Genomic DNA, 238,668 nt, shown 5'->3' with positions numbered 1-238,668 from the left:
TCCATAAACCATGTTTAGCTGAAAGTGCAAGTGATGGAGATCAAAGCCCAACATGGGGCCTTGCTGCAGCACATGAGATCACTGATGGGAGAGCTACAGATTTCACATACACGGGGCAGGGGCGGGGAGCCCTCCAGCTCCCTGCATGGCAGCCTGGAAACCTTTGTCTTCCATTCACGTCTCACTGGATTTCACAGCCCTTCAGCCCTCCACTCGCTCTGGAGATGCTGTTTTGCTCAGGATTGCAGTGAATCGCCAAGCACTTAACTAGGGGTCTCCTACAAGAATGGCTTCTCCTTGCGGGATGTGCTCCTCTTGCAGAGGGCTGCCTGTTGGGGCAGTGTGAGCATCAACCCAGCTGTCCTGAGAAGTTATGACAGGTCCCACAGCCAGACAATCATGACGCTCTCATATGAACTCACACAGGGAAATGGTTAAAAACAAAACCACCCTGTCACCTGTGGGTGAACAATTCTCCCAGAGCAATCACTCTGGGTCTGACCTCTCAGCCTTCATCCTTAAAGGAAACCTGCACCACGCATTCAAAAGATGAGCCTGGGAGCTTAAATGCACAACTCTGGTAGACACTAAAAATCATGGACTGAACAGACACTGGATTTATGGTTCATTACAACAAACTGTAACTCAGTAACAACTGCCCCCTGGCTCCCCTTGCAGCTGCCTCCACTGCCCCCGTGAGTGGAAGGATGTTAACAGGCCAGTTCACCTTGCATGGTCCCTTGAAATGTGTGTTAACTCCTTATGCTAAACAATCTGCTCCACCTTGTATTTAGCTGTGACCTTCAGAAGTGCTCTGTGGAGCTTGAAAGTTTGTCTCTCTCACCAATAGAAGTTGGTCCAATAAAAAATATTAATTAATTAACCTCGACCTAATCACATGCTCTCCCCTAGTATTGGACCCAGTGCAACATCTTATACCTTTATAGGGTCATACACCAATGCCAGAAGGACCATTGTGATCATCTACTCTGATCTCCTGTATAATAGGTCACAGAACTGCCCCCAAATAATTCCTAGAGCAGATCTTTTAGAAAAACATCATATCTTGATTTTAAAAATTGTCAGTGATGGAGAATCCACCAACACCCTTGGTCAGTTGTTCCACTGGTTAATTACTCTCACTGTCAAAAATGTATGCCTTATTTCCTGTCTGAATATGTCTAGCTTCAACTTCCAGCCACTGGATCATGTTAGATCTTTCTCTGCTAGACTGAAGAGCCCATTATCAAATATTTGTTCCCCATGTAGGTACTTTTATATTGTAATCAAGTTACCCCCTAACCTTCTCTTTGTTGGACTCAAAGAGTCTATTTGTTTATCACTCGGAGGCAGGTTTTCTAATCCTTTAATCATTCTTGTGGCTCCTCTCTGAACCCTCATCAGTCTATCAAAATTATTCTTGAATGGTGGGCATCGGAACTGGACGCTATTCCAGCAGCAGTCACACCAGGGCCAAATACAGAAGTTAAATAACCTCTCTGCTCCTACTCGAGATTCCCCTGTTTGTACATCCCTGGATCACATCAGCTGTTTTGGCCACAGCCTCACACTGGGAGCTCATGTTCAACTGATTGTCCACCATGACCCCCGCAAGTCTTTTTCAGAGTCATTGCTTCCCAAGGTAGAGTCCCTGACCCTATAAGTTTGGCCTGCATCCTTGGTTCCTAGATGTATACATTTATATTTAGCCTTATTAAAACCTAGATTGTTTGCACCTAGTTTACCAAAGGATCCAGATTGCTCTAAATCAGTGACTTGTCCTCTTCATTATTTACCATTTTCCCCAATTTTTGCATCATCTTCAAACTTGCAGTGGTCATGGTATATTTTCTCCCTGAACACTGATGAAAATGTTAACTAGCGTAGGACCAAAAACCAATCCTGCAGGACCCCACTAGAAATAAACCTGTTTAATTCACCATTTACCATTCCATTTTTGAGACCTATCAGTTCGCCAGCTTTTAATCTATTTAATGTATGCCTTCAATTTTCTATCATTCTAGTTTTTTAATCAAAATGCCGTGCAGTACCAAATCAAATGCCTTACAAAAGTGTAAGTATATTCCATCAACCTATTACCTTTGTCAACCAAACTTGTAATCTCAAAAAAAATTTTTTTTAGCTTGACAGGATCCATTTGCCATAAATCTGTGTTGATATGCATTCATTACATTACCTTTCTTTAAGTTATTAATCAAGTGCTGTAACTGACGCTCCATTATCTTCCCCAGAATTGATGTCAGGCTCACATGCCTATAATTACCCTTGTCATCCAGTTTACCCTTTTTTTTAAATTAGCACATTAGCAGTCTTCCAGTCTTCTGAAACTTCTCCAGTCCTCCAAGACTTTCTGAAAATTAACATTAATGGTCCATCGAGCTGCTTGGCCAGCTCTTCTAAAATTCTTGGATGCAAATTATCTGGACTTGCTGGTTTTAAAATATCCAACTGTAGTAGCTTCTGTTTAACGTCACCCAGCTAACACACTTCAGATGTAGCCTTGGACAGATCCCAGGAGGACTTTCCTGTGTCATCAGTATGTCTGTGCACAGATGGGCAGGGCACCAGGTGAGCTTTCCCAGGGCCTGGCCTATAGAAGTAGGCTTGGATGGAGTTGGAGGTGCTGCTGGTGGCCACAGAGAAGCACCTAAGGCAGCAGTTCACCAGCCTTTTCAGTGGATGGCTCAAGCCTTAATAGAATGATCACTTCATGAGTCTGCCTTCCCTCCCATGGCAATAAAATACTTTCCTGGGTCGGCTACAACTGCTTCCATGGAGAACCAAAAGCAGGGATATGTTTAACGTGCATTTATTGTCCTTCAAGTGACTTAGCAGATGGGGATGAGGCAGAGAGTAACTGCCATGTGCCTAGCTAGTTGTCCACTCTGCTTGGGACCTGGGGGAGGAGACAGCAATATCTGTTGCAGTAAGTAAGGGGGTTGGAGTCCCAGGGAGCAGCCCTCACCAGGAGGGATTGTCTCCACTTCACTGGCTAGGAAATAGTCCCTTCTGTGAGAGAGGTCGTCACAGTTACCAGTGCCTTCGTACCCCCGGCTTGGGTTATTGCCACGTCAAGCCCGTGTGGAAGCTACAGCAGTGTGCTTGCTGCTGGCCTAGTTCAAATGTCATTGGAGTTGCTGGTTTGGGTGAAGCTTGGGGTTTTTTTGAGTTTCTTTTTATCTGCAAAGCCCTGTGAGATTTGGAGCTTGGTGACCTCTGTGAGCTCCAGGCCCTCGATTTCAGTTGCTGGGGCAGGGGGTGCTCAGGGGAGAACCCTTAGCTGGGGCATTCACCCCCGCATTGGTCTGGCAAGGCAGAATCTGTTTGACCTGTGGGATAAGGTGGAGGTTCCCCATGGCTGTCGATGTGGGGATCTCTGAATGAGGAAACTGGCACTGAACAGGCCTGTGCCCGACCCCTTCCCCCCCGCCACCTGTTCTCACTACTGAGTGCCTGGGCCACGCACTGTTCCACCACCTGGTTAACACGGCAGGAAGGGACCTTTAGTGCCCCAGGCCCTTGGGGCAGCCCTGACCCTTCCTGCCACCTGCCCCTCGCTGGTCTGCGCACACCCCATTGCCTCCGAGTCCCTCCCCACTGTGCCACTCCCCGCAGCTCAACACACAGCCAGAATGCACCTGTAGTGCAAACGCTGGCCAAGCCTGGCCACCGGCTGTGCCCTGGGGGTGCCCAGCAGCCTCTTCAGCCCCTCTCAGGTGGCTGTAACCCCAGTGAGCTGGGCAGCTCGCTCCTATTCAGGTCAGGTCAGTGGCTCCAGCCTGCAGCTGTCCGTAATGCATGGCTGGCCCCTGCTGATCACCCTGGCCTATAGCTGTTTGCCAGGGGGCATCTCGGACATTTATGCTGCAGCTAATCCAACTTACAGGCCAAGCCTGGCAGGCGCGGTGGCTACTTCCTTGGTCTCTGAGCAGCTCTTTATAGGAGGGAAACATGAACCCTCCTAGCTCCTGGAGGCCGTTCCTGCTGGCGTGGGTCTGTCCAAGGCCAGTAGCTGGGGCCTGGGGTAAGTATGAAAGCTACAATTCCTACAATTGTAGGCTGCTGCCCGTCAGCCACCGTGGCTAGGCCTGTCCCGAGGAGCACGATTCGGCCTCATTTAATGGTTGCCCAGTCAGAGCACTGGGGTCCCAGTGAACTGGCCCGTGCAGGCCACACTGTGCCAACGTTAGTGAGATAACAGCTCAGGGCCCCTCGGCCTGCTGCTCACTGGCCACGCGGTACCAGGCCAAGGGCAGGGGATTCTCCTCCCCGACCCTCAGGTGACAGAATTGTGTAAACCAGAATGTTGCTAAAGTCAAGGCTGAACAAGGCCTCTCGTCTCCAATAGCCTGGCTCTCGTTTGGCTGAACCCAACCCCTGCCCCGCACGTGGCTCCTGCCGTGTTTGTACGGAATGAAAGTTGGGGTATTCCTGCATTCCCATCCCCTCACTGACCCTGTGCCCAAACATATAGCCGGGGGCAGGGGTGAAGCGAACAGAAAACCAGCATCGCTTTAGGATCCCGCCATGCAGAGACGGGTCTAGGCACCAGTGACAGGTGCCAGACAGAGCTTGAGGAGCAGCCTGTGCAAGCACCAGCTGACATCATCCCCCCACCCCTAACTTCCGCGTTCCCTTCCAAGCAGGGGACCCTGCTCTGAGTCTCCCCCCCCACCCCCGCCATGGACAGCAGGGGGCAGTGGGCATGTTGGGGAAGGCGCACAGCCCCGGCTGGGAGTGGGGAAGGAGCCCCGAGCAGGGCTGGTTTTAGGGTGTGAATGAGAGGACTGAGCACCACAGAGGCTGGCATGAGGGCAGGGACGGGAAGGAGACCCCACAAGGGCTGGTGGGGGCAGAGGGCAGCAAGGGGCTGGAGTTAAGGGGCCGAGATGGGGACTGGCCACAATGCAGCCTGGTGGTCAGGGTCAGGGAGGAGACGGTGGTGCCTAACATTTCCCGTCACCTCCTTCCTGGGAAGGCCCCAGGCAGCCCCACAAGCCTCCCCTGCATAGTATGGGGCTCTCCATAAGCATGGCAGAGCCAGGGCTTTCACAGCCCCCCCAAGGCATGGGGACAGGGCCGGCTGTCCCAAGCACCTGCACTGGCCCAGGTGACTCGCAGCACCGCAGCCTGAGCACATCGCCATGGCCTCTGCACCAGCCCAGGGCCCAGTAGGAGGGACTAGGAGCTACTGGGACCTCTGCGCCAGCCGGGAGAGACCACCATCCCTGGGAACTGAGGCACCAAGGGAAGTTGTGATGAACTGATTTCATGTGGGCAATACCAACACCTGTTCCCCATGACTCCGCGGGGAGCTGGGTTGCCCCATTCCCACCTCCCGGTGAGGCCTGCAGGGGTGCTGAAGGATAGTGCAGAAGAAATGACTTTACTAGCCCTCTCTTCCCTGCATCACATAGGGGTTGGGGCGGGGGGGACGACAGGCTCAAGTGTCATCGGCCCAAGCTCACCTCTGTGCTTCAACTCTCCCCCGCCCCAGACGGTCCCAGCTAAACAATCCCCACCCCACCGCTATGACCTGCTGGCCTCGCCCCACTCACGTTGGTCTCAGTGGATCCTGTCTCGCCTAGAACAGTGCCCAAGCCATGAAGTTCAGCGCCCAATCCACACTCCCATGGCCTTTGGGGCTGCTCAGACCCAGGGTGTGGCAAAGACCCCCCCCGACCCCCCTCCCATATTCCCTCCTGCAGCCAGGGAGCAGGCTGGTCTGCTCCCCTCTCAGAGGGGGTATCAGGGATGGGATCTTTTCCAGAGGCCTCTGCTTCTCTATGTAACAATAACTGGGCATAAAGCCACCCTCAGGGCCAGTGATCCAGCAGCACTTCCCAGCCCAGCCTTGGCGTTTGGTGCTCCCTAGTGACAGTGTCTCAGCAGGGTAAAAACTAGGGAAGTCCAGTGAACATGCAGTGCAAGATACTGGTCTGTACCGCAGCAGCAGCCCTGCGCCCGGAGAGAGCCTCGGTTAGGAAGAGGAAACACCAGACTTTTATCGCAATATGAGGGTCAGACCAATCGTTCAGGAAAGTGCAGTGAAATGATCGCGCGGCACCCTTCTGCCCTTCATGTCTAGGAGTCTGTACCTGTTCCCGGCTGCAGCGGGGTGGTTCCAGGCACGGCACCCACAGAGTGGCGTCAGCGATAGCCTCACCCGCCCCCAGCATTGCGTGTTGTCACAGCAATGGGCCGGGGGGCAGAAAGGGAGGAAAGGAGTTCAGGGGAGGGCTTGAGCTGCTTGGGGGTGGAGAGAGGCCTTTTCTAAGGATGCTGGAGGGCTCTGACATGGAACAGGATACAGGTGGGAGCAAACAAAGTGGGGACCAGGCCTCCGCTAGCAAATGTGCAGAGAAAATGGGCTGGGCCTGGGCTACTTGTTTATTTAGATTTGTGCAAATGTTAAATTAAGGAGGCCGATCCATATGCTCCAGGCACTCCTGTCCTCAGGTACAAATGTACAACGGGAATAGTGAGTGCAGCAACACAACTTAACATGCCCAGACAAAAATGACATGAAAATTCAGCAAAGGGTGAGAGGCCATTAGTAAGCCAGGGCAATCTGCATGAGAGGAGTGCTGGAACGCCCCCCAAACTGAGCATTATAAACTCAGGAAATTCAGAGTTAAAAGTGACACTTAAATAAACCCAAACCGTTAAAAACACAGAAATACCGTTAAGCCACCCACAAGTGTAACTCTACTCTGTAGTAACACCATGGAGTAACCATGCAAGTATGATTAATGCCCTATGGTGTTTGTAGTCACAGCTCAAATGGCTTCTTAACCATTGGCTTCATTGAATATTTAGGTTGGATATTAGGAAGAACTTTTTCACTAGGAGGGTGGTGAAACACTGGAATGCGTTACCTAGGGAGGTGGTGGAATCTCGTTCCTTAGAAGTTTTTAAGGTCAGGCTTGACAAAGCCCTGGCTAGGATGATTTAATTGGATATGGGTCCTGCTTTTGAGCAGGGGGTTGGACTAGATGACCTCCTGAGGTCCCTTCCAACCCTGATATTCTATGATTCTCCCTCACCCTAGGACAGCACCCAGGTTGACTGGTGCCTTACCAGGGCATCTCTAGAGCCTACCAGGGCTACACCTCTTATGTTTCACTTTAACTCAATTTCCTGGGTGGGTATAGCCTAGGGATTTATAACGACACCAGTCCTGTAATGTCATTCACCCTAAATAATTGATGTCTATGTTGCACCTACCAACATTTGCTGACCAAAACACGTAGATTGATTTGCATAAAATTAAATTTATTTGCATAGAGTGCTTGCTGGTGACACAGAAGGCTTTTCCCTGGGACAAAGAGCCATGGGGCGGCTGTGGGGAGAGAAGCAGGACGGTGACAGGGTGGAGAGGACAGGGAGAAGGGGGAGGCAATCAGGCAGAAAAGTCTGTCCAAGTAGAGACTGCTCCCCTCCAGAGCCAGCACTAATACCCAGATTTCTTAAATCTCCCCATTCCTGTGCTGTCAGCCAATACCTGTGGAACCCACTGGCAAAAGTGTCCCCTCCTCCACAGCCTGTCTACACACAGGATGACAAGCTACTATCGCTATCAGCTGCCAGAGGTCGGTGCGGTGGAGCTAAAGGTCCCAGCCTTGCTGATGCACCGGGGCGGGGCGGGGCGGGGGGGGTGTCAACATGGTGGGATTTCTAGGAAATCATACACATAGAAACAATGTTAAAAAGAACATTAAGGGGGCATAGTCAAGCACACAAAGGTAGGAGATGCCAGGATTAAGGCTGCCTCTGAGACGGGGAAAAGGTGAAAGGTTGATGAGGGAAAGGTTGGTCTCCTAGTTAAAGCACTTGATTACTGAGCTGGAGTCTACCCCTACCTCTGCCAGAGTTCCCATGCCATGCTAGGCAAGTCATTTAACAAGCTTTTCACAGATGGTCACTAATGGCGTGTGCCTCATTTTCCGGGTGCCCACCTTGAAACCTGGGTGCCTGATTTGCAGAAGTGCTGAGCACTCTGTTGCAACTGCAGTCACTGGGAGCTGGTCTTGAATACATTAAGGGCTATAAAATGCTAAGTACTCTTAAAAAGCAGGTCCTAGGCATCTCAAAATGAGCTGGGGATAAACCTCCCCTCCCCCCATCTCATAGAGGTGCTGTGAAGCTAAAGTAATTAATACTTGTGAAACAGGTGTGATGAGTACCAACCTGAGAGGAAATCAATTCTGTATTCAGAACAGGGGTTGCAAAGTGTGCAGTAAATAAGGTCTGGAGCGACTGACTAAACAATAGCAACAAACCAACATCTGCTCATTCAGTGGCTACTGTCCATCCTGTGCACGGCATGAGGAAGGGGCCCTGTTGAAAATGTACCATGTGACCACGTAACTAAATTAAAGACTGTACCCAAATGCATGTGGACCTAGGGGGTCAAATTAAGATTGCACGGGGAACCTTAGTCCTGGAATTGCCTAACATTGATGTGATTAACTCAGCAACCTCAGTAGCTTTAGGTGTGGGCAATGTCATCCCATAACAGTGACGTGGGGGGAAGGGACCAGACTCATCTAGCCACTCTTCTTCTCTACGTAACACCAAAGACTTTTTTTAGCCCTGGGCACTTTATTCTGCTACCATCAGTAACCCCTCTTTCCCTGATCTAGTGCAGGGGTGGCCAACCTGTGGCTCCGGAGCCACATGCGACTCTTCAGAGGTTAATATGCGGCTCCTTGTCTAGGGACCGACTCCAGGGCTGGAGCGACAGGCGCCAGCTTTCCAATGTGCCTGGGAGGGTGCTCGCTGCTCAACCCCTGGCTCTGCCACAGGCCCTGCCCCCACTGCACCCCTTCCCTGAGCCTGCTGTGCCCTTGCTCCTCCCCTCCAGAGCCTTCGAAACAGCTGATCAGGAGATGCGGAGAGGGAAAGGGAAGGTGCTGATTGGTGGGGCTGCTGGTGGGTGGGAGGCGCTGGGAGTGTGTGGGGGGGGAGCTGATGGGGCGGCTGCTGACATGTTACTGAGGCTCTTTGGCAATGTACATTGGTAAATTTTGGCTCCTTCACAGGCTCAGGTTGGCCACCCCGATATAGTTGATTTTGCCTGTAACAGTAAAGCCATCAACTGGCTGGTGAGGGTGAAATTGCTGGGGGGTCGCAAGCAGTAAGCTGAGCAGATACAGCACCTCTGTAACAATCACATTGAATGGAGGCTGCAGTTCTGCTTAGCCATTTTTTTCCCTGCTCAGTCTGAAGCTTGTGAGGTGATTCCTTTGAGTGAAGAGGAACCAATCTGAACTAAACCGCATACAGGAACGAGGCAGCACCAGAGCAGACCAGGCATGGCCTGTGTGCTAAAAGGTGTAATTACACTCGGCTGCCTCCCCCAGGCAGGAATTGCTAATTCCTCCGAATAGAGCCAGGAGACTGCAGTGGAGAGAGAGAGAGCCTGGGGCCTGGTGCAAGGTCTGACCTAAAGTCAGCAAAAACCAGGCTATGAGCAAAAGTCAGGCTCTGTCATAATGATTCCTTTGCTTCCTGCGGTATTGGATATTGCTTAACCTATGGGGGAATATCTCCCACTAAGGTCTGTACGTTTTCTGTGTCCAGGGAATCTTTAGCCCACACATTTTGTATTTCACTCCACCAAGTTTCCCAGCCCTTCTGCATGGTTCTTTGGTTTTATCACCTTCACTGTTTGTGCTGGTAGCCCTAGAGGGTTCAGATTAACATCTTTCCCCCCCCTGCATGGTAAGGGCTTGTCTGATACACATATTTGGAAAATCAGTGATTATTCCCAATTGCTATATTGTCTCTGCTCCAATCAAATGTTCTCTCTTCAATGGCTCACTTTTCCTGAACTGCATGTGCACCAAACTAGGGAGGTAATATTTTAACATTATGTTTTTGCTTATCCCCTGATGTTCCCTGTATTTGTACTGACTGTAACTGGTATGCATTACACATCTTTTACTAGGGGGATCCGTGCCCCCGTAATCTAATAAAAAATTGACAAGCCCATCCCTGACTTGGATGCTTATGTGGGGGCATCCCCAAACATCTACAGTCACGGGTTGCTGGAAAATGCATTCCGAGTCCTGGGGAGGGCTGTCCTATGGCATTTGTTTGTTGGTGATGGGGTCATTTAATCCAGCGGCGAAAGCGACCAGTTTCAGGCTCTTCTTTTTTATCTTTATTTCCACTGTCCCTGCTAATCCTCCATGCTTGCAGCTGTGGCTGTAAATGATCAGTCTAGCCTTTCAGCTCTCTGTTCTCCTGTATCAGCTGTCCTACTGGCATCCATTCATCACTTCTTCCTACTCCTCTGCCTCTACTCATTCCACGACCTCTAACCCCAGACTATCCATGCAGCTCACTTACTAGAGTTCCCCCTTCCTGCCTCACAGCTGCTTCTAGTTTCCCCAGCCATTCAAACAGAGGCATGTCTGCCTTCATTCTCACATCTTGCTTTCATCCATTCCACTACACCTGAGAACAATGCCTGTAACACAATGTCTTTTAATGTTTCTTGTTCTACTTTCCCTTCTCTCAATCTATGTTTGAATTCTCTCAGCTAATTGTGCAGAAGCCTCCCCTGGCATTCTTGCAGCCATGCTTGAAGATAATATAAAGTGCTGTTGAGTCACCCATCTAATCATTTGAGCAACATTATTATGAAATCTCACAGCTCGGGTGCTTATGGATCCTAATGCATCCAATAATGTCCAAAGTAATGGCTTTGCTGCTATAGAAATACCTACTGCTTGCAGAATTGTGAATGTTTATGGATCCACTCCAAAAACTCATTAAAATTTCCTGGGGGTGGGGGGGCCTACAGCTCTCACCAGAGCAGTTAGCTCATTCATTTTTAATGTATCAATTCTAGGTGTTAACCCACTGACTCTAGGTTTGTTAGTTTGAGGCTCTATACTCTTCTTCTCCCATGATTAAGGCTAAGATTTTGTCCCAAATATTTTTAGTAAAAGTCACAGACAGGTCACGGGCAAAAAATAAAAATTCACAGAAGCCATGACCTGTCCACGACTTTTACTAAAAATATCCAGGACAAAATGGGATCCGTGGGTACCCACGCTGCCTGAAGCGGGGTAGCTGTGCAGGAGCTAGGAACTGCAGGGTACCTGCAGCTCTGGGGGCTCCCCTGCTGCCCATGGGGAGCTAGGAGCTATGGGGTTCCCTCACCTCTGGTGTCAGCCAGGGGTTGCGGGGTACCCCTGCTGCCTGCAGCTCCAGGGGCCCTCAGCTAGGAGCTTGGGGGTTCCCCCATGGCCACGAGCTGTGGGGTGCGCCTGCTGCCTGTGGGGCCTGGGAGCTGCAGGGTACTCCTGCTGCTCACAGCTCTGGGGGCCTGTGAGCTCAAGGGTTCCCCCAGGGGGGCTGGGAGCTCTGGGGGTTCCCTGCAACCTGCAGCAGCCAGGAGCTCAGGGCTACCCTGGTGCCCATGGTGGCTAGGAGCTGTGGGGTACCCTGCCACCTGCAGCGGCTTGGAGCTCCAGCGGCCACCAGAGGCAGCAGGGCTACAGCAGCTCCCTAGCCCGCAGGCAACAGGAGACCCTGTAGCTCCCGACCCCCGCAGACTGAAGTCACAGAGGTCGCTGGACCATCTCCGTGACTTAATCATAGCCTTACCCACGATCAGTTCACAGCTCATGTTGTCTAATGAAATCTGTTAACCATTGTGTTTCTTCACCTATTCAATCTCCACTCTCTGGAAAGACCTGAGTGTTCTTCCTCCCCCTCTCCGTGTGCTTCGCCCATTCTAAGAGGTACCACTCTGTCTCAGTTTAGGCTTTGCCAAAACCTGGCTCTTATCATAAGGAGTTGGTGCAGTGCAGTGGTCCCTGCCCAGGATTGTTAGAGAGGAGGTGGTCTAGGTCATTCCACACGTCCCCATTGCACCACACACTCCAATAATCCCATGTTCCACCTTTTAATTTTGCTAAGGCCCCCTCTTTCCATTTCTGTCCCCACATTCCAGGTGCTATGAAAGTACCTGCAGTCTGTTGTTGCCCTCCAATATTTATGTTGGAAGATGGTACTTTTTTTTGCAGATTTTCTGTTGCGGCTCCCAGACTCTTTATTTTCCTGTTTCAGTTGCTCAAGCATATCATGCATCTGAAGTGCCCGATGCCCTCGCAGCAGGGCCTCGGCATTCCCGTGCTCGACAGGTTAGGTTACCTCTTCTCTTGTTTTGGTTCCGTTACTTGCCTCACCAATTTTATGGCATTTCGCCTTAGCCATCTCACAGCCACGGCAATAGTCTACCCTTCTTACTTTTCTTCTTCTTCTTTCAGGCTACTGTCCCAACCATAGCCTTACGTATTCCAGTCCACCTTTCCCCACTTTCTTTTTTAAAATCCTGTGGCCTACCTTTACTTGTTACCCAGCAGGTCTATTCCTCATTGAACCCTGTGGGGATCTGAAGGGAAAAGAAAGGGGGGTCCCTAGCTCAGAGTTTGCTGTTATGTTAGATGTCAATTCCTACAGTGGACAGCTCACCACTTACCAAATCAGCCATCAGGGTCAGCCAGTGCCGTCAGTTTGCGTGCGTGTGCTGTCCCAGCTCTGTGCAGATAGCTAGTACAGCGGACCTCCATAACATTACCCAGAAAGACCAGACTCGGTTCAGTGGCAAAGGCCCTTGGCCAGGTTTATTGCCCTTAAGACACAGTATTAGCCCCCTGGCTCTATGGTTACATGTAAGCTAACATGAGTGCCCACTGACAAGGGCTCAGCTCAGTCAGCAGCAGGATTTTCTGTTGCCCCCTCCTATAATTTCTCCTTTTATACATTGATACAAACAAGTTACGTATTACACTCCTGGCATGAGTGGTTACCAACCCTACACCTTGTTTGCGCTGGTTTGAACAAGACATCTCCATCCATCGTTCTAGCCTTCTATCTTTGTCCTACTTGGGGTTGGTGTGTTTCTGTACACTCTCCTAGGATTGTGTTTGTTTCCATAACTCTGTTGTGGTGTACCTGTACCAGCCTTCTGGAATGTGCTTACATTAATACCCTGTACCTAAAACTTCTTCGGAATGCCTGGGCTTTAGCAATGCTAGCTATGCGTATGCCTCATGCATGTACCAGACAGTGAACTTGTAAGCAAGCAACTGCTTTTTGATAGTCTGACTTTTACTCATAGCTTTTTTTTTTTTGCTGACTTTGGTTCAGGCCTCGCTCCAGGCTCTCTCTCTACTACAGTGGCTAGCAGCATTAGGGTGGGAAGCCCTTAACTAAATCCATCAACCCTCATTTCTGTTCTCCATCTTCCTTTCCTTTGGCCCAGAAAACAAATGCCCTCATAGGTAGCAACTAAATGAGAAGCAGAAAATGTGGAAGGCACATATAACCCTCTGGGATCAGGCACTTAAGGAGAGACTGGGCAGCTGTAGTGTCTTGAACAGGGTACATATGGAAATCCCAACTCCTAGTTACAAGGAGTTCTGAACAATAGGTTGGCCTCATTCCTGAGAAAGCAGCTGCATTCAGGACAATTCAGACTGTTACATTCACATCTGGCTGCCTGGAGCAGAGGTGGTGATGGGTCTGTGGATTAGCTTGTGTGAAGTTATCAACAAGGCAAAAAGATCAGATGAGAACCCAAGACTTTCTGAGGGAAGAATTAAAAAGGAAAGACTTGGGTGGGGGAGTAGCACAAGTATTTGGTACAAGTGTGATTGCACGTACCCTCCCCATGATCACTGTGCTAGGAGGGGGAATGTCCCTGTGGTCCTGCTTACAGAAATTTAACAAGACACTGAAGTTATCAAACCCTAAAGGAAATCACAGCTCTTCTGGCAGCAGTTAGGGCAACAGATGTGGGAGGTATCCTCTTCATATCACATAGGGAGTATCCAGCACAGCCACCCCAGCTGCCACCCCGCCATCTGCATGCTCAACTGCCTTGGTTCGCAAGAGGTGACCGACGTGCTTATTCACCACAATGTCCTTCCCCTGCCTGCAATGAAAGGTTAAAGTGAGCAGCTGCAAAATTTAAAGCTTTATTCAATGTCTGGCATTTCTACTGATCCTAGATCTGCAGAATTCTAGCCTGGTCCCCCTCTGCCACAGCCCTGGGCAATAGGACATGTGTAAAACACTTTGGGCCTAATGGTAAGGCTTCTCTTCTGTTGAGAACAGATTTGTATTACTGTAGCACCTAGGAGCTGTAGTCCTGGGCCAGGATTCCACTGTGCTAGGCAAAGCACAAACAAAGACAGACCCTGCCCCAAAAAGATTAGATGTGAGCCTGTTTCAGGAAGAGTACATCTACCAAGGAAACAATGCAATAATAGCACCTTCACAACCATAATCCCTAGGTCACAGCACAAGAAAGAGCTATATTGGCAAATTAAATTCAGGAAATTCATTAGACTTTGTGCCTTCAACACATGACAGGAAAATGAGAGGCAACTGGGCCTGCCTAAGATTAGAGCAGGCTGGCTGCAAGAGAGGGGGGAAAGAAAAAAAAAAAACCTGTCAAGTTAAAATAGTTGTAAAACTAAGGAATTTCCTATGGCACTAGCTCCATTTTTCAATTTAAAAAAAAATTTCTCTTGCCCTAGGTATGTTGACTACTGTTTGCATTGGGCTTGTACATAGGCTAGTCAATTTCTCATCAATTGCACTTTAGTTCTTTCTCCCTAGCATATCCAGTGTTGGGCTGTAAGTGCTGCTGAGGAGAATGTTTGTCTTCAAAACTGTATATAATGGATTTCTATTCTGAAATCATGGCAACATTTCTAGGGGCCCTGGAGGGGTTGGGTTTGTCCATACACAAAAAGGGGAGAGTCAAAGCATCAGCTGACATAGTATCAAAATACATAGTACAGGGAAAACTGTACAGTAAGCAGTATTGCTCAGCTGCATAGTCCATTCAGTGAAAACCTCTGGCCTGGAATGTATTCGAGGCTGCTGCACAACTCAGCACCAGAGAGCACAGAGAGACCTGCCAATATTAATATCTTTTTCTCTGTGGTACCTGGCTCATGAAATTCCTGTAGGGCCTAAGATCCTGAAGATGACACCCTTGGAAATCAAGTTTCTAATCCTTTTTACTTCAGGCAGCTTATGTTCCAGTCTGCTGGCATGAATTCTAATTGTATTTTAAACTGGTAGAGTCTGGCACTAGCTGGGAGTGCAAGTGTGCCACAGTTTGGTGCCTGTGTGACATGCACAGAAAGCTATGGACAGAGGTGATGTTGGAAGAGCTGCATTTCTGTTATGCACTCATTTCCGCACACTTGTCTGGCTGGTGCTGCTGCACTGTAATGCCTGCTGCTCAGAACTGTTTTAATTTACCAAAGCTGAGGGGATGGCCGAGACCGGGACATGGCAATATTGCAAAGAAAGCCAACTTCTCACCTGATGAAGACACCAAAAAACCCCAACTCGGAGATACATTCTGATATTTTCAAGGGACTGTGAGCCCTGAGCAAGTAATTCATTGATGTCCGAGGTGTGATCTTATCCATTAGGATATAGGAGGACCTCTCAGGGCTGTCTTTAATCTTCTCCAGAAGTTGCTTGAGCTCTTCCCCATAGAGATTGTTCCCTGGTAACATACAATCATACATTTCAACAAATCCCCACAGCAGAAGCCATTGGATCCAGTTGCATTAGATGGCCCTGAAGAAACTGCAAATGGTGCAAATGTGAACATCCACCCATGAAGCAACGAGGATGGATGCAATCACCACCCCCTGGAGACAGCACTGGCTCTCCATGGAATTCTAGATTCAATACTATGGGCCTGGTTTCCACTAGTCTGGGTCCTGGGATCCCCTCAGTGATCACCAACCCCAACAACTGCAATCATGAGCACTATCAATGGGTGGGAGTGGGGGGCGCACAGGGGCTGGCCCATGGCTGCAGAACAGCCTGCAGGTTTGAAAGACAGGTTAAAAAGACAAATCTCTCTATGAACAAGAGGCAGGAAAGAAGGAAAACCAAAGCTGACCAGTCAACTCAGGATGTTGGAAGAGATGAAGATGCTTGTACTAATTGGGCAGAGACAGAAGGAAGAGTGCATAAGTAAACTTGCTGGGTGAGATTTTGTGCTGTGCCTCCAAGAGGTGCAACACAAAACTCACAGAGGGGGAGTGAAGATGGCTTTAAGCCACTTCTGTGTCCTAATGCCACAGCTGGTAAGAGGAAAGCCGAAGTATTACATACACCAAATATGGCGTTATAAGGCACCTTGCCTGTTCCAGGTATCTTACGAACACTGCAATGAAAATACAGAACAAATATCCTAGAGAAATGCAAAGGCCTGATCCTCCAGCCAGGCTGCTGGGCTCTGTAGCTCACAAATCAAGGAAGCTGAATACCTCCGCCTTCCCGCTGAGGCTTTAGCACATATCGTTCCGGATCAGCAATGGCCATTGCAACCATCTTAGCACCTTCTTCGCCCTAGTGGGAGACAGAAATAGCAACAGCAAAATCCCAGCAGTATTTCTGTCCCTGTTTCTATCTCCAGAACAGCTGGCTATTTGTTCTACTCCAAAACTGAGCAGAAATACCACACCCCGCACAGCAAGTTCACTGAAGAGGCCAGAAAAACACAAAACAAAAAACAACTTGAAGTCTTAAATTTGACACTGTTTAAGAGAGGGTTTTTTAAATACATTTTTCACTACTCTCCTACTGTGCTATAGTTTTTAACTAAAAGGTCACACAATCAAATCAAAGCAGGTGTGAACTAGGTAGGAGACAGAAGTGTTGCTTTATGCACCACGTAAATGAGACTACTTACCATATCCAGGGAATAGAGGCCAGTAAATGTCGCTCTTATCCGAGCAACCGCCTCAGCCCGGCTGGGCAGTAATCTCTCCACGACTCCTGGCTGGCTCAATTCCTGCTGAACTTTTTTGGTCCCAGCAAGTTGGGTAGCAATGTCAGGACACTTAACTGCTTTGGACCTTTCAATCAACAACCGTGCCTCCCAGTTCTAAGAGGGAGATATAGCAAGAGTCACTTGAATGAATGTAGGTTCCCTGATCCCCCACATGTATTCCACTTCCTATAGTTAAACATTCTCATGCAGCCCCAGCGGACAGGAAAGGAGCACACAGAAGGCATGCAGACCCGAATCCATGTGGGTCTTTTCCTACTGCTGGAAGAAGCACTAGCAAATGATTCTTCACTGGATTGGCTCAGACAGACAGCTCAGCACTGGTGGTGATTCTACGCTCTGGTGCTAGTCTGGAAGTACCTTATTGCCTAAAGCCTTTTAAACAAGGATAAAAATCCATTTCAGACATGTACTTTTCCAACATGGTCCTAATGCAATACTTCAGGTCAGACATTACCTCTAGTCAGAGGGTTACATTACCAGTGAATGTGTCCCCTTCAGCTTAGTAAAAGCACTGAACTGACAACAATGTGCAGCAGAAAATTGTTTTGAGAAGAAATCTGTTCATACGTCCCAGATATTCCCCAAACCAGCACTATCCAAATGCCAGGGGTGCACTGAAGAAGCTCAGATAATTAAGGGATTTCCAAGGTAATTTACAAACTTGAGGGACGAATGACCCCGTTCAGGGTAACTGAACTTGGTGTTTGCTTTTTAAATAAAAGCAGTCAGTACCCACCTGTTTGTTATAGTTCTCTGGCATGTAACCTTCTCTGTAATACACCACCGCAACCTCTTGGCCTTCCCTAGAATAAAGACCATCATATCAATCCATCCTCCTCTAGCCCTCAGACTGTAATACGGATGGCTCTCCCTCCATGTCCTGAAAGCGAACATCTGTGAAGAACAATGCACGTATAGACAGCTCTGTGGGTAATGATTAGCTAGTGGGGCAAGCAACTGATGATGGAGCCAGCTGTGTATGGCACGCATGCAAGGCTTTTCACAGAAGAGTAGCTAGAAGCCTCTGGTTATGCATCAGAAGATCAACAATTTGAGAAATGGAGCGTTCAGAACATACGAACAATCAGACATGAACTCCTTCAAGAGCAACAGTTATCTAGCTTTTTAAAGCACCTCCCGTCCCAGTGCACAGACCATCTCCCCTTCTATTTGTTGTTGCGTAACATCCCTGTGGCAACTACAACAATTGCTTCTATGGAGAAGTGACTGTAGGAAAGTTCTGATGTATTTTTAACTACATTTAATACCATCAGTCTTCTGCTCTTGGTCACAGTAAAAGCTAATCACATTTTGGGTGAAATCTTGGCTCTGTTGAAAGTAATGACAAACTCCCATTGACTTCAATGGGGTCAAGATTTCATCCACTGTCTCCTTGACATCTCCTCACACCCTTGCCAGTGCTCTTCTGCTACTGGTCCCCTTCTCAGCTCTCCTGCACATACTTCCCTTCTCTAGTGAAAATCCATAAATTTTAAAACCAGAAGTGACCATTATACTGACCTCCTGTATAAGATGGTATGATGGGATAACGTGATTTTGGTAATTAATTGATCTTTAAATATTCACGGTAAATAGGCCCAACAGCCTGTGATGGGATGTTAGATGGGGTGGGATCTGAGTTACTACAGAAAATTCTTTCCTGGGTGTCTGGCTGGTGAACCTTGCCCATATGCTCAGGGTTTAGCTGATTACCATATTTGGGGTCGGGAAGGAATTTTCCTTCAGGGCAGATTGGAAGAGGCCCTGGAGGTTTTTTGCCTTCCTCTGTAGCATGAGGCCCGGGTCACTTGCTGGAGGATTCTCTGCTCCTTGAAGTCTTTAAACCACAATTAGAGGACTCCAATAGCTCAGACATAAGTGAGAGGTTTTTCGCAGGAATGGGTGGGTGAGATTCTGTGGGCTGCATTGTGCAGAAGGTCAGACTAGATGATCATAATGGTCCCTTCTGACCTTAGTATCTAAGAATCTATGAATTCAAGCCAAAGAACCTCACCCCGCAAACTCTGCATCAAGCCCAAATGCCTCACCAACTGCCTTGTCCTCCTCTCCCTCCACTCCCCCTGGATATACTGTCTGGTTTTCTTCTCTCCAGGACAATCCTCTCCCACCAGTGGTTCTGGTCCCTCTCCAGCAACATCTGGCTCCTCCAGTATGTTGATAGCTCTGGCTCTATCTGCTGCTCTACAGAAGTGGTCCAGGGTAGATGCATCAAGACTGTCCTCTGTTTCTATGGACACCCAGATTTTTCTTTGCAATGAAGAGCCTGGATGCGACACCACCAGCTGGAAGAAGAAGGCCGCACTGTGTGACCTGCCTGCTCTCTGCAGAGCACCAGCTAACACTCCATAGACCACAGTTTGAGAACCACTGTCCTAAAATATTGAAGTTGTTCTTCCCAAATCACTGGAAGAGCAGTTTGCCCTAGATTTGCCATTAAGTCTCAGATATGAACAACAACTCTGATATCTTGATAATGCAGGTGATCTTAGTATATCCACTCTCCAGTTCAGCAGCTATCACAAGACCAAGCTCTGGCTTCACCAACTCTGTACATGATCAGTGAGTAACAGCTGGAGAAGTTAATTATATACCACGTATGATTTAAAGGGATTCAGTCAGTAAGAAAGGAGGAATTCCTGGAGGAAACGTACACATTGTTTGATATGATATCTCTGATTAAAAAGTCGGGGGTATGGGACACACACACACACAAAACTGTAGAAACATCAAATGTGGAACTGGAGAGAAATGAATGTAGCCACATAGCTAAACTTTGGGACATGACTTGCCCCGTTTATGGTTGGACAGCGTCATGCACACTGAGGACCTGCCCAAAACAAATGATAATAAGCACCATATTTGGATTTTGTGAATGTCACACTATAGTTTCAACAGTCTGACCTGTGTCAGGACTCCAGGAGACTGAAGAGCAGAAATAGTGAGACTTTCTCCAACTAATGAATAAGATGGAGGTTACAACAACTGAGAAGAGTAAGGGAACAGTGCTTCCTATGGTGGCACTAATAACCATGCAATAAAGTTCTCCCAGTAAACGTACGTTCCCATGAGCAATGTGTCACACCGCCAGTAAGCAGAAGAGTGCTCTTTGGGGCACCCTCTAGGACAGTGTTTCTCAACGACTGGTCCATGGACTGGTGCCGGTCCCCAAGATCTCCCTGACACACTTTAAGAAGGCAGTAAAGCCAGTGCCTGGTACCAAAAAGCTTGAGAAACACTGCTCTATAACTGTTACGCTGTTTTTATACACACACATGAACGAAACATGCCATCCTGCCAGGTCCTCAGGGCTGTGGTTCAGAAGAGGGAATTTATGCCTCCATGTAAAAAAACAAAAAAACAACCCAGAAATGGTTTCTAAAACCATTTCAGTTCCAGTGAATCCAGGAAAAGCAAGCTCTGGATTTCTTATTGAAGAGGATAAAAATGTTAAACCTACTAAAATCTCAAAAGAGAGGGATATGCCACCAATTTGGACTGAAAGTTGCCATTTACTGAGTGTGATGTGAAAAGAATGTCTCAGACCCACCTCTGCCAATCTGGGGTCACACATCTGTGTCTAATGCCTGTTTAAGAACACAGCAGAATGCTGTGGCAGGGCCTCGGCAAGTACTTACATGTACAGTCTCCTGTCGTTATCTAAAGATGCCTTTTCAAACACATCTTCAAACCGTCTCCGGATCACCCGGATATTCCTTTGAGAGAGGAGTGAGAGTCATTGAACTTGGCAAAGAGACAGATATCTGCAAGTGAAATCACAAGTGGAATCTACATCCCCAATGGCTTTAGAGCCCTAGAGGAAAAGGGTAAGGCTTGCTGGCTTCTCTTCCCTTTTTCCAAGGTAATTTAACTCTAATAGATTTTCCTCGGCACCCAGAGCTCTTAAATACTGGCGAGGAGCCAAGGTAATGAAATTAAAAAGGTCTATGTGGCTGGCCCATAATCAAGTGTCCCCTTTCCATCAAGGAGATTGTCCCCATCACTCCTGCCCATCGTATTAATATACATAGCACAAAATAGATAAAAAAGCAGAAAGATACATCCCTAGGTTTTCATACCACTGTAACTGGACTAGGATCCTTTGAGAAGTCACTATAAGGATAGAGAATTGTGATGGTCTTAGGTCATAATTTAGATTTGAAGTGGGGGAGGGGTTGAGGGTATAAGGGGAAGTGAGGTGGTGTACAACCAAGCCTATTATGAACAGAAATATTCCCCTGCACTGTTGTGACCCCCCAAATACAATAGCATTGCTCTAATACAGGAGGACCATCAGAAAGTATCAGTTTTATTCTTTGCTCATAGTCTAAGACAGGGGTAGGCAAACTTTTTGACCCAAGGGCCACATCTGGGTGGGGAAATTGCATGCAGTGCCATGAATGTAGGGCTGGGGCAGGGGGTTGGGTTGCGAGAGGGAGTGCAGGGTGTGGGAGGGGGTGAGGTGTACAAGGGGGCTCAGGGCAGGGGGTTGGGGTGCAGGAGGCGTGCGGAGTATACAAGGGGGGCTCAGGGCAGGGGGTTGAGGTGCAGCAAGGGGCTTGGGGTAGGGGTGCAGGCTCTGGCCCGGCCTACCTGGAGCAGCTCTGGAGTTGCAGTGATGCGCACCGAGGCCAAGGCAGGCTCCCTGCCTGCCTGCCCACCCTTGCCCCATGCCGCCACGAGAAGTGGCCAGCACCACATCCCTGCTGCATCTGGGGCAGAGGGCTCCTCGCATTGCCCTTGCCTGTGGGTACCTTCCCTGAAGCTCCCATTGGCTGGGAACGGGACCTGCCAATGGGAGCTTCAGGGGAGGTACCCACAGGCAAGGACAATGCACGGAGCCCTCTGATCCCCCTCCCCCAGGGGCCACAGGGACATGGTGCTGGCCGCTTCTGGGAGCGCCACAGGGGTGGCAATCCTGCAGGCCAGATCCAAAGCCCTGAGGGGCTGGATCTGGCCCATGAGCTGTAGTTTGTCCACCCCGGTCTAAGAGCATGTCTATTGCCCAAACTGAAACGCTAAGTAACCCTAACACAAGTGTTTAAAAGCAAATTGGATTTTTAAATGCTCAATTTTAATAATCTAAGATAATACTAGAAAGACATGCAAGGTTTTTTTGTTTGTTTTTTAAAATGAGTTATGTGATCTGGGTCCTTGTAAAGTGGGATTAAACAAATTATTTCATCCTAAAACGTTAAACAGTTACCTGGTCCACAGCTCATTTTCTATGCAGCGTTGGTCAAAAATATTCCTTTCGGTGTCTGCAACCAGGAACACCACCACAGCCCTGAAATATACACCCCAAGAACTGCATCAGAACCTGAAACACACCCCACACAGAACTATGGACCTCTAGCTAAACATTTCATCTTTTAAATTCACTTTGGTGGTGTGTGTTGCTTGCATGGCTTTCCAACTGATGTTCTTTGCTAGTTCCTAGTCCACTGCTAAAAGGCAGTGCCAGGTGCCGTGTTCTTACTGAAAAGTAGCTCTGGGCAGGAGCACAAGGGGAAGAAATAGGAGGATTCAAGAATGGCTACAAAAAGTCTTCTAGCAGTACAAGTCTTTCATGCCTTTTAGGGAGTACCTGTGGGCAGCTGGATACTGTGTAATTTTAAAGAAAACAGTGTATGGCCAACCCAGTAACTTTGTGCTCTGTTTCAGAGTAGCAGCCGTGTTAGTCTGTATTCGCAAAAAGAAAAGGAGTACTTGTGGCACCTTAGAGACTAACATCCGATGAAGTGAGCTGTAGCTCACGAAAGCTTATGCTCCAATAAATTTGTTAGTCTCTAAGGTGCCACAAGTACTCCTTTTCTTTTTGTGCTCTGAAGAACAGAGATCCTCCTTCTCTGGGATGGTAGGGGAATTAGAGCACTACAGAGTTAAAAGAAATGTTGTATATATTAAATAGATCCCTTTTAAAAGGTGCAGTTCGAGAAATAAATGTGTACTCATCCTGACATCTTCCCACAGGCTACTCCTCCCTTACCTGGTTGAGCCATAGAGTTCCCAAGCTTTCGCAATACCCAAGGCAATCCCTTTGCATGGATTATTGTCCAGTAACTTCGAAGCTTCCTTGGACTTCCCCAAAACATTCAATATGTGCCTGTGATATAAGAGAAATAACAAAATCACATGATGATCCCAGCTGACCTAGGATTTGTAAAACAGAAGTTCAGAGAGTTTGTGGATATTAAGAGGTTATGACAGGGTGACAGCACAAGACACACAGAGCATGCAGACTGATGGTTTGCTGAAACCTCCTCACTGGCTAAGCAATGAAGTATCCGGGACTGGCCTTTGTTTCAAAGGGGTTCCCTTACCGATGCACAGCAGTGGTTCTCGAAGTAAGGCCTCCGAAGCTGGCAGCAATGGTGTTTATTTCGATTTGCTTCAGTGCTGGAGTGCCATCTGCACCAAGGTCAACCATATAATCTGAGCGATTTATTCCTAAGAACACTGACTGAACGAGAGGGAAAATAAAATACAAAATATAGCACACGGCCATTCCTCCACATCTCTGACCAGCATAGTGAGGCACCTCACTTGCCACAGGCCACTTTGACAAATTCACTTAAAAACCCCCTTTTTTAGGGCTGCAGCCAGCAATCTTCACTCTGATAAAGTAACCACTGGTGTCAAATAGAGTTTTGGCAGAGTAAAGACTGTTGGTTGGGTCCTTAGCTTATTTCCTGCATTTATTTGGACAGACATCATATGAAACCCTTATCATTTCCCTCTTTCATATACATCCCATGGCAAGAAAAGGTAACTGATGTAACTGTGCTACAAAAGAAATTTAACAGCACAGGAAAGCCCTTAAGTGCTACTTCTGACCCAGCTACATTGAACTGGAACTCAGCAAAATGCTCTTTTGAGACTTTCAGAAGACAACATTAGATGTATGTATAATCACGGTCCTCTTTCACACAAGGTTAGACTGCTCCCAGCAATACCCACCAAAAATACTTAGAGGCATGATTGCTGAACGGTCTCATAAAATGGGACAAGTTACTCAAGATACCATAATCTAGAGAGTAGCCCTATACATCCTCCTACTGACTGAACAATTCAAAAATCAACCTGTAGGAGAGATCTTTCAAATTACCAAAAAAACCCAAACTTCCATTATGAAAGAAAGGAGAGTGGCTGCTAATGGGGCGGTGGGAGGGGGAGAGGAGGGAAGAAGGGGGAGACTACTTCCTGTGGGATACCTGAGCCAACCCTTCTTTCAGAACTTGCTTGTAGATTTTAAAGAGATGAGCTGTGAAGTCATCCACTTTGATGGTGCTAGAGAAAAAAAAAGAGTATACCAATCAATTTACTTTGCTATAAGGGAGATAGATTTCCTCAGGTAAGGGCTTTATTTATTATCTATTACATGGTGGAAGCTACAGGATACACTCCCCAGCACAATGCACAGGACTGTGGTCAGACCATGCTCTTGAGCATTAGTAAGAGCTGCACAAGCTCAAGCCTCACCTAGAGCATTTACAATGTACCCTTGTGCCTAAGGCAAGAGTTTCAAGTGGTCAGATAACCCTTATCCACACACACAGCAATAGGGACCCTGATAAAAAGCTTCTCTGTGAAGAAGGTTCAGAGACTCATACAGTTAAAGGTCAGAAGGGACTGTCATGATCATCTAGTCAGTCAGACCTCCTGCATATCGCAGGCTACAGAACCTCACCCACCCACTCCGGTAATAGGCCCCCTAACCTCTGGCTGAGTTACTGAAGTCCTCAAATCATAGTTTAAAGTCTTCTAGTTACAGAGAATCCACCATTTACACTAGTTTAAACCTGCATGCGACCCAGGCCCCATGCTGCAGAGGCTCTCCCTCCCATACTCTCCCTCTGCAGCTGCCAGTGTGAATCTCTGTGAAGGAAGAGAGAGAAGACAAACAGAAGATAGAGAAAAGCAGCAAAGATAAAGACCAAAAGTCTCCCCACTCCCACTGGGGTCTGGTATAATAATTTACAGTGCAAATTCTGGGGGCCACCACCAAATTCACGTTTTGGTAGTTTACTGGCTGGCCATGCTGCACATCACTGTACTCACCACTGTATAACCCTTCTAGAAAGGGCCCTGGCACAAACTACATGTATGTTCTACTCCAAACAACTGGATTACTTACTAGCAATAAGTTGTTTACATAACACACTACCCTCACTTCCCCTGGCCAAGGGGAATCCTGGGCCTGGCCACATAGCTACAGGTATCAGCTACTAGGTTGGGGTGTGGACGTCTTTTCTGGCAAATGTCCATTTAGACAGCCCTGCAGGTTAGATGGCACAACCTTTAGTCCCTTTCCTCCCCCCACAAGGGTCAGAACAGATCAGTCATGTTGCCATAGTACAACAGCTCTTTGAACATACAAGGTGCACCCTCAGCTCCCCAGGATTACTAGACAGGTAGGGATAGCAACAGATGGAGCTGAAAGTCTGACAGAATTTTGGTCCAAAATTTGGGGGAAGGCCCAAGCATCTTGTCTTTGTGGAATATTTTATTACATGGTCTGGCAATCAGAACCTGCAGCTCTCAGACCCTCCTGGCCATGCCAACAGCTGCCAGAAACAAAACCTTCAGCGAACAGCGATACAGACAGCGAGATCCCAGTGGTTAACACTGAATTTAAGTCTCAAGCAGGTTCCCAGGTGGGAGGAAAGTCTGTAAGACCATCTGAAGTGGAGCATATAGTGGGGCAAGAGAAGCCCTACCCATACCCCATTTTCCCATATAGATCTGTCATCTTTTGCAAGGCCCAAAGAGACCCAAAACCCTTACTGAAAACAGCTAAAAAATACTAAACTTAAATAAGAATGTAGAGTCTAATGCACCTAACTACTTATGAACTACTGGCAACCATTTTATAAAACCTAATGTGGTGGGGAAAAGGAGAGGTTAGTTCTGTGACCAGTCTGGCAGACAGAAAGTGTAACCTGTAGCAGAAGTGGTGTATTTATACCCTGTCTGTAACCTGAAGAACTTGAGGGACATCCATAAACTATCAGTAGAGATGACTGAGGGCAGCAACTCAAGAAGTAACAGCAAAAATGGACTAAGATTAAGAGTGATAGAAGCTTTACTTTTAAAATATTTGTTTAGTTAACATATACAGTACAATACATACCTAGCAAGAGTGCGTTCCAGGAATTCCGCGTTCTGGCTAATAGCATCCACAAGTAGGTTAAAATCTTGCTGAACAGCATAGGCTTGTTCAAAGATGGTGCTTGGTACTACAGATGGGAGCAATGTAAAGGGAGCATAATTCACCACCTGCAGATAAGGGTCCAACAATGGAGAAGTCAGCCATTTTCCTCACACTTCCTTTTCCTAACAGACTGGGCTGAAATCCTCTGAAAGTGTGGCCCAGCCAGTTCTCATTTAAATGAGTCCCAATTTAAAACTGACATATTCTAGACTAGATCCTTACTTCATTTGTCCTTGAACAGACTTTCCCTCAGTACACCACAGGCTGCATTGCCTGAACTTTGGCATGTCTACTTTTGAGTGTTTCCATTTTACAAAACTTAATATAATGGAATTTGAGTTGGGAGACCTCAGTAACAACTCCTTAGTTACAGCTGTGTTGAACTTTTCATTTAACAGAGTATAATCTCTGTTTCCACTTTAATGGTAGAATGTAGACTCCAGATTTACCACAAGTACTGTTCAAAGAACAACTGAATTTTATAGTATATCCAGTTCTGAAATTTATCTCTGAGGGTCTCATTATTTTTGACTCACTTTGGCTACTCAACTCCAGTCACTGCAAATTCCAGACTCTTCACCTCTTCACTGAAACCACATCCCAGGCATAAGCCACTTTGAAAACAGCAATTTTATACAGGACAAAAGTTATTCTCCTTGTTTGTCATAACCTTTTGTGCACGCCAAGAGAAGCCAACTCCTCTCTCAGAAGCCAATGTGTATGCCTGCTCTGCAACTCTACCTCCCTACTCCTCAGCATCAAATCCTAGAATTCCCTAGGCCCCGGGGTGGACAAATTACAGCCCATGGGCCGGATCCAGCCCACCAGCCATTTTAATCTAGGGAGCGGGGTCTGGGGCTTGTCCCACTCCAGCCAGGGAGCAGGGTCAGGGGCTGCTCCGTGCGGGTCCCGGAAGCAGCAGCATGGCCCCCCTCTGGCTCTGACGCAGAGGCATCCAAGGGGCTCTGTTCCGCACGCTGCCCCTGCCCCAAGCACCGACCCCCCATGGCCAGGAACCACGACCAATGGGAGCTGCAGGGGTGTGCCTGCGGACGGGGCAGAGCACAGCAGAGCTGCCCAGCCACACCTCCGCGTAGGAGCTGGAGGGGGGACATGTTGCTGCTTCCAGGAGCCACTGGAGGTAAGCACCACCCGGAGCCTCCACCTCAAGCCCCAACCCCAATTTTGTGAGCATTCATGGCCCGCCATACAATTTTTATACTCAGATGTGGCCCTCAGTCCAAAAAGTTTGTCCACCCCTGCCCTAGGCAGATGCTGATCTGCGAGAGACTGACTGGACAGCAGAGCCAGCATAAAACACAAAGATACATGGCAGAGATATACTCCACAGCATCACTGTCAGTCTTCTCTAGTCTTCCTACAGCCTGCCCATGGAGATGCCAGGCAACTAGCCAGCCTTCAGCCAATACACAGTCCCTCTCTCTTACAGGCTGCTGGTGGACCTGATCAGGTCCACAAACAGGATCCTGGTCTGACAGACCCTGCTTATAACACACGAGTTCCCCTCTGGCAAGTTACAGTAGGTTCACCAAAGGGAGAAGTTGCCTCCCAAGCAGAGCTGGTATCCCTGCGAAGTCCAGGCCATTTAAGGTGACACCATCCTCTTCTCCTTGTTCAGCTGTGGTGGTAGCTGAAGGTTCCTGAAAAGCAGAACCTCCCACTGACAAACTTCTTGGGATTTACCAGAAATGAGCTCTGCTCAGATATTGGGAGCACATCCATCACACCAGGACTGCCCCTGGGGAGAGTGAACACACAGCACTGACATCCACTGTTAAGCCACCACATCCAAACTTCATGTTTTCTCATGGACAAATAAAACAGATTTTCATAATGCAGGTAGATCTCTCAGTAGAATATCTTAGTCTGACCACAGTTGGTATTATGGAGTGTGGTGAAAGCTTACTCTGCTATTGTCTCAACTCTGGTTAGTCTCCTGTGGAGCTGTGCAGTTACTGCAAAATATCGCACATTTCATGACGACTCAATAAACAAGCCTCATCACTTGCAACCATCTCCCTCCCAAGAGCTTGTCCTATGGGGCAGAAATCCTGCTGAATCATTTGATCCTTTTCCAAGAATGCATTATTTCTATGTGAGAACACCGAGTAGTTAAATAAGCCGAGCTTACGTCGGATGAATTGGAATCCTCTTTGGTCCTCATCAGAACTCCTTCAAGCAATGCTGCATCCACAGCGATCGCAGCTACCTCTGGAATGAGCTGCTCATTGTGCAAAACATCTTCCCATAGGGCCAGGTGGGCAGTCATTTCAAATACTAAAGACAGAAGAGAAGTCACTCACAGGACGGGGAGGGAACAGAGTCCAGTGCTCTTTACCTGTACATGGCCTAACCTTTTTTGCTTAGTAGGTGATGGTGGTGGGGGTGTGAAAGTGGTTGTTTTGTTTTAAATTAGACCAGATGGAACTGCAATTTTCTCCTAGCTTTAGCAAGTTCCCTTCTGTATTGAATTCTGGTCTGGATAGCAGAGGTGATATACGCAGGGTTGTTGAACAGGCTCTTAGCATAATATAGGCCTTAGTCGGCATTTCTTACTCAGGCAACACTCACACTAACTTCCCTGTGACATTTGCCCAAGAGCCAAACAGGTCCTCAGGCCAGGCACTGTAACTATCTTCCTGGGGCTTTTGACCCAACTAATTGTTCTAATATCACCTATTAAACATAATAGATGCATATTTAGAGGGAAAGGTATTGCCAGATATAGAAAAACTGTTTCTGTGGGGAGAAGTAGTAAAGCAGATACTCATGTTTTCATGACCCTTAGAAAACTGACTTAGCAGAGAGGTCAAGGACTAACCCAACTCTCTTATCTGCTCTACTGATTGGTACCTTGTTTGTGACCATCCAGAACATGGTTAGGATATAGCCACATGGTTAGGAACTATACTCTTTTTACCATACTTGTGAACAGGGCTGTAACACAAGTATCAGGCTCTCACCAATTTGTAATTTCTATCATGACTGCCAAGCTGCATCTGTGTAACTTGCCCTCAGCTGCCAGAACAGTCTGGCAAAAGTACCTGACTGCGCCAAGAACCACATTTTTGCACCACAGAGGTACGGTTGAGCAAGGAAATATCATGCAGTGTTGATGCACTGAAATATGTTAGTGCTGTAACTATATCAGATGAGCATGTCACCATTTCTAATTACAATGAATACAGTCCTACATGGTGCACAGAACTGGTCCTGCCAGGGCAGGGTTGAGGCCTACTGATGAGGCAGCATGTCCGTGGGAAGCTTGCATCATCATTGCTCAGGTTGTACTATCTCTGCAGATAAACAGAGACCCCTCAGGGCGCAGATCGCGGCTTCTTTACGTGCTGTACAAAGCATTGCTCACGTTTATTACAGCACTCTATAAATGTAACGGAAGTGTCAATAGAGCCTTTCAAGGCATAACGTCACCGGGAGAAGTGTCATGTTGGAAAGAGGACAAGCCTACAATCGCTATATAGACACCTGCTTTAGAAAGGAGTCAGTCATTTAACTGGTCAAGTTGAAACAGACATCGGTATTTAAGGTGCGTGCCTCTCAGCAAGGCACACAAAGCCCAGTGAAGGGCTTCTCGTTGGCCACAGGATACCGCACCCTGGGCTGCGTGCCATTTTGGTTATAAGTCTAGTTGATAAACAATAAGCCCTTTTAAATATACCAGTTAAGTTCGTGACCTATTCCCCCAAATAAGCCAGTCCTACGGGAACAAAGGGGAAGCCCCCCCAGGGCAGCCGCCTGGAAGTAGCAGCCCGGCGCTTTGCACAGCCGGGCCCACCGTACCCACAACGCTCGGAGCCAGCACCAGCGTCTGGCTTGCTCCGTTATCCCGCCCTCAGCGCGTCACGGCCCGTCCGGCCCCGCCTGACGCCGAGCGGGGCCCGGGGAGCGTGTGACCCGCTTTGGCGCCTGCCGGCCCGCGGGCGCCTTCTGCCCGGCCCGGGGCAGCGCTGTGACTTACCCCGGGTAACGCTGCGCGCCCCCCCAGCCCCGGGCCGCCGGGAGGACCCGGCCCGAGGAGCGGACGGACCCGGGGGTGGGGGCAGAGCGCGGGACGGCGCGGCCCCGCCCCGCCCCGCGGGATCCCTCCCCTGAGGCCGCCACTCGTCAGCGGACCGAGCCCGGGGAGGGCCCCTCCCCCACCTGCCAGGGGAAGCGACCGGCCCCGGCCCCGCCCCCTAGCCCCCGTACCTAGCTCGCGGCACCGGCCGGCTGCGCGTGCGAAGGGAAGTGTGCCCTTGCTCCGCTCAACCCCTGATTGGACGCGCCTCTCTCAGCGCCCGGAACGGCATCGAGCGCTCGCCTTCTCCCATGATTGGCAGGAGAGTGGGCCTATCACCGGGAAGTAAGGAGGGCGGGCGAGGTCGCCAGTCAGGGCTGGACTCCGGACCAGCTACAGAAGGAATCAATCGTAAGCGGGAGGCCCTGCCTCCCCCCCGCCGCGTACTCAGGCGCTCAATGCGCCTGCGCCGGGCTCTCAGTCAGGCCCTCACGGCGCTTGGCGCCCGACAAGGGCTGAGGAGCAGTGGCAGGGCGCGAAGCCGGGGGCCGGGCTGGCCTCGTGCTCTGATCCGCGCGCGCCAGGCTGCAGCCGCCGGCCGCTGGGCTCTGGCCTGGCCCGGGTGGCGCGCCGTGCCTTGCCGGCCTCGCTGGGGGCTGAGCCAGCCCCTCAGGGTGCTCAGGCCCCGACCATGCACATCGTTAAACACCCCACTCGGTGCCTGCCGCGGCAGCGTCTCCCCCCAATGCCCTGCCCTATGCGAGTTGCTGGAGGCCACCTGGGGAGCAGAGTCACCCCTCGCTCTCCGGCCCACGCTGGCCAGCTACCAGCGCTTCAAATCCACGTCCTCGACGGCGACCTCTCTCAAACGCAGCCTTGGACCGGCCCATTTTTGTCCCGCCACGATCGTCTTACCTGGTGAACCCAACACCCCGTGTGCAGCCGCTCCGTTCCCGGAGCCCAAGCTGTCCTCGTTCAACCCTGGTCCAGGCACTCCTGATTCCCTCCTGCTCGCCGGCTGCCAAAGTCTGGAGGAGGGGAGGCCTGCTTAACGGGACTTCTGTGGTCAGCTGAAGCAGGGTTCCCTGCGTATCATCAGCCCTTGGAGTCTGTCCCCTTCTCCTCAGTTCGATGTCCCCCCGATACCTAGAGAGACAAGGGGAGGGTGGTAATACCTTCTGTTGGTGAGAGAGAGAAGCTTGCAAGCTACAGAGAGCCCTTCTTCAGGTCTGGGAAAGGTCTCCCTGATACCTACACAGCTTTGCTTCATGCTTCCAACTTCTCTCACTACTGAAGAAATGTGACACCAAATTTTTTTAGCATAGGCCGACATCTTGGGACAGAAAGTGATCCACAGGCCGAGAATAGGTTCCTCCGTGGGCCCAGTCTGGGACGCTGTGTCTAACACTGAACTTTTTCTTTAAAAATCTCTCAATGTTGCTATATGACTGATTCAGCTCCATTGGGGCTAGAAAAAGTGGGAGCACTAATGTAGACTGACTGCTGATGCTTTTACCACTGTTGTCCAACTCTGCTTAAAGCAGGTCTAGCTGACACAAGGCTAAAAATACAGGCAGCGAGTTTATAACAGCACTCCCACCATTGGAGGGCACCAGCACTACAGCAGTTGTGGAAGATTTGAAAGAAAAAGCTCAGACGCTAGCCAGAGAGAAAGAATCTAAGCAAAACCAGCAGCTCCACAAATTTCTGCTCTTTGCAGTTCATAAATCTTCATCTATTGAATTTACCCTGAATAGATAAATGGTGAGTGGTGTCTCTCATTAAGTAGGTTTTCCTGTCAATGAGGAAAGAATAAAAGGGGAGGGGGGATAGGACTTTTTAATGATAGTGTGGCTCCTAAGAACACCCAGGGAAGCTCGGCCTTAGAACCATACAGATGGGTGAAGACTGTGTTGTTACCTCTGAGGTCCATACATAGTAAGAGATCTGTGAATGATCCAAAGAATCAGCTGAGCAGATTACTTCAAATAGCCAGAAGGTGTCAGACCTAAGTAATTGGTGTCAAGCTGCTTCCAATAATCACAAAGGTCATGATGCAAGTATTTCACACATGGCAAAAGACAGCACTGCAGAGCCATCCACGCCACATTTTGCTTCAGCCCCATCAGGATCATTGGTCTGTACTTCTCTGATCTCGTTGCTTGTAAGAGCTCTGATTAAGCTCATGAAGGACCAAGCAGTGATATTTACAATAGCCACCATCTGGCCAAGAAGACTCTGGTGTACCAGTTATTGGTGAGCTACTGCTCAATCACATGTCATGGATCTTCTGTTTCAAAGTCTAGTGCTGCACCCCAATCCAGCAGCCCCCATTTTGTCATTCTGGTTGCTGCGAAGCACATATTAACAAGGGGGTATTATACTATGATGAAGTAACAGATGCCATTACATTTTTCAGGAAAAAATCCTCATATAATATACGTCAGGATATGGAGAAAGTTTGAACACAGGTGCTATGAGGAAGAGCAAGAGTTAATCAAAGGCTCGAATCCCTGTCATCTGGGAAGTCCCGCAAAAAAGAAGGGGGCATAAAAACTGCATCTTCTTACTCAGCAGGTCTGCTTTGTGTATATCAGAGCTAGAGCTGCTGGTGACAAATACAAGCTTCTTCTATTAAGAGCCAACCACAGTTGTAAGGCATGTGGCAATTCTCCAAAAAAGGCTATTTTTTGGAGTTTAATGTACCCACCTTACACCCACCCACATCATATATCATTTGAAAGCTTATTTTCTGTATGTTTAGGTAAGGCATGATGTGGAGCTGTCAAGTGATGCTGTAAGTGAAACAATGGTACCCAAAAAGAGAAAGTGTCATTTTTTGCACAGTTCCAGAAATACAGCAACACGATTGAGTACAGCTTTTTACTGTTTAAGTTAATTTCAACACCTTAACATGGTGTTTATTGGTTAAAGCTATCATAGGATAATGTGTTAAAGATTTTTATTGGTTTTGCATGGGCAAGTATTTTTTTCCCAGGATTGATTAAGCTGTTTAGCGTGTGGCAAGAATGACCAATATCAACATTTTCCAATATACTAACATGAAATGTTTTCGCATTGCATACAGTATTCTTAATTGTCAAAGTATCTCACATGTCATTCTAATAGTTTTTTTATATTTTCAATTGAAATTTGCTGACCAGATCAATCTCAGACTGAAGGTTTCAGAGTAGCAGCCCGTGTTAGTCTGTATTCGCAAAAAGAAAAGGAGTACTAGTGGCACCTTAGAGACTAACCAATTTATTTGAAGGTTGTGCACCAGCAGCATAGATTGGATGCTCGTAGTTTGTCCTGAACAGTGGGTAGATATAAATGTATGTGAATTCCTAATGTAATGCTTCTCCATTTGTAAGCTTTTGTACATACAATGTAGCATCTAGGCTGCCTGGTTGAAGGTTTTAATTTGTAATGCATGCAGTACTAGCCTTTGAAATATTCTAGAAACTAGCTTTTAATTTAGTGATATTTATGCACACTTAGTGTTAGAGATGATCATACAAAGCTTTATATTGGGCTACAATCAAAGTGCTCACTAAACAAAAATGGCAATTTTGATACTAACAGTCCTAATTTATATCTAGATTAGCATAAGCCTGTTTACTTGTACAAAATGAAAAATGGTGGTAATGGTGACAGTAATGCTAACAAGATACTTTGAGAATTTTAACTCTACAGGAAAGTTACACTATATGAAGACATGGAGTATACAGACCCCTTAAAGCTTACATCAAAGAGAAAAAGATTCTCTACAAACTTTGAAAAATGTTTGTCAAGGAAATCAAAACAATACAAAACTGTCCAAAGCCACTAATGCTGGACAGAATTCTGTGATGCTGGCAGCAGAAGCCAGGAGAAATTAATAGTATTAGCATAGGATGCCTTTTCTAGTTTAGATGATGTGCCACCAATACTCTATGACAGGGCCTGCTTTCAGAAATACACAAGAAAATAGACTTTGACACATGTCAGAGTTGTAGTGAACCCAGGAAAGAAAACAGACAATCTGATCAGACAGTATCATATTCACCCGCTTCCAGAGTACGCACATCTTCCAGTGATTGGTCCTGTTGCATCATTTGCTTGATAAAAAAAACACACAACACAAGAACCCTAATAAAATAGAAACACTGTAGAGAGCAACCAATATCAGGGAGGCAGCACCTCAAAGAGGAGATGATGATATGTTGTGCAGAAGAATACCTGTGGAAGACTTGATTGCTAAGGATGCAATTTATCACTCAACATGCCTTTCTTCCTACTTGAGTAAAATGAATCTTAAACTAAAACTATCTAGTTACACTTCAACAATACAGTCATCTTATGACACCGCATTTCAATCAATTGATTGAAGAAATTTATATAATATCATTATCCAGCAAGAAGGCTCTTCTATCCAAGCTGCTACAAAGATATAAAGCCCTACTTCTCTCAGATGTAGAAACTGCAAGCAATTCCGACAGCAAGATTAGAAAAACATTCTGGTTCTGCAATTTCATTCCATGCACAGCGCAAACTAGGCAAATCTACCTTTGTTCTATAAAGTGCAACAACATTAGCTGATGCTATCCAAGCTACTAGTAAGCTGAAGCAGGAATTTAAGACATCCAAATGTTTGGTCGATGTTCTTCTGGTGAGGGAGCCTGATGAATAGCTTTCAAATGACTAAGTGGTTTTGTATAATGCCACTTCAATCCTTCAGTCTGAAATAGCTAAAATGAAAGCCTCAGAATATTATCCAAAGCCAGATGATTGTGGTTTAGAGAAGTCATCTACTTTTGTGCCCCAGTTTGTGCAAGAGTTTCTTTGTCCGTTCGTTGATGGATAAAAATGTATATAATTCACCCAGCAATGAGTACCATCTTTCAGAAGACATTCAAATAATTCACCACTGCACATAAACCTTGCTGCACCGCTACACCATGAGTCTGGGGCCTGTAATTTAATTGACAGGCTACACCTCCACTGATATCAATTATGATGAACGGAAGCAATTCATCACTAGTGCTGCAAACACTGAAGTAAAAAGACTCCAGGGAGATGTGTTCATTCCAAATGGAATTGTACCACTACATGCGGATGGAAATCTCATCCATGAAGGAGATAATATAATCAACATGGAGATCCTTGACTGAAATAATATCTTTCATTCAATGGATAGAGTGGTATTTCAAGAACAGTCTCCAGATAGTCCAGCATCGCAAGAAATATCACTGAAGTGTGGGGAAAAAAAATGTCACTCTACCCAGGCAGATTCTCTTATGCAGCGTTTGAAAAACCAAAAAATGTCCAGCACCAGTTCACCATGAAAAATACTTGAGAAAATCAACTGTGTCTGTAGTCAGAACAATCTTCCCTGCACAGAACTGTATATACCAAGAGAATAAAGAATGTGGCAACCCATGATGATGATGACTAGAAATGTCACCAGTGCTGTTACATTTCAATGATGCCTGTACGTATTTATTATTAGATTTTTTTTTTACCCTTTAGATTGTTGTTGTGATACTTTGAGGTCAAAAGAAATCCAAATTTATGTCTTAAAATAATACATAGTCATTAAACAGAAACTAATGCAAATATTTCAAAGTGGTCATTTTAATGTGTTGATAAATAATGACGCTATCCCTGTTTTTTATGGTAGGGGCACTACTTGACAGCTCCACAGCAAACCTCATCTTCAAGTACACACAATAAGCTCTAGAATGATATATGATGAGCGTGTGTGTAGAGAGGGTACATTAAACTGACCAAATCAGTGGTGTCTGCTCCTCCTTTATATCAGATGAGAAAGCTGGAGTCTATTTTGCCTCACACGTCAACAGAATTATTAACTAAGTTCCATTTGCAGCATCTTAGTGATTGGTGATGTGTGGACCAGAAGTGTTCTAGATGGAACCTGTGTCATTGGCATGTGGGATAGATCAGTTTTTAATTTGTAGATTCAGCACTTTGGAAATGGAATCAGCGAGACAAACCTGGAGCTCCGAGATGCCTATTGTGAAGTTACTAGCCCTATTCTGGATCAAATTCAGCTCTGGTGTATGTGCTCACAACTCCCAGTGAAGTCCAGTAGCGGTCAGTGAAGTTAATGGAAGGTATGCCCATTTACCCCAGGGCCAAAAACCAGAAAAAGGCTCTCTTACTCCACAATGAGCGTGTCCCCACAAAGAGTTATTCCAGAATAGCTGGAGTGCTTTAAATTCACACCCTACCTCACTCCGCCTGGGGGAATAATTTCTCAGGTAGACAAGCCCTGCACCTTGCCAGTCCCTAGGGCCCGTGCGGGCAGGGAGGCACTGCGCAGAGCTTCACACTCCCCTCGTTCCCCTTCCCAGGGCAGTTAAACCGCAGAGACCCCCACGGAGGAGGAGGGAAGCTGAGCCTGATGCTATCAGCTCTCTCTCCTGAGCTGCTCACTTGGCCCTTTGCTTACTGCCCAGCCCAGGCGGTTTGGCCCTGTCTGGGCGCCGGGGCGGTACTGTGCCACGTACCGCATGGGGATGGGGGTGCCACTTGGCAGGGAGGTCTCCTGGGCAGGGCGCTGACTTGGGAGGCTGGTACCCGTGGAGGGGCCCCCTGGCTGCAGCCCCCCGTGGGAACAGACCCGCCCCCCGTGGGAACAGACCCCCCCCGCTGGGGGATGAGCGCCCAAGGGCGAGGGGAGTCCCAGGCGGAGGGGCTGGCACCGGGAGGTGCGGGACCCTGCCTGACACGGAGAGTCCCCGGGCGCCGCAGGGGGGCGGGAGGCAGAGTCCCCGGCCAGTGCCCCCCGGGGGGGGGCGTGGGGGGGGCTGAAGCCGGAACTCCGTCACAGTGCCGTATGACGTCACCCCGCGGCGCTGTGAATCATGCTAATGTCACGCAAATCCCCCCCGGGGACCCGGAAGCGGCGGGCGCGGGGGCAGCAGAGGCCATGAGCCGCGGGAGGGGCGGAGCCTGCGGGTGAGAGGGGCGGAGATCGACCCCCAGGGGGCGGGGCAGGGCAGGGCCTGGGGTAGCTCTCCCCATGGGGCTGGCAGGGTTGAAGATGCATAGGGGGCAGCTCTCTGAAGGCGGCTGGTGTGGTTATGGGTGCACATGGGGCAGCTCTCCCCATGGGGCTGGCGGGGTTATGGGTGCACATGGGGTAGCTCTCCCCATGGGGCTGACGGGGTTTGGGTTGCATAGGGGAAAGCTCTCCCCATGGGGCTGGCAGGGTTGGGGTGCATAAGGGGCAGCTCTCCCAAGGCGGCTGGTGGGGTTATGGGTGCACATGGGACAGCTCTCCCCATGGGGCTGGCAGGGTTTGGATTGCATAGGGGGCAGCTCTCCCCATGGAGCTGGTGGGGTTGAAGATGCATAGGGGGCAGCTCTCCCCATGGAGCTGGTGGGGTTGGGAATGCCACTGCTAACACCATTTTAACTGTGGCAGCAATGTCAGAAGCTAAAGTGTAGATGGGCCACCAGCATTTTTAACACCTGTCAGCTGGATCTACTGTAAGAAGGGTTATGTGTGATGGTGTTAATATGCCACCAGTGCTGTCTACATGAGGACTTCCAACATTGCTACCACTGGTGGAACAGAACACATGGCACTGGAGGGATATTTTTGGAAAAATGATCTAGTTTGGATAGGGCCTTTGTGAAACTGATTTCTGTAAGAAATAATAAAAAACCCACCCTTTTTATTTCCAAGAGCTAATTCATTTCAATCTGCTTAGTTCTCAGAGGGGAAAAAGTTATAGTTGGAAGAAGATGTCAGTAGCAGAAAGAAAGATACAAATAAGCCCTCCTGAATGTTTTCATTGTCACTACTTGAAAAGGGAGGATGGTATCCCCTTAACAAACACAAATGACATTAAGCAGTTGAATGAGGATAGAGACAATGCTTAAAATGTGTGTGTGGGGTGACCCACAAGGGGTTGCAGGCAGGGTGGCCTCTCGCACATTCCCAAAATGCCAGACATTCTGGTACTTCCAGAAACAGTGGGCCTGTTGCTGCCATAACCTTGCACACATGGTACATGGGAGGTCATGCCACGTGGGGGGGCCATTTGGAAGAGCATGCTGCCCTGCCTCCGCTGGTGTGACCTCGCACACACAGTGTGTGCAAGGTCATGCTGGTTGGGGCAGAGTGGCATGCTGTCAATTATGGTGTTGCCTGTCTGATACTGGACAAAACCACATCTGGTTTTGCCTCAGTATTGGATGGGGGACAGACAGTACAAAAGCAGGACTGTCCAGTTGAAAAGCAGATGAGTGGCCTGCCTAGTTGCAGGCCAGGCAAAAAAATTACTTTTTAATTGTGCCAGGTTGCTGAGGCACACATTTTAAGCACTGCCTTACCAAAGCTGCTGCTCCCAGATTAGAATAGACCGCTCAGTTTTTTCAGACTGAATATAGATTAATTCTCTCATCTGATTCTTATTATTTCATTTGTCTTTAAATGGGAGCTGCTGATGCTTCACAAGATGGCGGAAGAACTAGATGACCAGATCTTTTATGTTTCCATCTCTATGTAAAGCTGTGTAGTTATGCAGTAGCCTATGAATCCTCTGCCAGATTTCTGCATCTCTTGCAACCTGGTGGTGATAGTGGTGTTATTTTTCTTCTTTTGCCAACAGTGAAAGAACCCTAGCTCTTTAGCGCAGACATCTTTGTGTTGTGTTTGTACAGCACAGTGGGGTCCTGGTCCACTACCACTACCAAAATACAAATTAACAATCACAATAATATCACTAGGGCTCTGAAAATCTATAAAAAGACACAGAGCCCTACTCTGTCTGAAAGAGGTGCCCTGAGGGCTCCATCTCTCTTTATCTTTCCCAATAATCATAGAAACCCTATTGAATACATTGTGAGGAGTGGATGAATTAGTCAGGTATCTTATTTAATTATTTGACATCTCTACAAAGGTCAGATTTTTTTCCATCAGTGGCATCAACCTCCCTGTTCCAAGGAGTTATTTTTTCAAAGCCTCTTCTAATATGTTTATATTGTAGGTGCTATGTCCAGCAAGAACTCAGCATGGTGTGACGTTGCAAATGAATCTGATTTTTATTCTTGTTCCTGGGAAGCAAGCTTTTCACATAGTCATTGTAGCTGCAAAGGTAAAATGAAAGGCTATAGAACCTTGTCCAAACTTTCAGGAGTGTTTTAGTTTGAAGAATAAATAGTGAATTATTAAAGAAATGAATATGAATCTGTTTCTCTCTGGTGAATTTGTTGCGGATACTTTATAGCAAGGATTCTCAAACTTCATTGCACCACGACCCCCTTCTGACAACAAAAATTACTACGTGACCCCTGGAGGAGGGACCGAAGCCTGAGCCCTGCCGCCCCAGGTGAAGGGGGCCAAAGCCCATGCCGCACTGCCCCGGGGTGGGGGGGGGAGAGGGGAGCAAAGCCGAAGCCAAAGGGCTTCAGCCCCAGGCAGGGGGACAGTAACCTGAGCCCCGCCACCCAGGGCTGAAATCCTTGGGCTTTGGCCCCGAGCAGTAGGGCTTGGGCTGTGGTCTTGGACCCCATCAAGTCTAAGCCAGCTCTGGTGACCCTATTAAAAGGGGTTCCCGACCCACTTTGGGGTCCCGACCCACAGTTTGAGAACCGCTGCTTTATAGTAACATATCTTGCCATTAGTTAGTATTGTAAACGATGATGATTCCTTGTGATATATTTTGTAAGTGTTCTATTGTAAAGAATCATTTTTAGTTGAAAATAACTTCTAAGTGTTTCCTCTCTAGATTTAACTGGTTCTGACAGTGAAAGTGATCTTCATACTTACATTGATATAAAGGATCAGTGCCATTCACTGGGAGAAGAGAGGGAAAGAAGCAAAAGAACCAATGACTTGACAGAAGCTCTTCTGGTCTCAGGAAACAATCAGACCAACAGAAAAAATAACGGCAGGGACTATCTTTTACTACAAGGGAAAAAATCACAACATTCTAGGAGCAGCCAAAAAGAAAAGGTACCAAAATCCATACCACCTTCTACATTTAACAGAAATCAGACAATTGATCACCCATCTGCAAGTTGTTCAGCAAGAGTGCTTCAGTCAAGGTCTGCCTTATCATCTCGAAAAGATTTACTTTCCAAAAGTGAACCCTCCCAGCTCTTCAGTACTGAGCACCCAATACAGGAGCCAGCCTTTTTCACAATTAAGAAAGCTTACATAGTTAATAAGCTACATCAAAAGCACCTGTCAGCTGATTCTCCTCCAACCTCAAAGTGCAATAAAGCTGTGCAGGCTTCTTTCACTTGTAGAGGGGAAGACCCTGGTGAATGTATTGTTTGTGAATGTTCAAAACAGTCACTGTTAAAGGAAGAGGGAAACAGAAAACTAGACAAGAAGAAAGTTGCTGTGTTTCATAACACTGAAAGTATTGCCAGTCAAGATTTATCTTCTGGTCAACTGGTGAATGGACATTTACATTGTCCGTTGGAAGCAGTGACTGATAAACCTGTCAAACCACAGACCTCCAAGCATTGGTGTTTACCCATTAGTTCATCAACTTTTGTTATATCTCTAGCATTGGAAGCAGGTTACTCAGTTCCATCTGTTTCATTAGCAGGAACTGAAACAAAATATAGTAGTTCTTCAAAGGTTAGGAAAGTCAGAGGCGACGCAAGTAGACCTGTCTTAGCTTTCAAACTTAAAGAACCTGAGCTTAACCAATATTTTAACAAGTTGTGTATTTCTATAGTTCCAAATCCTGCGCACTTAGATACTGACACTCAAAAGCAAGCTATTCCGTTTCCTGGGCAGGTAGGACTCCAACAAGTCCCAGGTCCTGAAATCAATCAGCCGCTGGAAACGCAGACAGATTCATCTGATTCTGACATTCCCGGAGCTCAGATAGAACAAGCATCTTCTATATTTAAACCCCCATCTGCCAAGCAGTTCTTTGTGTCCTCTGAAGATACACAAGATACAGTTTGGCCTTCTACCTCTTATAGTGTTCAAAAATTTCCCTACAGAAAAGGGATATCCATTAAAGAGCCCTTTGAAGAGCAGAAACATCAATTAAAAGTCTGCAGATCCATAAGACATCCTATTGTGTCTACCAAACCCAAAGAAGCTCAAAGAGATCTAAGATTTATAAACAAACCCTACATCTCTTCCAACCTTGACAACACAAAGACTTTGGATATTGAACCTTTTAAGCAAAAATCTGGTCACTACAAAATTGTGAAAGAAACAGAAACAGGTAAATTGAATAACGTGCCCTTATCAGAAGCTGTTAAGTGTCATTGCAGTCCTTTATCTAACTTGAGTGTCAACCTATATCCAAAGCGGAGATATTCTGGCATTGAGAAATCCCTGAGCATTAACAGAAAACCATCCAAAAGAGGTGGTGTAACACATAGACTTTCTGCACAGTCTCTGCTAAGTGATAGAGACAGTACTGAGGAGACCCAATACATCTCTCCTGCCAAAAGAAAAAAGGATTTGAAGATGCAGAGCATTCTGAACTTTTGTTTTGGGTGGCCGGGGGCACAAAAGAAACATGAGAGGTCACCATGTAAAGGGGAGCTCTCTTACACTGCAGATGATCCAGAAATAAAAGAGGAAGGTCTTTTGAGCCAACCTTTACCAGCTGAGAGGAGGAGTCTGACTGCCCCATGTCTGCAAGATGAAAGAGCAAGTCAGAGTCTCGCAGATGGGACATTTCATCCTGAAGACAATTTGAACACCTTGGATTCTCCTTATACTGGGAATATCAGTAATTTTGTGCAGCCACCAGAGCAGAGGAGTATGTTTCAGGCCAATAATAATGTACCCTTGGAGAAATTGGATTCTGAGTCTGCCTCAGTTCCTTCTGGAGACTCCATCCTGAAGAAACTCATGTTTTGCAGATGTGGACAGATGCCACAACATGGACTCTTCCCTACTGGAGATATTTTCCAGTCAGTTACTAAGAAAACCATAAGCAGCCATGCTACTGGTATGGAACCCTGCAAACCCGAGCCAGCAAGGGAGTGCAGCCATAGAGAAATACCAGATAACACGAATGAAGCATACTGGTACAGTAACCAATCTGTGTTCCCAACTCATTCATCTTTGGAAAACATACGCAAGCAAGAAGCCACAAGAGGGCAGTTCACTAACACACAGTCTTACTTTGAGAACAGTGTTCCAGCAAAGACGGTGACAAATGAACTCCTAAAAGAAGGGAAGCGAATGGAAATGGGTGAAAGCAGGAATATCAGAAGCGATATGGATGCTGCCGCTATGCAGCAAATTTGTGCACATGGCATGTATGCTGCAACACCTTCTGAGGATGGTGGGAGAGAGAAAACCTTACCAGAGTATTCCATATATCACCCCAACTGTTACCCATCCTGCCAGCCTGCTGCTACCCAAAAACTAGGCACATCAAGTGACTATTATAACTGCTTCAAGTCAAAGCAGAAAGAACCCGAGAGTTACTTGAGCATAGAGAGAGGGTTTACAATTGATCCTTGCCTGGGGAATAGGAGCCAATGCAAATGTTCTCAAGAAATCCCCCTTCCCTACCTGGAACAAAGTATCGCGTATGAGGAAAATAGAGCTACGCTTCCAAAGAGAAATGACCCAGACCTAATTCAGGTTTGTACCAATTCAAAATAGTTATGTTAACACATGCAAACGTTCAGTGGAATAACATTAAAGATTTTGTTCAGTGCCCCCAAAAGTCAGAGCATTCCCTCAATACATGCATCCTGCAGAACTATAGAAGTTAAAGATGGAAAAGCCTTATTCTGCTCCAGCCCCAGTAGGGCAGGGTTGTTCTTATAATGCATTTTCAAGCGTGTTGTCCAAGCTAATTTTAAAGGTCCCAATCAGTGAGACTTCCGTCAAGACTGCAATCACCAGTGTAAAAAGTCTCATTTCTCTTGCTAGTCAGATTCAATTTATCTTTGCAATCTGTCTCCTTAGTGTTTACATCTTTCAGACACTTGTCATGTTCCTTCTTTCATTGCTATTCAGCCTACACTGTTTGTAAGTCAGTCCTTGAGACCCCAGCTCCTTTTCCTTGGTGTTCTTCAAATTTCCTGCATTGTTTCTGGGCCTCAGGTGAACTGAATGTAGTGGGAAGTGTCTGTCACCTCCCGTCTGCTGGGGCAGGCGGCTGCATCAGGTAGCACAGCTCAAAGAGTGGGCAGCTCTGGCTAGGCAGGGACGGGGGTACAATAATTCAGCATTTCCCCCACCCCCCAGCACTCCAGCAGCCTCCATTGCCAGGGCACCTATAGAGTTCCTTTTGGAGACTAAAGCTCTGTGTGAACCCTGCCTTCCCGTGGGGTGAATGCCCACTAGCATATAGAGAGCTCCCTGGGGCAGGGAGGTGCAGGTTATACTTCTGTGTGCTAGCAGGAGTGAATCCAGATTAATGCAGCCATAGCTTGCATTTCCTAGCTTTGAGCAGGGCATGTCTCTCATTGTGCATCTAGATGGTGTCCAGCCCCATGGTATCTTGGTTGGAGTGTCTAAGCGCCGCCATAAAACAAATAATAAGAAGAAAAGTACTCTTAAACTCTGTCCCATTGTGCGCATGCATTTATAATACATTCTTTAATTACATGATTCCGTACAGGTTCTCAAGTAATACAAGACGATACTTCTTTTCACAACCTTAGACATACCATTTATCTATCCGTTTCATTAAAATGTTCTTTTACTCTGTCACATGGTATTTCAGTTAAAGATGCAAAGCTGGAAATGATTCAATTTCAGTTCAGTCAGTAATTCTCAAAATGACATTGTGTTAAATGCAGTGTTATAGCCATATGGATCCCAGTATATGAGAGAGACAAGGTTGAGCCAATAAAAGATATGACCTCACCTACCTTGTCTCTCTCATAATGTTAAACATTTGCAGTGAAGAACATTTGCTGCAGTGTGAAAGTAATGCCTGAACTGCAGTCAGACAGTTTTGTAACAATCTGTATTGAGAATGGAATGTGACTAAAAAGCTGCCTCAAAAAGAACTTCTGCTAAAAGGAAATATTGGGAAGTGAAGACCAAATAACAAGCTGTAGGCATACTTTTGTAGGAGGCAGGTTCTGAGCTAATGCAGCTTTAACCTCGTGATTGTGTGTAAAGAAAAAATTGCGTCTTCCTCTTTTATTTGTTCAGATTTATACTTACACTGCCCAAAAGAGCCTGTGTGCCAAGCTCTGAACACCCTGGGCAAATCCTTAGAAATACTTTGAATAAAATAACTAGACACCAGAAATCACCTGCAGATAACGTAAGCCCAGCAGCAACGGAAATAGAACAAAGATTTCATCATCACTAGGGCTCCCCTGTGAGCATTTCCCAACCTCACCTCCATACTCTGTGATAGGTGCTTAATGGAACCAACTCGTTACAGTACTTACGATGCACTTCTCATAGGGCATTTATGAGACGAAAAAGTGAGACTCACTGAACCTATCGCAACATCTGACTGAAAAGAATGTAACTGTTAGAACACTTGAACACGACTGTGGTTTACAACCTGCAATGTGTGTGTCTAATATTGAAGTATATTCCATTCAAAAAACTATGTTAAAAGAATTGTGAGGCTGCAAAATGCAGCACTGAAGAATCAGGGAAAGTTAGTCTTGTATGTACACTCTTAACTCTGCCCCCTCATGCTTATGCTTTACAGCACAGACTCAGATTATCTGCTGTGCCAAGTTCTGATGTGGAGGGAAGGTGCAGTGAGCTATGGCGCTTTGACACTCAGGGCATTTCTGGGTCTGCGCTGATCTTACCAGCTGGCAATAGTTCCCAAGAGACTGAATGCTAGCTGGGATAGCAGGAGCACAGCAAGCTCTAGCCATTCCCTGACATGACCCCTAGGCTATGGCCAAATTACTTTCAGTAGAACTTTGGTGCTTTTGATAATGTTACCATACATTGCCTGTCTCATCTACTGTACATGCTGCCCACTGTGTCCGCTAAGGGCTCCGTTCTTTCAGTTAGAATCAGGGGAATTGCAAATTGCAAAAATTGGCCTGAAAACTAATTTGGATAAACCCAAAATTCTTCTGGTCACTGATCTGGAACACGCTGGGCTGTGGCCTCTAGCATCTTAGTGGGCAGCCACCCAGTCGATATTGCCAGTGATTTCACCTACCTCAGCTCTGTTGTTGATAACGTGAGGGGCATTGAGAAAGAACCTGAAGCCCACACTGCACAAGCGAAGTCAGTAATGGGGGAGTCTCGTCAAAAATGTCTTTCTCAAACCGAACACCTTGATAGGTATGAGGATATATAATGCTCAGTGGTCAGTGTTCTGCGCTAGGGGACTGAAACCTGGCCTATCACTGTCAAGATTGAAAAGAAGTTTGACACCATTGAGATGAAACATCTCAGCATGATCAAAACCATCAAATGGTACAAATTCAAGTCAAACAAAGAGCTCTACTTCCTAACTAAACAGGTCCCGTTCCCTGAAATGGCACCCAGTGCTCTCTAAGGCGGTATGGTCATCTGTTCCAATGCCTACCAGCTTCCCTGGGAGAATCATCTTTGACTTGGAACCAGTGAAAACACACCCCAGGAGATTTAAAACACGACGACTGGATGGCATCAGGACTATCCCTTGCAGGCATTCTACCTGTAACGCGCCAGATTTGGCTCTGTACAGAGCACCATGGAGGCTTATAACGTGTTCGGTGGCTTCTACACCGTCTAAACAAGAACTAGCCAATTACAAACTGAATTTGGGCCTCGTTCTCCATTCCCCTGTGCCTGTGGAGTCACCTCCACCAGCACAAAGTGGGTGTACAGTACTTTCCTTCTGATCTGGGGGTATTGTACACCCACTTTGCACTGGAGTTAGTAGCTACACACAAGGCAGGACAACAGAGAATCTTCCCTCCCCACTTCACCCCACCCAGACTCACTACATATCCCTGCGTCATCCTCTGCACAACATCCAACTTGTGCACTTAATGAAGCCAGGGTCTGGTGGACAAACTAGCCGGGGTTATGTAATTAAAGATTTTTCTCATAATGCATATGCACAAGGGGAAGAGTTAAGGTGGTGCTACGGCTACGGTGTAGATTTATATTTTCAGTGGCAATCTGATCCAAAATGCTACATTGGTACTTTTGAGATACCCCTCTCTAGCACACTCCTGCATCTCACCTAGTGTTGTCTGGATGTGTGCTATTCACAAGTGCTGGGAAACACAAGCATCATGAAGTGTTGATGAGCATATTAGGGATTTGGCAGAGTTGAGTTTAGTGGAGCAATTCAAGAGAATAGTGTGACCCCTTTTTGACTTGAGCAATTAGCCAAGTTTTGCAGTCCTGCAGGTTGTTCCTCTGGCTAGAGCCAGGTATGTCTTTGGTGCAATCTTGTTTACTTACAAAGAATGTACAAAGTCCTGTTTCCCTGAACACAGCCAAAGACAGTTCCAAGCTTCTTTCCAGCCAGGAATCCACCTCCCCGAGAGGTGGGAGCTACGTTGATGGGAGAAGCTACAGACCTATATCAGTATAACTGTGTCGCTCAGGGATGTGAAATCCATTCCCCCGAGCGACGTAGTTATACTGGCCTAACCCCTGTGTAGACAGCACTATGTCGACGGCAGAGCTTCTCCCATCAACGTAGCTACTACCTCTTGGGGAGGTGGATTGACTGTGCCGATGGGAGAAGCTCTCCCATTGGCGTAATAGCGTCTTCACTGAAAGTGCTACAGTGACGCAGCTGCACGGTGCTGTGGTGCTGTACGTGAAGACAAGCCCTGAGTGAAAGGCAGCAGTTCTACCCACCAGCTGCAACAAGGTTTCACCCAACCTCAGCAACAGTGTCTTCTTCCATTCAGCAGTGTTGGGGAGCTGGACCCTTATCTGCTGAAAGATGTTCCCTCCTGGCCCTTTCCCTGCCCTCTCTGTTCACTAGTGATACCCATACTCAGCAAACGAGCAAAAGGACTGTTCGAAATGTAAAGCTTAAAGTGTAATTCAATGACAAACCAGACCCGTGTATGAACAGCACAGTGATCCTCTGCCTTCCCCTGACAGGGCAGGCCCCTTGCCCAGAGTAGTGAGGCAGAGTTTTTCTCTTCTCACTAACTTTTTCTTTTCTTTAGGATTTTTCACAAAACCATTGTGGCTGGAAAAGACCAGAGGAACGAGCAGGCTGCCTGGGAAGGCAAAGCTCAGTGTGGCCTGCCGGTGGGAGGGGTGCTGAGTGAAAACAAGAAGCAAGAGCTCAAAATGGCGGAAGTGATAATTTATGCCTAAGAACTTGGGCCTGTTAAATAGAGACTCTCCAATAAAGTGCACAGCAAAGCTGATTATTCCGAGGTGAGGCAGTGAAGTGTGATGGACCGAACTGTGAGAGGACAAAGCCCATTGATACTGATCTATAAAAAACAACGGTTCCCAGCCTCCAAATCAGATGTGCATTATTAGCCTTTGTAAAATCCTATCCCGTTACAGGTCCCCTCTTTAATTAGATTGTAAACTCCCTGGGGCAGCGCACAACAGGGCATAGGGGCACTACAGCTGTACACAGAGCAAAGGGGCTGGGAACTGCAGGGTTCTGATCTGGGCTCAGGTTCCCTGTGTGCCTCAGGAACGATGCGAGGGGCCAGGTGGTGCCTAGCTCCTGTGTGGGTGCACAGAGGGGGAAAGGCCCACCCCAGCCCTCTTTATGCTCACTGCACAAGGGCCAGGCACAATAGCGCTCTCCTTCCTGAAAAGGGGGGAGGGGACAAGGCCATGGTGCATTGGACAGCGAGGGCAGCAGGGCACCTCAGGGACCTTTCTGTGCCTCAGTTTCCCTACCCATAAAATGGAGGTAGGCCCCGCACTGGTCCAGGAAACAAGCTTCTCCCAGCCCAGGAGAAGCTGAGCGTGTAGCTTCTGCAGTGCTCCTACTGCTGCCTGAGGAGTGAGGAGCTCCCACCTCCCTGGCTGAGGACACCACGCCTCAGGCTCTCAGACCACCCGTGGCTCAGCTGCTGCAGCACTCCCAGCTCCTGCTGGCCAGGAAGTGTCCCACCATTTTCCACATCTGCATAGTCAAATGAGCACCCATTCAGATGTAGTCCCAAAGCCTGGGTAACGGCTGGTTGGCTAAGTGCCCACCTCTGACAGCAGGGCGAGGGGAAGCCCCTCACTCAGCCCCTCACTCCCCCTAGGCAGCAGGGGCCCGGGGCAATGCAGTGACAGGGCATTTGGTGTGGCAAGGAGGTCCTTGCTCAACTCCGTGGCCAGCAGGTTTGGGAGTGCGCAGCGGCAGCAGGTTCAGCGCCTGGCATGGTGGGGAGCACCTTGCCAGCTCTATCACTCTCTGAGCAGGCGCTGGGGAGATGTGGCTTGTGGTGACAAGACTGTTTGATTTTCGTCCAGGTCCCCAGAGTCCTTTTGGAACTGGGGGCTGGAAGAATTCAGTGTTAAAGTTAGGGATGTAAAATGTTAACTGGTAAGCATTAGTCTTACTGGTTAACCTGCCTTAACCATTAACCCCCAGGTTGGCCAGCTGGCTGGCCCCAGCAGCCCCACGCCGGCCGGCCCACCGACCCCAGCAGCCCCGCTCCAGCCAGAGTGGCCCCAGCCACAGCAGCCATAGCCACGCCAGCCGGAGCAGCCACAGCACCAGCCATGCCAGCCAGCCGGCCGGCCCTTTAATCGGTTAACCGTTTAAACGAAATATTTTACATTGTTTAAACAGTAAACTTTTAAAACGGTATTTCCATTCCTAGTTAAAGTCACTGTTGTTAACACACAAGAGAGGCCAATGCTGTTGTAGGCACCAACTGGTATCTGAGGCGGGCAGAGGGAGGAATGTTTTGAAATCTGACCATCATTTCTGTTATCTGCTGGCCCATATGTTCCGATCATCAGGTGAAGCATCTTTTAGCCTATCAACCCCAGAGAAGCAGTAGGGTAAGCTCATTGCATGGCCATGAACTCTGCTTCCACTAGATGGCAGTGCACGAAGCCAGTATTCTATCAGCAATACACTAGTCCCGGAACCAGTTGACTCTGGGACTGGAAATTGACCTGGAGACTTCACTGCTGAATTACTGGTTCAGTGCTGCTCATGTCAGCAGTAACCACAGTTTGTTAAGATAAGAGGGAAGGCCCATTCATGGATTGGTAACTGGTTAAAAGTTAGGAAACAAAGGGTAGGAATAAATGATCAGTTTTCAGAATGGAGAGAGGTAAATAGTGGTGTCTCCCAGGGGTCTGTACTGGGCTCAGTCCAATTCAGCATGTTCATAAATGATCTGGAAAAAGGGGTAAACAGTGAGGTGGCAAAATTTGCAGATGTTACAAAACTGCTCAGGATAGTTAAGTCCCAAGCAGACTGCAAAGAGCTACAAAAGGATCTCACAAAACTGGGTGACTGGGCAACAAATTGGCTGATGAAATGCAACACTGATAAATGCAAAGCAATGCACATTGGAAAACATAATCCCAACTATACATATAAAATGATATGGTCTAAATTAGCTGTTACCACAAAGATCCTGGAGTCATTGTGGATATTCTCTGAAAATATCCACTCAATGTGCAGCGGCAGTCACAAAAGTGAACAGAATGTTGGGAATCATTAAGAAAGGGCTAGATAATAAGACAGAAAATATCATATTGCCTCTATAGAAATCCATGGTATGCCCACATCTTGAAAACTGCGTGCAGATGTGGTCGCTCCATCTCAAAAAAAGATATATTGGAATTGGAAAAATTCAAAAAAGCGCAACAAAAATGATTAGGGGTATGGAACAGCTTACATTAGGGGTATAACAACAGAGATTAATAAGGCTGGGACTTTTCAGCTTGGAAAAGAGACTAAGTGGGGATATGACAAAGGTCTATAAAATCATGACGGGTGTGGAGAAAGTAAATAAGGAAGTGTTATTTACTCCTCATAACACAAGAACTAGGGGGTCACTAAATGAAATTAACAGGCAGCAGGTTTAAAACAAACAAAAGGAAAGGAGGACTTACTTGTGGCACCTTAGAGACTAACAAATTTATTTGAGCATAAGCTTTCGTGAGCTACAGCTTACTTCATCGGAGCTGTAGCTCATGAAAGCTTATGCTCAAATAAATCTGTTAGTCTCTAAGGTGCCACAAGTACTCCTGTTCTTTTTGCGGATACAGACTAACACGGCTGCTACTCTGAAACAAAAGGAAGTATTTCTTCACACAACACAGAGTCAACCTGTGGAACTCCTTGCCAGAGGACGTTGTGAAGGTCAAGACTATAATAGGGTTCAAAAAAGAACTAGATAAATTCATGGAGGATAGGTCCATCCATGGTTAATAGCCAGGATTGACAGGGAGGGTGTCCCTAGCCTCTGTTTGCCAGAAGCTGGAAATGGGCGACAGGGGATGGATCACTTGATGATTACCTGTTCTGTTCATTCCCTCTGGGGCACCTGGCATTGGCCATTGTCAGAAGACAGTATCCTGGGCTAAATGGACTTTTGGTCTGACCCAGTATGGCTGTTCTTATATTACTAGCATGAGTGTATGGTGGGCCACCATCCCACTGGTATTCATGTAGCTCACTGCAAAGTATTCAGTACCTCCAGGTCTGTGATTTAATTACGAGTGAGGCTCTTGTCTGGGCTTATGTTTTGGAGAGCTGGGGTCTGGGTCTGGCATCGTTGTCTCCAGCTCTTAGGCCTGGTGTGAACGGGGAGCGAGCGTAGCTGTGCTTTTTATGTCTGTCCTCAGGGACAAGCAGTGCCCATCCCTAAGACACGATTCACATGCGCATGTCCTATGGGTGTGTGTCTGGGGACGGGGCAAGTTAGGCATGGTGCTGCTGTACAGGCCACCTCCCTGGCCCCAGGTCCCTGTCTGAGCTGAGTACTAATCTGGGCTGCTCTGGGACTCCCCGGGCTCATTATCCTGGGCACCGTCACCATCCATGCTGAAAATGGCTCCCGTGATTCAGCCTGGGATCTCAGGCTCTGGGGTGGTGGGGAACCCTCCCTGCTGGGTGTTGGCTATGGCTGCCTGTCTTTGGGGGGCACTCATCAGGATGTCATTTCCAGGCTGAGGCTGGAAGCAGTGGAGGTGATGATCACACGCTGATCCCTGCCTCCTGCAGCCTGAAGTCAGGGCTTATTTTTTTCCCTACCAACAGGGCTGGCCTTCTTCATTGACCCACCCTGAGAGGCTGACAGGCCACCACACCCCAGAGCTCTCAGCAGGAGAATGCTCTGCAGCTGGCTCGCAAGGCCCCTCTCATTACGTTTGTCCGTCTGGGAGTCCGTGTGTCTGCCCCTCACCCTATCCTCGCCTTAGTGCCCCGAAGACCTGCAACAAACAAAGCTGTTAGCAAGGGCAGGATGCGCAGGTGGCAGCCGTTCCACTAGCAGGCAGATATGGTTGGAGCCTGAGAGATGTTTGTATTCTCCACCAAAGCATTGCCAAAGCCTAGAGCAGTGATGGTGGGCAGCCTGGCGAAGCCCCCCTCTCCGGCTCAGATACAGAGTCCAGTATAACTCACCAGGGGAAATCCTCTGCTAGATTTGGTTTGTATACTGTAATTCAGCAGTTCTCAACCAGGGGTATGCGCACTCCTGGGATTACACAGAGGTGTTCCAGGGGATACATTCACCCATCCAGATATTTGCCTTGTTTTACAACAGGCTACAGAAGAAACACCAGCGTAGTCAGTACAAACTAAAATTTCATACAGACAGTGACCAGTGACTTGTTTATTTTGTTCTATGTACTATACACTGAAATGTAAGTGCAATATTTATATTCCAATTGATTTATTTTATAATTATATGGTAAAAATGAGGAAGTCAGCAATGTTTCAGTAATAGTGGGCTGGGACACTTTTGTATTTTTAGGTCCAATTTTGTAAGCAAGTCGTTTCTAAGTAAGGTGAAACTTGGGGGTACACAATACAAATCAGACTCCAGAAAGGGGTACAGTTGTCTAGAAAGGTTGAGAGCCTCTGCTGTAATCTTGTTCAGAGCAGTTTGGCCGGCTGTGCTGGAGCAAGTGCTCCTTGGGAGGGAACAAACACACTCTCCTCTCTGGCTGATTCAGCCACATGCTGGCATTTCTGAGGAACTTGTGGTTTACAGCTGTTGGATGCATCACTTCCCCATGGGGCTGGTGATAACTGGCTGGGGAGCAGGGCAGGGCCCAGCAGGGAAGTCAGGGATGACAAAAACACCCAAGTTGTTACCTCCTTTAGGAAAGGGAGGAAAGCCTGGCAGGGGTAGAACAACACATGGGTGTACTGGCCTTCTGTGATGTGCGCTGTATGGGTGCTGGGTACTAACATAGTGTCTGGCACATGTTCTAGGCATGGGATCCTCCAACAAGCGCAGAGCAGAGAGGATCAGTGTGCTAGAAATGGAAGACGGGGCACCTTGGAGAAAGGCTGGCAGGGACTGATGGAGGGATCCAGCTGAGGGTCCAGTGCTGTGTTTTCGTCCTCACCATCATACTGGGTCTTAGTGCAAAGGAAGCGCCAGAGGCATCCCATCATTTTGAATGTCATCTGTGCTTTACTAGTAATGCCGTGGTTGCAAGGAGGAGCTTGGAGGGTGGGGCAGGAGGGCTGAGGGGAGACGCAGCAACTGTGCAAAGACAGCAAGCAGAGATGCTGCTTCTCAGGAGTCAGTGAGGGCAGAGAGAGCGGCTGTCTGAGCTGAACCGTGTGAATGGTGTGCTTGGTGCAGTGCCCGGGGCCTCTCACCACTTGGAGGGGACCCTGGCGTGGGAAGGGGAGATGCTGCCCGGGGTGGCTTTACGCTCCCCTGACTGCCAGCAGCTGAGCTGGCACCTCTGCTGAGCAACCAGTGTAGCCCCTGGCACAAGCAGAGCCTACCTCTGGCCCTGTCTCACTCAGTGGCTGCTCACATCCCTGCATCTCTCTGGTTTCCACCCCCTGGGATGGAGAATGACAGCATTCACGCCCGTGCTCCGGCAGGGCACTGGGCCACTCAGAGCCGGGCTCTGCCACGCCCCGTCGGTGCAAGTGACCATTCCCCTGAGAGGAGCACTGCAGAGCAAGGGCCACAGACCCCCTTCCACTTCCCCATGAGGGCCCGGCGCCCTGCAGCCTCAGTCCGGCATCCTGCTTGCTGCTGGCTTCCCGACAGGGGCCTTGTCAGCCAGCCTGGACATTGCACGGTGCAGCAAGGGGTTCCACAGGACTCAGCCTGAACTCTCTCATGCTGAGCGCGGAGTCCAGCTGTGAAGCCCTCTCGGTGTCTGTGTTCTTGTCTTTCAGTGGGCTTGTAACTCATCCCATACTAGTGTGAAGGGAGGCGGGGGGAGAGGTTGAGCAGGGGAAGTAGCCAAGTGCTGTCACTCCAGCCAGACGTGTCCGTTCCAGCGGGCTGGTAAGACCCACGCCAGAGTCCATCGAGGCAGTTCCAGTGGCTCTCTCCAGGGGCTGCAGGAATGCTGCGTCATCCACTGCTCAAAGCTAGGCAATGATAAATCTGAGCACAAGGTCAGCTGTTGGCAATGCCAAGCCTTTCCTCCCCAAGTCAGGGCCTTTCCACCTGCCCTCGGAGCCCAGAGCCTCTCTGGTTGGTTGGAAGACAGTTAACTAAAGGGAGATATTGGCCCCAAACAGCTCCTCTCTGTGGAGAAAGTCCCTAATCTGTGTAATCTCCATGGAGGCTGGCTAGACGGAGAGGCTATATATAGTTATGGCTCCATCCTCACTGATATGGTGACCATGTCAAAGGCCTCAGAAGGGAGCAGAGCAGACAAAGAGATCCCATGGGGTATAGAAAGCTAACAAGCAGCTTGACCCCCCCAGGTTTGGTGCCTAGCATTGCCTGGCGTGTTTTCCTGAGTTTGGGCAGGGACAGCCCTTGCACAGAGCAGGGGGACACTTGCTGGAGTGGACAGAACCGTCCAGCTTGCTTAGGTGTTTTCATAAATAAGAAACTAAAGCCCCCAGCACTCCCTGATTGGGGGCCCTCATCCAAGGTGAAGAGAATCCTGGCCAGACACACACCAAGCCGACAGTAATGGCACGTCCTCGCCCTGACTTTGCAATTCTGGTGCTGTGTCCTGGGAAGTGGAGGGATTTATAAACCCAGGCACAGTCCCTGCCCTTGTACTCCTCATGGAAAGCAGTGAGGATCCAATCCACCCTTGATGTGCGGGGGGAGGAGAGCAGCAGTGGTCAGCTCTCGCTTTCTCTCTGCCCTCCAGTCCCCATGCAGGGGTCCAGGCCCCTTCCAGATGGCTGAAGCTGACAAAGGATCAAAAACTTCCACAGTGTGGAAGATCCCAACCACTGCACAGAGGTCGCTAGAAGGGAGCAGCATGAGGCGCATGGCTGCTCTGGGGGACTAGCCGGTCTCTTAGAGGAGGGTCAGCGTGTGGCTCCGGGGAGGATTTTAGTGGGCACTGTCATGTGATACAAATGACTCTTTGTACCCACCGATCCTGGGCAACCAATACCCATCGCCTTCAGACAAACATTGCCAATGCAGGAGGGCTGCTCTTGGGTGAAGGGCATTGTAACAACAGGGCAATTCCCTGTAGGACCCTTGACAAACCTGACTGACTGACGTGTAAAGATATCTGGAATCCATTATATTAAATGCAAAGTTCACATACTATTGTGGGATTGGCTGTAACTTCCCTAGAGGGGACATGGCCAGTTTAAACCCTGGGAAGTGTGAGAGCTTCAAAGAACTATTTTAAATGATATGCCAGACAAGAGGGAACTTTTGGGACAAAGTTAAATGAGTTTCCTAGGAAATAGCTGGGGGAGGTGAATGCATAATTCCACCTCCGGACCCTTTGGGGGTTGTGCCCTGAGCAGAGAGCTGATTGCCTGTTCCTGGAACCTGTCCGTGAGGACAAGATGAAAGGCCCAAGCTGTGTAGAAGGGAAAAACGAACTGTTCCTGATTGTTCTTGTTCTGAGCTAAAGCTTGTAACCACCAACAACCACCTGTGTGGGGTATGCAGGACTGATCACCAGCCAGAACCCGAGGTTGGGGTCGAGGGGTGACCGCTGGAAAGCTTTCTAGCATGCATGTAGGTTCTTGTATTGTTTTAATGTGTTTTTTCTGTGATGCTGTCACCTTAAGAATAACTGTGCTGGCTTAGGAAGGCCTGTGTGGTGACTTGTAGCTGGGCAGTTTCTCTGTTCATAGCCTCTGAAGAGTGAGCAAACTGCAGGTGCTGGCTTGCTGAGGGATATCACAGTGCAGGCAGGGAACTGCGTAGTGTGGGACCATCCCGCTCAGGAGGGAGAGAGACACGTGTCTCCCTCCAGGAGAGGTGACAGCTGGGAGCCAGGAGCCTAGAAGTGGGGGCCCTTGTGTACCACAGAGGGGGAATATAGGTACAGTTGTCTGAGCTGTGACTGGTGTGACACTTCCTGGGGTACCCAGGGCTGTGAGGCACCTTGCTACCTTCCACCCTAGCACGAGGAAGTCTTGTCTGTGCCTGCCAGGGGTCAGCTCCCCAACTCCATCAGCCACAGCAACACAAGCACTGCCCTCTAGACCCTGCAGGCCTCGCTGTCACTCTGTGGGTCAATGACTGGCACACCCCAACCCTCGACCCCTCCAAGCTTCTCCCAGCAGTGCCCAGCCCCTATGCCACTGGACACTTGCAGCATTCACAGATTCGCTGCTTCCAAAGAAGCAGATCCACCCCAGTTTACAGTTCCACCTCAGGTCACCGCTCTGCTTAACTCACAGCACTTAGATACGTTTAGACCAAATAGAAGTGTGTTCAGCAAAGCCCAGAGATTCAAGTGATAGTGTTGAGATCAGGGACCCATCGAGCTAAGCTCTGTACAGACAAGTAGGAAGAGACGGTCCCTGCCATGAGGAATTTACAGTTGAAGCAATCCAGGCAGATCGCATGCAGACAAAAGGGAACCTTAGTTCCTCCTGTTACAGAGAAGGGGAGCTGAGGCCAGCGAGCTGAAGGGATTTTCCCAAGACCACAAAGGGCAGGTGTGGTAGATCAGTGGTTCTCAAACTTTCTTTTTTCGTGGACCACTTGAAAATGTCTGAGGGTCTCGGCGGACCACTTACTGATCTTTCCAAATGTTGTTTGTACCGTTAGCTAACTATTGTAAAGCGCTTTGGATAAAAACGCTATATGAAAAAAAATGTAATAATAATTAACTTTTTTTGTTCTACAAATAAAAGCGCACAACTCATATTTTAATATCAGTAGTCTGACCTTTCTACTGTGATGGATGTGCCCTCTCTCCCCTGCCGCAGCAGCCCCTGAGCTGGGGCTGGGAAGGAAGGCCATCTCTCCCCAGCAGCCACAGCCCTGGAGCTGAGGAAAGTCGCCTCTTTCTCTGGCCGCCGCAGCCCTGCACGTCTCAAATTCCCCCCACCCCCTCTTCTCACCCCACTGCCCCCTCCCACCTACCCCCTATTCCCCCCAAGGCCACCACCTCACCTTACGTGTGCGTATTCTCCAGGGTCCACGCATCTAATTAGTGGAGCCAGGCCTGGATGGCTCCACTAATTAGGTGGGTGGTCCTTCATTTTCTCATGTGCGGCCGCTCAGGCATACACCTTAGAGGGAACTATCCGTGGACCACCTGAATAGAGCCCGTGGACCACTAGTGGTCCACAAGACCACAGTTTGAGAACCTCTGTGGTAGATCCAGGCATTGAACCCATCTGGCCTCAGCCCTAGTCTGGTGTTGTAGCCACAGGACCTGTAGCTGCCTCTCCTCGCCCCCCGAAAGACACCCTGCAACCTGCTGAGCATTCAGCCTGCACAGTCAGCACAGTCTCCTTCCTAGGGCCAGGCTCCAGCTCCCTCCAGCTTCTCTGTGCATGCAGTGCCCCGTGCCCCTGCTACCCACCTGCAGTTTGCCTGGCGTGTGTGCAGTTTGTCAGTTCTTGGCCTCTGGGCCTGAATTTTTACCCAGTTCCAGAGCTGCTGAGTCTGTGAATGAAAAAGAACCAGTGGTCCCCACATCACTCCTTGTCAGAATGAACGTCGCTAAGTCTTGCAGTGAGTGCCAGAGCCAGAGTGCATCGAAGGGACAGATATATATATATATATATATAGGACAGCACCCTGCACGGAGGTGTGTGTAAAGATTCACCCAGGGATGGAACATCTCTCTAGGCTCCCTGATGGGCAGGGTGTGATCTGGGAGCTGCAGGAGTCTCTGAAGGTCCCATGGTAGCCAAGTGATTGTACATTCACAGCTCGACAACCTCCCCAAGGAGGCATGAGCGATTTACACTCTGTCCCCAGGGGCAACCCATTGTTTCCTGATGACAGTAGCTACCATTGGGGCAATTCACCTTGTAAGGACGCACGACGCTCCCTGGCAATGAGGTCTTCTCCCGGAATCTGTGAGCTGCTGCAACTCCCCTGAAGGAAAGTGAGAGCAGGCAGCAGCAGCTGCATGAGGGGAGCTGGTGCAGCATAGCTCATAGGGGGAGCCAGCTCTTGCTGGGCCTCCAGCCCGACCCCTGGTTCAATGATGCAGAGAGGCAGCAATGGAGTTTGTGGGGCTCATGGGAAGTGAACCTCCCAGGTTTGCCTGTTAAATTGTCTGCGATGAGCTGCTCCAGTCCCATCACGCCCCTCCCTGCCCTGCCCAGACAGATATGCCCCTGTCTCAGCCACAGGGACAGCTACAGTGGAGGTGTAGCCGTTCTGGTCCCAGAGACAAGATGGGGAGATCATATCTTTTATTGGACCAGCTTCTTCAGACCTGCAGAAGAGCTGTGTGTGGCTCAAGAGCTGGTCTCTCTCCCCAGCAGAAGTTGATCCAGTAAAAGACATCACCTCCCCCACCTTGTCTCTCTGGAGAGATTGTCAGACAGAAAAGTAATTCTTTGCAATACTGTGGCTCTCTGACTTGACCCGCCAGCTAGGACTTGGGAGCCAGAGAGGCTGTGCTGGCTGGAGCGCTGCCTACACCAGCCTCTTGGGGGTTGGCAGAAGTCCCAGGATCAAGGAGTTATTTGCCCCCCTTTGGGTTCTCAGCTGGGCCCCTCCACGTCTTCCTCTGTATTTCCTTAGTTCTGTGCCCCTACACTATCCCACGCCCTCCTGGGGTTCACCTCTGCAATCTGTAACCCAGTGGAGATGCACTGAGCGCTCTCCCTACACCCCGCCCCACCCCTGAACGAGTGCAGCTTTTCACTAAACCCCCGGGGCTTGCAGACAGCTTGCTGGGCTGAGGAGGCCAGAACAGGCAGCAATATCCCCACCGTGGTTCCCTCAGAGGGGCTCTGGGGCGGGATGCCTTTGTGGCTGCAGCCCCTGAAGCATGCTGGCCTTGCACGTCAGGTTCCTTGCTTGGGCGCCCAGGTTTGCTAGCAGGAGAGTGAAGCTGCTCATGAAGAGCCCCCCTGCTACTTTCACCACAAACGTCCTCTACTTGCAGGGCTGCTAAGGATCCTAGAACCGGGCCTCTTTACACCCCTCTGGCAGGGCAAGTGGCCTCTGTGCCCTCTCGACATCCCCTTTCCACTACCAGAATGATGTAAAGGGCCCTCAGCATCCGTGAGAATCAGGCCTATAATTTAACGGTGACCTGCAAACGGTACAAAGCACCGGTGCAGGGCCCTGGTTTGCTGTGTCTTGGCAGAGAAGAGAGGGGGGGGTTAAGGGTTTTTTGTCCTGTTATTTTTTATTGTAGAACTATCAGGACTATCCCAACACCCTCCCCTGCCTTTGCTGGAGGAGTCTTTGGAAGGAGCTTTCCTAGCCCTCCATTGAAGGGGAGGAGGGGGAGATGTCCGAGTCTTTCACAAAGCGCTTCTCTTCCCAGTGTTCGTTAGGAATTAGAATTAAGGAACAAATAGGCGAGTTTTAAACTGTGTGACCCAGGCAATCTCCTCCCAGTTCATCACTTTCACTTCCTTGCTGCTCGTGATGTCAGGGTTCCATCAGATTGCCCTTCCCCCTGCGAGTCTGCCAGAAAAACAGGGGCGCTCAGACCCAAATACAATGCAGGACGAGGCAGAGTCCTTCACCCAACTTTGTATCTTAAAACCCCTCACTTCCAGCCTTCTCTCTCCACCCTAATATAGTAAGAGAGGGCCCCATCCACTCCCTCTCCCCCGCCCCCCCGTAAGTACCTTTAACACATGCAGAGCCCATCTGAACTGCCCCTGGCCCATGTTTGATCAAAATGGCAAAGCAGCTTTTGTACCGAAAACTCCAGCTTCTCTTTTTTGTTCCCCCACCCCCGGGACTGAAACCATTTGCACTGTAATCCTGGGCTCCTGGGAGGGATCTGCTAATGAACCCAGCCCCTAATCTCCATTACACCCGCTGCGGGCTGCAGAATAGCTCAGGGAAGGTTAAATGATAAACAAATATGGCAGACATGGTAAGTATTTGGCACGTATCTGCAACAAAAGATGAACAACAGCAACTGTGACATTATCTTTATTCACTAAAAATAGCATCCGGCAAAGTGTTAAAAAAAGCACATTGTGCTGGTTAACCTCTCCTCTGTCTGTTAAAGAGCCTTCGAAGCCAGGCTGCCTGACCCTGGGATGCAGCGTCCCCTTTCAAGGGCTGCCGAGTGCTCAGACAATGGAAGCTCAATACAGTGCCCGCAACAATAGGGAAGAAATGAGTAGCTGTCACATGACCCTGCTTGTCTTAAACACCACAGCCTGATGTGTTTGTGTGAGCTTTGCCACGTTCACATGCACCCCGCAGCACATATAGATAACCCCACTGACAACACACACACACCCCAGAAACGCCCCTGACACTGATCACACACACAGAGCACAACCATTTGATCAAATTGTTCCCCAAAGACATTGCCAAATTCTGCAAAGGCATCTGACGCGGGAGCTGACGGGTGTCTCTTGCTGGGCCATGCTCCTGATTCCTTCTTTCAAACAGTAACACACACACCGCAGAGGATGCATTTCCCAGCCAAAACATCCAATGAAGGGAAATGCATAGACTGGCAAAAAAAACCCCCAAGCCCCTGCTTATTCACCATGCTGCAGGGGATAGACTTTAGCAAAGGCCATTTCTCTGAGCTTTCAGCTAACACTGTTATATTATTGTATATTAAAGCTGAAGATATTTGGGCCTTTATGGATTTGGTAATAAATTCATTAGATTGATCACATAACTGGAGAGGATGACATCATGTTTGACTCTAGCTAAATAAAGCCAAAACAATTGTGCTATTTTTGCAGGAGAGGTTTCGTATCAATCCACAGGGAGCTGGATCTTTGAGTGGCCAGTAATGCAAAGGACAAACAAGCAAAAGCTCCTGCATTCTGAACTCTCCTTTGTGTAAATACCAGCTTGATCGAGGGCATGAAAAGCAACCTATTGTCTCTAAGCTGCATTTCAATGTGAAATGTTCTTGTAAGGCCAGCAATCTTCAACCCCTAATGCATGTGGCTATTGTTTGAAGTGCAGGACAACAATGGGAGGGTGCTCTAATGAGCTAAAGATAGAATGGCAGCTGGTGCTGTCCATTTCCCAGTAACTGAGAATAAAACAATGCCCAAGTATTGTCTACATTACTGAAGCAATGACATTGGAAACTCTGCCAACGGAACAGCTAAAAGATCAATGAAACCTGAGTTATTTATAAACAGGTCAGGTCATTTCTTCCCCAAAGTAATTTCATTTCCTTAGCCTTTTCCATCAGACCTGTTCTGTGACATTAAGAGGTAGTGAGCACTGTGGCAAAGTATAAATAGAATGGAGCGAGAGAGAGAGAGAGAGAGACAATGGGATTCTGACCAAACACAAAAAGCGTCTTTGCAAACCACACTCTTGTTCACTGCCTTGTCACTTCCCGATACAGTCCGAGGAAACTCCTGGCTACCTGCATTCCCATCACAGGACGTAGCTAGCCACCGGAAATGTGGGCTCTCAGGAGTCTCCTCCAGTCTCTCCCATGCAGTGTGATCATCAGCACAGGGGTACGGTCACACCATGGTCGAGTGAGGTTCTAATCAAAGGTCAGACAGAGAACAAATAACCTGCCAGACTCCCAAAGGAGTGTGGCCCCCAAGAAATGACAATGCAGAGCGTGCTGTGCTGTCAATGGAGCGTGTCTGCCTGCAGTCCTGGGCACCGAATCCCCTCTCATTTACACCAGTGTAACTTCAGGGAGTTACTCCTGACTGACACCAGCTCTCCTGGCTGCAATGATGCTCTGCAAGGAAGAGCAATAAAACCCCTCATCCCAGCTGTTTACCTCTGTGATTCCCTCCAGGCCGTCCTGCAGGTTTCACCCTGCAGCTGAGGGCAGGGGGCATTATCTATGAGTCACAGTGACTGCTGCAGTCTTGATCCACAGAGCAGTGGCTTCAGGTATTCTCATTAATAATGGCATCTGGATAGTGGGGGACCACGATCCTGCGTCCCGCAAGCCAGGGGACTGGTGAAATCCAGTGTCATGCCAGGACCTGATCCCCATCTCAGCAGTAGGGAAAAGGCAAGCAAAAGGCCAGCCCATCATTGCCTAAATGCAATCCCACATGCGTCACTATTTCACATACACCGATCCCAAGTGCTCAGCCAAGACTGGCATGAGCTGGTGGGGAGGGCATCAGCGATGTCATTTTGCCCATATGAGACTGTGCGTGCAAAGCGGTACAAAGAGGCCACACTATGCAAACGTGTCCAGAGCTGGGGCATGTCCTAGAAAGGGTGATCTCCCACAAGGGGCAGGACCACTGTGCTCAAGCAGGTGGGAATCACGCATTACCTGCAGACTATCTGCAGTGTGGGAAATGCCAAGGGATTCTTCTCAGCCTTCACTGCTGGAGACATTCCCCAGAGTGAGAACAGGAACAATGAAATCACACAGGGTCTGCAAAAGTGCCCCAGATGCCAAATGGAGCCGTGAGATACCAGACAGACATGCCTGGGCACCACGATGTATTGACTGCAGCGCCTGTGTCAGGGTTGGCTTTCCTCCCTCTCAGCCAATGAGTTGTGAGTTCAAATCTCCACACCAGGACTGGGCTCGTGCCTAGCATGGCCCCTGATGTTCAGTGCAGAGAGAGCTAACCCTAGATCCTTGCTCCCTATCTCTTGCTGGCTTTGCTCACATGAGTTAGGGATCCCCAGGAGCTGGCCAGCACCCCCTTCAATACAGCAGGTTCGGTTCTCTTGATTGGTGTGAGCTAGTGCCATGTTCTGAGTGTCATAGAATCGCAGAAAAGCAGGGCTGGAAGGGACCATGACAGGTCGTCAAGGGAGGCCAGCCCCGGCACTGAGGTAGGACCAAATAGACCTAGACCATCCCTGGTAGATGTTTGTCCAACATGTTCTTAAAGACCTCCAATGGTGGGCATTCCACAGCCTCTCTTGGAAGCCTGTTCCAGAGCGAAACTACCCTGAGAGGAGGAAAGTTTTTCCTAATATCTCACCTCAATCTTCTTGGCTGCAGATTACACCCGTTACTTCCTGTCCTCCTGTCAATGGACACAGATGCACAGTTCTCTTTCCCACAGGTCTTACCAGAGCGCTGGGGCATTCAGGTTGGGAGTGAAGACTCAGGGCCAATAAATGTAAAGCCCTGCACCGGGCAGAGGAAATAAAGCACAAAGCCAAGCAGCTGTGCCCAGCCCAGCCCAGCTTTTACCTGGATTCTGTCTCTTTCTGGCTTCTCCATGGAGTTAAGTACAAGAACCGCTGCAGGGGAGTTCAAGTGGGGAGAGCACCAGGGCGGATCTCCCTTAAGGAATGGTCTCCAGTAGGGAAGTGTGTGAGAACCAGTGCGCTCCATCTGTATTTCGGGAGCTGCAGGGTGCTGGGTCACTGGGGCTGGTGTGTCTGAGTGGCCTGAGCAGAGGAGAAGATGAGATACGAGAGAGAACGGAAAAGGAATGCTGCCCAGATGGCTGTGTGCAGTCAGTGGGGTAAGGCCTGGCCATGAGGAGGGAAGCACCAGCTCCCTCACAGCTCCCTACGGTGAAGAGGAGACAATGCAATCTCTCTGGAACACAACTGATGCAAGAGCAGAAAAAGGTAGCAAGCCACAACTGCGATGATGTCCTAACTACGGACTGGAGGCAGCCGTGGTCTGGGCCTTGGGTGCCTGTGGAGACCTGGGTGCTAATCTGAGCTCTGCCACTGCCTCGCTGTGTGCCAGGCCTCAGCATCTCTAGCTGTATTATGGGGAGAGCCCTGTTTAAGGACAGCGCCATCTAATGGCAAAGAGCTGTTGCTAGGTGAGATTAATTTGCCCCAAGATCCTGAAGCAGTGACACCAGGTCACATTATCAAGTCCACGTGGCAGGCACCAGACCCCACTCCTTAGGGAACTGACTGTGTCTCCCACAGACAGGCAAACTGACTCCCAAGAACTTGGGCTCAGCCTGATCAAACATGCTGCATGGAAGCATCTCTGAGCCCTTATCCCAGAGTTGGCTTGATGATGATGATACTCTGGAATGGCTAGATACAGCTGGGAGGACTTTCTGCTCTGGAGCCCGTGTCTTGCCCGGACACTCATCAAATAACACATGTGACATGGCCTAGGCCAGGCTGCTGCAGCTTTTGACGTGGCCCTTGGATGCACTCCACCGCCTGTTTCCTCACTCACCACAAGGTCAGCAATGGGGGCGGGAGCCCCCGCCTCTTTGTGCTCTTACCTGCCCACTTCCACCTGGGTCTGGGCACTTGGTGGGGCACTGTGTGCTGCAGGCAAACACAAAGGCAGGATACTGAGTCAGGAAACCAAAGGCCAATAAGCAGGATCAGCCATGGGGGTGGGGGCAGCCCATCCCAAGAGCTCCATTGAAGTGGCTTTTGGGGGAGGGGAGGTGTCACAACTGGCTCACCCAGGGGGCTGTTTAACCAGAGTGGGGGCTGTGGCTGAACAAAGAGTACCTCTGTGCCCCGCTCGGCAGCCCCGCGTTGGCATTGCATGCATGATAATCTACAACAACTGTATGTTTTACATGGATGACACCCGGCTGCACTCCTGGAATCTGACACGGGCTGCTATTCAAAATAACTCTGGAGAATGGAGACCTTAGAATAACTGCGGGTCTTCAGAACAACAGTAGCCCCAGCCGCAAGTGTCTGCGGCACATGCCTTAATTACACTGTCCAGACAGGAGTTTAAGGTGCTTAGCTGCCCTTCCCCAATGAGCGAGCAAGGCGCGTTAGCGGCTCACTTTCATTCAGTATCAGGTTCTTAAAATAAAGTTGATTGACCCCTAGCCTGAACTACCCAGTATCCCCCTGATCCCTGGGTGTCTAGCCCAGATGACAGGCTTTTCTCCCTCTCTAGTCTACTTGAATTAAACACACTGTGGAAAGGAGAATTCCTTTAGCCAAGTTTAGAGTCCACTGGGAAGATCACATGGGCTAGAGCTGGACCAGAACCTGAGCATCACTGGTTCTGGCCAAAGACTGAGATTAGACCTGCTGCACCACGGGGTAGCTGTCCTAGAAACAGGACCAGAGTCTCTTCAAACAAGAGACTTGTTTGCATGCCCCAGAGTTCTCTTTAGTGAAAAGACATTTTAAAGAGATACTGTCAGCTTGGAATATAATCAGGTATTTAGAAACTGACCCACACCTGACTTTGGGTCCTCCTGCTGAGCTTTGGGGTTTCACAATCACAATCCTGTATTTTTAAAAATGTTTCCTGCTCCCTGCGCTGTGTGACAGCTCCCACCCAGCAAATTCACCCCAGGGGAATCTGCCTGGCTGTAGGGGAAGCAGTCACTCTGACCATACACCCAGTGCTGTCCAAAGAACAGAGTAGCTGGAAAAACGGAGTAATATAGTATCTTTCCTCATCTCTTTGAGATATAGCACCAGATCCTCCGCAGGTGCAATTCAAAGCAGCTCCATTTTAGTCATCTTGTAAAAGGAGCCGGTAACAAACATTTCAGACAAATGTGATTTTTAAATTCAGTTTAACATTACAATTTCATTCCCTTGGGAAAATGTTTCATGAAACCAACGTTTGGCAAACTCCCCGTTCCCTGAAAGATTTCACAAACCCCAAACACGCCTGGCTTCCCCTGCCTAATAGTCATTTTCTGGGATGCGTAGCTTAGCTGCCTCAGCTTCTAATGTCTCATAGAATTTCTCTATCTGTTTTCCCTGCCTGTTAAAACTAGGACATTTTCAAGGGCCTCGGTTTTACAGTGGAGGCTTATGTGTGCACCTACATTTATGTGTGCAATTAGCATGTTGTGCGTGTGCAATCACAAGGACAGCGTGTGTAAATGTAGGCATGCACGTGGGCACACAAAAAAATGCACACAGACCTTGGGCTTCTCTTCTTTTAAAAACCTAGCCCTTATTGTGAGGCCCTCTGGGCCTATGGGGGCTAGAGCTGGGCATGTTTCTGGAATTCATGCTTGAACTGCTTTGTGCCTGACAGTAAAATTAACTATTTAAGGAAACAACCCCTCATTCTATTTAGCCAGGGTCTGGAGGTATGGGTGCTGCTCAGGCACTCAGTGCTGTTGTCATGGGAACACCGAGGGCAAGAACAACTTGTGTCTATTACTATTATTCTGCACTCTTGGTAGCACCTTGGGGCCCCACTTAGGATCTGTCGCACTTCTCCCCTCCCAGCCCCGCCCCGCCATCATGAAGCTTTATAACCTTAACCCACAAATATACACACAATATATGGATCTCTTCTCTCGTGACCAAAATGCAGCCACCTCTGGGGTGAGAAGCAGCAGCTGATTAACAGCACACACCACCATCACCTCACAACAGCTAGGATGAGGAAAGAAAGGCACCTGCATTCTGCCAGAGTTTGACCTGGGGCAGGATTCCAGGGGTAGCACCCCCACAACACTTCTCTGGGAAGCGCCATGAGATTTGTAATGACCACAGGTGATCTTCAATTTTACATTTCACCTCTGACAGCACGTGCCCCTTTGGCCCCATGCTGGGGCATTGCACCCCGCACCTCAGAGGAGCGGTACCTCTTTCCAAGATCTCAGCACTGTTTCCTACAGCACCAGTTGTCCGGCATCAAAGGACTGTCTCTGCCCAACCTTGCTTGGTTTGGGAGCTCCGATGGTCTCAGAGTCCATGCTGGTGGACCTGACTGTCCTGCACAAAAATCCACTTTTCATTCCCTCACAATCAAGAGCTTGGGGCCGATTCTCTTCTCACTCTGTTGTAAATCAGGCGTAACTCTGTTGATGTCAATGGAGTGACACCAGCTGGGAAGATCTAAGACCCTTATCTCTTATTTTCCCTCTGCCCCAGTTCCCATGGTCAGAAGGGGCAGGGACTATGCAAGGTGTATGAACGGAGCAGCCCCTGGAACTGGCTGCATTCCAGGCACTGTCATGCTGCGTTCCTGGAAGGTGGGATTGTGTCTAGGTGCACACGGGTTTCCTAGAAACCATGGGCCGAGGTTTTGGGGGGCATTTGGGGTTGTTGTTGTTTTTTGCAAGAAGCCCACCTCCACCATCGCAGCCACACATTAGCTGGGTCATGATTCAGTCAGCTTGTTGTCAGCCTGGTGCAGCGTTGGGGAGCTAGTGCAGGAATATGTCACCCCAGCCTTGTCTCCCTTGAAGTAGGTACTCTTACTAAATGGAAATATGCCTGAAATAGCCCTGCTGCAGATTGGGTCTATCTAATCAGCAGCCTTAGCACTTGCTCGCAGCACATTTCATGGTAGCTGATAGCAGCGACATGTTAAGTGTGGCTCTCTTCAGGGAACTGCCCCTTCCTGCCGCTAATCAGAGATGCCTAATGGGAACTATTTCTCCAGCAGGGATTCGGGGAGCTAGCCCTGGCTCAGGGATGCCCTGGGAATTTCACGGGAGAGGTCATTCTTATTCCCATCAAATGCCAAAGTCCCTCAGACGCGAACTGTCTCAGAAGGATCGAAACTTATTTTGGGGCACATGGCAACTGAACTGATGGGAAAACACCTCATTGAGCAGGGGCCAGTCTGGCTCCTGGCCACTGCCCAGTGATGCTGTAACTGAGGCTGGCCTCTTGTGGGAGGAGAGGATTGTGGGCCTGGTCATGTTCTGGAAGGAGAGGCCTGTTTCTTCCTGGGGGAGACAGGAGGGAAATAGCCCTGTACCCTCCCAGTCACGCTACTGTCATCATCATGAACCACAGGCTTAAGCCAGGTGCCAAGCAGCTCCTGCGGGAGGGAGGGCCAGTCAGCCAAGACGTAGGGACACCAGAGCCACTGAGGAGAGCCAGGAGAGGTGAGTGAGAAGCAACTACTGTCTCCGGACAGGCTGCTTGTCCCAGGGACAAGCCACAATATCTCAAGTTCCTCTCCCCCCAGACCTGGAAGCAACGGGCCGGATTCCCCTCTGCATTGCCCCAGTGTCACTCCACTGCTTTCAGTGACATCGCACCAGCATGAAATGAGGGCGGTGCAGCGTCAGCCGCTTCTTTCCCTTCCGACTCCTGCTTCAGCCCCCACCCCGCTCCCCAGCCTCAGCAACAGGCCCCTACCAGCCCTCACCCAGACCCACCCCCAGGCCTGCTTTTCACCACGTGCAGGGCCTTGCCTGGGCCGGTGAGCCCTTCCCGGCCGCACGTCGCCGCGTCCCCCACAGCGCCAGAACCACATCGCACATTCCGGCTCGCCCAAGCCTGACGCCAAAGGGATTCCCTCCTGCAGCTGCTGGATTCCCTTTCCCCTTCCCTCCTCCCTTCGGGCGGCCCAACAGAACGTCCGTGTGGCGGGGAAGGAACTGGGCCTGGCGGTAACAGCAGCAGGAGTCCCCCAAAGCAGACCGGCCTTAGCACTAATGCAGTGGAGGGGCTGAGCGGGGGAAGGTGGCTGCTCAGCCACTGTGCCTGCACCAGGGGAGGCCGCAGCGCTTGGGGGGACGTGCATGGGCTGGGCTGGCTCCAGCCCTGGGTCGGCAGCCGACGTGCTGGGCGACCTCGCGAGAGGCACATGCCTCCCTGTGCCTCAGCTGGCTAAAGCAAGGCTAAATGGGACCTGCCCGTGGGGGCTGGGCAGCTGGAGGAGTTAGCCGTAGGACAGCTCTTGGACCCAGGCTTTAAAGGGGCTCAGCCTAAACTCCAGCCGTCCATGGGATTTTGGTGCCGAAACCCCTTTTGAAAATGAGCTTTAAGCTCCTAAATCAGTTAGACATTGCAACGCTGAGCACAGCGACACCTAAATACCTTTCACTCTCTGGGCCTGTGGCTGTATAGGACCCGATTCTCCAGTGTAACTTCAGTGGTGTTGCACCCATGCTCTGCCACTGCAATGTATCATCACCACGTACTCTTTGTCTCCCTCCCCTCCTCCCGCAGAGCGTAGCACACCACAGCAGCGTATCCCGAGGGTCACTAGCCCGAGGTGGAGTCTGCCAAGGATGTCTCTGAACTGGGAGGGAAGAGAGACAGAAATGCATCAATAGGGAGATATGGGGCCCCTCCAATGTCTCCCATTTATGTCCATGGGCTGTGGGTCAGGCCCTTGGATTTTTAACAAATCGATTTTCACCCTGGACAGGGATGAACATTAACTGATGATTGGCTAAAGCAGAGATTCTGTGCTTCAGCCCATGCAAAGTGACCAATAATTAATCTCTTGCTATTATCATAGACCTCAATCAGGGGAAACTGAGGTACAGAAAAACAAAGTAACTTGCCAAGGTCGCTCAACATACTAGTGGCAGAACCAAGAACAGACCTCAGATCTCCTGATGCCCAGTGCCAAACGCTATCCAGTTGGCCACACTGCCTCCCTAGGAAGAGGGCTGGATGCTCTCCCAGCCCAACCCAGAACACTGAACCACTCTTGGCTAGGGAAGGTAGATTCTTCTTGGTGTGAGCAAACTCTCAAGTGAACAGGTTATTTTAGGTTCCATCGCAGACACCTGGAAGGTAAAAATACCCAGGAAACTAAGGCCATTCCTTTTTTCCCACCCCCACTGGGTATATTCTGGTACCAGCAGAGGCCATATATGTATTAGAAAAGCCACTAGTGGTAACGTCCAGAAAGCGGAAATGGTTATCATTACTAGACCTGGCCATGCCCCCAGTCTGTCCAGTGGGGCTGAGAGCCCAGGATGCCGAACCTCAATCCTCGACTCAAACCCCCAGTCTTAACAGAAGGTGTAAACAAGGAAGCAAATATTTCCCAAAGGTTCAGTGGCAATGCTGTCTGTGCCGTGAGGACATTGGGAATACAACCAAACCTGGCACAGGAGAAAAACCGCATGGAAGAGCCGCAGGATGTGAGAGAGAGAGACAGAAAGACGGGCTGGAGGCACTATGTGGGGAACTAGAGTGACAGCATAAAAAAAAGTGATAAGAAAAGAATCTCAGACTGAAGAGTCTGAGATGCATTTTCTCTGTGTCCGATTATTAGAGTGCCTTCTGGGTCCTCAGACAGGAGTGTTCGGAGAAGGGGGAGAGAGCTGATAAACATGCGGTCTATAGATTAATTTAAAAAAAAAAGTCAATCTAAGTGTGCCCCTTAGCAGAGACTACAATGGAGGGAGACCAAGAGGAACGGGTCACCTCTGGGATCAAAACCCCCCACCATATTCAGGCAAGTTATGGGCCTGCTGCCACCAGCCTTACCCCCCCTGAGTAGCTCTCCCAGAGGGGCCCACTGTGCATACTGGGTGGCCACAGTGAGTTCTGCAGTGCATTTCATGGCAACTCATCCTTATTCCAGTGGCTCCTGGCCTTGGGTTGGGCAAAGTCTGGGCATGGCCCCGCCACGCACACTTGTAGCCATAAATTCTGGGTTAAAAGAGGTCTGAGGGGGCAGCTCTGCTGGTATTTGCTGCTTCGGAGGCTGCTGCTGTTTATTGTGCATGTGTTTGGGTCAGGGCCCATGTGCCCATGGACACACGTGGGTAAAAACGTCTTGGTATCAGCCAAGAAGAGAAGCTGCTTTGCAAACAATGCCCATCCTCTGACTTGCCAGAGGACGTGTCTGAGTGACAGATAGTGAACAGCAGCCAGCGGAGCAGCTGGATTTGGACCCCTGACTTTTTGTGACTAGGGCTGGATTACAAAGGGTGCTGCTCTTAGCCACATGACCGTGTCCACGAGCCACAATGGCTGTCTCAGAAGGGCCTGGCTTTGGAGGAGCGGGTACATTTCTCATGTGCTGGTATACAGTGGTGGAAACATGCCTATTCTGGCTTCCTTCTTAAACACACCAGACCAAAGGTGCTAAAACCAGCCCAGCCCCCTGAAATGCTAAATGCTGCCCTGCTGTCAGCCCCACTCATCACAACTACAACTCCCAGCAGTGTCTGTGTGCCCCTCTTCCAGACAGTGCAGTGTGGGGGAAGCCTGTGGGCCAGCCTGCCAGCAGACAGCCACAGTGTGTGGGCCACGTTTCACTACCAAGGTCCAGAAACAGACTCTGGCCTGTTCTGAGATTGGGATCAAATCTAGCAGACGGATCTAACTCCAGCACTGTGGGTCAAGAAGCCCCACAGTGCAGGAAGGTGGAGACCTGACAGACTGGATCCCTATGCCCCATGGCTCAAGGGATGCCAGACCTGGGGGACTAGATCATAAGAATGACCATATGGATCAGACCAACCGTTCGTCTAGTCTGGTATCCTGTTTCTAACAGTGGTCAGTGCCAGATGCTTCTGGCGGTTGGAGGTTTAGAGACATCCGGAGCGTAGAATCATAGAATCATAGAATGTCAGGGTTGGAAGGGACCTCAGGAGGTCATCTAGTCCAACCCCCTGCTCAAAGCAGGACCAATCCCCAACTAAATCATCCCAGCCAGGGCTTAGTCAAGCCTGACCTTAAAAATATCTAAGGAAGGAGATTCCACCACCTCCCTAGGTAACATAGTCCAGTGTTTCACCACCCTCCTAGTGAAAAAGTTTTTCCTAATATACAACCTAAACCTCCCCCACTGCAACTTGAGACCATTACTCCTTGTTCTGTCATCAGCTACCACTGAGAACAGTCTAGAACCATCCTCTTTGGAACCCCCTTTCAGGTAGTTGAAAGCAGCTATCAAATCCCCCCTCATTCTTCTCTTCCGCAGACTAAACAATCCCAGTACCCTCAGCCTCTCCTCAAAAGTCATGTGTTCCAGTCCCCTAATCATTTTTGTTGCCCTCCGCTGGACGTTTTCCAATTTTTCCACATCCTTCTTGTAGTGTGGGGCCCAAAACTGGACACAGTACTCCAGATGAGGCCTCACCAATGTCAAATAGAGGGGAACGATCACGTCCCTCGATCTGCTCGCTATGCCCCTACCTATACATCCCAAAATGCCATTGGCCTTCTTGGCAACAAGGGCACACTGTTGACTAATATCCAGCTTCTTGTCCGCTGTAACCCCTAGGTCCTTTTCTGCAGAACTGCTGCCGAGCCATTCGGTCCCTAGTCTGTAGCGGTGCATGGGGTTCTTCCGTCCTACGTGCAGGACTCTGCACTTGTCCTTGTTGAACCTCATCAGATTTCTTTTGGCCCAATCCTCTAATTTGTCTAGGTCCCTCTGTATCCTATCCCTACCCTCCAACTTATCTACCTCTCCTCCCAGTTTAGTGTCATCTGCAAACTTGCTGAGGGTGCAATCCACACCATCCTCCAGATCATTTATGAAGATATTGAACAAAACCGGCCCCAGGACCGACCCTTGGGGCACTCCACTTGATACCGGCTGCCAACTAGACATGGAGCCATTGATCACTACCCGTTGAGCCCGACAATCTAGCCAACTTTCTATCCACCTTATAGTCCATTCATCCAGCCCATACTTCTTTAACTTGCTGGCAAGAATACTGTGGGAGACCGTGTCAAAAGCTTTGCTAAAGTCAAGGAACAACATGTCCACTGCTTTCCCCTCATCCACAGAGCAGTTATCTCGTCATAGAAGGCAATTAGATTAGTCAGGCATGACTTGCCCTTGGTGAATCCATGGTGACTGTTCCTGATCACTTTCCTCTCCTCTAAGTGCTTCAGAATTGATTCCTTGAGGACCTGCTCCATGATTTTTCCAGGGACTGAGGTGAGGCTGACTGGCCTGTAGTTCCCAGGATCCTCCTTCTTCCCTTTTTTAAAGATGGGCACTACATTAGCCTTTTTACAGTCATCCGGGACTTCCCCGGATCGCCAGGAGTTTTCAAAGACAATGGCCAATGGCTCTGCAATCACATCCACCAACTCCTTTAGCACTCTCGGATGCAGTGCATCCGGCTCCATGGACTTGTGCTCGTCCAGCTTTTCTAAATAGTCCCAAACCACTTCTTTCTCCGCAGAGGGCTGGTCACCTCCTCCCCATGCTGTGCTGCCCAGTGCAGCAGTCTGGGAGCTGACCTTGTTCGTGAAGACAGAGGCAAAAAAAGCATTGAGTACATTAGCTTTTTCCACATCCTCTATGACCCTCTTGGCTTATAGCCACTGATGTCCTCCACGAATTTATCTAATTATTTTTTAAGCCATTTTACCTTTGGTCTTCACAGCATTCCCCCGGCAATGAGTGCCACAAGTTGACTGTGCAGAAATACTTCCTTTTGTTTGTTTTAAACCTGCTGCCTATTAATTACATTGTGTGACCCCTGGTTCTTATGTTGTGTGAAGGGGTAAATAACACTTCCTTGTTCACCTTCTCCACACCATTTGTGACTTTATAGACGTCTGTCATATCCCTCTTTAGTTCTCTCTTTTCCAAGCTGAACAGTCCTAATCTTTTTGATCTCTCCGAGTATGGAAGTTGTTCTATACCCTTAATCATTTGTATTGCCCTTCTTTGCCCCTTTTCCAATTCTAATATGTCTTTTTTGAGATGGGGTGACTAGAACTGCATGGATTTATACAGAGGTATTATAATATTTTCTTTCTTATCTATCCCTTTCCTAACATTCAGTTTGCTTTTTTGGCTGCCAATGCACATTGAGAGGATGCTTGCAGAGAACTATCCACAATGACGCCAAGATCTTTCTTGAGTGGTAACAGCTAATTTAGACCCCATCATTTTATATATATGTATTGTTGGGATTATTTTTTCCAATATGCATTACTTTGAATTTAACAACGTTGAATTTCATCTGCCATTTTGTCACCAGTTTTGTGACATCCCTTTGTAACTCTTCAGTCAGCTTTGGACTCAACTATTTTGAGTAATTTTGTGTGGTCTGCAAATTGTGCCACCCTACTGTTCACCCCCTTTTCCAGATCATTTATGAATACACTGATCATCACAGGTCCCTGTACACTATTATGTATCCCACTATTTACCTCTCTCCATTCTGAAAAATGGACCATTTATTTCTACCCTTTGTTTCCTGTTACTGATCCGTGAGAGGAGCTTCCCTCTGATTCCATGACTGCTTGGTGAGGGACCTTGTCAAAGGCTTTCTGAAAGTCCAAGTACACTATATCCACAGGATCACCCTTGTTCAGATGCTTAACTCCCTGAAAGAATCCTAATAGATTGGTGAGGCATGATTTCCCTTTACAAAAGGCATGTTGACTATTCCCCAACATATCATGTTTGTCTGATGATTTTTTTCTTTTGCTATAGTTCAAATTATTCTTACCAGCCTGTAATTGCCAGGATCACCTCTGGAGCTGGTACAGAGGCTGATTTAAGCCATAGATTACATACTAAAGTTAGTAGTTCTGCAATTTCATATTTGATCTCCTTCAAGAACTCTTGGGTGATGCCATCTGGTCCTGGTGCCTTATTACTGTCTACTTTGATCTGTTTGTTCCAAAACCTTCCATACTGATACCTCAGTCTCGGACAGTTCCTCACATTTGTTATCTAAAAAGAATGGCCCAGGTTTGGGGATCTCCCTCCACATCTGCTGTGAAGACTGATGCAAAGAATTCATTTATCTTCTCCACAATGGCCTTGTCTTCCTTTTTTTTTAGCACCTTGATCATTCAGTGATCCCACTGAATTGTTTGGGAAGCTTCCTGCTTCTGATGTACTTACTTTTTTTTCTGTTAATTTGTGTGCCCTTAGCTAGCTGCTCTTCAAATTCTTTATTGGCCTACGTTATTATATTTTTACTCTTGACTTACCAGCATATGCTCCTTTCTATTTTCCTCACTAGGATTTGACATCTAATTATTAAAGGATGCCTTTTTGCCTCTGCTGTTTAGCCAAGGTGGCATTTTTTTGATCCTCTTACTGCCTTTCTTTTTATTTAGGGTATACATTTAGTTTGTGCCTCTGTTACAGTGTTTTTAAATCGTTCCCGTGCAGCTTGCAGGCATTTCACTCTTGTGACTGTTCCTTTTCATTTCCATTTAACTAGCTTCCTATTTTTTGTGTAGTTCCCCTTTTTGAAGTTAAACGCTACCGTGGTGGGTTTCTTTAGTATTTTCCCCCCTAAAAGGATGTTGAATTTAATTACGTTGTGGCCACTGTTGCCAAGCAGTTCAGCTCTAGTGTCCTCTTGGACCTCCCGTGAGCCACTTAGAACTAAATCCAGAATTTCCTCTCTCCTGATGGGTTCCAGAACTAGCTGCTCCAAGAAGCAGTTGTTAATGGTGTCTAGAAATTTTACATCTACATCACACCCTGAGCTGACATGTACCCAGTCAATATGAGGGTAGTTAAAGTCACCCATTACTACTGCAGTTTCTGCTTTTGTAGCTGTCAGGACCCGATCAAGGACACTTCTTGGGACTAAGCATCAGAGCAGGATCAAATCTGAGTCTGGGAATAGCAGTAAAGTGTGTCATCAGGTTCCAGACCAGGGTCACTACCAAGGGTCTAAGTCACGGTCTGGAGGCAAAGTCCAGCTAAAGCCAAGGTCAAAGCCAGGGGCAGGAATGGCCATAGCAGCTACAAGAGAGCCACACTGTTACCTGGACACTTCCTGGAATGCCCCTGGGATTTATATAGGGCAGGGGGCCAATCAGGGGCCATGGGGCTGCTGCTTGTCAGACCCCTTGAGGCGGGACTTCCCATGGTCTGTGTCTATTGTAAAGTACAAGTTGGTTACAGTGGGGCAGCGTATAGCCATTAGCTGGCTAGTAGCTTTACAAGTCTGGGGCTCGAGGGCTCTGTAGGGGCCTCTCTGTAGCTGCTGTAATCTCCTCTAGTATTTCACCGTCACTGTTACCAGCATAGGAGTGGTTGGGGATATATTCCTACTGCTGTACTCTTAGTATTCAAGCCTGGAATTTCTATCCCTAGAGATTCTACGGGATGGTTTGTTCTATCTAAGATTTTTGCCTTATTTGACTCTGTGCCATTTTAACACATGGTGCCACTCCCCCACTAGCACAAACTACCCTGTCCTTCCTGTATATTTCGTACCCTAGTATTAAGCGTGTCCGAATGACTATCCTCATTCCGCCGAGCTTCCATGATGCCTGTGCTATCAATATCCTCATTTCATACCAGGCTCTCTAGTTCACCCGTCTTAGTATTTCAATTTCTAGCAGTTGTATACAAGCACTTGTACATTTTGTCAATATTCAGTTGCTTCCTTCATGTGTTATGTTTAAATGGGACACTTTTATGTTTGATTGTTCGTCACTGGCTCCTACCTGTACCTCTTTACTAGGATATAGACTTCCTCCTTGAATAAATTCATCCCTAAGGGACGTCTGCACCCAGACGATGTGCTCTCCATACCTGTTGGCTTTCCCCCGGCCCTTAGTTTAAAAAATCCTCTAAAACCATGGGTGGAAGGTTAACCCTGGGCATGGGGAGGCTAGCCCCCAGCGTGGCCCACCCCTTCGGCCCAAGGCCCCACCCCCTCTGCTGCCGCTAGAGCCCAGAGCCCCCTCTTAGCCCCGGGCCACCCTGAAGCCCCCAAGCCCTGGAGCTCCAGGCAGACGGGTGGCGCAGCCCCCCTGGAAGTCCTGGAGTGCTGGGCAGGCAGGTGGCATGGCCCCCCACTCCAGCCCTGGAGTGCCGGGCAGGCGGGCCGTGCGGTCCCCACCCCCAGCTCCAGAGTGTTGGGCAGCCGGCCAGCGCGATGCCCTCTCCCCAGCCGCAGAGCGCTGGGAAGCAGGAGGAGGCCTGGGAGCAGAGTGTGGGCAGGACCACACAGGGCTGTTTGGGGAGGCACAGCCCCTCCCCTCCCGCCTTTGATACCTGCCACCCATGTCTACAACCTTTTTAATTTTACATGCCAGCAATCTGGTTCCATTTTGGTTTAGATGGAGACCATCCTTCCTGTATAGGGTGCCCCTTTCCCAAAAGGTTCCCCAGTTCCTAATAAATCTAAACCCGCTGTCCCTACACCATCGTCTCATCCACACAGTGAGACCCTGCAGTTCTGCCTGTCTAACTGGCCCTGTGCGTGGAACTGGAAACATTTCAGAGAATGCTGCTATGTAGGTCCTGGTTTTCAATCTCTTACCTAGCAGCCTAAATTTCACCTCCAGGACCTCTCTCCTACCTTTCCCTGTGTCACTGGTACCTTCACATACCACGACCACCGGCTCCTCCTCAGCATTCCACATAAGTTTGTCTAGATATCTTGTGAGATCTGCAACCTTCTCACCTGGCAAGCGGTTCTCCTGGTCATCACAACTCCCAACTCTCTTTATTTCTAATAACTGAATTCCCCATTACTATTACCCGGCTTTTCGTGGTAACAGGGGATCCCAAAACTGGGGTAGTGGATCCCGATGCCCTACAGCCCAGGGTGATCCCAGACCTCAGCTACTGGCCTGGACCAGCCCTATCATCTCCATTTGATATGGTTTTCAGGAAGTGCAGTGACTGAGCTGTACTCATTTATGCAGCTACCCTGTTGGATGTTAAATGTCAAATCTTTGTTTGTTAGTTACCCAGTGATCTGCTCTTATATGACCACCCAGGCTGTGTCAGGGTTGGGAGAGCTTCAGTTTTATCAGCTAGACCTGGCCACACAGAACAATCCCAGATCCTAAGACCCCTCTGAAATCTGGGGCAGTTTGGATCCGGAAGCCCAGTTGGATTTCAAAGCTGGCTGGTGTACCTCCAAGGGGCTGAGACAACTCACTGGAGCTCATCACTATCAACAGTTCACATCTGGGTGCAGATTTCAAGGCCACAGCCCATCTGTACTGCAGACACTATCTGGGTGCATGGTGCTTTCATTCAACTGGCCTCACTGAATTCAGTGGGGTCGCCATGGTGTGATGGGAGATTTGGTCCCTTTTTCTTAAAAATATCACCTACGGCGATTCTGCTCCAGCAAGAGAAAAGGCTCTTGGGGGTCTAACATTGGGTGCCAAACGTTCCAGAGTCACTTACCTTCCCAGGAACCAACCTGAGCCCTGTGAGAAGAAGGAAAGCAGAAAAGAGCTAAACCAAAGGTCCAAACGTGTATGCCTTCCTTAGCTCTGTGCCCATTGAAATCAGTGGGAGCTTGGCCCTGGGAAAGGCAGAGGAAAAAGCTCGGGGCAAGTGCGGCTTCGAGATCAGTGTGGGAGCCGCTGTGCCTGCCCAGTCTGTGCTTCTCCTGGCACTGAGGCGTGTGGCGAGACACAGACAATGTCAGGTGAAGGCAGAGGAGAGAGGTAGAGCCCTTGTACCTCTGTCCCCTGCAGATCAGCAAGGCACAGGCTGGCTTGGAGAGCAGTGCTGACTCCCAAGACTGGAGCCTCCCTCTGCCTTTGTACTCGCCTGACAATACAGGAGTAAAAATAACCAGCCCGCATTTGCAGGGAGATAAAAGCGAGGTTTGCCTTTTGTGTCTCTCTGGGCAGGAGGACAGCAGCACCAATGGAGCTGCGTGGATGTGACACATGGGAATTTCTGACATATCTCTTCCCACTCTGACCTTGACAGACACAATAAAAGGGGGCTTCACTGCACACCCACAGCCATTCAGTCCTATAACCAAGGTTGGTAATAAAGAGCATGTCTGTGTGCATCCTTCTCTGTGCTGCTAACCTGCTTCCCCGCCAGCAGGACAGGAGCTCCAGAGAGACAGGACTGGGTACTAACTGGGGGGTGTAGGGAGGGTGGGTCAGAGCAGCCTGTCTCCAAGATAGAGAGGGACATTAGGAAAAGCCTATTTAATGAGATCTGGGAAATCTGGGAAGTTCCTGGTACCAGCGCTTGTTACAATGTCTGTATTGATGCGGGGTTTCTCAGTTCTGTTGCATGGTATTGTATTGTATGGAGGATAGGAAATAATGCAATAATATCGCTTGTCAGTGCAACTGTTATGGCAGCCACCTGGAAGGCACTCAAGAGCTTTCAGGGGTTAACGCTCTCACCCTTCTTTTTCCTGTTCTCTACTCCAATATTAACTTTGGAGCAGGGACCCTTGTATTCTTACGGGGTTTGCAAAAGTGGTGCCTGTTTCAGAGGGGCTACAGAACAGGAATTGCACTGCCAGAGGTGATCGTGAAAAGCGGGCTTCTCTTTGCCACCTTGGCTGCTGACAGAAATCCAAATGTGCAGTGGGTAGATTTCAACAGACTCAGGATCGAAGCTCAGTTTCCACTCACTAAGAGAGACAGGCGAGAGGTGCATTGCAATATAGATGGCAGGCGTACCGTGTGGTTAGTAATTACTTTGGCAGATCTGGGGCTGTTTATTACTGCTGTTATTCTCCTGGGCCCGCTTAAGTTCATGGTGTGTTTGAAAATTGTATCTGCCCCCTGTAAGCAGCCTGTGGACTGGCATTGTCTCTCTGGACTGATTCCTTGTCTCTACTTTCCCTCCTTTTCAGGGCTCACAAGTCTTTGGCTTCTTCTTTCTTTTCTGCTGTCCAGTCTTTTCCCTCCTAGGAGGCAAGATAGCCATGATGGACTTGAGCGAGTTCGGGGAGGCTGCTGACTTCCTCCGGAAGAGCTACACAGAGCAGCTCAAGCTTCAAACCATCGCATTCGATGGTAAGATCAGCAGCACCTTTGAGCATGGCACGTGCTGGTCACAGGGGCTCTCACGTCCATGGCCTGGTTTGCAGAGTATTCCAGCTCCCTTCCCAGTGTTGTGGACCCTGGTAGGGTCTTGTAGCATCACTTTGTCCCGTGCTTCCCATATGCTCCTGCAGCAGTGGAATCCCCCCACCTGCAGCCCTGCTCTTGTGCTCACTGGTAAGAAGTCAGAGGACCAGAATAACTCAGTGTTAGTGAAAGGCGGCAGCTGCTTTTGGCAGTCACTGTGGTGTCTCCGTGTGGAGGGTAACAAGGTGGCTGTTTATCTGCACCTAGGTAAAGTGCCCAGAAGGACTGAGGGAGCCAGCAGTGCCTGTTCCACAGAAACAGATCTCAGCAAAGCCCTCTTCCCATTTTACTTTGGTGATGAATGGGGATCATCATAGATTTGGGTGACAGATTCTTCACATTATCCTTCCACTTGTTCCATTATCATATTTGATTGCCATTGCTGCACAGCTAGAGTGTGCCAGGGATAAAAAAGCCCTGGGTTTGTGCCAGGATAAATTTTGGAGGGCTAATAAATAAATGGGGGAGGGGGTAAATTTTGTATTCCCTAAAGTGTTTTCTACATGAGTCTCCAAAAATGCAGCAAACAACAGACGAAAGTCAATCTTAGCATTAATTGGGGAAAATTAAACAAGCATCCAGCATGAAAACTCCCAGGGAATCCTGGTCAAATGACCACAAACGCTGGAAGGAAAAAACAAATGTCCCTTAATATTGCTAGTTTGTGTTCTTACCGCTCTCTGAAAGCTACTGACAAGAGCAAACAGTTCCCTTTGCTTCAGACTGTTTTCTTCTCTTTTCTTTTGGACCTGAAGGAAAGAAACGAGCTTGGATCCCAGATGACAAGGAAGCCTATGTCGAGGTCGAAATCAAAGAAATCTCTGGTGGCAAAGTCACAGTGGAAACCAAAAATAAAGACGTAAGCAAAACAATCTTGATTTTTGGTTTTCAAAGGGCAGCCATAGGAACGGGGAAAGAAGCACAGAGGAAAGGAATGCGGGGGGGGGGGGGGCGGCGTATGTATGAACAGCTCATCTCGGAAACTAGACAAGTTCTTACTTAAGTGATCAACTTGGGATCAGTCAGCTCAGTAGTGTAAATGGCTTTTGTTACACCGTAATGTACTCGGTAACAATGTGCTATCTGACTTGCCAAACATGTCAGGGCTTCAATAAACCAGCATCAAATGTTCAGTTTCAAAAAGTCCTCTCTAAACAACAGACTACAAGAATGACAGTAGGGCTTCCCCAGCCCCAGTGATCAGCTGGCATCTTAACAGCTGTAACAACAGCCAACAGGAGAAGTCTGCTCAGTTTGCAAACAGCCAGTTGCTCCCTTGGACGAAATTATTCAGTCAATCCTGAGAGAAAACCATTCAAAGCAGGAATAAGGGGAACTGGTGCAAATCTGGAGTTACTCTGAATTTACACCAGTACTATAGAAAACAGACTTTGTCCAAAGATCAATATTTTAATGAACTAACTACATTGCTTAGAGGGATCACCATAGCACTCAGTGCTGCAATATCTGGGTACCTCAGTTTCATTATAGTGTTTAGATACATATGACTAAGAGGTTGTTAAATTGTTATACACATACAGCCAGATTCTGAACTCTGCTCCACCCATGTCAATCCATTGGGCCTGACCTCATTTACACCAGTGGCAATCAGGAGTGAGTCCTCAAAAATCAATGGAGTTACACCAGTATAGGGTAGCTGGGAGATCAGAATGAGTCCCATGGAACTCAGTGGAAATATTCCAGATCTACACTGGTGTAAACTCACAATCTGCTCCAGTCAATTTCTATTTACCAAAATAATATATGGTAAAAATAATTTCTGGGCTGGATTCTCCACTCCATTAGAACAGTTTTATGCCAGTTTTCAGAGTAGCAGCCGTGTTAGTCTGTATCTGCAAAAAGTAAAGGAGGACTTGTGGCACCTTAGAGACTAACACATTTATTTGAGCATTTCCACTGAATGCATCCGATGAAGTGAGCTGTAGCTCACGAAAGCTCATGCTCAAATAAATTTTTTAGTCTCTAAGGTGCCACAAGTCCTCCTTTTCTTTTTATGCCAGTGTAACACCACTACTCAACAGAGTAACACCAGTGTAAAACTGGAGTAACTGAATAGAAAGTCATGTCCTATGTACACGGTGAACTATGTATTTCTTTGTTTGCATTGCTATGGTGCTAGTCAATGTAATGAGCAATAGCTTACATCTGTCAAAATCTTGAACTGGTTGGAAAAGTTTCTGTCCCAGGGAAAAGTTTTGAGATTTCAAAACAACTTTCATTCTGAATTGTAACAAAAAGTCAAAACTCCGAAGTATTTCACAAAATGAAATGCCCTCCAAAACTCTTTCAGGTCAACTGAGACATTTTGTTTCAATAAGTTTCCTTCGATTTCAACCTTTTTTAATTTAAAAAAAATATAAAATAAAGTAAATTTCAAAACAAAAAGACATTTCAAAATGAAAAATCGAAATGGGATGTTTTGGTATTTTCAAAACTTTTGTTTCCATTTTTTTCTAACTGAGACTTCATCAAAATCGATACAATTTAAGCAAAAAAAAAAAAAATCTGTTTCATTGCAATGGCATTTTCCAGCAGAAACCTGTTGTGATGAAATTTTTCCAAGCAGGTCTATCTAAATCAGATCTAGTCTAAGCCTGCCTAAATTCTGCTTCTGGTTAAACCAGAGCTAGACTAGTTAGTACAGTGGGGTTGCACCAGTATATGCAAGAGCAGGATTATGAAGGGTCCGATTCTGATCTTGATTACACTGGATTTACATTAGTGTCATTACACCGACTCTGATGGCGTTTATCCTGATTTACACCAGAATAAATCAGAGGAGAATTAGCCCCAGGTTCTTCTTACAAACAATTCATGAACCGTGTCACACCACCAGGCTGTGAAATCCGCGGATATTATTAGCCCTATTTTATGCTAGTGTGACTTAGGCTATAAAATAGTGGCTAATAGTGGCACAGCTGTAAGCTCTCCTGAGTAGCCGCTCTCCCATCAGCATAATTAAACCACCACCATAAGCGATGGTAGCTATGTGGGCAGGAGAGCGGCTCCCACCGGCATAGCACTGTCCACACCTCTGAGCGACAAAAGTTTTGCTGACAAAAGTGTTGATGCAGACAAAGACTGAGGCACAGGGAGGGTAAAAATGACTGACGAAGGGCCACAGAATCTAGGGCAGAGCCTGGATTAGAACCCAGGGGTCCTGAGACCCAGTTCCCTGCTTTAACTACTAGACTTTCTCTCTAATGCACCTAATAGTGGCAATGAAACTCTCTTTTCTTCAACTCTGATTAACAGTGGCCTGTGCTAAATTCACCTTCTCCCAATCAGGCACAGAGGCAGAATGTGAGAGCTATTCCAGTACTTAGATGTACAGATTTTAATGAAGACAGTGACAAGAGATGGTCTGTACATGTCGGCTGTTTAAAGCTCCCTGCACCATATTCTTTGAGATGAGACATAACCGGACTGCCCCATGGGCCACTGCCGATGAAAGGAGTAAGGCCCATAGCAGCAGGAGCACTCAGCACTGGATGGAGAAGAGCTGTTAGAGCAGCCGGGCCACGTGCCGGGGACCAGGGCAGGCCCAGGCCCTAGAGCACGCCTTCTCGTATTTCTGATCTCTCGCGGTGGGTTCTCAGACAGTGCAATAACCTTCCCCGAGAAGCAAGAAGGAGTCCGTGCCTGGGGGCAGGAACATGGCAATCTTGGCAGGTTGTAGGGGGGTCTGGCCAGATGCTCATCACCAGGGTGACATGGTTGGCAGCTGGGAGGTCTGGCCAGAGGCAGACGGCACAGGGAAGGGATTGGTGGCTGGGGTGTGGACAGCAAGGCCACTTGTCCCTGGGGAAGTGGAGTGGCATGAGAGCTGGCAATGGCTGGTGCGGGAGGGTGAAATGCTGATCACTCCATGGCCCTCCCCGGTCCTGTGCCCGGTGTCCCTCCTCCACCCTCACATTGCTCTGACCTGGCAGGAGCTTCACATGGCACTCTGGCTTGTCCTCCATTAGCTGTGTGTCCCTCTGGAAGAACCCTGCGGGGTGGGGTGGGGTGGGGTGGCATGTGTGAGCAGGGCTGGCTGTGCAGGATGAAGGGAGCAGACAGCAGCGACCACCCTGTTTTGCCATGTAGGCTCCCCTGTGCTCTGGCTCTGACCCGGGGGGAGCAAGTCTGCGGAGCCGGACAGGGCCCGTCACAGGGTGCATTCTCAGAGCAGTGCTGGGGACTCCTCTGGAGTGGAACGAGCTCACCCCGCAGAGCAGGTCTCCACTTCCACTTATGTCACTGAGGGGTGTGAAAAAGACTCCTCCCACCACCAGCGACCACATTCCAGTGGGGGAGGATAGCTCAGTGGTTTGAGCATTGGCCTGCTAAACCCAGGGTTGTGAATTCAATCCTTGAGGGGGCCATTTAGGGAGCTGGGGCAAAAAAAATTGGGGATTGGTCCTGCTTTGAGCAGGGGGTTGGACTAGATGACCTCCTGAGGTCAGGATTCTATGACCTAAGCGCTGTCCACACCAGCGCAATGTCGGTGGGAGACGCTCTCCTGCCAACAAAGCATCCGCCTCTCGCGGAGGCGCAGTAATTACATTGATGGGAGAGCGCTCTCCCGTCAGCGTTGAGCGTCTTCACCTGACGTGCTGCAGTGACACCGGTGCAGCCATGCCAATGTAGCACTTCTAGCGTAGACCTGCCCTTGGTCTCCGGCACAATTGTCTCCTGCCGGTGCCCTCTTGTGGCATGAGCTCAGGTGCCCAGAAAATGCCCCTCGCCCCCTTGTGCTCTGGATCCATATTAGGTCATTTGTGTCATTCTCCCCTTGGCAAAGGCCAAACTCTGCTTTTCCAAAGAGTTCCCACCGACGTATTCAGGCATTGAGCATCCTCCCCAGCGTGGGGGCACCTGTGCCCAGCTGAGCAAAGATGTCTCACTGCCTGCCCTCAGGAGGAAAGCAGGGATGGAGACCGGGCCGAGGGTGAGGGGTTGGCATCAGAGATCTCCTTAGACACTGCCAGGGCAGCTAGAATCTGGCCTCAGAGAGTCACAGGAGGGTATGAGGCCCAGACACGAGACTGGGCCAGATGCTGCGTCCCTTTACACTGAAGTGAATCTGGAGTGCTTCCATCATCAGGATTTACCTTAGTGTAAATGAGATCAGAATCAAGCCCTCTGCACAACAGATGGGAGCAAACAGCATGCTGCCCTGTCAATGCTAATGGCGACTGCAAAGCCTGATTCCGGCTGGAAGGAACCAAGGACAAACTCAGGCTCCCCTGCTTTGCTTCCTCCCTGCAGAGCCGGGTTGTCAAGGAGGACGACGTCCAGCAGATGAACCCTCCCAAGTTCGATATGATTGAGGACATGGCCATGCTAACGCACCTCAACGAGGCCTCCGTGCTGTACAACCTGAAGCGCCGCTACTCCCACTGGATGATCTATGTAAGTGAAGCTGGTGCAGGGCGTGAAGGTGACACGTAGAGCCCTGGCCAGCACAGTGAGAGGTCAATGCTGATTGAAATGGCACCAACTCAAAACTACCAGATTTCTCCCCTTGATTGTCCCAATTACTGGCTATCCCAGCCAGGGTCATGTCGAATCAGGACAGCTATGTCCTGGATTTGTCATGCCTCAGAACCCTACCCATTCAGTATTCCTCGTGACATGGGAGTCATGTGGATGCATTAGAAATCTCCAGGCAGATGTAGGTAGATAGAGGTATAGATTTACGTGTACTGATTAGACTCACTTGGGAAACATATTAAAACGAAATAAGCCCCCAGGCTGATCTCGGGATGCCAGGTGAAGAGACTCACTTACCAGGGAGTCTGCAAAATGAAACTCAATTCACGATGCTTCCCAAAATTCCTAACGCTGGAAGGATTTCTAGATAAGGCTAAAGCTGGCGGCCCCGAGGACCTCCAGAGGAGATGCTAAAGGTGGCTTTCCAGGAGGGATGTCACTGACAAAGGCCAGCTGCCTGCGTGGAGGGGGTAGCGATGAATAGATCTGCTGCCTGTGTGGTGGGGGAGGAATGTCACCATTAAGGTAAGGTAGGTTGGCAGCACAAGGGGATGTCGCTGGTAAGGCTGGTTGCATCCCTGTTCTGTAATAGACTAAGGAAGCAGCATGGTGCAGACAGGTGGGCCCCATTGCGGCATCTCTAGCTATGTGCTCCTTCACTGCCTGAGTCCGGTGGCTTTGAAGAGTCTTTGTTCTGCTGTGTTGAGGCAGCTGGGTCCCTGTGCACTCACTTGCCTCTTCTCTGCTCTCAGACCTATTCAGGTTTGTTCTGTGTCACCATAAACCCCTACAAGTGGCTGCCAGTCTACACCTCCCCCGTGGTAGCAGCCTATAAGGGCAAGAGGAGGTCAGAGGTCCCGCCCCACATCTACTCCATTGCGGACAATGCCTACAACGACATGTTGCGCAGTAAGCGGCTATCTTTCCTCCCTCTCCTCCCTGTGCTCGCCCCCCAGCGGAGGCCAGACCTTGTTCAGTGGGAGGGGGAATGCTGCGGGGGAGGGCATTGGGGCATCACCTCACAAGAGGAAACTAATGCACAGTAGCAGAAATGGGCCTGGATCAAGCCCAGCTCTGGATAAACCCGACCGTTTGTGTCTGGACTGGGCTCAGAACGGGAGTTCAGGACCACTGTTAAAAACACTAATTACAGGCAATACTGATCAGTAACCAATAGACCTTTCCTCCAGCAAAACAGACTCTGGGTGGGTGTCAGAGCCTGTATCTCGAGGGATCACCACACACAGCCCTGGCATTTAGCTGTCCTGAACCAGCAGTGCCGTGTAACAATCCCCTAAAAGGGAAAATGATCCATAAATTACCTTAGCTGGACAGTCAGAATGGTGAGGAGAAAGAGCACCTACCTGCATGGACCCTGGGCTGCTCTGGCAGGGCCAGGGCCTTGGCAGCACAGTGGGCTGGCTCAGGCTCATGCTGTGGGGCCAGGTCCAGAGAAGGAAGGGAAGATACAGCAGGATAAAAAGAAACACTCTAGAAATGTACAGACACCAGGATACTTCTTCCCAGGGGTGCCAGTCCCCTGGAGCCTGAGGGAACTCCTGCACTCACAGCCTCATTTTGGACCTTTCACCCTGGGAAAGCTTGGTGTTAATAAGTCAGGTGAACATAGTTGCTGATCGAGCCAGGAGGGGCTGTGGATGAAGGGGAATACCATGGTCACTGACCAGCCGGGAGGGGAATACCACAGTCACTGACCAGCCAGGGGGGGTTGTGGATGAGGGGGAATACCATGGTCACTGATAGCCAAGACAGGCTGTGGATGAAGGGGGAATACCATGGTCACTGACCAGCCAGGACAGGCTGTTGATGAAGGGGGAATACCCATGGTCACTGACCAGCCAGGTGTGGCTGTGGATAAACAGGGAAAGCCCAGACCCACGGCAGCCCTGGAGAGTTCTCAGAGCACCAAGCTATCTTGGTACATTTCAGTCTAACACTGGCTCTTTCTTTTCCAGATCGTGAGAACCAGTCCATGCTCATCACGTAAGTGACCCATGCTTCCCTTTGTTGGCCATTGTTCCCTGACTGCATTGTACATGTCTCTGGGTTAGGCTCCTGGATCCAATTCTCCTGCCCGTCACTGCAGGATACAAGTTGTCTTTAGGGTCCCTGGCAGTGGTTTACTCTTCCCTGTCATTTGGACTGACCCATTGACTGGTAGCCTTCCCCCTGTGAGATGTGATGCCCCCAGCTGCACCCCCTCACCAGCCATCAGACCACCTGGCCCCTCATGAGGCCCGCATCAGGCCTCACTGGCTGCCACCCCCCCCAAACAAGACTCCTTCACATCCCCACCATCGGCTCCCAGAGCCCCTCCAGGGCAGCCCGTCTGGTGACAGTGGCAAGGGCAGCTGCTCACCCTGCACTTGTTGCTGCTGGCATCACGGGGCAGGAACCTCCCAAATGGGTCCCCTGGAGCAACCTGTTTCCCAGCCCCAGTGCTGGGGCTGGCCACATGCAGTGTGATGTTAGCCCACAGCTGGGGGAGCTAAGGCCTTTCCCCCGGAAGGAACATGCATGGTGCTCCTGAACAGGACTGGTGGGCAGAGGAGGCAGCCAGGCCCAGGAGGGTGATGGGGGAGGGGCAGGCAAGGTTAAGTTCAAGTGACATATAGATGAGGGCTATATAAAGTTCACTGAAGGGCCCTACCCTGCTGCCATGAGCCACTGACATTTTTAGCCTCAGCCATGGCCTAATTAGGTAATTGGCTCTTGTCCTGCGGCAGCTCCCCCCCACACCCATCCCTGCTCTTTGTGATCTGGGATTACAATAGAAGAGCAGCTAACTCTAGGAATGAAATCGCTGCAAGGCCTTGTGAGCCAGTACCAGCGGGCGGTGCAGATCAGGGCAGCAGGAATTGCCCAGCCCGCCTGCTAAAGAAGCCAGCCCCTGGGTCTCACCTGGACTCCTGGCCCTCCTCTGCAAACTGGAGTGGGCTCCCTCTGGGGGGTGGGGGAGGGCAGAGTACGTCCCACAGACCGTAGGAGCCCCTCACTCCCCAGGGAACTGGGGTGAAAGTGTCAAAGCCTGAGCTGTAGCAGGAGGGGGCAGGCTCCTTGCTGAGCCCCCGGAGCGCTGAAGTTCATACCAAACGTGCAACAGACTAGGAGGAGCCTGGAGTGGGGGAGACTTCCCCACCTGGCACTTCGTGGAGTCACTGGCCGTGTCTGCAGTGGTGATTTGCCCCAGCGTCAGCCTTGGGGGGGCTGCCCCTGGTGGAGAAGCCCCATTTCAGCCCCCTAATGCAGCCGGGCAAAGCCCAGATGAGCGGCGGCCCTGCTTGCGCTGGGTTCACACCAGGGGAGATCACTCACTCCGCTGCAAAGTCCAGCAGCTCTGCCCGTCTGTTCAAGGGACTTGTGTCAGTGCAGCACCACAGGGGCTGAGCCCAGGGGCTGAAAGCCCCACATTGCCCCCGTGCAGCGTGTTAGCCCATGGGAAGGGATCACGGACTGCCCAGGGCTGGGCAGGGCTGAACTCCTCCCTCGGTGTTTCACTTCTTTTACATGACACTGTTAGAGGGGGCTGGGCCGTGTCCTTAGTTTTCTGAGTCTCTGTGTAAAGGTTTTGCCTGACTCTGCCTCATTTTCTTGATCTGTGTATTTCTGTTACCCTAAGCGGAGAATCTGGTGCTGGTAAGACTGTAAACACCAAGCGGGTCATTCAGTACTTTGCCATTGTCGCAGCCCTGGGCGACACGCCGGGCAAGAAAGGAGTAAGACCCTCATTTGAAACACACTTTGGCTGTTTTCTTTTTCTTTTTTTCTTTCTTATTCTTTTTTTTTGTAACTTTTTGCATTTGGAAACATGTTTGGATCTGGCCCCTCATGGGCTTTGCTTTTCCTTTGACTTTTGAACAAGCAAGGCTTGAAACAATTGATCTTGGGGAAATGGAGTTTTTAAGTGGCTCACCAAACGGATCAGCCACACTGGGGTCTTTTGGGCCCATCTTTTCTTTCACCCCAACATATTTTCTTTTTCAGACGCTCTAAAGGGGACAGGACCCCCCCCCATTTCCACCCCGTCTCTTTTAAGCCTTGCTTTTTGCTTTTTCCCCCCTTTTCTCTTTTTGGTTCTTGTGTTCATTTTGGTCTTTGTCCAGCTTCTGCTTTTTTCTTGCTCTTGTTTTGATTCTTTCTTGCATTTCTTTGGTGTTGGTTATTTTTGAGATCCCTTGCAATTGCTTATTTCTTCTGGATACTTGATGCCCCAGCCTGCTTTCCCTTGCAGAAGCAGGCTGGCTGTTTCAGGTATTTGATAAGCAATTCTCCAGCATTGTTTTCCTTTCCTCTTCCCTGGGTTTGGATTTAACTATTCCTGCTTTTTGGTGCTTTTCTTCTTTTTCTTGAGCTAATCTATTTAACATATTTTTGGTGTATTTTTTTAAATTTAATCCTTCGATTTTTTGGACCATTTTAGTAACTAAATTTTAACGCCCTGCTTTTTTAATTGATGCTTTCTGTGATTCTGACCTGTCCCTTCTGGAATTCTAAAGACAGTTTTCTTTCCTTTTTCTAGCAAGCTCCTGCCACTAAAACTGGGGTAAGTGTTACATGGAATAGGGGCCAATCCTCGAACGAGAGGCTAGGCTTGCTAATCAGCACTTCGTTAACTCCCACTATGATGGGGAGGTGTTGGCCCTTTCTGAGCTCATTTATGCCAGTGCAAGTCAAGAGTAACTTGAGTAATGATGTCACTGGAATGGTAGCATTGTGAAACTGACATGAGATCAGAATCAGGCCCCTGTGCACAGGACTGCGTTTTGCTGATGTGACAAGACAGTATTGCAGCTGGAAAGTGCTCTTGTGGTTGCTGAGAGGATCCAGGGAGGCTGCATGTCTCTTCGTAGAGCAGCTTCTCTCTCAGTGGAGGGATCACTGTCGCCAGGACTGGGATCTGCACATTGCAGGGCATTGAGTCAGGCTGGGATTTTCTATCCACTGCCCTGGGGATGGAATTTCTTTAGCTCCCAGTTCACTGCAAGCCTCAGTGGAAGGGGGGCTGGAAGCTCTTGCCAGGCTGTGGCTCTGTGAGAGGCTGCACTGCAAACCAGAAATGTCTAAAAAGGACCAGGCTTGAAGCAGTTACTCAGTGTCTGGTCAGGCCGAGCTCTCACTGACTTCCTCAGGCATTGACCTGAGTACGGCCTTCAGTACCAGACCTTTGAGTCCAGATGCCAGTGGATGCTTGCTTTGGGAGGGTACCTCATTTAAATGAGAGTGACTGTTAAATTTTGGGGCCAGAGCATTGAGTGGATTCACCCCGACCGCGGGAGCCTAGTTTCACTCTGTCACGCACATCCCCCGCTTTAAATCTGGATCGTTTGCCTCTGAGTTTTAGCAACAACACGTCCCTAATCCCAATGGGTAACAGTTTCTGTCCGTGGTGCTGGGGGAGGGAAGTGAGGCGCTAGGGCGCTGCATAAACAGTTACATTTACAATGGTAGCAGTATATCGAAAATATCATCACCCGAAGCCCAAGTGGGTCTGCTATGCAGTATATAACTCCTGCTCTCATGTTACATCTGCCCAACGGACCAGTGTGCTGTGCTCCAGGGTCCCCCAGTCCAGCTCTGGATCGGAGGGTAAAGTGCTTGTGAATAACAGTATTATGTAATGACAGGTTTCAGAGTAACAGCCGTGTTAGTCTGTATTCGCAAAAAGAAAAGGAGTACTTGTGGCACCTTAGAGACTAACCAATTTATTTGAGCATGAGCTTTCGTGAGCTACAGCTCACTTCATCGGATGCATACTGTGGAAACTGCAGCAGACTTTATATACACACAGAGAATATGAAACAATACCTCCAAACAATAATGTCAGGACAGTGGGGTGGGAGGAGGTATTGTTTCATATTCTCTGTGTGTATATAAAGTCTGCTGCAGTTTCCACGGTATGCATCCGATGAAGTGAGCTGTAGCTCACGAAAGCTCATGCTCAAATAAATTGGTTAGTCTCTAAGGTGCCACAAGTCCTCCTTTTCTTTTTGAGTATTATGTAAAGAGCCATGTAATCAAAGGGCTGCGAGCCCATGGTGGGCGGTGGGCAGCCCAGTCAATAAGGCTGGATGAATCCATCCAGTTGGAGCTGCCCCTCCCCTCTCAAGGTTATACGTGAACTAGACAGCTGTTTTCTCTAACGTATCCCTTCAAAGGCAATCTTTGTTGCATCTGCTCCAATATTATCAGCCAGCTATCTTGGATCTCAATGTGAACACAGAGAGGATGGGATGGGGTTAGAAACTGTGCTAGCTGGAGTTAAGGAAGTTAATCTGGATCAGAGACCTCAGGAAAATAACCTTCAGAGCACAGTGCAGCTACCAGAACCATCAGGGTTAAGGTTACTTTCTAACCCCAAACAACCGTAAGGGCACATGCTGTGCACCCTGTATGCTAGGCAGAGGCGTGTCTATGGCCAGAATCGCTCTAGTTGACACTCAGCCCTGGAAATCGTAGTGATTTGCCTTGGGATCCTGACAGCTGAGATACCTTAAACCCTGTACCTTGGTGTTTCATTGACGGATGCAAACATCTGAAACCATGGCCCGTGCGGCTGAGACATTGGAGGATACGTAGCCCAGTTGCAGTGAGATAAGAATTCAGCGCTTCTGCTGGCTCAGGGAGCTGAGCCCTGTGGCTAGTAAAAGGTGCAAATGGCTGTCCAAAGTCCAGTGTGTGGTGTGAGGGCTGGCCAAGCAGGAGCTGGTCAGTCTTGGGCATGTGTATGAAGGGAAAGGGGAGGGATATTGTAGATGGTGCCAGGCAGGGAGGTGGCCCATGTGTAGTGGGTTAATGGTGGCCACGGCTGCGTGCCTAGAATAGCAGTGCATTGGAGGCATGCAGCACTGGCGTACCATTGTCTCAGGAGTGGGGGCGAAGAGTGGCCAGGGGTACAGAGGCAGGGTTTAGGTTATTTGGGGTATTTTCCAAGAGTGGGGGTTGGTTGGGGTTTAAGCATATTTCCCAGTTTGCTGAACTTTAAATTATCGCTAGAGATTTAAAACTTGAATTTCACCTTCTAGTTAGCAAAGTGTTTGTCTGGGTGTTTCCTATGGGGGCCATTTTTAACCCATGATGTACGTTATCGCTGGCTTGGAAGCGACAGACTGGCTGGTCCTGGGGTGACAAGCGAAATCAGCTCACCGCTAGCCTCTCTTCTCCCAAGCCCCCCATCAAACAAAGCCATCCAGGGTTTGTGGGCTGCAGCCTCTCCGCTCAGGGGCAGGTAGCACAGCAAGGACGCAGGGGAGAGGTGAGCACCCCCCGAGCAGTGCTGCTCTCTCCTCCTGCAGGGGGCGCCACCAAACATTTCCAGAGTGCTGGGCAAAGCAGGAACTAAGTCAGGAGCCAATCTGCTCTCATGCACCAGAGGGTCCTGACTGGTGCAGTGTCCTAATAAATCCCCCAAGTTCTATAAGCGAGTGTTGCAGAACTTAGCTACCGCACATGGGGCTTGGGAGACCCAATTCACTCAGCTGTCTGATGTTCTTTGAGAGGAGAGGTGCTAATTAATAATAATTAACAAGGGATACACCGCCCCACGTGCAATATAAGGCCACATAGTGTGGGAGAGCTGCGAACAGGATACCCAAGTGCCTAGCTCCCAGCCCTCTCATCTGTCCACTAGAGCCGGCCACATGCTTGGGCTCTGCCCCTAGTGTTTATGGCTCAGTGCAAGGAGATGTAAGGGTCAGAAAAGACAGAGGGACTTACTCTAATGAGAGCCTTTGAAAAAAGAGTCTTTGGTCCAACCCCAAATACAAAACCTAGCGCCCAGCTTTGGAGTTTCCAGGCAATAGGGTTAGACTAACATTCAAACACTGAGATACACTTGTTTGAAAGGCGGGAGCCCGACCATCCCAGGGATCTTTGAGGCTGGATGATATTAGAGAACAAACTGAAAGCTAGTGACAGCTTTGACTCTGGAGAGCTGGCTGCTTCCCTGTGACATGGTCTTACCAGCAACACTCAGTGCTGTAGGTCTGGACCCACACCACCACCTGGGGAAGCTGCAGTAGTAGTTTAACGTAGCTAGGACTCCGACGTTTGAAGACACAGTGATGAAAAACACCAGCGCGCTGTCTCCACTGCGGCTTCCATTGCTGGTGACTGTGGTGGAGCAGCACCCGTGGAGAATTACACATCCTGGTTTCCTGGTGCAGGCAAGGCCCTGCATCCCTTTGGCATGACTAGGGTGTCAGGACAGCCTGAGCGTTTGGGGGGGCTCTGCCTAGGTACTCCTGGGCTAGTCAGCGTACTGCTTGGCTGTATCTGGAGCAGTCGGTAGGAGTCAGATGATGAATCGAGTAAATGGACTGTAGCTTTCTGGAAACGTTTGGAAAACACACCGTACCATCTAGAGAGACAGTGGCTAAGACACGGTGGTGAGGTGTGGTACAAAGTTATAATACCATGGTATAATTGCTAGCGTGCTGGGCTCTGTGAAGGAAACATGAGTGCTAGTCCCAGCTCTGATTTTTCTATGACTTCACCACTCTGTGCCTCAGTTTCCCCTCACACCCTTTGTTTGTCTTGCGTAGTTAGGCTTTAAGGTCTTGGGGCAGGCACAGTCTCTTCTGTGTGTTTGTACAGTGCCTGGCACACTGGGCTCCTAGATGCTACTGGCATACAAATGTAATAACAAGAACATGAGTCTGGGGCAGAGGCGGTGCTGTGAAGAGGCCATCAGTGAGTTCTGAAGCTCCCCCCAGCCAGTGTCTATAACACTGTACCCCACACCCCACCACCTCTCTGGGGAGAACGGTTCTGACAGGCGTTTAAAGGAAAACTCACCTAGGAATGTTACAGAGGGTTGTTAATGTCTTTTCCTGGGCTATTTCCTGGACCCTTTCGCTTACAAAGGCAGGTTTTCTCAGTACCTCAAGCCCTCCTCTCCAGGCCTTTATAGCTTTGGCCCTGTCACAGAGGACTCCCATGTACAGCTGAGCTATTAGCCCAGACCTTTATAGGCACCACTCACAGGGGAGGAGATGGCCACAGAATTCATGGCCTCAAAGCCCAGCTCTGTTCTCCCCAATGTTAATTAAAAATACGACGTGCCAGGTAGGAAGGCGCCACCCTGGAGACTAAGGCCTTAAAGGAAGCGAGTGAGAATAGCGGAGGCTTGAGGTACACAGCACTTCCCCCTGCCCTGCGTCCTGCTGCCCCTTAGCTGCATCTGTAGCAACAGAGCCACTGTTACTAATGACACAGACACAAGCTGACCCATCCTTTGGCTGCATTTTCTAGGGTACCCTCGAGGATCAAATCATTGAGGCCAACCCTGCTATGGAAGCCTTTGGCAACGCCAAAACCCTGCGAAACGATAACTCCTCGCGCTTTGTAAGTATGCTAGGAGGATGTGTTTGTTAATACACAGGGTTTATATTTCTAGAGGCAGCAACGCTCAAGTTATCGATACCCATGCCTGTGTGAGGTGGCCACAGATATCCAGAGCTAGCTTTTACATAGGGAACAAATCATTGCCAGAACTAGCAACTCTCTCTTCTTTAGATGGGTTGGATGTAGGGCCAAATCCTTTGCTGCTGTAAAGCAATGCCACTCCCTGGTGTTAACTGCCCAGGCTAGTTCACTGAGCTGTGCCATTTAATTTACACCAGCTGAGGATCTGGCCCTAAAAGGTGAGGCTGGAGTTAGGGGAGGCCCAAAGTCCATCTCTGCTTGGATCAGGCTGTGGGTGATGACCGGCAGTGCCACGAAGGAGCCTGGCACAAAGGGAGAGCTGGAAGTGCCAATGCTGGGAGGTGCCTCAGTGGACCGGTGGTGCAGTGTCCCCTTCGTCGAACCCTGGCCCTGTGTTTGGCTCAACCAAACGCCTGGTTCCCATTTATCTCCATAATAATGCGCTGGAGGCCACAGTAACATTCTTGGTCCTCTCTGGATTCCCCGATGCACCAGGGGCCTGGGAGTGTCGTAGGGTCTCCTGAGCTCGATCAGCAGTAGCAGGCCATGACTGTACAGGTAGTTTGTGCTGCAGACCCAGCATCATGCAGCTCTGCCCAGGAGCCAGGGGCTGTCAGGGGCCATCTGCAACTATCCTCTGAGTGCTGCAGGAGAGCACAGCCACATGGAGCAACGCTCAGGGGGATGAGCCCCCTCTGAGCCAAAAGGGACCAGCACAGGCAGAGAATTTCACCCAGCCACCTTGTATTGAGCCCCAAGGTTGTGTGACATTAGCATTTGGCAGAGAACAGACAGACCCTTAGCCCTCCCCCGCTGTCTGATTTGTAAGAGCTGCCCACCCAGGACAGCAGCTGTGCCTGCCTTAGTGCCTCTGTCCAGCCTAAGTATTTATCTCCTTCCCTTAGGGCAAGTTCATCCGAATCCATTTTGGCCCCTCAGGGAAACTGGCCTCCGCTGACATTGATATCTGTGAGTAAGCAGCCTTGCGCAGCTGCTAATTCAACACGCTCTTTTTATGCCCTGACACTGGATCAGCTCCGGAAAAAGCCCAATCTGGTTTTTTTTCTGTTTGTTTCTAGACTTGCTGGAAAAATCCAGAGTGATTTTCCAGCAACCCGGTGAGAGAAGCTACCACATCTACTACCAGATCGTGTCTGGGAAGAAACCTGAGCTCCAAGGTAAGCAGCTTCAAAGCAACAGGCCCAGGGGAAACGACAGTGTAAACACATCTGGCCTGGGCAACCACAGCCCCTGGTGAAGTCAGTGCCCCACAGGGGGAGGGAGCCCAACTAGATCCCTTGGAGGAAGGGTGCTGGGGGCAGAGCTGTCGTTACTCAGCACTGCCCTCTGGGACCTCACGGAGGGCCCAGAAATGATCCCAACTGGCCCTGCCAGGCTCTGCCATTGAGCCACCTCTTAGGCACTGAGCAGGGCTGGGATCCAGGGGCCGCGTGACAGGAAACCTTTCCGCACTGGAGAGATGCTTGGCAGAGCCCCTGGCGTGATAAGCTTCTTGGCTGCCGCCTGTTGAGCCTGCTGCTGGATTGTGAGCAGCACCTTATTAGGCAGGTCTGGAGAGCCGGGGACAGTAATCTTATCTGGGGGTCACGAGGGCATGCACAGCCACTTCTAAATCAGTCTCCAGCCCAGCAGCCTTCCGAAGATAGCAGAAGGGAGCTGGAGCTGCAGAAGAGATGGGCCTCGCGAAGGGCTGCCGGGCCTGCTGGAGTCAGCCCCACACGCCAGTCCCATCCAGGGAGCTAGAGCTGAGGCAACAGACTGGAATGGGCTGGGAGTCACACCCAGCCATGCTTCCCTCTTCTGCCCTCAGCCACCCAGCCCTCCCCCTGCCCTGCCCACAGAGACACAGCATGCGCTGCTTAGCCCTGGGAACTGGGCACCAGCAGTACGTGCCACGGTGCCAGGGGGCCAGTGCTGCAGGGAGGGGGCTGTATCCGCAGCCGTGCGATGGGCACAGTGTGGTGTTTATGAGGGCCTGGGCAATGAGACCAGGGTAGGGGGAGTGGCAGGGCACTGGCGTGCTGGGGCATTACCAGGACAGGTGGAGCAAAGGCAGAGCAGGGTAGCTCTCCACTGCTCTTTGGCAGCTGCTGCTCAGCAAGCTGCCGGAGATGGCAGCGCACGGCCCGGGGCTCCAGCTGAGCCTCCCCAGGAGCAGTGGGTTTTGTGGTATGCGCCAGGGCCAGCTTCATGGCGCATGTTGCACTATGGGCGAGCCCGGGAGAAACCAAACATCCCACTGCACTTAGCCCCTGCCCGGAGCACTGCCCTCCACCCTCCCTGCGGCTCCAAGGGGCAGGGCTCCAGCCAGCCTCCAGCTGCCTCCTGATGCCTGGGGTGTCCACCTGGGAGCCCAGCCCTCTGCCAGGTTTGCAGGTCCAGAGCTCAGCCAAGGGAGGGCATGTCCCACGGCAGAGCCTTGGTTACACTGGGCCCTAGGGCTCGTTCCTGGAGCTGTGCAGAGCATTAGGCCCCTCCGGTCCTGTGCCAGCCTTTCCCGTGGAGTCTGCTCTGGAACGTAAGTCAGCAGACAGAGGAGCTGACCGTACCTCACGCCCGTGCTCTCCCTCCTGCTCCCAGATATGCTGCTGCTCTCCCTCAACCCCTACGACTACCACTTCTGCTCGCAAGGCGTAACAACAGTGGACAACCTGGATGATGGCGAGGAGCTCATGGCTACAGACGTACGTACCTGTGAGACAGAGAAGGGGAGAGGCCTGGGAAGAGGGCAGAGGGGAGAACGGCTTCACATGCTCCTGGACTGAAATGGGGCCATGGCCCAGCTTTGCTTAGACACCGCTGAGCTCTGCTGATGTTTTATTAATAATCACCCTGTGCACATCTCCAGCCCCTGCCCCGCAAGGGACCCCGAGGTTTGCAGACATTCACTCCCCAGCTGTCCCCTGCAGTGAGGGAGAGTGCATTCTCAGCCCCACTTATAGACTGGAAAGCAAGCCACAGCATGGGTAAGGGCCATGCATGGCAGTGTGTGTCGTTCCTATCACTACGCACCCAGAGGGGGTCAGTCCCATGCAAACGGCCAGTGAGACACATGGCCACCAATGATGCACACAGCCCTAGACATGTAGGAGTGAGCATCTCATTTTGAAAACCACAGAGGCTCAGTGACAGAACCGGGAATAGAACCCGGAGTCCTGGCCCCTGATAGGGGGCTGCTGGTGGGTGCTCAGCACCCACCGTTTTTCCCCTGTGGCTGCTCCAGCCCTGGAGCACCCACGGAGTCAGAACCTATGACGGATACCCCTCCAGGGGAGGGAACCCCAGTTTTAGGAAGAGATGGGTACTAGTAATAGTGGATTCAGTTATTAGAAATATAGATATTTGGGTTTGTGATGACAAGGAGAAATGCCTAGTGAATTGCCTGCCTGGTGCAAACACCTAGACAGACTTATAGGTAGTGCTGGGGAGGAGTCAGTGGTCATGGTACATGTAGGTACCAGTGTCTTAGGGAAATATAGGAGAGAGATTATGGAGGCCAAATTTAGGCCACTAAGTAAGAGATTAAAGACAAGAACTTCATGGTAGCATTCTCTAAAATGTTTCCTTCCTTTGCACAAGGCCAGTAAGGCACACAGAACTGCAGGGTCTCAATGCATGGATGAGACAGTGGTGTGGGGAGGAGGGATTTAGGTTGATTAGGAACCAGGGAACCTTTTGGGGAAGGATTGGCTTATAGAGGAGGGACGGGGCTCCACCCAACCCAAACTGAACCAGACTGTTGGCATGTAAAATTAAAAAGGTTGTAGAGGATTTTTTAAAGTAAGGGCTGGGGGAAATCCGACAGGTGTGGAGAGTACACAATTTGCGTGGGGATGTCTCTTAGGAATGAACTGATTAAATGGGGAACTCTATATCCTAGTAGAGAGGATAGGAAAGAATCTGGTAAAGTACAGGTAGGAGTCAGTGAGGAAGAGTCAAGTGTAAAAGAGTCACATTTATATATAGCACCTGAAGGCAAGCAACTGATTATTGACAAAATGTACAAGTGCTTATATACAACTGCTAGAAGTCTAAATACTAAGATGGGTGAACTAGAGTGCCTGATATGAAATGAGGCTATTGATATAATAGGCCTCACAGAGACTTGGTGGAATGAGGATAATCAATGGGACATAGTAATACCAGGGCTTAAAATATACAGGAACAACAGAGCAGGCCGTGCTGATGGGGGATTGGCACTATATGTGAAAGAAAGCAGAGAATCAAATAAGGTAAAAATCTTAACTGAATCAAATTGTACCAAAGAATTTCTATGGATAGAAATTCCAGGCTTGAATAATAAGAGTATCGCAGTAGGAATATACTCCTGACCATCTGACCAGGATGGTGACAGTGACCGCAAAATGCTAAGGGATGTTAGAGAGCCTAGAAAAGCAGAAAGTGCAGTAATGGGTGATTTCAACTATCCTCATACTGACTGGGTAAATGTCACCTCAGCAGGTCAGAGAGAAACTCCTAGACATCATAAATGCCTGCTTCTCAGATCAGCTAGTCCTGACACCCAGCAGGGGAGAGGCAATTGTTGCTTTCATTCTAAGCGGAGCACAGGATCTGGTCCAAGAGGTCACTCTAGCTGACCCACTCTGTAGCAGTGACCATAATGTAATTCAGTGTAATATCCATGTAGGGGCGATAATACAAAAACCCCCCCACCATGGTAGCTGTTAACTTTAAATGCTTTCAGGGGAACTACATACAAATTTGGACGCTTGTTATATGGAAATTAAAAGGAGCTGCAAGCAGCATGGGGACTATTTAAAAACATCATCATAGAAGCTCACACTAAATGTGTACCCCAAACCGGAAAAAACACTGAGAGGACCAAAAGACTGTCACCACAGCTAAACAGCAGAGTAACGGAAGCCATTAGAGGTGAAAAGTGAATTTTAGATCCTAGTAAGGAAAATAGGGAGGACCACAAACTCTGCCAGGTTAAGTGTAAAATTATAATAAGACAGGCCAAGAAAGAATTTGAGAAGCAACTTGCTAAAGACACAAAAACTAACAGTAAGACATTTGTTAAATACATCAGAAACAGGACCCCTGCCAAACAGCCAGGGGGGGCCACTGGATGACCCAAGTGTTAAAGAAGCATTCAAGGAAGACAAGGCCATTGTTGAGAAAGAAATAAACTATCTGCATCAGTCTTCTCTGCAGAGGATGTGAGAGAGATTCCCACACCTGAGCCATTCTTTTTGGGTGACAAATCTGAGGAAATGTCCCAGATTGAGGTGTCACTAAAGGAGGTTTTGGAACTAAATGATAAATTAAACAGTAATAAGTCACCAGGATCAGATGGGATTCACCCAAGAGTTATGACAGAATTCAAATGTGAAATTGCAGAACTACTAACTTTGGAATGTAACCTATGGCTTCAATCAGCCTCTGTACCAGATGACTGGAGAATAGCTAATGTGATGCTATTTTTTTTAAAAGGCTCCAGAGGTGATCCTGGCAATTACAGGCCGGTAAGCCTAACTTCAGTATCAGGCAAATTGGTTGAACCTAAAGAACAGAATAATCAGACACATAGATGAACATGATTTGTTGGAGAAAAGTCAAAAATTCTCTTTTGTGAAGGGAAATCATGTCTCACTAATCTATTGGCATTATTGAGAGTGTCAAGAAGCATGTGGACAAGGATGATCCAGTGGATGTAGTGTACCTGGATTTTCAGAAAGCCTTCAACAATTCCCACATCAGAGGCTGTTAAGCAAACTAAGCTGTCATGGGATACGAGCGAAGGTCCTCTCATGGATCAGTAACTGGTTAAAATGTTGGACCCATCCTACTCGAAGTGTTCATGTTGCCAACACTCACAATGATGTCATGAGTCTCTCAGTATTTAGTTTTTCTCTTAAAGCCCCAGCTCCTGGAGTCATGTGATTATGTGGCAGTCTAAGCTTTTCCTTCCTTCCTTCCTTCCTTCCTTCCTTCCTTCCTTCCTTCCTTCCTTCCTTCCAAGAAGTGAGTTTCTAGCCCTCAAGGTTGCAGAGAAAAGATTGAAGATGTGTCCCAAGTAAAGGCTCCAAAACCAGACACCAAATGAAAATAGCCCCCAGTTTATGGTGTCTAAGGCAATCTCATGATTTCTCAATGCCTGTCTCCTGATTTTTGATCACGCGGGGTAGGCCACGCTGCACAGGGGATGTGATATGATGGGGCATGAGAACATGCTGAGCCTGCAGCACCTGGGACCACTGGGGAGTTTGGAGAGCCCCTTGTGGGTGCAAGTCAACTGCCAAACTCAGGTCTCTGTTCGCTGGTGGGGGGTGGGTTTGCTGTGACAGTGGCTAGGCTTACCCTCGCTGCCTGTCACCCCTCAGCATGCCATGGACATCCTGGGCTTCAGCAATGAAGAGAAGTACGGCTGCTATAAAATAGTGGGCGCCATCATGCACTTCGGCAACATGAAGTTCAAGCAGAAGCAGCGGGAGGAGCAGGCGGAGGCCGAAAACACTGAAAGTGAGTTTGCCCCATGGCCGAGTAGGGCTGAGGCAAGCTTTGCTGAGCCCAGCAGGGTGCGTGAACTCCTTCCACAGCTGTATAGGAAATCCCAGGGCTGGAGCAGTGAAACAATCCCCGTTAAGTTTCCCATTCATCTGCCCTCCATCCCTTCCCTTTCCCACATTCCTTTCATGTGGCAATGCCTATTGACTAGGGGCCATGCCTACCACAGTGCTCAGAACTCCCCACAGCAGCCCTGCCTCTCTGAGCATCTGTTTGGTGCAGGACACTGTGTCTGCTTCTGTCAAACCAGCTGCCCTGTGCAAAGATTTATTGTTCTCCCTTATTGCATTGTCCTCTCTCAGCACAAGAGGGCAGAGAAAGGGCTGTGCAGGGAACCTTAGCTTAAGCAGTTCCCGATATTTGAGCACAGCAAAGAGAATGCTGATCTAACACGAAACGATTCCCCTACGTCGTTAAGATGGAGCAAATCTTCCTAGACAGAGATTCTCTGGGTTGGTAATACCTCAGAGAGGCACATGTGCAAAAATCGCCAGATCCCAAAAGCCCCCTACAACCCCTGGAGAACACAATACAGACACTGCCCGCTGGGGAGGTGGGCAGACTACAGGGCATTTGGGGGCTAGTGAAAGCCAGCAGAATTAGGACAGCATCATCTCAGCCACAGAACCCTATATTTTTTGTCTTGAGTATGCCCATCGCCTGGCTGCTTCCTCATGGTTTGATGATGTATTCCAGGTGCTGACAAGGCCGCCTACCTCATGGGAATCAGCTCAGCTGACCTCATCAAAGGGCTGCTCCACCCCAGAGTGAAAGTAGGAAATGAATATGTGACAAAAGGTCAGAACGTGGAACAGGTGAGTGTGCTGGGACTGTAGTGTCCTTCCTGCATTTGTTACCTAGAATCCCTTGGCTTTGTGCCCTACAGGAGAGCGATGGATTTGGGTGACGTTCCCAGTGCAGGGCCCTTAGCTCTGGAGTTCTCCCCTCTGGTGGCCCCACAAAGTCTGAGTTTGGGAGCCCCAAGGGCATGGTGTAAGCTGAGCCTGCTGTTGCTGGCTTTTAGCAGCTGTCTCGGTTATTCATTGCTAGTGTGACGTGGAAGCAGGGAGTGTGCTGGCTTGATGGCCAGATATTTTTGGCCATTGCATTTTACAGTGATGGGCCAAGGCTGGAATTTCAATTCGAACCCCTTCAATTTGTGGAGGGTTTCAGTTCAAATCCCTGGGCCCTGTGGTTTGGCCTGGGTTGGATCCACACACAAGAGGGTCCTAATTTCTGTGGTTCTTGCTTCAACTGCAGCCCCTATCTCATGAGTATGTTGGCTCAAGATGGTGGAAACCTCCCCAGGACAGCAGCTCTTGTGAGATTCCCACTGCCGAGGGCGGGAAGATTGCAAGCACAGCTCATGACGTTTCCGCACCCTCAGCCACACACCCAAAGCTTGGCCTGGATTGCGCACCCACCTTGCACACCAGCCTGGGAGTCACATTTCTGATCATTCCTATCTGAGTCGTGGGCCTAGGTTCCATCTTCAGAAGTGACTTATGCACTAGGGAGCCTGGGGGTCAGAAAGTCCATGGGGGACAGGCTCCTAAGTTACTGGAGTACTTTTGAAAATGTCACCCTAGATCTAATCTGGACCCCAGCACATCCCCAGCACATGGAGCTTCAGGTACACTTAGTCAGGAAAGGAGGGCACAAGATAAATGGCTGCAGGAGCACAAACACACGGACTAATTCAATAGCTGAAAATGCGAACGGCCCTTGGTGGGAGCAGCAATTCCCTTGGCTCTGTCTGGCTATTCCCCTTCCTGCTCTGAGAGTAACAGGTCTCCACCACCTCAGGCTGGGTGTAGACAAAATGAAACTAATAGGGAGCAAGTCCCAATGTAACGAGCCCTTTCTGGTTTGTGTTGGCAGGTGGTGTATGCAGTCGGGGCCTTGGCCAAAGCCACCTACGATCGCATGTTCAAGTGGTTGGTGACTCGTATCAACAAAACCCTGGACACCAAGCTGGCCAGGCAGTTCTTCATCGGAGTACTGGACATTGCAGGCTTTGAGATCTTTGAGGTGGGTTGCAGGGGTGGTGTGTACTAAACTGACTCAGTGCCATAGACACACACGCAGCTTTCCCACGGCTTCTGGCAGTTCTGCCATGAAGATATGGGTGTCTATGGAGAATGGAGCTCATGTATCAATTCATTTACCTAGAGTACACCCACCACAGCCCCCTGAGGACCAGAGTGACGATTCAGTCCCAGCTGAGTTCTTTTCCGCCTGCTCTGGAATGGGACCCCAGCTGGGCCTGTCCACACGGGCTGGGTGGAATCACTGGGACCAAAGGACGCTCCCCTTTGCTTACACAGAGGTTTGGTTTGTGTCTGTAGTTTAACAGCTTTGAGCAGCTGTGCATCAACTTCACCAATGAGAAACTGCAACAGTTTTTCAACCACCACATGTTTGTCCTGGAGCAAGAAGAATACAAGAAAGAAGGCATCGAATGGATCTTCATCGACTTTGGCCTGGACCTGCAAGCCTGCATTGACCTGATTGAGAAGGTAAAGCATGAGGCGTGGAGATGGGGGTCAGTGACTCTGCCAGCCCGCTTGGGTGGCTCCGTGAGACAGGAGCAGGCTGTGCATACGGTTTGGCTGCACAGGGCTCTGATAATCTCTGTAACCAAGCAGCCAGCTGAACAATACCATTTGGCAGATCCTTTTGTTACAGGGGGAGGATAGTTGGCTGCCGCCAGACTGAGCTGTAGGGCTGAGGGCTCTAACCGTTCTAACCGGCTTGCTGAGCCCTCAGTGAGTTCTGGATTTCACCCTGGCCCTGACTGATCAAGAGGGAAATGAAAAACAGGTCCAGGGGAGCGGGATGGCCTACTGATTAGGGGAACCCCAGAAGGCGGTGGGCTGGAGGAAATGGGGAGGGGCTTTCCACAATAGAGTTTATCCTGCCAGTTGGGATGTAGGGAGGGAATGAGGGGAAAATGCCGTCACAAGGTGGTGACAGTTTGTCCCATGGCACATTCTCCCAGCACCTCTCTGCAGAGGCCTGACTCTCCTTCCCTGGCAAGGGCCTCAGCACCTCCCCAGCCAGGAGTGCAGAGCAAGTCTCCCCTGCAATTCAGCTGCTAGGATGGCTGCATTTGTGCCAGGGATTGGTTGGGGGCCGGGATTGGGTGGGGGCCTTTCTTGTCCTTTCCCCGCTGTGCCGAAGTCTGAGCGGCTCATGGGTATCCTTTCCTGCAGCCGCTGGGAATCCTCTCCATCCTGGAGGAGGAGTGCATGTTCCCGAAAGCCTCAGACATGTCCTTCAAGGCCAAGCTGTACGACAACCACATCGGGAAGTCTCCCAACTTCCAGAAGCCACGGCCAGACAAGAAGCGCAAATATGAGGCGCACTTTGAGCTGGTGCACTATGCGGGAGTGGTATGTCCCCCGCCGAGCCCTTCTCTTTCCCAGGCCTCTTGGGCCCTCTGTGCTGGGCTGCTGACCTGACCCGCTTCTCTTTGTCCTGGTGTGACAGGTGCCCTACAACATCATTGGCTGGCTGGATAAGAATAAAGACCCCCTGAATGAGACAGTGGTGGGAGTCTTCCAGAAATCGCAGAACAAGCTCTTGGGCAGCTTATATGAGAATTATGTAAGCTCCTCCTCAGGTGAGCCATGGTCCTGCCCCGCTTCACCCCTCACCCACACCGTGACTTCGCCTGGGAACACCTCACGAGTTGCCCAGAACTGCTCTCTGCTGGCACCAGCAGGCCTGCAGCATGCGGTGACTCTGACAGAAGGCCATCATCAGGGGCGGATTATGGTTTTGTGGGGCCTTGGGCCAGAGCAAGTGGGGATCCCTCCCCACCCCTTCTGCCTGCAGTCCCCCCATGTTCCTGCCAGGGAAATAGGATCGGGGCATGGGGGCACCCATTTGCATGGGGCCCCCCAATTAGCCAGAGCCCCTGGGCACGGGCCTCATTGGCCCAGTGGCTAATCCACCACTGGCCATCCCCTGCTCACCAAGAGACCTAGGGTGCCACGCTGCACTGATTCCTGGGAGACCTGGATTTGACTCCCATACACAGTCTCTTGCTCCCTGGGCAATGGGGTGCTGCAGCTTAGTCCTGGGGAGCCCAGTGGGGGATGGTGTTGTAGGAGTGAAGGGGAATCCCAACAGGGAAAGCCGGGCAACACCAGAGGGGAGCAGAGGTTTATCCCGGTCTGCAGGTGTGATCCAGGGTACGTGTTGCCATTTCCCCCTTAACAGAGACCTGGCGCCCGGTGCTGGCCCGGGGTTGCTAAGATCTGCATGACGGGGAATTCTGCCCAGGCCAGACTCACAAGCCACCTTCCATTCCCCAGTGAGGAGAGAGACAGGGGGACTCACAAACAGCTCTGCCCCTTAGTTAACGTGCTCACCAATCCAACACACACTTCCATTCTCCCTCCAACGTCCCTGCCCACACGCTCATGGGACTTCTGCCACCGCGTCTGGGCCCAACACAGACCGCCTCCTGCCTCCCACACCCCTGCCTCCCGCGTCACACACCCCTTCCTCCCTCCTCACAGACCAAGTCCTTCCTCCTTGTACACCTTTCTCCCACCTCACACACCCATGTCCCGCCTCACGCACCCATTCTGCCCTCTTCACACACCCATTCTTCCTCCTTGCACACCCCTTCCTCCCGCCGCACACACCAAGTCCTTCCTCCTTGCACACCCATTCTTCCCCCCTTGCACACCCCCTCCTCCCGCCTCACACACTCCCAAGAGCAGGCCCGTGGCTCATCTAGGTGCACTAACATGGGACCCAGAGTCTTCCAAATGCAGCAGACACAACAGACCACAGAGCAATACTTCACCGGCATCATGAATTTACCGTTTCCCTCCAACAGATGAGCCACCAAAGACAGGGGTCAAGGAGAAGCGTAAGAAGGCGGCTTCCTTCCAAACGGTGTCACAGTTACATAAGGTAAGAGCGAGACCCACACTCAGGGCAGGAGGGTGAAGACTCCCCTCCGAGAATCCATCCCAGCCCCTCACACAGCCCGGGGGCATCTCCCTCACAAGCCCCTGACGCTGTAAGAGACACAAAGACCCTACAGGGTTGGTGTTTCTTGCTGCGTGGGCGCGACAGGTCCTCAGCCTTAGAGCAGGTGCCAGCTCTGTGCCGGGTCGGGAAGAGTCTCAGCCCCCTGCTGCTAGCTCCTCTCCACGCTGCACTCGCTCAGCTAAGGACCCGTGGTCCCAGACGGAGAGAAAATGTCCCCCTTTGAGGTGGGGCTTGTGCCGCTGCTGAGCCCGCGATGGCGCATCTCCGCCTTTGGGAGAGCGGCAGTTAAGACTTGCAGTGATGTTTAGATAATGTATTACATGAACATCACTTTAAGTCTGTGCTACCTCTCTCCTCACTCTGAACTGCGGGAAGGACAGCCCTTGGCAGAAGACAATGAAGGTGGATCTTACGGGGCTCTGAACAGGGGAGGATTATGGAGCCGCCCTGCAGCTCTCCTGCCTTGGGAGATGGCTAGGGCAGATTGCTAGCTCAGTGCAGCACAGGGCCCTGAACCCCGTTCACAGCACTCACTCCGGGGGTGTCTCTGTCTCTGAGGCAGCCAGGGGGACAGCTGAGAACCAGACCAGACTGGGGTTCATAAGCCTAAAGCTAGATCCTGCTGGAAGAGTCTTGTTCTGCAATGACAGGGGAGCAGCAGCTGTGCCAGTCTTCATTGGCTCCAGCGTCAGATGGGGGGGCTTTCAGAGCTGAGGGTTCTGGGTTCAACCCACTGCGGGGACACTTTACTGGCCTCCTTCCTTGTGCATTGGGAAGGCCTATCTGCCTTAGAGACATGCTGCTGTGAGTGGGTCAATCTAGCTGCTGCAGGGTGTCTGCTACCGAGAGCAGGGGGCTGCCTGGCCTAGGAGAGGAGGCAGCTTGGCATGGCACAAGGAAGGGCAGGGCTTCTGGGTGGCTTGGGCCATTGCTCAAAGGGAAAGGAAGTCCCAGAAACAAACATCATGCATCACTCATGCTCTGAGTGAGACGGGGGGACGCCTACCCCCCAGGTTGTGCCCTGTCCTTGCACTTTTCACAAGGAGCGTGGCTGGTGTGGGGGATGCCGGCGTGGCTGGCTCTCGTCTCCAGACTCCTGGGATCAAATCCTTCCCCAAGCTGCAAGTGAAAATGCACTTGGTAGCCCCTACCATGCATGGCAAACCCCCATGGAGAATGGCACCATCCAGAGGCTGCTCAGGAGAGCCTCAAAGGAGTGCTGTGCCGAGCCCTCCCCCGCAGGCTGAAGGCCTCCAGGGCCCAGAGACCTTTCTATGGAAGCCGGGCTTAGGGTGTTGTTCCCACAGCCTTGGGAAGGTACAAAGACCCCTGAGGAGACATGGGGCAGGGGGATGCGAGGTGAGTGGTGACACCCGGCAGGGCAGAGGCAGCGTGTCCCGCCTCACCCTTGTATCTGCCCTACAGGAGAACCTCAACAAGCTGATGACCAACCTGCGGGCCACCCAGCCTCACTTCGTCCGCTGCATCATCCCCAACGAGACCAAGACCCCAGGTATGCGGCTGCAGGACTGGCCTGGCCCAGGAACGGGGCTGGTAGGACAGCACTCAGATTAATGGCAGCCCATCATTATCTCCTCTGGGCTGCGTGTGCCACCTGTTCCCGCCAGAGCTCTGAGGATCCCATCCCCCACCTCTAGTCACGGCTTCCCAGCTAAGGAGGCCTGACAGGTGTCTCTCCTGGGCCCATGATTTCCAGCTCCTGTCAGGAGGGGTCAGGGGAAGCACTCCCCTCCAGATGCACCATGTGCCCTAGGGCTGCCCAGAGGGGCCACAGGAGAGCTCCCTGTCTCCATGAGCCCCTTGGATGCAAAGGTGAAAAGGACCTTTACAGGGGGTCTAAACCCAGAAGCAAGTGGGTCGCTCCTCAGGAGCTGTGGGTAAAACACCTGCGCTTTGTGGATGCTGCTCCGACCCCTCCTAGAGTCTCCTGGCAGGAGCAGCAGAGATGGAAGGCAAATCCTTCCCTAGCTATGCTGCGAGCCTGTGTTCTGCCATCACACAGGAGACACACATAGCACTGGCCACCCTCCAGAGAGCAGAGGGGGCCCAGGCCACAGCACTGGGTTTCGGTCCAGGCCAGCAAGTGGGGTAAACCTGTTATTAAAACAGGGGCCACGTGCAAAATCCAGGTCCAGCTGGAGGCTCAGCTTTCAGTTCCCCAGTCCTGCTGGCCATGGGGTTTGGTTCAGGCCATAGCCTGGTCGACGTGGGCCCTGTTGACACAACCCCTGCCTTCTCTCCTCTGCAGGAGCCATGGACGCCTTCCTGGTGCTGCACCAGCTGCGTTGCAATGGTGTGCTGGAGGGCATTCGCATCTGCCGCAAAGGTTTCCCCAACAGGATCCTCTACGCTGATTTCAAGCAGCGGTAACGCCTCCCCTCTCTCTCCCCTGGCTGCTGGGGATTAGCTCAGGCAGGCAGCAGATCGCCCCAGGCTCCGCTTTGCTCCCCAGCGCGTGGGGGTTCATCTGAATCCAGCATGTGCATTGCTCACCCTCTGCCACTGGCCCTGCTGTGCATGGTGCCTTCATCCTGCTTCCCAGCGCAAAGCCGTCCGAGATTCCTGGATACACCTGGGCTAACGTGGATACATCAGGGTGTCGTGCTGCCCTCCCCCAAATGATGGTGTTCGGCGTGAGAGGCCGGAGCCCAAGGCAGAGGCTGAATGTCAGTCAGGGGCTAATGAGGCTCCCCGCATCAGATGCACAGAGCCCAGCTCAATTCCCTCCCTGCCTCTGTGAGCTGAGCTCGGAGCTGGGTGGAAGTGTAGGCCCAGGCACAATTGGCAGCCTGCTGGCCTGGCTCTGATCCTGGCAGTTCAGCCCCATGGTGCTTGTATCATGCAGATCCCAGCACAGAGGAGGCAGCTCTGAGCTGGCCAGGCATGCTACGTACTGGTGCACAAGCCAGCACGCGACCTGTGCCATGGTGCTGCCGGTGTCTAGCGTGGCCACAGCACGTGTCGCACAGACATGTTCCTGGCTGGGTCCCTCTTTGCGTGGGGTTAGGGGGAGCTACCAGCTCGGTGCTATGGCCCCTCTGCTGTGTCTCTGCAGCTATCGGATCCTGAATCCTGCTGCCATTCCTGATGACAAGTTTGTGGACAGTAGAAAGGCCACGGAGAAGCTGCTGACTTCCCTGGAGCTGGACCACTCCCAGTACAAGTTTGGTCACACCAAGGTGAGAGGGGAGGGCAGCTGGGCTCCCGCAGGCAGGGAGGGAGCTGGAGCTGGGTGGTCTGCCCTGAGGATGGGACTCCTCCTTGGAGAGCTGCAGGGAGGGGAAGGGTGAGAGTTCCCAGTGCTCTTCTCCGGCTCCAGCTCACTCTGCTCTCCCCAGGGCTCATCGCCTCCAGAGGTCTTGCTCCAAACCCCACCACCCCAGCGCTGTCTGGACTAGGCCCTCCCGCTGCAGGTCCCTGCCCTGCCTGCTCTTCCACCCGTGGGAGGAGGCAGGGTGGGGGTGGCTCAGTGCAGCAGTTGGAGATGGGTAGCTAGGGAAGGGCAGAGACACAGGCTGGGAGGAGGTCCAGCAAGGACCCCCTTTCCCCAGGGTCCCATCATCCCAGATCATGTTGTGGTATTTGAGTCGCTGGCTCAGAGCTCCCATAGGCCCTGCCCTAGCAATCGGGGCACACGTCACCGAGCGGGCTGTGGAGCACTGGCGATGTGAGTCCACACCAGGCAGCGCTAATGACACATACTCAGGCGCTGAAGAAATGGTGTCTAGGGGTCTGATGGCTGCTCAGAGAGGTTCGGGTGCCCATTGGTCCCATAAGCTCGCTCTTATTCCCCTCCTTGCAGGTGTTTTTCAAAGCTGGTTTGCTGGGCCATTTGGAGGAGATGCGAGACGAGCGCCTGGCCAAGATCCTGACGATGCTGCAGGCCAGAATCCGTGGGCGGCTGATGCGCATTGAGTATCAGAAGATGATCAACCGGAGGTAGAGCAGCTAGAGGGGCGGCCTGCCCTGCCAGCACCGCTCACCCTTTGCTGTCCAATCAGAGCAGGCAGGGATGAACCACCCATCACGCCCGGTTGGTCAGACAAGTCCAGGGGCGGAGCTGGATGGAATTCCAATGAAACCTTTGCCAATCCATCAAAATGGAACCATTTTGTGGAGATGGTTTGATGCTGCTGAAGTTCCAGCAGAGCCCTGCCTGGTTTCGGTGCAGCTCGCCTGCCCAGCTCCTGGGCAGCCTGCCTGGAGGGCTGATGGGGAGCCAAGAGCCTAGAAGTCCCAGCTCCCAAACTTATGGCTCTGCGGCAGCTCCGCCTGGCAGCCTGCCTGCAGCTCTGTTCCCTTTTAAGGAGAATTTCATTCCAAATCAGAATGAAACCAAATTTTGAAATACAACGTTCTTCCATGGGACAGAATGCCCTTTCCCCTGCCCTGCTCCACTCAGGGGGGTCACTTCTCCCATTGCTGTACAGGCAGCAGTGCAATCCATGGGCTTTATTACTTCTGGTGAGGGAATGGAGACTGTATAAGGCAGATCAGTTTCCTCTCTGGGCTGCTCACGCTGAGTGGTGGTGGATTTTCCAGGCGGCAGGCAAGGAAAGCATCCCAGCATGCATGTCAGCTGTATTGCCCGGGGAGTGTTTTTCCATGGCTTGCATGACCTGCAAAGGGGGACTGGGAGGGGCCTGGCAGCAGGAGACAAAAAGCCATGTCCCCATATTTGGGAAGTCTCTTACAGTCAGTGTGGAGGGCTCGCTAGGGATACACTGGGATAGAAACCCCTGGGAGGGTCAATGCATTCCAGGCCATGGACCAGACCTGAGGCCATTGTTGACCCTTCTGTTGCTGTACATAAGCACCATGCAATGGTTGGGCAGTCCCGGGAATTGCTGCCGCAAGGGCCAGATACCCCAAAGAGCTCAACCCCTGACATGCACCTGACATACTGAGCTGTTGTGAAAACCTATCTCCGCACCTGCCAGCCAAGAAGGTGGTGTTTGTGGGGTGGGAGCAAGCAGGGAGTCCTTGAGCATCACAGTTTGACTGAGCCTGCCCTTCTCGTGCCTCAGGGAAGCGCTCTACACCATCCAGTGGAACATCCGCGCTTTCAATGCTGTCAAGAACTGGTCCTGGATGAAGCTTTTCTTCAAGATCAAGCCTCTGCTCCGGTCGGCGCAGAATGAGAAGGAGATGGCCACCTTGAAGGAGGAGTTCCAGAAGCTGAAGGAAGCTCTGGAGAAGTCAGAGGCTAAAAGGAAGGAGCTCGAAGAGAAACAAATTACCATGATCCAGGAGAAGAATGACTTGTCTCTCCACCTTCAAGCTGTAAGCCCCGTGTACAGCTCCTTGGCAGGGGAGATGTGGGTGTGGGTGGTGAGAGTGCGGGTAGGCATGGATATACCCCACCAGACAGGTCAAATGTAATACCACAAGCGAGAATGGTCCCTTAGATGGGAACCACTAGCCTTCTGGCCCCTTGCACCCGAGAGGGCTCAGAGAAGGACCTGACACTGTGGACAGGATTGTTCAAAGGAGCGAGGCTTGGGAATGGAGAATTTCTAGGTCACTGCTCAGTCTGGTCTAGGGCACCATGGTCCAGTGTCATCTGCTGGCCATTCAGAGGCCGGCATGAAATGAGATGGAAGGCCTTAGTCCAGTGCTGAGCAAATGCCCGTCTCACAAAAAGTCCCATCATAAGGGGAACCCTTGTGTCAGGGCAGAGACTGAGGAATGAATGGGCTGCTCTGCAAAGGTGACCCCACCAGAACAGGCTGCAGCACATGGGTGGGACGTGTGAGTGTCTGCTGGCCAAGCTGTGCCTGCTCCCTGGAGCGCAGTCTCCAGGCACCGTCAGTCCAGCACCTCCCATCACCCGATACACCTGAAGCAGAAGGACCAGCATCAGCTTCGGCAGCTCTCCTGTTCCTCTTTGGCCCTAAGGGATGGGAAGAGAAAGGATGGGAACATGCCAGAAAGAAACAAAAGCTTCCTTCCATCTGCCTGAATGGCTTGTGCTTGCTCTCTACATTAAGTGAAGAGCATCAGCAGCTAGTGTCCAGGAGAATGAGGGTGTAGTGATCTCTGCCAGGGGCTAGGACCCCTGACTGGATGGTAATATTTCCTGGGGGAAATGGATGAGCATGTGTTTCCTTATGCACTCTCCCAGGAACAAGACAACCTAGCTGATGCAGAAGAGCGCTGTGACCTGCTGATCAAAGCCAAGATCCAGCTGGAGGCCAAGGTGAAAGAGCTGACGGATCGTCTGGAGGACGAGGAGGAGATGAATGCGGATCTGACCTCCAAGAAACGCAAGCTGGAGGACGAATGTGCTGAGCTGAAGAAGGACATTGATGACTTAGAGATCACGCTGGCCAAGGTGGAGAAGGAGAAGCATGCCACAGAGAACAAGGTAACAGGCACCGCATGTGAGAGGGGTCACTGTGCAACTGCTGCAGCCAGTTACCGCGGGCTCCACAGAGCTCTGTGGCTACACTCCCGATGGCTTCCCTGAGTGTTGTGACTGCTGTAGGAGCCCAGGGACCTGCTCAGGGAGAAGAGGCTGCTGTTAGGGTGTGAGAGGAAGGGCTCAGTCTCTGGCAGGGCTGGCCAAAATGCAGCGAGGCTCTGTAGAAGGTACTGTCTGAAAGAGCAAAAACCTCCCTGGCCCCAGAGCATTGCACAGTCTGTGCAGCAATAAGTGAAGCCGGGGGTAATGCCACGACTTTCCACCTGCAAAAAATGCCTTCAGTTTTGCCTGGTGTAGCTGGTGAAAGCGTTGGAATAAGAAGCAAGCCCATGACAGACCTGCAAGAGCAATGGGGCTACAGGCAGTAATGGTGACAGTGACGGTGAGGATGCTTGACGGTGATGGAGGTGATGAAGGCGGTGGTGGGGATGGTGGGGATGGCAGTGGGTGTGATGGTGGTGGAGATGGTCGTGGTGCCTAGGGCAGCCCTCGCTGGAAATGCCAAGGTCAGGACAGGCTGCAAAAGGGAGAGCAGATACTACCAAAGACTGGTGGGTAACACTGAAGTACATTCATCAGTCACAGACTGTGCTTCTGATTCCCCACACTGGTTATCAAGAAGATTAAAAAAGAGAAATCACACAGCCCCCTTTATTGCATTCCAGTTCGCTGGCTCCCATTCGGCACCTAGGTTTTTTTTTATTTAAAAACTGCTCACTATACAAAATGTTCTTCTGAACCCTAAAGGGCCAGCCACATTGCCAGGTCAATATTAGTTTGGCTCTTACCCAAAATACCATGTTGCCAGCCAATCCTTTAGTGTCTAAAACTAAGAGTTTGTTACAGGGGTGGGCAAACTTTTTGGCCTGAGGGCCACACTGGGGTTGTGAAACAGTATGGAGGACCAGGTAGGGAAGGCTGTACCTCCCCAAATAGCCTGGCCCCTGGCCCCCTATCTGCCCCCTCCCAGACTGGCCCCCTCAGAACCTGCGACCCATCCAACAGCCCCCTCTCGGGTCCCCCCACCCCTAACCACCCCCCAGGACACCACCCCCTATCCAACCCCCCCTTATCCCTGTCCCCAGACTGCTGCACCCCCTATCCACAACCCCACTCCCTTACAGGCCCCCCAGGACTCCCACCCCTATCCAACCCCCACTGTTCCCCGTCCCCTGACCACCCCCTCTCCCCCAGAACCTCTGCCCCATCCAACTGCCCCTTGCTCCCTGACTGCCCCCGTGGGACCCCCAGCCCCTTATTGAAACCCCCCGCTCCCTAGCCCCTTACCATGCCGCTCAGAGCGGCAGGAGCTCGCAGCTGCATGGCCCGGCTGGAGCCAGCCATGGCGTGCAGAGTGCTGGCGGTGCGGCGCGCTGAGCCTGTGTAGGAGGGGGGGGACAGCAGGGGAGGGGCCGGGGGCTAGCCTCCATGGCCGGGAGCTCAAGGGCCGGGCAGGATGGTTCTGCGGGCTGGATACGGCCCATGGGCTGTAGTTTGCCCACCTCTAGTTTATTACAAGGAAAAAAGAAAGAACAAGAAGAGAGTTGTTAAATGGTAAAGCAGTCAGATACATACAGAGACTTCAGAGACCATATATCAGGTTCTTAGCAGTATGGGTGAGTTTGCTGGCTTGAAAGTCCCTCTGGAACACAGCCACAGCTTGGATAGGTCATTCAGTCCTTTGTTCAGAGCTTCGTTTGTAGGAAAGGTACTCCAGTGGGAAGCAGGCCTGAAGACAAAATGGAGATGAAGCAGTTGTCTTTTATATTCTTTTGCCATGAAGCTTGTGCTGTGAAGCTTGTGTTTGGGACACAGAAAATATAAGCCTCATGGCAAAAGAAGGGGATGGAAAAAGCCTTAGAGTTCTTTGTCCATAGGCATGCCCCTACATTGCTTGCTGACTCATCAGGTGTATTCCCTGGCTTTTTCAATTGGTTCATTGTACAGGTGATGTCCCTTGATGGGCCATCAAGCTGGTTTAGTGCCTGGGGGTGTCACCCAGAAACACAGCACAAGATTGGAAATAGAGATATACCCTACATATCTATAACTCACGATACGAAGGTGATACAAACATATAAACAAGATTATCATATCTGGCAAATTATAACATTTTTGTAGATACTTTACACGGCATATCTAGCATGATTCATTGCAGTTTTAAAATATTGGTATCCATAGTATCATTAAGTGTCTCCCACATTCCATACAGCATCGCACATGGTGGTGATGGTTAGGAATGTGGTGGTGATGATGGTGAGGAAGGCGGTGATGAGGGTGGTGGTGAGGATGGCAGTGATGGGGATGGTGAGGAAGGTGGTGGTGGGGATGGTGAAGATGGCAGCGATGGTGATGGTGGTGGAGATGAAGGCAGTGGTGGGGATGGTGAGGATGGCAGTGGAGGTCATGGTGAGGATGGTGGTGATGAGGGCAGTGCTGGAGGTGATGGTGAGGAAGGTAGTGGTGAGGATGGCAGTGATGGAGATGAAGATGGTGGTGGGGATGGTGAGGAAGGCGGTGGGGGGGAGGGTGGTGATGAGGGCAGTGATGGTGATGGTGGTGAGGAAGGCAGTGGTGGTGATGTGGTATTCTAGAGTTTAGCTCTCATCTGCCCCCAACCCCTGTCTCCTGAGGAGTTAAGCTCTCTTTTTCCTCTGCCGGCCTAGGTTAAAAACCTGATTGAAGAAATGGCGGCTCTGGACGAGATCATCGCCAAGCTGACCAAAGAGAAGAAGGCGCTGCAGGAGGCGCATCAGCAGGCCCTAGATGACCTGCAGGCTGAAGAGGACAAAGTCAACACACTGACGAAGGCCAAAGTCAAACTGGAACAGCAAGTGGATGATGTGAGTAAAACATGAATGCAAAGACCAGTGACAGCAATCCCGTTGTATGGATGAGCCGTGTGCCCCCAGTGCAACCGCCCCGGTACAGAGGAGATGCGTTAGATGCCATGCTAGGTTTCTGCCAGCAATGGAGAAGGGACCTCTCATCAGAGGCAGGAGGATGTGGAGGAGCAGGAGATGTCAGGGGCACTGGAGGGAGTATTTCCCTTCCGAATTTACATGTCTTCCTTCTCTCCAGCTGGAAAGTTCCCTGGAGCAGGAGAAGAAGATCCGAATGGACCTGGAGCGAGCGAAGCGCAAGCTGGAAGGGGATCTGAAGCTGACGCAGGAGTCTGTGATGGATCTGGAGAACGACAAGCAGCAACTGGAGGAGAAACTCAAAAAGTGAGTGCCAGCAATGCCTGGGGAAATACCCCGCAGCCAACCCCAGCCGGCGCTGCTCCTGCCACCTGCTTCCTCCTGCACTGAGCACGCCCACAGGTGCAGGGGGCTGGCATTCTCACTTCTTGGAGCTGTTTCCAGACTGGAAAATGCTGTTATCCTTTGTAGCATCTAGCGTCCCCAGCCATGCTCAGAACCCACTGCGTTGGGCACTCCCAGACATCCAGGGAGAGAGGGTCTAACCAGCCCAGCGCAGGAGGGGTTCTCGTCCCCATGTTGCTGCGGGGCCTGAGGCTCATAGGATGCAGTGACTTACCCAGAGGAGCCTGTGACAGAGGCAGGAACAGAGAACTCTACCCACCCGATCGAACTGCCTCCCAGCGTCCCAGGCTTTAGGGAGCCCAGAAAAGCACTCAAAGCTTCAAGAGAGGCTACTATGCAGAGCTGTCACCTGCAGCCCCCAGGGGCTGCAAATGTAATCAGCAAGTCAGCAGGGTTGATATCAGCTGCCACATCCCAATTCATGGATGGGCTGTGCCCCCCCGGGGAACCGCCCCTGTGCAGGATTGGGTTGTGTCCCCCCAGGGGAACCGCCCCGCTGCAGGGATGGGCTGTGTTCCCCCAGGAACTGCCCCTGTGCGGCGATGGGCTATGCCCCCCAAGGGGAACCGCCCCTATGCAGGATTGGGTTGTGTCCCCCCGGGAACCGCCCCGATGCAGGGATGGGCTGTGCCACCCCGGGGGAACCGCCCCGATGCAGGATTGGGTTGTGTCCTCCCAGGAACTGCCCCGATGCAGGGATGGGCTGTGCCACCCCAGGGGAACCGCCCTGATGCAGGGATGGGCTGTGCCACCCCAGGGGAACCGCCCCGATGCAGGATTGGGTTGTGTGCCCCATGGGGAACCGCCCCAATGCAGGGATGGGCTGTGTGCCCCCAGGGGAACCTGATGTAGAGGGGCTGTCTTAGGTGCTCTGCTACAGTTCTCCGAACAGTCTAGGTTGCAAGTACAGGTTCATTCATCCTTTGGTACAGGACAAAGTACAAGTCACTAGTTTGCAGGGAAGTCTCCTACACTGGCCCCTGGGGGACAGGCTAGGAGGGGCCTGGCAGCTGTTCTCTGCCTAACCACAGGCCTCTGTCCTGGTTCTGTGCAGGAAAGAGTTTGAGACAAACCAGCTGAATTCAAGGATTGAAGATGAGCAAGTGCTTGGGGCCCAGCTGCAGAAGAAGATCAAAGAGCTGCAGGTAAAGGAATGTTGTACAGACCACACAGGCCTGGCGTTCCACAGCGAACCGCCAGGGGGCTGAGTAGGAGAGTGCCCCAGGGCTGACAGAGAAGCTTGTCCCTGAGCGGGCAGAGCACTGCCCGCCTCCCTGGGCCTGCTGCCACCTCTGGGGAGCTATGCGGAGAGGGCTCTGCTTTCCACCATCCCTTCCGGCTGGGCCGGCCAAGCTAGTGTGTCTCCCTCTCCCCTCTCTCCAGCCCTGGGGCCTTGATCCCAGTTCAGCTGGGCACCTTTCAGATCTAATGGAGCCAGCTGGCTTCCCCAGAAGCCCAGCAGCTCCATACGTGCCCACCCTGTGGGGGAGCTTGTTACCCCAGACATGAGAGGGGTGTTCTTGTTAGCAGCACTCTGAGCACGGACCTCACGGAGCCCAGCAGGGATGCCTGGGGAAAGCCAAGCCAGCGCAGTGGGGCTGGTGCGCTCCGGACCAATCCCAGGCACGATCTGTAGGGGAAGCAGGTTAAATGGGGTCGGGTTTGGGGTTTTTTAATTAAAAACTCAAAGACAAGCTCCTGGCATTTCAGCCGGGAGGGAGCTAGCTCTTTGCCCACACACCAGAACCTCAAATCCAACCCCCCAAACCCTGATGTCACAGTTTGTGAGAGGGGCCCAAAGGGCCACACCAGAACCCCAGGGCCAGATCGCCCTAGCTGTGGGGGTGGGGCTGGGCTTGGAATCCTGATTCACAGCTGGACCCAGATTGGGTGGCTCAGGCCCAGCTCTCCAAAGGTTTTAGGGGTGATTGTGTTAGCAGAATCAGTGTTGGGACTGCGGCTAGCTCAGCCCGGGAGCCTGGGGCGCAGGCTGCCTGTCCCAGTGGGGTGGCTTGGTGCTGCAGTGAGGCTCTCCCTCCAGCTGGCACGGCGAGGACGCCTGGCCCCATAGCGCCTGCCCTGCTTTGCCCCCCGCCAGGCCCGCATTGAGGAGCTGGAGGAGGAGCTGGAGGCAGAGCGGGCAGCGAGGGCCAAGGTGGAGAAGCAGCGCGCGGAAGTGGCGCGGGAGCTGGAGGAGCTGAGCGAGCGGCTGGAGGAGGCGGGCGGCGTGACGGCTGTCCAGCTGGAGATGAACAAGAAGCGGGAGGCAGAGTTCCTGAAGCTGCGCAGGGATCTGGAGGAGGCGACGCTGCAGCATGAGTCGACGGCGGCAGCCCTGCGCAAGAAGCACGCCGACACCGTGGCCGAGCTGGGCGAGCAGATCGACAACCTGCAGAGGGTCAAGCAGAAGCTGGAGAAGGAGAAGAGCGAGATGAAGATGGAGGTGGACGACCTGTCGTCTAACATTGAGTATCTCACCAAGAACAAGGTGAGGGACTGGGAAGCTGTGAGCAGGGCTGCCCCCCGCTGGGTGGAACCAGACCTGCTTGGGCGTGGGGGACTAGGGTGCCCAAGAGCAGGTGGAGGCCAAGGCAGGCTCTAAGTTCTAACCCAGCAAGTGTAGGTGGTTTGCGCAGGAGTCTTGGGCGCTGAGCTCAGGTCTGATGTTCGCTTGGCCAAGTCACTAACCTCCCTGCCTCCAGCTGCAAGTGGGGATAAGGACACGTACCTGCTCCGTGCTTGGGCCGGAGGGCTCTGAAGCTGCTAAGATCAGAGCAAAGGCTGGAGCTCTTGGCGTGGAAAGCCCTGGGTTCTATCCTAGATGCTGCATGTGCGCAGAACAGCAGCTGAGCTCTCTGTATTGAAGGCAGCTGCAGGACCTGTTCCTCTACCGAGGGGGACATGCAAGGGTCCCATACTAGCAGGGCTCTGTGTGAGAGCCTAATGGGAATCCTGTTTTGCATCACTCAGCTGAGAGTGGGTCAGAGAAAGGGGGATTCCCCAGTCTCAAACCATAGCCTAGGAGGCAGGACAGTTCCCGGGGAGGCGTGTTCAGCAGCTGAGCCCATTTGGAAGAGCAAAGTTGTCTAGCTCGGGGCTGCCGATGTGACGCTGCCCTGGCTGCTCGCTGCAGGCAAATGCCGAGAAGCTGTGCCGAACGTACGAGGACCAGCTGAGCGAGGCCAAGTCCAAAGTGGAGGAGCTGCAGCGCCAGCTGGCCGAAGTGAGCACCCAGCGCGGCCGGCTGCAGACTGAGAACGGTAGGTTCGGAACGCCTTCGCCCAGCTCTGGACTGGCTGAGAGGGGCCCCGAGGCTGGGCTTGCTGCTAAACCAGGGGACTGGGATCAGCCACTTTCCTGCCTCTCCGAGAGATCAGTGTGCTCTTCTGGCAGGGAGCAGCTCGCTGAGTAATTACTGATGCCAAAGCGGTGCCCGGAGGAGCTGCAGAATGTACCCGCAGGCCCCACTCAGGGCGGGCAGCGCGGCCAGCCAAGACAGAACAGCGGAGGCAGCGAGAGGAGAGAGGTAGCATCAGCCTTAGTGTGGCTACGGAACGTGCCGTGACCCCCAGCGTTGCCAGCAGGACGCTCCCTGCTGGCAGAGTTCCCCCTCCGCCCCAGCAGCACAGCTGCTGCCTTTGGGTCCAAGGATGCCCGGCTGGAGACCCAGCGAGGCTAGGTTCTGCCCAGACTCTCCTGGGATCTGCACTGGAAGGGCTGAGTGCATCAGGGAGCTGTGACATTAAGCTGAGATCCCTGCTGCCCAGGCGAGAGGTAAAGAGCCCCTGGCACGAGGGATAATAGGCCAATTGCCCAGGCCAACATCCCGTCTACCAGCAAGCCAGGTTCTGCTACCCTAGACTGTGTGGGGACCATCCAGGGCCCAGACTAGTGGCTGGCTTCGCACAGCCTGGCTGAGAGCCAAGTCATTGCTTGGGGGATGGGAAGTGCTAGATAAAGTCCATTTCGACTGACTCCGAGCTAGTGATGGGCCATAACTGCAAGGCCAGGTCCAGACTCCTTGAGCTCTGCGGGAACTCAGAGATGGGCTCAGGCCTATTGCTGTTAGCGAGCGCATCACCTTGGGCCCCCTGGAACCGGAGGCAGTTGGGGATCAGTTCTGCATGCTGGCGCTCAGGGGCCGCAGGGAGCTGAAGGACACGAGCACACGGCCTTGCACGGTTTCTATTTGCCCAGCTCCATTCCAGTTGTTTGGCTTTGTCTGCACTAGGGGAGCTAAGCCGTCTGCTGGAGGAAAAGGAGTCTTTTATAAACCAGCTGAGCCGTGGCAAGACCTCGTTTACCCAGACTATTGAGGAAATCAAGAGGCAGCTGGAAGAAGAGACCAAGGTAAGGCTGTGTGAGGGAGACGACTGGCTCTCTGGGGCCTCTCTCCTGTGGGAGGGGGGGCTTGCTGGCTAGCCAGGAAGGGAGTTGGGGAGCCCAGCAATGCGGACTTGCACCTAAGTCCCTAGAAAAGGATGGAAAATCATAGAGTCATAGAATATTAGGGTTGGAAGAGACCTCAGGAGGTCATCTAGTCCAACCCCCTGCTCAAAGCAGGACCAACCCCAACTAAATCATCCCAGCCAGGGCTTTGTCAAGCTGGGCCTTAAAAACCTCTAAGGATGGAGATTCCACCACCTCCCTAGGTAACCCATTCCAGTGCTTCACCACCCTCCTAGTGAAATAGTTTTTCCTAATATCCAACCTAGACCTCCCCCACTGCAACTTGAGATCATTGCTCCTTGTTCTGTCATCTGCCACCACTGAGAACAGCTGAGCTCCATCCTCTTTGGAACCCCCCTTCAGGTAGTTGAAAGCAGCTATCAAATCCCCCCTCACTCTTCTCTTCTGCAGACTAAATAAGCCCAGTTCCCTCAGCCTCTCCTCATAAGTCACGTGCCCCAGCCCCCTAATCATTTTCGTTGCCCTCTGCTGAACTCTCTCCAATTTGTCCACATCCTTTCTGTAGCGAGGGCCCCAAAACTGGATGCAATACTCCAGATGTGGCCTCACCAGTGTCCATAGAGGGGAAAAATCACTTCCCGCCATCTGCTGGCAATCCTCCTACTAATGCAGCCCAATATGCCATTAGCCTTCTTGGTAACAAGGGCACACTGTTGTCTCATATCCAGCTTCTCGTCCATTGTAATCCCTGGGTCCTTTTCTGCAGAATTGCTGCTTAACCAGTCAGTCCCTAGCCTGTAGCAGTGCATGGGATTCTTCCGTCCTAAGTGCAGGACTCTGCACTTGTCCTTGTTGAATCTCTTCAGGTTCCTTTTGGCCTAATCCTCCAATTTGTCTAGGTCACTCTGGACCCTATCCCTACCCTCCAGCATATCTACCTCTCCCCCCAGCTTAGCGTCATCCGCAAACTTGCTGAGGGTGCAATCCATCCCATCATCCAGATCATTAATGAACATCTTGAACAAAACCGGCCCCAGGACCGACCCCTGGGGCACTCCGCTTGATTCCGGCTGCCAACTAGACATTGAGCCGTTGATCACTACCCCTTGAGCCTGATGACCCAGCCAGCTTTGTATCCATCAAACTGCCAGTCATTGGCCAGACTGACACTGGGCCTGGCCATGCTCAGGGGTACCCAGCCCAGCCAAGCCTGGCAAGGGGCTGAAGCCACTGCTCGGAGCAGGAAAAACATGTCTGGGAGGGTAGCTGTGCAGGGGAGCCTTGGCCAGCACAGGTACTGGGAATGGGACCCTGCGCCTGGTGCTGGGGTTGGATCCAGCCCTGATCAGTCGTGAGCAGTAGCTCAGCCCAGGCAGTGGCTTTCTGGGGCCCTCTGTGAAGGGAGCTGGTGGGTGTTGGTCTGTCGCCCAGCAGGCTGCTCTCTGCACCCCCCCCACAAGCACCCCCACCACTGCACAGCTTGGCCCCTGGGGTCAGTCTCAGCAGAGAGGCCAGGGAGGCTGAATTCCCTTCTGCTAGGCTGCCCCTACAGGGCCGGTTTGTGGCACCCAGGAGGGCAGACCGGCACTGCTCCTGCTGGCGTGGGAACATGCCCTGCACAGAAAGCACCAGGCCCCAGGCCAGCAATCCAGCATCTTTCACTGGAGCTAGACTCCCCGCGTTAAGGAGGCACTGCCCCAGCAGAGCCTGCCTGAGCGGGGGAGACGGGGGGTCCCGGCCTTGGGCAGCACTGGCTAAGTGTGAAGGCTGACTCCCACCCCAGGCCTGAGGGGAGCCCTCTGCCCATCTCGGCTCTCCTGCCTTCCCCTTTGCAGTCCAAAAACGCCTTGGCTCACGCGCTGCAAGCCTCGCGCCATGACTGCGACCTGCTGCGGGAGCAGTACGAGGAGGAGGTGGAGGCCAAAGGGGAGCTCCAGAGGACCCTGTCGAAGGCCAATGCTGAGGTGGCCCAGTGGAGAACCAAGTACGAGACGGATGCCATTCAGAGGACAGAGGAGCTGGAGGAAGCCAAGTAAGTTCCAGCAAGGGTCATGCACTGGGCACTGGCTGCTCCATCCGCCTGCTAGGACTGCTTGGGAGCAGATCTCCTGGGTGGCTGCTGGTCTCTGCAGAGGGACAGGGCAGCTCTTGAGCTGACCCTCCCACGTGTATCTGCAGAGACACCTCTGCGTTCACACAGAGACGCGACTGGCTCAGCGAACACCCGTATGCTGGGCCTGGCCAAGGGATACGTTGCCTGTTGGCACTGTGTGTGAGAGCAGGGTGCTCTCTGCCCCAAGCTCCAACCACCAACGCTGCCCAGGGACTGCCCTGAATGTCCAGCATGTTGCTCCGTGGGGGCTTATCTGGGGATCTGTGCATCAGCCAACATATCCGTGGGTGCACAAACATCCATGTGCCTAATGGGTTTGCATGGGGGCTGGTGGCTGTCCAAGGGGTGATGTGGCATTTGTGGAAGAACATAAGAACGGCCATACGGGGTCAGACCAAAGGTCCATCTGACAATGCCACGTGCCCCAGAGGGAATGAACAGAACAGGTAAACATCAAGTGATGCATCCCATCGTCCATTCCCAGCTCTGGCTAACAGAGGCTAGGGACACCGTCCATGCCAATAGCTAATGATGGACCTATCCTCCATGAACTTATCTAGTTCATTTTTGAACCCTGTTATAGTCTTGGCCTTCACAACATCCTCTGGCAAGGAATTCTACAGGTTGACTGTGCATTATGTGAAGAAATACTCCCTTTTGTTTGTTTTAAACCTGCTGCCTATTAATTTCATTGGGTGACCCCTAATTCTTGTGTAAGTGGGGGAATGGTCCTGCTAGTGTGAGGAACTTTCCTGGCTTATACAGTATCCTGGTGGAATTTGCTAGCGAAAGGATCTAAGTCCTCGTTCCCACTCCCTTTACCCAGAGAGGGAGGGCTCCACTTCCCCTCTCCTGTGTGGCAGAGTCCTCTCTCTGGGGCACCTGGACATCACAAACAACTGTCTCTGGAATGTAAGGGAAGTTCATAGTCTGAGTCTCACACGTCCCAGGCCCTGGCTGTTCTGCAGGGATGCCGCGGGTTGGACACTTGCTCTGGCGGTGGCTACATGCCCTCTGGCTGTAGGCGGCAGGACCCTTCTTCCCAGAGTAGCGCCCTCTCTCCTCCCCCCTTCGGGGTTAAGATCCCCCTCCCAGTGCGGCCTGCAAGGCCTCTTGGCTGGGGCATCTCCCTGCACTGGGCCCTCTGCCAAGGGTTCCCCTTGCTCTCCCCAGCTGCTCACGGCACTTAGCTCTGGCCTGCTCCAGCTCCACTCTGCCTCAGCGCTGCTGCTGCTCTGCCTCCAGCTCCCTGGGCTGCTCCTCCGGCCCTGGCCAGCATGGCCCTGCCCCCCCAGCTCAGCTCGGGCTCCTGCTCTCTTCTTAGCTCTGCCTCAGCCAGCTCCAGCTCACATGGAGGACAGGACCCCCAGCCTCCCTCATGGGCCTGCCTGCCCTGTCAACCAGGTTGACCTGGAGCATTGGCCTCTCCCCGTTGGCCCAAGGAACCGTCAGTCTCAGGGTCCTGATTTCTCATCAGCTCTTCCCCCTTCTTTTGGTACTGGGAGAAGGCCAACCCAACCTGAGTTTCATGACAGGCCAGCAGCCCCCTTATGCCTGGGCCTTCCTCTCCCGGTCAGGCCAGGAGAATCTCAAGGATGGGCTTGAGCCCAAGTCCATTGAGGTCAATGGCCAAGATTCCCCCAGACTCCCTGGGCTTGGAATCAGGTCCCTGTTGATGGAATTGGCCTGAGGTGCACGCCTGCCTGGCTCCGTGTCCACGCGTGGGGCCTGCTGTGCCCAGCCCCCGGCTCACTCGCTGACGGTGATTGGCAGGAAGAAGCTAGCCATCCGGCTGCAGGAGGCGGAGGAGGCTGTAGAGGCAGCGCATGCCAAGTGCTCCTCCCTGGAGAAGACCAAGCACCGGCTGCAGACGGAGATCGAGGACCTGTCCATCGACCTGGAGAGAGCCAACTCTGCGGCCGCCGCGCTGGACAAGAAGCAGCGTAACTTTGACCGCATCCTGGCCGAATGGAAGCAGAAGTATGAGGAGACCCAGGCAGAGCTGGAGTCCTCACAGAAAGAGTCACGCAGCCTGAGCACGGAGCTCTTCAAACTCAAGAACGCCTATGAGGAGTCCCTGGACAACCTGGAAACCCTCAAACGCGAGAACAAGAACCTCCAAGGTACAGCCGGGCTCCGGCACCCAGCGCCACGTCCCTGGGGCTGGGCACAAGGCAGCATGGGGGCACCCCCGGGCCAGCGCCGTGCCCTGGCCTGCTGAGCACAGCTGTGTCTCTGGGCCCACTGGCCAGTGCGGGGGCTTGGAGGGTGGCTGGCAGAACCCCTGCCCAGCTGCTTGTGCCCAAACAGCCCACTTGAGGGCCTGGGCCTGCAGGTAGGGCTGGGAGGGGTCCGAATCCACATCCCCAGACTGCGGGTCTGGCCGTTTGCTATTTGTCAGGCAGACCCAGGACGGGGGGAGGGGGTCGAAGCCGGAGGCTTTGCTTGACAGCTGTGGGAAAGCTGGCGGTTAGGGGAACGCAGGCCCCCCATGCTCACCCTCTGTCACCCTCCAGAGGAGATTGCCGACCTGACAGACCAGATCAGCCTGAGCGGCAAGACCATCCACGAGCTGGAGAAGGTGAAGAAGGCCCTGGAGAGCGAGAAGAACGACATTCAGGCAGCGCTGGAGGAGGCTGAGGTGGGTTTGGGCTCACGCTAATGAATGCCCCATCCCATGGCCTTGCACAGTGCAATGCCCTGTGCAGCCCCCTCCCTGCCGTGCCCCAGGGCCGGGGCTCCGAACACAGCGCTCTCTTCTGGGTGCAGTCAGCCTGTGAGAAACGCTCTCTGAGCCAAGTCACTGCCGCCCCGACACCCCTTCACCCATGTTGCTTTTGGGCAGGCATCAGACACTCCCCAAACAACCCCTGCCCAGGGCGACAGCTGCCACCTGCCCAGAGGCCTCTGGGTTCGTGGGGGCTATGGGGCAGGACTCCTGGGCTCTGTCCCTGCTCCGGCACTAACGTGTTCTGTTACCTTGGGCAAGTCAGCACATTTGGCCCTTGGGTTCCCCATTTGCCAGTGTGGGGGTTGCGAGGATCCCCAGTGAGCCCGTTGCTTGCAGGGCAGCCGACGGCCACTATTCTCTGTGGCCGAGTGCACAGCCGGCCGGTTCAGCCTGCCCGCACCGGGGCTGGGAGAGGGTTACCACCTCTGACCCAGCAACTCTGCCCCTTGGTCTCTTCGCCCTGCTGCACCCAGAGCAGGCCGGGTCGAGCGCCTGGCCTCTCGGTACAGCCATGTTTTCAAAGGGGAGGCAGGGCCAAAGCCAGGAGAGGGACCCCAGCAATACGTGACACTAATGCCCATCTGCTGCTGCCGGTAGGGGGCACTGGAGCACGAGGAGAGCAAGACCCTGCGGATCCAGCTCGAGCTGTCCCAGATCAAGGCTGACGTGGAGAGAAAACTGGCCGAGAAGGACGAGGAGTTTGAAAACCTCAGGTAGCGCCTGCCTGTGCCCACCTCCCATTGCTATCTAGCCCACAGGGGTGGCTTGGCAGAGCTCTCTCCAGAGCTGGCATAACCCCAGGGTAAAGCCGAGGGGAAGGGGCCCACACCGCACCTGGGGCTGGCCCCCAGCAGTAAGCTTTGAGCACTGGAGGTGGATTAACCCCTCTCCTCTCGCAGGCGTAACCACCAGCGAGCCATGGACTCCATGCAGGCCACACTGGACGCAGAGGCCAAGGCCAGGAACGAGGCTATCCGGCTGAGGAAGAAGATGGAGGGCGACTTGAATGAGATGGAGATCCAGCTGAGCCATGCCAACCGCCAGGCCGCCGAGTCCCAGAAACTGGTCCGGCAGCTCCAGGCCCAAATCAAGGTCAGTGCGGCCCCAGGCGGCGGGCAGGGCTCCAGCTGCTGCCCTGGGTGGGGGTGATCGCAGCGCTCTGGAGCTGTGCCAGCCCCCCGCTGAAGGCAGGGGTCGTGTCGGGTACTGCCAGCTGGTGCACCAGCTGGCTCCCAGCCCTGGCCCCTGCCAGCCGGAAGCAGGGTTAGCCTGGCCGGATGCTCACGCCTGCCTGGGGTGATGGCTCCGGGCCTGCATCCAGCCCCGTCCGTCTCCACCCCCCCTTGACCGTGTGTGTCGCTGCCGTGGGCAGGACTTGCAGATCGAGCTGGACGACACCCTGCGCCACAACGACGACCTGAAGGAGCAGGCGGCAGCCCTGGAAAGGCGCAACAACCTGCTGGTGGCCGAGGTGGAGGAGCTGCGGGCAGCGCTGGAGCAGGCCGAGCGGGGCAGGAAGCTGGCTGAGCAGGAGCTGCTGGAGGCCACCGAGAGAGTCAACCTGCTGCACTCCCAGGTGAGCGGGAGCCTGTGCAGGCCCAGCCCATGGGGCAGGGGGCACACAGGGGGTAGGTTCCTGGGCCCCTTCACCCCACACAGCGCAGCGCCCTGGGCCGCTGAGCTCCAGGCCCTCCCACACTGCGAGGACAGAGGTGACTGGAACCAGCCAGGGCACTGCCCTATGGGCACTGCCCTATGGGCACTGCCCTGTCCCACCCACCCCCCTGTGAACAGCCCCGTCCCCATCCCATGTGAATAACCCTGCCCTGTTGCTGCTCCAGAACACAGGCCTCATTAACCACAAGAAGAAGATAGAGGCGGACCTCGCCCAGCTGAGCTCAGAGGTGGAGGAGGCCGTGCAGGAGTGTCGCAACGCTGAGGAGAAGGCCAAGAAAGCCATCACCGACGTAAGGGAACTGGGGGTGCTGGCCACAGGATCAGCAAGCAAGAGGGGCCCTCAGGGAAAGGGCCTACGTGGTCACGCACCCTGGTGCTGGCATTCAGGAGGCAGCAGGTCGGTATTCAGAGTCCATGGCCAGAGGGGATCACTGTGATCCTCTTGTCTGACCTCCTGTATAACAGGCCAGAGACCAGCCCCACAACAGTCCCTAGAGCAGATCGTGTAGAAAAACACCCAGTACGGATTCAAAACCTGCCTGTGCTGGAGCCTCCATCAGGGCCCTTGGCAATTTGTTCCAGGGGGCAAGTCCCCTCCCTTGTAAACACTTAACGCCGTATTTCTAGTCTGCATGGATCTAGCTTCAGCTCCCAGCCACTGGATCCTGTTAGACTTTCCTCTGCTAGACTGAAGAGCCCAGTATTAAATATTCGTTCTCTATGCAGGTCCTTGCAGACCGTGATCAAGTCACCCTGAAGCTTCTCTTTGTTAAGCTAAGTTGATTGAGCTTCACGAGGCTCTCGCAATAAAGCAGCAGCTCACGTTGTTCGGGGCTCACTGCTGCCCTCCATGTAGCACCTGGGGGGAGGGGGGTGTCATGGATCAGCAGCCAGTGTGGGATGGACAACGCGCCTGCATCCCTCTCCCACGCTCCTGCCAGCGGCACTGACTGATTGCATGAGGCCTGGCCCCGGCACTGACAGGCGCCCTCCCTTCGGTCCCCTCAGGCGGCCATGATGGCAGAGGAGCTGAAGAAGGAGCAGGACACCAGTGCGCACCTGGAGCGGATGAAGAAGAACATGGAGCAGACCATCAAGGACCTACAGATGCGCCTGGACGAGGCCGAGCAGATCGCCCTGAAGGGGGGTAAGAAGCAGATCCAGAAGCTGGAGGCCAGGGTAAGTGCTGGCAGGGGCCCCAAGTGCAGAGTGGGCTCAGAGGGGGTGTCCTCTCCCAGCTGCTCCCACGCTGCCAGGCTAGGGCCCGGCCCTCCCAGCTCAGCCTGACCTGGGCAGCTGGGAGCCCAGAGCAGACCACCACCACCCTGCTTCTGCCCACAGGTGCGTGAGCTGGAGGGGGAGCTGGACATCGAGCAGAAGAGGAATGCAGAGACCCAGAAAGGCATTCGCAAGTACGAGAGGAGGGTCAAGGAGCTGACCTACCAGGTACAGCTGTGCAGGGCTCCCCAACCCCTGCACCCGGTTCCTTGCCTCCCCCTGCTTCCACACCAGGCTCCCTATGTCCCTCCCCTCTGCCTGCTCCCTGACCCCTTCCCAGAGCTCCCAGCCCCACCTGCCTGCCCTCACACGGGACTCCGAGGCCCACCCTCACCAGGTGCCAAGCCTCAGCCCCTGCCCTGCAGGAGGCCCGTCACCTGTAGGAAAGCCCAGACTCTTTCAGCCCTCCCCAGTCTCCTCCCCCAAATCCCTCCTGACTTCTGCTGCCCGGGGTGACCTCCTCACTGCCCCAGGGCAGGCAGGAAGCAGGGGCTGAGCAGCCATGAGCCAGCCTGGGCTCCATGGGAAGAGGGTGGGGTCTGTGGCAGTGGAGATTCATTGGGGGTCCATGGGGAGGGGAGATTAGCCAGAGGGGAAGCCGTGGGCAGGCCGGGGGCAGCTGGCAGCCTGGCCAGGGGAAGGGTTAGGAGGCCCGGTGGCAGGGGCTGATGACTCACTAGTGGCCCTGGCTGGGCTCTTTCAGACTGAGGAGGACAGGAAGAACCTGGCACGGATGCAGGACCTAATTGACAAACTGCAGACCAAGGTCAAGAGCTACAAGCGCCAGTTCGAGGAGGCGGTAAGTGCCAGGCAGAGATCCCACCCCTCTGCCCTCCTAGGCAGGACACACCTGGCCCTGCTCCTGGGGGGCTGGAGCCTGGACCCCTCTCCTGCCAGGGCTCAGGCTGCTCCTGAATAGCCCAGCACTGGGACCAGAGCTATCCCAAGGCCCGAGCCAGTCGGAGTCCTTGCCACTTCTCCAGGGAGTCCTCCTTGCACTGGAGGTGCCAACATGCCTGCAGGGCAGGAGGGGACAACCCTACCAGCCTTGCCAATGGCCTGCCAGTCTGTGGATGAGGCCTGGGCTCCAGGGCTGGGATCCCAGCACGGCGCCTTGCTGAGGGAGATGCACAAAACTGCCCAGGAAATGAGGGGCTGAGAATTCAGGCAAGGACCCCCTCAAAGCAGAGGGTGCTGCTGGCACCTCAGTCCAGGCCACGGCTCGTCCTCGCAGAGCCCTGCCCTCCTCACCCCCTTTGCACTGCCGGCTGCAGGAGCAGCAGGCCAACTCCAACCTGGTGAAGTACCGCAAGGTGCAGCACGAGCTGGATGACGCCGAGGAGCGGGCCGACATCGCTGAGACGCAGGTGAACAAGCTGCGCTCCCGCACCAGGGACGTCATCACCTCCAAGGTAAGGCCCCAGCTGCAGGCCTGGTTCCGTGGGGAAGTGGGGGGAACCAGCGAAGCCTGAACGAACCCTGATGTGGGCCCTCAGAAGGGAAGTGGGAGTAAAGAAGCTGCCTGGGGCTACAGCCAGCTCCATATTGCACTAGCCCCATGGGCAGCGAGTCCCACAGCTGCAGGCTTATCAAAGGGGCCAACAGACCCCACTGCCAGGCCCCTTGGGGCCAGGGCGAGACCAGCCCCCAGCGGCTGCATGGGACCAGGGCCACGCATGGGAACAGCATCCACTCCAGGGAGCGGGCCATGTACTGGGACTCAGACAAGTGCCTGGCCCAGACCCCTGCAGAGGTGCTGCTGTTGGCAGGACGGTTGCACCCTACTCCACCCCAGCAAGTCAAACGTCCCTGAGTCCGTGTTTCTTTTCTGTTGCCAGCATGAGGAGTAGGAGCCGCAGCACCCGCCCCGCCGCCGTCACACCTGCCTGTTGTGTGAGGTGCAACTGGCTGCAACAGTCATTGTGTCTCTGTGCTGAGTGAATAAACAGCTTCCAAAGAGCACAGGCTCCTTGCGTCTGTGGGGTGGGAGGGAAGCTCTAGCGGAGCTCCGTGCAGCAGGGCTTGCATTGGCCCAAGAACAGTTGGCTCCAGGCCTGCAAGAGGAATGTGCCAAGAGCCAGGCAGTGAGGAGAACGGAAGCCGGGAGTTTGCTACGGGGTAGGACCTAGTTACCCTTTGGGATCAGCCCCAGAGGGGGCTGTAGGGAGGCCGGGGCTGCCTGAGAGCACACATGGCTGTGCAGGGAGCAGTTAACACTGGTTTAGAATCGCACAGGCCAGGCCAGCTCCAGAACCCAGGTTTGTATCTCTATGGCAGACAAACCCCCGCTGTCATTTAGCCCCTGCAAGAAGCACTGGCTGGGAAGTCCCAACCCTCAGCTGAACAGGCCCGGCTTTAGCAGCAGCTCAGCAAACTATATTGGCTCCCTAGCACAGTGCTTCAGCCCTGCTCCTGCTCCAGCGGGACACGAGCCGGGGAGGGGAGAGATCAGTTATTGGAGCAGGCCCCAGGAGGAGCCAAAGGAGTGGCTATTTCACTACAGAGCCAGCTCCATTGGCGGAAGAGCTCCTGCTACCCCTGCCCCAAGGCTGCCTTCATCAGGACACAGGAAGGCAGCGACCGGGGCAATGTGCTAGTATCTTAAATGTGTGACCCACGTTCACATCCCGAGACTGCTTTTTGCAGCAAGCACGGCCTGACTCTCTGTCCTCAGGGCGAGCGATCAACCCCGAGTGGCATTGGAGGGAGGGGGGAGGCTTGTAAAGCCTCTTGCCGAGAGGGGAACACAGGGCTGCTGAAGTCCCTGAAATGCAATTCCAGAGTCAGATCAGATATTGAAGGGGAAGCTACTGCAGATCATGCTCCTGTTCTCCAGCTGCAAGGAGTGGGGAGACGCTACTGAACAGGCCCTTTTCCTGGGGCTGCATGGACAAATCCATGCAGAGTAAGGGTGCGGCTATGCTGCAATAAAACACCTACAACTGGCCTGTGGCAGCTGATGCAGGCTCACGTTGCTATAAAATTGCAGTGGACACATTCAGGCTCAGGGACCCTGCTGCTGCTCGGGCTCAGAACCTGGGCTCTAGCCTGAGCCAGAAAGTCCGACAGGCCAGCCAGGGACGTGATGTTGCAGTGTAGACATGCCCTAAGAGGGCAGGGCTCTGGTCTCTTTCTCTGCTCTTGCAGGGCAGCTCCCAAGGAGGCAGCACTCAAAGGCATTTAAAACCCAGGAGAAACAACAGAATAGCCCTGCTAGGCTCAGCCAGTTTTCATGCCCCCCCGTGCCTGGAACAGTCCTCCTTTCCCTATGTGTGAGGCAGCCTCCTGCTCCTCAGGACTCACCTAACAGCTGGCCTTACTTACCCCCATCTTTGCTCAGCCTCTCCCAGCACCCACCTGGCCGCTGTGGCAGGAAACTTTCCATGACAGCCATTGCTCAGAAGCCCTTTCTCCTGTTCACAGCCGTTGGCAGTTTAGACAGTGACCTTTTTGGGGTCATCACCCTGGCCCTTGCATGTGTGCAAGGCAGTGGGCAGGTTTATGGTGCTCTATACAAGTACAGTCACTGCATAAGGCCCTGCTCACCAGTGGTTCAGAAATGGGGTACGCTGAACTGCATGCAGACTGTTCAGACCTGGTTTAGAGAACTTGTGCACAGCCAAACTGTGCAGGGGGACGAGCCAAACTGAGGTTAGGATCTGGTCAAACGTGTTAAAATCTGAAGCACTCACCCACCATCCAGCAGGAGTTTAGACTTCAGCTGAGAGAGCACCCAAGGCAGGGACGACCACCAGAGCGAGCAGAATGCCAGCGAGCCCATAGGCATTTGGAGAGAACTGCAACATAAAAGGGAGCGCTGCACTCAAGCAGGGATGAGGCATAGATCCTATCGCCACAGTAGGCAAGACCCCTATAAAGAAAGACATCTCTCCACACACTTCTTTTAAAATAGAGTTCTTTAATAGTTTCCATTTAATACGCTTGTTTGCAGTTAGTAAATTGGCAATAATCTGGGCAGCAAAAACCTCAGCAATGCATTTGGGATAGTGCAGAATTCCAGGAACATTAACCAGCTGGGATCCCACCGCCGCCCCCAACAGTCCATCACTTGAGCTGCTGAAAACCACACTAATGACAGCAGAGCAGCAGCAAGCTCTCTGGTCCATCACATTAACATTCCTGCCCTCGCACCATTCCTCTGAGACATCTTCATTGACAAGAGGTTGCTACCACAGTAAGAATGAACGACCGAGCCACCTCTGGCCACTTGCAGGGTAGGTTTATATGAGCGGCTAATGTGAACGAAGAGTTCTATGGAAGCCAAGAGAGCGTGAGTGTGAGCTTTAACCTCAACCTATTTAGTGCCTTAAAACAAAGCTAAAAAATTGTTAGAAACGTTCAGTTTATGAAGGATCCTCTGTCCCTTCACATAAGTCAGACAGAACCTTCCTTCCAGGGAGGCCAGATCAGCTCCTTCGTGGGAGAAGAAATTGCTTCCTGTGCACCTGTCCGAACCAAGCCAGTTCAATCAGAACCACGTGATAAAAGAGCCCTGGCTCCAAGATCAGTCCCTGGAGCTGCTAAAATACATGAAGAGGGGGATGTCTAAAACAAGGGCAAACACAGCTTGGCCCCTACCTGTAAATTCCAGAAATACACAGATCAAGTTAAGAATAAAATATATTCTCTGCAGATTTATAGCATCAATCTTTGGATGCAACAATTAGCTAGATTAGGGAAAAGGCATTCTTGTAACTTAAAAGCCTTTTCATTTGAAGCATTTATTTTAAGTGTACATCTATTACAGTTAAGAATAAGCAAAGATTCACCAAACCCACAAATATCCCAAGAAAAAAAACAAAAAATAAAAGGACAGATGGAAAAGAAATTTGCTCCTGCGGGAAAGCTGATGGAGAGTTGCAGCTGTCATGGCAAAAGGTTCTCCCAATGGGTCGCCTCGTTTTGGAGGAATGGCATCTGCTGGAGCTGTGTGTTTAAAAAAAAAATCTCCCTAGGGGAAGGAAATCCCTCAGGGGAAGACATTAATAGCTCCTTATAAACTCGGTTAAAGCTCCAGTTGGATGCACTGGCTCAGCAGTTTTGGAACTTGTTTGCCCCTTGCTCCTCACTCTCTGTTTTACCAGTCAGTCTGAATGTGAACTGCCCAGGGCGGACACTGAAGTGTGGTTTAAGACTAGCCTGGGCATTGCAACATTCACTCAGTTCTAACAGCATAGCCATTTCAAAGGCGACTCCAATTACAAACAGGTCAACGCTCTTCAGAATCAAGTTTTTCAGACGGTACAATCTAATCTCAGGGGCTAAACATCCGCCCTGCACATTCAACCCCTGCTTCAGGGATCCAAAGATTTGTATTCCCTTTGCTGGCAAAGGTCCTACACATTCAGACAACCATTGTGTGTCTGTGCCCAGACTGGCTACACAGTAGTTGCTCTCCCTTCCTCCTGGCTGCAGATAAAGTCTTGGGGGAGGTGGTACTGGTCACAGAAGGGGAGGACGCTGCAGGTCAGAGATACTCTCACGTGCACTCACTGCAATATGTTTGAAGGATGTTTCCCATTAACTGTCTGAGCTACCAAATATTAGTGTAAACTTAAAACCTAAATAATTAAAATTCACAGGTAAAGTTTGGGGGAAGAATAGGAAAATGGGTCTCAACGTAAGCCACAGAGGCATGAGATTTGCTTTAAATGCAGTGGCTCAACGATGCTTCGGCACTGCACTGACTTATTTCATTCCAAGAAATCTCAGGCCACATCCAGCATCCGGCCTTTGAACAACGTGGTCTGATGCTGTTGATTAGGAATCGCAAGCTCAGGCAAAGTTAAGCGAAGCAGTCAGATTTTTGCCAAACTTGTTTTTTTAAAACATACTTTACAAAATTATTTTGATCAAAGGTCTTTTATTCCCAGCATCTAGCACTGTTACTCTGATTAAAACAACAACTCTAGGAAAAACCTGACATCTCCAAGCCAATATTGCACTTCGAAATTAATGTTGGTATGTTGATTTAAGGTATTGAAGACTGCAAGCTTAAACTCCGGTGTTAGGTTTCCAGGCACAGCTGGTTAGCACTCGCCGTGTTCAAGAGCGGAGAACCTTGCAGCAAAAGCAGTGCTCCTGAAGGCAATTTTAAAACCAGATTAGTAACCCAAGAAGGGACAAGCCACAAGTTTAAAAATCAGTACATTTTAATCTATTAATGCCTGGTCAAGTCTAGGCCCCGGACTGCAATTTCCCCCTCACTGAAAGGTTGCTGCTCTCTGCAGCACTGAACAACACCTTCCGACAGGAAGGAGCCGCTGGGCAGAGCAGGAGCAGAGGTTACCTCCTAATGGAGCAGCACAGACAGATGTGGGCTAAACAGATTTATCACCAAACAATCCAAAAGTGGATGGTAAAAAGGTGAACAGAGCTACAGCATCCAGAAATTCAAAACCACACACAGTCTAACCCACCCTCATCCCCACACCCCGACACACCCAACCCTGAAAAGATTGCTTGCTCCTAGTAGATGCGTGGGGGGCATCTGCATGCGTTTGGCCTGTCTGACCTTGGTTCGGATGGCCTGGGGCCTTTGCTGTGCTTTTTAACGTGCTAATTCGGGTGACCACAAGGAGAAGCCACAACTAATGTGGAGTATCCTTGTCTAGCCACACTGCACTGGGGGAGCCAGAAAAAAGGCTAGTTTTTGCAGGGGATTATTTTTATCCCCAAACAACTGGAAGCTCCGTCCCTGAATGTCACCCAGATAGCTTACGAAGTCCTGTCCTTCAGAGATCAGAGGTGGGGGAAGAGTCTTTAACAAAGCAGTAACATCCATGGTTCCAAGCCTAAACACACACACACACACGCGCGCGCGCAACACGCAACGTATCCCTGAAAATCCACCATCTGCCAGATACCCTCCAAGCGCTGTCCATTTGAAGCCAGTCTGACGAATCACTCCTCAGTAAAATCTCTGTCAACGTCCATGTACGCTTCGTCAATATAGCTAACTATGGCACAGGGTGATGCCTGGTCGGGACTAAGCAGTATAGATACAGTCTCTTTCCAGTAGGTAAAACTAATACATGAACTCTGTGGAGAGAGAGAGAAAGTCTAATTAGGTGACAGGCTGCAAATAACCCTGAAGTTCATTAGCGTGAACCTGAGTTGCCCCCATAGTATGAGCTACGAACATGAACCAGATCTCCCTCCTCCTGTGCACCAAGCAGAGAGAAGCCTGAAAGCCATCTTACACTCGGGTCTGATTTGCTCATCAGGCCAGCATCGGAACCGTCAGTTTACCATTAATCCCGCTCGGCTTTAGGAAAGCTACCCCACACGACGGGAATGCATCCCGCACAAACCAGACGATGTGCGTATGTACGGAAGCCAGCCTGCACCAATGAGTCTCTGTAAAATAGATTAATATTGGAAGCAGTTCCTTTTTTATAGCACCCCAAACCACAGGGCTCTTCCTTTCTTCTTGTCCCACAGCTGAGAGGATATTTATAAACAGAACCAACTTCTCCTCCTCCAGCCAGACAATGGTAGAGGTGATCCAGCCAAGGAAAGGGGAGAGGTGCAATAGTCCCAGTAGCGCTGCACTGAGAGATGGATGGCAAGGGGAGCCATCTCCACTGCCACAGACCTACTGCAGGAGGAGGCATTAAGGTGCGGAGTAGGGATCCCTACAGAGCGTGCTCTCAATGGAGAGACCCACTGAGATGAACCTACCCTACTAAACTCTAGCAGGCCAGCAGTGCACCTTCTAGTCCAGGTGTAGGTGGGCGGGCTGAAAAAACATAGGGCCAGAGTGAGCCCAGCGGCTAGCTCCGGGTGTGCAGGACTGGTAGTGGGCGTCATGGGGCGAAGATGAATTGGACAGGACAGAGGGGTTACCGCCTAAGTGAGAGGTCTCCATGCGACAGGCTGTAGAGCTGCATGCAATGCATGGAACCTGTGTCACAGAACAAGGTGACAGGACTCTTCCAGGCTGCAGGAGCAGCCGACATATGGCCCCAGCACTCTAAGGTCCCAAGCATGGTCCTGTCTCCTAGGTCCTGTTCGCTCACAATGGGGTAGCAGGCACCTGCCCCTGCTGTGGCTCAGCTCCACTCCCACTCCCTGGCAGGTCCGCAGCAGGGTAGGTGGGCATGAGGCAGAGGTGTAAGAGGGTGCTCCAACTCGGCCCACACAGGAAAGCCACGCAGGACTGGGTGCAGGGAGGTAATGGCACTGTCCCCTCATGCAGAGAGCAAGCCAGGGGAGGGCACGGGGGGGGGCACTGCTTCTGCCAAGGACGTGACGATTATGCAGCCATGCGCACAGTGGAGCACATGGCTTCCCTTACACAGCAAGCAGGACCAATCCTAAGAACTCCGTTTTTGTTCACATGCCTGGTCTCCGGCAATAAGCAGGCGCCACTGTGGTATCTGAGCCAGGAAGCTTGTAGCCGGCTACCCTGTGGTGATAACCAGTTATATGGTTCAAGCCCAGGCCCAAGTGGAGCTGAGACAAAGTCACCCTCTAGCTGAACAGCTGCGTATGCAAAGCGCAGGCACCGGCTTCGGTGCACGTTTTCATTAACGTCAGAGAACAGTCAGTTCCTTCACACGGCAGACCAGGCGCCAAGAGAGCAACGCAGCGGTTATGGCAGACAATACCGTTTTCTCATGTAGACGGCTCTCAGCTGGTGCCTACATGAGAGGGACCAGGCATGCCAGCAGGTCAGTTTCAAGAGACAGGATGGACTGACAGCCATGTGCCACGCTGAAGCAGAACACAACAATGGCAGAGCGCGATTTGCTATGGCAGTTTCAGAGACGTGCTAGCATCTCTAACAAGAGAATGAGGCACACAATGAGAAGACGTCATTGGGTATTAACTGCACAAAGAGATAAGACAATGCAGTGCCTGTGCATTGCAAAGAGCTCCCTTGTGCACCCAGTAATCTACAGGCTCGAAGATTGGTTTTCGCTTGTCACTCAAGTCCAACAAGGAATGCCAAGCAGAAGAAAAGATCAGAAACTTCTCAAAGAAATCACAAGTCTGCACCTTGCATGCAGCATAAACTCCACTCCTGCCCATCGCCGCATCCTTCCACTGACTCTCCCGCTTTCATTTTGTGGAGGTCAAGTGCCTCACCATCCCAGGCCCTTCTAGCTATGCCCCCTCCCAGCCCAGGCACATGGCCTTAGTGGTCTCACGTAAGGAACACAGGCTATTACACAAGCTTGCTAGCCTGCTCCTAGGATAACAGCTGTTTGGGAGGGGACTTGGGAATGGAGTTAATGTACAGAAACCAACCCTGATGGATTTTGTAGGGAAACCAACACAGCAGCATGTTGCAGGCTGCTGACCCAGATTCTTTCTGGCTCCTTGCACCCATCCCTGGCACTTCAGTGGCTAGATGCAACAGCCAACTCACTACTATAAAAATAATTAAGAAATAAGTGTCCTTTACCTATGCAAACATTCATTAACATGGATTATATGTAAATATTATACCATCAATACTGGAAGTGAATTAGTATTATATATATTATACAAACCATGGGAAAAGAACATAAAGACTGCTAGATCAAGCACTCAGGTTTGGAAGGGTTCCCTGGGTAACCCTAATTCAGCCCCCTCATGCATGTGTGTTAGGACACAGATGAGGTGGGGGAGGGGATCTCTTATTGGACCAGGTTCATAGTGCTTAGGAAGAATATAAATGACATAGATGGCATGGAGGTTGAGAAGTGAGCTGTCGTACAAAGGGGCGGGGAAGCTAACATGAGACAAATGGAAAAACTGAGGACAAGGAAAATTAAGGCTTAATTTAATATTAGACTAAATATCAGGAAGACTTTGGACACCTAAAGTGGTTGAACCTACCCGGCATTTGATCCAATTAAGACAGGATTTTCTGTAAGTAAAGCTATTGAGATGGGGCTATTCCCTTCATACTGTCCAAGCTACCAATGACTACTGCCACCAAGGTGCACAGGACAATTCAGCTGTTTCTCCAGCCAGGGTACGTTACCTGGTACAGATACAAAGGGGCAAGGAAGAGTTCCATTTAGACTGTTAACTGATCAGGACTTATAAGCCACCGAAGATGAGCATCATTTCCTTTTAGTGTTAGAATTACACGGGTTAATATTCTAACACTGAGATATTGACAAGTTAGAGGGATTTAAGAGAACAGCACCATCAACAGATTAACGAGCAGGAAGGGCTGTGTTAGAGTGAAAGCTCAAGACCTGTATTTGAATCGCTTGGGTATCTGTGGGGGAAGCATGACCATATGGGACAGACAGGTGCATTAGCATAAGTTAGGGAAAAGCTGGGCTGAATAGCATGAAAAGCTTCCGGATATTGAAATCTATGAAAATGGCATAATAGCTCCTCATACACACTCCTTGGGGAGGGGTAAGTGGTAGAAGCCCATTGCTTGGGACACTTATGGCACAGCTCTGGAACAGTACACTTTCTAGGGAACAATTCTGCACTGCCTCCTCAGGAACCTGGCCAGAGTGCCTCAGAGGTCTTTGCCACCTCTGATCTGATGAGAGGATTGAACAGATCCAAGCCCTACAGTTGCCTCACGCTCTTCTGATCATGTGCACCCTGGCACTGGATTGCTAAGACACTATAAAAGCACTTTAGGAAGTTCCATTTCCTTATTTCCCTCAAAACTTCTCATTTCTCCATTTGTGCAGGCTGGGCCACTAAGACTACCATGGTTCTCCCCTAGGGCAGTAGGAGATCGAACACATACATTTTCTAAGCAGGTGCTGTCCTTGTCCTTGTTGAGGTAATGCTGTTGCCAGAATCGCAGGAGACTATGAAAGTTGTTCAGGATGAACCCTGGATATTTTTCCGTGTATTCCATCTCTTGCAGTGTGTGCAGGTAGAAGGGTAGCTTGTCTTTCCTTCGGGCCAGCATTAAGATAACTAAGCTTGTGTTCAAACAACTGACATTTTCCTAAAATAAAGGAGACATGGTAAATCAAGTTACAGAAAAATGCAGAGATCAAGTATTCCATGAAATGAACACACAGAATTCATTTAGGGTCCAAACCTATCCAAGAGAAATGCTTCTAATGCCTACTGCACAGTAAAAAAAAAAAAAAAAAAAAAAAAAGCATGTCTCGAAAAGAAGTCAGACCCCCAAACCCATTAATACACGTAATGAAGATTACGGTGATCATATTTTAATGTCAGCTCTTTACCTGTGTGAGTGTCTGTACATGAATAATATTAATGAGGCGGAAAAGGAAGGACATTCTCATGGACATCTGAGACATGTATGATAACAGGCGGCACTCGGACAAGACTTCTGCAACTATAGGGAAGAAAACCAGATTATTAGGTTTGCAGAGTTTAGATACAAAAGAATGAAACCGTCATTCTTAAAAACTGGATGTAAGGGGAAGACAGTCATTCTTGAACCTAATGCAAGACTAGCCGTTGTATTCAGAGCTGCAGACAGGTTGTGCTTCTCTCCGAACAGAGACAAGGGAGACTTCTGGTTGAAAAAGATGGCTGTCCTGAGGACGGATTGTCTTCAGCCACAATGTTCTTTTACTGCCGGGTGGTCTGCAACTGAAGGCCATTCCAGCTGACAACATGGGCAGCACAGGAAAAAGAACTGGTGCTCACACCCAGTAAGCACATGGGCCAAGTCATGCATCTGAGAGACACACTCCTGCTAAGGATTTTAAAGCCTGATCACAATCTCTCAAAGAAATGCCAAGTCTTCCTTTACCTTTAATATCAGACTGGTTCTCAAATCGGTCCAGGGACAATGTAATGCAGCGAACCAACATGTTTGAGTCAACCAGTGAACTGTTGATCTGATTCAAAAAGATCTGAAACTAAAGACAGACATTTTAGTGCTATGTTTGCAAAAGCTATATACTTTATACTGATAGGCACTTGTGGAGCAGAGTTTCATACACTTTGAGAGCATTGTATGTGATTAACAAGCTGGATATTACCCATGGCGTGAACAGTAATTAGGATTAGCTGCCCACTGCAGGTAGGTCTGCAGACAAGGCCCTGAGACGAGTACAATTATGTGACCACACAAATGGCCTTTGGAAAAGTTACTGCATAAAAGTGTGCTCAAGAATTTGAGCTTTTGTTTTAAAGGACTAAATCTCTAGCCACATTGCTAGATGTGATGCCAGGTCACATCCTGAACAGGTGTTGTGCATCCAAGTCTGTAGACTACCTAAAACAGTAGCTCAGAAGTACAGATGCCCTGTTCATTTCAGAGGTAACTATGAGCCCTCAACCCCCAAATTATAAATTGCTTCTGCTCCTGCCCAGAAAAAGGAAAGGGGCAAATTAACCCATATACATCACAGCACAACACCTGGTATTTGGCACAGAGCAGGATGGCTGTTTCTTTGAAGAGATTTACCTTCTCATCTGTGTTGATATATTTGTTGAACCTCTTGAAAGCATCAATGTTGAATTTCATCAGTTCTCCCAGCAGATCGAAGTAACTCTGAAGAACATCCCGTGATTTGCACTCACTGTCAACAATGCAGTAGAGAATTTGCTGGCAAGAAAGGAAAGTGTGTGACCACCACATTTTAGCTTAAGTCACCAGAAAATTCAGATTCAAATGCTTGTGATCCAATTACTGCTTCAAAAAGTTTATCCAGATTTCATTCTTTTTAGAGTAGGTAAATCAGGTGACTTTTTCCATAGCACCCACAAGTGGAGTATTGAAGATAGATATAAATCACTTAGCATCTGGATACTGTAAGTAACTGTACCAGTTCCCAGAGTTAGATTGAACCAAACCTAGCAACTATAATCATGTACATTTCAGGTTCCTATAAATCACAGATTTACTGATCACCCCCTTAAAAGTTCATCTTGATGTTGAAACCAGAGCTACACCTCTCAAAAGGTCTTGCATTAGGTATAAGATCTGCCTATTGCTGCAGTGAATTCTAGCACTTGTTTTTTAAGCTTCCTGGATTTTCTTAAAAATTAAGCCCACCAGTTCATGCTAAGTTTGTTACAGTGTATTTGTGCCAGAGCAGTTATCTAGGTTATTACCTCCAAGAGTCCTCTCTTTAGCAGGAACATCTGGTCTGCATAAGAAGTGGCACCTCGTAGAAAACTCTCAACTGCCCTTGCTTGCCAAAACCTGAGACAAATATAAATTCAACTACTAATTCAACAAGGCTATAACTCATTGGGAAAAGTTACTTTACTACATACACCTCAGACTAAACTGAGTTTCCCTGTCCATTTAGTATCAACGTGAAAGTGAAGAGATGTAAAGAGATTCCATAGAATAGTAACTCTATTCCACTCACACTACCAGAGAAACCAAATCAGAATATTTTAAGTCTTCTCATGATGGATAATAAAATACTTCAGCTGCCATGAACTCTGAAGACTAGCAAGTCTTCCCACCCCACCAAAAAACAACATATACCAGTGTAAATGGAACTCACCTGAAAGAGGACTCAGCTGGTTCCTTCTTCATGACCTGTAGTAGCCTGGTTAACAAACCTCTTTTGCCATCGCAGACTAGACTTCTAAAGCATGTGGGGAAAAAAATTACAAATGTGCGTGGAAGGATGGCAAAAGCAGGTCACTACAGAGCGTACTTCTGGAGATCAAGCTAGATACTACTCACAAAGCTGAATATGAAGAGTCCAGTATTACACAGCAACATCAAGCATGAGCATTTCACATTGCCCACAAGAACTGATGACCACGTAGCTCTGATGCTGCAGTCTGCAAGAGCCGCAGCATAACTGGCTTTCAAGGAAGTTTCAAACAGCATTTTTGTTGAAACGTTACCAAATAGGAAAGAAACAGGAGCACTGTGACCAGAGGGAGCAGCAGGCCTGACAGCTCTGAGAATGGAGGGGGCTGGGTCTCACTGCACATTTGTGGAAGGGAGAGTTTGGTTCAGCAAGCACAACATTTTGGTATCGAAATTCAGACCAAGGCAGTGGCCCAAATGAGTTAACAGTCTCCACAGGGAAAACCCATCAAACTGAAGCACACAAACATGAACAGCACCTTGACAGAAATGGCAGATGTATTTATGCAGGAGACCTATGCAGACATACTGCCAGAAAAATCACGTTATTCGGAAAGGGCGTGGCACCTGAAAACAAAGGCAGGAAATGGAATGGTTCTGTCCATGTGCTTAGACCATAAGCCAACCTCCAGGCGTAAGGCAAGATAGTTTAGGGTGGGGATTCACTTTTCTACTGTTCACAAAGATAGGCTGCTCAGTTGGTCCATGCTGGTCACTGCTTGTGTACTGGCCAGCTGAGGTGCTGGATGCAGCCTGGAGTCTGCAGAACAGAGCTTTTCACAAAGGAGGGCACTGATTGCGGGATAGCTGGCTCCCCTTACTAGTGCCATCAGAAAATAGGGAAGGTTGCTCTGCAGATTACGCAGGATGGAAGAGGTTACCTGTGGCCTCACCCCTCCTCCTTCTAGCACACGTACAACACAGGGCAGTGTTTTCCTCTGAATGGCTGAAGCAGGGCCAGAATGGCAGCAGTGCTCAGGAAGAGAGGATTTGGTCAACACCGGTGGTGGTTTCTCACCAACAAGGGCAGATTAACGAGGAAGCTGGCAACATTTAAGAATTGGGAAATCCCATTGTGTGCCAGAGATTCCTTTTCAAAGCCAATGGCACCTTCCCACTCACACCAGCTTCCTGGTCTGAAACATTAGCTGTAGGGTTTAGTGACTCAAATATGTTTGTTGGCTTTCTCTTCCGAGCCCTGCAGAGGGAGTGAGCTGGATTCTTTTGTGGAGTACATGAAGAGAACTGTTTACCAAGCACTTGTCTTCAGAAGTCATACTGATGTAACTAGATCAGTATCACAGAACACCTTTGCGGGGCCACTCAAATGGGTTTACATGTGTTGTGTCAATTTAGCTTAATTTGGTTATTAGCCCTCTTAAATCGAACCCCTTTTGCAGGTATTCTCATCTGTTTCACTAAACTGATTTAGAAACCAGTTTAGTTAAATTGGTGTAATGTGTGTGCGTAGGCCAGGCCTAAATCGCAACTGCAAAATATTACTGGTGGCTATTCATGAGCTAGAAAGATTCCATCTTGATTTACAACACGCAGTTTGTGAGGCTGGCAGTTAGAAAAGCATATAACAGAGATCATGGACACAAAACGTCAAACTCCATAATGCCATTGTCACAGCCTCTTTTTAGAGTATAAAGTGCATTTTAAGAAGTCAGCTAGTCCTTACCATGAAAATAGGGGTAGCTATTTCTTCCTTTGAAAGATCTGGCTCTCCACCTGGCAGTGCAATGGCCTTATAGAGCAACACTATTTGATACTGATGTGGCAATTTCACCTAGCTTCTTTCACATGTGATATATGGAAAATGCATCTCTTTGCATGTCCACAATTTCCTAGTGGTTTTGCTAATGTAACTTATTGTTGAAGTTAAAGGAACGAGGCTTCATGAAGGATTTAAAACAGAGCAAATAATAAAAAAATCTAGTGTAAGCACTTACCAAACTTTCAGAGTTTAAGAAAGCTTGAAATAGCAGGCTACAAAACCTATAGCTTCCTCCCTACCTGTCTGTGTTGACGACTGCATCTACTTCAGGGATGTTGGCTTTGAGGGAGATTGCACTCAGTTCATTAAGTTCTTGGCTGTTTAGCAGAAGATACTTGTTCCTGAACAAAAATCATTGAGAGAGAAAAGGGAAAATGAGGCCGGGCACATCCATTTGTCTCCTTAATTCATGACGTAGGTAAAATGTTGCTAGTTATAGACACTGCAGCTGCAACCAGCAACTCCAAGCTGAACAAGACAGTGTGGCTAAGTTATTTGTGAAACTGGAAAGACGGGAACAGACCTTTATTTGTGCAGCCCACTACTGGGCTGTCGCCCTGCCTAAGAGTGCATGCTATCACATTGCCAGTCCTCCTGAAATTCAGTCCCTGTCGCTAATAGTTAAAAAAGCAGTGCCAGGCTTCTTACACTTATCTTTTTTATTATACCATAACCATCCAAAAGCAAATTAGAGAAAAAAAGATACAATACAAGGATAGCCTTTCAGCTCTTACAAAAGAGGTATTTCATCTCCTATAATAGCTTCCAACAGATTAAATAGCAAGGATATTAACTTTCAAAAATATAAATGGTAGCTTAACAGATTTCAGAAAATTCAGACAGCACAGCCTTCCAAGAATCCCTCAAAAAGTCTCTATGCTGCCTATCACTACCTGCCCAATAATATGAAGATTAACTAGTAACATTAATTTGTATAAAGCACTCAACTTTTCCAGTACTTGATTACAATCTACTTGACTATGCTCCCACCCTACTCCTGGAAAGCACCAAAACACATCAGGAAACAAACTAGAAAAACAGGGACGGGTATAAAAATGTAAAGAACTCACACAATAAAATATTTAGCCAAGTAACTACGTAAAAGAGAAAGTGTTTTTCCAATGTCATTCAAATAAACCTGAATTGCCCATTCCCCATTTTCGAGAACGCAAAAATCATTTATATACTCTATTCTACAATATTCACTGTGAAAGAATTTTTTTTTTTAAAGAAATGCATTACAAGAACTATTCTTTCAAATGCAACACACTCACTTTTGCTGTAAATCATAATTTTAGTCTGTTTTAGTTGCAAGTGGCCAACAATGATTTTTTAACTATAAACATAATCCTGATAATGAAGGCCAGGAGGCTATCTAGCTATTTTCTAGGTCACACCAATTCCAGCCACCAGTTAGTCAAGGTGACTTCCAAGACTACAAAAGGCTTCCTTTCACTGGCTATAGTAATGATTGAGATCTCTCTCCAAGTATTGTTTAGCATCTGCCAGCAATTCTCCCCTACTTTAAGATGCTGGACCAAGACAAAATATAAATTGTTCCTCAGATGCCTTATTACTTTTAACACCTAACCCTGCTGATTAGCATCAGCTGGAGTTGCCACATGGTATCTCTGTTTCCTTCCAGGTCAACAGGTTTCTGCAACGGAATTCTAACATCTCTCACTATTAAAAAAAGGAATTCTCTGAATCCTTAGCCAGTAACTCAGGGATTTAGCTGAGTCTTCTCTCCCTGTACCAGCTGAGTTCAAGCACTCTTCAGTCTCTTGCTTTCATCAGGTTTTCAGGTAACTCAAGTTTATCAGTCATTTTACATGCCTTAACAGAGATTTTACTTTACTATTAATTTTAATAATCCACTTTCTTAAGCATGTCTGTTTTAGATTCCACACTTTCCATTCAGTTTCAGTGGATTCCAATGTTCATGATCTAAAGATGTTCAACTTTTAGATGTTTAACTTTATAATTTTTGTTTCAACCATGCTTGAGGTTTTTATAGTGATCGCTTTAATACAGACAGCATCTGAGGAGACTTACTGTACCATCTGGGAGTTGTTGCTGGGCTAATAGTGGCTGCAGAGGGAAAGTTTTTGATGGGCTGAGATACAGATCTAGATCCCAGCTTTCATGGTGTGAGATCTCTCAAGGTAAATGTGACACTTTTACAGCATAAGAATTGGTGTAAGAGCATTATTTACTGTCTAGTCGAGAAACTTCTGAGAGTGCAAGAGAACAGCATCTGGGTTCCCTCCATCTACCCCATTTTGACCTTTCGAGATGAGATGCATGTTTTCTCATTCTGAGCAACGTGTGCATGCTCTTAGGATAGTTTTGGTATTTTCTATCCTTGCAATTTTTCCCCTGAAACATTACAAACCAGTCAGAATCCAGTGCTATAGGTGTAATTTAGATTTCTCCTTGAAATGGGAATTACCTGCACTGTCTGTGTCTAGAAGTGAACATTTTATTTATCCTTGTCAGAAAGCACTTCCGCATTAGTTCTTATTAGAGCTCTACACCAGGCAGCACTTCCTTTCCCAGTCCCTATTTTCAGGAAATTACAAATTACAGATTGACATTTTTCATGCAGTGGGATGTTTGCTGAAAAGGTGTAAGAATGTAATTAACAAATCATCAGATAAAGGCAAGCGTAACAGAACACTTCTTAATTTGCTCCACTCCATGCATCCGACAAAGTGGGTATTCACCCACAAAAGCTTATGCTCCAATAATCTGTTAGTCTATAACAGGGGTCGGCAACCTGTCAGAAGTGGTGTGCCAAGTCTTCATTTATTCACTTTAAGGTTTCGCGTGCCAGTCATACATTTTAACGTTTTTTAGAAGGTCTCTGTCTATAAATCTATAGATTATAGAACTGAACTATTGTCGTATGTAAACAAGGTTTTCAAAATGTTTAAGAAGCTTCATTTAAAATTAAATTAAAATGCTGATCTTATGCTGCCGGCCCGCTTAGCCCATTGCTGGCCTGGGGTTCCGTTCACCGAGGCTGGCAGTGGGCTGAGCGGGGCCTGAGGCCAGGACCCCAGTTGGCAAGGGACTGGCAGCCAGAACCCCAGACTGGCAGTGGGCTAAGTGGCTCAGCCCGCTGCCGCTCGGCCCCGAGTCCTGGCCCTGTCCACATACAGTAGGTACCTACCTTCTCCCTGGTTCTAGCCACTCTCTTCCTCTCTCTGCACTGCGATGAGGGTGGGAGTGCACTGAGCACAGGGCTGGGGGTTGGAGTGCAGGGTCTGGCCAGGAGCTAGAATGAGGGAGGGGGCTCAGGGTTGGGGCAGGAGGTTTGGGTGTGGAGCGCTTACCTGGGCAGCTCCCATTTGGTGCGAGGGGCGCGCGTGTGTTATGTGCGCGCGTGTTCAGGAACTTCCGTTTGGTGATCAGGGTGGGAGTGGGGATGTGGCGGGTGCAAGAGTCAGGGCATGGCGTATAGGGGTCTGGGGGTGTGTGGGCTGGGGTCATGGGGGTGCTCCCCCATACATCTACACTGCAATTAAAAACCCGCGGCTGTCCATGCCAGCTGATTTGGGTTCACGGGCTGGTGTAATCGCAGTGTTGATATTCAGGTTCTGGCTGCAGCCCGGGCTCTAGTACCCTTTGAGGGGGAGGGTCCCAGAGCTCACGCTCCAACCCGAGCCTGAATGTCCACACAGCAATTAAATAGCCCCTTAGCCCAAGGCCCGCAAGCCTGAGTCAGCTGGCACGGGCCAATCACGTTGTCTAATTGCAGTGTAGACATACTCTTAGAAAGACACTCAACTTTTGACATTCAATAAGCAAGTACTAGTATATTGAGAACACCTTCATCTACCTTTTGAAAGGAAAAACTGCATACACAGCACCTGAGATAGAACTGTTCATTATGTACCCTCCTGAAAACACTATCAATTTAAGCTACAGGAAGATTAAATACAATTCCCCAAGCCTGAGTTTTATCAGGACTAAATCCTCACTTGTGAAGAGTTCCATGGGATCCTTAATGATCACAAGTTGCCTAGCAAAATCAAGGTCTATCTAAAAAGACCTGCAGCAAAACCCTTGTGCCACACTACTGCACTGGCTTACTACTCACTCTGAGGGAGGAGAGCCACCTACTACTCATGAAACCTACTTTCACACTATTTCTCATTTACCAAAAAGCCTTTTTATATCAGCAGTGGAACACTTAAATACAATAGCTCGGGGCAAAGCATTTAAACACATTTGGGGTGCTCAATAATTTAGTTAAAAGGGAACAAGAGACACTATTAAATACAATTTACCGTAAGCTTGTTTTTTCCATACTTACTCATGATGATCACTAAAACTTTGAAGAAGCCTCAAAAACTGTATCTTTAAAGTAATGTCCTACCAAAAAAAAAAAAAAAAAGTGAAAAAACCCTTTAAATATGTATTATACATATTACAGTATCATCACTAATGATAAGCAGAGAAGAAATAGGTATCTCAGACTAGGCTGGAGTTGGACATCTTTCAAGACTGAAAAGGTATTCACAACATCCTGAATGTGACAAGCAATTGGAGGGAGGGAAGGAAGGAAGGAAGGAACTTCATCATGAGTTCCCCAAAACAGAAGAGAATGAAAAGGGTGACGGGATGTGTGCAGTGTAACATAAAGCTAAGTTTATTTAAAATAAAATAAATAAAAGCTAAGTTTACCTCCAGATTTCCAGGTATAAAGCAATGCCTCGTATCTGGTATCAAGGCTCTCAAATCAATGGACTACAGCAATTCCAAGGGCGGGGGAAATGTTCTATAACTGTAGCATTTAAATTACCATGCCAAATGTGAAACTAGGGTACTCACTGGACTACAGTCACAATTTTGATTATGCCCACGCAGAACAAGGGCTGATGCCGAATGCTTCCTCCAGATCAGTTTGTCAAACAGGTTATTAAGGCCAGGAATCAATTTGAATTCTGCTATCATTTTGTGAACCTGGACAAGAAAAGAAAAGTGTTAAATGTGTCTGGTACCTTCACAAAGGGGAAAAGGCAGTTTAGAACACAGATGGGCATGACTACATCATCTCTTGTTAGCAGAGACACTGAAATGCGTTACTGAACAATGTGGGTTTTACTCCACATACAAGAAGTGGTGAATCCCAAGGGAAAGACTTCAGTCTCCTTCAAGAATTAATTCTGTCCACGTCCACTGAACAGAAACATTTGATCCAGTTTCTTTAGAGACAGCCTAAACTGATGCTTGAATTTATAGAGGTTCCTCTGAAGAATGAGCTAGGGGCAACAGCATACTCTGGAAGAGGAAAGTTAGCACACTGAAGGTAAAGGGACACCCAACTATTTATGTATGCTGAAATTCTTCCTATAACATTTTAGTGCAGTTCCCTGGTCTCTTTTCTGCTGATCCTAGGTCAGGCCACTGATTCTAGGGTGGCTCCTTGCAGGCAGGAATGAAAATAATGCCTGTGGCATTTTCCCAGGGTCCTAGCATGGGATACTAGGTGCTGTGGAGAATGTTGTCCTGCAGCACTAGCAGGGAACTGACCTGCAATGCACAAGCAGCACAAACGTTAGTCACCAAACCAGCATGTTTTTCCTGATGCTTCCCCTACTCCACCCCCTGTTCTTTTTTGTTTTTGTTTTTTTAAAAAGAAAGAAAATGCAGATCATCTCTTAAACATGCCTCTGCCTGAAAAGTCCCAGATGTGGGACAAAACCAGAATGAGGGAGTCAGTCAGTCATGCAGGAAACTTATGCTGTGGGATTTTTTCCTTCTGTGGAAAGGACTTCAATTAATACCTCAGATTCAGAATTCTCCATTTCTGATGTAAGTGATTTGGAGGGGGAGAGAGAAGGCCAAGTGTGTGTGAAATGTAGGGAGCTTTGGGACTAAAATGAGCAATGCCCCTGCAGATGAGGTGCAAGTCAGAGTTCTACTCACAAGCTTGACTAGGACAGTCTTATGAGTATTTGGCTCTGGTGAGGCCACATCTGGAGTATTGCATCCAGTTTTGGTCCCCTCACTACAGAAGGGATGTGGACAAACTGGAGAGAGTCCAGCAGAGGGCAACAAAAATGATTAGGGGGCTGGGGCACATGGCTTACGAGGAGAGGCTGAGGGAACTAAGCTTATTTAGTCTGCAGAAGAGAAGAGTGAGGGGGGATTTGATAGCAGCCTTCAACTACCTGAAGGGGGGTTCCAAAGAGGATGGAGCTAGGCTGTTCTCAGTTACGGCAGATGACAGAACAAGGAGCAATGGTCTCAAGTTACAGTGGGGGAGGTCTAGGTTGGATATTAGGAAACACTATTTCACTAGGAGGGGGGTGAAGCACTGGAATGGGTTACCTAGGGAGGTGGTGGAATCTCCATCCTTAGAGGTTTTTAAGGCCTGGCTTGCCAAAGCCCTGGCTGGGATGATTTAGTTGGTGTTAGCCCATCTTTCCTCAAATAGTTCAGCCATTTAGATGAACCCAGGCAGCAGGTTTCTTAATTTTAATTGGATCAATCATTTCCATAGCTGGCATTTTGTTTAGCAGTCATAGTACTGAAATCCACGGACGGCCTGCAGTCACATTTTAACATGATCTCTCAGTAAATCAGGACATTTCCCTAACAGGGAATGCGGGATCCTGTTTCTGCATCAGTTTTCTGGAACCACACATGAAGTCTAACTCAGCAGTCCCAGAAAGTGGAATCCTCCCAACATTATATTTGCACTCTGTCCAACATTTCAGTCAGCCTTTTACCTACCCCCACCTCCGCCTTCACATTCTCCCACACGCCAAGAGACTCCTGCACAGAGCAAGGGACTCTCCCAATCATTTCCAGAGACAGTTGCCAATAGCTGTCTGCAGAAACTACTTTGGATGCACTAGCCCCTCACAGTGGCCAGTATGGCATAACTGCAGCAGGGCGAACTATAAAATGTATAAAAACTATATGTGAAAATGCAGAACTTGCAGCTTCCCTGTTGTCTCCACCAGTGTTCACCGTTTTAACAACAAGAATCAGATTGTCATACTCAGTGCCTTTGTGTCCTGTGCCAACCAACACACCCCTAGATGCTTTCCTGCCTTCTTAATATTAGCCTACTGAACTGTAAGACCAAGCGGGGCTAACCTTTATATCTTATGACACCCATAAACCATAAGGGTTGCTTTCTAATTTCACTGTCCCTCCTAGAGACCCCATTTGAACTATTGCTATATAGTTCAGTTGAATGCCAGAACAAATCCTCTTTGGCATCTTCCCACTGCTGCTCAAGATTGTGCAGATGGTTTAATGCCCATTTCCAGTTCCTCATTACGCTAAACCCCATCACACTTCCTCTTAACGTGTGCCGCTTGGCTCCCCAAGAAACGGCAGGTAGAGCAGCAGAGTATCTTTCACCACTTAAGTAGAACCATGTAAGACAACCTAAAGAAATATGTGAAGTGACTACTTGAGGGTGCGGTTATAATTACAGGGCATGAAAAGCCAACCAATGCAGTAAAGAGCCACTTCTCTATCCGAGTGTGATCATCCCAAGGGGGCAGTGAAGTGTGGTCACGGAGCCTCTGCTAGCACTGCAGAGAAGAATTGAACAGTGTACAATGTCACCAAGAAGAGAATCTAGAGAGATGCTTCAGTATTGGAGAATTTAGTTTTTTCAGAATGTTCCCTTGCTGAAAAATTAAATGCCTATTTACATTTCTTTTCATAAATCAGCGATCCAAAAAGAGTTTTGTAACCTCCTGAGACAACAGCATAATTCTGCATGGAATTGCAGACGCAAGATCTTTGGTTGCCCGAATTGGAAGACTGATGTCACAAACCTATGACCTTTAATCCCCTCCGCCTGGCAACTGCTGATCTATATGGTGGTTACCATGGCAGAAGCAGCAGAGGGAGAACACAGACAGCTGCAGCGGCCCAGGAGCCAGCAAAGAGAGCTGTAAACAGGGGAGTTTCAATGGCAGTTCTGTTGGAGGAGAAGATTAACAGGGTTTAGGTGGGAAGGCGGTGGCAGATACAGAGGCAGCAGTGGGAGTGACCCATGTCGTGGAAGACACAATGAGGATGACTGGATGTGGAAGCTGTGGTATGTAAATGATCCTGGAGGGGGTACCTGGTAAGAGTTTTGTCGGCATGAAATGCCGTCTGATAGAGCTGATGGAGGAAAAAGATCCGAGGTTTGGAGATGGAGGTGGAAAGTCTGGTTGAGTTTAGAAGGCGGTTTGAGTAGATTATGGAGCAAAGACACGAGGTATCTGAAGGGAAAAGCTCAGACTTGCAGATGGAAGCAGGACTGAGGAATTCTGAGGGGAGACTGCTGGGTGAGGAAAGTGGTCAATGGAAGCATGTGACTAAAAGAACCAGGCAGAGGAAAAGATGGGCTAGTAAAGGAGAAACAGAGCTCAAGAACAGGTCTGTAGAGTTGGAAAATGAAGAAGGGGCTCAGCAGGTGGTCACTGAAGATGGAAGGGCAAGGAAGAAGAGAAGAGCGGCTAGTCCTATAGGAAAAGGGGAAGAGTCAATGGAGACCACACCAAATATGAGCCCCAGGAGGATACAAGATGGGTTGAAGAGGAATGGAAAGAACTTGCAGCCAGAGGGAACAGGGGACAGACTGGAGAATAGCACCGTCACCAGGAAAAGGCAGGTCTATGTGATCGGGGACTCTTTACTGAGAAGAATAGACAGGCCTGTAACCGGAGCTGATCCAGAGACTAGAAGGGTGTGCTGTCTTCCAGGTGCTAAGATATGGGATGTAGACCTGAAGTTGAAAAGGATCCTAAAGGGAGCAGGAAAGAATCCCCTAATTATCCTTCATGTGGGAACAAATGATACGGATAGATTCTTGCTGGAAAGTATTAAGGGAGACTATGCTAGGCTGGGGAAGACGCTTAAGGAAATCGAGGCTCAGATTTCGAGGCCTAATCGGGTACAGAATGTGAGCGAGGCCAAAGAGCAAAAATGAAGATGTTTGTTCACCAGTGCGAGGAGCCTCGGCAACAAAATGGAGGAACTAGAGCTACTGGGGCAGAAGGTGAAACCAGCTATTCTAGGGAGAACAGAGACCGGGTGGAACAGTCGTCACGGCTGGACTGTGGGTGTTGAAGGGTCTGTGCGGTTTAGGAAAGACAGAAATAAAGGCAAAGGTGGTGGAGTAGCACTGTGTATCAATGATGAAGCAGAACATAAACAAATAAGAAGCGATGGAATGGATAAGACAGAGTCCGTCTGAGCAAAAATCACATTGGGGAAGAAAACTACTAGAGCCTCCCCTGGGATAGTGCTTGGGGTGAGCTATAGACCGCCGGGGTCCGATCTGGATATGGATAGAGCCCTCTTTAATGTTTTTAATGAAGTAAATACTAATGGAAACTGCATGATCATGGGAGATTAACTTCCCAGATATAGACTGGAGGACGAGTGCTAGTAATAATAGGGCTCAGATTTTCCTAGATGCGATAGCTGAGGGATTGCTTCATCAAGTAGTTGTTGAACCAACTAGAGGGGATTTTAGATTTGGTTTTGGTGAGTAGTGAGGACCTCAGAAGAAATGGTTGTAGGGGACAATCTTGGTTCAAGTGATCATGAGCCAATTCAGTTCAAACTGAACGGAAGGATAAACAAAAATAAATCTGCAACTAGGGTTTTTGATTTCAAAAGGGCTGACTTTCAAAAATTAAGGAAATTAGTTAGGGAAGTGGATTGGACTGAAGAACTTATGGATCTAAAAGGCAGAGGAGGCCTGGGATTACTTTAAGTCAAAGCTGCAGAAGCTATCGGAAGCCTGCAACCCAAGAAAGGGGAAAAAATTCATAGGCAGGAGTTTGAGATGCTTGCTCATCCAGCTTGGTCTACGAGAGGTGATTAAAAGAAAGCATACAGGGAGTGGAAGATGGGAGGGATCAGCAAGGAAAGCTACCTTATTGAGGTCAGAACACGTAGGGATAAAGTGAGACAGGCTAAAAGTCAAGTAGAGTTGGACCTTGCAAAGGGAATTAAAACCAAAAGTAAAAGGTTCTATAGCCATATAAATAAGAAGAAAACAAAGAAAGAAGAAGTGGGACTGCTAAACACTGAGGATGGAGTGGAGGTTAAGGATAATCTAGGCATGGCCCAATATCTAAACAAATACTTTGCCTCAGTCTTTAATAAGGCTAATGAGGATCTTAGGGCATGACAAATGGGAATGAGGATATGGAGGTAGATATTACCATATCTGAGGTAGAAGCGAAACTCAAACAGCTTAATGGGACTAAATCGGGGGGCCCATATAATCTTCATCCAAGAATATTAAAAGAATTGGCAAATGAAATTGCAAGCCCGTTAGCAAGAATTTTTAATGAATCTGTAAACTCAGGGGTTGTACCGTACGATTGGAGAATTGCTAACATAGTTCCTATTTTTAAGAAAGGGAAAAGAAGTGATCCGGGTAATTATAGGCCTCTTAGTTTGACATCTGTAGTATGCAAGGTCTTGGAAAATATTCTGAAGGAGAAAGTAGTTAAGGACATTGAGGTCAATGGTAAATGGGACAAAATACAACATGGTTTTATAAAAGGTAGATCGTGCCAAACCAACCTGATCTCCTTTGAGAAAGTAACAGATTTTTTAGACAAAGGAAACGCAGTGGATCTAATTTAGCTAGATTTCAGTAAGGCGTTTGATACCGTGCCACATGGGGAATTATTAGTTAAATTGGAAAAGAAGGGGATCAATATGAAAACTGAAAGGTGGATAAGGAAATGGTTAACAGGGAGACTACAGCGGGTCATACTGAAAGGTGAACTGTCAGGCTGGAGGGAGGTCACCAGTGGAGTTCCTCAGGGATCAGTTTTGGGACCAATCTTTTTATTACTGACCTCAGCACAAAAAGTGGGAGTGTGCTAATAAAGTCTGCAGATGATACAAAGCTGGGAGGTATTGCCAATTTAGAGAGAGACTAGGATATCATACAGGAAGATCCGGATGACCTTGTAAACTGGAGTAATAGGATGAAATTTAATGGTGATCATGCATTAGGGATTAACAACAAGAATTTTAGTTATAAGCGGGGGACGCATCAATTAGAAGTAATGGAGGAGGAGAAGGACCTTGGAATACTGGTTGATCATAGGATGACTATGAGCCGCCAATGTGATATGGCCGTGAAAAAAGCTAATGCGGTCTTGGTATGCATCAGGCGAGGTATTTCCAGTAGAGATAAGGAGGTTTTAGTACCGTTATACAAGGCACTGGGTGAGACCTCACCTGGAATACTGTGTGCAGTTCTGGTCTCCCATGTTTAAGAAGGATGAATTCAAACTGGAACAGGTACAGAGAAGGGCTACTAGGATGATCCGAGGAATGGAAAACCTGTCTTATGAAAGGAGATTCAAGGAGCTTGGCTTGCTTAGCTTAACCAAAAGAAGGCTGAGGGGAGATATGATTGCTCTCTATAAATATACCAGAGGGATAAATACCGGAGAGGGAGAGGAATTATTTAAGCTCAGTACAATGTGGACATAAGAACAAATGGATATAAACTGGTCATCGGGAAGTTTAGACTTAAATTAGACAAAGGTTTCTAACCATCAGAGGAGTGAAGTTTTGGAATATTTATGTGCCTCGATTTCCAGTGGAACGCTTACTTCTCAAACAGCCATGCTTAACAAAAATAGTATTCAAATGGACACCTGTATGCAGCAAAGTTTGTGCCTTATGACAGTGAAAGGGGTTGGAGTGGGATAGAAACCGGAGGCAGCTTTTTGCCGCACATTCATGTATACTATGAAAGCTGCATTCTTGCAATGGAAAAAGGCAGAAATGAAGTCTTTGCATTTACACAATACGCCCCCCCCCCCCCCAAAATCAAAAAGCCTTTCACAGAGTCCATGATTTTCTTGATCCCATAGCCCCAGCCTATCCATATGTATTAGTTTCACTTTCTCTGTACGTCCTTGAACTATGAACTCCATGTAATAGAGACTGTGCTTTGCCCAGAAAGCAGCAAAGTGCACACTGTGTGCTACCATGAACAATTCTTCTGTTCATTTTCATGTTCTTTTGTATCCGTACGTAGGTTTATAAAGTACCAGTTATTTGTGCTTATAGGATTGTACTTAAAATGTATATTTGTTTGTAGAACTCTCTCTAAATAAAAAAAAGTGTTTACAAACCTCACCATGAGGCCCAGAAGTAAAGGAACTCTAAGCGGGAAAGTACTGAGTGGTTTCTAACCAGTGACTCCAATACAGCTTCACTAAACAAAAACTTGGAGCGCATGATGGTGGGTTCAGGTAGGCTAAACTGAATGATTGGATTTAAAAAGACAATGACTATTCTATGCACACATGAACATTTAGGTAGACACTCACCTGATTCCTCTGTCTCCCCATCAGCAATACACAGAGAACATACAACACCTCCAGCTTGTACATGATCTCATGCATGATCTTCATGGACTGCGGAAGCTGAGTTCTTGTTGAGGTGTTGGCTAATCCACTTTCATCTGAAGACTCTAAATGAGAGATCAGAGACATGAGCCTGAGGTAGTCCCCATAGGAAAAGGATTGGTTACTGCTTTATGTAAATACCAATACTGCAGTACTGCAAACGTATGACCAGCACATTTGCTTGAAGATCTTCCTAGCAAAAATGAAGATGGGTCATGGGACTGAAATAAGCAATTCCAAGTTATCTGCAAGACGTGTTTCCTCACTCTGGGAAAAATGCACCACTGAGGTTTAGATTAGGACGGTGTTAGGATCCTTACCTCAAATATTTTTTTTTAAAATAGCTCACCTTCTGATAACAAGCCAAACAGCATTTCATACACAAAACTAATGGATTACAAATGTGAAATTCCTAATGACACTATATCACTTCTACCCTTGCTCTCTTCTTTGTACACAGGAAATCATGAATTCGGGGATGTGATTTTCAAAAATGCTCAGTTTTGGCCTAACTCTCCTCTAACTATCTCCAGTGGGGGGTCACAGGTAGGCCAGTGCTAAATGCGTCTGAAAATCCATTCTGTAAGTATAATGTTGAAGGACAGAGATAAAAATGTAACATGTTTGGGATGCAATGGAAGCCACAATATGGAATTATTTAGATCACAAAATTGACACTTTAAATAAAAACAGGCTAGGATTTAAAGTTAGACCCATCATGGTGGCTTGACTTAAGGAGGTGCAAGTCATGCTGTCCCCATACTACATTTTTGTGAACCGGTTAAACATGCATGAGTGCTGGGAGGCATGCAGCCAGAGTCAGAGAGACGCTCACATTGCCCAGCAGAGGAAGTTGCAGCCCTTATTGTGATGATCACAGAGATTATCCAAGATCAAGAGTTCTGTGAAATGTGCACTCCATTTCTGAGAGAGTTCTCTTTTATAGTAGCAAGCTTTTTCCACTTTACACCAAACCAAAATTGTGCACACATACCGAGATAGCACACTGAACAGAGAGAGTTCTGTGTGCAAGACCTACACTTAATTTTGTTTTAGTATATTTGCAGGATTTTTAATAAGAGTTTTTGCCACAATCCTGATCAAGTAGGATCAAGAGGATAGTTGCTCCTATGTATCTTCAGAAGCTATGTAAAATTTGGAGATAAAGAAAACAACCTTATAAGGTCTACTCCACAAAGGAGACTACATTTTTGGGAGAGTAGTTCACCTCCTGTGTTACACAAGTGGTCAAACTAAGAAGATCAGAATGGTTTCTTCTGACCTTATAATCTATGTATTCACATAGTGAAGAGAGCGTATATGCATTTTCATCACAATACTTCAGAGCTTACATAACACATCTTTAAAACAAACATAAAAAATGGGGAAGGAATGCAAGCAAAAATAGAGAAAGAATGGGTTAAAGAATATTTCAATAAATTAGATGCATTCAAGCCAGCAGGGCCTGATGAAACTCATCCTAGGGTACTTAAGGAACTGGCTGAAGCAATCGTGGAACCATTAGCCATTATCTTTGAGAGAACACATGGAGGACGGGTGAGGTCTCAGAGCGCTGGGGAAGGACAAACATAGTACCTATCTTTAAAAAGGGGAAAATAGAGGGCCTAGGGAACCACAGACCAGTCAGCCTAAATTCAATACCTGGAAAAACAATGGAACACCTTATTAAACAATCAACTTGTAAGCACAGAATAATATAGTTATAAGGAAACGCCATCACGGATTTGTCAAAAACAAACCATGCCGGACCACTCCAACTTCCTCTTTGACAGAGTTACTGGCCTAATGGATGGTGGGAAGCAGAAGACATGATATATCTTGAGTTTAGAAAGGCTTTGATACAGTCCCCCATGACACACTCATAAGCAAACTAGCGAAACGTGGTCTAGATGAAATTATTGTAAATTGGGTGCACAAATGGTTGAAAGATTGTACTCAGAGTAATTATAAATGGCTTGCTGTGAAATTGGGATGGTGTATCTAGTGGAGTTCCATAGGGGGTCAGTCCTTAGTCTGGTACAGTCAATATGTTCACTAATGACTTGGATAATGGAGTGGAGAGTACGCTTATAAAATTTTCAGAGTACATTAAACTGGGAGAGGTTGCAAGCACTTTGGAGCACAGGATTAAAATTCAACATGACTTTGATAAATTGGAGGATTGGTCTGAAAAGAAGATGAAATTCTACAGTAAATGCAAAGTACTACATTTAGGAAGGGAAAAAAAATCAAATGCACATCTACAAAATAGGGAGTACTTGGCTGGGTGGTGGTACTGCTGGATCACAAACTGAATATGAGTCAACAAAGTGATGCAGTTGCAAAATGAGGCAATATCATACTGGGATGTATTAACAAGAGTGTAGTATGTAAGATATGGGAGGTAACTGTCCTGTCTATATGGCACTGGTGAGGCATCAGCTGGAGTACTGTGCCCAATTCTGGGAGCCACACTTTAGGAAAGATGTGGACAAATTGGAGAGAGTATCCAGAAGAAAGCAACAAAAATGATAAAAAGTCTAGAAAGCCTGACCTGTGAAGAAAGGTTACAAAAGCTGAACATTTAGTCTTCAGAAAAGACTGCTGATGGGGAACCTGATGACAGTCTTCAAATACGTTAAGGGCTGTTACAGAGAGAATGGGGATCAATTATTCTCTGTGTCCACTGAAGGTAGACCAAGAAGTAATGGGCTTAATCTGCAGCAAGGGTCATTGAGGTGAGATATTAGGAAAAGCCTTCTAACTACAAGGGTAGTTAAGCTCTGGAACAGGTTTCCAAGGAAAGAATGATGGAATCCCCATCGTTTGAGATTTGGTTGTACAAACACACACTTGTCAGGGATGCTTGAGGTTTACTTGGCCCTGTCTCAGCATAGGGGGCTGAACTTGATGATCTCTCCAGGTCCCTTCCAGCCCTACATTTGTATGGTTCTAAGTTGTCTTAATTCAGTTGGAGATAGCAGCTAAATGATTTGCTGGAACAATTAACAGTTTATCCGAATTACCTGCCATTGTGTGAAGACGAATCACTGAGTTGCCTGAGCATGGAGATGGATGCAAGAATGCTTAGATTCTAATCCCTATTCTACAGCCAGTTTGCTGTAGATTTTGAGCAAATTGCTTAATTTGTGCCTCAGTTTCCCACATCTGTAAAATGGAAATAAAACTCTCCTACCTCTCGTGAGAGGGATTCAGAGGGTTGCAAGCATAACACTATATAAGGAGCTCTTTGGACAGCTGAGAAGTAAACTTCGCAATAGGATCTATTGGTAAATACAAAAATCAAATCACTTTGCAGTAAAACAGGAGACAGATCTAAGCATACTGTGCTCAACATGTTGGTTTGTTTGTTTGTTTTTTCGAAGGGGGAATGGGGAGGAGATAGAAGCGAAACCCAGCTATTCTACAAGCCATAAAGCAAAGCCATAGATTAGTAAATAACAAACAGATACCTGTGCTGCTCTGCTCTGCCTCCTCATTTGCTACTCGCATCAGGGCATCAAGAACAAGTGCATTGTCCAGCCAGGTGTACCACTCCTCTAACTCCTGGAGAAAATTGGAAGTACCTGTTGTTTCTGATACTTTCCTTGTTGCCAGTTTGCATAATCGCTCAACAAAGCCTGGAATATTCAGGAGTGTAGCTACAACAGGAAAACACCATAACAAGTAAACAACCAACAAAAGACTTCATGCCAGATGGCAAATTCACTTTTCAAAATGCTCTTATCGAAATATACAACAGTGTACACAACTGTATTCTATATAGCTGACAAGAGCCAAATATTGGCTTTTTTGAAGAGCACTCAACAGCAGCAAGAGGGATCCTAGACAGTTAGACATGACAGGTTGGGTAAAAACCAATCGTTTTTAAAAAATGGATCTTTTTTAAGCCTAGAATGTCTGTTAAGTCATCATGAAGAGAAGGAAACAGCTACGAGCATTGGTTGAGAGCTGCTCTTGGTCAGACTATCATCAAGTTGCATCATCACTGGGATTCAGTCTGTTACTGTCCCACTTTTAAAGTCAAAATGGCTGAGAACTTATGAATTACACCCATGCAACAGCAAGGGCTTTCAGCAACTAGTTTCAAAATTAACATAGGCTGTTATAATTTGAGTTTAAGGCCTAAACTTACTATTATATTTACTTATTAAAATCATTTAGGAAAGTAATTTAGTCTGCCATGTCAAGAGTCCTAGTCCACTGTGATATCTGAAGTAACTCAACCAAACACCACCCTTACTCAACAGCTAATTAGCAGGCAACAATTTCACTGGTTGTATGAGGAAGACTGCATAGATCAGGAGTCTCAAACACGCAGCCTGCGGGCCGCATGTGGCTCGCGGGGTTCTTTCGTGCAGCCCACCAACCTCCCACGTGCCCCTCCTCCCACCCCATGGCGCCGCAAGCCCTGCGCCGCTCCCTGAAGCGGCCGGAGCCATGCCCCTGCACCCCCACCCTCCCCGGGGGGGGAGGGAGAAGAGGACTCCATGCATTACTCTCGCTTCCAGGCACTGCCCTCCGCAGCTCCCATTGGCCAGGAACGGGGAACCGCAGCTAATGGGAGCTTCGGGGGAGGTACCTGGAGGAGCAGCAAGAGCAGCACACAGAGTTGTGTGCCCCCCTCCACCTCCATGGACGTGGTTCCAGCTGTTTCCTTGAGCAGAGCAGAGCGGTGAGGGGCCAGGGCAGGCAGCGAGCCTGCCCTGGCCCCAGCGCGTGCCGCTGCCACTCCAGAGCTGCTCTAGATAAGTGGCGCTGGGCCGGAGCCTACACCCTGAACCCATCCTGCACCCTAACTCCCTGCCCTACGCCCCCTGCCCTGAGCCCCCGCCACAGCCTGCGCCCCCTGCCCTGAGCCCCCGCCACAGCCTGCACCCCTCTTGCTCCCTCTGGGGGCAGGCTTGGGGTAGGAACTTCGGGGAAGGGGTTGAAATGGGGGCAGGGAAGGGGTGGGGCCTCATGGAAGGAGTGGAGTGGGGAAGGAGCCAGGGGCAGCAAGGGTGGGGTGTCAGTGATGCGGCCCTCGGGCCAATGCACTAGTCCTCATGTGTCCCTCATGGTCATTTGAGTTTGAGGCCTTTGGCATAGATGGTGGATTACCTGGACCAACTGCTACAGTTCTTCAAAACCATGCACAGGTCTATCACCAGTACATACAATAGCCTCAAACACCCTTCCCCTCACTGGAGCACCCAGTCCTCACTCACCACCTGCACAAATCTATACAACTCTCCCAGGACAACACAAATACAACCACCCACACACCACCAACACCAGCACATAGAATAATCTATCCTCAACTCTGAACATCCGCTGAGTCAGTGTGAAGTGATGGAAACAGATACTTGTATGGCTGAGAACTCTGTTTAAAATATCACCAGATTCCATCATCACTGGGATTTGCGGTCTGTTACTGTTCAATTTTTAAAGTTCTCTGCCTTCTCTTAAAACAGCAAAAACACCCCCACACCTTCCTTTACAGATTACATCTGTGCAACAGTGCAGGTTTTCATCTACTAGTTTAAAATTAAACTCAAATTATGACAACCTCTGTTCAGGCCTAAACTTACTATAACCTATTAAAATAATTTAAATAAAACAAATACATTCACATCAATCAATACATTTGTTACTGAAGTTTTAACGAGAGGCAGACCACTGAACTGGTGGAAGTAACTGGCTAAGGCCCTGGAACCAGCGTTTGTTGAATTGTTAAACTGGCTTTAACAATAGTTGCCTCTTCTGCAGATGCAAAAAGAATTTTTTTTCCCCATTTCACTTTATTCAACTAATTCAGTTCAATGACTAGCTCATTCAAAAGTTAAGAAATTGATTAGGAGTTGAAAAAGCAGGAAAGCTGGTTTTTTCTCTCCAATATATTAAAAGAAACTAAATGAGAGAGCATGGTATCTACTAGCTCAAAAATCACAAAGGACATGGTGCTCAAACTATCAGTGTAATTCACAACTACAGATAATACTTCCTTTGTTTAATAAATCAGTTTTAAATGCACATGGTTTTGAAAAACTTTTTTCCTCTTATATGTATAGGATATTTAAGGTAGCTTTATTTAATCAATAAAATAATGCTTTTGCATATTTTTAATTGAATTCCAATTTCCATCCAAATAGAGCTTGAAACAAGTAAAAAAACCATCTAATAAGAAATGCATTATTCACCATTTTCTAACGTAACAAGGAAATGTAAAAATTAAGAATCTACATAACTGCTTAAATAAATGTAGAGATATAATGTATCCTTCTGGTTGGCAAAAAGTACCACCAAATTTAGCACAGAGACTATATTTAGTTGAAAATCAACATGTTTTAATGATTACCAACCAATGGAGAATCAACTAAAGGAAAGTAACTAAAAAGCACAAAGGCAAAAGAAGATCAAAATCAATTATTTAAATTGAATTTTCCTGCTTGCTGGTTTAAATCATGATTAAAATTGGTACTTTAAATCCTTTCCCACGCAGGGTGGACTGATGTTGCAACATTACACGTTCGATTTGTTTTTGTTCATTCCTATGTCAACTTTGAATAAAAGCTGCACTTTGCCCTCAGTGTAAGGCTTTCACAAAGATACATAGTATCCGGTCTTCATCATCAAATAAAAACAGAGCTGTTAGATATAATCCTACGCTAAATCTTCATCCTTGTACACTCAAAAGCCAAGGCCCTTAGTCCAAGTACCACCATTTTCAGTGGCTGCAATTCCAACAACAGCAGCATGTCAACCATGGAATTCTGAACTTAGAAAAAGATTAAGTTAACTTAAAATTATATGTGAAAAATAATATTTTAGGTTTATACATTTAGACCCGGACCCTGCAAACCAACATGCAAATAGCTCACTTCAAGCATGTGCAGAGAGACTACTGAAATACTCAGATTTAAGCACTTGCAGGATCCGGGACATATTCAGTTAGTTTGCTTAAACAGCCTGAAGATTTGCACATTCACTTTAATATATCAGATGTCCTTGGATCTTCAGCCATAAGGGCTTATTTGCGGTAAAGAATACCCATTTGTCACCAACTAGTGGCACCACTCTCATGCATACATATTCTTTACAAAGAGCTTCTGAAAAGGCCACTCTGCTGCCCACAACCAGTGCAGAATGCAGCAGCATGATTGTTGAGAGGTGTAAGTAGAATCTTTTTGGTCAGCCCATTGCTTCATACTCTGAATTTGCTACTTGTAGATGTGGGCTAAGTTGAACATTTAGATATTGACATTGAAACCCCTAAATGGACTGGATCCTAATGACAAGAGCTTCCTGGAGAGTCTATATACAAGCCCTGGGCTGCTCATATTTCAAAGAGTTTCAGACAACAAAAGTGAAACCAGTTCACCTTCCCTTTGCTGGCATTTTAATTGATTACATTGTCTGATAAAGCCTAGAAGGCTCACAGTGAAGTAGGAACTTAAGATAACATTCGAGTCAGAGGTGCTCAAGGCAATAAAAAAAGCTCACACAGTGGCCTCAAGTTCCAAGATGCTGAGCACCTGCAACTACCAATGCCTCCCAAAAGGCCATCAGGCATTCAACACCTCTGGAAAAAAAAATTACAAACCATCAGGGACTTTAAATGTAAGCAAGGTCTATATACAGATCTCTCTGCTATTTGTTTGAGTATACTTAATAGGAGTCATCATTATACCAAAACACTGAGGTCAAAATGTAAACCAAGATTTAGCCTAATATGATTTGAAACTGCTTAAAATATTAACTCCTCAACATTCAGTTTTATTCCAAAAATGCCAACTCAATCTGAAAAGCAGCACACGTGTTGCTTCAAGATTTCCAGCAAGAATTTAAGATTAGACAGATTTTGAAGTTTTGCCCAATATAATTTCTAGTTCAGACTTTGGTCTGGACTGTTCTCTTACAATGGTCCTCTCCTTCTGATATCTAATATAAAAGGTTGCTTCCCATAACGTGGAAAATTAACTCCTGAAACTCTAAGGAAAGAGGCATTCTAGTCAGATCATCACACCAGAGAGTCTTCAAAAGCATGACTAAACACAAGCTAGAAATCCTAGGTCCACAAACAGTGATAAATCCACACGTAGCTCTTACATAGCCCTTCACAAGCACAGCTCACTTGGACACTGTGACAGAGGTCAATGAGTTGGCTCACGGTCACAACCCAAGTTAGTTCAGGGACAGACACAGAACCTACGTTTGCTTCCGAGTGTAACGCTCTAATGCACTATGCTACCTCCTCACCAGTATGTATGAAATAGATCAAGAGTATCCCTCCCCAGGGAAGTTGTATTTTCCTCCACACTGGCATAGCAATTGGTAAGTGACTGGCCAGAACCAAAAACTGGTATTAAACATTTTTTCCTTAATGAGAAAGGGGAAAAAGACTGACATATTGCTTTAGAGCAAGATATTAGATAAAGCCACCTGACACCAATGTAAATGCTTGCCTGGATAACAGACAAGCACTGGCTACACCTATGGTACTGAGACATTATAGCCCGTCATAGCATCAAAACATCTTCCCTCCACTCTAACCATCAATACCTACTCAACTAATTTCTAGGGTGCATGTGAATCAAACTAAACTGTTTTTTTTGTTGATAATGATAGTTTGGGTAAGAACCTACATGGAATGCAGAATTAAAGAAATAAGCATCATAAATGCAGAAGGCTTACAATATCACAATAGAGAAGCCTCAGACTCTTGACAGGATGGAGAGAAGGTTTATGGACTTCCTTTTTGATTCCTCTGGACCTGTGTTTAGAATGCAAGACTCTAGTAACTGGGACACTTTACCTTGATTAACTTCAGCTCGAGAAGGACCCAAATTTTTTTTCTGCTGTGCATTTTTAGCAAGAAGCGTGTGTTTGTCATCACTCCCTGTCTCAAGCTCTGAAATTGTGACTGCAAGGATCCTACAGAAATTAGCAAGTTGCTGTTGATCAAAACTGGATACTAGACTTGCAAGATTGGGAATATCTTCTAACTGTATCATTTCCTATAGAAAACAAAACAATGCATTAATCGTTCGATGAAATAAACCAACAGTCTTTTAACGAAAAATCAACGTTAACAGAGGGAACATATAAAAATTAAAGAGCCTTCCCCAACAGAATAAAAATTGTTTTACATTTAGTCAGACACAAGGGTAGATGGGTAGCAGAAATTCCTCAGAGTTTGAAAGGGGCTGTGAATCCCAAATCAAGGCTAAGATCCCGTGTTCACCAATTCATAAGAGATCAAATTATTCTCAAGTCATTTTACTAAAAAAACAAAAACAAAACAGAATTGTGAAAAAATAAGCACTAAGCCAATTTTAGCTATTTTGAAATTTTTATTCCCCCCCCCAACTTTTGTTGGTTTGTACCCCCATATTTATTGAAGTTAAATGCATCTAAAGATTGACTGCGCTGTCAGCTATTTTTAAATTATAGTTTCATCTGTGATAAGGGAAGATTCTGAAAAGTAATCAGAAGGAAAGTTCAGACAGCGTCTAAGCATCCTTCAGCAAAGTTAATCAAAATATACAACTTAATAATTAGTCCGAATTTACATAAATATTGAATTTCAGGAAAACACAAACCATATAACCCCAAAACCCTATCTAGGGGGCAGAAATTAGCTGGACACTGAAATCCAATTACTGTATTTCACCGCTGAAGAGATATTAGCGGAGGAAAGGGAATAATTAGGTTTGTAGCAGTGACACCCTCTAAGAAGGAATACTCGTCATATTATTCAGGGCTACCATTTAGAATTTATTAAAACAGTACTATAGACATTTTTTAAAAAAGGAGAGGTTTTGCCATTAGCAGGACTCACTGCATGAAAATCAGGGAGTAAAACTGACAAGTGTATTTTCATTGTCCAACCTACTATCTATGCTGTTTCAACTTTAATAGAACTTTTTCTCAACACAAGGAAATATTGGCTACCAATATTTTAAATATTACATCCCTTTAAGGCAGAACAGTGACATTGCGCAAAGTCCCGAACTTAGAGAAGACTAAAAGCCACCAAATGACTGACTAACTCAAGCAAAAAGTCTCCTTTTAGGACAATTTGGAAAGCAGTTTAATCTGACATATGCATTCTTCAGTATTTAGCGATGAGAATGAAATTCCCAAAGACAAGACAGAAGTACATCTACCTTACGAATGCAACAGTGTCAAAAAATCAATTTACAACATTGGTCCCTGACCTGATTATAGCATGTAATGTGGATGAGATCTTAAATGTATCCTGCCCAAGGTTTTACAATGGTTATATATCTCCAACAATACTTTATTTGTAACACTAAATGACATGTGACAAATGGCAAATTTTCTTCAATGCATGTTCACAAAAAAAAAAACCTATTAACATAGATGACTTTTCCCCTCTAGCACACAACCCTGAACAGTTACGCAACCACGATTATAGGAAACATCCACGATTATAGGAAACATCCACAGACCTTTTTAACTCCTAGGATATCTTCAATAAGCGTTGCTGTTTGCAGAAATGTTTTTTTGTTTGTCATCAATGTAAACAGGAACAACACAAAATCATTTCTTTCTGCCAATCGTTTAGTGACTCCTTCAGTCTAGAAGAAAGCGAGGTACGGTAAAATACACCCAACAATGGCAGGTGGCTGCACTGGCAAATCAGATGTGATAATCATATGTAGCAAGCCACTTTCAAACACTCTCTTGGTTACCCATTCGGCAAGTCCTAGAACTTGGTGACGTGCTGACCAGGAAGATCAACAATTCAGCTAATCCTCATGGGGCCTGCCAAAACTACAGGTCCCCGGGATGAAAAACTCCATTTTGACTTGAATTGTTTGCCTGCTTGGAACAAGATTAAAAGTTGCACAGCTGGATCCTGTGTTGCTTGTGGGCTTTAGCTCTCTATTGGAGCTGACAGCAGTTGCCTTAATCTCTCTTGCCTAACTGCTAACATAGTTCTCAGTTGAACAGAGTTTGCTCAAAGTTTCCACTGACTTCAATGGGGCTAGTATTTCACCCCGATCACTGGTTGGAGTAAGGTTGCTCTTTGGTTTAATTCAGTATTTTTTATTCCAGAAAATGCTACCCCAAATGCTTGAAATGCTGTCTGTTCAGAGTTCAGCAAGACTGACCATGTACTAGTGGCCGTAGCATAGAAACAAAACCTCAAGAGGTCATCGAGTCCAGGCCCTTATGCTGAGGCAGGGCCAAGTAAACCTTGACCCTCCCTGACAGGCGTTTGTATAAACTATTCTTAAAAACCCCTATCAATAAGGTATTGATCAAATGGATTAGATATCAGCATAGATATCATACCTAGATATAAAGAGAATTAATCCAGAACTGCACCAAGACATTAGACAGTCTTACAATCCTGAAGAAACCCTCCACTCAAATCCATCCCAATAATCCAGAGAGGGCACTACAAATTGAAATGAGTTAAGTCAGCCAGCAGCTATTCTATGGATTGCAAATGCGCTCGTCTTTAGATCAAATGCAGCTATCAAACTACCTCTATTTTTTCCCCCTTAGGAGATCAAATAAAGAATGCTCAAACACCACACCTTGCCACTTTTACTGGGTCTCTGTATTGTTTTGAGAACACTGTGTACGAATACTTTTGTAATGTTAAGAGAAAGTCAGTTTCTCTAAAATGGCTCCAACTCAGTGATTACATGCAGCATTTCATTAAAACTACTGTATTTTAAATGTGCTCTCAGGCTTGTGATCATTTATCCACTGAAGGGTTATGACTAACTATACAATATTGAAAATACGTTCCTTATTGACAGTGTTTTAGTCATTAGATATGCACTTTAGGCCTCAATTTTTGAGCCAAGTTCTCTACAGACTTCTAACCTGCAGCCCTTCCTCGGCACTCAGGTTCCAGTGATTGACCAAGGATGTTCTGCATATGAATGGTCTGCAGGATCAGGCCCTAATACCCTCGGTTGACTAGGGTATTGAACAGCACACAGGCAGAGATGCTCAAATTAATGGGCATACGTTTTTCTAATTTTGATATTTATGTTTCTAAGTACAAGAGCTGAAAATAGCTCTCAGATGGGAACATGAATATGTAGACGAATGTCCACAATAGTGTGTCAGAATTACTGGGCACTCAGCTACTGCAGTAATGCATTATAGAAAGGCCTATAAATAAAACACTACTTAAACACCCAAACACAGAGAGAGGCTGAATATAGTAGGTCCAGATATGTAACCAGACTTTGGAAAATGTTGCAAACTAGAGTTGCATTATGTCTTTAAATTATGTTTTAAAGCAAATATACTTTCATTCCTGGGGTATGTGCTGCCAATGCCGAAGCGTGGAACATGTTTGTTTGCAAAGAAATGGAACAAAGTATTTTTTAAAAGGTAATACTTACACATATGCAAGTGTTGTACAATATGCTTAAGCAGTCCTTGATCAGGTCGTCACTTACTACAAAGCAAAAATAAGACACCAATTCATTACACAGTTTCCAGAACACTTAATTTCTATGCTATAATCATAGAGCATTGTGTATGACATTTTATATATTCAGCTAAACAGCCTGAAACGGATATGCAAAAAAATTAAGCTGCAATTAGCAAGCAGTTAGAAATGATTAATGAGATACCCGAGCAGTACAGTCCAAGAGATTTAATGGCCTGAGGACAATGTTATAGGGCATGCTAATTCTGACCTACATCCAACAAACATCAGTCTTCTGGTCTTTCCCTCCTCGGATTAACCGCAACCAACTAACATGGTTTCGAACAGGACGCATTTTCCCAGCGTAAACAAAACCTTTGACAGATTTTATCTTGATATTTCACCTGTGAATCTCAGTTGCTTCACTTGAGAAGTGGGGAGGATATCATAACACTTGTCCTTCTCAGAGGTATTGCAAGGACCAGATAGTGTCAGGTAGACATGGAAGATGAAAAATACAAATATTGAGCCTACTGAACTGCTCCAGCAGATAAAATGCTATTCTGAAGCAACTAGTTAGTTCACTTTGGCACACTCCCTTTATTATATAGTTAGGAAATTACTATTCATTACATGTCTGGAAAAATAGGATTTTCTTCATGACTCACTCAACTGCTCTGTATTCTAGGGACAGCATTCTGGAGGGATTGAATAGGAGCTATATAGCCACCAGTAACTTCAGTGGAAGTTTCTAACATTTGTGGACATGCCAATACCTGGAAAACAAATTTATACACTGAAAAAAATACAGACACTAACAAACTAAGCCTTAAACACATACTGACTATAATTCACCCCCTCAAATTAGAACCACAAAGAATGACTGACATTAGTTTTCCTATTTCAGGAAAAGTGAATCATTTGTTTAGTAAAGAAAGGGTGAAAGATATAAATAAATGGAGGAGGAAACAAGGAAAGATATTGAAAAACAGCTATTTAATCTTAAACCTTTATCTACTTACTTTTCGGTTTCTTTTTCTGTGTAATTAGTGTTGGTCTCATGAGAATTTCCACTAGAAGCTGTGAAAATAAGAGAATGAACTGAAGTGTAGAGTCAATCAAAAAGACACCCAAGACCCATGTTTTTTTCTCTCTAAATAGCAAGCCCCAAATCAGTCCGATTTCTTACAGAGCTACAGATAACAGTGAGGGAACTAGTACAAACATGGCTACTTCAATTTACCTCCTTTCTGGTTGCATGAAATATCATGGGGCTTGCTGCTAAGCTAGTGCTCTGGTTTTGGAGGAAGTCAGGCACTGCACACATTCCTCCTACACCTTGCATTGTCCAAGCACAAAACAGCCGAGAGAGCACTTAGCCCAATGGGATCCGGCCCTTTCGAACTGAAGTAATAAACATATTAAATGAAGTATTTCAAACTTACCAAAGTGTTTTTTGAACCAAGTGCCCTTTTCCACCCCTAAACAAGATCCCATTAACAGATATTCAAGGTCACAGATTGAAGTAATGCCTAGCCCACCAGATTTTAGCATCATTTCAATCCTACGGGAAAGCACCCACAGCTATCGCCCTTACAACTGGAAGCAAAAAGAATTTTAGATAAAAAAAGTTTTCCTTAACTGATTATGCTAGTTAGAGCAAGAGGATTCTCCTCCTTAACAGTGAGCAAAGGTAATTAACAGGAGAGATTTGGAGGGAGTTTAGAGAAGGACCATGAAAGGCTTTCCTTCCAGGTTCTGCACTTGACATTTCAAACTGCTTAGTGATTCAACAGTGGCGGTGATCTGCTACACATGTGCCATGTTCTCTTTCGTGCCTGAAGATGGAAGGGATTTCCTGTGCATAAAGTTCAAGTTGGTGGCTATGCTGGAGGAGAAAATTCCTGGATTGGAGCAGGAAGTAGGGATGTTACTGAGAATCAGAAAAGCTGAGTAGTTCCCAGTCAACCAGCTTCACAAAACATCAGTACTCCAGGTCCTGAAAGAATACTTGGGGGGGAGGGGGGGATTTGCCATCAGAGCTGCTATTTCTCCTACTCTCCTAGCCAAGGTGACCACCACCAGGAAGGCTGTTTTCATTGACAGGTATGTAAGAGAATGGGTAGCCATGGGTTTGAAGGGAGGTCTAGTCAGGCTTTTCAACATTAGGTTTAGGTCCCATTTTGGGGTGGGATGTCAGGGTTGCGGAAAAAGGTTTACTATACCCCCCAAGGAATCATTTTGTGGTTGGGTGCAATAGTACTGAGTATCCCTCTACTTCAGGGGTGGCCAACCTACGGCTCCGGAGCCACATGCGACTCCTTATATAGGCACTGACTCTGGGCCTGGAACTACAGCGGCCAACTTTCCAGTGTGCTGGGGGGTGCTCACTGCTCAACCCCTGGCTCTGCAACAGGCATTGCCCCCACTCCACCCCTTCCTGCCCCATCCCCAGATCCTGCAGTTCCCTCGCTCCTCCCACCCCGAGCCTCCTGCATGCCACAAAACAGGTGATCGGGAGATGCGGGGAGGGAAGAGGAGGTGCTGATTAGCGAGGCTGTTAGTGGGTGGGAGGCACTGTGAGCGGGGTGGGGGAGCTGACGGGGGGGCTGCTGACTTATTACTGTGGCTCTTTGGCAATGTACATTGTTAAACTCTGGCTCCTTCTCAGGTTGGCCAGCCCTGCTCTACTTGTTGGTGAAAGGCTGCTATAGCCACTAGGTGGACCCTGAGTGAACTGAGAGAGTCTCAATTTTTTTTTAAGAGTTACTACATAGCCTAGGAACTTTGGAAGAGTAGCAGATGTCGGAGAATTTTGTTGGGATTTACACCAAGTCTGAAACCGGAACCACTTTTGCAGGCAGAGTACGGAGTGTTGTGGATTTTTTTAAGCATAGTAATACCTCTTGTACCTCATCCGAGCAGGAGCTTTCTCTGTGTTGGAACCATGAAGGAGCCAAGCCTTGAGGCAGAGAATCCTCAGGTTGGAACATAGAGTGAGTTCTTTGTTCGGCAAGAGCAGGCATGGAGTGGACTGGAGAGAGCTCAGTGAGCACATCGCAAGTTGTGACAGGTAAGGGTACCAAGTCCTTCTCAGCCAAGTGGGGGCAATCAGTATGACATGTGGTCCTTCTTATTTTATTTTTAATAGGACTTTCGATAGTAGGGGAAACTGAGAAAAGGCATACAGAAGGTCCCAGTCCCACAGAAGAAGTGTTGCACAGGGCGTATTGCCCCATCCCTGCTTTGGAGCAATGTCATGGACATTTCTTGTACAGGTAAGTAGTGAACAGGTTTGTGGTTGGTCCCGTCTCCCCCCCCGTTGCCTTAATAGGTCATGGCTTTATCTCCCATTCATGGTCGTGTGGGAACTTGCGACAGACTGTGCACTATAGAGTTTTGTGTTCCTGGGAGATAGGCCGCTGATGGCGTGATGGGGGAAATGCACCAGTTCCCTAACCTTAATGCTTCTGCGTGGAGGGAGGGTGACCTGGCTCCTCCTTGTCAATATATGTAATATATACATACTATGTTATCTGTTAAGACTCATGTGTGTTCCCTTGATCAGCGGGAGGAAATGGATGCAGGTATTCCTGACCGCCCTGAGGTTGAGGAGGTTGATGTGGGAGGATATCTCCATAGATGACCATTTGCCTTGTGTTGTAATGTCATTTAGATGTGCACCCCATCCTATAAGGGATGCATTGGTGGTGAGAAGTAACGACAGGGAAGTTGGCAGAGAGATCTCCTTTTTGCAAACATTTGCTGTGGTTTTCCACCAGTCCAGGGAGTTTTTGACCTTGGTGGACAGTGACAGGGGTTTGTCTTGTCTGTCTATCTGGTCTGTAGACATTGCTGAAACAACTCTGGAGACACTGCACATGAAATCTGGCATGAGGTATCACTGCTGTGCTGGCTGCCATATGCCCCAAGAGTTGGAGCCAGTGTCTGGCTGATATTTATTTGGGGGCTATTTTGTACTGTTTATGAATGTGGCCAAGGAGAGGAACCTTTGCTGAGACAGGAGCGCTTTGGTCTGTAATGAGTCCAGGTTGGCCTCTCTGAATTCCAGGTGCTGTACCAGGGTGAGGGTTGATTTCTGGACATTGATCTTCAGACCCAGTTCCATGAACAAGTCTATTGCAATATTGGTAATCCAGCAAGCCTCGTTGAAGGAGACCATCGTCCAGGTAGGGGTAGGTCATGATCCCCTAGGAGTGTAGGTGAGCAGCCACTACTGAGCAGACTTCGGGCTATCATCAGCTCCAACGGTATTCTCCAAAGGGGAGTACTCTGTACTGACAGTGGTCTTGTCCCAGGGTAAATCTGAGGAACAGCCTGTGGAACAGTAGGATTGAGATATGGAAATAAGTGTCCCAAAGGTTGAGGGCCGAAAACCAGTCTCCCTGTTCCAATGATGGAATAATTGTTGCTAGAGTGGCCATCTTGAATTTTTGGGCTTTGACAAACTTGTTGCATGCTCTGATGTCTAGTACGGGTCTCCAACCTTCCTTCCTTCCTTCTTGGGTACTATGAAATAGCAAGAGAAAAAAAAAATCTCTTTGCCTCGTAGATGTCAAGATACTTGTTCTGGGGCTCCTAACTGGAGGAGGTGATCTATTTCTTGTTGTAGTAAACTCTCGTAAGAATGGTCCCTAATGATGGATGGAGAAGTGTGTTGGGGACAGGGGTAGGTAAAATGGATGAATACCCCTATTGCAAATTATTTCCAAGACCCATTGGTCTGATGTTATATGTTCCCAGATGCTGCGGAACGTGGCAAGGTGGTAGTCAAATGGGTAGGATAGGTTGGTCAGCTGTAGTGGTTGAGGGGAATGGTTTGTCGACACCTTGACCGACATGTCAAAATTCATGCATGGAGGTGGATGGTTGTCACATGGAAGGCTGTGGACCTGATGGATTGCGTTTGGAGAACCTAGATTTCTTTCTTTGAGATTTGTAAAAAGCATTGAGTTGGGTATTGGGAGGTACAGGTTTTATGTTGGGGCTGTGGCCTAAATTTTCTCTTTTGTTCAGGCATATAGATCCCTAATGAGCAGAGAGTGGTCCTGGAATCTTTACGGGTATGCAAGGATGCATCAGTCTTTTCAGCAAAGAACTTGGTACCTTCAAAGGGAAAGTCTTCAACAATCATCTGCACCTCTTTAGGGAAGCCTAAAAGGTGTAACCATGATGCATGTCACATAACCACCGCCATAGAGATGGACCGGGACACTTATCAGCTGGATTGAGGGCTGACTGGAGTGTTGTTTTGGCTGTTGTCACTAGCTGCCCCTTCTGGACGATAGCTCGGAACTGGTCACGCTGCGACTCTGGGAGCTGATCAGTAAAGGTGTTGAGTTTTCAATAACTAACAGTCATATTTTGCTGTTTAGGCTTGATAATTTGTGATTCAAAATTGCAATGTGGCAGAGGAATCGGCTTTTCTCCCAAAGAGGTCCAAACATTTCCCATCCCTATTGTAAGGGGATGATCTCATTTGGTGCTGGCGGCCCTGGGAGTTTACCGGGTCCACAACAATGGAGTTGGGGGCGGGGTAAAAAAGAATTCTGTCTCCCTAGCCAGAATGTAATATTTTTTATCCGCCCGTTTACAAGTAGGCATCACCGATGTTGGGGTTTACCATACACTTTTTGCAGGATCCAGAAGAGCCTCACTGAAGGGTAAGGCTATTCTGGAGGACGAGGAAGAGCGTAGGATGTCAAGGAGTTTGTGGTGAGTGTTCTTGACTTCCTCTAGGGGTATCTGCAGCATGTCTGCTACCCTTTTTGCCAAGGCCTGGAAGAGCTGGAAATCATTGGCTAAGGATGGTGGTGGAAGCATGATTGTCTCATCTGGAGAGGAGGAAGATATATTAGTTCTCGGTGTAACCTTCTCATATCTGTTCCTCCATAATCTCCTCTGGACATTCCGAGGTTCTGGATGCCATAGCCAAGGGAGAACGTCTCAGGGACTCACAGGTAAGGCTGGAAGCCTGAGAGGTGTGGGGGCGATATGCCACCCAGAGACCCCAGTAGGGCCACTCAAGTGGTGGGATAGAGCTTGGTGGTCGTGCCCATGGCTGGCCATATCATGGTGGCAGTGCAGCAGGCTGAGGGTATGCCTGAGGAGCCTCTTGATAATGGGCATCATAGAGAGCATGGGAGGAGTGGTGGGAGATGACCTCCTCTGGCTCACTGTCTGATTTGCCACTATACAATGGCAGGTGCATGGCAGAGTACCGGAGAGGATTCCCACACTTGGAGAAGACTCGGTACCAAAGTCTTGGTGCTGAGAAGAGGAGACTCTGGTTTAACAGATATCCTGACATCTCCTGAGTGCTGGAATTCCCTGGAATTGAATCGGACCGATCCGGTGCTGTTGGTGGTACGGAGGAAGTCAGGGATCTTGCCTGCACCGAACGCTCCAGTGCTTGCTGGCTCACTGATGATGGCGCTGAAAGTACAGTGCGTACTGGAAGTGTCTTCTTACTGGTGTGCTCCCTGATCCTGTCTTTTGTCAATGCATCTGAAGAAGTGGGTATTCACCCACGAAAGCTTATGCTCCAATACATCTGTTAGTCTATAAGGTGGCACAGAACTCTCTGCCGCTTTCACAGATCCAGACTAACATGGCTACCCCTCTGATCTTTGTCGATTGTTACAGTTGGGGCTTGGTGCCTGTGCCCATCAGGTCTTTGAGCGTGTCTATGGTACCTGCAGCTCCAGACCCTCGTAAGCTATAGGTACCAGGCTTGGATGGTCTTGGAGCAGACACTACCAAGCTTGCCGGAGACCTTTTGCAGCTAGCTCATGGCTCACTCTGGAGACTCACTGCTCTCTTTTTTAGATGTACAAGAGGGGATTTCTTTGACCCATAGTTCCTGGATGTTGAGGCCTATGGGGGAAGACTCATGCCTTCTGGGTGACTCCTGGCATGGACCCAGAGAAGGTTGGAGGGCTGTCTCCATCAGGATGATCTTCTGTCAACTCCCTATCCTTTTGAGACCTGGGTTTATTAAATTGTTGACAGAGACCCACATTCTGCAGAATGTGGTTTTCCCCCGAGGCAGCCTATGCAGCGAGAGTGTTTCTCTGCCACAGGGATGGCCTCCTTGCAAGAAAGGCACTTCTTGAAGCCTGGTGAGCTGGGCAAATCCTGTTAGAAAAAGGGGTCCCCAGTAAAAAAGGGGGGGAAATAAACAGTTTTTCTGTTTTCAAAGAGAAAATAAAGAGAAAAAACAATTAAGACTGAAGGAGATTAGCATTTTTAGTAGTTAAAGAAGTTAATGATCATGAACAAACTGCTAATTGCTGTGTCTCTAGCCAGGGGCAGCTGAGAACGAACTGAGGGAGTTAGCTCCCATGTGCTGGTTAGCCTTGTGGAGGGGCACAAGGAGGACACTGCACATGCAGGTCGAATGGAGAACTTTAGTAGTAGTGTCCGATCAGTTGCATAGGGACACAAACACCTACAGTGAAGCATCCATAGGGACACTGTTCAAGAACTTCTGGCCTCAATCCCCAATTCTGCCCCCACTTCCCTACCACATAGCACAGAGATCCTTGGACAGAAGACACTTAAGGAGTGCCCAATACCATTTGATTAGGTTTTTGTTTTTCGTTTTTTTTTTTGGGGGGGGGGGGTTGCAGAACTTTAAGTATCCAAAGTATTGTTAGCATTTTCTTTTTTAAAGTGATATTTGCTTCTTTTCATGTTATACAATATATATTCATGTATGTAATCAGAAATCTATTTTTTTTTTTAAACTTAGTCTGGTATCTGTTTATCATTTCCAAGAATTTAGCAATTTTCTTAAACCCCACGGAAATATCAGGCAGCAATGTAAAAGAATATCATCTTTGTTATGTGCCCAAGAGCCCGAACAGAAACTCACCAAATCTTTTTATACCACATGGAAAAGAAAGTCTCTTGCTTTTGAACACGTAATATCTTGGAAAGTACTTGCAAACCAAACTGAAAGCAGACGTAATCTTGTGGTGATTCTCTTATGAAATCAAACATATATGACAGTACAACCAAAGCTTCTAATCATATGTGATTTGCATTTATAGTCCCTCCAAACTGTTTGATTTAAAGACACTTTTCCCATTTACTCTCGTTAAAAGCTTCAGAGGGTTTCTCAACTATAGCCACGGTTAACAAAAACCCCAAACACTTACATCTACTCCTCCAAACAAATCAAATGTGTAGGTGTTTGGGAAAGTGGATTCTTGAGCAGCTTTTCTATCTTCCGTGACAAACGCCATGGCCTCCATTGAGAGAAGTGGAGAAATTTCCTGAGAAGAAAAAAAAATGCCACCACCACATTCAGTCAAAACACTAGCAATGTACAATTTCTGTAACTGCCCTAGAATAACTGGATGATCATCTGATGCCTAGTTGTGATTACATGCCTCTTTATTTATTCCACTTCACAGATGGGCATTACTCCATATGCCCGATTTCAAGGACTGAAGCTACAACTGCATGAAGTCAAGTTTCCCAACATGCAACAGTTGAAGAGACTGGCTTCCAAGAAGCAGGGTGGTATTTCAGTAGAGTCAGTGACTGAGTATAGATTACCTTGAGGATGCTTTGGCACTGAGAGAAGTCGCTGTTCGGATGGCTGTTCTCATATAGTTTCTGCAACAGCAGGGGAATTCCATTCCATTTTGCTTGTTTATCCCTTTCCTTTAACAAGGCCTCAGTGATCTACGACAAGGGAGAATACCATTGGCTTTCAGACTAACATTTGCTTACCCCTTCCCCATACTGCATGCCACCATCAGGTAAGCTCATGACTCACCATTGTTATGCTCCCAAATTTGGTGAGCTCTCGCTTATTTTACTCCATTTTAACCACTGAACGTTTCCATACAACACAAACAAAGGAATAATTGAAGGGGTTCTCTAATTTTAAGGTAAATAAACCATAAAAAGGAGAAAACAAGAATCTATATTTGGGTACCAAATAAGATTATTCCAGCACAAACAGAGCAAGAGAACATCCGTACCAGAAGACCCAATAGTAGAGATCAGCATTTCGCCTCTCAAACCACTGGTCCAGGACCAGCGTCTGAATAATCTTACTGATCCTGAAAGGGTTCATACTGGTTTGCCAAGGTGTTGTAGGCATTACAGGATGAGAGATCTTTGTGCAAGGGTGTCACTTAGTATATTAAATATTTCTTTCCACACTTATGATATTGTCTATAAAATCTCAGTAGTTCCATTACATTTAGTAAGTTCATATTTCTCCCTGTGAGATTAGTAAAGCCAGCATCATAAGCAGCTCCTGTTTCCTCTTTCAGGAATTACACTGGCCCAGCGAAGTGGAGAGAAGGGTGGAGTTAAAATAAAATTAGACATAAAGGCTCTACCAACAGCAAGTAACAAGGAAGAATAAATACTTCCCAAAAGTCCCCACCACCTCTTTAGCTGAAGTGATCCACACTTCCTCAAAACTTTGGAAGTTCCCTCCAAAATGATGTACCAACACTGCTTTGAGCATTGTACTCAATAGCCTTGGCTCAATAGGTGGGAGGATCGACAGCCAGGGAGACAAATAGGAAAAGAAGGTCAGTGACTTTAGAGGTAGCCTGAAACAGTGAAGCTAAATTCTTGCCGCTGGAAGGTCCTTTCTATTTGTATAGGTTTTCTTTAGTCTTGTTTGAAATCTGATATCATAAGGCTCCCCTTGATTGTGGATACAAACAACTGTTTTTAATGTCAGAAGCAACACAGGACAGATCGCTTTGCAGATAACTACAGCAAAAGATTCATAGTGAAGATGTAAACAAACTACTGAAGTTTTGTGGAACTACGAGAGGTTTTCTAGTCATCGGGCAAGAAAAGTGACAAAAACAATCCAATGAAAAATTAAATTAAATGCCCTCTGTGCTTAAAAGATTATCAGTTACCATACTGCCTTTGATTCACCCTCTCCCCAGAAGAATTCAAGGGAACATGAGCTACTGAATGCTAGACTCATTAACACATACAGAGCGGAAATTTCAAGCTGCTTTCACAAAATAAAGAAGAGGCTGCTAAATTTACGCTGAAATTCAAGAGTGGGAGAGAGAGGATTCAGATAAATAGAGCCCTGCACAGATACAAAAATATGGATCCGCAGTATTTTACCTGTATCCACATCTGCACCCAGCAGCAACAAGCTGTTTCAAGCACTAGCGAATGAGGGGGATGGGGGGGGCGGGGTCTTGAAGGAAAGAGGCATCAAGAGGGTGGGGACTGGGAGTAAGGGGCAGCACAGGGGCGGGGTCTCGAGGAGACAGGACAGCGTGGAGGGAGGGCTGGGTGGAAGGGGCATTGCATCACATGCTGTTCCTGGGAGCTTGCGAGCAACACACAGCAGCAGCGCTGTGTTGCATCACAGTGGGACAGAGGAGTGAGGTGTTGGGGCCCTGCCCTCTCCAATCCCTGTGGCTAGGAGCTGGCAGGCTGGGCCCTGGACTGGGAGCACGTCCAATGTTGCCGGGCCGGGCCCTGGTGGGGACGCTGGCGCTGCCCGAGGGGCTCGAGCTGCTGGACAGGAAGCAGCGCAGCGAACAAGTGCTGGAGAGCCCCGACTCTGACCTGCCGCCCAGCCACTGGCTGTTGGCCCCAAGCACTTTGTGCCCCCTGGGCTGCCCAAGTCGCCGCCAGGGAGAAGAGCCCTGCGTGGTTGTATCCGCATCCGATCCACTATCTGCAAAAATGGTCCGCGTATGCGGGTATCTGCGGATTTGCAGGGCTCTTCAGATAAACTAGATAGAAAACAATGAGAGGTCACGAGAGAAATTTAAAACCATCCCAGGTGATGCTCAAAATTCCTTAAAACAATTGTTACAGTAAGTTCCTGGCATTAGTTTATGACTCAATATTTAGTCTGAGATACATTTAAAGACACCTATCAAAGGCTCTAGGCACCTTTGACCTACGTTTAACATACATACTCCAACTAGTACCCAAAACAGTAAACCCAGCATCCTTCCCAAAACCAGTGAGACAAGATACCCAACACCCACCCTGTGCCCAAGAGACGGCCCTTAGCATACCCCTGCCTCTCCAAAAGCTCAGAAAAAAAGATGGACTTTGCAGCAAACCTAGGTTAACAGAATTAGGCTGTTATGGACTGGTTTACTGGCAGAAGGACCACTGGAAAATGAATTCCAAAGTCAGAGGCCCCTCAGATCACTCTGTCAGCAGTCCTTCAAAGTCACCAGTCCACAAATCCTAAAGTGGTAGGCCAGAAAAGCAATGCCCTACACTCAACTCAATGGCATTTCTGTTTGTATGCAACGCAATAACTTTGGAATTAATCAGATGCAATTTTCAAAAGTTTCAGGCATGAAAGGGCAGAACTGTTGATTTTGATGGGGGCTGGGGGAGAGACAAGAGAGAAAACCAGAAAAGCCTATTGCCACAAAAACCAGGGGTTTTGATTTTCACTAACACCAACAACAATAGGGTTCTGACCAGAGAAAGAGGGGCCTTGCTATAGTGGGGGAAAGGGCCCAGCTGGCTGTACAGCTTGGCCTATATAAGCAATTACGTATTCAACCCTCTAGTAAGTTAGTGCTTTTCATGACCCATTTGAATACTGTGGTAGAGTCCCAGATTCTAAGCTGTTGTTTTAATGAGGGTAGCAATATCTTATACCTCTATCTATACATTGCTCTCTTTCTTTAGTGAAAAGAAAAGGAGTACTTGTGGCACCTTAGAGACTAACCAATTTATTTGAGCATAAGCTTTCGTGAGCTACAGCTCACTTCATCGGATGCATAAAAGTGGAAAATGCAGTGAGGATGTTTTTATACACAGACCATGAAAAAATGGGTGTTTATCACTTCAAAAGGTTTTCTCCCCCTCCACCCCACTCTCCTGCTGGTAATAGCTTATCTTATAAGCTATTTGAAGTGATAAACACCCATTTTTTCATGGTCTGTGTGTATAAAAACATCCTCACAGCATTTTCCACTTTTATGCATCCGATGAAGTGAGCTGTAGCTCACGAAAGCTTATGCTCAAATAAATTGGTTAATCTCTAAGGTGCCACGCGTACTCCTTTTCTTTTTGCGAATACAGACGAACACGGCTGCTACTCTGAAACCTTTCTTTAGTGAGTCACCAACATGCTCCTGTCCCCATTGCGCAAGACTGAGCATTAATTGCACTTCAAGGAGTAGAAAAAGGGCCTGCTTATGAAATCAAATTTGTTCAGGGATATAAGCTTCTTTTCTTAGTAGTTCCTTTTTGCTAGTTATGGCAGGAGGGACGACACTCAACAACAAGAGGCTGGACAGTGTTGGTTGGTACCAACAGTGTCAACTTTCCTTTGTAGGAAAGCCTAAAGAGCATTGTAACCCGCTACACTTGAGTCAATTTACAGTATTGTGTAGTAGCTAGTTCAAAATAGAAGAGTGCTGTCAAAAATTGAGTCTTATATAAAGACCTTAATCCCAACAAACCAGAAATGGAAGGGGGGCGGGGAAGAATTGGAGATAACCCTATCTCCTTAATCTTGAAAGTCTATGAAGATTCTGAATGCAGTTTGATGCAGATTCCAGTTGGGATGCATAGCAGCAGAGAAAATACAGATCTTCCCCAGGGTGGACTACTTCCTGAGTGGATGGAGCAGGGAGGGGAAGTTCTTGGCAGGCTGTGAGGGTTTTTTTTTAACAGGGGCAGTGCCCCAAAATTAGACACCAGGAAAACACCAAAGATCTCCCAACTTAAATTGGAAAAAGATGGAAGGATTTCAACAGCGTTTAGGTATCTCACAAACTAGGACCTGAAGAGTGGGGGCAATGGATGCTCGAAAGCATATATAAACTGCACCAAATGCACTCACCGTGCGAAAACTTCTACAGATTCTCATTTCTAAGTCTCTCAATTCCAGGAGAAGTATATGCCACAACAAAGAGCACTTGCTGGAGAGTCTGGAATGGAAAGAACCTTTACTCAACTCAATACTACCAGCTGTTTTTAAGAGAGTTTCCAGAGCCCCCCTGCCATTACCAAGAAGGAACTAGTCACAAAAAAGAGTAGGAAGCAAAGCTTCCTAGAACCTGGAAGCGGAGGACTCAGTATCATCCACCGCAATGTGGTCTGTGAATTACACCTTGCAAATCTAAATTACTGTATTGAGCACTTCCATACTACGACAGACACTAAAATTTTTACATACAAAAAACATTAAAATTTACCATAAAAAGAACATTACAGTTGCTAATTCAAGCACTCAAGTTACGAAATGCCAGAATTAAGGTTTCCCATGCAACCTTCATTTGACTCCCTTGTGTGTATGCATTATGATACACTCTAATTACAGGATCGTAGTCTATTTTTCCCCCACAGCACCTGTCTCATTCAATTCACAGGATGGACTGTGTTCAGAGGCTTCCAACCTGCTAACCCTTATGCATATGATTAACTTTGCTACCATGAGTGCTCCCACTGACCTGGGCATGTTGTGATAACTGGGCCTATAAATTTGCCCTAATTGTGAGCTCAGCCGTGAGGAGTATACATTCATAAAATGTCATAACCACCTATAACAACAAATGTTGATGGGAAAAAGTGAAAAAGCAAGACAGAAAAACTGAATTAGTCCAAACAAAAAAGGCCTACAGCTATAACTCAAGGACTGTTTTATGGAAAACAAGAGAAGTGTAGAAACAGAAATCAGTAAACCAAAACTAGTGTGTCAGAAATTAGGCCTAACTGGTGGACACCATAGTAAGTGGAATGGGCTATTCCACCCATCACTCCCTTTAAGGACCCAAAAGAAAGACTTTGGGGAGAAAAATTGGCTACTGGAGTGAGCTTCACCATCATGACTTACACCCCCACCATCTCTTGAGACCCCAGGCCTTGTTATCCTCATCCTGAAGGATGTCCTGACCAGACCAGGCCAGAAAGAGGACCCAGGTGACATTGCCACCTCTGCCAGCTCTGGCTGAAATCCAACTACTACCTGGGATGTGAGATTTCATTCCCTCCCGCCGTCCTTTTCCTTCCCAACCTTATTTCTTCTCTTTTCTCTCTCTCTCCTTCTGCCTTCTGTTTAATAAGAATCTGGCTTAGTCATCCAAGACTATATATTTTGCAACACTGCTGCAAGCCTGTGACCAGAAAGAGGCAGCTAAAAGTAATACCCTAAACAGCCTCATCCTGGTACAAGTTTGCCAAGTCTCCATGTGCCCATCCTAGACACTACAGAAATATTCCTACTGATACCCTTGCCAAATTTCAAGTTTTCTGTGACGAAGCTAGAGCTTCTCAACAAAATGGTTGTAAGATGTTTTTTCCTAACCTCATTGTGAGAAAAAAGCTGAACTGTTTTTGCTGAAGTTTTCCAACAAAATTCAGCCTGAAGCAGACATCTGGTATGAAAAATTTCAGCCCAAACATTAAGTTTGGCTAAGTTTAAGCAACTGAAAACATGGTCTTACAATGGAAAATGCTAGACAACCTTAACTAGAGGTGTCGCTACCAGCACGACCCATAATACATTAGATAGGAAGAACAGTACAAAACGAAGCAGCTAATTCCTGAGACTTGCTGAAACTTTGAGTGTTGGAAGCTGCATGCCCGCAAAATTGTTAGTAGAAAGGTTTCGGCTCACAAGCTATGCGGATCTCACAACACTGCTGTGGGGCAGAGGCTTACCCTGTGTAAGGTAATTACAACCAGGTAATTGCCACTCAAATACTTCCTGAACCTCCCTTCCCAGCTCTCTATAATCTAAGGCTAAATTTATACTAAGGAGTTACGTCAACCCAGCCACATCCCTGAGCAATGTAATTATGCCAACCTAACTCCTGGTGCAGACAACGCAGTGATGACAGAAGAAATCTTCCATCAACCATTGTTGCCAAGAAGGCCAATGGCATTTTGGGATGTGTATGTAGGGGCATTGCCAGCAGATCGAGAGACGTGATCATTCCCCTCTATTCGACATTGGTGAGGCCTCATCTGGAGTACTGTGTCCAGTTTTGGGCCCCACACTACAAGAAGGATGTGGAAAAATTGGAAAGAGTCCAGAGGAGGGCAACAAAAATGATTAGGGGACTGGAACACATGACTTATGAGGAGAGGCTGAGGGAACTGGGATTGTTTAGTCTGCGGAAGATAAGAATGAGGGGGGATTTGGTAGCTGCTTTCCACTACCTGAAAGGGGGTTCCAAAGAGGATGGATCTAGACTGTTCTCAGTGGTAGCTGATGAAAGAACAAGGAGTAATGGTCTCAATTTGCATTGGGGGAGGTTTAGGTTGGATATTAAGAAAAACTTTTTCACTAGGAGGGTGGTGAAACACTGGAATGCATTACCTAGGGAGGTGGTGGAATCTCCTTCCTTAGATATTTTTAAGGTCAGGCTTGACGAAGCCCTGGCTGGGATGATTTAGTTGGGGATTGGTCCTGCTTTGAGCAGGGGGTTGGACTAGATGACCTCCTGAGGTCCCTTCCAACCCTGATATTCTATGAACCTAGCTACCACCTCTCAGGGAGGCGGATTAACGATAACAGGAGAACCCCCTTCCATTGTTGTAATGAATGTCTACACTGCAACACTGCGGCTGTGACACCGCATTGGTATAAGGCCTGGTTTTACACTACAGTTAGGTTGACAAGGCAGCTTATGTTGACCTATGTCACTGTACACACTACAGCCTTGCTCCCGCTGATGTCAGTGCCCTACTACACTGGCAGGCATAGGGCTTATGTTGGTGTAGTTAGGGCGACACAGTGTCAACGTAAATGCTGCATTATTTACATTCGCTGTTGGCAAGAAAGCCAAAATTGACAAGTCCTGCTCCCCAGCTGGGTTACTGCCGGGTCTTCGCTCCAAACCAGGCTACCACCCAGGCTCCCAGCTTGGGCTGCCCCCACCCCAAGTCCCGGCTTGGAGCTCTGCTTCCCCCCCCCCCCCCCCCCAGCTGTATCAAGACTCCAGGCTCAAAGCCCAGCTCTCAGCTTCCCTGCTGGGAGCACAGCAGCTGACTGGACTCAGAGCGTAGCTCCCCACTTCCCAGCTGGGAGCGGGAAGCCCCAGGCAGCTTCCTCCCTTCCCCCCTCCTCCCCCCACCTGCAAGTGGGAAGGCAAGAAGCCCCAGATGGCAGCTGGGTTCGTGGTGGGTAGCTGCGCAGAGCTCAGAGCCCTGGCTCTCAGCCCCCCACACTGCCCCTCTTCAGTTGGTGGAAGAGCTCCTCATGAGGATGCGCCCCACCAACAGAAAGAGGGCAGTGTGTACATCAGCCACCACAGTTATTACTGTGGTGGCTATAGGTCAACCTAACTTAGGTCAATTTAAGATTGTAGTGTAGACATGCCCTAACCGTAGACATAGCTTAAGATATCCATCTCTATGCATGGCTTCAGTCGTCTTCTTTTATACGGAAATAGCAACATTTATAAGTTAATAGGTCTGAAATCCATCTGAGGGCTTCAGGAACTGCAGAATACACCTTTGCTAATCTTCCTGGAAAGGAAAAGATGGCTCCATTAACTCATAGGGAGATGACTGTTTATCCCCACGATACTCCTTTCACAGACAGTGCACCTTTGGCCAGCTCATGAATGGCACCAACAAAACCACGTCCAGCCTCCTTCTGTAAGAAGGATCAGCATGATATGGGGCACTGAAAAGGGAGACAACCTCTCACCCAAAGAAAAGGGGTTCTTCGGTAGGATTATTCTACCCTCCTTCATCCCCTGCACATTCATGCAAAATTTAGACTGAGAATTCCACAATGAAGTTTGCCCCTGTTGTGTTGAGTTAGATGGGCAATCCGCTGCAGGAGAACCTGCTGAGAAATGCTTACAGAACAATGGCACACCTATTGTAATCAGAGAACATTCATACCCAGGCAGAGTCCACCACCACATTTCAAAACACTCTGGAGTCTCTTTATCCTAGAAATGTAGCCTCTTGGACATCACCATAGACCAGTAGTCCCCAAACTGTGGGGCATGGAGGAATGTTGGGGGGGGCACACAGCAGAGCCTGGACCAGCCCCCACAGGGGGCGGGGATGGAGCAACACCCAGCCCCGCTCTGCCCTCAGCCCCCTGTCCCCAGCCCAAGCTCTGGTCCCACTTCCAGCCCCCTGGCCCCAGCCCCAGTTCCGGTCCCGACAGTGGCCCCTTGCTCCCAGCCGCAGCCCCCAGCTCCTGGCCCCTGGCAGGCAGGGGCACGGGCCAAGTAATGGGGGGGGGGCGCGCCCCCATGACCAAAAAAGTTTGGGGACCATTGACAGATTAAGATAAACAGAAGTTCCAGGCTATGACTACCAGACTTTCCCTAGGGATGGGACTGTATTGCTTTCATCTGTTCTTCCAGTGAACACAGACATGTCTCAAGCAGGAACATTTTGGATTTTATTGTTTAATTGTACCCGAGGCCCATCATTCAACAAACAATCCACTGAATTTAGAATACATACTATGCACGCATGTGCATACAGCCCCTCTTGAAGCTTGAGCTTTCATATCAAGTACAACACTTATCAGCTACATCTGGTCAGCAATTTTAACAAAATGTTCTTTTCCATCAGAGAATGCTGATTCGCCAGAAGTGAAATACCTGTTTCTCTGCTCCAAGATGGAATTTTGGTCAACATCTGAGACACCCACCCCAGAATAGCCACTAGTTCTGTGGTTGAGGCATTCACCTGCAATGTGGGAGACCCAGACACAAGACCAGTCTCTGAATCAGGAAAAGCATCAGGTAAAGCAGGGAGCTGAACCTGGGTCTCCCACATCCCAGGTTAGGGACTTAACCACTGGCCTATGGATATTCAAGGACAGGAGTCCCTTGTTTTCACAAAAAAATTCCAAAAGGTGTTGGTTCATACTGATGCACAACACCGAGGTTTCAGCATTTGGCTTTGATTCACAAATAAGAATTTTTGCTTTCCACCTTGCCCTATTGTCAGCATCTAATTTAGGCTTGAGCTCCTTTGGGCGGAAACCTTGTCTCCATCTGTATACACAGTACAGTGCCAAGCACACTGACAGCACTTACCCAGCATGCTCTTCAGACAAAACAAAATCTTGTCAAGCTGAACTGAAGCTCCTGAGATAGAAAAAATTCCATCTCTAATTAGAAATCCGACAGGCATTCGATCCTGTAGATCCCCCCACCCCCACAGTAGGGCTCCTTTCTCACTGAAGTACTTAACCCAAGGTAAGAAGCTTGTTCAAGAGGCTTACATTTCATGGCTTTCAAGCTCTAAATTTAGTTAACTAGTATATCAGAGCTGCGCGAGAGCTACAATACAGACACGTTTACACGCGAATCTGCTTATCGCACGGTAGCGCCATGCTTCCCAGTGCTACCTATTTAACACGCGAGACTCGTTAATACGCGGTACAGGAACTTGCTATGTAGCTCTACAGATTTGCTCACTAACTCACGGACATAGAAATCGACAGGAAGTACAGAGCGGAAATGTGTTGTACATCTTTACCGATATTGGTAAAGACATATCACGCACGCTTAGTCATGGTCACGCTAGAAATATATATATACACACACACACACACACTACATTAGAAAATTTTAACCCTAGGCCTAATACTGCATAATGGCAGAGGGAAAGCATCAGCGTTCCTACACGGTAGAAGAAAAGCTAGCTGCAATAGATCAAGTAAGTAGCGGAGAAACCCAGGTCAAAGTTTCAAAAGATATTGGGACTGCCGAATCTACTCTCCGAGAATGGCTAAAAAACTAATCTAAACTGAATGGCTTTGTACAAAATATCGATTCGGCCGCGGGGCTTAAGCGAAAACCTGTGCGCTATTCAGCGAAACCCACAATAGACAAAGCCATGTGCACAGGGTTTGCTCGGGAAAGGCTGAAAGGAATGCCACTAAGTGGGCCAATTCTTCAAGCCCAAGTGACAAAATTTGGAAATTTAACGGGGGATGAATCATTCCAAGCCAGCAAGCGGTTTATAAGTCATTTTAAAAAGCGTCATGGCATAGCGCAGTAATCTATTTCTGGAGAAAGCCGATCAACCGATGAATCGGCCGCCAACGCATTTCCCGCAGAGTTAAAATCTATTTTACAAAATGAAGACTACCACGAAGAACTTTATAGTTGAGATGAAACATCTTTATTTGCAAAACTGCTACCTGACAAGACTTTAGCCTTTAATTATGAGACACAGAAAACAGCTGGATTTAAAAAGATAAAAGATTGTGTGACTCTTCCTTTTTGTAGTAATAAGACAGGCAGCCATAAGCTTGCCCCCTTCTCATTGGCCACTTTCATAACCCTCACTGCTTTAATCAACTCAATAGATCCAAACTGCCAGTAATATACGCTAACAGCAAAAATGATTGGATGACTGGTTCCACAACAGCTTTGTTCCAGCTGTTCGTAAGTATCTGCGGTTGAAGAAACTTGAAGCCAAAGCACTTTTGCTACTTGACAATTGTCCAGCCCATCCTCCAGCTGAATCACTGGTATCGAGCGATGGAAAAATTCGAGTGCTATATCTACCATTCAACACAACATCAAAAATTCAACCTTTAGACCAGGGCATTATTCACAATTTTAAGAACAATTATCGACGGGAGCGGATTCCGGCAATCGTGTCATGCACGTCTTCAGGCATTTCTGAATTCCTGAAACAGTTAAACATGAAGGAAATTATTTGTTTAGTTAAAGTTTGGGAAGGAGTAAAACAAAAGTTCATTGAAAACTGCTGGATGAAGGCTCTCGGCGATGCCTTTCCCATCAAAGACGGCTCAGACTCGGAAAACTCCAGCAGTGGCATCGATTCAGAGCCAGACTTCGAAGGATTTTCAGAAGACATCCTACAAACACGAACACGACAAAAGAGGATAAAGGTAAAATTTTCTTTCCAATGATAAAAGATTTTAGTTTGGATACATGGCTAGAAATCATTACCGAGTGAGTGGCTGAAGATGGATGAAGATTGCCTGACTTCAGAATTTCTGTCTGAGGAAGAAACATTAATGGGCTGCGAGGCTACGTCAGACTGCGAAAGTGATGGCAAGGATGTCGTTGAAAAAGTCAAAATTTCACCCACAGAAGCCGGTAGTGCTGTAGAAACTATTGTAAGATTTGTGGAGGAGCAAAATGCGGAAATATCGAAATCATTCATCTGTGGCAAATGACAGACTTCATAAGAAAGAAAAAAAAATGCGAGCCAGAAAGAGCAGAAAATAACTGTTTTTTCTAAGTGAATCAGAGACTCTTTTTTCAGCATGGCCCTCTTAACCCGCGGTCCATTAACACGTGGTCGTGACTGCTTGACTCCCGACATCCAAGCGTAAACGGGTCTGTACTGTACTTCCAAGAAGCCTGACATGAGTGGATACTAGCATAGAAGTAAGCTAGGAAGAAAAGAGTTTCAACATGTATGAGGGACAAATTTGAAAACAGTAACCTAAGAGGGAACATTACACATTGAACAATGACAAGAGCTCACTTTCTTTTGAGGGGACAAACTTTATTTTAAAAAAATACATTATGCCTGTACACTGTGATTGCTTCGCAGAAGTCCAATAGACCTCATGGTAACCTATTTTTAAAAGTTACAATCTGATGGTGAATTTGTTGCTGAAAGGAGGGATTGAGGTAGACAGTTTACATTTGAGAATCACATATTCAGTCAAGCTCAGCACAGCAGCATGAAAGAGGAGTATTTTCACCATGAATAAAGAACACTCAAGTGTAACTGGCATGTCTGAGCTAACTGCTAGGGCAGCTATGCCAGGAATCTAGAGTTTGTGACACTGGCTGGATACTCCATGACACCAATGAAACAAATTATTATTTTCTTTAATAAAAGGGTGACACACTGGCAATAAACTCTGTAATGCTAATTATTATTAAATATTTGTAATTACAATTCAGTTTACATATGGTAAGACAAAGTATACTTCTCAGTATGGTTAATAGTGTTAGGCCCCAAACCACTTCTGTCCAAGAATATTTAGTGTTACTGTAAAGCATGGAAGATACTCAGCAAAGTAGATACAGCTAAGGAGATTCCTTTAGCTTTGCAAATGTTTCAGTTCTCCTGCGCAAATAGGGCAGTTTCACTTAATAGCAGAAACCTGACATGATCCTGGGAAGGGACAAAGACAAGGAAATGAAGAAAGATGAAAGAGAAAACAAAAAGGGAACAAAAAGAAAAAGAGTACTTGTGGCACCTTAGAGACTAACAAATTTATCTGAGCATAAACTTTCGTGAGCTACAGCTCACTTCATCCCACAAAAGCTTATGCTCAAATAAATTTGTTAGTCTCTGAGGTGCCACAAGTACTCCTTTTCTTTTTGCGAATACAGACTAACATGGCTGCTACTCTGTAACCTGTCAAAAAGGGAACAGAAAGTGATGCCCCATCCTCACAGTCACCATGGTTTGGATAATGGGAACTAGAAAGAAGCGTTCTTCACCCTAATGCCTAGTGAAGAGAAGGAAGAGAAAATTCCTCACTTAACTACAATGGAGTGGAGACTACTCCTTTGCATCTGTCTTGCAAAATGGGGAGAGGGCACACTCCCACAGTGGAAGAACCCTCAGGGAAGTCTTGCATGGTAGACGAGAAAGACACCAGGCTACCTATTATGTAGCTGCCAGAGGGCTTTCCCCCAGTCTAGTAAGCACCTAGTAAAGTGTTTCAAAACCAGCTTTTTCACCAATACAGTTGCAATATGCAACTGAACCAAGAAACAGATCATTTTTTCCATGCAGACAGACACTGCTTTAGACAGTTGTGGTAAGCTGAGTTGTTTGGAAAGAGAGGTTCTAAACTTCCTTGGGAATATACCAGTGGTGAACAAAAGGAAGTCCATATGAATACATCACTGTATGAAGGACACATGGCTAAGTAAATAATGTACATAGAAAACATAAGAACTTCAAAGCTAGAAATCTGATACATGAAAGAGAATAAAACCCAGTGTACGCTAAAGTCGCAGTTTATCATTTTCCTTAATGTACATGCATCTCATGTGAAGTAGGGCTCACTTTAGAATAAAGCACAAATTGTTTTTCACCTGGAACAAAAGTTTGGGGAGTGTCCCAACTAGATATAAACCAAAGTAGTTAATATATACAAACAGGCAATCAATTAACCCAAGTTAAAAAAATTCTAGCACACACATCCCTATGTTAAGTGAGGCGTTACTGTATCTCCTTCCAGCAGCCCAAAGGAGCACATCCCTCTATGTGTGCTAGAATCTCAATGCACACGCATCACTACTAATAACCAGAGTTTGAAAAATGTACCAGCCATCTGTTGCCAGAGGACTACACCCAATAGGAACAGACCAATATCAAAGGAGGAGTCTGTAGCAAGGTCCAGGGACAATGCCCTGATATAAAGCCCAGATGCCACCCTCCAGGCCATGGGAAAGGTGCTATAATGATGCCTAGTTCAACTCAGAAGACATTACTAACCAGACAAGCAATCCAAGCACTGCAAGGTATAACGACAGATACCTCTGTCAAAGCATCTGCCCAGGACAGGGTTTTAATGTGCAAGAGGTTTTTACCCTGTGTCCATTAGTCATTATTGCGCTTTTCAGATTCAGTGATAGGATGCTAACAAAGGCAATACTATCTGTCCTCTTTCCTTGGGTAATAAAGTCCTCACTCTTACCCCCCTTTCTCCCCCGACTCCCACACAAAAATTAACGGCAAGTGAGAACATAAGAACAGTCATACTGGGTCAGACCAATGCCCCATCCAGCCCTGTATCCAGTCTTTGACAGTGGCCAACGCCAGAGGCAAATGTACAGAATAGGGCAATTATCTAGTGATCCATACTATCGGCCAGTCCCAGCATCTGGCAACAGAAGTTACTTCTGCTAATTTGAAGAAATCTCTCTAGCACTGCCCCAATATTTTGAAAGGGAGAAAAGGAATTATGTGTCAATCTCTCTCTGGGTTTGCAATATGCTTTGCATTTTCCCTTATCTAACTTTAGCTGGTGGGTCCATTATTCTGTATTTGGTTGAGTCTACCTTGGCTTTGCATATTTCTACTGAGGTGATGTCATCTGCTAATGTGCAGATTTTGTACAAGCATCTGCACCAATCCAGATTGCTGGCTGGTTCTTCTTTGCAGTTGTTTTGGTTTAGGTCTTGGTCTTGTGATTTTGGTAATAGCCTCTGGCTAATGGATTTCTAGTAAATGAGAAGTCAGCTCCCTTCCCCTGCCACTCCTTTGGGCTGCTGGAAGGAGATACAGTAACGCCTCACTTAACATCGTCCCAGTTAATGTTGTTACGTCGCTGATCCATTAGAGAACATGCTCGTTTCAAGTTGCGCAACGTTGTTTGGCGGCCGCCTGCTTTGTCCACTGCTTGCAAGAACAGCGGCCTGTTGGAGCTAGCTGGGGGGGTCTGGGACCAGGGTGGGCCAGTAGCCCACCATCAGCTCCCCTAAGTTTCCTGTGCGGCAGCCACCCAGCAGGCTCTCAAGTGCCAGGCAGTTCAGGTGTCGCACCCCGCACTGTTGTGTGCTGCTCCGGCCCTCTGCCTTGGAACTGCTCCTGGGAGCTCTTGCTTGCTGTGCAAGGGGTGGGGGTGGAGGTGGAGAGAAGAGGGGTGCTGATGTCAGGGTGTCCCCCTCCCCCTGTACCCCATCTCCACAAAGCCAGGGGAGGGGACGGGGGGGGACATGACAAGGTTCAGGATGGAGGGAACTTGCTGGCAGCAGCTGCTGTCTCAACTTGCTGATATACTTAAAGGCAGTGTACTTAAGAGTGGGGTCAACGTATTTAAATGGGCAATGCGCACGTCTCTCTCTCACACACACACACACACACACCCCCACACCCCTCTGTCTCTCTCTCACATGCACCACCCGGCACTTTGGAAAGTGGAGGGAGTGGTGCGCTCCAGTGGGATAGCGTGGGTTCATCATCACATTCAGTTTCCGCAGTTTCCGCAGGCTTCCGCCCGCCCACTTCCTGGATCCCAACAGGACTACTTTACTATAGCCATCTGGCCTTGCCTTGTCACACCCCATATTGACTGGGTACATATCACCTCAGGACAGGATGCAGAGATAAAGTTCCTTGACACCTTAAATGACTGCTTCTTGGAGCAGCTAGTCCTGGAACCCACAAGAGGAGAAGGTCCAATTCACCACAGATCTCTGTTACGGAATGGGTTTTTGTTTTGGTTGTTAACCTATACTAGGTTGGACCTGTGAACCCCGAAAAGCTTATGCCACGAAAGCTCATACCCAAATAAGTCTGTTAGTCTTTAAAGTGCCACCGGACTCCTGGCTGTTTTTGTGGATACAGACTAACACGGCTACCCCTCTGATATATGATGTGCAGCTTGAGATGAGAAGGTCCTGCATGGCAAGTGAATGTGGTTTCTCAGGGAGTGTAACTAGACAAGACAGCATCCATTAAACTAGACAGTCCAATTCTCAGTTAAAGGAGCTATGACTATCACATGCTTTAACTGGCATTACAGAGGAAAGAAGTTTAACTGAAGTTAAAGCATAACTACACCAGATGAAAACTAGAGTCATCCACACACTATAGTCACCAAGCTTTAGAACTTTTAAACACTTGTGCTAGTTTTAATACTGGGTTACGTACAGCGGAAGTATTGAAGGACTTCTTTCTCAAGGTACTATTTTGCTTTACTTTAGATATTACAAACAAACTTGAAGGTATGTGTAAGGATTTTCAGGTCTTCCATGTTTTTCATATTCTGCAGAGGATTTCAACCAGAAAGCAGACAACCTGCACTATTATGGAGGACGTCCCAACTTAATGGCACGTGCTAGGCTGAAAGAAATTCAAAATGGTCAGCTTTTATTGCCAGCTAGCTGTACATTGTTCTACATACCACACCTAATCAAATATTAGCTCTGTGTTTCCAGACAGTGTAAAACTGAAAGCATAAAAGTACAGCTTCATTTGAAAGCTAACAAGCAGAATATATTTAGAGAAGACTGTAGTTAAAACACAGAGCTATAAAATACCTCAGTCATACAGCCCACCCAGGATTGTTCATCATCATTTCCCTTGAGATCATTCCAAAACCTGATAACTCAGTCACGAAGCTTTTCCCCCACTATTTCGTCTAAATAAATCTATTCCTGTTTATTTCTAAACTATGTTCAGCACCGTGTGCTTTCAAAAGAGGCGTTTTAAGAACAAAGTTACACATTTCCTTTTAATTTCATCCCATTCTTCCTATTTATAATACCCCAAAGACTATCACTAGTACTTGCAGCTTTCAGATGATCTGAGACAGCCGCCCAACCTTAAAATATTTACTTAAAATCAAGCCCTTGATCAGCTTTGTTCCTCTTCTCGGCACTCACTCCAATTTGCTAATGCATCTGTTAAAGTGCCCAGAAATGGATGCTGTATTCCAGGTGCAATCTGTCATACGGAGGGGATTATCCCATCCTCTGCTCTGTGACGGGGCCACTGTGTTTGCACTCAAAACTGTACTTTCTTTGCAAATACATTTATCTGACTGTCTGCTATCACCCTGAAGTCTCTTTCAGCCATTCCTGCTTCCCATGTTCTTCCCTGTCAGCGAATCTTTTCAGATTATCCCCCAGCGTCCCATGTTTGTTAATGTGCATTCCCTCCTTGTCATTTCCTATCCCTGCTTCTATTATCTCTAGTTCCCAAAAGATGGGCACCTAACCATCCTTTAACCATTACACCTTGCACTGGAGAGTGAATCCTTCGGCCACGATCCTGAAACTGTAGCACTTGTATAAAAAAAGGTTAGTGTGGTAATGATGCATCAAACATAGATTGGAAGCCTTTTAGAAATGCCAAGTCTCCCATTTTTCCAGTATTTCACCTGTCAGCTTTTCAAACACTGTCTTCTACAAATTTAAGAGAAGACTGTAGAGCTGATGGTACTAATCAACAAAATTAAGGTTGTTTGATTATCTCAGATATGCTTTTCCATTCTTTAAAAATTCCACATTATTAAAAATAAGGAATCTTCAAACTTTTTGAAGGTTTGTTTGTTTTTTTTTAAACTTGATATGCTCTAAGCATTTTATCTGGAGGAAAAAAAAAAGGGAATGTTGATGTCTGTGCAACTAATCATTTAAATCCTTTACTCAGACTAGTTCGTATTCCTTGGCAAGCACTCACTGGAAAACTGCCAGAGGAGTGCTATTCTTTATTTTAGGGAGTGCCCAGTCATCTCAGTGGACTAATTTAGTTGTAGTTTTCCAGTCACTAACAACGACAATGTCAGCTTGGCTGTTTTTCCTCAATACAACTTTCTCTCTACAGAAAGGTTTCAGAGGAACAGCTGTGTTAGTCTGTATTCGCAAATTTCTCTACAGAAAGAGCTACAAGTCGACTGAAAAGGTGAACAAGACCACCCACTTCAATTTACCACTACACAGAGTAACAGAAATACTAAATCAGGATTACACAGTAATTTTCAGAGCAGTTTTAAGTGAACAGGGATGAATTGCTCGTCCATAAATTGTAAACGTCTCGATTACAGCAGAGATTATTTTATTGATAACGATATAACTGGGACTCCAGTAGGGCAGCTCAACCAACATATGAGAGCATTAAACCTACAAGAGACTTTCCAAATTCTGTTAAGATTACATGTAATATATCCTTTGGTCTTTTAAATATCAGAGGGGTAGCCGTGTTAGTCTGTATCCACAGAAACAACGAGGAGTCTGCTGGCACCTTAGTCTTTAAAGGTGCCACCGGACTCCTCGGTCTTTTAAAGAGTTACATGTTTATAGCACTCCATTAATTTTTACTATTACTTGAGAGGCAGCATGATCTAGTGGCTAGGGCACTGGACTGGGATTCAGGAGACAAGGGCTCTCTTCCCAGCTTTGATACTGACCTACTGCATGACTGTTGGCAAGTGACTTCACCTCTCTGGGCCTGTTTCCCCTTCCACCCTCTGTCTGCCATGTCGATTTAGACTAATATCTTCAAGGAAGGGACTGCCTTTTACTACATGTTTGTACAGGCACTACCATAACGCAATGCTATATTTTCTTTCAAAAGTTACTTTACTTTAGAAAAGACTATGAAAAACCCATGCCTCTCATGCTCTTGTATGCAGAACTGCCCATGTATCCTATACTATTGCATGTCAGATTCAAGATGGTAGCCTCTTACTTTTAATTATACAAAAGATTCTTTTTAAAATATTAGCAATGTACTTTTTACATTTACTTATACCGAAAGTATCATATTATGCTGCAGTTTTCATTATTATAAGCAGCTCAGTGCCTGAACATTTTAGGAGATTTCTCTTTTGCTGGATTGCCAATCACAGATGTGCCTGAGCTGATGCTAACCCACTATCACTGAAGAGTCTGCCTTTCAAGATGAATAATGGATCCAATATTGCAGCTGCTCCTCATGTGGAAATCCCACTAAAGACAATAGGGTTTGTGTGTGCACAGCAGCTACAGAATATTGCCCTTAATTACAGTAGCCTTCAGTATTGAGCAGACTGTGATAGTTTGCAGAAAAGGCCAATGATATTTAGACATTCTAATGCTCAGAACAAGGCAAGTATGTTTTCTCTAAAGAAAACAACCCCATCCATTGGTTAGTTTACCTTTCAATCCCTGACTGTTCTTTCACAGGATAGCAAAATTGGAAAGTTTACTGCCTTGAAACAACTTCTTGTGCCCTTTTCACAAACCAGAACTGTGCACAAGCGATGGCTCTTTCCGTCGCTGCAGCGAGGTCCTCCTTCAGACGGGGAATCAGCAAACAAGCAGGTGCTGCACCTCACCGCACTCAGATATATTCGTGTCTTTAGCGTAGTCCCATTTGATCATAGAAGGATCACAGAATACCAGGGTTGGAAGGGACCTCAGGAGGTCATCTAGTCCAACCCCCTGCTCAAAGCAGGACCAATCCCCAATTTTTGCCCCAGATCCCAAATGGCTCCCTCAAGGATTGAACTCACAACCCTGGGTTTAGCAGGCCAATACTCAAAGCACTGAGCTATAGACTTTGATCTGCTTGTTTGCATGCACAGGCGGTTCAGGCATCGCCACGTTGACCAGTCTGTACCGGCCCCTCCGGGAATGTCCTCCTAGGGTTCCAGACCTATTTCAGCACATCCAGTTGCGCGTAGTCTTTCATTCCATAACCACAGACATGCCTTGCCAGCTGGCATATCCAAAGGCACTACACTGGCTATAAAACTCTTGTGATTTAAGGCATTTGATTGCTCCTATGTGACCGCATAATGGATGCCTTGGATCTTCCATCTGCCGTGATCTTTTCCTTTGGCTTGCTATCTTCCTCCTGATATCAGGTGGTGCAATGCCAGCCAGTACCGGTTATCCTTTGGTGTCGGCTTTAGACATCCTGTTATTCCATGACAACTGTCATTTAGAACAGGGTCCAATTTCTTAGCATGGATGGATCATTCCCACACTGGACATGCATACTCTGCTATGGATTAGCACAAGGCAATAACAGTGGTTCACAAAGTAACTGGATTGGCTCCTCACTTTGAGGTGACCAATTTTTGGAAGATGTTGTTACGGGCATCTTGAAACTGACTAAAGTTTTCCCTTTTTACTCACTTTTATGCATACTAAATAAAGTAATAGTATAAGAGTACTAACATCCAGCACTTATTTCATAGCACTTCTAGAGCAGGGTATAGCCATCAGGCATGCTCTCCCTTCTGCCATGCATAAGCACATCCCCAGGCTTCCTATGCCCACAATCCTGAACAGGCAGCAATCTACCAACAGCAACTGCACTGGGGCCAGCCAGGTCCTTTCACCAGTAGGAAGAGCAGCCTGAAGAGGAAGCCGTCAGAGGCCTCAGGCTACAGCCAAGCAAGACTACAAGGGAGTCTCAGATGCTCCTCTGTCTGTAGCCCGATCCCTCCCTTTTGCATGAACTTGCATGAGGCTGTTGATTGGCAACAGAAATAGTGCTTTTTGAGTGGGTGAGGTGGATGTGAAGAAACTTCCCTTTTTTAAAGGGCCAATAATACTTGAACAGGGCTGAGAAGACTGTTTAGAAGAAAAAAAATTGTAGGTGATGCTGGGGGGAGAGGAGAAGAGATTTGTACAGAGTATTGATAATATGTATACTTTTAAAGAATTAAACATTTTCTTTTGGAGTGAGGGATTTGATATAAGTGGATAAGAATGGCACTGTCAGCTTGGAGACTATTACCAGGAGCAACAGATCATATGGCATGGGTAGAGAAAGGCCTTTTGAACGTCATTCCAACGGTTTCAGCTAGACCATGGCAGTCCTGTAGGGTTTAAGACCAATTTGATAGCCTGCTCTCAGAGACTGCTGAGGGAGCATAAGTGTGTTGCCAATAGACCACCGTGAATGACCTAGTTGGACTTTCAATAATGATGGAAAAAATGTCATTGTAGAGAGGCCCCTAGGCAACTTGGTTTCACCCTCACATTACACCATTGTTTACAGATGATTTGCACCAGATAAAAGAAGAGGAGAGACTGTTAGAACACTGGTAGGGGAGTCTCGTTTTGAGTTTGATCAATTGCAACTAAATGTTTCAGGTCTTATGCCATGACTGTACAGAAGGCAAATAAAGGTCTATTGGCAGAAGCTATGGTGGAGGAAGAGTTGCATACAGTGGAAATGTTCTGATGGGTTGATAATTTATCAATGTTCCTTTACTTTGTTAGCACCCACTTTTTCTTGCTGTGAGGAATTTTTTACCCGAAGAAGACCTGTTTCAAACTGAGGCAAGTCTTAAGACAAACACAGAGTCTTTTCTGTTTGAGTTTCTGGCACTACTTTGCTCTATGTCTCTATTATAGGACCTTACTAATGCAGCACAATGGATTGACCTAGTCTCTTACTGGTGATTGGTGCCTGCCCGCATGAGGGCTAACTGGCTGAATCTCAATCCAGATAAGATGGAGATAATGTCAGTAGATTTGAGAAGTAGCCAGGAAGAACTGAAAGGAATTATATCAGCACGCTTGCTGAGAGAACGTGACACGATTTGTTACAGAATGTCCATAGTTCAGGGGTCTGGCGAGACGCAAACTGCTGTTAGATATTAAGGTGCCAGCTGCAGCCAGACAAGCTTTTCCATCTGTTCCTGGTAAAACTAGAACAACTGTATCTTCCAGATGCAGCTCTTGCAACATTTATCTGTGCTTTTGTCACTTTTAGACTAGGCCTCTATATTGTTTCTTATGCGGGGCTGGATTTTGAGATTGCCCAGAAACTGAAGCTAGTGCTGAATACAGGAATCTATTTACCAATTAGAGCTTCATGTGGAGACCAAATATGAGATGCTCAAGGAAGGTTACTGCCTGACTCTCAGGATCTAGATGGAATCGGAGGTGTTGGTTTTGACTCCTATAGCTCTAAATGGTTTAGGTAACCAGGTCCTGAGAGACTGCCTGTCCCATTGCTGTACTGCCTCACCCACCGTCAGTGGAGGCAGTTGACATGGAGCTTCTCTGCTATGAACAGGAAAGAATGACCCCTGTGCTTTTATCCTTGACTTTAAAATTCATCTCCACTCTTGGGTTGTCAGAGCCCAGCTCAGTTAGCCTTCCATATACCTGCAAAGCCAACCATTTCTCTCAGGCATCTAGGAGTGGATGAATTGACCATCTGGGGAGGGGAGGGAAGGATAGCTGAGAAGCCTGCTCAGATGAGGGCTTAAGAACTAAATGAACTAAGAGTCTATTGGGAAATATTTGTAATACTTTGATAACATGGAATTTTAACTGATTACAAGGCACCTAAAGATTGTTTTTATAAGCAGTAAATAAGCGTCCAAACAAACAGAACAGGAGTCACACCCAAGTGCTTTACACATGGACTTCCCACAGAAACAGAGGAGAAACTCAGACGGTATATTAGAACAGCGATTACTCCCTCCCTCCGCCCGTTTGGTGAACTGAACTGTTTGGTGAAGTCTTTCACACAATAAGTGAAAACCCATGAGTTTAAAAGAGCAGCAACATTTGCCACAACACAAAAGAAATACATGCCAGGTTGAAATTATGACACTTGCTTGAGTATCTCCCAGCAAGTGTACACAGGTACGTGGCATTTAACACTGCACCACTAAAATCATTTTTAATGCCATAGTTAAATTCTAATCCTATGCCAGTTACACAGTTCATAACCTGTCAGGCAATTAAATTGCTCCCTCAATCCAAGTAATTTAATGAAGTGTTCTTGTGGCCACTTAAGCACTTGGAGCTCTCAGCCTTCAGCTTTAAGCCTCTCAATGCAGCCAAGTCATGCTGAAAGCATTTCAGAAAGTCAGTTTTATAAAAGGAGCAAGGCAGCTAGCAGAAAGATTCTGACCAAGTATTGTGGGTAACTGCACAGGTCTAGTCTCTCTCACACTCACACACACACTTTATACAAGCATTGACAACAAAAAATGCACTAATGCGGTCATCAGCACTTCTCAGCTATGTGCAGAAACAAGGGCTAAAGTGAAGCTGTACAGATATCTAAAGTGACAGAACACCTTACTGTGCATTATTTTATTATATGCACACCTGAACATTTACTTAAATCTGTATAACATGAAATTAGTTGTGGTGAACACAGCACAAGATATGACTCAGACCCCAAATGTATTACAAATATGAAACGATCTGTGGAAATAAAAACTCATTTTAAAGAAGCCAAGGTTAAATTAATATGTTAACAAAATATAAAGAAAAGCAAAAGCTGGTGAAAAGTCATTTTGCTCAGATTGGACAATACCCTGGACAGGTCAAAAGTGCCTAAACACAAATACCCGTTTCCACTGAAATGATCTCTCGTCCCACTCCCCTCCCAACAGCAAGGAAGTTAAGTGTAGAGGCCATGTCTCATTAACCAACGCTCAGTGAACCTTTTTTGCGGGTATTTCTACTTGGGGGAGGAGGAAGGGCTTGCCAGAATAGTATAAACAAATTCTCAGTCTGCAATATCCATATAATTCTTCATATTTCCCTCCAAAATAAATGCTACTTTCTTTGTAGCAATAGCCGCTTGCCATCCAGCACCTATGCACAGCTTTCCAAAACAGAAGACACAGAGTAAGCAAAGTCCCAGTGAAGAAACAGACGTCGTTCTCAATAGTCCACGAGACCAACAGTGAAAACAGTGATTTCAAACAGTCAAGATCAGTGTTATTTTAATAGAACACACAAACGGGCTTCCTACTCAACAGGTGCAGAACCAGAGTTCTGCTCAGCACTAAAGTCACCAGGTCATGTGTGCCAACTGAATCAATAATGGGCTTAACATATTAAATCATAATTCCATACAGGGCTTCATTTCTCTTCAGAACAGAGAGCTACCCATCCCTACCTCCAATCAAAATGCTGCTGCAGAACAGCATTTCTATATTGTGGGAAATTTGCCCTTCTCCTCCAGTTCTTTTACACAAATACCCTGGTGGCAGGGAAAGAGAAAGCAAGTCACAAAAAATAAGTTCATTCTCCTCACTACAGGTGATGCTTAGGTTCCTAGTGCTGACAGCTTGCAATGCTAGACGGACCCAGAAAGCAGACAGGGGAGAAAACCTAGTTCTTGGAAGGCCCAAGAACTAATTAGATAAGTGGTTGAGAGTTTGGGGACATGGAGGGTCGCTTCTTCAGTTGCTGCCACTAAATAAGAACTCAGCTACAGTTTTCACAAAAACAACAAGGAGTCCGGTGGCACCTTAAAGACTAACAGATTCATTTGGACATAAGCTTTCGTGGGTAAAAAAAGCCCACTTCTTCAGATGCCTGGAGATACAGATGTCTCCATGCATCGGAACAATAGGGGCAACTGATAGCTCAGTGGTTTGAACACTGGCTTGCTAAACCCAAGGTTGTGAGTTCAATCCTTGAGGGGACCATTTAGGGATCTGGGGAAAAAATTTAGGGTTGGTCCTGCTTTGAGCAGGGGGTTGGACTAGATGACCTCCTGAGGTCCCTTCCAACTCTGATATTCTGTGATCCCATGAATGCAAGTGGGTTTTTTACCCACGAAAGCTTACGGCCAAATAAATCTGTTAGTCTTTAAGGTGCCACTGGACTTCTCATTGTTTTTATGGATAAAGACTAACATGGCTACCCCTCTAAAACCTCTGACACTAGTTACAGTTTTGCTGTTCAGCAGTTGACTTTTCCTCTACTTTCCACATAGACCCACTAGAGCAGCTGTGGTGAGGCCCTCCAGACAACCTATATGCTGAAGATATACAGTGTTGTCTTAGCCATGCCGGTCCCAAGATATTAGAGAGACAAGGTGGAGCAGGTAATACCTTTCATTGGATCAACTTCTGCGGGTGAGACACAAGCTTTCAAGCTTCCACCTAACTCTTCTTTACCCACCTTGTCTCTCTATACACTGAAGAGTCCACCAAGGGGGGAACCAGAGGCCTCCCAACCAGGCAAGAGTCTTCCAAGTGGGCAGATGTAAAGTAGCCAGGAGAGAATTTAAAAACCTACAGTCCTGGCGATGGTGAACTTGAATCCTGCATCCAGCAGGAGAATCAGAGACCTTCACTTCTGGCGCACACAAAACCGGAGCGCAAAGCCCAGGCTTCTCCCAGCCCAGGCGAGATTTTGCGATCTCCACGAAGGCTCGAGGCCAAGCAGAGCCCAGGCCAGAGCAGCACGACCCCAGGCTGGGAGCGGGGAAGGAAGTGTCGGTGCCCTGCCGAGCGGCTGCTCCGGAACAGGCCTCCAAGGCCCTTGCGCCAGGCCAGGGACAGGCAACTGGGGAAGCTCGAGGCAGGAGGGCTCGGCTGGCCGCCGCCGCCCCGGACCCCACGAGCTGGGGGAGCCCAAGGCCCCTCTGACAGGTCTCCAGCGGCGGGCCTGCCCCTCCGCCCGAGGCGGTTCCCCCCGGCCTGCCGCCGGCGCTGACTCCCTCCAGCGCCCAGCCCGCCTGGGCCCGCCCCGTGCGGGGACCCGCGGCCTCCTCAGCCCGCCGGCGCCGCCGCCCCCCACCCGGCCCGGCTCGGCCCGGCTCGGCCCGCGGTACCTGCGCCCCCCGGGTCAGGCCCCGGCCGCTCAGCTGCCCGTGCCGGAGCTGGGCCAGGATGTTGGCCGCCCCCCTGCGGGCTCCGCGGCGGCCGCCCCCGCCGGACCCCGAACCCCCCGCCGCCGCCATGGCCGCTCCTGCCGCTCGGCCTCGGATCGGACGGAGACAAACAGGAAGAAGCGCCCCCCGCCGCCTCCAGCGCTTTGTACGGAGCGGCGCAGGGCCCTCCCCACAGCGCCAGCCGCTGGGCCCCGGCTGCACTGCACGGCCGGGCGGAGCGAGGGGCGGTGCCTGTCCGCCCGCCCGCCCAGGGGCCGCTGGGAAACGTAGTCCCGACCCAGCCTGGGAGGGGACATGGCGCGCATGCGCACTAGGACAGCCTATAGGCAACGGGTGCTCGGTTGTGCAGGGGTCTGCCTCCAGATTCCAACCTAGAGCTGTAGGGTGGACAGTACAGGGCAACTCACAATGCCATCCTCACTGCAATCCCACCCTCATTGTAACACCACAACACCACCCTCACTGCAACAACACAATCCAAACCACTCTGCAATACATCACACAACACTGCAAGTCACTACAGAGCACTGCAGTACAACACCCACACACCGTACTGCAACATAGTGCACTACACAACAGAATGCCACAAAACACACAACTCAGACTGCTGCTCAGGACACTGCCTAATTGCAAAACCTCATAAACACTACAAAACAGTAAAATAAATTGCAACGCAACACAGCCAGACATTCATAACCACACTGCAACACAGGGCACAACATGTCATAGCACATTCCTGCACTTCACAAAACCACTGAACAACACAGCAACCCACATCACACGATCCTGGGTGGGGTGGGCCAGGGCTCTGAGGTGGCACCGAGCATTCTCTCTCTCAGGTGTTTGGCTGCCTGATTCTTGTTCACACACTTAGGGTCTATCTGATCGCCATATGTGGGGTTAGGAAGGAATTTTCCCCAGGGCAGATTGGCAGTGACTTTGGGGAGTTTTGCCTTCCTTTGCAGAGTGTGAGTGCAGGTCATTTGCCAGAATTATCTGGGTAGATCTCATTTAATCATCTCTGTCCCACGATAGGGGCCTCGGGCACTGGTAAACTTTGTCCCCTTCTGTTCTCAGCTTGGGGCACATCACAGTCTAGGCTCCTGTGGGTGTCATTTACTTTGGGCTCATTTCAGCCATTGGTGTCAGTGTGCAGGTGCTGGATGGTGCTGATGGTCAGTGACATACAGCTGGCCAGACTAGCTGATCTAGTGGTCCCTTCTGGCCTTAAACTCCTAAGACTCTATGACATGCTGCCCCACAGCACCAAAGTACTACATAATAACAACACAACACAATGCACACAGCTACTCTCAGCCCACTCTGCCAGCATTATTATGAATCCTGTTTATTACAGTGGTGCCTAAGCGTCAAGAAAAAGTGGGGCTCATTGTGCCAGGCACTGTCCAAACACAGAGTCCCTGCCCCGAAGCCCTTACAGTGTAAACAGTCATTGGGTGGGGGAAGGGGTAGAACACACCAGCAGAGTGAACAGTGTGACAGCAGCAAACGACATCTGGCCTGATTGAGCAAAGAGACTTACAGAACTTGTGTCAGAACAGCTCTTTGAGGGAACAGGAGGACAGCAGGTCAGGACTGAGGAAAAGTGTGGGGGCCCAGCCCAGGACTGGAAGAGCTTGGGGACCATAGGTGCTGACTCCATCGGTGCGTCAGGGCCAGAGCACCACAGAAAAAAAATTTGTGCTTAGCAGCCAAGTTAACCCCTTCTCCCCAGCACCTCCTGCCTGCCAGTGGCTCCACCGATCACCTCCTCCCTCTCCCTTCCAGCACCTCCCACCTGTTGCAATCAGCTGTTCTGCGGCATGCAGGAGGTGCTGGAAGGGGGCGGGGAGGAGCAGGGACAGGGTGCGCTCGGAGGAGAGGTTGGGAAGAGGCAGGGTGGGGCATTGGGGGAAGGGGTGGAGTGGGGGTGGGGCCTGGGGCTGAGCGGGAGGATTGAGCATCCTGGTGGACAATTGGAAGCCAGCGCTTGTGTTGGGGACATGTATGAGTGAGTGAGGGAGAGATTTTGCCCTCAGATACATATATGCGTGCAGCTGTTCTTGACTTCAGGGGAACCTTAGTATGCACATCCAGGGACAGAATTTAGCCCAGGATGTGGCAAGTGAGAATGGAAGTCCACTGGCAGAGCTACAAAGAAGCCTATGGTTGGTAGAAAGAGGAGCAGCTGCCGGTGCACTGCACAGCTACACCAGAGCCCAGGACTAGAAGAGCAGGGGATGCTACAGGCCAAGTCTACAGGACAGTGGTAGAGTTATGTGGTGGCCCACTACTGGACTAGCAGAAGGTACTGAAGGTCAGGACTGAGGTGCATCATCAGAGCTGGGTGTGGAGTGGGACCGGGTCATGACTGGAGAAACAGACAATAGTGTTAAGCAGAGTGGAGTGGCTGAAGCTTTACCCAGTACCTAGCTACTCTATACTATGCTGCAATATGCTATAACCATGGCTATCAAGCCTCAGCTATCCTGGCCATCTAATTAACTCAATTAATTAAACCGCTATTTCTGTTCAGCTTTATATTTAATTATGTGAATGTGGTTATAGGTGGAATTTGCAGCAATGCCTAGAGTCGCCTGACTCTTTCCATTATAAGAATCTGGTTTCAGTTGATTTAAACTTTGCCACCCTTCAACTATCCAGGCTGAAATTTTCCATACTGGGTGTCTGCCTTAGGCTGAACTTTTCTGGAAAGTTTCAGCTAAAATAGTTCAGCCTTTTCTCAAAATGAGGTTAAGGAAAAATACACTGTTTTGCCCACATTAAAAAATTTTTACAGCCATTTCACTGAAAAGCTCAAGAGTTTCCATGCTTTGATGCAGAGACGTGAAATTTGGCAGAGTGGGGAGATCATCCTGGTGTCAGGGATTTCCTCAGGAAAATTGCTCAAATTTGACCAAGTTATAAAGCTTTGAAAAAAATCTGAGTTTGCACATGCTCAATAAAGACTTGATAGAATTTGGCATTTAAATTCTCTGAAGAGTCCATCAGCACTGAGCTGGCTTTAACCTGGGGTTGCAGGAGCTGACTAGGACTTTCCCTTTAGTTGCAGCTTCTGCGAGGTAGGGGTCTTTTGGAAAAAATAATTTGTGATCATATAATTAATGACTATCAAAATGCATCATCTGCCCAAAGAGGCCAACTTAAGGTTGCCCAAGGAACCTTAATTCTGGCAACCTTGAGTGCTTGACTTTGCAACCTTAACTTTCTTTTAACATAGTGCTTTTGTATGTAATTACTCATATGAAGCATCCATTATGTTTCTTTCTTGACTAGAACTGGGTCAAATATTTCCAAAACAGTGTTCATAAACATTCCTTCCACTTCTGAACTGCTATTTGGTGCCATCTTGCGTCAAGCCTTTCATTAATTGCTATTTGCCCACATTTGCACAACTGGGGTTTGTTCACATGAGCGTTTGGGAAACAGTTGTCCTTTGTGCACATACATGATCCCAGAGATTCACTATTTGTTATTCTTTATTTTTCTGTTTTAAAAGTTTCAGTTCTTGAATTGGGGAGTAGAAACAAAACCACGTGACTTACTTTATCAATCATCCACCACGCACACAGATACTAGTAGAAGTGATCATTTTACGTCTATCCCACTGGCTGAAAATTGTTCAGCCTATTTGATGAATACTTATGAATAACCCGATAGATTCACACAGAGCAGATTGGGCTTTCAGATGATCTGCTGACACAAAGATTAACTTCATCAGCTAATTAATTCCTAGTGAATAACGAGGCCGGCACTATTCGAGGCCGGCACTATGTTACACGGACACTTTCTGGAAACTGTTATAGGGACATTCACAACATCTTAAATAAACCAAAGCCGGTAGTGCAGGAGGTATCAGTGGCAATTTCAGTTATGCTACTTCTCCACTAGTCCTCTTAGTCTAATTAATACGCCTCTGTCCAATGGCATGTGCCTAATAGGATTTATTACACTGATTACACATGTGGCACATTTCATCCAGAACAAATGTCATATCGAAAAATAGAGCTGGTGTCTCTTCACTCAGTTTGGATCCTGTTCTTCTCAGGAGTTTTATACCAAGCAACCTTGCAATAAAATGTTTGACTGCCTGGAGCAGCGTAGCCAAGCCGTCAGAGTCACTGCATCCTTCACACTGCTGTCACAGGACAGGAGACAGACAATACTGCAGAGTAATGTCATGGAACACTAGTCAGAGATAACCTTAATCAGCCAGCCACAGCTCTTGGGTCTGATTTTAACAGAAGCTACCCTGACTCTGTTCGTTTTCTGCATATCAAGCCTCCTTCCAAAACACTGCTAGGTATATTTTGTTGGCATCCTTTCGTCTGCGAGAGACGGTGGGAATTGCAGCCTATGAGGTAGATGGTTTGCAATGTCTCATGTGACTGAATAGGCCAATCTGATCTTTGGCAGGTATTACAAATGTATGTATCTTGGTTGGGAGCTGCTTGCTTCCCATGGGCTCTTTCCTCTTCAAGCTGAAGGAGCCAACTTCTGTCATGGACTTTGATACCCTGTTGGAGACAATGGCACCACTTGTTATGATCACTTGCCAAGATTTCCCATTGGTCAGGATCAATTCCAAATTCCTTCATATCTTGCTTGCATGAATCTTTATAGCAAAGCTTGGGACGTCCTGTTGTTCTTGTTCCCTCTGATAGCTCCCCATACAGCATGTCCTTGGGTATGCATCGGTCTTTCAACCTACTCAGATGGCCCAGCCAGCTCAGTCGTCTTTACTTGAGCAGGGCTGTCACAGTTGGTAAATTTGCCTTTTGAATAACTTCTGCGTTGGTGACTTTATCTTTGCCATTTGGTGTTGAGTATGCGGCATAAACAATGTAGGTGGAAACTGTTCAACCTTTTCTCCTAATGAGCATAAGTTGTTCATGTTTCCCCACCATACATGAGAGTGCTGAGGACGCAAGCTTGGTACACTAGCATTTTGGCCTTGATGGTAAGCTTTGAGTTGTTCCATGCTCTTTTAGTTAGTCTGCTAAAGATGGTGGCAGCCTTTCCAATGCAAACATTTAGTTCTTCATCCAGTGAGAGGTTGGTGGTCACTATAGAACCTAAATAGCTGAACTTTTGAACTACTTCTAGCTGGTTTGCATTTAAGGTGATTGTAGGATTGGTGTCCCTAGCCTCTGTTTCCCAGAAGCTGGGAATGAGCAACAGGGAATGGATCACGTGATGATTACCTGTTCTGTTCATTCCCTCCGGGGCACCTGGCACTGGCCACTGTCAGAAGACAGGATACTGGGCTAGATGGACCTTTGGTCTGACCCAGTAGGGCCACTCTTATGTTCTTATGATCTTGTGGAACCCCATGTCCTAATACAACCGTTTTCTTGATGCTGATGGTGAGAGCAAATGCCTGACAGGCACTTGAAAGGCAGTCCATGAGTTCTTGTAATAGATCTTCATTATGGGCTATGAGGGCATCAGCATCAGTGAATAAAGTTCCCTGATTAGCACCTTTTTGACTTTGGTCTTTGACTTAAATCGGGACAGACTGAAGCGTTTCCCATCTGATCTTGTGTGGAGATACACTCCATCTTTCATGTCCTTAAATGCGCAGTTCAGGAGTATAGAGAAGAAGATTCCAAAGAGTGTAGGGGAAAGAACACATCCTTGCTTCATTCCGCTTTTCATCTTAAAGCTGTCCGAAGTGGACCCGCCAACCTGGACAGTTACTCTCATGTTGTTGTGGAAGAAATGTATAAGACTTAACAAGGTTGGTGGACATCCTATCTTTTCTAGTATTGCAAATAGACCTGCTCTGCTGACTGTGTCGAATGCTTTGGCTAGGTCCACAAAAGCGATGTACAATGGTCGGTTTTGCTCTCTGCATTTTTCTTGGAGTTGATGCAGAGAAAATATCATGTCTATAGTTGATCTTCCAGCCCTGAATCCACACCATCATTCAGGGTAGACAAGATTCGCCAGCTGTTGTAGTCACACTCACATGACTTTTGTGAAAGCTTTTCCTGCTACTCTTAATAGCAAGATACCACTGTCGTTGTTGCAGTTGCCCTTTTCACCTTTATTTTTATACAAAGTGATGTTTGCATTGCATGTCTCTTGTGGTACCTCACCCTCTTTCCAGCATTTAAGTAGCAGCTGATGAAGATATGGTAATAGGCTGTCTTTCCCGCACTTGAGGATTTCCGCTGGGATGCCATCTTTTCCAGGAGCCTTGCCACTAGATAGCAAATCAATGGCTTTGCTTAGCTCTTCTATAGTGGGCTGCACATCTAGCTCTGGCATGACCTGTAGAGTTGGTATTTGGTCCAGTGATTCACTGGTGATGTTTCTTTCTTGTCCGTATAGCTCTGAACAGTGTTCAACCCAACGAGACAACTGCTTGCTTTTATCTGTGATGATTTCACCGCTGTGTGATTTGACGTGGGCAACCTTGTTGACAGTGGGACCTAGAGCTTTCTTCAGGCCATCATACATGACTTTGAGGTTTCCTGTGTCTGAGGCTCTCTGTATCTCTTCACAGAGCTTGATCCAGTAATGATTTGCACAGCGTCTGCTTGCTTGCTGTATCTTGGTTTTTGCATGTCGAAGTCAGCCATAGCTCTGGGTCTGATTTTAAGAGAAGCTTCCCTGACTCAGTTTGTTTTCTGCATATCAAGCCTCCTTCCAAAACACTGCTAGGTATAACAGACAGAGCAATCAGCATAAAGAGTGCCAGAGAGAAACTGAAGTCAGTTTCACTGCAGTGGCATAATACATTGCAAAGGGAAGTTTGCTCACTGTGGGATTCCAGCTGAGCTGATAATGGATAATGACCCACAACCTATGTGTGGCTCGTTTTGTCCATTCTCTTTAATATATCAGTTCAAGCCCTTACTACATACAATCAAAGGGTCAGTAGACCAGTCAGTACAAATAGCTGAGTACTGGAATTTAGAAAGCCCTGGTAGTTCAAGAGATGCATATTAGCTGTAAAAAGAACAGGAGTACTTGTGGCACCTTAGAGACTAACAAATTTATTAGAGCATAAGCTTTCATGAGCACACGAAAGCTTATGCTCTAATAAATTTGTTAGTCTCTAAGGTGCCACAAGTACTCCTTTTCTTTTTACAGATACAGACTAACACGGCTGCTACTCTGAAACCTGTCATATTTAGCTGTGTTAGAATATCACAGGGTTACTAGTTCAGAGGCTTATGGAAGAAGGACTAGGATCCAGAGTGCAGCATCTGAAAAGCATCTTGAGCCAATTGACATTAATTCTGAAGTAGTAACAAAAGAGCTGTATGAGAGGAACTAGAGCAGGAGAAGTAATATGGCAGGAGTGTCACATGGTAACCACTCCCACCCACCCCCCAGCAAGCAGGAGATAATAACTGGACATTTTAAAATCAAGATTGGCTGTTTTTCTAAAAGATCTGCTAAAGGGATTATTTGGGGGAAGTTCTCTGGCCTGTTTCTACAGGAGGTCAGACTAGATTATCACAATGGTCCCCTCTGGCTTTCTAATCTATGAATGTATGAAAACAGAAGGTGGATGGCAATCTGCTAAAATAACAGCTACCGTCCTCACTAAGACCACACATCATAAAAAACGCTGAGGGTTAGTGAAGATACTGAAGCCAAGTGAAAGAGGATGTTGGCTCTCTGTTTCTTGGGGCCATGCAGAATGCCTCTGACAGCTCTCCTGGGAAGACAAAAGTGACATGCCCATTGTCATGCTGTCTGGGGTGGCTCACCATTGAGAGTGCCTACCTCAGGGCAGACTGTCAAAAACAGGGCAGACACCCCAAACTGATAACAGTCTTACCATGGAGTCACAGACAGTCCCCTTAGATTCTCCAGGCTAAGCAAGTGAAAGCAAGCAAACAAACGTACACACAAATGAGTTATTACTATCTATGATTTCTAAAGATGACAAAGATATGGGAATCTGTCAATTCAAAATGTCTTTCAGGGCAGACCCAGGGGAAAGTCCTGGAGATCTCTGTCTTCATGTAATGTCTCTGGCCCTGTGAGAGTTCAAACAGCGAAGAGATGAAAAATCTTCATGTCCACTATTTTTATTTCCCTCTTCCAGCCTTCTGCATATAATCCTCCATGGGTGGATGGGGCAATTAACAAAACTTTTGTTTTATAATGGCCTACTTAATTTTGGATAGTCCTTCTGGATGGGTAGGAGCTGGATGGACAATTCCCATGCCTGGGTTCACAAGTTCATAGCAAACATTTTCAAAGCTATAAAGAATAATTTACATATTTCCTTATAGCATGGATTACAGACACTGCAAGTGAGGTTAATGCAGGCAGCAACTTACAAGCATTTCACAGTCTGAACACTCAATACATTCGTATCAGACTACTACCTATTTTGAACAAAACTAACATACAGGTGAGCTTGTTTGGTTTCCAGCTATAAGTTTGTCAGTTCTTAGCTGACACCTATGGCCTTGGCCAGAGCTAGCACTTGTTTTACCAGCGTCACACCCATCACTACCAACAGCGTAAACCACGAGAAGCAACAAATACGGGCTCCAGGAGGTGGATCCATGTCATTGGCTGAACAAGCCACTGCCAAAGAAACTGTTCTGAGACCAGAAGTGGCTCCATGATAAGAAGGCCCTTGAGGTAATATGTGCATTAACAGAGTGAACACGGCTTTCCTTTGTCGGAAGGGTCAGGTTATCTCCCCGACCTCCATGCCAGACATAAATTATTGGGCTCTATTTGTTTGTGTCTGTGGGATTTGGTTTATGTTGCTCTGGATTGGGTTAAACCTTGTTGTTATGGGTAAGGGGTAACTGCTGCCTTACATTCAGGATGAACATAAGAACCTGACTGAAACCACAACAGTAGCACCCAAAACATGGGCACCTGGAAAAAAGCCTGAGAAGAAGCTGAACCATGTGGCCAGGGGGTTTCAAATGCAGGGGCTAGTGTTTGGGTTGGTGGAACTGTTTTTGTCTCCATGTGTGAGACACACAGCCCAGCCTGGCACACCTCTGAAGCAGAAGGAACACCAAGCAGCCACAGCCTGGTCGCATGGTGTGTGGCCCTAGGAGAATCCTAGAGAGAGGCTTTGGGCTGAGGCGACACGTTGGGGGGAGCATGTGGGGTCACAGGCCCACCCCTACCAGATTTGTGGCTTAGCTTGTAGTGAGTATGCTGCTCACGTGGATTGAGCATGCTCACTAACACTGCTGAAGCCTGCTGCCCTCACTCTGCCCCCCCACTATCGGTAGGCGCGGGTTATCTATGGCTTTGGGTCAAGGTGCCGTATGGAAAGAAGCTTGGACCTGTGAGCAAGGAAACTGTCTTCCGTTCTTGAATTCCTCCCATGTTCAGAGAAGCAGGGTTTTGTACATTCTTTGTAAATAAACACACTTGCATCAAAGAAATACCCAACTCTCACCTCTTAACTGGAACAACCTACAAGACCCTGAATTTTTGGCTCGCCGCTTGGGTCACAAGGGGTAACAATATTTTGTTTTATTTTCATTTGACGGGCAAAAGAAAAGAGGGGAGTTGAAAGAGCAGCCACTGGAGTCCACGGAGATGGATGTGGCAGGGTCGTCTAACCGTTTGTAACACTGGCCCATGTCATGTGGCTAGCCAGGAAACAAAAGACTGCTCTCTTACTGACACTGCAGCACATCTCTGGTGTATCTCCCATTATGTGCTGTTTGTGAACAATCCAGAGGCCCCAACACGCTCATCAAATCTATTAACCAAACTGTTTCGAATTTGTAACAATCATGATCTGCTGATCGACAATTTGCTCAAGTAAATTGTTCACAGCAAAGAGTTCAACCAGCTATAAATCTGGCACTTGTGCAAACATGTCCTGGCAAGCTGCTCCTGAAATATTACAATAGTGTCTGCTTTGAGTTTCCTGCTTGTGGGGAAGAAGAGAAGTAACGACATTACAGGGGGAGTAGCCCTGGCCCCTATATTTAGTTTGTGGCACCTTAGAGACTAACCAATTTATTTGAGCATAAGCTTTCGTGAGCATCCGATGAAGTGAGCTGTAGCTCAAGAAAGCTTATGCTCAAATAAATTGGTTAGTCTCTAAGGTGCCACAAGTCCTCCTTTTCTTTTTGCGAATACAGACTAACACGGCTGCTACTCTGAAACCTATATTTAGTTTGCCTGTCATTGTCCATGAAAACAGTTCCTGCGAACTTTCTGTGAAGAGCTCTGCCAACTCCACAGTTTGCACCAGGACTCTGAGCATAGCCTGGGAGCAAGGTGGAGCCTCATGAAAATCAAGTCAAGTTTGGCTGAGCTGTAAACCACTGAAAATCACCATTGCCCACCTGTGTTTCACACAGCATAGCTTGGTTTTGGCTTGCTGCCTCTAACCCTTGAGATTCTATTAATGCGGCACATACTCCACCCTCTTGCCTGACTTCAGCAGTCCACAGAGCCAAACCTGTCCCCGATTCTGATAGCCTCTGACCTAGGGGAAGATGCACTGTACTGGGAACCAGGAAATCTAGACTCACTTTTTCAACTAACTTGTATTAATAACTCTGTAGCCATCATATCCCTTATTATGAAGAAGGCCTCATGGGTTACACGACCTGGGAATGGAACCAGACCACTAATATGGCAGAACCAAGCATCAGCCACTTAATCTAATTGTCCCTCTGAAAGAGTCTCCCAAATACTGGTCCTTGCCTAGGCTGTCTGTAAAATGGTGCTACTCATGCATAGGTAACCTCACAGTTTAAATGTGTTATATGTCTTCCTCTAGTGGCTAGTCCACAGGGGATAATATTAGCCTACTGCTAATGCAGCTACCTTTTAGCTCAAGTCTGTGCTGCAGTTCTAGGCAGCAGTTCTGCAGAAAAGGACCTAGGGGTGACAGTGGATGAGAAGCTGGATATGAGTCAACAGTGTGCCCTTGTTGCCAAGAAGGCCAATGGCATTTTGGGATGTATAAGTAGGGGCATAGCGAGCAGATCGAGGGACGTGATCGTTCCCCTCTATTCGACATTGGTGAGGCCTCATCTGGAGTACTGTGTCCAGTTTTGGGCCCCACACTACAAGAAGGATGTGGATAAATTGGAGAGAGTCCAGCGAAGGGCAACAAAAATGATTAGGGGTCTAGAACACATGAGTTATGAGGAGAGGCTGAGGGAGTTGGGATTGTTTAGTCTGCAGAAGAGAAGAATGAGGAGGGATTTGATAGCTGCTTTCAACTACCTGAAAGGGGGTTCCAAAGAGGATGGCTCTAGATTGTTCTCAATCGTAGCAGATGACAGAACAAGGATTAATGGTCTCAAGTTGCAGTGGGGGAGGTTTAGATTGGATATTAGGAAAAACTTTTTCACTAGGAGGGTGGTGAAACACTGGAATGCGTTACCTAGGGAGGTGGTAGAATCTCCTTCCGTAGAGGTTTTTAAGGTCAGGCTTGACAAAGCCCTGGCTGGGATGATTTAGCTGGGGATTGGTCCTGCTTCAAGCAGGGGGTTGGACTAGATGACCTTCTGGGGTCCCTTCCAACCCTGATATTCTATGATTCTATGATTCTATGAAAGTTTACAGTTCACACAGTGATGCTGATGGATTGAAGGGGTGACTGTTAGAGCTGCACATAGTATAATTTGCTGTTTCTGTTTTCTTTCTTTTTAAAATAACCTAGGAAATTACTCCCCATCCCCGTTAAAACAGTGTTAATAAGGCAGCAAAGTCAAGCACTCAAAAGTTAGGAAATGCCAAAATTAAGTTTTCCCCTTTCTTGTATGGATTACCCATTAAAATGTAGCCTGTAAGATGGTTTAGGTTAAGAAATAAGTGGAAGTCAGGTTTGGGACCTAAGTTAGCTGAAGTGAGGAGGAGTCTGGGAAACTGAAGGTGCCTGTGTGAGACGTTGGAGTCGGAGTGTTATGGGAGAGTAAGAGTTAGAAGACCATGACCCAGGGTTATGTTACCCTTATGTTGTGGTTATAACTGGGTTAAGCAAGGTTTTTAATGAGAGAGCTTTTGCAGGAGAGCTCCAATTAACATCAGAAAGGTACTATTAGGTTCCAGGATTATAAAGGGTACTTCACTCTGTTGTTAGTGGACTGATCACACATTGATACACTATTTCATCTTTGAGTGTACAGGTAAATATAATTGTAGTATTGTGTTAGTCGTAACTGCATCCCTGCTAGCTTAACTAATCATTATTCTTTTTAATAAAGTTTAATTATATTATTCCAAGCGTCACCTAGTGGTCCTCCACTAAATAAATGTTCTGTAACCAACCTAGAGGCTCAAATCAGAACACTAAGTAGGGTTTTATTGCACCCTTATTTTAACAACTTAATATTAATTGGGAACATTTCACAGAAAGGTTACAGAAGGTTTACACAGGCTATAATTGCAAGATCTTATCCTATAGTTTCCACAATCCCTCTATCTCATTCAGTGCACAGGATGGACGGAGCTCAGGGATTGAGTCAGGGACGTACAGGGAACGAGGCTCCTGTTTGTAGGATAGTCCTGCTTCGTGTGTTCCAAAAGTTAGCAGGTGTGCAGCAAACGAGGCAAGGGTTGCAGGAAAAGGAAGTATGATCTTGGAGTTACACAAATGATTGCTACTCAGGAAAACTAAATTATCTTTGCCAAAGCTCTTGCGGGAGGCATTGTGTGTGCTTCAATTTCTGGATGCCCAACTTGAGCCACCTGTGTCCTCAATTTTAGAAATGCCGAGTGCAGGTATCTGCAACTGAAGTGAAGAGAAGCTGGGACTGCTCAATATTTCTGGCAGTGGGCCCTGGTGGACTGAGCAGTGTTGGTAATTAAGAGATTATGAGTTCTGAGGCATGTTTTGCTACTGGCTCACTGTGCAACTTGCTGTTTTTCTCAGTTTCCCCATCTGTAAAATGGGAATACTCCTCTCCTACTTCCCTGGGTGGCTGAGGATCAGTTGCATCCCCTCGACACAGCGCTTAGGACATAGAAAAGTACTCTGAAAAATGCAGCCTGGTGTGCTGCAATCACTCAAGCATCCAAGATTAGCGGAGACATTTGCAAATTTTGGCCTTAATTTCTTTGTGCCTCAGTTCCCCATCTGTGACCTGAAGAGAACATTCTGTCTCACAAGGGAGAAGTGAAGAGAAATGCAAAGCAATCCTGGCCTAGTGGTTAGAGCATTAGGTCTCGGGAGACCCGTGTTTAATTCCCTGCTCTGTCACAGACTTCCCATGTGACCCTGGGCATGTTACTTGATCTCACTGTGCCTCAGTTCCCCATCGGTTCAATGGGGATAATTTCTCCTCACAGAGGGGCTGTGAGGAGAAATACACAAAAGATTGTGATGTGCTTTGAAACCTACTGACAAAAAACACTACATAAGAGCCAGGTATTAATACTTGTGAGGATGAGACATGGTGATGAGTGGGATGGAAAAGACCATGAGGCAATTAATATTCCCTAGTCAGTGCAGGGTTTGAACAGTGTGTAGAAAATAAGATACGGGGCCACAGCTTGAATGTCAAGGACAAGCAGAAATATTGAACAATAGTCTCATTCCCTGAGAACAGCTCACTGCATGAGGCAGGGGTCCCATGGAAAAAACTGAACATAATCATGCAGTCAGAGACTGTATCATAAGGCCTACCCACATAGGGAAGAACCTTAGTTCTGGAATGAGTGTTTCACTTTGCAACCTAATGTTTTAAAATAGAGTTTTTTAGTATGTAACATATATTTAGAGGGGATAATAACACTTGTTGTTACTACAATATCAGAGCACCTGCATCTCCTCCATGGGCAGGCATCTGCCTAATTCCAGAAACCTGGCCTGTTTTTGCACTCACCAGCTTCTCTTACATTTCTGGGGGGATAAAAGAAACTGGGAGAGGGGGGTTTCTGGGGCAGGGAGAACTGGTAGTGCCAACCTGGTAGAGCCTGGTAGTTTCTGACCCTGCTCCATGGAGGTCTATGGTAGGGTTTTCTGTAGGGCTCTGAACGCAGTTGCAGGATGCTTTCCAATACCAGAGGCATGGATTCAAGCTGTGTTTGGGAAACAGCAGTAAGCCATTACAAGCATCGGTGTGGCCGGAAACTACGTGAACCTTACCCCACAACCTGCTCTGAAGGGTATCTGGTCTGACCCCCTCTTGCCCAGGGATACAGAAACTCAGCAATACACCGGACTCCCATTCAGTAATAGACAGACCTATGGGGCCTGCCAAAACCCCACAACCCCTCCTCCACAGGCCACTGAGCGGGTAACAGCATTCACTGCCCTATGCGTTAGAGCCACAGCTGGTGCTTTGGCAGCTGGAAAAGAGGATGTTAGTGGAAGCAAAGACTGAAAAACCAAAGCCCACATGTCCTTCTCCCACACCTGGGCTGCACACACTGCATTCTGGAATGACTCCAGGAACAGGAGCATTATGGGAGGCACAGGAAGTAGCCATGGTGCATGGGAGGATCTGAGTTTCCTCTATCCAATGTCTATCTAGCGTAATCCAGTATAGCTCAGAGATGTTCCCATACAAACCCTATTCCTCCTGGGCTGCAGCCAGGCAGTCTTGCTGGGATGAAAATTAGCATTACAAAAGCCAATTTGGAGCCTCCCTCACTGATTACAGCCTTGTTTACGCCTGTTCCAGCTGGCTGGGTGTGAAGGCAGGTGACATGCAATTCCTTTGCTCTCTGTTCAAAAGTCTCCTTTTTCACTCTTTATCAGTGGTTCTGGTAAGAGCACTCTGTACAGTCACCAAAGAGGGCAGAGAATTGACTATGCTACAAAACGAGTGGAGAAACTTTATAGGCATACAGAGAAAAGCATGCCTTTGTGTTTGTGGAGTGAGTCAGCCGGTGCAACCTCACACTCAAGTCATCAAAGCAAGCTCCTCAGGACAGAGAATATATCTTCATATGCATTTGTACACCACCCTGGGGGCTGTGCCATGGAGTGCAATGGACTATATGGGACAAAGGTGTTAACAGAGCAGTTCCCAAACTGTGGATTGTGACCCCAAATCGGGTTGTACCACCACCAACAGATGGTGGTGGAGGAACATATGCTCATGGGCCCAATGGGCCAGATTTGGCCTGCAAGACAATACCACCTGTCCCGTCCCCAATCCCCCACACCATGTGCAGACCGGCTCCACAAATGCCACACCAGGAGGCTGCCTGTTAATGGTAGCCCCCACCCAGCATGACCTGGCCACCAGGCTGTAGATCAAAATAGCAGCCTTCTCATGGTGTGACCTCACACACCCAGTGCGACATCACACGTATGGTGCAGTTCTCAAAGACATTCTGTTCTGTCTCCCTGCATGGTCTTTTTGCAAAACTGTGTGAAGACCTGGGGTCCGATCATGCCGTGTTATTATTCCACAATGAAGCTTGTTAGCTCTCAAAATGAAAAGTGCTGGGCCGATTTTCTGAACGGAGAGATGAGCTGTGTGCCCGTGCAATGGCCTGTGAACAGAGTGAATGTGTTGATTTTCCTGTGTGCCTACAGGAAGAGGTGCCTTCTTGCCTTATCACAGATGTATTTGGGAATCTGAATGAACTGAATACAAGTCTGCAAGGAAAGACTCCCCCCCCCCCCAATCCTTCAGCTGAGTCAATCAAAATCAGAAGATTTATGAATTGTTTTCCGGAAGTATAATCTATTGAAGACAAACTATGAATCCTTCCTTCAGCTTTGCAAGTTCCTGGCTGACAATGAAATTATTCAGCCTCCTACACAGGTGATGGCCGAGCGCCTCAGCTGGCCAGAACAGTTTACATCCTTTCCCCCTGACCTGGACATGACAAAGTATGACTGGGTGCGAAACCCTTTTCAGTACAAGCCTGACACCATGGAGTTGCCAGCAGCTGACACTGAACAGCTCACTGAAATTTCCTGTGATAGATTCTTGCGAGGAACATGTGCTCAACTTTCTCTCTGGGAATTTGGCTCACTGTCACAAGAACGAATATCCTGCACTCTCAACCTGCACCTTCAAACTGATGGTGCCATTTGCAAGCCTGTATTTGGGTGAGGCTGGATTCAGTGCTTGTGTCCATCAAGTCTCAGGGTTCATCTACTGTGGATGTCACAACTGGAGATTAGATGTGCAATTTCTACCATGCCACCAGACTTCAGGAAGCTGTGTTGCAACACACAAGCCCGTGTCACATTAGAGAGCATTAAATAATGTACTTCATGTGTAAATTCCTTGGTTGCTATGATGTGGTCTGGGGGCACTGGAGACCATAAGTCTCAAAATGGGGTTATGCTGGCAAAAAGTTTGGGAATCCCTATGTTAACATAATCTAGTTACTGTTTGGGGCTTGGTATACAGGGACCTTAGCCTGCCTAGTATCATGCTAAACATGACAGTAAAAATCATTTGAACCTTTTATTAAAGATAAAGAAGGACAAACAGTTAAAATTAAAGGCTTTACATTCCAAATACTGTAACAACATCCTTTCCCTTAAGCTGGAGAGTTTTTAGAAGGAAAACATCCTTGTCTGACAGTCTCTTAAATGGTATCAGATGGTAATAACTGTCCTTTTGGGGAAAAGAGAAGAAGTTGAAATGAGCTGGAGCCGTCGATGCTGTTAAAGTCTGATCCCATTTCATCCCAGCTGGTGTCTGAGATTCAGCTGGGGCCGGTACAGGTGGCAATGTCATTGGGGTCCCTCTCTCTGGTCCAGTCTGGTCAGAACATCCCTCAGGATCAGGATGCTGAAGGCCCAGGGTCCCAGGAGATGGTGAGAGAGGCAGCCATGATGAAGTTCCTCCAGAAGCTTCTGAGAGTTCTCTCTGTATCTCCCCTCTGCCAAAGTGTCTTTCTTCAAGCACCAAGAAAAGGGAGTGTTGGGTGGAATAGCTGATCCTCTCACAGTTTAATCCACCAATTTGGCCTAATATGCAACACGTCAACTTCAGTTCATTAACTTCTGGCTCCACATCATTTGTTTTTAATGAGCATAATTTCAACCGTCCTTGGATTATATCAATCATGGCCTTTTTGGTTTAGGCTAATCTAGGTTGTCTGGTTCTCTTGCACCTATTTACAATGTTCTTTATTGAAAATAACTTGACCTACTTTCCATGGCCAATTCTAAAACAGGCAAAAGTTATAGACCTATTGCCACACCAAGGCTCCCATTCTACTTAACAACGTGGGGCACTACTGGCATAAAAATGAGTGTAGAGAGCCCCTGCTTGGTCAGCTTCTGCTACCCCAAGCAAGAACAGATATATTGCACATGCAAAGAAAGGTAGAAGGGAAGCTAGGAATGGCTATATGGAATCAAACCATCAGGCTATGCTATCTGCAGCCTTGGGCAGTTTGGTTCCTGCTACATCAAAATGAAACTCTTGCAATGCACCTGGCCACCATGATAGAGGTGGGGACAAGCTCCCCAGGGGACTCTGGAAGATCATCTCCCCTGCTGAAGCTGAAGGGTCAGGGTTCTTTATATCTCCTGAGACTCTCAGAGCGGTAGGGGTTGTCAGATCCCACCAATAGCCTGTTCATTCAGGAGCAAGGCTTTTCACTATTAGAAAGGGAACCATCATGGTTCGACTTCACTTTAAAAGAATGTGGCCATTAGAAACCCACCCTGCCCCACTTTTAGAGGAGTTACATGTCTATTCAGCCTCTCCTCTGTATTGAGGGGCTGGAGTATTCTATACCTCACTCTGAACAAAAACTGGTGTTCTTCCCTGGCTTTGGTCCCATCTCCCTACCCCACACTACCCCTGCCCTACCAATGGGCTGCCTGCCTCATGCTGCGTGGATTCCTGCTGACTGCCACATTAGTTCCCAACAAGAAGGTCCACGCAGCTGTTAGGGGGAGATGGGTCATATTAGGCATTGAAGGCAGGGAAGGAAGAAGGGTTTTTCTGAGCAGAGGCAGGCAGGCAGAACACTTGGGGAGTCAGTCAAGCCTCGTCCCTTGGGGTTAGAAGGGTTTCTAATCCACAGCACAAAGTCCCTCCTTCCGCACATCACAGGCCCCAGAAAACTACAGAAATTTAATCAGCTTCTAGGTGACATCCACCCAGCAGTCAGCCAGCCAGCCTCCTAAGGGACAGTGTCACGCACAGGGTACTAATGAGCACTAGTGCTAGATGTAAGGGAATGTGTGATGTGAAATGTTCTATGACACAAATTAACTCACTTTCTGACACTTGACAAATCCTCCCATGTTGGTTTCCCCCCAACTGCCAGATGTACAGTTCATTTGTCCAACAGCCCAGCATGGAACTGAAAACCTGTTATCTGGAATAGAGATTGCCCATGAACTATTCCCCATCTGGGAGCTCTGGGTGTTCAAGCCTGTGCCCACATGATCTCCTGGGACCAGCGGTAAAATTTAAGGCTAATCAGAGAAAATCTGCAATTTAAGGAGTAAGAGAAGTAGCTGCTAGTAATTTGCTTCTGTTCTCATGTTGCTACAGCCAGGTAGCTCAATTTCCTTCTTTTCTTAAGCAGGAGGCACTGGAAACTCTGCATATGGTCGAGACTTTAAACGGCCTCAGAACATTTAACACAGCTGCAAATGAAACAGCAAAAGTCACAGGCTGCAGGCTCTTCCCTCTCAGAGATTTCTGCTTTCCAAACTGGCGACTCATTCTGGTATAACACTTTGAGCTGCGTTAACAAACGGAACAGTAACCCTGATTCATGCAATACAAAAGGCAAGAGTGCAAGGGGATCTAATTGTAGGATATTTTACATAACAGTGGAAATCCTGTTGTGCATTTTTTTCCACCACTGAAAAATATTTCCCACAGAATAAAAAGGTCCACAGAGTGCAAATCCAAGTGGATTTATTAACTTCAACAACTCAGACTCGTAGTGAAGGAGTCACGTGTTGTCTAGAAAGACCTGTCCCAGAACTGAAAGTTTGGAGGTAAAGGGCTGATTAGGGCAGCTCAGGAGAGGGATTCTCCTTTTGGTGTTCTTCTCCGGGTTCATTTCCACCCTGCTGCTCCCTGAGGAAGTATCTGCAGATGCTGTCTGGCTTTCCCTCCCACTATGGTCTGCAGTTCTCTTGAACGTGGACTTTTTGCTTTTCTTCAGAAAGTAAAACGCTCTCATTAAGTCTTCCACTTCCCACTGCTCTTCCTTCTGTTTCCTACAACAGTGCAGGGCAGCAGGGTCTATGGGGTGAGCTTCGGTATTGAAGACATATCCGCCAGCACCAAGGATGCATTCCCCATAAGGCATGGACACCACATCAAAGGCTGACCCATCATTGTGAATGAAGTTATCTGGGTCAAACAGCAGATATAAGTATTTCACTGTTTCAGCCAAGAAAAAGGATTCCATGCGATTATCCAGTCGGTGATCCCTCAGGTCTTTGATCTGTAAGAGAGCAGATCAAGTGGATTACATCTGTCCTAAACCCAGAACCTCACAGAGTGCTCCTAGATGTCATGAACTTGGGAAAACAGTCAGCTTGGAATTCATCCCTACAGCTAAGCAATACATGGACTCACCAGTCCACTGCCGATCCTTACCCCGAGGAGTTGCCATTTGGCTTGATGGTGCACAACATTTAAAATTAATTACTTCTAACAGTTTCTTTTTGGCTGTTTTATCCAACTGAAATGTCTGCCAGTCACTTGCTCTAACTGCTAATCAGGAGAGAGGAGTTCTGTGCTAAGGATTTCCCATGTGACTTAGCGACATGAAGCGACTTACCCACCATTTCCCAACCTATAAAATGGGGACTTATCTACTTCAGAGTTGTGAGTGTGAATTCTCAGTGTTTGTGCATTAACGATTCATCGTGACAGTGTGAGATCCTTGAATGGCAGGTGTTAGAGAAGTGTAAAGAAATCAACTCGTACAGGCTCAGCTGTATCTGATCAGCACAGGCCCATGTCAGGGCAATGCAGACCTGTACCATTCCAGCAGATCGCTGAGAGGTGCAGTGCCCTACATGCAGTGGGAACATGCCCTGGCCCTGCTTTCTCCCCAACCCCTTGCACCCACAGAGGCACCAGGAGGAAGTAGTTCCTGTGCTGAGGGCAGAGGGAAGTGGGGAGGCTTTTTGTGCCATCCCCAGCTCTTACCCACACAGTAGCAGGGCACAATATGGCCCTAAGTCCCTTACTGCTCTGGCAGTGGAGTTACTCCCTGAAGCATGAGCAGGGTTACAAAATTGAGTTTTACCACGGGACTGCTTGATTGGTCTTTAAAAAACAAGAAAACCTTCCCTCAAGTGATCAGCCAGCCTACAGACATCACCCTCTTTGACAAACTATCAAGAGACCAACACTTGCTGGTTGAAAGCTGGTTTTCAGCAGACACTTACTGTTGCAAATCCACACTCCACCTTACTGATTTTCTCTATGGACTCCACAGCATCTCTCCCCAGTTCTAAGAGGGTGGGATCTCGTGTGGCACGGTACAGATACATGGCACTCTCGATCAGCTCTGCAAAATCCAGCAGCAAAGACTTTGTTACAGTGCACAGAAGACACCCCTGCAATTTGCATAGATTCACCAATACAATTCAAGAGGATCAGATCAATTAGCCCTATATATTGCCTCTGGCTCTCACCCATCTTCCCAGAGGACAAGCCAAATCTGCAATTAAACAGTTTGAATTGAGATGACATGTTAACTATGCATTTCCCGCCTCACATTTAGGGGATGGGAATGAAGTGAAGTTAAAAAAATTTAAAATTAAACTTGCCCTAAAAAACCCCCTAAATTTAGAAAATTCTTTGATACCCCAATTCTGCATCAGACATTTCAGCCCCATAAAAAAGAGTTGTACATTTTATAAGCTACTGAAAGATAGGGTTTCCTGACGTTTAGATACAGGGATGGGTAATATGGATACATCCACGGCAGACATCAGGTGCACCTTCTCTTTTCCTTACTCTAGAAAGATTGCTACTGTGATATTGTGACACATTCTAAGAAAATTAGCATTGCTAAGAATTTTTGGTAAAAAAGTCCAGTTTACAGGCCACATGGCAAATGATGTTATGCTGCTGTAACAGCCATTCAGGAAACTCAAATTAACAAATGCATTTGCAGACCTACATGATGCAGGTGCACAAGTAAATGAAGTAGAACCATGTGTGTTGTAAGAAACAGGGAAAAGGGAAATCAATGGTTGTGGAACAGAAAAGGACAAAGGAACGAGGGAGAAATGTTATTTTCAAGTTTCAGAGAGGATCTTGCATCACAGGATCATTAACATTATTTGTGTTACTCAACTGCAATAAGGTTAATAAAACGGGAGGAATAGCAAAAGTCTGCTTTACTCTATGCACTTCATTCAGCAAAACCAGACTGGTCTGTTTATAGTCAATTTCACTTTCTAGTTATACTAGTACAGAATTCATGTGTGCAAGTGAACATTTACATTAAAAAGCCTTTTACTGACAGACTTTGAGAACACTTAATACTACACTTGATGCATCTTCTTCAATAGCACAAACCCTATATTTTGGGGCTAATCCATTTGACAGGGCCCCTTTAAGAAGTGGCACAGTGGTTAGGCTCCTTTAAAATGTAGTCCTACCTATAGTGAAAGTCAGACTCTTGCCGGAAATGGAAAATGGGAGTGCCCTGAGAATGAAGTTATCATTGCAGTAGTGTAAGATCTTGCAGATTAGATGTTAGGTAACATTTAAATTACTACACTAGAGTAAAAGCAGGACTCAGTGTCAACATCTTTGTTGCTTCTGTTTACCAGGTCTGAGTGGGTATCCTTCTCGCTTCTCCACTGTATAGCCCTGGGGAATGTTGTAAAACTCAGGCAGCCCACCAAACTGTTTCCAAACAGTGTAATAATTGAGGAATGTTCGCATGGCATTATTGATGTCCCCTATCAGGCTCTGGGGAAAGAAAAAACACCTAGTGAAGCAACACTCAGTTGGGAAACAACAAACTACACAGGACTTAGCTTAAAAAAAAAAAAAACAACCTTTCCTACAGTCATTAAATGAGAAACCAATGGACTGCTCACAGAGTTTGAACATAGTCATATTCAGACAGGGTACCTTAAGAATAGCTGGAGCTAATGAGGAAGCTGGTGACACTTCTGTTGGATCATATTCCATGTGATCTCTGAATTCATACCAAGTTTTCTACTCCCTTCTGGCTGATGTGGATCTCAGAGTATTCATTTTAGAGCTTCCCTGACTCATCTAGAAGACACTGTTCCTTTCATTTCAGCAGCAGAGGGGCTGTTGCTGCGTAGTCAACTATAGGACACTAGGGAGTGGGAACTACTCAATAAGCAATTCTCATTGCAAGAAAAACTCAAAAATAAAAAGGGATTTGGTCTCTTTTCTTAGGGCCCCTCCGCCCCATCTTCTTAAGAACTGTGTTAGGAAAGCAGGTTACAATATGGCTGTCCCCATTCACACTTAATCTATGGTTCTGTATGTAGCACTTCTGGAGTCTAATTCAGCTCTGCCAAAGGCTGCAGTAGGTGAAGTCCATCTACACTGCGGAGCAGAGTCAGGCTTTAACCGGGACAGAAGATAAAAGTTATCATCATATGCCCCGGCACAGTATTTGTGGTGCAGATGGACCCAAGACAGGGAGGAACAAGATTAGTGTATGTTATTTCTCTTCCTACCTGTAAGCCTGGCCAGTAGGCCTCTAGGGACTGAAAGACAGGCATGGACACTGTCCCTTTGTACATCTGAACCCACAGGTACCAATCGTCGAATTTTGTGTAGTTCTTAATGGCTTTGTTATATTCTAAAAAGAAGCGGAGAAAAATAATTTAACACAACTGAATTTTTAAATAGCAGAAGAGAAGCCCCTTTTTCCACTGTGGATTAGACAAATTAACACTAAGAACATTCATTTCTCCCAGAGCACTGTCATACAGAACACTCACAAATCTTACAAGGCCTTATTGTAACAAAAACCATCACTACAGGAAACAGTCTAGAAAGGAGTTTTGTCAGACTTTTAGCATCCTCTTGTTAAAAGGAGTCTAACAGACCAAATGATGGAAAAAGAAATTTAGCTCCAAAAAGACACAGGTACTAGCCTGGCTCTACTGAGGTCAATGGGAGGCCAGAATTTCACCCACAGAGCTGAAGATACCTCAGAAGTGAGTCTGCACCATGGAGTTGCTTAAGGTCACATTTCCAGGGGCCTCTCTCTGTACATACAGATATCTACAGGTGCACTTAAGGAGACACTTTTGGGAAAATCTGGTGAAAAAAGGCCCAGTCATCTAGGAGAAAAAAAGCTCTCACCTAGGAACATGGACATCAGCTCTTCATCATGCAGCAGAATGGCTCCTTTAACAAGGTATTCAAAGTAGGAATCTACCCCTGCCCCAATGCCAGCATCTTGGGCTACCCATTTGGCAGTTACCACATCAATGTGGTTACCCACCTGTGGGAAAAGGAAGAGTTTAAAGAAAAGCCAAAGCTTGCCTGTTAATACTAGATTCCGAGGATGATCTTCTCTTTCTACTGTTTATTTGAAAGCCACGGATTTCAAAGCACTTGGCAAACTTTATGAAATATAGACACATATAGCAATACAACATTAGTATTGCTGTCCTGATTTTATGATGAATTTGCAACCTTCAAGTTAAATTAACTGTTTTCTGCATTTCACAACTACACCTGGTTTGTCAATAGGCAGACATGAACAATGCTATGGGAACCACTACTTTGCATTTTTTATTTGCAACATTAATGCCTCATTGGTATAAAGTTTTACCTAGGATTTTATTGATTACAATGCCATAAAGTGCAGCTTTGTTAGGTATTATCTGACCTGAACTCTGGGACTACAGAATAGAGTAATTGCATTTTTCTGAAATTCCAGAGGGTTTTAAGCTAGAAAAAACTCTTTAGATACAAGGAAAAAACCTATTTGTGGCACTCGAGTTCTACAGCGTGGCATTATGGAGCTGGGCAAGACCATAACCATATGCTTAAAGATTTTTCTCTGTTACAGTGCATGTGTGGAAACAGATTTGTAGTTATTCGTAATTTTTTTCTTTAAATTTGCCAAGGTCCTCATTGAGGTCTAGTCACATGTGGAGACAGACATTTTTAAACTTCAGAAACGTCCAAGTTTTGTGTACAAAAATGTAAGTGTCAAGAGAAAATATTTATATTTATATTTTAAGTATGGGGAAATTGTGTTCCAACCCTCCTCTCCAAAGCCTAAATTATAAACATCTGAATTGACTAGTCTCATTTAAAAAAAAAAATTAAATAAAAAAATCCCCCTTCGACAGAGACTAAACTTGGAATAGCGGCGCTAAAGCAACGTTTTAAGGAGGCTGTGAGCCAGTAATGGCAGAGGATCATAACGGAAGCGGAGTTATAAAAATGATAAAACTGTGAAAATCACAACATTTGCCCGCCAGCCTCTTCTGGGTAGAATACAAGAACTGTGTAATGTATCCGAGGTGGATATAGTCTAACTGAAGTTACCAGGGTTCTGGAACAGTAGGCTAAGTGTCATCTACTGCAGGATTACTGGTATTGCAGTTATACTCATGTAGTACTATAAGGTATCACTCATTTAAAGATAACGCGTGTCCTCTATCTATCCTGGCTTACCTAGTACTGCCTCCTGTACACTGTTTACAAAAAGGATGTAAGCATAACATGAAGGGCGTTTCCCCCCACTCACCAATCCAATATCGGAGCGATTTTTCCACAGGGCCTTAATGGCTTTTCTGGCCACATCCTCGAACACTAGGTCACCCGTAAGATGGCTTAACGTGGCAAATTCCACTATGAATGTTCCGATACCAGCAGTACAGGTAACTGGGGTCTCTCCAGGGTTTACTCCATGCAGCAAGTTCACTGTCCCATATGGCATCCCAGTTGGGGTCTGAAAAGCTGAAACACATCACAGTCGTGATTCACAGGAGAACGTTCGGCATCTATCACCAGACAACATTTAACAGGCTGACTGTTACTGCCTGTGCCTCTCATTCAAGCATGGATGCCAGCAAGAGACCAGGGGTTTGGAGTAGTCTGAAGTGCACTGAAATAAATGGGAGGTGGCACCATAGCCCGGTATGGGGGAGAGAGGTAGAACCCAGAAGGCTAGACAAGAAATGCTGGACATGTGGAGACCTATCACTTAGCATGCAGTGTTTGAGGGTATGCCTGCCTCACTGCACAAGCGGGATGATCTCTGTGAGGATGCAAACACTGAACAGCTGCCTCATTAACTGAATGCAGTCCAACCTGTGCCCGGGACGAGGCACATAAAACCAACACAACAACTCATGTACTCTGACTGTGTATCCTAATGGAAGCCCACAGTGGGGCAGAGTTGAGTTTGCACATTTTCTGCCTCTAGAGACCATCACTTGACCACCTTAATGTTCTTTTAACATTGTTTTTTGCTTGGAGTAACTAATATACATGATGGCATACATTCATGTGACTGATAGCACCACGTTCCGGGTGTTTCCTGCAGGCATCACATATACCTAGTGCTGCCATTTCAGAAGACTACACTCACATTTCCTGTGATATTTTGTCTCAAGTGACCCAAAGTCCTGCATTCTGTGTCCAACAACCATCCCACAGCTGCTCTGGAAGCTTCAGAGGTTTCCATGTGGATTGTAAAGGATTTATTTGAGCCTAGGCTCATTCCCCAGACTTCAGTAACACCAAAATACTTGTACATCAGTGCAGCACTGACAAAAATATGGCAGTTTAATACAGCTAGTTAGACTTCCCCTATGATTCCACTGATCTGGGGGCTATTTTAGATGCTGAAGTGATGGCACTTGTATTACTACTGGCCAGTTAACTCAGCATCTACTATGCAGAAGAGTGCAGAGAAAAGTTAGATCTGCAGCTCTGGAAAGGTTCTCACCTGGTAGCAGTTTACGAGCAGCTTCTTCCGCCATCCTCAGAAGAGGCCCTGAGCACGGCCATCCTGCTTCCACTTCAACACCAGCTTTCTTAGACAGCAAGTGAGCAGACAGGAGACCACCTACCACTGGAACAGTGCAAAGTGAGGGGCTCATTAGGAAGTACAGGGAGGAATGAACTGATGGTTTTGGGCACAAAACCCCCAAATCAGCAGCATTTGATTCCATAACTAGGAAGTTGTGGCGGGGAAGGGGAAGACAGATGGCTCATCTCTAGTGTCTAAGAAGGTGCTAATCAAAGATGCTTTGCAAAGATAAAAAGTTGGATTTATTCTTGTTCTTGCTTCTTTGTAAACTGTCAAAAAGAACTGGAAGCACTTCTACCCCATTGCATTAGAAACAGCAGATCTTACCTATGCCCGTTTATCTGTACTACTCTACAGACACAGACAACTGAAGAACTACTGGGATTATGACATCAGGAGAATAAAGTATGAGCAATTGAAAGGGAAAAAGAGAGTGGATGGGGTTGTCTTGTATTTTAAATGAGCCCAGAAATGTGTAACATGGCAAGTGTAGGTCAAAAACTATTAATGTGTAAAATATTTTACCAGAAACTGTCTCAGGGTGCAGAAACTAGCAGAGCAGGAGAATGAGAATAAGCATAGCTCAGTTTTTTCTCTGAAAGTGTCATTTAAGTAGAGGGAATTGAAGGAGCAAAACAAGCAAGTGGTGCTGAAGGCAGAGGTCGTCATGATTTTTCAAGCGAAAGAGGACTTTAATCATAGCTTCTTAAATAGACAAAATTACTCTCCATTCCAGAACATCGTCTGCCTCAAGGGACACAAGAAACTTATTCTAGAAGCAACAGCAGATTTGATGTGTAACTTTATGACTTCAGCATGAAACCTCTCATTCTGAAACTTAAAACTAACCTTGAACAAGAACACAAACTGTAGTATGTCTAGTTTACATACGGAACCATTCAAAAGGGGGCTGGGAGGTGATGCACAATGAAGGAAGGGAGGTGTATTTTTCTTTGTTTAGTTTGTATGCAGCAGAATTCAATTCCCACTGTTCTTCTGCATTAGATATAAAATTATGAATTCACGGAGACTGTGATTGTGACACACAAACGACTTTCAAGTTAAGCCCTACTCCAGCACCCAGCTCACCTCGGATGTTGGTTTCAAAGACAGACGCATTTACGTCAATATCAAAATCCACCCCCTCCTGCAGCACATTGACAACCCTCTGGAACTCTGAAACATTTCCCAAAATCTGGAAAAGAAATCAGGACAAATGAGAGGGAGGCTCATGAGGCAACAAATGACTACACTCAGGAAAACAAAGGAGCAATTATAAGGAACGCATGACATAACAGACTCCTCAGCAGCTTCACTATAGGGTTAGATGCTGTTTTAAACCTTTTTCACTTGACCAAGCTACAGGGGCGGCAGGTTTGTATAATTTTTGGTGGTGCCCAGAACAGGTCCAAATCCTGCCCACGGCTCTGGGAGGGAGTTTGGGTGTGGGAGGGAGTTTGGGGTGCAGGCTCTGGGAGGAAGTTTGGGTGCAGGAGGGATGCGGGCTCTGGGAGGGTGCAGGTTCTGGGCTGGGGTAGGCATGCAGGAGGGGGTGCAGGCGGGGATGCATGCTCTGAGAGAGAGTTTGGGGGGGGACAGACGAATGGACTGCCATGTGCCTCCTCCGGCACAACAGCTGCCTCAGCCTGCCCCTGGCGCCGCTCCCTTGTAGCCGGGAGCGGCCAGTGAGGGAGCGCAGCACGGAGCTGTAGGGGACAGCTCAGGGGCGGTGCGCGGGGGTGGCAGGCAGAGCCGGGGAAGAGATCCGGCTCCGAACCTTGGTGGAACTGGGACCTGAACTTGCTGGAGCCCGGGCACCACGGGCCCATACAACTTGTCGCCCCTGACTAGCTGTGAGCACAAGCTGCTGACTCACGAAACGGAGGATATAAAAGACACTAAGAAAAAGATTCCTATTTGATTGTCTTCAAAGCTTTCCCCCCTCATTCTGGGTCCTTATGCCATATTTAGAAGGTGTCAGAGGCTGGGCACTCCAGGCCCCTGCATCTCAGTGGAGTGAAGTCAATGCAGGCTCTCCCTCTCTCAGTTAATAAGTTTCTCTCACAAGTAGGTGAAGAGCACCTGAGAGGAGCAGAGGTAAATCAAGGCCTCTAATGCAGGATATTTAAGAAGTGCAGAAAGTAATATTGTATGAAATAAAACAGAGAGAAATTAACAAGAAAAGGTTGTAATTGAGTGAGGTACTTACTAGTAGAGTGTCCAAAGCATCAATCAACGTGAGAGAAAAACTAAAAGAGAAAAGAAGGCAGTGTGAGGAAATGTCAAGTGAGATAAGTAGCAGCCAGGGTGACAGACAGTAACAAATATAACACTTGAATATTTAACAGCAAAAACAAAAAAAGTCTAACTACAACTCCAGTTACTCCAGCGTGAGCCAACCTGAGACCCCTAAGCTGTGTATAGAGAAGACTGGGAATTCTACCCACAGGGCATCTATCATCCTGCTGAATCTGTCAGATCACAACCATTGCCACTGATAGCATCAACACAAAATTATGACTCCATGACTCCACTGGAGGGCCAGGCAACAGGTGGAGCTAAGAACAAAAATATACTGTATTCCAACAGCAATACCTGCAGCCTTAGTGGGAAAAATACCTCCCAATAATATTTCGTGACATAATCATCTTATTCACAGAGCTGTTTTAGCCGCATTGGTCCCAGGATATTAGCGAGACAATAAATACATTACCTTACCCACCCTGTCTCTCATCTTTTCCTTAAACAATTCTCTTTTACTGGCAGGTGCCTGGCTTGCGTGATCCAATTGGTTTTTCTCCTTCACCAACATATACGATTCAAGCTAATGCAGTTTGAGACTCCACCTTTACCAAACGGCTTGGCACAGTTACAGCAGAGACCACCACAGCGCCCCACAGAGTCGTCAGAGCTAAAGATGAAGGTCTTTTAGATTCCTAAGTGTAGGGAGAGGTAGGGAAACGCGGGCACCCTGGACACAGCAGGCGAACAAGCTCATAGGGAACATTAACCCTCTCCAGTACCTTCCCCAGGTGTCCTGTCCATCACACGTCAGAGGCCGCAGTTCATCGTAGGGAAACGCGTTTTCCAGGTAGCTGTCGTAGGCGTGGTAGAACATGGACTTGACCCGCTCCCTGAGGGCAGAGGCGGCATTGGAGCGCGGACACGGCTACGGGCCTACCGGCACGCCAGGGCTGCGCCCCCGGCTTGGCCAAACCGGCCCGGGGTTCCCCCGCCCGCCGCCCGCACTGCCCGGGCCGCTTGGCAGCCGCACGTCGCTTAAGCGCCCAGATGCGCGGCCCGGGCCCTTCCACAAGCCCGGGCAGGACTCGCCTACTGCCCCGAGCCCGGGGCCCGAGCGGGGCCGCACCGAGCCCGGGGCCCGAGCGGGGCCGCACCGAGCCCGGGGCCCGAGCGGGGCCGCACCGAGCCCGGGGCCCGAGCGGGGCCGCACCGAGCCCGGGGCCCGAGCGGGGCCGCACCGAGCCCGGGGCCCGAGCGGGGCCGCACCGAGCCCGGGGCCCGAGCGGGGCCGCACCGAGCCCGGGGCCCGAGCGGGGCCGCACCGAGCCCGGGGCCCGAGCGGGGCCGCACCGAGCCCGGGGCCCGAGCGGGGCCGCACCGAGCCCGGGGCCCGAGCGGGGCCGCACCGAGCCCGGGGCCCGAGCGGGGCCGCACCGAGCCCGGGGCCCGAGCGGGGCCGCACCGAGCCCGGGGCCCGAGCGGGGCCGGCCAGGCCGAGGGGGCCGCTCCCGGCAGGGGGAGCTGGGGGGAACCGAGCCGCCCTGAGCCTCACCGGTAGTGGGCGGTGTCGATGCCGCGGGCCGCCCCCTCCCCGGCGCCCGGCAGGTGCAGGGCCCAGAGGCAGCACAGCAGGTACCAGGAGCGGAGCATCGGGGGGTGGCAGCGGAGCCCGGCCGCGCCGCCGCTTCCGCCCCTCACGAGGGGGTAGCCACGCCCCTTCTGCGCGCGCGTCGGTCCCACTACTTGCCCTCCCCCCCCCGGCAGTAGGCCTTAATGCGCCTGCGCACAAAAGTACCTTCCACTTCCGGCTTCTCTAGCTACCGTGGCAAGTCCCCGCCCTCCGGAGTCCGTCGTGTCTCAGGACGAGGCTGCGGTTTCCCCTTCCGGGGCATAGGGCAGCACCTGGAGCTGCTGCCAGGCTAGGGGTCTTGACCCTAGAGGTAGCCACGTTTGGTTTCCCTCGCGGGGAGGGGCGTGTCCCAGCCACCGGCCTGGCCCGGCCCGTTACGGCCACGGTCAGGGACGGGCCTCGCCCTGGGCGCGGTGACCCAGCCCTGCGCCGGCCTCTCCACAGCGTCCCTGGCAACCCCCCGCCCCGCGCTCTTCTCCCCGCCCTGCGCGGGGCGCCCGGTCGCTGCCCGCGCGGCTCCCGGGGCCAGGTCCTCGGCAGGAAGCGCATGCCGGGGCTGCGAGTGAGAGGGAGGGTTTTAACCCCCGGCCGGTCAGCTTTGAGTTGAGCCAGTGGCTTAATTTCCCGCCAGTTCTTCCGGCACCGCAGGAGCCTTGGTACGCAGCTTTTATCATGGCCGTTGCCTTACCTCGAATGCCCTCTCAGTCTGCTGCTTTCCCTGAGACTTCTTCAGCCTGAATCAAACGTCTTCTCTTCCGGACAGACAGGTTATCATCAAGTGATCCATGCCCTGTCACCCAGTCCCAGCTTCTAGCAAAGAGGCTAGGGTCACCATTCCTGCCCATCCTGGCTAATAGCCATTGATGGACCTATTTTCCATGAATCTATCTAGCTCCCTTTTGAACCCCGTTATAGTATTGGCCTTCACAACACCCTCTGGCAAGGCGTTCCAGGGGTTGACAGTGCGTTGTGTGAAAAAATACTTTCTTGTGGTTGTTTTAAACCTGCTACCTATTAATTTCATTTGGTGGCCCCTTGCTCTTGTATTATGAGAAGGAGTAAATAACACTTCCTTATTTACTTTCTCTACACCACTCATGATTTTATAGACCTCTATCATATTCCCCCTTAGTCACCTCTTTTCCAAGCTGAAAAGTCCCAGTCTTATTAATCTCTCCTCATACGGAAGCTGTTCTATATGCCTAATCATTTTTGTTGCCCTTTTCTGAACCTTTTCCAATTCCCATATATCTTTTTTGAGATGGGGCAACCACATCTGCATGTGGGCATACAGGGATTTATATAGAGGCAATATGATATTTTCTGTTTTATTATCTATCCCTTTCTTGATGATTCCCAACATTTGGTTTGCTTTTTTGACTGCTGCTGCACATTGAGTGGATGATTTCAGAGAACTATCCACAGTGACTTCAATATCTCTTTCTTGGATGGTAACAGCTAATTTAGACCCTATCATTGCATATGTAGTTAGGATTATGTTTTCCAATGTGCATTATTTTGCATTTATCAACATTACATTTGATCTGCCATTTTGTTTCCCAGTCATCCAGTTTGTTCCTTTAAAAATATATTACCAAGCGGCTTGCCACATTAGCCGGAGTTAACATTCACTTTACATCAAACACAGCACTGGAATGGTTTAGATTAAAAGTAAAACAAGTTTATTAACAAGAGGCAATAAGATTGTAAGTGAATTCACATATAAAGGGTAGAGTTAGAAATGGTTACAAGCAAATTAAAGTGAAAAATGCTTTCTAGAGGCTAAGACCTTACAAAACAAGCTACAGCCTTTGTTCAAGGGAGTTTCCTTACCAACATATGCTCCAGAAAGTGGCTGACCAGCCCCTTTGGTCAAGAATCCCATAAAGTCCAAACGGTTTCTTTGTTGTCTCAGGTGAAAGATAACTTGTGGTTCTTTGCCCCTTTCTTTGTTGTCTAGTGAGCCTTTGAAATGGTTTCTTCTGAAGATTACCCCTCAAAGTAAAGTTCATTAGAGCCTAACAGCAGCTCCCAACACAGGTCCTGGCACGCAACTTTGGGTTCAGAGCTGCTCAGCTACTTTTTCAGAGCACCAGTTGGGCTTGTGGGGGTGGGGGGCAGGAAGTGTGAGCTTCCTTTTTTGAATCCTGTTTTTAGTGCCTCTGTGCCTCAGAAACACACCTATCTCTGCCTTCTTCCGACCCTATGAAACCAGTCTCCTTGGTCCAGTCCCTGAGGGAAAAGTGTTTCCTTCCCCAGGTACTTCAGCCTTGCCTCCTTCCAGCCAGCCCCCAGGAACTCAGCCCATCTCCCTCTCCATGCTCCCATGTTCCCATGAACACTCTTCATCTCCAAATCTCTATCCTTCCTTCCATGCCACTCAGTAATACACCCTCCACTCAAAATCTCTCTTAGGCCTCTATTGCCCATGCACTGCCCACTCTGCAAAACCAATTCACCCCTCTCCTTGTCAAATAAAGTAATTCACTGAGGCCCTACAACCCTCCCAGAATCTACTGCAGTGAGGGCACCTCCACCTCAACAGTCAATTGCTCCTTCCCCCTGACCTTTCTTTGGGGGCCCTCTGCTGCCCCTCTTACTGGTGCACCCTCTCGTGGAAGCCCCAGCTTGTTGTGCACAGGCTGCTATGCTGCTTTGCTCTCCTCCTGGGAAGACTCCAACGCAGCACCTTCTGCTCTCTCTCACTGCTCACAACCCTGCTCTCAAAGGAGCAGCAGCTCAGAGGTTACTTGGCTCATCACTCCCCGCTTCCTCGCTCTAACACTTGCTTGTTTTTCTTACAGCCCCAGTTCCCAGAGCCGTGTGATTTCATGAGAATCTTAGCTTTGGTTTAAAACAAATTGTAAGTTTCTCATCCTTGTGGTTGCAGGGAAAAGCTTGGAAAATGTGAGCGACTCCATCTCCAAAGGACAAGTAAGCCACATATTTATTTTTAAAATCTCATGATTTTCAGTTTCACAATCACATACAAATACATATTTTCTTATAAACACAGCCCCAGCTGATGGTTAGTAGTGCTGCTGGGCAGTGATGAGTCTAGCTGGATCATGAACCAATGTGGCTATTGGAGGTCAAGCTTCCTCCAGACCAAGTGATGCTATGTAGCTAGCTTTTCATTTTCACCACCATTCGCTCCATCTTGTTTGAGTTCGTCTCCAGGCACCTGCTTCTCACCCAAGAGTGGAGTCTAGATTGGAACCAGGATAGCTGCATGATTGCACTTTGCATGTCAGAAGTTAATCTTTCTTTTCTTTTCTTTTCTTTTCTTTTCTTTTCTTTTCTTTTCTTTTCTTTTCTTTTCTTTTCTTTTCTTTTCTTTTCTTTTCTTTTCTTTTCTTTTCTTTTCCATTAATGCCTACAGCATGCGGCTCATGAACTCAGGAAGACACAGCCCTGCCCTACCCAGAAGAACTCAGTCTAAGAACAGGAGACAGAGCAGTTACTTGAGGTTGTACAGTCTCCTGATTTCCTCCTGTAGATCTTGAATAGGATAGGTGAGAGCATGGTGCCTATGGAGCCCCACAGGTGAATGATCTGCTGAAGACCAGTGCTTCATCACCCTGAACGCAGGCTGCAAAGAAGAATCGGTAGAATCGTAGAGCATTCTCTTCCAGGCCTGTATTAGTGCGGTACACTGCAGCTGACAGTACTAGGTGCCACAGAGGGACTGAGGGTCATGCAAATAGGCACCCTTGCCTTGTGTGGGGATAGGAGGAGGTCACTGATGCCATTTCTGCTCTATGATCTGGCTGGGAACTGAACTGGGAAGATTGCTGTATATTGGGGATGGACAGGTGAAATTGGAGATGTCTCTTCTCTTTCCTGGCCTTCCAGATTTCCTCCTTCCAAGTGCTCTGCCTCCCTTCACTTCAGACTGAGCCCTTGCAAGATGCTCAGTGCCCATAGGGACATGCTTCAACCAAGCTGGCGGCTGATGGCTGGCACTGAGCTATACTGATGTGCTGTTGCCAGCATTCCCCACTGGCAGCACATTGTAAATCCTGACCCACCCTGGTTTTGAATAATTGGCAGTTACCCAATGTTCCCAACGTCACTCTTGGTACGGTCCATTAAATCTTTGTTCCCCCATGCTGATTGTGAATTCTCCCTTGCAGTATGGGCGTTTATTAACAGCGGCTGGTCTCTCTTCTCTGTGCCCCCATGTCTCAGAGGGTTCGATTGGTCCCTAATAGCTCACGTTCTCTCTCTAAAGCAGTTATTCCTGGAAGTGAGTGTGCATGCACATGGTGAAGGAGTGCAGGCGAGGCACATGCGCAGGAAGGGATGGTAGAAAGGTCAAGGCATTTGGCAACCTAGGTCTTGGCCTGCCAAAGCTGTGCTCTGTGGAAACCAAACCTATCAAGCAAATTGCTCTCAGGAAAGGGAAGAGTACGGTCAGCCTGAAAGCCAGCTGTGTGTAGCTTTGGTGCATCACATTGTTGCCAGCTGTCACTTGTTAGAATGACAGGTGCTTTTACTCTCAGTCTTTAAGGGGATACATCTTTATTTGAAGTACCCACAGCAGTGGGCAGAGGGGGGTGACAGCTAATTTTGGTGTAGTCTTTTGCAAACTGGTGTTCTTTTAAAGAAAGCGGAAGTTTCATGGACTGACAGCTACAGTGCTGGTGGGTTGGTTTCTTGGCTGGGTGTGTGACCACTAGGTGTCACTGCAGGCTTGTGTACAAACAAAAAGCCACCGAATAATTTCCACATATTGTTCATTTGCTGCAGTTGTAATTTAGTCTTCTAGGGCCATTTATCATAAAGCCGTCTGCTCTCTTATTCCATGGCTGAAGGCTGCTAGAGTATGTCTCACTATGCTCCTGGGAGAATCAAAGTACTGGAGTTGATTTCACTAAAAGCTGTCACAGCACATTATTGGAGCACATTTTATTAAAGTTCATTTTCCAGACTTAAATTTAACAGCGTTCTAGACCACTGTCATTTACCATGCACTGGAACAGTAATTTCTCTATCAAAGTCAGTTATTGAATTCTAAAGTTTTCAAACATATTTTTGAAAGAGATACAGTATGTGACTTGAAAGAAAAACAGGAGGACAAGATGCTAGAGCAGTAAAATGCTCCAGTGTCTTTCATACAGTGAAATGCTGGAATCTGGGACACAAGACAGCAACAGTGAGACTACAAATAACGGAATATGAAAAAGGCAGATTCCACAGGTGAAATTACACAAATACCAATCGGAGCATGTTAATTGCACATTACTCCAGTGGGCACCTGCGAAATATGGTGGAAAAAAATCTCCTTCCTATAATGTGGTATGAAAATATTCCAAACAAAAGAGCTTCCTATCTTTCGACCTGCTAAGGCCAGAGTGTGTCCAAGACCAAGAACGAGACTAACAGAGGAGTTTGCAGTGGTGTTGTAGCTGTGTCGGTCCCAGGATATTAGAGACAAAGTGGGTGAGGTAATATCTTTTATTGGACCAACCTCTGTTGGTGAGAGAGATGAGCTTTCAAGCTCCAGAGAGCTCTTACTCATTGCTAAAGATATTCCTCGCCCACCTTGTCTCACTAACAGAGGAGGAAGCTGTCAATGATGTTGAATCATTCCTTTAAGGTGTGATGATGGGAGAGCAGAACTGTTTAGGATGGAGGAATAGGTGGTTCTAAAATGAGTCTTGCTTGTAACAGACTCCATCCTGTGTAGTGCTAAGACCCTGGACTTCTATTATAATAGCAGCTCATCACCATGCAGAAGGCGCTTACAGGATCAGGCCTGCTATATAACATTTGAGAGGCAAATGGATCCTGTATTGTAGTAGCTGAGGTGAAGTAGCGCTGGAACTTTGCATCATTTCTGAACTCCTGGCAGTCCTCATCCCCTGACTGCTTTGCCTTTTAATCATGTTAGACACTCGGGAACCAAACTGCCAATTTACCCTATGGCCTGGTCTACGCTACAAGTTTAGGTCGAATTTAGCAGCGTTACCTCGATTTAACCCTGCACCTGTCCACACGACGAAGCCCTTTTTTCCGGGCTCTTAAAATCGATTTCTTTACTCCACCACGACGAGGGATTAGCGCTGCAGTCGGCCTTGCCAGGTCAAATTTCGGGTAGTGTGGACGCAATTCGATGGTATCGGCCTCTGTGAGCTATCCCAGAGTGCTCAAATGTGACTGCTCTGGACAGTGCTCTCAACTCAGGTGCACTGGCCAGGTAGACAGGAAAAGGCCCACAAACTTTTGAATCTCATTTCCTGTTTGGCCAGCATGACTAGCTCACCGGCACAGGTCACCATGCAGAGCCCACCAGCACAGGTGACCATGCAGTCCCAGAATCGCTGAAGAGCTCCAGCGTGGACTGAACGGGAGGTATGGGATCTGATCGCTGTATGGGGAGACGAATTCGTGCTGGCAGAACTCTGTTTGAAAAGACAAAATGCCAAAATATTTGAAAAAATCTCCAATGGCATGAATGACAGAGGCTATAACAGGGACCCGCAGCAGTGCTGCGTGAAAATTAAGGAGCTCAGGCAAACCTACCAAAAAACCAGAGAGGTAAACGGTCGCTCCAGTTCAGAGCCCCAGACATGCCACTTCTATGATGAGCTGCATGCCATTCTAGGGGTGCAGCCACCACTACCCCAACCCTGTGCTTTGACTCCATGCATGGAGTGGGAGGCAACATGGAAGCGGGTTTTGTGGGCGAGGAAGATGATGATAATGAGGAGGTTGTAGATAGCTCACAGCAAGGAAGCGGAGAAACCGTTTCCCCCAACAGCCAGGATCTGTTTATCACCCTGGACCTGGAGCCAGTACCCCCTGAACCCACCCAAGGGAGGCTCCCGGACCCTGAAGGCGGAGAAGGGACCTCTGGTAAGTGTACCTTTGTAAATATTATACATGGTTTAAAAGCAAGCATGTTTAATGATTAATTTGCCCTGGCATTCACGGCCAGTATAGCTACTGGAAAAGTCTGTTAACGTATCTGGGGATGGAGCGGAAATCCTCCAGGGACATCTCCATAAAGCTCTCCTGGATGTACTCCCAAAGCCTTTGCAAAAGGTTTCTGGGGAGGGCAGGCTTATGCCGTCCTCCATGGTAGGACACTTTACCACGCCAGACCAGTAGCACATAGTCGGGAATCATTGCAGAACAAAGCATTGCAGCGTATGGTCCCAGTGTTTGCTGGCATTCAAACAACATCTGTTCTTTATCTCTCCGTGTTACCCTCAGGAGAGTGATATCATTCATG

The 238,668-nt window shown here is 48.3% G+C and overlaps 4 protein-coding genes and 1 long non-coding RNA gene across 10 annotated transcripts; 2 read left to right on the top strand and 3 right to left on the bottom strand.

Moving 5' to 3' along the window:
* Positions 1–12,638: 12,638 nt before the first annotated feature.
* On the bottom strand, positions 12,639–30,480 carry GSS (glutathione synthetase). Of its 2 annotated transcripts, none has more exons than XM_073309929.2 (13): positions 30,339–30,480; positions 28,261–28,406; positions 26,028–26,173; positions 24,109–24,184; positions 23,218–23,357; positions 22,884–23,000; positions 22,101–22,181; positions 20,533–20,610; positions 17,613–17,679; positions 16,775–16,969; positions 16,350–16,431; positions 15,385–15,574; positions 12,639–13,978 (listed from the first exon to the last, which is right to left on the bottom strand). In XM_073309929.2, exons 2-13 carry the CDS (start codon positions 28,396–28,398, stop codon positions 13,855–13,857), a joined length of 1,434 nt encoding a protein of 477 aa, XP_073166030.1. In that variant the 5' UTR covers positions 28,399–28,406; positions 30,339–30,480; the 3' UTR covers positions 12,639–13,854. The 2 variants fall into 2 exon arrangements, with proteins under 2 accessions (XP_073166030.1, XP_073166031.1); XM_073309930.2 differs by lacking the exon at positions 30,339–30,480 and adding an exon at positions 30,109–30,221.
* Positions 30,481–78,703: 48,223 nt separating this feature from the next.
* MYH7B (myosin heavy chain 7B) lies at positions 78,704–129,378 on the top strand. Its single transcript, XM_073309927.2, has 42 exons — positions 78,704–78,822; positions 79,692–79,795; positions 84,211–84,354; positions 85,188–85,344; positions 86,412–86,439; positions 88,076–88,172; positions 88,976–88,999; positions 93,706–93,798; positions 94,785–94,848; positions 94,959–95,057; positions 96,481–96,584; positions 100,248–100,386; positions 101,128–101,246; positions 102,313–102,462; positions 102,780–102,950; positions 103,647–103,826; positions 103,924–104,056; positions 105,287–105,363; positions 106,870–106,957; positions 107,714–107,831; positions 108,521–108,644; positions 109,268–109,404; positions 110,493–110,748; positions 111,590–111,832; positions 114,556–114,732; positions 114,971–115,116; positions 116,270–116,360; positions 117,314–117,703; positions 118,349–118,475; positions 119,447–119,565; positions 121,461–121,657; positions 123,512–123,861; positions 124,255–124,379; positions 125,067–125,182; positions 125,369–125,561; positions 125,842–126,045; positions 126,311–126,436; positions 127,155–127,325; positions 127,488–127,592; positions 128,128–128,223; positions 128,699–128,836; positions 129,263–129,378. Exons 1-42 carry the CDS (start codon positions 78,732–78,734, stop codon positions 129,272–129,274), a joined length of 5,823 nt encoding a protein of 1,940 aa, XP_073166028.1. The 5' UTR covers positions 78,704–78,731; the 3' UTR covers positions 129,275–129,378.
* Positions 129,379–131,323: 1,945 nt separating this feature from the next.
* TRPC4AP (transient receptor potential cation channel subfamily C member 4 associated protein) lies at positions 131,324–201,718 on the bottom strand. The gene is made up of 19 exons (XM_073309576.2): positions 201,590–201,718; positions 176,180–176,308; positions 175,777–175,893; positions 168,616–168,673; positions 167,565–167,620; positions 165,642–165,770; positions 163,982–164,183; positions 158,637–158,825; positions 155,086–155,228; positions 147,581–147,712; positions 147,063–147,121; positions 142,981–143,082; positions 140,864–140,947; positions 140,460–140,550; positions 139,810–139,950; positions 139,150–139,258; positions 138,614–138,726; positions 138,160–138,366; positions 131,324–134,486 (listed from the first exon to the last, which is right to left on the bottom strand). The coding sequence occupies exons 1-19, from the start codon at positions 201,716–201,718 to the stop codon at positions 134,349–134,351; spliced, it is 2,328 nt and encodes a 775-aa protein (XP_073165677.1). The 3' UTR covers positions 131,324–134,348.
* An 18,711-nt stretch (positions 201,719–220,429) lies between these two features.
* Positions 220,430–231,525, bottom strand: EDEM2 (ER degradation enhancing alpha-mannosidase like protein 2). 3 transcript variants are annotated; one of them, XM_073309924.1, is made up of 11 exons: positions 231,351–231,525; positions 230,578–230,688; positions 229,764–229,803; positions 228,644–228,749; positions 227,471–227,596; positions 226,265–226,476; positions 224,863–225,004; positions 224,229–224,353; positions 223,335–223,479; positions 221,940–222,061; positions 220,430–220,984 (listed from the first exon to the last, which is right to left on the bottom strand). In XM_073309924.1, exons 1-11 carry the CDS (start codon positions 231,446–231,448, stop codon positions 220,484–220,486), a joined length of 1,728 nt encoding a protein of 575 aa, XP_073166025.1. In that variant the 5' UTR covers positions 231,449–231,525; the 3' UTR covers positions 220,430–220,483. The 3 variants fall into 3 exon arrangements, with proteins under 3 accessions (XP_073166025.1, XP_073166026.1, XP_073166027.1); XM_073309925.1 differs by lacking the exon at positions 230,578–230,688; XM_073309926.2 differs by lacking the exons at positions 228,644–228,749; positions 229,764–229,803; positions 231,351–231,525 and having other exon boundaries at positions 230,578–230,861.
* Positions 231,526–231,630: 105 nt separating this feature from the next.
* On the top strand, positions 231,631–238,562 carry LOC140897369 (uncharacterized). 3 transcript variants are annotated; one of them, XR_012154713.2, is made up of 3 exons: positions 231,631–231,738; positions 234,319–234,362; positions 234,811–238,562. It is a non-coding gene; the product is annotated as an uncharacterized LOC140897369 (long non-coding RNA). The 3 variants fall into 3 exon arrangements; XR_012154714.2 differs by having other exon boundaries at positions 234,233–234,362; XR_012154715.2 differs by lacking the exon at positions 231,631–231,738 and adding an exon at positions 231,774–232,084.
* Positions 238,563–238,668: the final 106 nt, after the last annotated feature.

This window comes from Lepidochelys kempii, chromosome 13, assembly GCF_965140285.1.
Source record: "Lepidochelys kempii isolate rLepKem1 chromosome 13, rLepKem1.hap1, whole genome shotgun sequence".
Lineage (NCBI taxonomy): Eukaryota > Metazoa > Chordata > Testudines > Cheloniidae > Lepidochelys > Lepidochelys kempii.
Note: the sequence above shows the minus strand (reverse complement) of the source record. Positions and strands in the feature narration are given on the sequence as shown.

Bases quoted from the DNA above. Each gene is read 5' to 3' on its own strand.
- TRPC4AP (XM_073309576.2), bottom strand. From the start codon at position 201,718: ATGGCGGCGGCGGGGGGTTCGGGGTCCGGCGGGGGCGGCCGCCGCGGA. The intron at 176,309-201,589 runs GTACCGCGGGCC...CCCTTGTCGTAG, and splicing joins GCCTGACCCGGGGGGCGCAG to ATCACTGAGGCCTTGTTAAA. The intron at 158,826-163,981 runs GTAAAGTGTCCC...TTCCTGTTGTAG, and splicing joins TCGAGCTGAAGTTAATCAAG to CTACACTCCTGAATATTCCA.
- MYH7B (XM_073309927.2), top strand. From the start codon at position 78,732: ATGATGGACTTGAGCGAGTTCGGGGAGGCTGCTGACTTCCTCCGGAAG. The intron at 106,958-107,713 runs GTATGCGGCTGC...TCTCCTCTGCAG, and splicing joins CAACGAGACCAAGACCCCAG to GAGCCATGGACGCCTTCCTG. The intron at 110,749-111,589 runs GTAAGCCCCGTG...GCACTCTCCCAG, and splicing joins TGTCTCTCCACCTTCAAGCT to GAACAAGACAACCTAGCTGA.
- EDEM2 (XM_073309924.1), bottom strand. From the start codon at position 231,448: ATGCTCCGCTCCTGGTACCTGCTGTGCTGCCTCTGGGCCCTGCACCTG. The intron at 229,804-230,577 runs GTACTGGAGAGG...TTTCTCTTTTAG, and splicing joins GGACAGGACACCTGGGGAAG to TTTTTCTCTCACGTTGATTG. The intron at 220,985-221,939 runs GTAAGTGTCTGC...GCTCTCTTACAG, and splicing joins TGGAGTGTGGATTTGCAACA to ATCAAAGACCTGAGGGATCA.
- GSS (XM_073309929.2), bottom strand. From the start codon at position 28,398: ATGACTGCCCACCTGGCCCTATGGGAAGATGTTTTGCACAATGAGCAG. The intron at 24,185-26,027 runs GTATGTATTGTA...TTTTTTCTCTAG, and splicing joins CTGGAACGCACTCTTGCTAG to CACCATCAAAGTGGATGACT. The intron at 15,575-16,349 runs GTATTCAGCTTC...GTATGTTACCAG, and splicing joins GCCTCAGCGGGAAGGCGGAG to GGAACAATCTCTATGGGGAA.